The sequence below is a fragment of the Notothenia rossii genome, assembly GCF_949606895.1.
Source record: "Notothenia rossii genome assembly, chromosome: 2".
Lineage (NCBI taxonomy): Eukaryota > Metazoa > Chordata > Actinopteri > Perciformes > Nototheniidae > Notothenia > Notothenia rossii.
The window spans coordinates 26,396,492-26,684,849 of NC_136904.1; the positions used below are offsets into that span (position 1 = coordinate 26,396,492).

At 40.5% G+C, this 288,358-nt stretch overlaps 8 protein-coding genes across 22 annotated transcripts; 6 read left to right on the forward strand and 2 right to left on the reverse strand.

Moving 5' to 3' along the window:
• Positions 1–240: 240 nt before the first annotated feature.
• On the forward strand, positions 241–62,237 carry map2k5 (mitogen-activated protein kinase kinase 5). Of its 2 annotated transcripts, XM_079666874.1 has the most exons (22): positions 241–659; positions 1,884–1,932; positions 7,522–7,589; positions 11,745–11,814; positions 12,528–12,568; positions 14,119–14,186; positions 14,313–14,361; positions 17,490–17,554; positions 25,926–25,965; positions 26,060–26,128; positions 26,968–27,049; positions 28,161–28,222; positions 29,609–29,657; positions 29,763–29,836; positions 31,202–31,252; positions 31,376–31,447; positions 32,838–32,867; positions 39,616–39,642; positions 39,967–39,999; positions 45,190–45,251; positions 46,306–46,351; positions 59,072–62,237. In XM_079666874.1, exons 1-22 carry the CDS (start codon positions 528–530, stop codon positions 59,171–59,173), a joined length of 1,341 nt encoding a protein of 446 aa, XP_079523000.1. In that variant the 5' UTR covers positions 241–527; the 3' UTR covers positions 59,174–62,237. The 2 variants fall into 2 exon arrangements, with proteins under 2 accessions (XP_079523000.1, XP_079522999.1); XM_079666873.1 differs by lacking the exons at positions 45,190–45,251; positions 46,306–46,351; positions 59,072–62,237 and adding an exon at positions 42,744–44,358.
• Positions 62,238–75,685: 13,448 nt separating this feature from the next.
• skor1a (SKI family transcriptional corepressor 1a) lies at positions 75,686–84,285 on the forward strand. Of its 5 annotated transcripts, none has more exons than XR_013805647.1 (8): positions 75,686–75,874; positions 77,135–78,896; positions 79,516–79,606; positions 79,697–79,768; positions 79,931–80,039; positions 80,923–80,997; positions 81,194–81,268; positions 83,154–83,215. XR_013805647.1 is itself a non-coding variant. In XM_079666756.1 (8 exons), exons 2-8 carry the CDS (start codon positions 77,145–77,147, stop codon positions 83,246–83,248), a joined length of 2,226 nt encoding a protein of 741 aa, XP_079522882.1. In that variant the 5' UTR covers positions 75,686–75,874; positions 77,135–77,144; the 3' UTR covers positions 83,249–84,285. The 5 variants fall into 5 exon arrangements, 3 of the variants coding, with proteins under 3 accessions (XP_079522882.1, XP_079522883.1, XP_079522884.1); XR_013805648.1 differs by having other exon boundaries at positions 83,151–83,200; XM_079666756.1 differs by having other exon boundaries at positions 79,931–79,993; positions 83,151–84,285.
• Positions 84,286–90,884: 6,599 nt separating this feature from the next.
• LOC307030084 (general transcription factor II-I repeat domain-containing protein 2-like) lies at positions 90,885–93,655 on the reverse strand. Its single transcript, XM_079666302.1, has 2 exons — positions 91,407–93,655; positions 90,885–91,205 (listed from the first exon to the last, which is right to left on the reverse strand). Exon 1 carries the CDS (start codon positions 93,238–93,240, stop codon positions 91,645–91,647), a length of 1,596 nt encoding a protein of 531 aa, XP_079522428.1. The 5' UTR covers positions 93,241–93,655; the 3' UTR covers positions 90,885–91,205; positions 91,407–91,644.
• A 1,960-nt stretch (positions 93,656–95,615) lies between these two features.
• LOC307029466 (E3 SUMO-protein ligase PIAS1-like) lies at positions 95,616–150,106 on the forward strand. Of its 2 annotated transcripts, none has more exons than XM_079665532.1 (13): positions 95,616–95,645; positions 118,334–118,817; positions 133,642–133,726; positions 133,834–133,972; positions 134,096–134,230; positions 135,527–135,632; positions 136,204–136,277; positions 136,759–136,919; positions 137,684–137,820; positions 138,207–138,426; positions 142,666–142,805; positions 143,027–143,067; positions 144,932–150,106. In XM_079665532.1, the coding sequence occupies exons 1-13, from the start codon at positions 95,622–95,624 to the stop codon at positions 145,283–145,285; spliced, it is 2,100 nt and encodes a 699-aa protein (XP_079521658.1). In that variant the 5' UTR covers positions 95,616–95,621; the 3' UTR covers positions 145,286–150,106. The 2 variants fall into 2 exon arrangements, with proteins under 2 accessions (XP_079521658.1, XP_079521659.1); XM_079665533.1 differs by having other exon boundaries at positions 95,627–95,738.
• An 866-nt stretch (positions 150,107–150,972) lies between these two features.
• On the forward strand, positions 150,973–152,635 carry rxfp3.3a1 (relaxin family peptide receptor 3.3a1). Its single transcript, XM_079666648.1, has one exon. It carries the CDS (start codon positions 151,004–151,006, stop codon positions 151,988–151,990), a length of 987 nt encoding a protein of 328 aa, XP_079522774.1. The 5' UTR covers positions 150,973–151,003; the 3' UTR covers positions 151,991–152,635.
• A 689-nt stretch (positions 152,636–153,324) lies between these two features.
• Positions 153,325–162,039, forward strand: LOC307028873 (mortality factor 4-like protein 1). Of its 2 annotated transcripts, none has more exons than XM_079664240.1 (12): positions 153,325–153,532; positions 153,996–154,042; positions 154,152–154,219; positions 154,345–154,431; positions 154,660–154,740; positions 154,974–154,999; positions 156,893–156,981; positions 157,654–157,755; positions 158,847–158,935; positions 159,392–159,564; positions 160,896–160,980; positions 161,468–162,039. In XM_079664240.1, exons 1-12 carry the CDS (start codon positions 153,493–153,495, stop codon positions 161,550–161,552), a joined length of 972 nt encoding a protein of 323 aa, XP_079520366.1. In that variant the 5' UTR covers positions 153,325–153,492; the 3' UTR covers positions 161,553–162,039. The 2 variants fall into 2 exon arrangements, with proteins under 2 accessions (XP_079520366.1, XP_079520367.1); XM_079664241.1 differs by having other exon boundaries at positions 154,205–154,219.
• A 2,971-nt stretch (positions 162,040–165,010) lies between these two features.
• Positions 165,011–213,335, forward strand: uacab (uveal autoantigen with coiled-coil domains and ankyrin repeats b). 7 transcript variants are annotated; one of them, XM_079663451.1, is made up of 20 exons: positions 189,995–190,025; positions 192,548–192,633; positions 193,296–193,426; positions 197,456–197,544; positions 198,847–198,911; positions 200,809–200,866; positions 201,666–201,736; positions 202,061–202,167; positions 202,630–202,811; positions 203,475–203,512; positions 203,998–204,054; positions 204,405–204,512; positions 204,821–204,853; positions 205,517–205,609; positions 205,814–205,844; positions 205,935–205,984; positions 206,223–208,925; positions 209,125–209,277; positions 210,022–210,087; positions 210,827–213,335. In XM_079663451.1, the coding sequence occupies exons 1-20, from the start codon at positions 190,010–190,012 to the stop codon at positions 210,896–210,898; spliced, it is 4,209 nt and encodes a 1,402-aa protein (XP_079519577.1). In that variant the 5' UTR covers positions 189,995–190,009; the 3' UTR covers positions 210,899–213,335. The 7 variants fall into 7 exon arrangements, with proteins under 7 accessions (XP_079519578.1, XP_079519579.1, XP_079519577.1 ...); XM_079663449.1 differs by having other exon boundaries at positions 190,012–190,134; XM_079663448.1 differs by lacking the exon at positions 189,995–190,025 and adding an exon at positions 191,174–191,302.
• On the reverse strand, positions 174,056–176,857 carry LOC307028437 (uncharacterized protein). 2 transcript variants are annotated; one of them, XM_079663455.1, is made up of 4 exons: positions 176,261–176,857; positions 175,235–175,787; positions 174,920–175,098; positions 174,056–174,726 (listed from the first exon to the last, which is right to left on the reverse strand). In XM_079663455.1, exons 2-4 carry the CDS (start codon positions 175,568–175,570, stop codon positions 174,363–174,365), a joined length of 879 nt encoding a protein of 292 aa, XP_079519581.1. In that variant the 5' UTR covers positions 175,571–175,787; positions 176,261–176,857; the 3' UTR covers positions 174,056–174,362. The 2 variants fall into 2 exon arrangements, 1 of the variants encoding a protein (XP_079519581.1); XR_013804989.1 differs by lacking the exon at positions 174,920–175,098 and having other exon boundaries at positions 176,261–176,853.
• Positions 213,336–288,358: the final 75,023 nt, after the last annotated feature.

Here is a 288,358-nt window from a genome sequence, read left to right on the forward strand (position 1 = left end):
ATTTTAAGTATACTAGTATTATACAGTAGTAATCAGTGCTGTTCACTGCATTTCATTTAAGTTTTATTTAAATGTAGTGAAGTTAAAAGTACCATATCTACCTAGTAAAAAATAAACAGATTTCCATTATATGCTACTTTTAGTAGCATATAATGGAAATAATAGGGTGCTTTCAAACTGAATTCAGTACAGCAATGAGTGGTCTTTTATTTTGAAACTCCCTGAGCGGATGTTGATTCGGAAACGCTGTTGGAGCAGTTATGTTTTCCTCAAAACTAGCTTCATGGCTAAATATCTATTGTAACACTTCGCCTCAGAGAGGAGGCCAACACATATTCACATCAGAAGCTGAATATGTTACGCTGTTATGACCTGACCGTGAACTGTTAGTGTGTTTAAATCTTCGCATCACTTGAAAATAGTTTCTGGACTGAGCAGGATGCTAGCATGTGTCGTTAGCAAACCAATGCAGGAAATTAGCTTGTTAGCTAGTCAAGTGTTATCATGAGGCTTAATGTTCCTTCTTTATGCTCATCCTCGATTTAAATAACGTCTGCGCAATGGACACCGAGGGAATAGTGATCCGTATAAAAACGCCGGCAGGGGATATGGACTCGGCCGTTGACTGTCCATCTCTTCTGAACTTCAATGACTTACTGGTGAGTGTTCAACATGCTAACAGCTACCTAGCTGTCATTTAGCTGTTCACAGTCAGAAACAGCTGTACAGTTACATGGTCACACTGTTTCTGTGTTGGAAGATGTACTCATATCCTTCACTTTAGTAAAAGTACAAATACTTTAGTCTTAAATACTCCCACTATGTGTAAAAGTCCTGACTTTTGTACTTCAGTAAAAGTACAAAAGTATTGGCATTACAAATTCACTACAAGTAAAAGGGTAAAAGTAATCATTCTGCAAAGTGGATATTTTCAGACTAATATAAAGTACATAAGTATTATTAGCTACATGTCCTTCAAGTATCAAAAGTAAAAAGCCCTCGTGATTCAGAAAGACTCTTTTCACACTATTATAGTATTATGGTTATGATTAAATCCTGTTTTTATTGATGTAATATTATGTTCGTGTTGTAGTTTGTCAATGTAGACCAAATGTAAACATCAATATATATCATGTGTTTTTATATGTTTTTAATGTCAGTGTTAAAATAAAAGTAGTGGAGTAAAAAGTACGCTATTTGCTCCTGTAATGAAGTTTATTAGAAGTATAAAGTGGCATTAAATGGAAAGTACAAATATGTCAAAAAAATACGTAGGTACAATACTTGAGTAAATGTACTTTCACATCACTAGTCTCAGCCAAACTAAGACACACTAAAAGTTACCTGTTGATCAGAGGTGAGAAGTAACTGAGTACATTTACTCAAATACTGAACTTACTGTAAGTACGATTTTAAGATACTTGTACTTTACTTGAGCATTTCCATTTGATGCTACTTTGCACTTTTACTCCACAACATTTATTTTGTACCTTTAGTTACTTTACAGATTTGGGTTAATGATGTGAAATATAATCAACACTTAAATAATAATTTAGTTCCACCTGGAGTAAATTCACAAGCTACCCTGCAGTATACAAAGTCATTACAACTAGCTGCTCCTTTACCAGCTTTGATAACACTTTAATGATCAATCACTATAAAACATATCATATATATTATTCAGAAATGGGCCAATCTGCATAATTTAATTTAAGTAACATTTTGAATGCAGGACTTTTAAATGTAACAAAGTATTTCTACACTGGTTATTCTACTTTTACTTAAGTTCATAATCTCAGTACTTCTTCCAGCTCTGCTGTTAATATAATCATTTCATGTTATATTTTCTTCTGGTTTTAATTTACTCTACCAAACATTTTCAGGTTGCAATCAGAGATGTCATGCCTGAAGCCACTGTCACAGCCTTTGAATGCAAGTATCTCTTTCTATCTATGTCGTTATATTTATGAAGTTATTTTTCTGTGCAGTTTTGACAGAGAAAAGTGCTCCTTTTACAACGTTAATTGTATGCGTATAGTCAGTTTTAGTGTTTGTTATGATCAAGTATGAGGATCTAACAGGTGAGCATACTATAGATGCTTTGGAGTTAACCTCATATTATGAAATGCCGACAAAAGTAACATAAATGTGTTTCTCATTTCTGTGAGAATTATAAAAAGTTACATAATCTGCTAATCCTTTCTTTGTCTTTTTATATGGCATACAGCGGCGACTGTTTCGCTCATAAAACTGTAAAATGCACATTGCATGTCATGAAGGTTTTTTGGGAAAATAAAAGTTATCACTTATGTCTTGTAAAAAATAAATAAAGTATCGTTTCCCTTTTGTAAGTACTAAAATGTTGCTTCTTTTTTAGTTCCTCAAACTGATGAGTTTCAATATGAGTGTGTAAAGACGACTTTTATCATGCACACACGGTTAACTGTCTTAATAATATGGAATGCATTGCCTCAAATATTTTGTATAAATTAGTTTACCGGTAATTTTGTGTCAAAAACAATATTTGCTATTGTACACTGTTTATATTTTTATTATTTATTTAAAGGTAGGGTAGGTTAGAATGGAGAAACCAGCTCGAGTGCGCTAGAATTCGAAAGTGCGCAGCCCGGCTAAAATAATTGGTCATGCTTTTTTCAGCGCCACGGCTTTCACAGATGACATTTTTTTATGTAAGCATTTCATATATACAGTGGGGCAAAAAAGTATTTAGTCAGCCACCAATTGTGAAAGTTCTCCCACTTAAAAAGATGAGAGGCCTGTAATTTTCATCCTAGGTAAACCTCAACTATGAGAGACAAAATGAGAAGAAAGAAAATCCAGAAAATCACATTGTCTGATTCTTAAAGAATTTATTTGCAAATGATGGTGGAAAATAAGTATTTGGTCACCTACAAACAAACACGATTTCTGGCTCTCACAGACCTGTAACTTCTTCTTTAAGAGCCTCCTCTGTCCTCCACTTGTTAACTGTATTAATGGCACCTGTTTGAACTCGTTATCAGTATAAAAGACACCTGTCCACAACCTCAAACAGTCACACTCCAAACTCCACTATGGCCAAGACCAAAGAGCTGTCAAAGGACACCAGAAACAAAATTGTAGACCTGCACCAGGCTGGGAAGACTGAATCTGCAGTAGGTAAGCAGCTTGGTGTGAAGAAATCAACTGTGTGAGCAATTATTAGAAAATGGAAGACATACAAGACCACTGATAATCTCCCTCGATCTGGGGCTCCACGCAAGATCTCACCCCGTGGGGTCAAAATAATCACAAGAACGGTGAGCAAAAATCCCAGAACCACACGGGGGGACCTAGTCAATGACCTGCAGAGAGCTGGGACCAAAGTAACAAAGGCTACCATCAGTAACACACTACGCCGCCAGGGACTCAAATCATGCAGTGCCAGACGTGTCCCCCTGCTTAAGCCAGTACATGTCCAGGCCCGTCTGAAGGTTGCTAGAGAGCATTTAGATCAGGGGTCACCAAACTTTTTTCTCTGGGGGCCACATTATTGTTCCTGACTGTGATGGGGGGCCGGGGCCGAGTCAGCTCATTGTGTAGAAGAGATTACTAGCCCGGCACAGCCATCCCCACTACTACTTCCACACTACTATATCAACACTTGATTCCTGTCACATATTTGTTTACCATCTTTACTAGTGGTTTACAAAAGTAGCAATTGAGTCTTCACACTTTGCTTTAATTTGAAATACCACAGATATTCCATTTATTTGTTTTCTAATAAAAATAACATCAAAGCTGTCAAGGTAAGAAACATCTGCCTAGTTGAGGTGATTGACACTGGCAAAGGTGAGTTCAAAATTATAAATTATAGGTAGGCCTGATGATGATGATGATAATAATAATAATAATTGTGTGCAGCACTTAATAAAGGTCAAATAAATAGGCCTATAAAATAAATAAATAAATAAAAAACATCAAAATTATAATAACATGAGTAGGCTAATAGAACTAGCCAACTCTTATGCCTATCCAGGTGAGCATGTTCAGTTAACATTTTGTTTAGGTCAAGGTGAAAAGGACATGAGCAGTGTAGGCTCAAAACTAAAGCACAACAATAATACAGAATAATGGCAATCAAAATCAGTAGCCTATATGTAGGTGAGCTGGATTTGTACTTGTTGATGAATTATGCTGTCTTTGGGATGGGATCAGCAACAGCAATCTCCTCTCCTCACTTCAGAGTGCCTTCTGGAGCCCTGGCATGGAGGGATGACGGATTGAACACAAGAAGCACCATATTCAGTAAATGGCAAGACATGCTGCTGTCTGCTTTTCTCTGTGACATAATTTTACATATGTAGCAAATTAAAAAGAGCCTTCACATTTCAGATTTATAACAATTAAAATCAGACATTGTTAAAATCAGTGTGCTTACCGTATCAGTGTGAACTGTGTGTTTGCTTCTGGCTGATGAGAAGTTCAATGTCTGGTTGCAGTCTAGTGGTAGCCAGTCTCAAGGTCTGATGCAACTGTTTATCTGTGAGTCTGTTCCTTGTTGTATTCTTGGTTTGCTTCATGCGGGAAAAGGTTTGCTCACAGATGTAGGTGCTGCCAAAAACTGTGGACATCTTCATTGCATGCTGTTTGATGTTTGGGTAGGTTTCCCCTGGGAGCGAAGCATAGAACTCAATGAGACTGTCAGGCTTGAACGCATCTTTAAGGATATCACAATTCTGCAACTCGGCTAGTTCAAACTGAAGAGAGGGATGGGCATCATTTATGTCGGCAGCAAAGGGGTTCTGGAACAAACGTATTGCTTTACCGTTGACATGAAGCTCACGGAACCGCACACTGAACTGCCCCTGCAGCATTTCCAGTGCATCTTTGCACTTTTCGACTGGGAACGGGACAGGTGGTTTCTCAGCGCAGTAGCTCCGGGTGGCAGGGAGATGCGTAAAGTCCAGCTTTTCGACCTGTCTCACAAGCAGCACTAGTTTGACCTCGAACGCTTTGATGTGGGAATACAGGTCACTGATTAGCTTCCCTTTGCCTTGGAGCTGCACGTTAAGGTGGTTCAACATTTCAGTCACATCTGTTAAAAATGCGAGGTCCCATTTCCATTCTGGCTCGGTCAGCTCTCGTACCGTTTCACCTTTAGACTGCAGGAAGGTGTTGATTTCGGGTAGCAGGTCGTAGAAACGGCGCAACACTTTGCCTCGGCTTAACCACCGGATTTCTGTGTAGTACAGCACATCCTCGTAAGCAGACTCAAGCTCGGAGAGGAAGGCCTGGAACTGTCTGTGTTTCAGACCATTTTTTCGGATGTAGTTGACACAGTGCACAACCACCTTCATAACAGACGCCCACTTCAAAACTTTGCAGCATAGGGCTTGCTGGTGAATCAGACAGTGGACTTGTAGTGGGGGGGTGAGACCTCGTTCCTCGAATTCGCTGTTCAAGCGCCCTACTAGCCCCCTTGTCGTGCCAACCATACTAGGTGCGCCATCCGTAGTGATGCTGGCAAATTTACACCAGTCTAGACCCAACTCTTCCATTGTTTTGCACACTTGGACAAAAATATCCTCTCCTGTTGTAGTTCCTTTGAGGCTTTTTAGTGCTGCCAGCTCCTCAGACACTTCAAAGCTTTCGCTAATCCCACGAATAAAAATGAGCAGTTGTGCTGTGTCCTGCACATCATTGCTCTCATCCATGGCCAAAGCAAAAAACTTGAATTGTGACGCTTTCTCGTTCAGCTGCTCATAAACGTTGTCCCCCAATTATTCTACTCGCCTGGTCATAGTAGTCGCGGAGAGACTCACACCGTTGACTGCCTCTCTCTTGTCGGGACACACCTCCTCGGCCACAGCAAGGATGCATTTTTTAACAAAGTCCCCATCAGTGAAGGGCTTCCCATGGGTAGCTAGTATGTGAGCTACCTTGAAGCTAGCTCGAACAGCAGGGTGGTTTACCTTGGTTTGGCGAATGAATGTTTGTTGTTGTGCTGCCAGTCCGCCTTTCATTCTGCGAATTCTGTCTGCTCTTGCTTGCCCTCGCAAGCTAGCAAAGTCACTGTGGCGGGTTTCGTGGTGACGACGAAGATTATATTCCTTGAAAACCGCCACACTCTCTTTACAGATAATGCAAACGGCACGGTCCTTATACTGAACAAAAAAATAGTCGTTGGTCCACTGTTCTTTGAAAATTCTGCACTCTCTATCAACTTTTCGTTTAACGTTAGCCATTTTTGCTGTCCTGAACACCGACAGTTCTCTACGCGTGCGTTGTCTGTCACTCACTTGATCTCCAAGATGTCGGGTGACGACAATTCGGCAAAAATAGTGCATTTTATTTTATAACTAAATATAATTTTTTTAACTGAAACAAAATCAACAAAATACCAAACGCAGACATGTTATTATTTTCCAAAAATCAATTTGAAAAAAATAAGCCATGACGACTTTTGGGGATTTGCCTCATAGGGCCGGTTCAAGTAGTGGGGGGTAGAGGGGGTGGGGGCCGGTCAAAGGGGGGTGGCGGGCCGGATCCGGCCCCCGGGCCGTAGTTTGGTGACCCCTGATTTAGATGATCCAGAAGAGGATTGGGAGAATGTCATATGGTCAGATGAAACCAAAATATAACTTTTTGGTAAAAACTCAACTAGACGTGTTTGGAGGAGAAAGAATGCTGAGTTGCATCCAAAGAACACCATACCTACTGTGAAACATGGGGGGGGGGGAAACATCATGCTTTGGGGCTGTTTTTCTGCAAAGGGACCAGGACGACTGATCCGTGTAAAGGAAAGAATGACTGGGGCCATGTATCGTGATATTTTGAGTGACAACCTCCTTCCATCAGCAAGGGCATTGATGATGAAACGTGGCTGGGTCTTTCAGCATGACAATGATCCCAAACACACCGCCCGGGCAACGAAGGAGTAGCTTCGTAAGAAGCATTTCAAGTTCCTGGAGTGGCCTAGCCAGTCTCCAGATCTCAACCCCATAGAAAATCTTTGGAGGGAGTTGAAAGTCCGTGTTGCCCAGCGACAGCCCCAAAACATCACTGCTCTAGAGGAGATCTGCATGGAGGAATGGGCCAAAATACCAGCAACAGTGTGTGAAAACCTTGTGAAGACTTACAGAAAACGTTTGACCTCTGTCATTGCCAGCAAAGGGTATATAACAAAGTATTGAGATGAACTTTTGTTATTGACCAAATACTTATTTTCCACCATAATTTGCAAATAAATTCTTTAAAAATCAGACAATGTGATTTTCTGGATTTTTCTTTCTTTTCTCATTTTGTCTCTCATAGTTGAGGTATACCTAGGATGAAAATTACAGGCCTCTCTCATCTTTTGAAGTGGGAGAACTTGCACAATTGGTGGCTGACTAAATACTTTTTTAACCCACTGTACATTGCTATTGGGATGTTAAGAGCATTCCATGGAATATAAAAAAAAGTGTTTCTGAAGTTAATTACCTACCCCACCTTTAACTAATATTTTGATGTTTAAAAATATGCTTATTTGTTTTCTAGATGAAGACGAGGTGGGGGACAGAATCACCGTAAGAAGTGATGAAGAACTCAAAGCCATGTTGTCGTATGTAAGTGTATAATGAGTTCATTACTTATATTTGTTTCAACATGTGTTTTTGCCAATTTCTATGGGCAGTCGAATATCATTTTGATCAAAACTGATGTTAAGTTCATACAGTATGTCACTGTTGCCATTTCTGTATTTAATGTAGATACAACATCCAGTGCACGTCTGAACTCTTTTTTTCTGTGCAGCAATACAATTAAAGTGTCTAAGAATATAATGTTTATGTTGTACAGATTGTAAGCCTTTCTAAGTCAAATGTGTTATTTGTTTTATAAAAATAAGATGAAGTTGACCTGACTGGTAAGCTTAGTAGGACATTGTTTTAAAAGTCCTGTCTGAGTGCTTTGTGGAAAACAATGAGAATCACTTACTTTCTTTTCATTTGGAAACAAATCTTTGAGATGGACAACTCAAAACGTTGACACAACTTGAGAGCTGTCTGGCAAGAAAGTGGTTTAAAGGGACAGTTCACCCTAAAGACAAATATACATATACCTGTAGAGCTTTTAATAAAAAAAATTGTTTTGTTTTGAGATGCAAGGTGTTTGAAAAACTGACTGTAAAGAAAACTGCCTCCTCCTCACTATAGTAGAACTAGATGGCGCTCAACTTGTGGTGCTCGAATGTCCATACAAATTCATAAAGAAAAGCTCCTCAGCAATTTTTTTTTTTCCAGAAAAAATAAATCACAGAACTTGTTTTGAGCAGTTTCATGTAGGAAATGGTAGATGCAGCGTAGATGCTAGAATGTGCCCATCAAAGTATAGGTCAGGTCAAGAGTTTTGCAAAACCTCAGGCAAGTGGCTGCCCTACGACCTATCCTAACATTAACCATTCAAGGTCAAAGTCTGCAACTCAACAACCTGAAGACTCTGATGCCTCATCCATTTGTGTGTAAACCAAGTGAAAAAAAAAAGTGCTAATTTGTATTCTTTAGCAACCAAAGCACACATACACACACTTTCACTACCAATTCCCCACCGTGCGCTGTGCACTTTCATATTCCACAATACTTACTGTTCATGCCACGGACAGTAAGAGTAATGGCGTGTAATGGGTTTTTCTACGAGGTACACTGAAAGCTAAATGAACTGTCAATTTTTATTATTTATTATTCAGTACTTAAAGTTTTGCCTCATTAAAGAGCGAGGCCCCCTGGGCTGCAGAATTGTTCAAAATCTACTTTCATCTGTGGATGTCTTTTACCCCCCATCAGCTCACAATGATGCTGCGCGAGCCACAGGCACAATTTATACTCCTTGTTTTTTGTCCATTTTTCCATGCATTCACTTGTGGTTGCTTTTTAATCATTAAGTAGCATAGGGTAGCAGGGTTATTAGGCAAAAGGAGACAGCTGTGGTGCCAATGAGCGTTGACAAAAACCGGTATGAAAAAATGTATTGACCTCAGACAGCTTATTTATTCACAAATCTGGGTCAAAAGTTTTGAAGTTCTTTCGACTCGCTGTGCTTTGTGTCTTGTTCAAGTACCTTTCTAGGAAATCGCAGTATTCATGTACCAATAATGTTTCACTGGTTTCCTCTCCTCTCCTTGCCGCAATCATTTTTAGCATTTCATGCTAATATTGCATCCTTTTTATACTTCATTTAATTATCCTACTTGGAAGTAAAATGATCCTTGTAAGGCGTTGTTTTTTCTTCCAGGAGATGTATGAATGCATTATTTACGACTGTGGTACTTTAATACTAATTTGATCCATGATGCGGAATATCCAATATCAGCAATAGCCACTCAAAGGTGCATTTTTAAATGGCAGGAAAAGGAATTTGCAATACAACTATGAGCTATACTTTTAGTGTCTCTGTTGGGAATACTTTTGTGTGCGTTCATTTATTTGGTTCAAATATTTTGTATTAAAATATTAATTTACGACCCTGACCCGCATTACAGCTATTGAGTATCCAAAACTCTGCACTGCTTTGTCCACAGATTTTAAAAAGCCACATGAATTTCTGGCAAACAAATCCAAGAGCCGTTTAATAGCTTTCTGCTCCTCATGGGACAGGCAAGTGCACAAAAAGCTGCTGATCACCTGGAAAATACTGGGCTCACTAAAATATAATTTATTATATTTGCAGTTTAAATCTCTCACGCAAGGGCAGTCATTCAGCAGTCATTTGCATTTGTTTTCTGAGGATTTTTTCATAATGTGGTTGTTGCTGTGTTTGCCATTTGGCCTCCGTAGAGACCCAAGTGGATATTTTCCTCAGTGTTGTTAATTCCAGGTGAGCAGACAGCCATTATGTGAAATTAAAAGGAATTAAAAGAAACCTGCTTGTAAGGTGAAAGGTGGGACATTTCATTAGTCTCTCATGGTTGCCTTGTGTGCGCATTATTTTCTCTGTGTATGTTTTTGTGATAATCCATTGCAACATTTCTACCAAGATTTTTAAATATACCAACACTGCACAGTGTCTTTTTTTATTTCATTCACGACCTCTGCTTAAACATAGCCTTGCGAAAAATTCATGCTCCTTGTTGCAGAGCAAAATTAATGCTCAAATTCAGAACTTAATTAACACCAGTCGGCAGAGGGCATTTATTGTGAAAAGTATCCCCCCATCACTGAGAACATTGATTGCTACATGTTCCTGTGAGACTCTCAAGTCTTCCAGGCATCTCTAATCATTGTTCGACACCTTGAAAGACAGACACCCCTGTTCAAAGTTAAAGACTGGCCTGTGTCAGGTGCTAAAGAAAACATGTAACCTCATCCCTTCCTCGCTCAGCTCCCCCTGGAGGTAGCGACTCTAATTCCTCCATTCTCACTCCCTTTTCCCCTTAGTCTGCTAATGATGATGAGACCCACTCTCTGCTCCCGCTCTCCCACTTGTCCCTTAAGGCTGAGCGATGGTATTTGGGATCGGACACTGTTTAGTTATTGGCCAACAATGGAGAATGTCTTTTAATAACACACCTACTACAGATTAGGTGGTAATTGCAGCCTTAATCAATAAGCTAGCTGAGCGGAAAATTAAAGGTACGTGAAGCCCGACCCCCTAACCCCCCCCCCTCTCCTCTGCAACCTCAACACACAACATGTTTTTTGGTATTAGGCCCATTGTTCAGATGTGGCCAAGTGAAAAAGCTGGAGGGCGAAAGCAGAGGGCTAGGAGCGAGGAGGGATCTGACAGTGATAAATAGGCCTTTTAATAACAGCTGTGCCACTTGGGTAGCCATTCTGATCCTTTCCCATCCATGCCGGTCCCATCGTCCTCCCTCCCTTCCTCCCCCCACAATGAGGGAGCACATTTACATATCGCAGTGATGACTTAGTGGTTCATACTGGATTGTAAACAAAAACATGTACGTGTGGAAATACATCCTCTGTGTGTCTAAAATAAAGTCTTGTTTTGTTTGGTTTCAAGCCTCAAAAAGATAAGGACAAAAACACAACACACACACACACACTCGGAAGTACTCCCTCACTCCCAGTTTAACAGATGGTTTGGTTAACTGAAACATCAATTATTGCATTGCCTTGGCAAGCATCTGAGAGGCTCCAGTGTGTGTGTGTGTGTGTGTGTGTGTGTGTGTGTGTGTGTGTGTGTGTGTGTGTGTGTGTGTGTGTGTGTGTGTGTGTGTGTGTGTGTGTGTGTGTGTGTGTGTGTGTGTGTGTGTGTGTGTGTGTGTGTGTGTGTGTGTGTGTGTGTGTGTGTGTGTGTGTGTGTGTGTGTGTGTGTGTGTGTGTGTGTGTGTGTGTGTGTGTGTGTGTGTGTGTGTGTGTGTGTGTGTGTGTGTGTGTGTGTGTGTGTGTGTGTGTGCATGTTAGTCCTGTAGGATACGAGTGTTTGGTGAGCTGTTGACCTGGAGGAGAAAAGGGTTAATGCTACACTCCTCCAGAACAAGCCCACAGGGCATTGGTCCTCATCGGCAACAGATTTCAGCACAGCATGCTCACATTTTTGGGAACACTGTGGAATAATCCTCTCGTCATTTAGATAAATGTTTTTCTATGTGTGGTATTCTAAAACGTGGCAATGCAGTGCATAGTCAAAATCACACATTTATCAAGGTTTATCTTCATTTATTTCTTTTTAAGTGATCCTTTATTAATGAAACGAAATGTCTACAGTATGTGTGATAATGACTCAAAACCAGTAACGCTCTCCACTGTTTGTTACTTTCTCTTTAGTACTACAACACAATGAATGAACAACGCATGAATGGACTGCTGCCGGACCCTCTACAGATTTTTCCACGAGGTACCAAGTGACATGTTACAGTTTGTCATGGATTGGTGATGCTCACAGTCTCTATACAACATTGCAATTAATGTGTTGACGACAAGCAATCACAAGCAATATTAAAATATATAAAAATACTCACATTTACCTGGTCCGAAACTATTACACCAAAATGTAGGTAATTCACTTGTGATTATGTTGGATAATATAAGCAGTTAATGACTTTAGGTAAGTAATGCAGCCTCTGGAAAACATTTACATTTCAGTGGCTCCTTCTGTTATTTTATTGAGTCATTTGTAAATCTACATTTATTTTGCTTCAAGGTCATTGAAACTGCAAGCTTGTGTTCAGGCTAACCCTTCCCCAAATGTCTGGCACTGTGTAGTTTATTTTCTTAACAGTCCTTTTCTATATTTTCATATAGTTTTGAACACCACTTTAAGTCATACGGTATATGATATTTAACAGACCCCAAGGGCAATGTTTAGTGTCTCCCTTTCCTTTGCTCTCTCTCTTTACATCACTCTCTTCTCTCACTGTGTGATTCTGATTTTTCCATCCTACCCAACACCAGCTGTCTCAAGAGCCTAACTTCTCAATCACAACTAATTTCAGAATAACCCTCATTTCATTTCATCATTCCTTTTCTTTACAAAGAACTGATTCCCTTTCAGCACATTTGTAAATGGCCCAGTGATGTGTTCTACAATCTAGTCAATTACTGTTTCAGCCGGCAAGACTCCAGGGAACCGGAACATACATGGCCTGAAGGTACCTATCTCAATAATTGTTTCAGCTGCCTTACACCGAGAACTGAGGGAGGGAGGGAGGGAGGGGAGTTGAGGCAAATGGATTGGTAACACCGTGTTCCACTTATTGAAATGTCAATTGCAGTCAAGGCTCTCCTTTTCTTTCACTCATTCTCTTGCTCCCCTTGTCTATGTTTATGTATGGGGTTCGTCTCCTTCTCTTCTCTCCTCTCCTTCTCTTCTCACCTTGTATTCTTGCTTCTTCTGGCAGGATAGACATTTAAATGTGAGGTGGGATTTTTGTAATCCCCCTCCAGAGTATTATGTTAGTCTCATTCCCTATGACAGAAAGAACATCAGCCTTGGTTAGAGCAAAAACTAAGTCGATAAGAAGATGTTATTGTTCAACCATGAAATTGTCATTACAACGCCCCCTTCTGCCATTCACAAATGGCCTTCCACAGAACTTCCCCTTTAATGTTGGGCATATGTTGCTATTGAACCTCATGCTAATTACCATGGGTTAAATGACTTGACACCGCCTCCATCTCTCCAGATGATCCATATTATATCCATCTTCATTTCAATAATATTATCACCCCCCCTTTCCAAATACTGAGAGTGCTTTATTTAATGTATCCTCTGAGGAGCTTTGGAAACAACTACTGAACTGTGTCAGGTTTTGTTAAGGTCAAGGGTCTGTGTTGATAAGATGATGTTTTCCAAAAACCTTAAATGCTTTGGTAATCTTTCCCCTCTTTTCTCCTGTTTTAATATAAAAGTAATTGGCTGAGGGGAGTCTTGTGAGCTGTTTGAATGAGGTCTTCCTGGGCACTAATTAAAGAGAAAATCCCTGTGCTTTAGTGGACCCAACACAGCAGCCCTTTGACCTCAATTACATGAGTTATTTTTAGTACACCCTTTACAGGGTCTTTAGTGTATGATATCTGGGTTGAGTACAAAGGGTTTTTGGCGTAAACATAGATTAAGATAAATCAATGTAAAGACCAATGTCCCCTGTTAAGCACAACCAAATGTGTTTGTCTTGACTTCATTTTTGGAACGTCTGAGTCTTCAAATGGTTACAGTGCACAACGCTGGTTCGATTCCACCTTGGGACCTTTGTTGTATATCATACTCCTCTTTCTTTCTCTCTTTTCCTCGTTTCCAGTCTTCCTCTATGTTGTCCTCTGTCCAATTAAGGAAATAATGCCCAAAACAAAAAAAACACCTTAATTTTTCACAGCTTTTGTCCAAATAAATTCGGTTTTAATCAAAATTGTTGTACTTTTATACAAATATATTTTCACTTTCATCTCCTTTCCTCCCTTTGCCTCTTGCTGTCTGTCCTCCTTTCCCCTCCTTTATGCGGACACCTCCTTCGTTCTTCCTTGCCTGCCTCCCTTCTCTCCTATGAAAGCCAATTAACCTCCAGGCTGAACAGAGAGCTTGTGTTTTGTTCTTGTTCATTAGGGGGTCTGGCCATATGTCTGTCTCTCTCTGCCTGTCTTCTGGCCTTGACCACAGTGTGTGTGTTTGTGTTCTTTCATTTTTGTGTTTTTGTATCTTCAGGTTAATACAAGACCTAACCCAGCAAATGACTGCACTCAAGCTGTCCCGGACTCCATGGCCAACAACAGGTGAGCTTGCTGGGGCATAGGGAGCATGTTACACCGCCTGCAATACACTTCAGTCAGTGGGTTGACAGATCAGTGGAAAGATGTCTGTGAACGTTTGTGTCAGCTGTGCTGTGTTTCTTCCTGCAGCTTAAAAAAATCATCTGCAGAGCTGAAGAGGATCCTGACAAATGGGCAGGTGAGCCGGTGTTCTGGGTTTAGGTAGAATTTCACAGCTGTTGTCTCATTGCTCCTGCTCTCACACCTAGTTTCCACTGACTTCAAACACATTTCTCACTAGTGGTTTGGCTCCTCTCTTGATTTTGGTGAAGCTGACTGTGGGCATGTAATAAAGATTGTGTATTTGGGTATTGTCTCGTAACCATGTCATACATAATAGGAGCACGGGGTCTTTGAGTTTCCAGGATCAGCTCTGTAACAGTTATGTCTCTCTCTTTTAAAACAAAACGCGCACACGCACGCACACTACTACCCTATCAGAGAGACAATTAGGCCAGCAACCTCTCAGGTTTCTGCTGTTACACAGGGAGCTAATAGAGCTCTCTCCTCTGCTCCATCCTTTCATCCATCTCTTCTCATTCCCTTTACTCCCTTCTATTGCCATGGTATTAATTACATCTGGGGGACTGTGTGTTTGTTGTGTGCTTGCATGCATTGCTCTCATGTATGTAATTATGTTATGATGCTTTCCTCTTTACGTCTATACAAAATTACGGTAACACTTTATATTAAGGTACACAAATTAACCTTCAACTAGTTGTTAATTAACATGCATATTAGCAGTATATTGGCTCTTTATTAGTCATTATAACACAGTTATTAATGCTTGATTCTACATGACCATATTCTACAACTAATAAGCCATTAGTTGAGTTTTTCCTCAATAATTAGTGCTTATTTATTGCAAGTAAGGAAGTTCTTGTACATGACTTTTGGTCTTAATATTCTCTGCTCAATATGGGCCTAATAAGGCAGTAGTACCACAAGAATAGTAATTCTCCCATAATAACACTTAACAAATATGAACAAGACATGAAACTATAAATGTTAATTGTGTCTAAATAAACTCAAAATTAGGTATTTATATCTCAGAACATGTTCCCTATTTTAAAGTGAAGTCTTGTTCATTACCAATAAGCTAGTAGTTTGAATCTAATGGACCTGAACATGTTCCCTATTCTAAAGTTGCCTCCTCTTCACACTTTGCAAATACATTATAGCACACAACTACTAAAATTAACCTCAACAGTACATGAACAAAGTAGGCACACGTTCAAATATCTGTTTTATTAATTAACCACTAAAGAGAGGTTTGGACACATGTACCAAAACATGTCAAGTTTCTCTAAGGCTGAGAACACATGTGCAGCCTGTACTTTTGAATAAAAACAGATTTTTAACAGAGTTTATGTATTTGTGATCATACTTTGTGACCTGCTTGTATGTACTTACACAATAGGTGTACTGTTCTCTCTATGTTGTACTGTCTCAGTGTGAACATAGATTAAACAGCCAGCCAAACTCTTTTGAGGGCCAGGGAATGAGCAACCATGCTCCTTTATTGACTTACTTGCACGCCGCGGCACAGCCGCAACGCAATCGTAACACGGCGCAGACGGACCCGGTGGAATCTAGGGTTTACAGTCATTGCTTTCTGACGGACTTGACTCTTTTACTCTTCAGGTTGCATAGGGAAAATTAGTAGTAGTCTACTGCCATGCTATTCAGTTCACTTTCTCCTACTTCCCGGTTTCCTGTCTAACCTTCAGTACACATTTTACAAAAATATAAATGTGCAAATATGAAACATCCATCCATCCATCTTCTCCCGCTTATCCGTGGTCGGGTCGCGGAGGTAGCAGTTCCAGCAGAGAGCCCCAAACTTTCTTTTCCCTGGCCACATCAACCAGCTCTGACTGGGGGATCCCAAGGCGCTCCCAGGCCAGCGAAGAGATATAATCCATCCACCTGGTCCTAGGTCTACCCCTTGGTCTCTTCCCAGCTGGACGTGCCTGGAACACCTCCCTAGGGAGGCGCCCAGGTGGCATCCTAACTAGGTGCCCGAACCACCTCAACTGGCTCCTTTCGGCGCGAAGGAGGAGCGGTTCAACTCCGAGTCCCTCCCTGATGACCGAACTTCTCACCTTATCCCTAAGGGAGACACCAGCCACCCTGCGGAGAAAACCCATCTCGGCCGCTTGTACCCGCGATCTCGTTCTTTCGGTCATGACCCATCCTTCATGACCATAGGTGAGGGTAGGAACGAAAATGGCGCGGTAGACAGAGAGCTTTGCCTTCTGGCTCAGCTCCCTTTTCGTCACAACGGTGCAGTAAAGCGACTGCAGTACCGCTCCCGCTGCTCCGATTCTCCGACCCATGTCACGCTCCATTGTTCCCTCACTCGAGAACAAGACCCCGAGATACTTGAACTCCTTCACTTGGGGTAAGGACTCATTCCCTACTTGGAGTGGACAGTCCATCGGTTTCCTGCTGAGAACCATGGCCTCAGATTATGACTAATAAACATAGACTAAACATAGACTGTATATATAATAAAATAAAGAGCCAATATACTGCTAATATGCATGTTAATTAACAACTAGTTGATGGTTCATTTGTGTCCTTAATATAAAGTGTTACCAAAATAACTTTTGGTAGCCCCACATTGAATTAACAACACACATGGTTCATACATATGTCAAATGAGTTGTTTCAATTCAGCATGGTCTGGGTAAATAATCAATTACAAACTTATTTACCAGACATTATGAATTCTGTCAATTTTGGATGCAAATATTACATTTTAAATAACTTATTTTGTCAATGTGTAGATTGTCAGCAAACACGAGCATTTTTTCATTTAGGAATTTCCTGTTTTATTTATAAGACATAACATATCTTAAATGATAAGGAATGTCAGTTTTATATCATAGTAATATCTTTATAATATCGCGTCTGACACTTCAAATCAAAGTAGAGTGGAAGGACGACTGCAAACAAATCATCACCAAACTCCACATCAGTTACTCCCCCACTCACCAAAGCACAATGTCTTTTTATAAATTGGGCAGTAAATGTTGTATTGATCTGCTCTTCTCCTCCTTCTGTCCCTCTTTTCTCTCCTTCTGTCGCTGAACTTGTAGTGACCTGAATGCTTGTCTTGTTTATAGACTCATGTGACAATGTCATCCTCCCTCTCTCTCTCTCCTTCTCTCCCTCACCTGTGTAGTTACCTACTATCCATTGGTTGCATGTCTTCTCATGTTATAACATGTAGGAACCATTATTGTTTACCTGTGCCTGCAGATAAGTGCCCAAGACATCAACTACCAAGAGCAGCTGGGCCATGGAAACGGAGGCACAGTTTACAAGTAAGTTGTTACCGACTTTCACATTCAGGCCCAACATTACAAGGCCACAGCACACTAACAGATAGTGACACTGAAGTGATACCTGCTGAATGATTTACTCAGGGATGTCAAAGCCTCTATGTAGTGCAACATTTAAGGAAGAATGTCTCAATTAGTGGCCAGTTCTAGAGCTTTCTGCTTAGTTTTTATGACAAACGAATCACTCTGCAATAAGGGATCTGTGAAGGGTCTCTTTTGTTCCCCACCCTTCCTTCGTTCCTTCATTTGTCCATGCATCTTTCAGTGTTTGGTGTGACATCTATCAGGCTGCTTTGTGTCTTTACCTTCATTTATTTATTCTGGTTTGAAGGTTGCAAACACATATGATATTGATTCGGGTTTGTAAGCTATGACAGCAATTGACTTAATCTGTCTATAGCTCCGCACATTACCTGCCACAGTAGAAGAGCTCCATTCTCTCAGGCCAGACAAATGTATTACTGCCTCGCTAACGTTATGACAAGGTTGGCATTTGTGGCGCTCCCTCTATCCTTCTTTTCCCCATCTTGTGTTTTCTACTTCCCATCAATCCTCAGCTATTGAGCTGTTTTATTGAGATTGAAGTATTGATCACTGCTCAGACTAACCTTGACTTGACAGAGCGGTCTGTTTCACACAGTCCCCAGCAAACCCAGTAAATGTCTCATCTAGTAAATCCACAAAACTGTCACTTTTTTATTTTCACCCCCTTTCTTTCCAACGCCCTTTCACGGTTTTATGACTGAGGTAGCTCCATTAAGAGCCAATCTCTCATAGTTGTTGGAGAATAGGATTGTTGATCAGTTTGGCACCAAAAATGGTTACACTGCAGTGGGAAAGGCCAATATTGCAAGCCCAACAACTTCTCAGTCAATTTAGTCCAGCAGAAAAATCCATACACTTTGGCGCTAACATTTTATGGTTGGAAGACGATAAAAATAAAAAAAAAGATAAAAAAAACCTGGACTGTTTGTCCGTGATATTTTTATGTTGAAATTGTTTTTATTCATGCTCATTTTAACCAATATATATTTCACTTATTTAGAAGAGGAACACAGACATAATTTGACAACCTGAAGATGAAGCCCTTTGAGCATGTCCCAGAACACATTGCATGCCCAAAATACATATTGCACACAAATTCTCAGCAGGTTTCAAGTATGTGGTGTGTTCATAATGTTAAAGTGATGAATATACTCAAAACGGTTAATATCTAAACTAAAAACATAAATTATTTAGTGTGCAAGTAGTTTTTTTATTGACATTTTGATTCGTCAGCTGGAAAATCACAGGTAAAGCAAAGCTTAATGGATGGCTGGTTCTACTCTGATCTTGGTATAACACATGTATAAATCTAAACAAATCATCAATTAAATAAATAAAGCTGCTATGTATCTCTCATTAAGTTATAAACTTACAGTATATACATTTACATTTTGAAGATTATAAATTGTATAAAATCTGAGATCAATCAAAGTTCATAAGGTTCAGCACCATTTTTGGATCTTCAAAACGTTATTTTTTGTGTGTCTGATATATAATAAGAGCTCTTCTACCAACAGTGTCTACCTACAGAAGTTTGGCCAGTTTAGAAGCGTCTTCATTTTCTCCACACAACTGAGTATAGCTAGGTCCACACTTAAACTGGGCTATGTCAAACTGATCCAGCTGCATCCTTCCTGGCCTGCCTGTCCTTTCTGCTGAGTCAGCAGTAGCTTAATAAGCAGCAACCGTGTTCTGGGAAGCCTCTTTTTCTGCAAATGTTTCGAAGTAGGTAGATTCTGTCTCCATGTAAAATCATTCTTAAAAGAGTCCTCGCTCAGGCCTTGTCAGCAAACCTCTATTACCAAGCTCCATCCAGCAGCATCACCTGCCATTAGATCCCCTTTAAGAGCAGGGCACAGCTGACAGCTCGGCTGCTCCATCAACCCAAGAGTCTCATGCATTTAATTGCAACCACAGCAACATAGGTTCGGTAATTGTAGACCACAGTTCAGATCTGCCCTGGCTAAACTGAGCTGTGCTTGTCCAATTTAAAGACACACCTGCACTTAATGCATGTAACCCTACACTTTGCAGGCCTGACTAATGTTGATAAGGTACTTAAAGAACAACTTAAATACTGATATTTTGCTATAAAACAAGTAAATTAATATAGTCAGTTTATATATCAAACAGAAAGGTATGAGACATGAGACAGTATGAGCCTGTGTTTGTGTTCTTTATGCGTGTATAAAAGAAGACTGGTCATTAGAACCCGAGGATATAAGTGTTAATTGAATTGGTGGCCTTGAGATTGTCTTCTATAAATATTTGTTGATAACTGTTAATTGCATCCCTGGCTTTATTTTTTATTATTTTGTGTGTCCAATTGGTTTCACCTTTGATGTGTAATAGACAGGTTGTCAGTCACCTGATTAAATAATGGTGATTTGCTGACCTCTGTGTAGCTTCATATTTAGTTTGGCTGGATTGTTCACTTCAACATTTCAATTAAATGATAGCAAGGCATATAAAACCCTCTTTTCTTCTCTATAAATAACAATTTACAAATATTTGCTGCCAAAAGTAAATTGGATTATTTTGAGATAAAAAGTATTCAGGAAATGGACCAATCTTTTTCAGGCTGTCCTCTTAAAATCTTTTCATGTGGGGATATTCCTAAAGTTCTGAATAGGAAGCTGTGATTATTCAATCAGGTGCGTAAGCTGAATGAAATGTGTTAAGGATGACCCCAACCATTGTTTTATGTATTTTTGTTTAGTAATTGTTCATTATTTTTGTTTTGTTTGGTTGGATGTAACTACAGAAATCCAATTTTCAAACATCAGCTGAAGGTCATCTCAACTTTTCACTAGGGTTTTATGTTTTGCAACTCTACCTGTTTAACATTGTACCCATCAAAGTAATTGCTGAGGTATTTGGCCAAGTCAGAATCAATCAAATAGTCATGAAGCTTCCACTATATAGCTACATTCGCATTGTGTCATGTCAGGGGATGTCTGTAGCGAATCAAGTACCATACAGAAAAGTAAAATACATTCAACATCATGGGCAAATTGGGCATATAAATTACATTAGGGACGCGTGTGGCGCAGAGGACTAGTGCGTTGGTGTTCGGATCAGGGGGGGGCACAGGTTCAAACCCCATGACAGTATTGAGTATGTAAGTCGCTTTGGATAAAAGCATCTAACAAGTAATATTTAATTTAATGTAAATTACTTTCCCTTTATTTAGCTGCCACTTAAAGAGCATCTTGCAGGGGGGGTTTTTTCTCTACATTTATGCTTAAACTTGCTTGAAAATTACAATTAAAAAAAAAAGTGAATGTAGGATTTGATATGTTTTACGAGACATAAGGGCAGGAATTGAGAGGGAAAGGAGCAATTTTGAGCTCTGATCTTAAAAACGTAATCATGGTGCAGTATTGTGTTTGTGCAGGTTGCACAAATACCAGCCTGTCAGGACATCGAGTCCACAGTAAAAAGGACCGGAGCTAGCGTTCGTTCCTGGATGCGTTGTGCATCCACCTCCCTGCAGCAAATACTCTCCACAGCTTTATCAGGAAACCGTATTACTTCTCTCTCTCTCTCCCCTCCGGTACACGGCACCGTAAGACGTAGTGTGGAGTTGCATTAGGTAACCCTGTGGTGGCTGTACTGCTCCAGCCGTCTCCTTTGTGTTTGTTTGTTTCCCCCTGTCTGTGTTGTTTGTGTGTGCGTGGTGGCTGTCACTCCTGGCTCCCGGCTCAACCTCCACTCACCTGCTGCAATCAGCTGTGCACCCTCCCCGACTACACACCTGCTTTCCATCAAGCCATTTACAACGGCATATCAACGGAGGCTCCACAACCTTTTTCCGCCAGATCGTCAAGTATCAGCCGTATCTCGCGTCTCTCCTCCGGTACACAGCACCGTAGTGTGGAGTTGCATTAGGTAACGCGAGATACGGCTGATACTTGCGCATTAGTTTCTGTTATGGATCAGTATCAACAGTCCTGCCAGTAACGTTACTATATTATCAATGCTACTTTAGTTATAGCCTGATATATGATAGCTAACTTCACAATGTTGTGATGTGACGTTAGCTAACATTCTGTAGCTAACGCCGGTCACTCACCAAGATAGCTGCCCAGTTCTCCACTGGTTCTCCTCACACCACAGCTCAATTTCTCTCCGATGGCCGTTATTTCTTCTAATCCTTGGCTGCTCCTGGTCTCTTGGACGCCTAGCAGGCTCATAATTATAAGGTTGTGGTCGGTCATATGCATTTGAAGATTCATGTTCAACTTCTTCTGTGTCTTCTGTGTCGAAACTAGCATTAGGATCCATGTTTATTAATACGTTACACCGGCCGCTCACCCCCTTGTTTCCCCCATGTTACGTCACACGCGGGAGGCCACGTGCCGAGGCTTTTTTATGCGGAAGTGAACATTTCTTACAAAAACGACGCCAGATGTCACTGTAGTGTATATTTCTGTTTATTTTTTAGAAAATCTAGTGTATTCCTCATTTTCCTACACATTTATTCACAGGTGTCTTTAACCTGGAAGTTGCTCTTTAACCAGTACATCAACTTCATCAAATGTTGTGTTCTGCTTAAAGCGCTCAATTTACATGCAATAAGACAATGGTTTTTATGTATTTATTGTATGGCTCAAGGTGAAGTTTGAACTTCAAGTTAGAAGATGTGTCGGGTCATGACTTTGGTGAGCGGTTGCTAGTCCCCCTCCATAGTGACGAAGTAGCAAGACGGGCTGATGTTAATGGTTTGCGGCCTAAACTAATCATAGCATGATGTGTTAATATTCACTCTGGTTTAAGAATGGCTGTTTGCTTAAATGATTGTTTTTCTGATTTAAAAAACTATTTTTGTTAATCAAAACACTGTATACATACTCACCAACCGCTGAAGCCTTTGGTCCAGCTTATATTAAGCTTATCACGTGTGAAAACACCATCAATAGCTCCCCTGCCTTTTAACCTCTTAGCCCATTTATGACCCAGAGCCATTTAGACTCAATTGGATGTTACCAGCACCTCAGCTCTCCATAGCCACACACTGACCTAGCCATCCATCAATGTCGGCCTTTGTTTTTTATTACACACTCTCAGAGGTCCATCGTGTCCAGCAATCTAACTGACTCCATGGCTTATAAATACAATAACAAGGACACACATGCCATTTTCATGACTCATGGATCCAGTGGTGCAATTAAAACAAGCACATTTGCCTGACAGTGAATGCGGTGACATCTACTTAGACACCCATGGCTGTTCCTTCACTCTCTCAGCCCATTCTCTCCATTGATTTCGTTTTCCACCTCATTGAGTAGACTGTATATTGAACGGCCAAACCTCTTTGGTTAATTGGTGGTCACCTCGTATCTCGTATCCAAATATGTTCAGATTGTGGCGGTTGGTAGGGATATCGTTTTCACTAAGCATCAGTGCAGCCTAGATTTCACCTATTAAAATATTAAGACTAGAAATTTAATTATATAATTGTATTTACTTGCACTATATTTTTCTGTTTATCTGTGTTATTGTGTTGGAGTGAGCCTGTGACCTAAGATTTTCATCGTCATAAATACACTGTAGCTATGTTCGTATGACAAATTAAAAAAAACTTGAAACCTTGAACCTTAATTAAAGGGAAGACTCTTCGGCTCTTTGAGTGCTCTTCATACAATAAGGCTAAATTATTAAAAAATGTAAGCGGAGAAAATTGACAACAATAATGAAAACACTACTAGTGTAAATTATAAAACCTACAATGCACCGCACATTGCTGTTGTACGCTTAAGCAAGTTGTAACTTTTAGCAGCTTTTACTGTCCTTGCCAACACTGGCATTGTCCAAGAAGGTGACTTAGCTCAGGATGTAGTGAAATCATCTCGTAATCATAAAGTTTCCTTTAGCACGACACTGAACCCATTACCACTCCCTATTGACACCCTGGGTGGCAGCCCCTGTCATCAGTGTATGGATGTGTGTGTTTGTTGGCAGTTTCCAATCTTAAATGTTCTAATGTTCCATTCCTAGAATTAAAGAATATCGTATTTCAATTTTTTAGTGTGGTAAGATATAAAGACAACAGACCTTTCACTGTTGTCTAACATCTGAGATGCTGTATATGTAGTAAGCACTTTGTGTAAAGTTGTGTGTACATACATGTCTGTCTGTGAATGTGTGTGAGGTTTCTGCCTCACCTGTGTCACTTAGGACACCTATTATAGCGGTATCAGGTGAGAGCGTCTGGGAGAGAGAAAGCTGTCCCGTCAGCCATGTGGCAGTGTAAACCATCACGTTAGCCCTGATCCAGAAGGCCAGTCTCTCCAACTTCAGAGACATGGAGAGGGGCCTTATGAATACTGCATGATGGAGCTTTTATTACAGAGCGAGCTGGAGTGTAAATAAGATCCAGGCAATGGGGCACGTTTACTGAGGTCAGATCAGGGGAAGTGGTGGGGGGTGGCTATGTAACCTTGTCCCCATGTCTCCCGCTGTCATAAGCCTGTCACTGTAACTCATAAAGGGCTGCTCGGCCCTGAGGGGGCCAAGGACAGTCTGAGAATAAAGCTTTAACCAAGCAGTAGTCACACCTTATCTCCAGGCCCTAAAACATGCCCATCACACGTATTTGTTAAAACTTTGGAAACTCTTCTATTATATTTTACACATACATTTAATTCATATAGAAAGAAAACCTGCTTATTGTGCTTGAATTTATATTATGGGAATATTTCTTTATATTCCTATGTTAAACATATTTAAGACACATTCAATGAATGGCTTTAATGTCTGTTTGCCTTGATCTTACTATGGCCAAAGTAAATTGCAGACAGAAGGGATATTTTACATGAAGGTGCATACACAAAAAAAGTACGCATACAAACTTGTACACAAGGTGTCCGACGTACTCTTCTCCTGTGTCAAAGCAGTAGTTAGATGCATTCTGCCACGAGCTGGGTTTGTCTTTCAGCGCGTCTAGACTTCTCATTGAGAAATACATGTCGTTCAGTACGGAGATGACTTGCTTTAATCTCTTTTCAGGCTGCTTCACACACACAACCTGCCCAGCCAGTACTTAACATGTCTACCCCTGCAATCCTGCCTCAATTAACATTTTCATCTTAATTAAGAGGCAGCACTCATGCTTAACTGATATTGATTGTAGCTTAAAGGAAGATCGAGACATTAAAATGGAAACAAGGCCGTCAGCCTTATGTGCATAGAGCTTTTTAACAGAGAAGATGACACCTAAGATCAAAAACACTCATGGGCAAAATAAACTGAAAAATAACTGTCTTTTACTATTACATGTCCCACTTTCAGCCTTTTGTGTAGACTTTTGGTAATAGCTAGTTGATTATTTTCACCATCTCTGCAGTTTATGTTGTTTTCGCCTTAGCAACAATGAGACTGTTATCAAAGATGTGTAAACCACAGCTCACATTCAGCACTGCACAGCTACTTCCAAAGCCCAGTGTTTGTTCTAACTCTAAATACTTGACATGGCACTAATGCATGGCTTTAATTAAAGGCCCTGTCCTGTTTTAAGGTGTCTGGCCGAAGAGCAATGTGATACTCTAATCTAAGACGCATTAATCACACCTTGCACCATACGCGTTCTCTGTGCCCCACGGACAGCTGAGTAGCCAGGTATCACATTCACAAAGCCCTCTCGAAAGCTAACCGGGCCGTGTGACGTACGCGGCCCCCTCCTCATCCCCATCACCTGACAGCTGTTGGACAGTATTCGTCCTTGAGGATTGTGTGTTGAGAGGTCCTGAGATATTGTCACTGGTGCCGTAAACTAACCTTCAAGGGCTGTAACTAAAGCCGGTGTTTGGCATAAGGAGTTTGATAATTAAGTCATTATGAGGCCAGTCTGGGGCCGCTGCTTCACTTGCAACTCAAAACTCTGTCTGGAACAGCGAGTGATAGGGCTGACTGGATCTGGTTCTGGGTGGTGACCTCTGACCTTAGAGAGGAATTAGAGTGCTATCTAGTCATGTTAATTTTAACTCTAATAAGACTTATCAACTAGCAGATCTATGGAGTTTTTATTGCATCGTCCTTTATTACCTATGATGTAAACGTTATCCACAGGTGTACTACATTGTTATTACAATACTTGACCATTTGTAAGTTATTGAGCACAGCGGGGCAGGGTGAAAGGGATTTTTTTGTATGGGAAGTATAATTGGACCCTACATTAATAAAGAAATATTATGATCAGAGTTATTTACTTGGAATATACAACAATTAACTAAAGACCCTATTTAAATGAGAAATTAAAAACAGCCTTCTACAATTTTGTTTTACATCTTCATTTTTGTATCTCTAGAGCGTACCATGTTCTGGGCAAGCGGGTTTTAGCTGTCAAGGTAAGAACTCCTTCAATGTTGATGATCGTAAATGCTCTTTAAATTGACCTAAGCATAAACACAACTTACATTTTTTATATATGTTTCATAACAGGTTATTCCCCTGGACATCACGGTGGAATTACAGAAGCAGATCATGTCAGAATTAGAAATTCTCTACAAGGTAAGTTTTGATTTTTTTTTTTAAATATCCTAAACCGGATCTACATTGTAAATAAACCACGAGTCTTACCAATGAAGCAACCTTCGCCTCTGGTCTTACAATGTAAGCCAGGGATTAGGGAACACGGAAACACACGCAAGACACACGTGGACTAGGCATGTGACTTTAATGATCACCTCCTTGGAAACTCTTAGTATGCATATAAGGAGTTTGTTTGTGTTTCCCCTAAAATGCAGAGGCCAAATCATTGTTAGGACAATTTTCTCTTATAATGAGCATGAATGCATTGTGTGTTAGGTTGTGGTGAGCCTGTAATAGGGAACATCCACTGGCCTGTACTCAGTATATTGATGTGTTTGGTCTGCTAGCCCTCTTATCATGTAATATGTATGCAAATAAATGATATATTTTTCCAAGCGTAAACATCTGACAGACTTCAAATTCATGCTGTTGATGATTTTTCGCACTGACTAGAATCAGATTTTTTATCTTCAAGATCAAATTGTATATTTTCTACTTTTTAATGTTGTATTATTTCTATTTTGAGATTTTACATTTTAAAATAGTTTATTTCTACTTTTTTTTTATGTTTTACTTATGTGCAATGCCTTGTTTTTTATGCTGCTGCAAGGCAAACATTTCCCAATTTGCGATCGATAAAGTTAATCTGATTTTAAAGCGTGAGACGAACATGAGAAAATGTCTACGATTTAGCTCCACTGTAGCCCTTTTGCATTCAAGCCTGTAATCAAATTATCACTTTTCACTCATTTACTATCAAAGAAACCATTTTTTTGCATGCTCTTTAATGACCTTGATGTCTCTTCTCTTGATTGCAGTGTGATTCGCCGTATATCATCACTTTCTTCAGTGCCTTTTTTGTAGAGAACAGGATATCCATATGCACAGAATTTATGGACGGTGAGTTTCTCGATGGCTCGAGTCAGTAGATCATGTGTTTTATGGTTTTAGCCACAGCTGTGTAGAAGAGACTTTGGGGACCTGTTCTCTGTCTCTCGGCTGTGTATCCATTTACACTTCTGCAGATCAACAGAACGTCTTACGCTGTGAGCTGCTTAGCATGCCTGTGTGCTAAAAGCTACGAGGGCGCGATAGATCTCGACTTGAGTGCATTTGTAGGTGCGTTTGTACGCGTGTGTATAGACTGGTGTGAGATTAGGGACTTGCTATGTTTTAAGTTGCGTGTGTTTGTCAGTGTGTGTTAATGCAGTGATTCCCCTGTTTCACACATCAACTAGGATGTCAGCAAAGTCTGTCTAACCTCTCAGCACTCTTTGCTTCATGACACATCTGATCAGTCACTTCCAGTTAGTCTAGAAATGAGGGTGAAAAGTTGACGGCTTAAAGAAACATCAATGACTTTGTCCTTTTGTTTCTTGTTTTATTCATATGGAAAACAAGTGTTACAATTCAATATCATATGAAGAAACAGTTAATATATGAATTATAACTGTGTAGACTCACTATAGTTTTAGGTACATGTTCTGTTTCTTTGTCTGAATGTCTTTCATTTTGTAAAGCACCTTGAATTGCCTTGTGTTGTGCTATATAAATAAACTTGCCTTGCCTTACATTTTGAAATATAACAAGTATGTGTCCTCTACATTTAAACAGTCTTACATATTATGCAACAGACAGCTTTGCAAAGAAGGTCCAATCACTTGGAAACTTTGAAAAAGTTATTATTATTTTGTTTTTTTTGTATATTTTATGTGTTTATGTTTTGAACAATACAAGTTGTCATTGAAACATTGTGGGATTGGCAGTTCTGCATTCAGAAGTGCTCATCGTTCTCCCTAATTATGAATATGTTTAAAAAATATTTTGTGTGAATGTTCAGTGTAAGAGAACCATCATGTCTTTGTTTGGGACATGCTGCTTCTGAATCAGCACGGCTGTTTTATGTGCGAAAAAAGGCAATGAGGGTATTTGTTCAACAAATACCCTCATTGCCTTACCCTCAATGTGTAATGCTGTATCACTGCTTGATTCAATAATTTGTCTTTGGCAGGTGGTTCTCTAGACGTGTACAAAAGAATTCCAGAGCATGTGCTGGGGAGGATCGCAGTAGCAGTAAGTTTGAATGAAATACTTTATCTCCCTTTCAGTAGTTTGAATACTAAGTAAACAGCATTAGACTTAACAGGTATCCCTTAGAGTCTTTCAAAAACAATTTTTTTTATGTGAGATTGTCCCATGTGTTCCTAGCATCAACATTTTTAAATGCAACCTGTTATTTGTTTATGGGATGCAGAAAGCCTTAGGAAAAAAACTCCTTTTTATTAAGGAAATAAAACAAAAGAGAACCACAGGTGTGAATTGTTTAATTGGTTTCTATTTGGTGAAGTGATGGACAAAGTCAGTGTTGTATCTCCCTCTCTTTCTGCTCTCATTTAAACTAGTATTTTGACAGAAATGGCCTTTTCCAAACTCATTACCCTTCTCCTGTCGTCTCTGTCTCCCGCCCTTTAACTTCGTCCGTAATCAAACAATGACAGCTATTTAGTCAGTGTTAATTCTAATTCACAGCTTTCCCTCCTTCCCACTGTCACAGTTGTTAATTATCACAAAAGGGAAAGCACCAGAGAGGGTGTGAGTGAAGCTGCACGCTGCAGTATTTGCACTCACACCACCACCTTTTGAGGCAGCGGGACTTCAGACAGCGTTTTGCTTTCTTAATTTAAGTTGCCATGCTTCAGAGATAGATGTCAGCAGTCGAGAGGCAACAATCAGCTCCCGCATCACTTGAAGGAAAGCAGGATTACTCATTGGGAAAGGAGTAATATATATATATATACAAAAATACAATCATTTTATGGCTGCACAAATGAAAAAGTCTCCTATCTTACCCACTTTACTCTCAGCAGTGTGCGTTTTCCCTTCCATATCTACCCGAGTCATTTGTACATGTTAAAACCCTAACTAGGTTCCCTAACAAACTGAATTGTTCTCAATGTGAAGGAGCAATTACCGAAGTCCTTCCTAATTGCTCAGCTCCTAGGAGACAAGTCTCCCTTTGAAGAAACACTTTCTTGTTTGCTTGTATCTGCAGTCTTATTATTTCAGTGACTACCCAATTCTTTGAGCAGAATGGAGGACCGTAACAAAGATTGAGCTGCAAATTGCGAGTTCGGACTTTTCTTTTTACCCCACAGTCCAATACACAGTCTAAACAAGTTCAGCCTAGACACCTACCTAACTGTAGTGCATTTTAGGATCCTTTACCCTGGTATTAAGACTTAATTCTTCTACATCAGCCAGATCCCCCACTCATCTAGGCTGAGTGAGTAGGAGTAGTAAGTAGGGGGATCTTGGCAGGGAGAATTATGCGATTACCGATATCAACTACAATAAATAGATATACAAGCCTACTTAGCTCTGCCTTACCGTGATGTAAAGAGGATCATTGCCATTTTGATGCCAAAGTTAATCTGTTTTTCCTCTCATCTGTGCCTTCAGGTAGTCAAAGGGCTGACGTATCTGTGGAGCCTGAAGATACTTCACAGAGGTGAGTAAGGTAGTGTGCGGGAGCTGTGTTATTAAAAAAAGAGTTGATAGCGACAGGCTGTACAGTGCTGATGCTGCAGTTCTATCAAGCAGTTTGTCTCCGCAGATGTCAAGCCTTCCAATATGCTGGTGAACACCCGAGGACAAGTCAAGCTCTGTGACTTTGGTGTCAGCACACAGGTACACTGGTTTGTTTATGTGAGCATGAAAGAGAGCGAGAGCGAGAGGTGTGTGTGTGTGTGTGTGTGTGTGTGTGTGTGTGTGTGTGTGTGTGTGTGTGTGTGTGTGTGTGTGTGTGTGTGTGTGTGTGTGTGTGTGTGTGTGTGTGTGTGTGTGTGTGTGTGTGTGTGTGTGTGTGTGTGTGTGTGTGTGTGTGTGTGTGTGTGTGTGTGTGTGTGTGTCCTATTATTACTATACTTGTGGGGACCTAAATCTGTTTACACAGTCACGTGTGGGGACTCGCTTCCCTTATGGGGAGAAATTGGAGGTCCCCATGAGGGGAATCATTAATTTTAGGGTGAAGACTTGGTTAGGATTAGGGTAAGGGTTAGGGTTAGGCATGTGATGATTAAGGTTAGGATAAGTCTCCAGGAAATGCATGTAAGTCAATGTAATGTCCCCTGAAGTGATGTATACATGGTATGTGTGCGCATATGGTCAACATTTCAATCACTGGCTTCATTTTCAACTCAAAATGTTGAGGTGATCCCAAGGGTCTTCCTCTCATATTAACTTCCCCCCCAACCACCATTGTTCTGCAGCCTCCAAAAAAAATCACTTGTTATAATTATGACCCACACACACACACACACACACACACACACACACACACACACACACACGGCAAAGCCTCATTGATATGTATTCAGGAGATGTGGGGAAAGCGTGGGTAGCAGACAATAGCCTAGTCATTGTGTGTGGGCGTGTGTGTGTTTGAAATGAAATCATAAGGGACAGACCTTCAACGTTCCCCAAAACAACCCTGAGGACTGTGTCCCTCTTTTAAACAAACACACACACAATCATTTCCTTTCATCCATTTTTAACCTCCACTTCCTTAAAAGATACAAGGTGAATTGTACACCCTGCACGGATAGCTGGACACTGTAACATTGACTTGCCCTCAATCTTTTTTAACTCTATGTTTCTGTTTACGTTTTCTTCAGACATACACACTCTCCCTCCCCCCTATACAGGCTATGCTCCCCCCTCTCACATCGTAGGCCATGAGGGAACAGACACTCATTATCACAGTCCTGTCATTGATGGCATGGGGCATTGTACACGCACACACACTCACCAATGTCTCCTTGTCGTATTCCTGTTCCCCTTTGCAAGGGTTGAGAGCATCCCAACATATCAACCTGACATATCAATACATTTAGATAGAATTTATGTCCAACTCCTATCTCTATTTTTCCATATATAGGACACCAGAGGAATGACTCTATAACAATGCTTAATAAAGTCAATGGAATAGTCATATTTATTTTTGACTGCAGCATTATTATCTGCTTATCCACTGTTACATCTTTTGTTTTGCAGTTGGTGAATTCTATTGCCAAAACGTATGTTGGAACAAATGCGTACATGGCAGTAAGTGATCGTCTCAGTTCCTCCTCTGTTTCAAGTTATTTAAAAGTTGTATAAGTAGATGAGGTAATTGTCATTCACAAAGTTTGTCCTCATGGTTTTTGTTGTTTTTTCTGTGCTCCACAGCCAGAGAGGATATCGGGAGAGCAGTATGGTATCCACGCAGATGTCTGGAGTGTGGGAATCTCTTTCATGGAGGTGGGACAAAGTATATATTAATTCACACTAGCTGGAATTTGTACATTAAAAAAAGTGTAGGATATTGATGGAGGTGACACTAAATTATAGCAAAAGTGGTCTGTTTTTTTGTAATAACACAGTCCAAATTGAGTTTGAAGATACATTTATGTGTAGCTTGACTGACACCCTGTGCTTTAAAATTACATTTTAGTTTTAGTGGGACATTCCCTGGTCTCTTTTCTCCCGGCTGACATTATTGATCCGTCCCTGTCCAATAACCACTAATATTTTTACATTTATAACAATAATAGATGTGTTCAGAGGAAAGCAGCCATGTCACAAGTATTGACATGATCTCTCTGTGATAAAGATGTATAGCAGAGGACCCCCCCCCCCCCCCCCTGGCCCGGTTCTCTTTATTTCTCGCTGTGGGTGTGTGCATTAAGCCAAATGAAATGGCTCTAAGTCCCATTACATTTGGATTGATCTTCAGCCCGCTAGTTGGTCTATTTATGTTCAAGGAAAAACTGTGAGCGTTTTGACTTTTTAATAACATAATGTTGCCAATAAGCTGCCCTTGACCAAGATGAAAAATGCTCACCCCGTGTGATTTGCCAAAGAGAGCTGTCACCCCACCCCCAGCCAGAATAACACACACACACACACACACACACATTCCATACGACCGTCCCACAATCTTGTCCTGCCTCTCTTCATCCCACCATTTTATTGCCCGCAGGTGGTAATCGTGGGGGGTTATTAACTAATAGCTGGTGTTGTTTGATGAAGAAGTGTAATCAGCAGGTGGGCACTAAGCTTACCCCAAAGACAGAAAGTCCCACATTCGGTAGGCTTCAGCGGCTTTAACAGCATTTTCCTTCTGTATCTTCAATTTCATGTTATTAAGACACTGACAATGGAAAGGCCTGAATACATTTAATGCAATTTTCTCTTACTAAAAACATGGATATGTTCATCAATCATAAATGCCTTTCTAGTTCATTGGGGTTCCAATCCAGCTGCCATACAAGACATTCTACCTTTTTGAAGCATCATTTGTGAGATAACATTTGACGCAGAGTTAACATTTCTGAGGTCCCTGTGCTAGGTGTGTACACACTTACACTCTGCATGCATCACGTTCTATCCTCCACACGGACCAAAGTTCCCTTATATTATTATTTACATTATCCCTATTAGCATTGGATTTAAATCTGAAATATTGCCAAAAAGGCGCTTTTTCTTTTTGCTCCTTGGCCAGTGTCTTATTGGTCATGTCTCAGTGAAAAGCAAAAACCTGTTTTACATGTATTTACAGATATTGCCACAGTACTGACGAAACCTTTTCCAGATTTTATTTTATTTTAAATGTCTAAAGAAAATAATTTTTTCTTTCTTCTTTACACAGTTGGCGCTAGGCATGTTCCCCTATCCACAGGTGAGTTCATTTCAGTCTCTAATTATTGAATTATTTGTAGGCTAATTGTTTTTATGGCATCTCTACTTAAAAATATATATGTATTTGGCTGTGATGAAAGATGACACTATCAGAAATCCTGAAAAAATGTTTAACAACATTTTTGCTATAAATAATTATCACTAATAATGATCTACTGTTTCTTAATGCTTTTTATGTTGCTGTTTTGTTCATCGTCTATTCATTTATATGAAACCTTTTATGCTGCCCTCTTTGCCAAGACTGGCCATTTCTCAATGTCGAGTAGCGCCGAAGGACTGTTTAAATGCATGTTAAATGCCCAGCATTCAGCGCCACTCGATGACGTAGTATACTTGAAATAGTGGCTCTGCAGCATGTATACTCGACATTGAGAAACAATTGAGTGATCCTGGAAAGATATAGCTTAAACAAATTAAATAGTGAGGTACTCATCATGCTTAAAGGCGCTTGAGTAAGACCAAAACTAGAGATGTCCCGATCCGATCAAAAGATTTTCAAAAGATCGGAATCTGGAGAAAAAAATCGGGGATCGGGATTTTTTTTTTTCCAATTTTTTTTTCAATACTTTTTATTTTATTTTGTATTCAATGTTACAAAACAAAAATGACCATGTTCAAGTCTTAAAGTCATCCTGAGGCCTTAGTTTTGGTTTCAAATTACACAACATCATGTATGTGTTGCTTCTTTGGGGCTTGTTTTCATAGACCTGCTTATTTCTCTGTCTAGTTGTAGCAGTAAGCTAACGAGTACTGATAAGCTTTATTTTAGTTTTGATCCAATGCTGCACAACTGAACTGATCCAATGCTGCTGTGAAAAAAAGAAGCTATATCGATGTTGGATAGAATATCCAATTTAAATAAAAAATAACCTTAAGGGACAACTTGAATGCTTTTTTTCTTTTTTTCGTCTTAATGCATTGCATAAAGATCGGATTGGGAAAAAATCGGTATCGGCAAATTGTCAAAATCAAATGATCGGATCGGGAGCAAAAAAAGGGACATCCCTAACCGAAACGTTTTTGACCTCAAAAATATTTTTTTTACTTCATCTATATTACTTTATAAATTAGTTGCTCAGTAATGATATACAACTTTAAATGTTAACATCTACTGATTTGTTGGGTTTCTTTCCTCATTGTTTCTTAAAATCCAGCTCAAATGTAATTGCCGCCCTCTAAAGTAACTTCCCAATCCCATCAAGTCTTAATTAGCCCTTTAAGATGGGTTTATCTCACTAATCCCTATCGCAGCAATCTAAATCTGGTTACCTCAGGTTACCTCCTGGCAGCCTGCCTTTCACGAGACGGGGAGAGATATATAATGAACACTTTGTTCTTAAAGCATGATGACATAGACATATATTTCAACATATCAACACTACAACTTTACACTTTTTGTTTGACTAATATTGAAAGTAAGTCCTGACCATGTTCTGCATATTAGCATTGGTCACCTTTTTGTGTGTCATTGTCCTGCAGGCTTAATGTAAGCACCACTCGGACTGCTCCGTCAGTCAAATGAAACTTTGTTGCGGTTGATTAAAGCAACCGAGTGTGATGCTCTATCAGCCCGGGGATTGCCTAATTGACGGCTTCCTTTCACTTTGCCAACTATCCTTTCTGGGTGAGAGGAAACCACTTTACTTAACGTTGGAGCTGGATTATACGAGATTTCAATGATTAGCCTTCATGTGAACTCAAATGTCAAAGGGTTTTGGATTTCAATGTTAGTAACCTCAGCTTAAAGATGTTATCCTATTAATGTTCTCTCTTATGTGCTGAGAGAAACCCAAGTATGTTTTCATTGAATTACTTCAGTACCTAGTTGCGTACTTCCACAGTGAAAAGCAAGTCGTGATGTAGCTATTCGCTTGTTTCCTGTGTTGATTATTAGTTCTTGAGCCATTATGAAAACACATGCACTCCTTTGTGTAAGGGAGCACAGGTGTGTTTTTAGAACACTTGAATTGTATAGTGATGTAAATGTCACACAATGATCAATCTGTGTGTGGCAGCCTAGGGCATGTCTGGTTTTAGAGGGCTGTTGCTTTCATTATCATGTTAATTGATGGTGTATTTTTTAAAATAAAGGGTAGTTTATTCTACCCTCATTGATAGAAATAAGACAAAATATTAGAAAACACCTCTCAGTTTGTAGTTGAAGCTCTCCACTGTCATGCAGCTTTCCTCATCGTAGTGTTAATTTTCCCCTAACTCCATATGGTACTGCAGACAGTTCACCTGCAGGCTGTGGCAGAGCGGTGTGGCGAGAGCGCTCGGATCCAGCTCGTCAGGCGCAGCCAGCCAAAGTCCTCGGGCCTAAACTGTCATTTTTGCAGACGCTGGCACAGCTGTAGCCCCTGCTACACTTCACGGAGAACATTTTAGTACATACTGAGGGAGGAGTTGGAGAAGATGAGAGAGAATCTGTGGCATCTTGGTGGAAGATACCGGATGAGTTATTAAAGTTGGGTTTTGGCTGTCCATGATTTAGATTTTTGAAAAGCAAATGTTAGCATTGTTTGGGGTCTTAGCTTCAGCCTTTACATTCTGAGTATGAGTTTGTGATGCTTTCATTTGATGCATTATCCCTCATCTCTTTGTGCAGCACGCACAGTGGAATCATCACCTCATGTTTGTCATGATTAGAGATGGTCTCTTTAATTCCACTTCACCACATGTCGGGATTCATTTGCGTCCTTTGTCAGGAGTTAATGGAGTTTTTGCGCGGCTCGCTCTGAAAGTCTTTGAAGACACCAGATCCTATGTGATGTGTATACAGCCGCCAGCGCTATTGCTTCTGATTGATTTGTTTGCTTTATGGTTGTTTTTGTTTCTCTCCATTTTGTCATATTTTTCTCAAATTTGAATTAATTTTTGGATGAACTACCGTGTCAGTTATTCGTGTGTATGTTTCAGGAGCTTCCATTACACATCACTGCATCCATCAAACGGCAGAGACGCTTTCCCTTTGCTACTCTATTTTTCCCTCTCAAATGAAAGGGAAAGAATAGTTTTGTAGTTCTGTATGCGTGTGGTTAACAATGTTTGCTGTCATCTTTCAGCATCCTATAACCGCTCCACAGCTCCAAACTTGTTTGTTTTTGCTTGGTCACATGTCCTCCTTTAAAGATCATCTTGCAGGTTTTTATTTTCTTCTAAATTTATGCTTAAACTTGCTTGAAAATTACAATTAAAAAAGTGAATGTAGGATTTGATATGTTTTACGAGACATAAGGGCAGGAATTCAGAGGGAAAGGAGCAATTTTGAGATCTGCTCTTAAAAACTGCTTTTTTTTTTAAGGTCATAAGTCAAACGCGTCATATTACATCACAAAGGGTAAACATCTCCGCTCTCTGACCGCGGGTATAGTTAGTAGTTGCGTTGAGTTGAGCGGTTGTGTTTTAAGGAGCTGGTATTTTTCGGTAGTTTTACATTGTATTTCACCATTTGTAATCATGGTGCAGTATTGTGTTTGTGCAGGTTGCACAAATACCAGCCTGTCAGGACATCGAGTCCACAGTTTCCCTCACGGGAAAAGGACCGGAGCTAGCGTTCGGTTATAGCCTGATATATGATAGCTAACTTCACAATGTTGTGATGTGACGTTAGCTAACATTCTGTAGCTAACGCCGGTCACTCACCAAAATAGCTGCCCAGTTCTCCACTGGTTCTCCTCCCACCACAGCTCAATTTCTCTCCGTTATTTCTTCTAATCCTTGGCTGCTCCTGATCTCTTGGACGCCTAGCAGGCTCATAATTATAAGGTTGTGGTCCGTCATATGCATTCGAATATTCATGTTCAACTTCTTCTGTGTCTTCTGTGTCGAAACTAGCAATGGGATCCATGTTTATTAATACGTTACACCAGCCGCTCTCCCCCTTGTTTCCCCCATGTTACGTCACACGCGGGAGGTCACGTGCCGAGGCTTTTTTATGCGGAAGTGAACATTTCTTACAAAAACGACGCCAGATGTCACTGTAGTGTATATTTCTGTATATTTTTGGGAAAATCTAGTGTATTCATCATTTTCCTACACATTTATTCACAGGTGTCTTTAACCTGGAAGTTGCTCTTTAAGCCCCTGTCACACTGTCCCGAAATTGACACCCGATGGACACACGATTAAGGAAATGTTCAAATTCGGCTCTGATTGTAACAACATCGGGCCATTCGTGAGGGCATCTTAAGCCATCGTATGACCGCCGGTGGAATTTCTCAGGCTCCGGCAGCAACTTCGGGAGCGGTGGCAAAATCTTTGGCATGCCAAAGATGGCTTAAGATGCCCTCACGAATGTCCCGATGTTGCTACGATCAGAGCCGAATTTGAACATTTCCTTTATCGTGTGTCCATCTGGTTGTTTTATTGCACAACAAAATCATGTAAACATATTATGTAAATAACCCAATTTGTGTTCTGTGAAACTAAAAAGGATATAATATATTATTTTGAAGGCGAGGAAGTTGTTGTTGCTATGGAAACAACATGACGGAGAAAACTTAATATCTTCTACATATAAAGACGGAGAAAGTAAAGAATAAGTCGGAAAATATCAGTACAGTATCATAATACTTTAACATTATTGTTTGTGTTACTTTCGTTGCAGTTGTATGTCTTAAATGTAATGTAAATGTTGCCTTCGTGTGTGGTTCTGGGCCATCTTCGTGCGAAATTCACAATTCCATATTCGTGTGTCCATCGGGTGTCAATTTCGGGACAGTGTGACAGGGGCTTTAAAAGATTAGTTGAAAAATAAAATCGGGGTATTAGACCCCTTTTTAGGCTTTAAATGATGTGTAGGCCTACAGCTACATTCTGACTATTTCTTATCATGCTATTTGTTGTCACCCAAACATTTTTGAGCTATGTAAAATGTCTGTATAACTGGCACTAATCAAACAGGTTAAGCCATCTAAGTTTACCTCAACAAATCTAAATTGAGCAGTTTTGGAGCGTAGACTTTAGAATAAAGGGGTTGCCCTTGCCCATTCCCAAAACATGCATGTCAACCTTTGTAGAAATTGCTTTCTGCTTTTTTTGATCACAAAGTGAGACTTTTTCTTCGGGAGTTTTCTGATTCCTTACCTTTGAAGAAATATCTCTGAACATCCTTGAGGGGGGAAATGACCATCTGATCTTTTAGAACTGTTTATTGTGTTGCTGTTAAAAGGAACAGAAATTATTTGACATCCAAAAATTGTGACTTCCTATTTTCACACTGAGCCCACTGTGATATTTTCAAACAACCCAAAAAGTGTTGATGTGGCTCACAAAGCCAAACAAGGAGCTGTTGTTCTTCACAACTACAGTCGTCATTTAGCATTGCACACACAGACACATTCTCACACACACTCGGTTGCTCTCGTACACAATCCTATTGGATGTGGGTCCATTCCCAACTTCTTCAGCAAACACAAATGAATTTCTTGTCAAACATCATTTGTGTCCTACTTATAGGAAGAAAATGTTATGATATGCATAATTATAGTCTTTTTAAGTGTAACTATGAAACACTATTACCCTCAGGATGAACATGCAGATAATGCTATGTCTACCAGATAGTCAGCCATTAGTGATGAGACTGTTAAAAGGATACAAAAGGAAATCATTTTGAAATATCTCTTTTTGATGCTCGGTCAATCTACCTAGTACAAGAAGAATAAGTGCTCAATTATGCTTGAATAAGTTAGTCTCCCACTATCCAATTTCAACCCCTGGAGCAGCACGCTATTTTGTCCTAGTAATTATTTCTGAACAAATTAGTTTTCCATAGTTGCTTTTAATGTGTCTGAATCAGGCAAAACTGGATATAGAGGCAGTTTAGGAGCCTCTTGGTATTTGCAGAGTGTGAAAACCTGTATTTAATTGAGTGAATCAATAAGTGCTCTAATGCACTGTCAAAAAACCTAGAGAAAATAGCAATTTATTTACCAAACATTCTTAGACATTTAGCTGAGACTATAGGTTTCAGGTCCTATAGCACTCAGTCTATATGAGTACGTTGTACATTTGGGCTTTTGGAAATCAAACCAGATTGTCCTGGTGAATTCAGCCCGGGAGGTTTAAAGAAGGAAAACGAGATGCTTTATGCACTCCCACTGTAGTATCACTTACATTAGATTACACAAAACACTCTCATTGCTAGATCTTTCATATTAAGACTTCCTACTCTAGCTGTTATTTTCAAGGACTATATCTCGTTTTGAACGGGAACATAAGAAGCGCATTTAGTAATTCGTTTTTTTGATTTGTCGACTCAACACTAGATATTTGGTGTTATTTTGTTTGCAAAGATCTGCACACAAATCAATTTTTTGCGTATAGCATATTCCAAAAATACTATAGCTTTAACCCCACTGTCATCATGTAACATCAAGTGTTGTACCTGTGAAACTGACACAATGAGCATGCTCATTACAAAGCCTGCTCATACTGTTTGTAACAGTTATCCCGGCACATCTTGATAACCTGGAGGGTATGAACAAAGTACGTCTCTAAAAATTAGCATTAGTGGATCTTTTACCCCCATTCTCCACAAATGAGAACAATGCCATTAACATTTGTGTGTTTTCATTATGTAAATGGTTGTAACGCATACTCACAAATTGCCAACAGGAAAGAAATAATTTTCTCCTAGTGATCATAATGTGTCCAAGTGTATCGTTTTGATTATGACACGCTAATTACATATTGCCTCGTCCCCTCTTCTCTGTCTTGCCCTACAGATTCAGAAAAACCAAGGATCCCTAATGGTAAGTTTTATTGCATTAGAGTAGGAAGGAAGAAAATAGGTCTCCCACACTATAGTCTGTTACTCTTGGTTGGCTCTCTCATTTGAATAAACACTCAAATTGCATTTTTACAATGAAATATTAGATCATGCTTAAACTGCTGGTAATACATTAGGTACCATTATGAAATAATAATAAAAAAACATGCATGAGCTGAAGGATTGCTTTGGCTAAGCTCGCTGCATTTTATTGATCTAAGTAGATACTTTTTTTTATCACACTATTGATTTTCCCTATTGCTGTGAAATTCCATGTTTTCATCTCCCTGTGTCTCTCCTCTTGCAGCCTCTCCAGTTACTGCAATGCATCGTTGATGAGGTGAGTCGTCGTCTTATGTGCTTTTGCATCTAAAGTCAGTCCTAATGGCCCGGAAAGCTTATATTTTGTTTCCTAATGAAGCAAACCACTCAGGCGGCTTTGCTCCCCATTCACTCAACCCTTCACCCTATGCAACTGCCTCAGGCAGTACACATATGCACACGCACATTACTGTTGAGGCTGGACCTGTCACGACTGACACACTCAGCGGCACAGCTCTCCATTCTGTGTACTATAGAAAAAACAACAAAGCAATTGTTTAACCAGGAATATTCTTTTGACGGCCCTGTGTGTTTGTTTCTATAATAAAAGGCAAAACAAAACTCTTAAATAAAGGCAATTATAATGACATAAACAAACATATGTATGAAAGAAACAATAAAAAGGGAAAAATATATATTACACATTTTAGGTAGAAAATGTTCAACAATTTCAGTTTGCCGCTTGTAATTTATTTTTAACATACTGTAACCAGATTTGTATGTACATTATTTGATGACATTTCGGCTTTAGAGGAAGTCTGCCATATTTATGCCCATTTCTATATAATATGTTTACCTGCTGTAGGTAATGTCTGATACTGAAATGCTCAAAGGTTTCCCCTCTTTTCCTAATAGACACATTTATATATTTCCTTATTAATTGACATGCTATTTCAATGAGTCTGTGTGTATGGATATGTAGGCTCACACCACTAATGTGTTTTTAAAGCAGCAATCACAAGCTTTCCACACTCTTTTTTTGAGTTATTTGCTGTCGTCCAGTAATAGCAAAACACCTCTCTTGCCTAAACTAGCCCCCCAAAACCCCTTCTCCAGCCGTATTACACATTTAACATACAATGTCACTTGCCCTTAACTGCCTATAGATTTGGCCGTAATTAATAATTAAATGCTTTTGGTTGTAATGGATTGACCTAGGCTGAACTGTTCATTAGTCTGCGAGACAGAGGCATCACTCAAAACAATTTTTCCTGTGCCTTACCCTGTTTCTCCCCTTGAGGCCAGAGAACGTTTTATGTTGTCCCCTAGCGAGCTAGCACTGCCTTACTGTCCTAACTAATGCAGTGCTTTGGACGAAGAGACAAGAGGATAAGCACTATTTTGACCAAGTAGCTCAGAGAATGTATAGGACTCTAGACCTCACCTCGGCCTTCGACACAGTTGATTGTTTTTTTCTATTATTGATAAGTAGAACTGCCAGATTTTTCAAATGTTATGAATCCAATAACTTATTCTTGAAGATTTAGGAGTTTCTCCTTTATGTGGCCCATTTGACCTGTGGTGTTCCCCTAGGCTCAACCCTCGGGCCTTCATGTTTCTGTGTATACATGATGTGGCTGGAACATATCATAGATAAACACAACATGCAGTTTTTAAGCGTCATTGTTTAGAACCCAGTTATATTGCTGGACTGCTTCCTGTCTGATTGAATTTGCCTTGTTGCAGACCTGAAATGTCCTCGTTCAACCATATAGAGCACTTTGCAACTTTGTTTTGAAATATGCTGGATAAATAAAGGTAATTATTTTTATAGCATAACTTTTAGAGGCATTATGGACTAACACTGATCCAATGGAGTAGTTAATTTAATGATTAGGTATTTTTAATTGAGCTAGACACACCTGGCTTCAACATTATGGCAGGTGTGATTAATTGTACCTGAGTCCTTGACATTTAGTAAGTATTGCCCATTATACTGTAGATCCATATACTTTTTTCTTTGGTTGTGATGCTTTGATATTGTGTGTGACTTATCCACTGGGGCTTTGAAAGTTGCTTTAATGGCTGAATGAGTAATAGGCTGGATAGAGTGGATCATTAATATTATTCTGGCTGGAGGTATGTGTGTGGTGGGGGTTGCAGTATAACAGTCTGCCACTTTCTTTCTTCTACTCCTATCACACAAAACCACACAGTGTGTCAGGGCTGAGAAAGCCTTTCATGAGCTCAAGAAAAACAAAAAATCCAAATATATGTGGAGATGCAAATTAAGTTAGTTTACAGTTAGAAGGTAAACAGATCAACAGATAGAAAAAATACAAATTTTGAAATGAATTTGTATTTGGAAAATAGAGACACTTTTAAAAACCCATCAACAAAGATAGAAATATAACTGATAAAATGTCACAGCTTACAAGATGAATGGAAACAAGACTAAGTTCATCCTACCTACAAAAATAAATATGTTCTCACTAACCTAATGGTATCTAGCCATGCACGTGTCCCCATATATCCCAACATAAAGGGATTTTATGTAACATTGTTAAGAAATATATTTTTAATGTCATAGACGATTCAAAGAAAAGGCTCTCCATAGTTTTCATTACAGCCCCTTTTTTCTCTGTAGAAATTAGTTAATTGAAATCAATTCGTACTGTGTTACAGAAAAAAGTACAATTGTGGGAAAACCTAAAGCAATATTCAGCGGATGCCTGTGTAAAAATTGCTTTTCTATTAGGCCTTCTTTTTATTTTTGGATGTTAATAGTGTATGGCAGAGAAACATGCTCACCTTATTCAGCTTAGGTCTTGAACGAGAAGTTCTATGGAGTTGTTCCCACCATCTGTCCGCTGTCGACCCTCATTAATGTGCCTGTCTGCTCTGTTTGTTGAATAGCAAGTGGCTCCACTAATAAAGAACTCCCACTTTATTTTCAAGCCTGTAATTACTGATCTAATTTTGCCTAATAATTGCTTCATGGCAATGACATGTATATTTACTTGTACCCTTCTACCCTCGTAGTGTGTGTTCTGTCTCAGAGTGGATCGCATTGACAACCAGAGGAATAATTCACGCAGACTAGCCACTTTCATCAGCCTGCTTGTCTTTTGTGCCGTCGCCTGCTGCCACATCAAAGCTGCAGCGGTGTTCCTCTCAGCTGGAGACATGAATACATGCATAAATGTGTGTGTTTGTGTTTGTGCCTGCAAAAAGCTGCATGTGCATGCAAATATGCGGGGAAAGTGCAGAGAGAGGTTTTGTATCAGATTTAGCTTACACGACATGCATGAGTTGTGTAGTCAAGATCGTGTGTGCACACCGCAATACAGTGGTTGCAAATGATTTGGTTCTCTCTCTCTAAACAGAGTGAACACTCAGACTTGTGGTTTGCATTGCTCAAGGGCATTTGTTTGTGCATGCCTGTGTGTTTATGTGCATGTGCTATGATATATTGCTCATCCAAGCGGTGGCAGCACTGTGAAGTGCAGTGAGATTAGAAGGGAACCCATTCCTTTGTTAATTTAAATGGGTTCATGCATCATGCTTTGCGAGAGCCTGCCGATCAGAGCATTAAGGAAAAGCGAACACTGCCCAGAGGTGTTTTTAATGGCACAGCAGGGCTTCAGATGCGAAGAGGTTTAATTCCCCGCATTTGAATAAACGCTTGGTTGTAGACCCAGGCTTTATGATTGTAGTGGATATTTGAGTCGTTTTTTTGTTTTGTTTTCACATCTGAGCTCATATCATTGGTTATAACTGTTGTGCATATCGTGAAGGACTAACACCTACCAATAACCTACTGGTCAACTTAGTTTTAACATATCATATTTGAATAGTACCTATTTGATCTGGGGTAAACATCTGTCATGTGGTCATGCTGGTGTGCCTTTGTATGTTACATTTCAGCAACCAGTGTCAAAGGAAGGTTTTAGTGATCAAAGTTATTCTTGGAATTCTGTTGAAATGATTGCCAGTTTAAACATTCATTTGATCAACAAAAACATATTAATATAGATTACCATACTCTACACATACATCGTCATTAAAACTGAATTTGATATACTGCTTTTGCAATGCAGTGGTCCACATTGGTAAAGATAATACTACATACTAAGATCCGCCAAAGGTAGAGAAAGGAGCGGAGTGATGAGGTGAGGGCAGTAATACAGGGTCAGTTTGGCCCAGCTGTCCTACATGACACGGTTCATAGACCCTCCATTGACAACATGTCACAAGCCTGATGCACACTAACACACACCTACACACACACCTTACTCATGTTCATTTTAGGAGCATATTTAGTCACCGTCCCAAAATTAAATGTCTTTGTGAGTTTTAGTCACAGTCATAGTCTCAGTCTTTTAGTCAATAATTGACCAAAAAGAAAACAATCTAAATATGAAATGTCCCTTTGTGGAGTGTGTGTGTAACAGCTGCTCTGATAGTATGAACATGCACTATTCAAATCAACTAAAGAAATTCATTTGTATTTTATTTATTTTAAGGGCATTATTATAATTTTCCCTTTTGTTGCATTGGCTTTCAATATTGAACAGAAGGTTTTATTTTTTGTCTTTCTTTATCATTCTTTCCCAATTGTAGTGTTTTCTGAATAATAAATCAATTGTATTAACAACTTCCTTTCACTTTTTAAGCGTTTCTTTCTTGGCTAGAAGACCTTGATTTGGTTCTTTTCAATGAGAAGAGCCATGTTGCTCATTTAAAAACCTCAGCCATGTTCTTTCAACATAATCTCCATTACGGTAATGCTGGGAATCTAAACTATGACGGCTTCAAAATACGCCAGCTCATCCCCCTTTATGAATCAACATATTTGTTGATTAATTAACCCAACCAGACAAAAGTTATGTCCTCCAGCAAGTGTTGTACAACGACCACTCCACGTAGCCTGTAGCCTTGAGGTCAGACTCAAAGTGAAGGATACTTAACTCTCAATCCAGGCTCTTCAGCGTTATGTAGTCTTTGAAAGTGGTCTTTTTTACTTGTCTGTTTTCTATTAAGCATTAAACCTTGTCGAAACATCTTGCTATAGTATTTGGCAAAACCAGCATTTTTTTTTCACAAAGCAACAATAATATTCCTCAGTCGGTGGTAAGGTGTGACAATGTCTTTTCTGTCTTTAGTGTACCAAAACCCATTTTAATTTATAATGTTTTATATCTAAAAAGGTTTAATTTAGATCCTTTCTGACATACTGCTACAACACCCTTAAAGCTAAGATCATAATTCGATTTTTCAAACTTTACCCAACTACCAATTCAACATTTTAAGGAGGTTTGCACTGGTCTAAACTCTGGTTTTACGAGTGATTAAATGACAACAAGTAGGATCCCGTTTAAATCATGCAGATACGTATGTCAGTATCTTTCAGTCTGTACAGCAGGTCATTCTCATCCTTGAATGAGATATGTCTTGTTTTCTCAGTGGTTTTGCTTCTTCTTCACAGGATCCTCCAGTGTTTCCTGTGGGCCAGTTCAGTGAGAAGTTTGTTCACTTCATCACTCAGTGGTGAGTCAGTTACTATTCAATACGATTCTGTTTCTCGAAGGACAGACACAGAAATTGTTTCAATGAAAACATTCAGATTTCAAACGGAATGTTGTCAGTTTTCAATGGCTGTTGATTGCACAGTATTTGTGATTCTAGTTAATAATGTCTTAATATGCGTGGCACAGTCAGCCATCTGAGCCCCACAGAGCCACGCTGAACAATTACAAGACCAGAAGCTGCATTTGACATAGATGAGCCAAATGATGGTAGATGAATCAAAGGTATAATGGTAATACAAAGGGATTAAAGTGTATTTGCCTGTGTGTTAATGCATTGTGCTTGTAATGGTTTTAGCTATGATATTAAATGCTGCTGAATAAAAAGGGGTGATTGAATCCTCTAATGCAACAGGACAAAGACAATGTTTACCCTGAGTTTGCCTCTGATTCATTAGCCTCCTGTAACCTTTACAGTTGCACAAACATGTACATATACACCCAAACCACATGCAAGCAGAGAGTGTGTGTGTGTGTGTACCGCACTCAGGGCCTGGTTGTGCCATCTGTTGTTTATCCCCCATGCCTGATTTGTTTACTTAAACGGGGCACGACTCTCTCAGGACAGACTGAGGTACCTGCCTCGGTGCAGTATCTCCTCCCAGGCTATTCTTAGAGGATCATGGCCCATTCATTGTGATACATAAACTGCTGACATGACAAACTGCAGAGAGGCCCCTGCACTAATTCCTCAAAGTCCGCAATATACAGCCCATACTATAAAGGACACTCACAAAACCCACATGAATCTAATAGATCTACTAATATGTGGTTATTGCTTCAATTTGAGTGTTCTGACAAATAAAACAAATCCATTTTATTTTTGAAATATTCAATAAATAAATGCATTGAAAGAAATGTTGTTTCTATTCCGAACTCTTATTGAATATAGCTTCATAACTGAAAAGGATGCCACCGAGATGAAAGTCAAAAACACCTCTTGTACATTTGCAAAGACAGTTTGAATAGTGGCTGGATACAGACTGCTTGTATCACTTTTACATTTTTTTTTTCAGCATGCGACGGCAACCCAAAGAGAGGCCTGCCCCCAATAACCTCATGGTAAGTTCAACCAAGACTTCTATTAAACACTTCCAAAGTCAACATATACGTTTTGAATAACTGTATACATACGGTGAAAATATTCATGCATACAGATACAAATTCAATTAAACACTATTTTATTAAATGTAGCTATTTGAAAATACTATTGTATATTTTACAAAGACTGGGGTGTTCTGGATCAAGGATCCTCAAAGTTGTGGTTTCTGTGTGAATACTAAAGTAATGAACTTTTTGCTGCCAATGAAAGATGTTAGAGAGGTCAGAGGGAAACCTTGAGGTAGTATTGAGACCTACTTCAATATTCATTTCATTCCCCCTCATTGTAGTCAACATCAAATGAATCAGGCCTAGCTGTTGTAAAGGAGTCAAATAATTGTAGTTTACAAAACTGTAGTTCTCTTTTAACATTTAAGGATGGGCCAAAAGGACATTTATTTTTTGTATCTGTCTGTGCCTGTTAAGGTAAAACAAAAAGTGCCAATATAAGATAATTCTTTCAACCACAACCTCTTGTGTGTTCTGAGGATCGGTTTCACCAGTCTGATTGGGAATGGTAAAACAGTAAATGGACTTCTTTTATACACCACCTTTCTGTCATACTGGATACATGTGCCTCTCATTACACAGCGGCTGAGATGCCCTGCAGATGGTGGGAAGATGCATCCGAAATAAAAGCAAAAGCCATTTCTCATTTAGCCCAACATAACATCCCTCTGTTTCCTAGAGTAAAGTTGCAATACAATGATTTTCAACCCTATAAGATCACGTAAAAAATCATGCTGCATAAAAATCGAGTTACATTTAAGGGATCCTTTATACTGTATGTAGATTCATCAGCTTTATTTTGAAAGTTGAAATAGATCAGCAAATCAAATAGCCACGAATGGTTATGCTCTTTAATATTTAAAAAAGGCTCTTCTAAGACTTATATGAACTCCCTAATAACTTTTCATTAATCCAGCATTGGATATTGGGATGTTTTGGTCTTTTTGTATGTTCCAGGGAAAAGGGCATATCCTCTTTAACATGAGTACAGTGTGAAAGATGCCATAGATAGGGGTGCCACTAAAAATATACATCGGTATGAACAGGAGCAAACGTTGTACCATCTCTAACTGGCTCAATTAGTGTCATTTTAGGTTGCTGGGAAAACAGATTGTTAATGGTAATTATTACTCAAAACCATAGATTATTTGCACTGTGACTCTGGTGCAGTAGAGTTTTATAGATAAGGAAGAAGACTTTACTAAGTTCCAACTCTTCCTGTCAGTGTGCCAGTATACATGCCAAACTACAGGCCTCGCTCTAAAGTGGTCTTGATTTTTGTTCTGTTCTGGCGTTAGCACACAAGGCTGCAGCAGTTTGCACAAACTGCCTTTTAAGAGTTGCAACATGCTCTGGTTTCTGTGTTAGTACCAAGGACAGCGACAGTTAGGTCCGCAGAGAGAGGAGGGGTGAGGGTTTATGTTGTGGGGATGGAGTGCTGGAGGGTGTAAATGCAGAGCTGCTAACAGATTGTATGTTCCCAGTCTCACACCAGAAAGGGGGAGTAAAGGGAAATGTTGTCTAGATACACTTTGGGAATTCTTGCCTCCAGACAGAAGTGTTTCTCTGAAGGGAGACCATGCACTACTTAGAGAGGTTCAGCTTGTTATGTTGTGGTGGGTTCCTTTTCTTTTAGTGACCTTTCAACAGCTTCCATTGTGTATGTTGAGCGACACCTTGACGCCATAATGTTCTTATTGTCTGTCTTTATGATTGTTGTAGTGCAGAGGCTTTTGTCTTTCCTCTCACTAATTCTTGCTGAAAGCCCGTTTCACAAATCTCCTCGGCCGTACCTTGAGCAATGATATGAAGGCTTGAGACTGAATACTGGGCTCTTTTTCAGCTTTTCCATGACTTGGGTTACTTATAAACTGCAGTCAAATAAGATGTATTCCTCAAAGCAAAAAGACTGTTGCACTTGTATTAAGTCATTTGATTGTATGTGTGGGTCCAGACCAACCTCTCTGCATGGTTTGATCTGTCACACCACAAACCTACCAATGTGCTTTGTTCAAATGTCTTCTTCTTTCAATTTTAAGCTGACCAGACTTTTTTTTAATGCAATCATGGATATGCCAAACATTTTGTAGATGTCTCCTTTTTCTAGCCCTCCTCTCACTCTCTGCCCTACTTCTTTGAGATGTATTGTGGTCCCTGTGCTCTCTTTCAGATTTACCTTCTCTCCATTCGTCTTTCCTTTACCTATATGTCTGTCCTCCTGTAGGCCTTTCATTTCTTCCTCTGCCCCTTGTGAACTGAGATATAAGGTCATGGATGCCTGCCTTGTGGCACCCGGCTGCTGATTGTCTTTCTCATTCCCTCTTTTCTTCCCCACCTCTCACTTTACCTCCCCATCCTCCCAGCCTCCTGAGTACATTAAAACTCTTTACCTATTCTATCTGTATGTTAATGCACCTAGCCACACACAGCTCCCCTCCTCTCCTCTCCCTCTGCTTTACAGACGGTTTTGTTATCCCTGCATCTCATTTCTCCTGGAAGGTAATGCAGGAAACTCACACAATAGTGCACGCATTAAGCAAATAATGTTGTTTTATGGCCATACAAACTCACCTAGTGGCTCTAGTTTGCTCATCAGGTTTCACCGTGTGGTTTCTCTAATCACTGGTATAGCTTTTATTGACGTCATTATTTTCACTGGGATTTTATCCTATTAGAGCTTCTTTAAAGGGCTGCTGTTTGATTGCATGCCTGCTCTTGATGGGTTTTGTCCCTGAAGCTTGACACAGTGTGCTACAGCTCCTTATACTGGATGCTTTGCTCATACTAATATTATTTTTATCCTATTAAAGATAACACTTTTTATCACTAGCGTTCAGTGATAGGAAACATTTTTCTTAGATTAATGCTACTAATATGTTTGCAACAGGAGTAAGGGGAGAACAGGAACAATACAAAAGGTGTTAGTTCCTAACGCCACAAAAAACACAATTAACTAATCAAATATTTAAAAAATGGCTTTGTTTACAGCTATGTTTCCTAGCTTGTTGGCTTGTTCCTTTGTTGGCTTTAGTGTCATTGCGTTACAAACAGCAGAATAACATCTGCTCCAGGAATCTCTACACACTTATGTTTATGCTTTTTCTTTTGTAAACATTGCTTCACAGCCCCAAACATGATCCAAAACTCCACTGATGCCCCTTTCACACCAACGCGTTTTCAGCTCCGGCTCGGAGCTGGAGCCTGAAAAGTACCGTTTTTCCCTGTTCACAACGCAGCGGCGCCGCCTCTTAGCTCCGGAATCCGGTTCACTTCCAGCCCCAAAAAATTGTCGGTCTAGAGCAGGGGTGCCCACACTTTTTTGGCTGGTGAGCTACTCTTGAAATGACCAGCCCACCGAGGTCTACCAACCAAAAATAAAATCCCAAATTGCAAGGGTTGCTGAATAACACGTTTTATTTTTACATGGGATAACTACAATAGGGCTGCAACAAACGACTAATTTGATAGTCGATTAATCTATCGATTAATGAAACGATTAATCGACTATTCGGACTATTACTGTGTGCCTTGCACAATTTCTCAAACGCTCTTATTTAGACATCAACTTTTAGATTTAGCTTGAGGTTGTTTTAGGCATGTGGAAACTAACAATGAACACAATAAAGATGAATACTTGATTCAAAAATACATATATTATTAAATTAACTTAACAAATTGTGAACAAAATTAACATTGCTTTTTATTTAAATTAAATAAATAATGTTTCACATCAAAAGAAACAACAATGTTTTAACAAATCGTATTAAATAATGTGATGACAGAATTGTAAACAGAATAGGTGAAACTTTAACAAACTAAATAACTCAGTTACCTCTAATCATTAACCCATGTTTGCATCATTGAGTTAACTCCGTGTGTTGCTGCTAGCACTCGTGGATGGGGCTACAGAGCTAGAAAGACAGTCGAACCCGGTGCATTCCTCCGTCTGAATGTGGTGCACTTTTGCTAAATGTTTAGACAAATGGCTCGTGTTACCGCCCTTACATGCTAAACTCTTATTGCACTCTTGGCAACGAGCATTGTCCATCTCAAGACGTGTAACATTTAACCACACCTTGGAGGGCTTCTCTCCGCTATCCCCGCCGTGTGTTGCTGCATGTAGCAGCCGCGTGTGTGTAAACTGCCCCGCCCCCCTCGCACACAGACGGGGGAGAGAGATCTCGTCTGGATCTTTCGTGTTTATCGTGTTATTAACTCCTGAATTAAGTGGCAGGGAGGCCAAGGGAGGAGGGATCATGTTTATTTTAACGGAGCTGGATTTTTTTTTTTTTTATGAATGACTCGCGATCTACCAGCATTGCCCCCGCGCGGTCGACGTACTGGGCACCTCCGGTCTAGAGGCAAGAGCTAAGAGGCGGCGTCGCTTACATCGAGGCGTTCCGGACACTAAACCCACCTCCCCTAAACATGGGTCGATTGAAGAGTCTCGTCATGCCTGCCTACAAGCAGTAGTGCTGAGCAAAGTGACTAGAAGGCAACCACACACTTATAAAAAAAAAAAACACTTTATAAAGTAAGGCAACACTAACCAGGCTTCGTGTGATTCTGTTTATTTGTACCTTTGACCAGCCGTTCACTGTTATTGATCATTGTGGAGAGAGGCAGACGTTTTGTTTTGTATTATAGCAGCTATCGGATGGAATCAATACATGGGCAGCACAGGTTGTCGTGTCCTACTATCACAAGTAGAATCATAATAAAAATACGCCGTAAAATGTGCCTGTAGAAAACAGTTTATGCCACAATAGGAAAGCAATAGCAAGTAGTCAGTTTAGCTTCGGTTGCTATGCTAACATCATCCATTTTATACCAGAGACACTTTAATAACAGCGTTGTGATGCCAAACAGCGTCAATTCAGACTGACAAACACTCACTTAGGGGAACTGTGGATATGTATCAGCTGCTTGTGTGACAGTGAATACTTTAGAGCAGCCGCTGCGGTGTGAGCTAACCGGGAGCTAACGGGAGAATAAACTCCCGTGGAAGAGCAGCCAGCACTGCAGCGGTCGGTAAATGCCGCTGAGACACATTAATAAACAATGAACAAGGGCACTCTGGAGAAAAGCATAACGTTGGAGAAGTCGTTAATTAATTTAATCTGGCTTCGTGTGATTAAAAGCAACACGATCATCGACCCGACGCAGTCCCCCGTTGTTGTTGTTGTTGTTGTTGTTGTTGTTGTTGTTGTTGTTGTTGTTGTTGTTGTTGTTGTGAGCGCCGTAACGCCGTTGGGGAGCAAATCAGCGATGTAAACGGTGACGTCATGACGCAGAAGCAGCAGCACCAGTCGGGCTCTGGGCGGTGTGAACAAAGCGGGAGCAGAAAAGGGAAACCGGAGCTGAACCAGAAAAGCTCTAGCTCGGAGCTAGAAAGGGAAAAGCGCTGGTGTTAAAGCCGCATGAGTAAGGGGACACTGAATCTAAAGGATATTCAACAAATAAAATCTCATCTTTTTCCCATGGAATTTTCCTCATACCATGGCAATATTCCCCAAATAACATCCCATACTTGATTTATTTGGATTGATTTCAACACATTTAGTCTCAGTTAAGCTTCTATTGATACATTAGGCATTTAGAAAAGACTTTCATTTGCCAGATTATTTGCGAAAGTTCATTTTTTATCTTAAAGGGGACCTATCATGCAAAATGCACTTTGTGATGTCTTTTATACATAAATATGTGTCCCCGGTGCGTCTGGGACCTCACGCAGTGTCAGAAAATAAAAACCCCTCTCTTTTCCTCCATACCCAAATCTTTTAAAAACAGGGGTACAACGAGCGAATAGGCCGATCTGACGTCAAATCAGCAGCGGACCCACCGAAAATTGCTATCAGAAACAATGCCTGACGTGTTTTGGACGTAATCTCGTCTTTGTTTACATTAGCAAGCCTCACTAACACTCAGAGCTAACCTGTACTGAAGAGCACATGTGTTTAAAAAGCAGGAAATGCAAAAAGGAACTCGCCGTGTGATAAACCCGCAAGAGAAAAAGAATTTGAGCTGCATACTGTTTCAGAAAAAGGCATTAGCTCCGACTCCTCTTTTTTTGTTTTTCAAGCTAAGGACCCAAAATCCGTGTTTCTTTAACAGGGCTTCAAAAGAGGGGTATGAGCAGTATGAGGCATGGCTACAATGGGTGATCTGTTTGGTGTTTTAAGCAAAAAACTTCACAGACATGTTTTGTATAGGTATGGCGCTACAATATATTTTTCCAATATAGCATGATAGGTCCACTTTAAATACGTTATTTTATTACCCTGCTCTCTCTGTGAGTTTATAGCAATATAAGTCCATTTCAATGTGCTACCCTAACCCCAATGGAAACGTTGAGTTGTTCTGAACCCAGATGGTTTACACCATGACTCATAATCAGTTTGTCATTATGTGGACGCTAAATCATTGAGAAGGAATATCTAACTGAGCACTGTTAGGCTGCATTAAGCTCAGTATTTCACTTCAGTCAGTAAAGTGTGTTTTCCCCATTTCTTAAAAGTCATTTGAAGAGAATCCCATGTTGAGTTATCAGAGAGGAAAGGAAGTGTGTTTTCTCCCCTTATACTAATGCATTTTTCATTGTGGACACTCTATCCTGTCATCATAAGCTAATGACGTTGGTCAGTAAAGGAGGATACTTTCCATTGGCCGGCTGCCAGGACCTGAGCAGCAGGTATTTGGTGATGACCTATCCTGTCTGAGGTCTTTCTCCTCCCCCTCCTCCCTCAAAACAAGGCCTAGTCTGACTGCAAGATATTTATTAAGCGTTAGGGCACGAAAGGCAGAAAAAACAACATGTTGCATATCTTTGAGCTTGATTGTGTCTGTAGTGTATGTATGGCAGATATAGAAAACAATGTGTGGATCCCATGCCTTTTCTATTCTTCGATTGTGGTTTGATTGACGTTTAATTTCTCCCTCCCCCTCTTCCTCATCATCCCTCATTCCCCAGCTAGAAGCCTTCACACAGCCTTTTAGCACCTTGTCAATGCAACCCTCCTATTCTGCTTCTCTATTCATAGACACACACACACACACACACACACACACACACACACACACACACACACACACACACACACACACACACACACACACACACACACACACACACACACACACACACACACACACACACACACACACATTTTGTAGCCCCCATTCAACCCCTGAGACACCAGATGAGCCCCACGGTACACAAAGGAAACCCTTCCTGTGTCTAACTGTCCCTAAATCTAGTTTAGACTCGCACACATTAACACGCACATAGATAGAAGCTATAGCCTCAAATTGTGTCCAAATAGTTTTAAAACCTTTGGACGGTTATTATTAACACGGACAACCTCACTAGTTACTCATAGTATATTGGTCACAACACACGTGAACAGCTCCTCCATTTAACATTTGTATTCATCCAGCATGTCAGAGAACATGAATGTTTCAACTCCTCACGAGGATGTAAATGGACTCATAAACCGTAGCTCTAGATTTCTGAGCGGAAAAAATCCTATTGACTGTTTTGCACAGATACAGACTTTGTTACACATTGTATCATCTATATGTGTATTTTTTTAGAAAGGCTTTATTAATGCCGATGTCTTGCATGTGTCTCAAACTTTTGATGCGGTTGCTCATTGTCTGAGTAAACGCAGAATGTGCAAAAAGGTTTTCACATGCATGCTTGTGTATCGTGTTGCCTGTTTGGGGTCTCTTTTCAGTGTTGTACCAAATCACTGGTGCCTCCTCCTCCCTGAACTTTTCTGTCAGCACCTTTGCTGCCAAATGTTTTCACATTTCACCCATGGGTCTTCTTTGACCTAAACCCCCATTCACACATACTGGGACTGCAGCGCTGCACACATTTCTAAACACATCACTTAAAATGAGAGTCAAAAGTACACAAGTATATTGATGTTAAGCTGTTTTACAATGAAAGAAAATCCTTTTTAGTACAGTATGAGTCCTGTGCTCTGCTGCGTTGGACACTTATTTTGCACAGGTGGTTGGGGACCTAAAAGGCCATGATAATGATGGTGCTCTCCCTCCTCTCCCTGCATTCATCTTTTACTCTCTCTTTCCCTTTTTCTTTCCATTTCGCTGGATAACATTTAGTGTTGTGGCTCATTGATTGGCGGCTATCTGGAGAAAGTGCCGCCTCACTATGCAAACAGTTTTGAAAGCAGCAGATTTGAAAGTAGCATTAGATGTCCGGATCATTAAGTTTAGAGCATTGTAACTCTCCTCAGAGAAGTGTCCCTACATTTCTTGTGCACTAAGATTGACCAAAGTACACACACACTGTTCTTTCGTACACACACACACACGCACGCACGCACGCACGCACGCACGCACGCACGCACGCACCAACCGATGCCAGCCAGTTTCCAGAGGGAGCGAGTGATTAGCATGCAAATCTGTAAAGGCCTATTTATTCCATCTACCTCTTCAGCCTCTCTCTGTCCCACACACACACACACACACACACACACACACACACACACACACACACACACACACACACACACACACACACACACACACACACCTACACACTGACAAACACGGCAACACTGTTCTAATGAGGTGATGACCAGTCCTATGTTATAATTGCCTCAAACTCCTTTTAATTTCGTTTGAGCGTATTAATCATACATAGAGTTATTTAAAAGTGCATAAATTAATCTTAGATTAAACAGACCCTTGAAAGGCTTCAAACAATTAAAGAGTTCGGTAGAATTTCCCCTGGGTTTAGGCCATTTCTATTTGAGCAGAGCCGTTGCAGGTGATTATCCCACTTTGATGGCCAGACGGTGATTAATGTAACTTCTAAATGAGTCCTTCCCCCATCTCACCTCTGTCCATACAGCGCTAAGGGGGGAGGTGAAATCACCTTCATTGACCTAACTAAAGATTAGTTGTTGGATTTTTAACTCTTTAACAGGTTTCATACTTAATTTATGTTGCAGGGAATGTATTAATTATTAGGTATGTATGCCTGTGTGACAGACAACACATGTATCCCTTGTTTAATCAATATATCTGGGTGTCTGTTCACCTGCATGTGTCAGCATCAAAGCAAGACTTGAGGCAGTTTTCATTCAATAAATTGGTCGGCAGATAAAAGACTAGAAATATCTTTTCAAACCGGGGTGTTGTATGTTGGGTGGAGGGGCCGCAAAATAAACCTGCATGGTTCATATTTTCCGTTGTGGACAATTAAAGCAGTGTATGGTACAGCAAATCTGAGCGTTGCTATTTTTATTCAGTTTGTAACTACAATTACATAAGAGGAAAGAACAAATAAGTTTAACTCTGACTAGATGAGGTCCATTTGAAAGCTGTTCTGGAGGTTTACATCGTATCTCGTCATTTAAAGCAGATTGAATTGTAGAACACCTTGAGGATGTCTTTCATGTAGGTTAAACATTTAGATTGATACTTGACTTTGGATACATAGTTTTAAAGAAACAGTTTCAACTCAAGGATCATTTATTGGCTTTCCATCTAATCACACCATCTAATATGTTTACTTTGACTTCCTTTCTTGCCTGCCATCTTTTTTGTAGGCTTTCTCTAGTGTTCACCTTTTCTCACTCTCTCTATTTATCTTTGGCAGGTAGCTTATCTGTGTGTTGTCCAGGGGAAATATTAAGTGAGAGAAAAATCAGCCACGAACAGCTTCAGACCAGTTAGTTCTATAGTGTGTGTTTTGAGTGAGTGATGCGTTCCCACAGTGTCTCATCATGTCTACATGTACTTTGTATGTGAGTGTGTATGACAGGCCTTACACCTTCATCCAGGTCAGATTCCAGCAGATCTCTGTGGCCTGTCGGAGTTAATTTCTGGAGCAGAGGTGGAGAGCAGGATTTTAAAAAGCATCACTCTTGAGTTCCTTCTTTATTTCTGTATCACTCCCTCTCTACTGAGGCAAGAAAGAATGATTGATGAGATGGGTATTCAGCACATAGGGGCACCCAGGAGCGTCCACTACACCCGTCTCATAGTCACACACACACACACACACACACACACACACACACACACACACACACACACACACACACACACACACACACACACACACACACACACACACACACACACACACACACACTCACACTGATATGAGAGTAATTAACCTCAGACTGTGTTAACCCCAGCTGCCCATTAGAAGGACAACAGGATTGATGGTGCTCCCCCAGTCCTTTACAATCTCTTTACATTCTCTCTCTTTGGTGGATCTTATAAAGGCATCTTGACCCTACAGTAACTTACAGATGTATTCACTGTATTCAACCTTCATGTGACTTTATTTTGATATAATGTACAAAACAAATTTAACAAATGTTCCACTGTGACTGCAAATAGACTAAATGAATCCCAGGAGAACCGTCACTATCCGCCTGTCCTACTTCTAATCTCGTCCGCACCAGTTTGAATGTAGCTGGGGGGGGGGTGTTTAATGTTGAGGAAACAGCTGACATCATCACTTCTCACTTTGAAATCTGAGTTAAACTAGTGATATCACTGTTGCAGTGGGATGATGTTTTTTAGAAGAGCCATGTGTTAAGAAACATGACAGAATATAATTTGCATTTGTATTTGTTAAAATATTACTTTATATCGAGCTTGGACTTTTGTTTGTAGTAAGCAAAACTACGGAATTATTTATAGTTTTTTTTCCTTTGTGATTAACTTGAGGTCTGTTATAAATAACGTTGAAGCCTAACTTCATTAGTCAGAAAAGAAACAGACTAATGTTTATAAAGCAACATAATATTTGACCTGATTTAAAATATGTGTTTTGTAATGTTATTTTCACGTTAAAAGTTAATATTTGAAACGTATCTAGATTTTGGAACAGGCGATATAACAATGTTATAAAGACACCATTTTATTTTTTACCAAGGTTTCACAGCCTTACAAAGCACAAAATAATTGTGGTGAATGTTTAGGCTGACCAAAAAAATACGGTTTCAGTGTCTTTTTTTGTGTTAATCAAAGGGGCTTATGGCTGCATTAGATATTTAGTTATTTAATTCGCTACTTTGTTCCATTTTCGAAGATTTTGGGACTATAGCACAGCTGATACAGATTGTTAAAGTTTGACAGTAACATATTAGCAGCACAACCAATGAATCCATACAGTTGAACACAAGAGCTGCAGGTTGTGGCTATGCAGAGAGGCAGATTAATATCAGTAGTGTGAGTTACCATAACGCACAACATTAATAAATACGATACACGGTGTCTGGGCAGTTTAAGTTGGAGCTGAACTACTATTAACGGTGACAGTCTCTTGTTGTTGAGGACACACATCGCTGAAATCAGTTTTGACATGTTCATTTGAACTGGCCGGCCACAGCGTTGTTTATTTAATTGGACATCTAGACAGCACAAATCAAATTCATGGTCAGCCTCAGTTGAAGTGTTCCATTTAAAACCTCCTCACCTCTGACCCCTGTGTGACCTCTGCCCCCCCCCCCCCCCCCCCCCCCCGTGCTGGGATTGGGACTGTTGTCATTGAGATATCACAAGTGACACCTCAGTGCAGCAGTAACAAGTAACTCTGCCAGCCTTTAACAAACTTGATGAGCTACCGATCCACAGAGAACGTGTTCTGTCGAGAGCTCATTTATTGGCACTGGTGGTGGAAATCAGTCCAAATTAAGACTGTAGGAGAAAGAATTAAGATCATGTTCAAAGGCATTTTCAAATAGTCAACATCGAGGTTTTTTGTCACAGCCTGTTTTATTACAAAGCTTAATTTTACAACCTGTTATGACTCATGTCGATCATTAAACTGCACAGATATTTCTTTAAAATGCCCTGACAAGCCATTACTTAAACGTTCAGCATTTAAAAGCAAATCTGTTGCACATGAATATTTAGGAGGGTTAAATGGTGTTCCTGTTTAGTTTATTTGTATTTTATTAGAATCATGATTTAGAATAATTATACTAAGTAGAACTTAACCAAACACTTCACATAAAGGTGTGATAATGTGTGTGGCTCCAATCTGTTTGATAATATAAAATTATATTGCAGAATAAACTTTTGATAGCTGTTTTTATGGAAAGCTCATTACTTGTGTTTATACTTCAGTCCGTTTTTTGGCAATTATTCTGAAGGTCATACGTAAGGTCTGAGATTAGTGGCAGAAGATGTTAATTAATATATTCATCATTTCCTTGCATCAAAAGATTAATATTTGTTACAATAGATACGTTCAAGGATGAGCTTTTCCAGCACATTTTGTGAATCCAAAGAGTAAGGGTGAAAATGGCTGGTATTTTTTTTTTAGTTATAATTTCTAAAACTAATTGGAGTGAAGGCTAAATAATATAAAAAGGAATTGTCTTGATTCGTTCAAAACCCATAACTTAATAATAAAACTTTAATAGCAGATGTCATTACATGCCATTTCATTTAATATCAAAATGGTCATAAAACTCTGCCTTTTGAATTCCTTCTGACAGTTATTGTTCTCTTCTGATAGTTTCCCCCCCCAAATAAAACCTTTTAATGCACTAATTAAATTCCGGAAATGTGTTTTTCTTAATTATAAAATAAAAACTAACCCAAACTTTCAGTGTCTGTTGTTTTCTTAATAAAAGTGATTTTACCACTTTTGTCCCTCTCTTTACTTTTCAGGAGCATTCCTTCATCACACAGTTTAACGACGGTAATGCGGAGGTGGTGTCGATGTGGGTGTGTCGCTGCCTGGAGGAGAGGCGAGCTCAGCAGGGTCTCTGACGTCCTCCTGCTATCCCCCCACAATGCACCAGGGCGTCTGATCCCAAACCTTCAACACTTACAGAAGGCTTCGGGATCACGTACGTCCAAATGGACTGTACAAGTGACTCATGGACTAAAAATGACTTGCTCTTACAAACTTTCTGTGAGTAATTCTCTATTTAACAGCACTCATGCGCTGGGACAATGAGGAGTTTCTTTGACTCTTATCTCTGCATTTAAAAAAAAGTGCAGCATCTGCAGCTTTGCCCCCACCTTTTTTGGGAGTAAGACAGTCTGATGGATGGAGAAAAACGGTTAGATTTAAAGGATCAGCGACAACCTTCAAATGCATGAGACTGCAATAGGCCGGCAGAGTAATGCCCTGATTCTGGGATGGTATCTCAAATGACCCTCTCGTGCTTTACTGTTGAGCCCTCTAGTGAATGTTAAGGTTTCTGCCTGTGAGTAACGGCCCGTGTGTGTGCCTGGCTTCCCACTGGTGTCATTTATTACCTCAGAAAACTTAGGTTGTCACTAAAATAGCAAAACGTAACCTGTTTTTAATGCTTCCACTAGAACGTTGGTTTCCAGTTATTCCCTAATCTTGTAAGGTCGGAGCATTAGGTGGACACAAAGTTCTGTCTCGGTCCTAAAGGGGGGTTAAGTGCACAACAAACCGGCACAATCAATGAGATTTTAGCAGCTCTGAGGTGTTGGAATGCAATGAAATGTTAACATCCATCTTTAATTGGTTTTCAGGCTTACTAACCAAACAACTAATTGTTCTCATTTATTAACAGGAACCAGGCTCTCTCTCTGTTTAGACACATTTTGATGTTCTTTTATCTCTGTTTGCACAAACAAGCCTGACATTGAATGCCACTGAACAAACTACTTGAGAGTGAATTGTGCTGAAGCAGTTCTCCACGTTTATTCACCAGCTTTTATATTATTAGAATCCATTAAGAATAAGAGAAACTATACACAAAAGCAGAAAATGTAACAGACACCATATCTCTTCTTCTCCTCGCTGTATAAACTAACACCTTTTGTTCTTTTAAATTATTGTTTCATCCCGCTTTCTAACCAGTAAATCCTTACTTTAGCAACATATGTCACGTGCTGAACAGAAAGTATGCTATTTTATTGAATTGCCAAATGAGATTAGTTAATATACTATCAAGGGAAACGTTTAATGGAGTGCACTTAACACCAAAGACCACTGAGGACCCAAAAGGTGAAATATACCTTGTGTTTCTTTAGTGACTTAAAGGTGGGGTATGTAATTTTGGAGAAACCAGCTCGAGTGCGCTAGAATTTGAAAATACACAGCCGGAACAAATCTGCCACTTCCTTACAGAGCCCCTCCTCCAACACACACGAACACGCACATGACCAATGAGGGCACGAGATAAGTTTGTGCACAGATGGAAGGCTGCCAGGCAGGTAGGCCATCCAGTTATTTTAGCCGGGCCGGCTAAAATGATTGGTCGTGCTTTTTACAGAACTACGGCTTCCACAGATGACATTTTTTTATGGATTTTTTGTCAAAGCACTTAAGATAATCATTGCTATCGGGATGTTAAGAGCATTCCATGGAATATAACAAAAAGTGTATCTCGAGCCGGTTTCCCAAACTTACCTACCCCACCTTTAAGCATAATGGGTTAAATGACTCAAAAATGGTTTTAATGATTAACTGTTGAAATGTATAGAGTTCAAGTGCAATTAAATGTGATTTCTTCCATAAAGGAACTGTAAAACATATCCCACTGTGACAGGATATAATGACAGTTTATCAGACAAGGCTAAAAGCACCAGTTATTATGTGCTTCTGTTGATGGTTTTAGTAAGTAAAGTATTTCTTGTTGGACTACTATTTTTAATATCAAGACTGAACATTGACTCTTTGAAGAAACATTGTAAAGATTCAACATTTCACGTTAGCAGGAGTGTTCAAATTGCAGTGTAATTGACGTCCGTCTTTGCACATTAAGTATCATTTGAAAAAGACCCAGTACAGAAATGTCGTGAATGCTAACCACTAAACTATGTAGCATGACAGTAATAATGCTACGGGGTGTCAGTACAGTCTGAAAGTTTTAATTTTGGACAGATCACACATCTGGTGGTCAACTCCTTATTGCAGATTGAAAGGCCAAAGTAGCTTACGATATTGGAGGAAAACCTCTCATAGCGTCCTCTTCTAGCTGTGGTCAGAAAACAAAGACAAATGTTATTGAAACCAATATTAAACTGTATTTTTAATATTTTATCCGTTTCCTTATGCGTTACCACAGCTAAGATAAACAGTTTGTGATCAATTATTCAAATGATTATGTCAATATTCCTGCCTGACACCTGAAATAGATGCACTGCCTTTTTACTTAGGTATAGATTAATGAAATCTTCTGTGCAAGATGCCATTCATTTTCATAAATTAAAATACAAATATCAACTCACATTTTGAAAGTCCTCCAGTAGCTAAAATACATCATGCATTTCCAAAAGTTGCACATTAACTAGAATATGTACTTTACATTATACCATATATATTGTTAATTATATTTATCTAATTGTCCAAATCTCTTCTATAAGAGATAGCCCTTTCATTAAGTTGGCCCTAAATGTAGATCAAGCTATAAATACTTGGCAGTTAAGGTGAAATAAGAAGTGTGTTTAGTGGCCCCTGGCTGCTCTTTAACACGCTGCAAATCTTAAATGTATTCTTGCAATTAAAAAATAAAACCAAAAATAAACTTTGATTTGTATTTTACCAGATGTCCTGTAAGGTCCAAAAGCTAAGGCTTATGTGTTGCCAATGTATTCACTGACTGTGTTGTTAAGTATGTATCTGCAGTATCAGTAGAGAATATTTATTATTTTTTTACTTTTCAGCTTGTGACCTTTGCCCTAATATTTGTCCTGTGTTGCTTTAACCATGAACCGTTCACAGCAGTGATGGGACGCAGCAGAAACATTAGTGCTGTGTATTACTGACTGATTTTGGCCTTCTGTATTTATCTGTGTGGCACATATTCCAGCCATTATGCACAAATCGAATAAAAGTATTTAAACATTACACTTTTGGTAAGTTTTGTTGTTCACTTGGTATTGTGAAATCAGTGAAAAACTGAGATTGTGCTCTCAAACTGAATAATGATGAAAGTGAGTTTGAGAGCACAATCTTAATGTTCTTCACTCACGCTGAACTAATCACTGAGGTATTTTCTTTATTATTTGTAGGTGTGATTTTATTCTGGTGCCCACATCATTTACCAGCTTTAGTTTCGATAGCTTGGCTGATTTTTTTTACTTTTTAGTTTTGAGAGCCCCACTGCCCTTTTCCATATATTCTGACTACAAATGAAAAAAAGAGTAAAATAAAACAATTAAACAGCATTAACGAAATTCAATGTTATACCATTGATGCCCGCATCAGATTGCATTAGTTTAGCCAGAGGTAAATAGGAAACAGATAACTGTAAAGTACAGATTGTTTTTTTATTTTATAACAATACCTTAGTTTCAGGACGTGACCTCAACTCTTTACCTGACTTCACAGAAAATTGATGGTCGCTTCATTAATAGTTTGACATTTACATGTCTTGCCTTAGAAGGACCCAAACCTGTGTGCACCTTGCTGTCTTAAGTTAAATTACATTTGCATTTCATAATTAATCTTGGTCAACCTTTAATTAACACCCGCCTGCTTTTGGTTATTAATGTGTGCAGCTGGTGTGTTTTTCTTTTTGTTTTCGTCTTCTTAAAAACAGCTGTTTGAGTGAAAGACAAACCATGGTTAATTTAAGAGTCTGGAGAGGTCCTGTGTTTATGTGTGTCTATGTGTGTCTACCAATCTTGAAAATCAAATGGATGTGATTTAAAAATGTCACGATGAAACAAATCTCATACTGTATCTCCGCATGTCGTCTCGGCTTCCATACAGACGCGATTGGCCTTCACAGCTTCATTGTGTTACTTACTGGTGTTCTTCAATCAGAGACCTTCTCTGATTTACACAAGTTTGTGTCTGAAAGCAGCAACACATGTATTGACAGTCTGATTTAATAATTATGCAGTGGTGTGTGAGCCTCAGAACCCTGACACACACCTAAGCACTCGCATCGAATCAGTGCTGTGTCATATTGTGTGTGTTTTCAACAACACCTTTAGAAAGCAGAAGGACAAACAGCCTGATTTCAAAGCTTGTCTGTACTTTTCATATTATATCTTTATGCAGAAGTTAATTACAAAAAGCTGAGATACGGGAAACACATTTTGTGATTCATGTTACCTTCACTGATCTGTGACATGTTGACCCCTTTCATACTGCAATGTAAGCCAGAATCATTCTAATGATGGATGCCAAAGGTAAAAGTAATACAACAAATGTCATTATGAGCCAGAATATGGTTCGTCTTGTATTTCTGTTTCTTCGTTTTTTAATGACAAGTCTCCTGTGGAAAAGAGAACTGCGTCTACTGTGTGAACATTGTGCCACAAACATCCCAGAAAAGTGATTCATGTTTGAGAAAGTTTCTGAGAGGATGCAAAGTGCAGGGTCGACTCTATAGTGCACCGTACAGCATCTGTGGATACCCTTTTGTTCGGAGTACAGCCAGGCAGAAAATCATTTAGCCTTTGTCACATTTACTGTTGTATCCTTTAAAAACACAACCTTGGACACCTGCTGCCAGATCAATAAGAGAGTTGTCCTGAAGTATCGACCTAAAAGCCTCTGCTGAGTGCCACCAATGAGAGGCTGTTTAGAGTTGTGTTATCTCTGTAAAACTCTTTATGATACTCTGTTAAAGAGGATGTTTTATATATTTCTAATACTGAGAAATCCTTATATGTCACTTTTCTCAGCTGCCAAGGTGTGCTTTGTCTGGAAATGTTTCTTTTTGCACTTTAATGAGCAAAGTCCCATGTTCTCTTCTCCGATATTTCGGCACTAACAGGCAAACTTTAGGGGTATAACCAATTATTTTACATCAGCAACAACCTTTTAAACCTCTTTATTGCTTTACCAAGAGAGGGTTTGTATTGATCTGAATGGAAACACAACATTTTTAGGAGTAACAAAATGCTAATGTCATGCTATTGTAGTCACAGTGACTATATATGCTAGCAGCAGGTATAATGTTATAATGCTTACATTGACAAGCCAAAAGGACAAACAGAAATGTTGACCAAATGGCATTGCCATCCATTCAAACGTTGTTGAGAAATGTCTGGGATATAACGTCATTGTAGTGCGAATGGTTTGAGTGAATTTTGGCAAAATAATATTTTGGTTGTTCCACCAGTCTGGTCCAAATTGAGATATCTCATCAACAGTTGGACGCAGGGCCGTGACATTTTGTTATTTTAGTTTATGATCCTTGGTGGATGAATCCTAAACATGTTGGTAGGACCCAACCTTTTCTTCCAGCGCCACCAGCAGGTTCTCATCTGTCGTTCCCTGTGAAATTCTGCCATGAAATTTGATGCAGACTCATGATCTTTGTGAACTCCGATGACCCCCTGTTACGTTCCCTATTGCGCTAGGGGAGCCAAAGGGGAAATAACACGACCAGAGTGGTATTGGTAATAATTATAAGTGGTTTTATTACACCAAGAGAGAACTTCAACAAGGAAGTTTATAAACACAACAAAACCTTCCCGTTACACGGGGTACAAATGGTGACTCAAGAAGCTGCACACACACACAGTTGTAGCTGGTCTACAGGTGCTACTCACCTGGGTCTAAGCTAATACTTGTTAAACAGATCACAACAGCTGGTCAACAGGTGCTACTCACCTGGGTCTAAGCTAATACGGGTTAAACAGATCACAATATTACACAATACACAACAGCTGGTCAACAGGTGCTACTCACCTGGGTCTAAGCTAATACGGGTTAAACAGATCACAATATTACACAATACGAAGCTACAACACTCTACTTGCACTCGGCTAAGTATCTGCGGATTACAGGGGGAGCTAACAGTATAACACACACAAGAAGTATCGCAATGCTAGAGGCGTCTGTCTCCCAACACAGAGCCTCCCGAATGATCTCCGTTCCCAGCCTTTGTACTCCTCCCCCCCCCCGGGGAATGTGCCGGAAAGGGCGGGGATTGGATAACGGCTCATCCAATCACCTCTTCGGATGCAGCGAGGGCGGGACGTCTGCGGCTGTAACACCCCCTCCCTTAAGACAAAACCCCACAGGGTTTTTGATGAACCATACCCCACAACATAACGAACACAGAACACATCACTACAGTCTGGACAGAGCATCTGCAAACACGTTCTCTGAACCCTTTTTGTGTCGGATCTGCAGGTTGTAGTCTTGGACGATCAGAGCCCACCGCATGAGACGCTGGTTGTGATTGTACATGCGGGACAAAAAGACAATGGGATTATGGTCGGTAAATACTGCAACTGGCAAAGAACTAGATCCGACATAAACTTCAAAGTGCTGGAGAGCTAACAACAAAGCAAGGGTCTCCTTTTCAATGGTAGAGTACCGGACCTGATGTTTGTTGAACTTACGGGAGAAGTAACAGACAAGATGATCCACTCCATCCGCATCCTCCTGCAGTAACACAGCACCGGCCCCCACTGCACTGGCATCCACCTCTAGTGTAAAGGGCTTAGCCAGATCGGGAGCAGCGAGCACAGGAGCGTGACTTAAGAGTGTTTTTACGCATTCAAATGCATATTGGCACTCAGGGGTCCAAACGTAGTCCGCCTTGGGACTTATCAAATTAGTTAGCGGTTGGGCTACAGTGGAAAAGTTGCGACAGAAACTGCGGTAGTAGCCTGCCATGCCGAGAAAACGGCGGAGGTCACTCCTGGTGCCGGGCACCGCACATTCAGTCACCGCAGCAACCTTAGCTTCCACTGGTCGGACTTGGCCTTGCCCAACCTGCTTCCCTAAGTAGGTGACAGTAGCTTTCCCAAACTCACACTTGGCCAGATTCAAAGTAAGAGATGCTTGTGCGAGGCGGGTGAATACCTGACCCAATATCTGCATGTGCATCTCCCAGGTGGGAGTGTACACAATGAGATCATCTAAATACGCATTACAGTTATTTATTCCTGATAATACAGTATTCACCAGTCACTGAAAGGTGGCAGGAGCGTTACACATACCGAAAGCCATGACGGTGTACTGTAGGAAACAGTCAGGCGTAGCGAAGGCGGAGATTTTCGACGCACGGTCTCTTAAAGGTACCTGCCAATAACCTTTAAGCAAATCCAATTTACTGACGTATTTGGCGGAACCTAAATTGTCGATGCAGTCCTCCATTCTCGGCAATGGATAGCCATCGGGCACCGTAACAGCGTTCACTTTACGGTAGTCCGTGATAAAGCGCGGAGAACCATCAGATTTAGCCTCTACTAGGCATGGGGAGCACCATGGACTAGAGCTCTGTGTAGCTAAGCCATTAGCTACCAGATATTCCGCCTCCTGTTTCATAAGGGCGCGCTTGGTCGGATTTGCACGGTACGGGTGCTGCTTAATCGGCCTCGCGCCTTTTACATCGATGTCATGCGTAATCACATTAGTTTGTGTCGGGACATCCTGAAAAAGGCACGAGAATTGAGCCACTAACTGGGTTATGTCATGCTGCTGCTCCGCCTGCAGATGACTTAACGTAGTGGGCAGCGCCTCTATCATCTCCGAGTTACATAACCGGGCACCCGGCTGGTGATGGGAACGCATCACCAAACCGTCATCAGATGGGCCGGAACTATCTGTAACAATTAATGCGGAAGCAGCTACTCTTTGATTACCCAACCCCCCAGACTGGCTGTCAGCAGCGATGCGCGAATGATAACGTTTCAACATGTTAACATGGCAAACGCGCGTTTTACGTCGTCTCTCCGGAATGCAAATAACATAATCGGTGTCACTAAGACAGTCACGGATTTCGTACGGCCCGAGGAATTTAGCGGAGAGCGCAGCGCCAGGGATAGGCAATAATGCAAGAACCTTTTCCCCTATCTCAAAATGCCTAGGAACAGCGGCACGGTCATAATTACGCTTCATGACAGCCTGTGAAGCGGAGAGCGACTCTCTAGCGAGTGAATTTGCCCGGTGCAGGCGCTCACGAAACTGACTAACGTAATCCAATACGTTCTTATCTGGAGGAGTATCAGCCGAGAGAAACTCATCATGTAAGATTTTAAGGGGGCCGCGGGGCGTATGGCCGAAAACGAGTTCCGCGGGGCTGAATCCTAACGATTCCTGAACAGCTTCCGGTAGGCTTCGGGAACTAGCTCGTACACCCTAAGTATGGCACGCTTCACCAGGTCGTAACTTAAGCTGTCCTCTAACGAAAGAGCAGAAACTGCCTCTTGAGCTCTCCCGTGAAGCCTACACCGCACTAACAGCGCCCAGGCTTCAGCCGGCCACTGTAGTGCCGCTGCAAGGTGTTCAAACGCACAAAAATACGCATCCACTTCAGTCTCGAGGAAAACCGGCACTAATGCTAAATTTTTCCCTACATTGAAGGCAGGTGGATGAGAAGGAAGTGGAAAGCTTTCTCTAGGATTGCAAATAACACCAGATGCGCGCAGTTTGGAGTCTAGCTCCATCTGCCGTATCCGGACTTCCTTATCTGCTTCGATTCTTTTCATTTCCTTATCGGCTTCGATTTTCTTTACCTCCAACTGAAACTGATACTGCCTGTCTTGCTCCCTGTCTTTTGCCTCTAACTGAAGTCGGGCGAGGCGGACTTTAAGTTTACTCCCTTCCCGGGAATCTGTACTACCAACCGGAGAGGGTGGACATTTACGAGGCGGCCTGAGCAGTGCTTCACACGGCTCGCCCCCCTCGCTGCCATCACTCTTTTCTTGGCTAAATGTAAACTCCGCCACCTGCCTCTGATTTAACGGGTCTTCAGTTAAGGCGTTAGACCCTGGGAACTCAGCGGTCACAGCCAGTACTAGTAATTCCCTTCTCACCATCTCATCCCCCACCAATGCCTTCAATTCTTCCTTTAACATCTGCCGACTCACCACAAGACTGAAGTGCCGCACTATTTCTATCAAGTCGTCCTTTTTACACCGGTCCAGCTCCTCATAGGACGGCCAAACTAAGAACGACTCTAAGGCGAAGGCCGCCATTGCACTCGGCTAAGTATCTGCGGATTACAGGAGGAGCTAACAGTATAACACACACAAGAAGTATCGCAATGCTAGAGGCGTCTGTCTCCCAACACAGAGCCTCCCGAATGATCTCCGTTCCCAGCCTTTGTACTCCTCCCCCCCCCCCGGGGAATGTGCCGGAAAGGGCGGGGATTGGATAACGGCTCATCCAATCACCTCTTCGGATGCAGCGAGGGCGGGACGTCTGCGGCTGTAACACCCCCTAACTACTATCACTGCAATGGAGCTCAGCAAGGGAAGTAGTTAACTTTGTATCAAACATATCGTGAACTTTTGAAAGTGACTTACTCTCGCTGCTGAGGCCTCACTATCTCAGCTAAACTTTGAAAACAGAACATCAACAACAACAACAACAACAGTGACATCTCTCCCACTGGAGTAGCATCAGGACTGGTTTTCTTCAGCTGCAGTCTAAATGGGGGGGAACAGATGCAACATCCCATACATCTGGACCAACAAGTCCTCCAACTCATACGACCAAATGGGCCGATTGTTCATGCCCTTATTACGACCAAATATGTCGTTTGTTCAAGCGCTTAATACGTCCTATAATTACGTTTTAAAGTTTTCGCCCTCTAGTGGTCCCGTTGAATGCAAACATTACAGATGGTCGTTTATTCACAAATAACCCTCTCTGTAAAATCCTAAATTGTAGGATAGTTGGCCATTAAAACGCTTTTTGATTAGATTTCTAGCGAGAAGTATATATTTTACTTTTAGAATCCTCGTCCAGTCGATATGTAGGATCTATAGTTTGATAGATATTACGAAGATGATTTGAGGTATGCGGCAGCCTCCATGTAAAGTTACGGGTTGAAAACAGTATTTCCGGTCCGAACGTTTTCATAATAAAACCAATGATCAAATGATTTAACAGTGATATCTGCATTACTCATCAACTAAAAAACATCAGTTTATCCTTGTTATTTATACGACATTTATTGGTTTAAATTGTGTACAATGCTTTTGTGTTTTTCCCATAGGTTTTTCTCTTTCGATTCCGAGAGACACCTTTCTTTTTCAGAGGTTTTGATAGGCTAAAACATCGATTGTTTTAGCCGCAATACATTTCGGGATATGGTGTTTATATGATATGAAATCAAAAAAAAAAAAATTGAAAATAAAATAATACTTATTCCGAGTGTTCTTGCTTTTCTCTTTGGAAGTCATCACATAACGGCATTGTGTCGATGCGCACACGGTTCGGCTGCATTAAATATGACATATCTGCCGTAGATATTTATTTATAGAGCCCTGATCAGAAGACCCTTTGACAAACTAAGATATGCCGCCGAAACTGAATATGTGACGTGGATCATAAATATATAAGCAATTAAACAACATCTTCCATTTATTTTCACACAATACTTCTCCTTGCAGTATCAACACTAATTCGGCCGACTTTTATATTTGATCCAATTGGTAGATAGGCAATATTTACACCATAACGGTGCACGGCTGAAAGAAAGGGATTTTTTTGTAGTTTTTAAAAAAAAAGATATTATGTACTACCTTTCCAACTCCTCATGCAGTTGACTGTTACAGGTCTATACAGGTTCATGGTACAATGCATAAGCTTCAAATCAAGAGACTGAAACTGTATTTTCCTTTACCGTTCTGTTTTCATTTCACAATAAAGTTAATTGTCATATTATGTTCGATATCATTATGTTTTTTTAACTACACCACTGTTTTTTTAAACCGCACCGCCTAGTGGTTAAAGCACGTTATTGAATTTTGTTGTTGAATACGTTTTATTTGATGAAAGCATTTAAATATTAAGAGTAGCCTACATACAAAATTGGGGGAAAGTAGAAGGCATGATAGAAATATAGAATATAAAATATCCAGCCAGGTGCTGGACCCGTCCAATTCCAGTTTTGGAAAGTCTGCCGTGGTTCCATTCCATTTCATTGAGCTGTGACGCTCAGCGTAACCTTGTCGCACTGCCACTCCAACATCCAATCACAGGGCTTGATGACTAATCACAGGGTTTGTAAAGCAAGGCGGATGTTGTAGTCCCAAACGATAGCTGGGGATTCTGGGTAGTGTAGTGTCTTAATTCCAAAAAAACTATTGGTTTCTCTGAATCGAAGGTTAAAAACACAAAAGCATTGTACACAATTTAAACCAATCAATATTGTGTAATTAACAAGGATAAACTGATGTGTTTTAGTGGATGAGTAATGCAGATATCACTGTGTAATCATTTGACAGTGAGGGGAATGTATCCGGTTTTATTATGAAAACTTCGAGACCGGAAAAACTGTTTTCACCCACGCTAACTTTACATGGAAGCTGCATACACGTTATCCTGACGAGACCTCAAATCATCTTCGTAATATCTATCAAACTATAGATCCCACACATCGACTGGACGTGGATTCTAAGAGTACAATACACTTCTCGCCAGAAATCGAATCAAAAAGCATTTTAATGGCCAAACTATTCCACAAGTTAGGATTTTCCAGAGAGGGTTATTTGTGAGTAAACGTCCCTTCGGAGCGTTTGCAATGAACGGCCGGGAGCATGTTGTTTCTTACACGACCACTAGAGCACCTCTAGTGGTCGTGTAAGAAACAACATACATTTTAAAACGTGTCTCTGGGTCGTAATAAGGGCATGAACAATCGGCCTATATGGTCGTTTTTTGTAGGAGGACAGGCTGATCTGGACATGTGAGTATTGGGTAAAGATTTCCTTATAGGTAATAAATATGAACTTTGTATTCATTAGGGGCCTACATTGCCTAGTACTACTGCCACCCTGATACATTATAAGTCCAGGCACATCAGATAACTTGTCACTTTAACAGTAAAATACAAAATCAAAAACATCAGTTTGCAATTGCTTTACTTTCATTGACATAACTTTCAATTAGCCTAATATTCCTGACATTCGATTGGCTTTTGGATGTGGTGTGCTACAAGATTAATGTATTGTGGCAAAGTTGTATTTTAGGCCAAAAATAAATAAATGTGGTTTCTTTTTGTGGGTTGGAGGTTTGAGTGGTGCATAGCTGAAACTCGCATCCTTTTGAGGAAGATTCTCAAAGTCTTGTCTGGTTTAAAGCTGACATGATGATAACTAGACTGCCGATCTCCTGCTGGATTCACCTCAGCCTGCCGGATGAAGCTGATGATCACTCCGTGTTGTGACAGCTCCGCCTGCCACAAACCATTTCTGTTGCATGTAAATTGTGGAATCAGATGATCTATGGCTGTGATTGGTGTGACCTATAGTTATAATATGTCTGGAATGAAAATGTGGCTGCTGCATGATCTCATCTGGCGGGCCTCTCTGGGATATTGACCGCGCTTTGTTTGGAGATGCGTCTTCATTTCTGCCCCTCATATTCCCAAATTCCCACCGAGCTGCGTCTCTGCTTTGTATCGGCCGATGACCTTTTTTCAGAGCAGTCCGACTTGATTAGCACATCAGGCGGGACAATGAGCGGCCGCCCTGTACACAGCCATTACCCAGATCCCTTTATCAATGTCCTGTAATTAAAATGCCACCGTTTAATTTTCGAGCCATCGCTTTCCTCTCGGCGGAATCTTTCCTCCAATAAAAAGTGCAATCGAAATGCTCTTTTCACTGGAAACAAAAAAGGCTACGGAGAAAGCGTTTAGCAGCGAGGGATCAATAGGCCCTTTAGTCCGAGAGGAGGATTGATTGGTCTCTAAAATGGGATTTATAGGGGTCATGGTTTTATAGGGTGCTGATACAACTGTTAATTATAAAACATTTGGCCCCAATTGCTGCTGTTATTAAACCTGTCCTGATTTAGGCGGACTTGATTTATCTTTTGACATCATGAAAAAATGCATTTGTTTGGGAAATAAACACGTCCTGCAGAAAAATATAATATGATCAGCTTCAGCAGCAATCTGTTTAACTCAGATCAAAGAAATCCAAAATCCTGTGGATTGCTTTACAGATTTATTTCACGTTTTTGTTTAACAAGGATACATTTTTGCATGCAGTGGACCACTCCATTTTACAAAAACACGTAGGCTACAGACTTTTTTCCTATCATTTATGGACTATGAGATTGCAATTGACAACAATACAGGAAGTGAGCAGTTAAATAAGAGGTTTGAACTAGATCTGCTAAGAAGGCAATCAATAAATCAACATAAAAAGGAAAAAACGTAAGAAATTATTTTTGGAATATATAGACCACAATATAGTTCAACACAGCCTACAAAAATTATAAAATAAAGTTAAATCAGTAGTATGTTATGGATACAAAAAATATGTGTTTATGTAACTTGGTGACCTCTGAAATATACATTTAATTTATTTTGTCGCATTAATTGCAAATAAAACGTTAATCACACAACAAAACACGTCGCATGCAGTGCCGTGTTAAATAATCCATCAACTCTGGGTTCACCTTGTGAGTTGTGACTCCTAATGACCTCAACCTGAAGCGCATTAATGTTTCAGGTTAAAGGTTTGTTTAAACAATTGAGAGCATATCAATGAGGCCCGGGTAATTTGTATCCAACAGTAATAATAAAGAGCTCGCCTAAAATTACCGCTGAAATGTCTAATTAAAAACTCCTCGCTGCTGATCCAGCCACGTCAGCTCACGTTTCCCCGGAATAAGCAGCGACAATGGCTGCATTCAAGTCGGCGGTCTAAATAATTAAAAAGAGAGGAATAATTACAGTATAAAATTGTAATTATTGGCGGGGGCTGCAGGGGAAGCCTCTTGATGGGGAAAGAGGAGAGGATGCGCTTAGGATCAGGTTCGGCATCAATATTGCAGGGAGGTAAAACTGGCGAGCTCAGACTGCACAGGCTCATGATGCTCAATACAAAGTTTATAATACACACACACACACACACACACACACACACACACACACACACACACACACACACACACACACACACACACACACACACATACACATACACATACACATACACACACACACACACCAACAAATACACACACACACACACACCAACAAATACACACACAGCCTCTGAAGTGTTATCTGCTGCTGTGTCACTCAATCATGATAAACGGACTTATTTCTTCTTCTTCTCTTGGCTGCCTTATAGGCTATCCCCATAAAATGCATTTACAGTAGCTTAGTTTATAGGCTATTAGCAATTAGCAAAATGATAATATGTTTGTCTACAGATAATGAGAAACCCATGACTCTATATCATTATTTAAGGCAGGGCCAGTCCAAGACTTTCCAAGTCCAAGGTCATATTTGATGAGCTCAAAACGAACTAGCATGCAGTAAATAAGGTGTCCCTCATTATCAGACAGTGAATGTTAATAGCTCAAATTAATTGTACTTTTATTATCTTGTCATGAGATTTTTTTAACAAAATATGAAATAATACAATCCTCATCTTCTCATTTTTTAGATACTGTGCACTTCAGAGCTCATGGTTGTTTTCTCCTATTGTTTTATTTAGCTCTAACATGAAGACGTTATTTCACAATTCATATTGTCTGTATAGTCATCTTAATATAATAAAATAAAACAATAAACATGTGAAAATGGACCCTTACACTCCAACCCAACCAACACCATAAAAACACAATATAAGCAACTTTGTTGATAATCTCTTCAAACCCATTAAAATATGTTTCTCTTTAATAATAATAATTGCTATACATTTAGTTGGACATTCAAGTAGAAAAACCAACCTGTCAGTGCTGGCAAACACACTGATACAGCTATAGGGAATATCATCCTTAAACATAGGAGACAATTAATGTTATGGTATATTTTAAGTAGAAAAGATGGTTGATAAAGAAGCCTTTCACATTCACATTTGTTATCATTCTCAATGCAACAGCCAAAATACAACCACGTCATTGGGGGGGGGGGCTTCTGTTGAGCCCCCCCAGAAAAGGGACTTTATTTGAAGGCGTGGCTCTTTTTCCAATTATGCTACATGATGAAACATTTCTGAATGTCTTAGCCTTTTCCTCCATCAACTTATTATACGTCCTTCCCAAACTCTGTAAGTCTGCAGGTATCGACACTTCTCAATCAGCCATCGATCCGCTTATTAATAATAAATTAAGGTCCTCAAGGGCAGCCAATCGGTTTGACTGTCAACACTTACATCACTGACACAAGTAATGTGTGTGTGTGTGTGTGTGTGTGTGTGTGTGTGTGTGTGTGTGTGTGTGTGTGTGTGTGTGTGTGTGTGTGTGTGTGTGTGTGTGTGTGTGTGTGTGAGAGAGCGCCTGAGGCATCATCATGTCATCCCAGATTCTCTTCATTTTCATCACAAACATGCATCTCAAAAAGCCTGTGAAATAGTTGCTGCATGAACAACATACTAATTTCCCTTGTCCTTCGTTTCTTCTTTTCTTACTTCTCTTTTATCGTGCAGGCCTCAGATTGATTTCCGTGGCCGATGGAAGCCTAACAGATGGCGGTGTAACTTGATAAATGAGCGGGGCCTTTTGTCATTCCTGTTGCCCTCCAAAGTGCCACTCGCGCTGCCTCTTGTTGTCAGCTCGCCCCCGCTGCGGTGGAAATAATACGGCATGTGGAATGATTACAGCTGAACCGATGTTAAAAACACACTGTGCATTATCAGTGTAAGTGGGGTCCCCACAAGAGCGTCCTTGACATAAATCAGGTTATAGTCACGAATATAATTTTGAATATTGTATTATTATTTTGTAGTTATTTCCCAGGCTTTATATCTGATGTTGCTCTTTTCTTAATTTCATAATCCCAAATATATTAATGTTTTTTAGGGCTATAAGGTTTTCCATGTTTTAGGGTCAGCAGTGGCCTATATTTTTCTGTTTCTGATCATGTTTGTGCGTTAGAGCTGCACATGTGTGAATATGAAGACTGTAGCAATCCCCCAACACACACACACACACACACACACACACACACACACACACACACACACACACACACACACACACACACACACACACACACACACACACACACACACACACACACACACACACACACACACACACACACACACACACACACACACACACACACACACACACACATGTTCATCGTTTTCTTCTGATTGTATGAATTGTGCATTTTTTCTTTTGCATTGTAATCTTGTAATTACTTGTCTTTGTTACACTCAGGTTAATAACACTTTTTGGATTGAAGGCACATCAGCATGACAGGAGAGCTAGTGTGTGTGTGTGTGAGAGAGAGAGAGAGAGAGAGAGAGAGAGAGAGAGAGAGAGAGGGCGTGAGAGAGAGAGAGAGAGAGAGAGGGCGTGAGAGAGAGAGAGAGAGAGAGAGGGGGGGGGGGGGAGAGAGAGAGAGAGGTGCCATGTGCTTCCTGTCTCCACGCCATTCACCTCCCGGGATCCAACAGGATGGAGGTTCTGTCTGCTGCTCTGAAATAAACGAAATAAAGCCTCCAGCTCAGAGTTTCTACTCTCAGGCCGCCTTTTCTGCAGCATCGCTCCCTCTGGACTCTGGACCTGCTTTTCCATCATTTTATTTATATTAATCATCACTTTGTTCATCAAGGAACCTATTGGAGTGTGTTGTCTAGGAGATTAAGGTATGTAGACTATTTTTATTTTAATCAGAATTAAGACAAATTGTGAAAAATGTGCAGTCGCTCTTTAAATTGTGTCCAAAATAGCATGCACATTTGCAGCTTATTCAATATTTTATGTTACACATTTTTCGCGAATCAATCACTAGTAGTATGACTGTCAGTTGTTTAGAGAAATATTGGATCTGCTGCGGGCTGTTTACATGTTGAGGCCTTCGTGATGACGACATGCCAAAAGTAAGTATGCGCAGGTGAACGTAAGATAGGCCTCCTTCTTCAACCTCATTTGGAGCAACTGGCAGAGGCTAATCTACGCAGAAGCTTTAATTATATATAGGGCTGGTCTTTTATTAACAATGCGAAGACGCGCTTGTGGATCTGTGTAATTACCAGGAAAGCAGCTTACAGTTGTTCTTTTCCTCTCTGTAAGCGCATTGGCGCAGCTCAGCCTGCATTATCCTTCTGTTCTTATCCGTGCATAAGGATCTTATGTGACCCTTAAGTAGTTTCCTCATAAGTGACTGAGCCGATTTCAAGATAAGAGCAGCAGCATATCCACGAGCCCGGATAACCTGAGAGAAGAGGCCGAAAACAGCCAGGGAGGAAGCGATACGAGAAATGATTAACAAGACCTCTGATTGATTTCACTTTCCAATATTACTTCCTGCAACTCCCGGATGTTAGTCATATTTGACAATTTTAAATAATAAAAATAACTTTTTTTGGGGTAAATAATTATTGTTGTGTTATTATTGTCTTAGGCCTACTACACTACATTTATTTAATGATATAAATACTCTAACGAGATTTTTATTTTGATAATGAGGATTATTGCATTATCAACGTTATATTTAGTCAAAAGTTGATATTTATTTTACATTTTGAAACCCGAATCCTATAAGAAGAAGATTAGGTGTGTGTGTGTGTGTGTGTGTGTGTGTGTGTGTGTGTGTGTGTGTGTGTGTGTGTGTGTGTGTGTGTGTGTGTGTGTGTGTGTGTGTGTGTGTGTGTGTGTGTGTGTGTGTGTGTGTGTGTGTGTGTGTGTGTGTGTGTGTGTGTGTGTGTGTGTGTGTGTGTGTGTGTGTGTGTGTGTGTGTGTGTGTGTGTGTGTGTGTGTGTGTGTGTGTGTGTGTGTGTGTGTGTTAGTCCCAATGATTTAGTCCCAATGATTTAGTCTATAGCTAAATCATTTAAAAATAATCCACAGAAAATTGCCACATGTCAAACACCCCCCCTCACTCCAGTTTGCTGTTTGATTGACAGGCTTCCAGGAATGGAGTCGATGCCCGGACAGCTTCGAGACGCGGGACGGGACGCCAGCTCTTCCCCAGTTTCGAAGCATGACGCCCCGAGCTTCTCCAGCTCCCTCAAACCCAACCAAGTGAGCGAGACCGCCCTGTATGGGGTGCCCATCGTATGTCTGGTCATAGACGGAAAAGAGAGGCTCTGCCTGGCGCAGATTTCCAACACACTGCTGAAAAACTACAGCTACAACGAGATACACAACCGCCGGGTCGCGTTGGGCATCACGTGTGTGCAGTGCACCCCCGTGCAGCTGGAGCTCCTGCGGCGCGCGGGGGCCATGCCCATCTCCTCCCGGCGCTGCGGCATGATCACCAAACGGGAGGCAGAGAGGCTCTGCAAGTCCTTCCTTGGGGCGCACAGTCCCCCAAAGCTACCGGAAAATTTCGCATTTGACGTGATTCATGACTGCGCCTGGGGCTCCAGGGGTAGCTTCATACCGGCCAGATACAACAGCTCCAGAGCAAAGTGCATCAAGTGCAGCTTTTGCAACATGTATTTCTCCCCAAATAAATTCATTTTCCACTCTCATCGCACCCCAGAATCCAAGTACCTGCAGCCGGACGCGGCCAACTTCAACTCGTGGAGGCGCCACCTGAAACTGACGGACAAAAAACAGAATGACGATATTCACCACGCGTGGGAGGATGTAAAGGCCATGTTCAACGGGGGGAGTAGAAAGAGGATTCTGCCCATGAGTGGGTCGGGGATGCACTCGTCAATAAAATCGCAGGCCTCGTCCAGCCTGGCCCAAACCAGCTCCCCTGAGATTCCTCACAAAACGTTACGCTGCGAAGAGAGTCAGGGAAATAACCTGAGTTTGGCGAGCGGCGCACGGACCTACCCAATCATCCCGGTTCCCAGCAAGAGCTTTGGCATGCTTCAGAAAATCCCCCCACCTCTATTCCCCCACCACCCCTATGGCTTCCCCAGCTATGGACTGTGTCCGAAAAAGAGCGACGGTTTGCCAGATGCAAACAAAACTAGTGTCTCTGGTGTGTTTTGGCCTGGCGCTAAGGACGCCCTCTACCCTGCTTTCCCCATGTTTTGGCCTACAGCTGGCGGCCTAGCCATGCCACCCTACTCGGGGTCTCCACCCAAAACTCTTCCAGAACTGCCAGGTGTCCGGCAGGCTGAGCTCGACTTATCGGTCCAAAGCGACCGGGGTGCCAACACAACCAAAGACACCAACCACCACCCGCACCATCAGCAGGACGGCGGGGAGCGTTGCTCCAGCTCACAGTCCTCCTCCACTAGGAACGAAGATGACAAGTCCGGGGACGAGACTCCGCAGAGGAAAATTAGCTACATTTCGGCCTTTCGACCTGTTGTGAAAGACGCAGAGACCATCGCCAAACTCTACGGCAACCGGGACAGTTACGGTGCGCGCCCCGGTTACCTGTCCCCGGATTTTATCAGCGAGAGCTCCAGTTACAGATCCGTCTCACCGGACAGAGACAGCGTTGTGGACGACGATGACGACCTGGACGTGGATGTGGAGTCCAACCGGGGACAAGATGAGGAGGAGCCGATCCACATCTCGCCAGGCGTGGACCAAGTTCCCTCACCTGTCCCGGACCGGGTCCCCTCGGCTGCTGAGGAGAGCCCGGAGCAACCGGAAGCTTCGAGCCCAGGAGCAGCAGCAGCATCACCGGAAGACTCCGTGCACTCTGGCTCATCAGATGAGGACAGACGGATGCGTAATGGCTCTCCTCTTCATGAAGTAAGATTAGATTAAATGAAACTTTAATGATCCCCGTGGGGGAAGTTGAATAATCACACTTGTGGATAATATGAAAATATTTTAGAGAAGAGAGGCAGCTGATAAAAATGTGATCAGGAGCAATTTGCCTAGAATTTGAAAAAGCATTATATTTGATAGGCATTAATAATAAGAATAATAAAGCTTAACATGGTTTGGAAAACCAAAAACTGCCCTGCTGAAGTATCGCTGAACAAGGCAAAACGCTGATGTTTGCCTCTCAAATCATTGAAAGAAAGTTTACCCAAAAAAATAGATAATTTATTAATTTGCACTTTTGGAGGTTTTCAACTCAATTTGCACTATTTGGAGGATTCATCATTTCTTAATTGGGGTCTTCAAAATATAATCCACGATTTAATGTTTGAGTTATTCCTATTTAAAATGTGTCAGTTCAATAATAAGACATATTATACCGCAAAATTAGTTTTTTTAAAATGCAGAACCATCAACATCTTCACAACGAATTACAGGGATGCTGGTTTTTTGAAGAAAAAAAGGGCCTCAATTATGTGAAGAACTGCAGCAAATGACATATAATTGGTCTGCGTTATTAAACACGATTGTCCACCTCTTACAGGTGTACGCTCATGAAAAGGACGGCCACGTGCTTCTGAATGAGCCTTCGTCGTTTTCGTCCAAACACTCGAGCAGCCCCCGCAGATCCAACGGTAATTATTGCACCAATTGATGCTTTGGTTTTTTATGCAAATAAGTCTGTTTTGCGTCTCTTTTAATTTAAAATTCGTCTTTATGTTAAGGTGCTCACCACGTGTCTGAAATACAACACCAACGCATCATAACTCCCTATCAGGAGCAGAAGGACAGACAAGGTTTGTTATTAGTCTGTTTATTATTCTCAATTTATTTAATTCTTAATCAACATGTTCTTATTTTAGCTGCTTTCTATGTCATCAGAAGGCTTTTACAATATATGTGTTGCACAGATCACTTATTGGTAGGTTAAGTTTATGTGTTTTATTGTTTTTGTGCAGCCGATGGCGCTTTACGCATCGATATCAGCGTGCATGAAAGAGATCTGGAGAACATGGCTAAAGGTAGGAGGCTGTTTTCAGGATCAAAAAGAGAAGACATTTGTAGCAGGTGAAGATAATTATCATCACAAATTATTCCTGTTTTGATCAATTAACTAATAAAAACAGTTTTAGGTAAGCCAGCAGATTTGTCTACATGTGATCCTAAATAAGCATATTTCAGTTAATTGCGATTTAAGGTGCATTTCTGGATTTATAAACCCACACTTAACTCACCCTGCGTCCATAGTTGTTTAATTATCAAAAGTAAAATATCTATTTTACATTAATATTAAACATTGAATTATCGCTCATTTAAATGCAGCTAAATGCCCACGGCTCGCTAAAGATGACGTGCCAAAATCCAAATGTGAATTTACATTTTGTGGGCCTAAAGTGTTTCCATAGTTGTTAACCACTTAATCACGAGATGTGGGAGTTTTGACTTATTATTGTAAGAGGAAATCGTTTAGAGGCTATTAATATTTTTAACGAACAGAGCCATAACCCCAAGGCACGGCAGCTAATTATTTTACAACGCTTGGAAAAACCCTGGGACTCCATTATTATCGTCTCAAGCTCCAGGCAATGCATGGCAATTACTGTGGCAGCGAGCGAGAGCAAAGCGGTGAAATGGTTGTTACCAGGGATGTAAACGCACCTGAAGCCGGTGTACTGGCCTGACATAAATCTTACCATGAGGATTGAGAAGTAAAACGTTTTTTTTGTTTTATTTTTTGGGATTTTTGTATAAATCGGTATTGTGATTGGTGCTTATTTGCATTATTTGGCATGATTTCTTATTGCACCATTTTCCTGCTTGTTATTCAGAAGTCCTTTAGGTGCTGATGGGGTGTGTTCCAGTGTTTTAGGATGAATAATTACATTTCCTTGCAGCAGATGAAAATAAGTTGGTCTTGAAATTGACACATTTTTGGCTTCTGGCTTTGCAGAGGAATTGCAGAAGCAGCTTGTGGAACAAGTGGAGTTGAGGAAAAAGTTGGAGAGAGAATTCCAGCATTTAAAAGGTAGGAAAAAAGTGAGTGGAAGCCACACAGATTTTTGTTTGTTTTGCCTCTTGTTTGGATCTTTAACCCTGTGCTTGCAGCATAGATGTTAGGAAAATAGCTAGTTGTATTGTGTCCTTTTGTATCCAGGAATATTTCTTTAAATGTATCACAATGTCAGAGATTTCATTCTGATGTGGCCTTCGGTACTCTTCAGATAATTTTCAGGATCAAATGAAGCGTGAGCTGTCCTACAGAGAGGAAATGGTCCAGCAGCTGCAGATTGTTCGAGGTTTGTCTCTCTCTATACTTTGTGCCTCAATAGATTATGACTGTAAAACGGATGTAGATCAATGCTCTTTAAGTTTATGGGGAAAATAACCAAGGCTATATAAATCAATCTGAAGTAACTTGCTTCTGAACTAAAAAAAGAAAGGAAAAGTGACACTTGCATATTGAGATATTGGCCATTTCTCTCCACCCTTTTTCTTAACTCCATATTTTCTTTCCCAGCAGTTGAGTAAATTATTAGATATCAGAAGGCGAAACTGAAACCACATTGTTTTGTTTGCAAAGGTTATTTTCTCCTAAATCATGCTCTGGAAAATTGAAAAGACAGACCATTATGTAGTGCTGTATCGGTTACATGTAGTAGACAGCAACTAATGCCAGCCGTTAAAGGATTGGTTTAATGTTACAGTTGTTTAAATACAAGGTTCAAGTACACGGAGGGGTCACTCTAAATACCATAAGGGCAAACGGAGAACATTACACTCCTCAACTGCAGATGCAATGCAGCAGCTCGCATTTTCTTCTATTTTTTCTTTTTATACCTTTTTTTGACCATTATTTTATTCTTGGATAGACACTTTGTGCAGCGAGTTGGACCAAGAGAGAAAGGCTCGTTATGCAATACAGCAGAAGCTAAAAGGTAATTTGATCTGGTCCAAAAGAGAAACAAGAAACCTTATACAAACATAAATATGCAAGTGCTCCTTTTTTATATCATGTTTTATTTATAGTTTACCATTTTGTTTCATCAAAAGCTTTCTTAAAACCACACTCACATGCCCATATTTGCGTACATTTTCTACTGTTTCTAGCTATAATTATCCTCTGTTCATTGTGAATGGGGAGGGGTCTGAAAGCACTTTCATAAGAGTGATGAGGAAATCCACAATCCTTGTTCTGTGCAAAATACAATTTAGAAAAGAAAGAAAATGTAATGCCTCAAATGAGAAATTAGTCTAATAAAGTGTCTTTCAATCTTCCAAAGTTGTTGTCCTATACAAAATGTACCTAATTTATCAATAGCAAGAAATCTCAGTCTATAAGTGTGTAAGTGTTTTTTTGTATAGGTTTTTTACACTTGTCTTGCATCTAAAAAGCTTATAAGAATTAAAATATTAAAAGCTTTATTCAACAACATGCATTAGTAAATCATGATGTATGAAGCATGTAACTTCAAAGTTCAATGAAGAGATTACAAAAGCCACATTTGTGTATGTTTTTAACATTTTAAGGTTTGACTCTTGGTCTTTAATCACGTCATCTCATTGTGCCCTCTTCCTCTGAAATGGTTTAATGGCACCAAACTGAAATTAGCATCACCAGCTGTTTATCTCTGATGAACGAACTCCTAATATTTACATACATTCATATATCATGCTTCCAATTTCCTAAAATGTGATTGAAATGTACACAACACCTGGCTAATGAAATCAAACAGGGGACATTTTATGGAAGATTCCAAGTGAATATGGTGAATTAAAATAGCGCTTTACCCTCAAAGCATTCCATAAGTCTTCATTCATCCTTTCACACTCATTCATGCCTGCTCAAGGAAGCTACAATTCACACACATTCACACACCATTGGCCATGACAGTGTGCACATGATGTATTGAAATGTTAGCTGCTGGGGCAGGGATTGATCTCAAACTGCTGCAGTCTCCAATAAACTTAGGCTCAACCTAAAAAGTACATTAACACAGAGCAAGGGTTTTGGATTTGTATGTCCATCGAATACATTGGAATGATGTCAGAGCACAGATCTCTTCCTGACCCGTAGAGACTGTTTAAAAAAGTGCACGTTAGTACTGTTTTAATCTGTACATTGAAGAATTATCAGTGTGTTTGTCTGCTGTTCTAACTGATGGACTTGTTCCTCCCCAGAAGCTCACGACGCCCTTCACCATTTCTCCTGCAAGATGCTCACCCCCCGGCAGTGTACCGGAGCCTGCACCTTCAAACCTCCGCTGCTGCCTCCCTAGAGCCCGGCACCACCCTGCAACTGACCCCAGCACAGCCAAAAAATAAATAAACACGTGTTCTTCTCGAGAGCTGTCATGTGTTCACTTCACAACCGTAACCCAAGGATTACCAACCTGCTGTATAGATGCACCTCTGATGTTAGCACTTGAGCAAAGACTCAGAGAAGGGACTGGCTGCGACCTCTCTAAAAATCTGAACTCTGGAGTAAAGGAGATCTTAAAATGGAGTTCATTTTGTGCTATGAGTCAAAGGATTGTTGATCTGACACTGCAAAGCTCAAACCAAGGAGTCTCTTCGAATCAAAGTCGTCTGCTGATTAGCCTCTCTGGAGAGAAAAAACAACACTATACATATAAATATATATATCACGTGACGATGTGCAATGGCTCGTATAATTGTGATATTAAGTCCGAAATGTATCTCATTATTTAGCTTTTGTTGCTTTTTGAATGTCTTGAGTTTTTACATAATATGTGTTGTTTATTGTTCTTTGGTTTAATTTATTATTATTTATTTGCAACACTGCATATGTTGTTAAGCACTTTAAAAAGGACAACATTTCTGAATTTGACCATGTTGTCCTATACCAAATTCTTTTTATCTAAAACACGAGGATTCCTTAGGTTTCAAATATAGTAACTTATTAAGAGCACTTACTTCAATAGCATTCAGGTTTGACATAAAAAAAAAAAAATGTGACACAAACTTTGAAGATACAAGCTTTCAAGTTACATTACAAGTGATAATTAAAAAACAGTCGAGCCACTTATAAATAACATGTACAGTTTAGACTGAGTATTTTAACACAAATTTGATCCTATAATTTTCTCTGTTTCAGGGTTTTTCTATCATTAAATGAATCTTTGAGTCACAACAGACGAAACCAAAAGCTTTTCTTCTCATCTGATGGTGTTTTTATACGAAGAAGACACTTTAAGACTTGTGTGTAATCTGCCATTCAGGTGGCTGCATTTCATTTTCTCTCATTTGTTGTTTCTGACACAATCTACCAATAATTTTCCCATTAATGTATGTACCCATGTCAATATTAATAAAATATGAATACCAAAGTCTGCTTTTATCCTCACTTATTTGTGTGTGTCTTTGCTGGTGTGAGGCTGACACCTGCTGGCCTCCGTACTGAAGGACATCACGAGCTGATCATATTTCCTCTTATTGTATTTGAGTTCAACATGATCTCTTTCATTAGGCGGCTACATCAGTGCCTGACATGTCCAGTCGACTTATGAAGTTTGACGTGGAGTCAGGGGAGCAGGCTGATCTAATAGTGAAATCTAATTCTTCTGATGGGAGCACTAATAGATATTGATTACACGGCTCTCGGTCCCTGGATGCTTCCTTCTGAGAGAGATACTCACATAATGTCACTGGCACACGATGAATGTTAATTTTCTGTGAACGTAATTGCCCTCCGTGGCAGAACTGCTTCCCTGTGAATACTAACAAGGCCTCTGAAGATGAACAACACTGAACTGCTGTGGGAATGATTGGCTGCTTTAATGGGTTTTCATTTAGCTCTTTAACATTATATGTGTGGACAAGCATGGAGGGATCATATGACAATAGGTCCCTGGGCACACACATGTCAAAGTGTCCCCCAATCCTCATAGACAAGAAAAACAATCACAGAGACCCAAAATGCCCCAAATAACACCGCAGAGTGTGGTTATGAGTCTCTTCGTGGTGGTTATTTGTATTTGGTCATTGTTGCTTCTTATTGTGTTCGTTTTTTTATCTCCTTTTTCTTGTTGTCACCTATTTTGTTGTCTTCATCTTTTGGTGGTCCGTTTTGTTTATCTTTACAACTCTTTAAATGGTTTTGTGCATCTTTTGAGTCTCTCTGCATAATTGTGTGTATCTTTATGTTTGTTCTGCACCTCATCTGGGTGGTTCTTCTATAGCCGCAGTGCATCTTTATTTGGTCATTTTGTATCCGTGTCATTTTCCCTTTTTGTGTGAAAATGACTCGTCTCTTTGTGCTCTTTTGCATATTCATCTGGTGGATTTTCGTCTCTTTTAGTTGTTGTTTGTCTCTTTGTGGTTTCAAAAGCCCCTTGCCCCCCTGGGCCAGCCTGGTAGATTTACATACAATACAATACATGAGCAAAATATTTCAGTGGATTTCAGGATTTCTATAAATTGAACACTAAGGGAGCAGAAAGCCTTAAAAGTAACTGACTGCATCATTCATTCTTTCATGATCATTTTATAATCTTGCAACTTTATAATTTAAAATAGGATTTAGGGCGCTCATTCAAAATGTGCCCCATGTTCCCACAGTGCTTCATGGTGCATGTACGTACCTACAATAGCAGTTTATCTAAACCAAAATACAATGGAACATTTATTATGGCATTTATTGCCAAACCCAACAATGAACTAGAAATGGTATATATATGTATATATATATATATATAATCTTGTAGCTGGCAGAGATGCAACTGATTTGTTTACATGTTTTATGTTGTTTGTTTAATTTAATCTAGTAAAAAAAACAATAAACTGGTCATATTTTTAAACATAGAACCATAATCTGAGAGAAGAGGCTTGTAACTTTAGCAGTAAGATAAAATGTACTATGAATTTTTCTTTCAATACATCACATTTTGTGTTATAAATACATAAAGAATATGAAAAAGAACAAGTGCATTTAATCTGAGAAAAATAGTTCACTACTGGGATTATTAAATTATAAAAACAATTAATATGTTGTATATTATATCCTTCAAGAATTTCTGAATTCATTTTCTATATCATGACACAGGTTTTTATATATTGCAATAAAAAAATTACACAAACATTGCTGCAATTTAGTATTTTATCCGTATCCTTCAACCCTGCTTTTGTTTACACATTGTGGATTAGAGATGTCCTGATTCAGCACAGTGAGTGCATTTACACAAGCCCACATTAAATCCATTCACTGTAATATCAAACATTTTAAAAGAAGAATCATGTTTTATCCTGCTGCTGGTTGTATTGTGTCTCAGTATTTGCATTGTGCACTCATCATCAGTCATTTGCTTGTATAAACATGTGAACTGAGCAGACACCTGTCCCATCACTGGCCAGCAACAAAGCAGCAGATGGCAGCGATGCATGCTGAAATAATAAAACCTCTGTGATTCTAGTTACTAGTTTGTCAAAAGATTATATTTTGTATACCAGAGGAAATAAGCAATATCTGATAATAGATTTGGGCCTGAAGCCTAATGTGTTTGATGTGATGGCGAATTCTGTATAAAAAAACATTACACTAAGTAAAGATGTAAAGATGTCAATGCTTAGGAACAAATATAATTCACAGGCTGATAACACACTGAGCAGGACCTGAGAGCTCACTTCACATCATTATAGTTTCATCTGTATTTTAAATGAGAGGGCGCCATCTGCTGGCTTTCCCTTGCTCTGAGTTTATTGAGCCACTGTGTTGTTTTTTTCTTAGCCTTTTTTTCTGAATGTACTAAAAGCTGATAGAGAAGGCAGTGCTGTTAAATTAAATCCCCTATCCCCTTGCCTTGCCTTGCCTATATGACAATTGTCTCGTTATAATTTTAGAAAAGTAAGTTCTGGAGACACATCTCACCACAACTCTCCCGCAGGATTTGGAAAACTTGTTCATGCTTTTATCTTCAGTAGACTCGAGTAGACTCTAATGGTGTCTTTGCAGTTGGGTTTAGGCCCAACATAAGTTTCTTATCTCCTGCTAAATTATTAACCATCCAGATTGCTCAGGTCTTCAGGGACTGGTCAGCTTTCTGTCAGAAAAGAGTCAGAACTAAACATGGAGAAGCAGCGTTCAGTTATTATGCTCCAAATATCTAGAACAAACTCCCAGAAACCTGCAGGTCCGCTGCAACTCTTACTAATTTTAAATCCAGGCTGAAGACCTTTTTTTTTTGCCGCTGCTTTTAATTGAACTCTTCATATCTTAAACTGCACTGTAACTTTTATTAATGTATTTTTCTTTTAGTGACTATTTTATTATCTTAGCTTTTTAATGAATGTTTTTAAAAGCCATTTTCTTAATATCTTTCATTTTTGTAAAGCACTTTGAATTGCCTTGTGTTGAAAGGTACTATAAATAAACTTGCCTTGCCTCACCTTGCCCAACAACATACGAACAGTGCCTTTACATTTTCTTCCAAAAATGTATGTTTTGTATTTATTTAAAGGTTCAATTATTCATTATTTTCTAGAGACTGTAGAGGAAATATTGAATAATTAATTGTGGTTTGACAAAAGATTGTCAAATAATACAAATAATTCTGCAGGGCCCCTGTTTGCTTTACGCCTTACATATTTATGACAAGGATGTAAAAATAATAAAGGAAAGGTTGGGCTTGTTAGTCTAATTAAAAATCTGAGTCACAATTAAGTATTATAGACTTACTCACTCAGATTAAACACCTTATACATTTGAATGATTAAACTATACACAATAATACAAATACACAAAAAGCTAAGAGTACAGCAGAGTCAGCTAATATTAAATGACATGACATTGATCTACAGGAGGGTCAAAGGTCAGAGTCACTTCAGTGGGTTTAGTGACTCCTGAATCTGGAGTTTGAAGCTCTTTGTCATTCTTCTACACAATTAAGATATTTTTCAGAAAACTCATTTGTTTTGTTTGCTAACCTGACAGAATATATATTTTAGACGCCTAAAAAAATGGCCCAACATCAGAATATTTCCTCACAACGGTTAAAAATGGCTGCAGGTCCAACATTAGATGCATCTCTTCTTTTACATTTTGTTAAAATGTTTTACATTTGAAATGAAACGTACCTTAAGTTAAGAGTTGCCACAATATCAGATTTTCCTTACACTCTTATTGTGGCCGAAATAAGTATTTGACATTATTGGGATAGCTATATCAAATCTAAAGATACACTTATATACAGGATTCAAAATGTAGTTTTTTCATAAATAATATATAATAATATATCTATTGCCTTTCTATCGTTGTGATGTCTGCGTTAAGAACATAATGATTGTCAAACTTGCCAATCTTTCCCTTTGATTGAAATGCTCTAGTGCAGTGGTCGCCAACCAGTCGATCGCGATCGCGAGTGTGGTGCGGGTAGATCGCGGACCGTAAAAAAAAAAGGTAACAGAAAGAAAAATTAAATTAAAATAATAATGTTTGAAAAATACGTTTTTAGATGTAAACCTATCATCCACCACCCCGTTAGCAGGTGCCACTTGATTGGCGTATATTTGAGACACCTCAATAATATAATACATTAACCGTGCTTTACGTGAACCTCATCATGACACAAGAGACGACGGTAGGATTGTAATTTCCCGTGTTCAGTGAACGCAACAGAGGCAAGACACCAGACCAATCAGAGAGTTGCATGGAAATACACGTGTGCTTGTGTCATTCAAGCTTGGCTCTGTGTGTGTGTGGCAATAGCGCATTTAGTGTGATAGAGAGGGAGAGAGAGAGAGGGAGTGAGGGAGAGAGAGGGACCGGTGCTAGCGGGGACCGTGATGTTAGCATCTGGTTAGCTAGCTGCACTAACGGACATAAGGAGCTGTTTCCACAACAAGCTGGAGGAGAGTCCTCTCCTGTCAGACTGAGGGGCTCAGGTGAGCTAAAGGACTCTTGACTGTTTAGAACGGTTTTGTCACAAATTATTCAAAAGATTATTTCCTCGGCACACCTTCATATGATCATTATAGTTATACAAACAATAAGAGAATAAATAAAAAACAGGTATGAAATAGCCTACTATATGGCAGTAAAACAAGAATACAGTTTAAAAGGGGAGTGATTTGTAAAATATCCATAAAGAAAAGGAAAATCTGTTTACAGTTCTGTTTCATATGGGTGCTGAGAGAGGTATCTATAGATCTCTTCATGTTGCTCTCAAAGTGCACCAGATTGATGCTTTCAACTTCAATATTTAAAAAAAAATCTTCCCGGGGATCATCCCCCCGGACCCCCCTAGAGGAGGTGAGGACCCCCCTACAGGAGGTGAGGTCCGCCCCCCACTCGCACATAGCACTTTACCCAGGGGCGCCACCAGGGATTTTGGGCCTCATGAAAATATATCACATTGGGCCCCACCACCAGGCACAGGCCACTTTGTTTATAAATTACCTCGAGGGCCGTACCAAATGGTCTAGCGGTCCGTATACGGCCCGGGTGCCGGAGGTTCCCCACCCCTGCTTTAATATAATAACATAAGTATTAATATCATAACCGAAGTGTCGGTGATTAACATTTAGTTTACCTAATACAGACTCACTCAACGCTTCAAACTGTCCATCATCCAAATAGACTAAAAGCAGTTTTTTGTTTTATATAGATCATTGGCGATGTGGGAAAATACTGTGTTTGAAATGTATAATTAAAATTAGATGTTAGCTTTTTGTTTTGATATATATAGTCTTCCAGTCTCCCTTCAAATATGTTAAGTGACATGTCATTCAACACAATGCTGCTCACCTCCTTCAGTGGGAGCATTATGGGGGGACAGGGCTGCTGAGCCTAAAGATCGATCTGTTGGTCCTGGCACCAGGGGGAGGGACAACTGATTTAGTATGAATAGGCGCTAAAAATGTGCCTGCATTTATTAAAGGTAAGTAGGTAAGAATGGAAAAAACCAGCTCGAGTGCGCTAGAATCTGAAAGTACACAACTAAAAAAAATCTGCCCCTTCCTTCAGACTTCCTTACAGAGCCCCTCCTCCAAGACACACAAACGTGCACATGACCAATGAGGGCACGAGATAAGTTTGAGCTCAGATGGAAGGCTGACAGGCAGGTAGGCCATCCAGTTATCTTAGCCGGGCGGCTCAGATGATTGGTCGTGCTTTTTACAGCGCCAAGGCTTCCACAGATGAAATGTTTGTATGTATTTATTTTCAAAGCATTTAATATATTCATTGCTATTGGGATGTTAAGAGCATTCCATGGAATATAACAAAAAGTGTTTCTGAAGTGAATTACCTACCCTACCTTTAAATGTCAGCTAAAAGAGCAGTGAAATGAAAAACCTCTGAATTTTCTGTAAAGATATTAACAGTAGTCTACTTAGTGTCAGCTTAGTAAAAACAAAACATTAGCTAACAGAATAATCTCCACCACTCATGGACGACAGCTTTTCTTGTGAAAAACTGGGTGACATACTGTAACCCTTTAGTCCAGGGGTCCCCAAACTTTTTTCTCTGGGGGCCACATTATCGTTCCTGAGTGTGATGAGGGGCCGGGATCGATCATGTGGGCTGTATACTAGGCCACTGCCTGTTATAGCCATAATTTCTAGCACAAAATAGTTCATCATTACAAGTGATTTGCAAAAGAAGTGAGTACTTCACATGTTTTTCAATTTGAAATACCACAGGTATTCCTTTTATTTTCTAATAACAACCATGTAAAAATAGCAAGGAAAGGTTAGAAAAACATGGTGATTGACAGTTTATGAGTGATACAATAGAAATGGTAGGCCTATATTACAGTGAGATGAGAAATCATCAAGACAAGAAACTTGGTGAACAATATATCAACTAACCAACTCTTATTTGTATATTCAGGTGAGATTTTTTTGGTTCAAGGTGAAAATGCAATGAGCACCCAAACACTTTTACAGCACAATTATCATCCCTTTGAAATAGGAGATTGAGATGAGGGGCAGTGCATAAAGAGGAGAAAGAGGAGAGAGAGGAGAGAGAGGAGAGAGAGGGAGAGAGGGAGAGAGAGAGACAACGATGGAGAGGCAGATGCTGAGAGAAGAGATTGGGAGGAGAGACTGAGCAGTAAACCCTCGGCAGGTTAAACTAGAAGAGAGTAACAGAATGGGAAGTCAGCAATATGTGCAGTAGGTGAACTGAATTGGTACTTGTAGCCAGGGTGGAAGGAAGGATGGATGGGCAGTGATCTTTGAGGTCAGCAGTTGCAGTCCCCTCTCTTGCTGCCTGGAAACCTGGCATAAAGGGATGACATTGGACACATTCAGTAAATTACATAAATATGCTGCCTGTTGTTCCTTGTGATGTGATTTTACAAATACAGTGTAGCATTATTCATTAAAATTCATTAAAAACATTAATCATATTTCATCAAAAAATCATAGTTCATGTTTACAGCCATATAAAATTGTAATAGTTAAAATCAGTCTATTTACCAAATCAGTGTGAACTGTGTGCTTGCTTCTGGCTGGTGAGAAGTCCGATGTCTGGGTGCAGCCTAGTGGTTGCCAGTCTCAAAGTTTGATGCAAATGTTCATCTGAGAGTCTGTTCCTCGTTGGATTTTTTATTTGCTTCATGCGGGAAAACGTCTGCTCGCAGGTGTAGGTGCTGCCAAAAACGGTACACATCTTCAGAGCATGTTGTTTAATGTTTGGGTAAGTGCCCTCTGGTAGCTAAGCATAGAACTCAAGGAGGTGGTCAGGCTTGAATGCGTCTTTAAGGACATCACAATTCTGAAGCTCGGCTAGTTCAAACTGAAGAGAGGGAAGTGCGTCGTCAATGTCAGCAGCAAAGGGGTTCTGGAACAGACTTATGTCTTTGTTGTTGACATGAAGCTCGCGGAAGCGCACACTGAACTCTCGCTGCAGCATCTCCAGGGCATCTTTGCACTTCGCGACTGGGAAAGGGGCGGCTGGTTTCTCGGCGCAGTAGCTTTGGGTGGCAGGGAGATGTGTGAAGTCCAGCTTTTGGACCTGTCGCACAAGGAGCTGCAGTTTGACCTCGAATGCTTTTATGTGGGAATACATGTCGCTGATGAGATTCCCTTTGCCTTGGAGCTGTAGGTTGAGGTGGTTCAACAGTTCAGTCACATCAGTTAAAAACGCGAGGTCCCATTTCCACTCTGGGTCGGTCAGCTCCCGTACCGTTTCACCTTTAGACTGGAGGAAGGTGTTGATTTCGGGCAGCAGGTCGTAGACACGGCGCAATACTTTGCCTCGACTTAACCACCGGATTTCGGTGTAGTACAGCACATCCTGGTGAGCAGACCCCAGCTCGGAGAGAAAGGCCTGGAACTGCCTGTGTTTCAGCCCATTTTTCCGGATGTAGTTGACACAGTGCACAACCACCTTCATCACAGACGCCCACTTCAAAACTTTGCAGCACAGCGCTTGCTGGTGAATCAGGCAGTGGACTTGAATCGGTGGGGCGAGACCTCGTTCCTCGAACTCGCCGTTCAAGCGCCCTACTAGACCCCTCGTAGATCCGACCATGCTAGGCGCACCATCTGTAGTGACACTGGCAAAATTAGCCCATTGCAGACCAAGTTCGCCCATTGTTTTGCACACTTCGACAAAAAGGTCTTCTCCAGTTGTTGTGCCTTTTAGGCTTCTCAGTGATGCCAGCTCCTCTGACACTTCAAAACGTGTGTTGACTCCACGAATAAAAATCAACAATTGTGCCGTGTCCTGTACGTCATTACTTTCATCCATGGCTAAAGCAAAACACTTGAATTCTGCGGCTCTCTCTCTCAGTTGGTCAAACACGTTTCCCCCCATCTCCTCAATTCGTCTCGTCATCGTTTGTGCTGAGAGACTCACCCCACGGAAGGCATCTGTCTTCTCGGGACACACCTCCTCGGCCACAGCCAGCATCATGGCCTTCCCGAATTCTCCGTCTGTGAACGGCTTGCCGTGGGTAGCCAGTATGTTAGCTACTTTGTAGCTAGCTCGGACAGCAGCCAGGTTGACCCGGGATTGACGAAGGAAGGCATCCTGTTGAACAGCTAGTCCGCCTTTCAGACGCCGAACCTTATCATCTCTCGCTAGCCCGCTCAAGCTAGCATACTCTCTGTGCCGGGTTTCGTGATGGCGGCGAAGGTTGAATTCTTTAAACACGGCCACATTTTCTTTACATATAATACAAATGGCACGGTCCTTCCATGGAACAAAAAAATAATCCTTGGTCCATTGTTCTTTAAAAACCCGACACTCTCTGTCAATTTTCCTCACTTTACTGCACGCCATTACACTGCTGTTCAACTGTAGCATAATATTTTCTGCGCATGACTTCGATCAGCTTGTAAGGTGGCGGAAATTCGGTCATAAACATACGTCATATAAATAATACAGACACACATATTAAATTATATAAAATATAAATGGTTAATAAAAAAATATTTTAGTGTTAAAAAAACAAGATGCAAATGTAACAGATGTCAACCAGAACGTTACATAACGTTGCTTTTAAAGCGTGATAGAGGCGCTGGCGATTGACAGTTCCACTGTTTGGCTCATGGCCACTACCAGAGCCGCTCTGGCCACTACATACTGACGGCCTCGAGTTCTAATCTCAGGTGACGGAATGAACAGCGATTACCGCCCTCGTTTGGAGAGTCATGTTATTATTTCACAAAACAAGTTGGACAACTAAAATAAAATATTTTAAAAAATATTTTATAATTTTTTTTTTTTCTTCTTTGGGGCAGTTCAAATGGTGAGGTGCAGAGAGGTGGAGGGCCGGTCAAAGGGGCGTGGCGGGCCGTATGCGGCCCGCGGGCCGTAGTCTGGGGAACCCTGCTTTAGTCCCTCTCTCTTGTCTTTCTCTCCTTTCTCTTCTTTTCTTAGAGCCTGACTTTTTGAGTCGTTGAGACATGGTACAACACAAGTGAAGGCTAAGTACTTGCATCCCTCCTCACATGTTTTCACTCTCTACAAGTGCCGGTGCCGCACCGCGTTTGGAGACAGGACCAAACCATTAAACGTAAATAGAAGGGGGTGTAAAGAGGCTTTGGATAATTAACTTTTGGAAGAAAATAAGTTAAATTAATCGTAAGTTTAGTGAGTACTTTATCAATATAACGTTCTATTAATGTTAATTATTGAGGATTGATGAAAGGTTACTTACTATTTTTTTCCTTAATGTTCTAAACATTTTGGGGCCCCCGTCAGTCACGGGCCCTTAGAATCGTCCTAACTTTTCACCCGCTTACGGCGCCCCTGACTTTACCCTTGCCTATATGCCGTGAGCTGATTATGGAGCCTTCATTGTAACAGTAATTCAGATGCAATTAGCCTATATAAAAGGCCTCAAATTGGAAGCATTGTCTGGGCCGTCTTTTTCACTCAATTCTGCAATAGGTAGATCTCGCCTTTCACCTAGGCCGAGGTCGGTGATCTTGGGCTTAAAAAGGTTGGTGACCACTGCTCTAGTGTAACAGGAGGATTATGTCTAGACTTTGAAATGTAGCTTTTCTGGTGAAACAGGGTAGTTTACATTTTGTATATAAGAAAGAGAAAGGAATGTGGAGTGACAGGTCTATTGAAGGGGCAGTTAACCATTACAAAAGAGAAAACTAATATTTGAAAGGATTCAGCCAGTCAGATAGCTTTGGGTATATTTTTCCATGTTTTCAGCTCAACCCAATGGAGTTGGGTGGGATTTTGTTTGTGGAGACTGAAGAAAATATGCTATTTATTAAATTATTTGTTCAGATTATGGGCATATGGACTACTTCTACAGTAGTTCAACTGAAAACTGAAGGGGAAGTTGCTCTGAAACGTCTTCAAATGTTTTCATTGTTTTTTAAATGTTCTGTGGCTTCGAGCAGCACAATTGAGTACATTTTAAAAAACAAGCCCAAGGCAAATGCTTTATTTATGTACGTTATGTATATATATGATTTTTCTATTAGAATTTAAAAAAAGAGTTGATCTATTGCATGTGTTGGACTTATTCTATTCTTTAAGGCAATAATGAATTCAGAGTGCCAGTAGCTAAACTACAGGCTGGATGAACGAATATATTCAAATTGTTTTTATCAAAGAACGATTTAACCCACAGAGCAGCAGGATCTCCTGGCCCTCAGGTCAGCGTTCAAAGATTCAAAGGTTTTATTGTCATATGCGCGGTAGCTACAGTGCATAGTTATGGCAAGGAACATTTTAAATCGCAGGCTCCTCCAACAGTGCAACATAAATACATATAAGACATAAAACAATACAAATAGTGCAAAAAGAAATAGTATTGAAATTAAATAGTGCAGGTAAATGAGTAGAAGTAAGAAGTAAACTATTCACATGTAAAAAATAATAAATTAGCTAAAAACGGAATTTATATCAAATACTCTGTTGTTAATAAATACATATGTCAAATAAATATGTATTGGCTAATGGCCAATGAGTTAATGTGTTAAAAAAACACTGTGAAGCATTATTATATCTGATTACGCTAAACAAAAAATATACTAAGACTTAAGAAGCCAAAATAAACAATTAAGATAATTTAAAGCTAAGATTCTGCCGCTGTTTTTCCCACCCATTTTGTGAGTACCTGAACGCACCCCTGTCTCTGTGTGCGCGTTCACGCAGGAGCTCAGCGCGTCCCAGTCATGTGACAGCAGCTAACCACGCATGCGCAAAGAAAATACAAGATGGCGGAGAGTGCGGAACTGAAGGTAAGGCGCAGCCTGAAATCGTTGTAATTTTACTCGGTTACTAAGCGCTTGGTTGTCAAGTCCTAACGCCCGACAGTCATTTTTAGCATTAAGGTAATCAAATGTTGTCATATTGTATTTCTTAGCGCTCAAATGCAGGAGCAACTTTCTTGTATCGACGAGCATGTTTATGTTGATATTGACTCTCGCTGCTGAGAACCGTTTTGTGAGCAGCGGCTGGCTGAGCGGCTTTCACTTTAAAAAATCCTCTGTGTGCTCTTTAACCCCGGAGACAGGCACTCACCTCCGGGCAGCATCCCCGCCTCTGTCCGGTGTTTGGGTTATATATTTGAGAGGGAAAGTCCTGAGCTGCAGAGCATTTTGTCCCGCTGATAGTGTGCAGACTGTGTTTGAATGTGACAGCGGCTTGGTGTTTTAAAGCATGCACACATGGACGGATACTGCTCACTTGGGATGTGCATGGTTATAAAGTTTAGAAAGACAGAGGTAGACTGTATGCAGCTGCAGTAACGTCACCTGGTCTGCTCGTTCACACCTGCGCTCACTTTATCTGTTGATACAATTAATATACTTTGTATAACGGTGGCCCACGCACCGTTATACAGAGGACACTCAGGGGGGAGAGAAGTCCTTTACTTTTACTCTCTTACTCTTTGTCCTCTTTAAACAGTGTTTTCATTTATTTTTCAACAATAATAAGTCAAATATAAATACATTATTGGAAAACTTTACTGTGGGAGAAAAGGTAAAACAATAAAATGGTACAAATATTTGGTAAAAGTCAATATTTGTTTATCCTCCCGAGAAAATGGTAAAACAATAAATTGGTGCAAATATTTGGATACAAGCTAAATAAGTACACATATATACCTCAGCCCCTTGCTTGTGTTAAAATACTTGTATTATGTTTCAAATAAAGTGAATACATGGTAGTGAATAAACAGTGGTGTAAAAACTACAATATTTTATTCCAGAATGTTGTGAAGCAATAATATAAACTTGCATATAATTGAAATACCGGAGTAAAGTACAAGTACCTCAATTATATTAAAATGCAATACTTGTCATGTTGTATAAACTTGTATTTAATAACTTTGCACCACTGAATATTCATCACTGATGCACCCTGCCTTTAACATGATTCTGTTGTCTCTGTAGCAGCACTTTAACACTGTTTTAATTTAGCCTTATGAAGCAGAGTTGGAACGTATCTAGCAGTTATTGATCACAGTCTTGAGCTATTTTTAGACTTTCCCCCGCTGTGTTTCCACTGCCTGGCCCTGTGGATCTATATGTGCTCCTTTGTGCCAGCTGCTGTTCGTCTGCACACTGTAATGAAGCCTCGTCTGCTTTGAACAGCCAGATGTGGTCCTACTAAAGGCTTTCGTTGATTTAACTAAATGATATTCTCTATGTAGAAGGCTTCTTAAACTTCTACATTTGCTTGCTTTTTCATTTTCTTAATGTAAAATAAACACTTGGGGCTGCTGTCAACAGACACAAATGTTCAATATCTTTATGTCAGATAAAAGTGACATGCCCACAAATCACAAATCTACTCTGACTAATTTTGTCTGACAAAACCCCAAGTAAACGTGGGGATTTTAAACAGCTTATTCATTACCAAAATTATTTCATGATGATTTCAGCTCAGAGGATGGAGGGGTTTTTGTGGCTATGCTCTTTAGAATAATCAGAAGAATCGGTGCCTTGCTTAAGGCCGGACACTTTCATCCTCCATGAATTTTAACCTAGCGCTGTGATGCAGTAATGATAGCTACTGAGGAAGCTTTTAAAGATGCAGATGTTTTAATTCACCCAACTGTATACAACCACTGTAGACAGATAACATCAACAGCTGGCCTGAAGTCTTTGTTTAAAAACAAGTGAGGTTCCCTTCAGTTGTGATTCACTGTTGATTGATTTGGCTCTTACTTGCTGTCTTTAAGTTTTATAACAAGAGTCAGTTACTTACAACATTTCTGTCAAAATCCCCCCTCTGAAAATATATTTTTCTTGGTTGTAGGTAGAAATATTTCTAACCTGATGTCGAAATAACTCTTGAGGAAAGAATAATACGAAACTGTCAAATATGAGAAGCTGCTAAACCTTTTCTGTTACATTTGTTTTTACAAAATCAAAATGCTCAGAGACTTCAACCCTGTGCACTTACTATATAGTATTATCTTCAATGGTGTCTAATTTCCAAGAGAATATTATAAGTTTGTGAACATAGATTATAAAGTGATGGCCACTTATGTCGGTATCATTAGTTTTAAACCAAAAGTACTCTGGGTAATTTTTTGTGTCATTGGTAGTATGATTTTATCGTCCAGGTTCTCAAATAATGTGCTAGTATTATCCAAGCCCCCAGGAAGTACGCCGGACTCGGAGGAAAATATTTGTTGTGGTCAAACGGCAGTACTACACCTCCGTATCAGTCGCTGGGCCCGGAAACACTTTTTCCCATTGACTAACATTGGGAAAGAGACGTCTGTAAATCGTTGGATAATATTTTTTAAACTACCCAGTATGAACATTTGTATAGCCCTTATAAAAAACATTGGCTTCTCAAGTTGTAAAATGTGCTCATAACGTTATTCTGAGAGTTATTTTCCTCTGCATTATGAACGCGCATCTAACCCACAGGACCGCGCCGCCCGGCACGTTCATGTGACGTGTTCCGTACTACATGAGTTTTACCTTTACCCATGGATGCACAATAAGAACAGATTATATGTTTATATGAATACTTTCGTGACGTTTCACTCTCTCAAAAGTTGGGCCATTTTGTCTTCATGCGCCAATGAGCAACTCTCATAGGAATGAACGAGGCCCCGCTTCCCACGCTGTATCCAGTTCTTATTGTACATCCATGGTATTATCCCACAAACCAGCAGTGACTCCTTGATGCTCTTCCCTGACTATGAGCACATTTAATGAGGTTTTTAAGTATTAATGGCGCAGGGCATCTTGCATTTTCAAAGCACAGTCCGCACACGTTAAGGTGCGACATAGCAGGGGACATGGCTCAGACAGTTCACAGGAAACCAATTATACTTTTAACACAACCAAACAATAAGTGTTTTTTATTTCATCTTTATTTTGTACTTGTTTGCAACAGGTACATGCATGAACAAACCCTCTGACGTTTGTCATCTTGTCAAATACATTTTGTTTCATTCAATGATGCCCAGACCTCTGTGGGTGAGTACAGACGAACCTCTCCTGAGAATTTGATTTTTTAGGTGAAAAATATAATAAATTGATAATCAAAAGCTTGATTCATCTGATGGTTTGGCCTAGCATGTGACCGCTTTATTTGTTTGATTTCAGTCAAAGAAATGTTCGTCCTTCAGAGTGTTGGTTAATGGCAAACTTATCAATTAATCAAACATAGTCCTTCGGTAAAAAATTCCCAGAGTGTCCTGAAACCAAAAGTGGCGTCTTCAAATCGCTTATTTTATCTGACTCATATTTAAAATTCCAAATATATTCAGTAAACAAAAAAAAGCAGCACATATTTGCAACTGAGAGGCTAAACATTTGTAGTATTCGTCCTTGAAACATTACTTGTTGCTTCACGTTTGTTCACGGTTGGCCTAGGCTTTGTATTATAGATTATACCCCAAATTGGTGCATCGATCTGTATGCAGTCACCTTAGATGAAAGCTGTTTGTGAATGCCTCTGATGTTACCAGACCCTAAATGTATCCTGTTGCATCGCTTTCTGTTTGGTGGGAGTCCCGATCCGCCTCAGCCTCTTTGAACTGTCTTCTCTGTTCTGCGGAGCTGCAGCAGCTACCTGGCAGTACAAATAACTGTCTGTGTGTGCTGGCAGCTTATTGGTGGAGACAGTCTATTTGTAGAGCCTGTGGCTAGGTTAATCCCTAATGATACAGGCCCTCCGCTCTGCTCCCCAACATCCTTTCAACACCTGCCTATTGCTCTTGTTGTCATTGTCATTATCGCTGCAGTTAATTTTCAGTTTAAAGAGAATTAGACGTTTGAAGTCACAAAGAGTGAACCCTCTCAGCTGAGGCTGTATTTAAAGCTTACATGCATGCGCAGATGTTGGCACGTGTGTCAATCTCATACTGGAGGATTAAGTGTTAGCACTCGGTGCGTTTTACGACATCATCTCAGCCATAAGGTAAAAAGCCAAATGGTGATCGGTGGATGAAACACAATACAGATGTTGCATGTCTCGTCTCTCAAAGACATGTCAGAGGTGTTTAGCGTTGAACCAGCTGTTGTAGAGAGTTATTGCCATTTCCTTGTTCTAAGCATTAAGGGAAAGATATCAGACGGGCTGCCAGATAAAGACATAGAACATACTTTGATCCTTCAGGCTGCATTACACACTGTACATTCTGTATGTTCAGGGAAAGCAGCATGAAAGCTCTCTATTGTCAGCTTTCTTTTGCCCTGTGAGAGCACTTGGTGTCTGCAGCCATCGACTTGTGCCCGGCTCTCGGCGAGATTGCAGCTTTCTCTTAACTCCCGTGGTTATTTTGTTACACAGTCCTGTTGCCGTGGTAACATGTCACATTTGAGACCGACATGGGTAGGTAGCAGTTTGGCGCTCAACGTGCAATTCCGACTGGAGGAAGAAAGGCCGGCTTTTCACTGGACACCTTCTTGGCAGATATTTTAGGTTTTTTAAATGTTGGACTATCAGAGAGATTTTGCTGTGAATCTGAAATAAATAAAAAATATAATGTCAAGTTATTTCTCCATCCTGTTACAGGCTTTAAAAGTGTGACTCCCTCCAGTTTAGTTGAATTTGGTCTGTTGAGATGTATCAAGATTAGCTGTGGTTGAGTGCATTATGTTAGACGTTGTTCTGGCCTGATAACACTTACTCCACAGGTTTCCCAAATAGTTAGACGGTTCAATTCATGTTCCCTCTTTAGATGTCTTTCTTACTTTTATAGATAAACGAAAGCAGGCTGTGTCATCAATGAGAAGAAAGAAACGTGTACTCTGCAGAAGGTGTTAGTCTTTCTGGGCCAATAGCTTCCTCTCTCATGTCTGTTTAACATCATGACACCTGCAGGGGGAATACAGCCAGCTGGTGAAGGTGTTTCTGCTTTTGGTTCCTGAACAGGCAGCTTAGAGGGTTAATGTCTAATAATAGCAGTGAGCGCAGGCAGTGGCCTTTCCAGTGACCTGTGACCCAAGGGCCTGCAGCTTAAGACACTGGTGCACTAAAGGAAGTAGCCCGCTGTGAGCGGAAGACCCCTCTGCTTTCTTTAAGAAACTGCATTTGATCTTTTACTTTGACGATACATTGAAATGACAATGTTGTGGTGATAAAGTGGGTAACCTCTTACCTGTGAAATAAAGGTAGTTGATTCTGCATTCAGTGTTTTTACTGCATTAAAGACATGTTATCAGGTTATCAGCTCTGTTAACCAGCAGATGATTGTAGAATACTCATCTAAAAATGCCCTTTCTTTCTCTTTCCTGTAATAATAGTGAATTGATTTCCTTAGATTGTGGTTTTATCTTTTGAGTCATCGATAGGTTGAGCGTGCGCAGTGAAAGTGGATGAATTGACAGCTGCACAGTTACACATATTGGTACCAGGAGCACTATGATTTAAGATGATATTTAACAATGACACATGTTGGTAGGAAAGACAAATCTTTAAGAAATGGTGCCTTTACTCAGGAGTGTAGTGTGCAACACATTATTGAGCCCTAACTCACAGTCTTACTTGTTGAGCCATCATGATATTTATTATCAGTGAATGTCTAATAAGCTCAGATTTGATAAAATACTATTTAATCCCTTTTTCCTTGTCAGAAATGCTATATATTTCTTTGAAGTCATTAGACAAAATGTCCCATTGTACCCTTTTACTTGTATTGTATTACATTAATAACCAGCGCTACCGCCAATATAAAACAAAATGGATTCATCATCTTGGGTAAAACAAAGTATTAGATTGTGATGTATCATGAGGATCTTTTTTACCTGCTTGTTAAGTTTAAATTTAGAAATATAGTTCATTTTCTTCCCATCATGCAGCTGTAATGAGATGTGAGGCAGATTAGAAATGTAATTGGGACTTCACTCAGCACAGAGCAGCCTGGTGCTCCAAACCAGGCTGCCTACTTTCTCTGAATGAATCCTGGACAATAGTATCACAGAGAGTTTCCAGGCAGCGCTAACATGTAGCCCCACATCAGAGAGGCCACTTTGATGATAAAAAGGCATGGGTGCACTCTCCCTGCAACATGTTTCAGGCCACCTTATCTTTCTGGCTACTGTCTCAACAATTTCCCCTTCATCTCGGTGAGACCTCCTCCAACTCTGCAGGATTAAAAAGGTGCAGAGGGCGAGGGCAACTCGTGGGTGTCTTCCTTCTCCTCCACTGCAGTGGGATTTTGTTGTCTACAGTCTTTACCAGCTTTTTAGCTCTCGTTCCTTCCTTCCTTTCTTCCTTCCTTCCTCCTTGAGCAAATCAGTGATAATCAAACAGGTGTTATGTCCCCGCTCAATTGTTTGTTCTTTGCCATCACACTAGTTAGTCAGTGTTTCCTGCCAACTGTCTTTGTCCACATACTTGGCAGCAAATCTGTGTTGGTTGGTTGCTACCAGCAGGATGTACCTGCACTGTTTTGGCAGCAGATTACAAACCTTCCCTGTCATCACATCTTTGTGCCGTTCAGCATGGAAGAAGATGGGCTTCAGATTCAATCTGCCCGTGGCAGGCTGGGACTCGACCTCTGGAGCCTCAGGTGTGATGGCACCGCATTAAACACGCTAATGATTAAAAGGGAAACCGTTCTGAACTCAGTCTAGCTGGGTTGCATGAACTGATCCTGGTTCGGGAAGAAATGGCCCGATCCATATTTGAGTCCCTAACTTTTGTCTTATGTTTGATCCACAATGTGCAAAGTGATACCACAGAGGCAGGATTGAGAGAAAACAACAGGCGAGGTATTTCAGAGTTAAGCCTGAGTCGGAGAAGGGGGGATGGGAGGACAGAGAGGGGAGGAGGGTGGGGAGGGAGTTGGCACTCAGTACAGAGCCCTCTAGCCGAGAGTAGGAGCTTTATATAATGGCCAGGTACTGTGCAAGCTCCCCCCCCCCCCCTCCATCCGCCTTCACAACCTCCGCACACCCACACACAAACACACACACATCCTGCAGAACCTTTGCTGAAACTGCTTGGCACAACATTATTAGCCTCACCATCTCCCAGGCTCCTGGGACACAGAAGTACTGCGTTTCTCTTCACATCCTAAACCCATGCAAAGTGCAGCAGATTTGTTTCAGCTCTGCTACCCAATGTGGCGCTCAAAGGGTAACAATGCTGGTTGCTAAAAGCTGCTACTTCGGTCTGGTTCGGTGAAACAACCTGCTCCTTTGGGACTCTAGCGGAGGTTTTACATTACCTTTTCCCCATTCAATCTCATGCTCGTTTAACCACTTGATCTGAATGGGTTGTCAGCTGATCTTTGTTTGTGACTCTCCATCCCGGGTTCAACTCAGGTCGGACACCAACTGCCTTTGGTGATCAGAGTGTGTGTTGGGGGTGGACATTTTATTTAATTATATTGACGTTTAAGCATCATTTCACAGAAAACATACTGGAGAAGAGCTAGAGACACACATGTGATTGTCTGGTACGCATCCATGGCCAAACCTTTTTTTTTTACCACGATCCCTGGTCTGTCTGCTTTAGGCAAACCTATTTGCCAACTTGCCACGTCGCTCTGACCAACACACTCAATATAAACCATTTTTGACTGGCTTTGTGGTGCAGTGGAAAAGCACTCACTGTGCCAGCAGCTGTTCATGTCACACAATCTGGCATCCAGTCAGATGATCCGTTTTTGATTTAAACTGTAATTTTGCTCATTTAAGACAGTTTTAATCTGAGAGTTTAGCTTCTTTATTGAGACTAAGGGTTTTTGAATATAACATGTTTAAATTCCCCAAATGAAGGCACTTCAACCCTGATATTGTATCTGCATTCAACACTAGTATTTCTATCAAGACCTATCTCAAGACCTGTGAACCTGCAGCATACAAATAATCATATCATTCTGTGCATTCAAAACATACTTCAGTCATTCAACATTTCTGTGATGATGTTAACGGTACCTCCATTTAGCTCCCTTACATGTTCCTACAAGAGAAATAGTAGCGGCAGTATTATCAGGAGAAACTTGCTGTCTGACATTATTAACAGGTAGGAGATTGTATTATACAGTATAGTTAGACCGTTTTGGTGATTGATAGAAATTGTAATCCTAACAGCATGTGTGTGAGTAAATACAACACACCCAAAGATGTGTTCAGACTAACATGTGAAGCTTTTAAGAGGAATATCATGACATTGCTGAAGGCTGCAAGAGTCAGAATGAAGGTGTGGTCTAGAGACTCCTGTTTCACTGCATTACTTCTCAGTGTCGGCAAGAAGGGAGGAAAATATCTATGGTGTTCACTGTCGCTTCAGGCAATGGGAGAAAAAAAAGCATACCTAAACCGGGCCCTTTTAATCCTGCACCCAAGGATTAATTTCTAAGCAGGTGAAGTTAATCATTATCCAACATCTCTGTGGGAAAAGTTGGGTTTTAATCTAGTTGAGCAGCTTTATTCCCATACACACGCAGACAGTGTGGTTGTGTGCATGTCATATGATAATCATGGGATTGAACGCTACATTGAGGTTTTTTGCACACACCAGCCATTTGGCGGGGGCAGGGGTGGGATCAACTCCTGAACAACAACAAAAAGCCGGCGTTTTATCCACTTTATACACAACGATGGAGAAACTTAACAAGCAGCAGTGGTCCACTGAAGAGACCAGCTACCTACTGGGAATCTGTTCTTCTGAAGAGGTACAGAGGAAGCTGGAGCATAATCGGCCATTGTTGTTGTTGTCGGTGTCAGCTGTGAGGGGTTTCCGTGCGGTTTGGCTTTATGAAGAAGGCACGCAAACGGTTTTGTCATGACGCAATGACGCAGCACCAGTCGGACTCTGGGCAGTGTGAAAAGAGCCGGAGCTAAACCGAAGAACCGGTTCTGAACCTGAAAAGCTCTAGCACGGAGCTTGAATCGGAGTTGCGTTGGTGTGAATGAGGTATGTGGTAGTTCCCCTTACACTGAGTGCCTCTGGGAGCACATTTTGCATTAATGACACTCCCACAGACTCAAGGTGAAAACAATACCGGTTGTGCTGTTGTCGCTGGTAACTACAAATCCCAAGGTTCATTTTGGTAAGAATAGTTTCTTACAGAAAGTGGAAGACCACAACTAGAGCTTCAACAATTAGTTAATTAATTTGCTTGGATTGGATTAACAAAAGTAAAAAACGTATATTAAGGTTCCAGCTTCTCATATGTGAGGATGTGCTACTTTTCCTGCTTTACATTTAGCCAAATACAGTGTGTTGGGTTGTTGGTCAGACAAAGGCAGTGATGGGTCAGTTTAGGTCAAGATTCTGGATTATTTTGGATGTATAAGGACGGTACAGCTCTTCCTTTATGTATAGCAACAATGGATACGGTTCATTGGTTTCTTTTTTTAAAGCAATGTCACCGGCCATAGCAAACTGATGGCAACATCTAGAGCTGTGGAGAATTTTATTGGGTTTAGAGGCTCAGCTGCTCTCTCTCTCTCCTCCCATCCCCCTTCCCTTTATCCCTCCATCAGTCATTTTCACCAGCTCTGGACACAGCAAATTATCACCCCACACCCCACACACCACCAAGCTCCAGTCTGACAAGAATATAGCAAACACACAGATGCCCCTTTCACACCAACACGTTTTCAGCTCCGGCTCGGAGCTGGAGCCTGAACAGTACCGTTTTTTCCTGTTCACACCGCAGCGGCGCCGCCTCTTAGCTCCGGAATCCGGTTCACTTCCAGCTCCAAAAAATTGTCGGTCTAGAGCAGGGGTCTGCAACCTTTTTGACCAAAAGAGCCATTTTGCTCCTTTTTCCAAAACATTTTTTTGTCTGGAGCCGCAAAACATATTTCATAGCTTGATAGCTAATAAAGTTGTATTTATTGTTGTATCAGACAAAAACTACAGTTTTTTTGCATTTATTAGGCTATTTATTACATTATATAAAACTGTTAAAACCTCTAATAAGAAACCAAGAACTCCTATAAGGAGAATTAAAAACAATACACAGGCCTACTTTAAAATAAATTAAACACAGCACTTGGGGAGTCCTCTGCACATTTGAAGGAAAAAAAAATATAATTAAAATGGGCCCACTTTGAAATAAATAAAACATATAGCTGCACCCTAAAAAGAGTTAAAGGTAGGGTAGGTAAGAATGGAGAAACCAGCTCAAGTGCGCTCGAATTTGAAAATACACAACCGGAAAAAATTCACCTCTTCCTTCAGACTTCCTTACAGAGTCCCTCCTCCAACACACACGAACACGCATGACCAATGAAGTCACGAGATAAGTTTGTGCACAGATGGAAGGCTGACAGGCAGGTAGGCCATCCAGTTATTTTAGCCGGGCCGGCTCAGAGGATTGGTCGTGCTTTTTACAGTACTACAGCTTCCAGAGATACATTTTTGGAGCCTATGTATTTATTGTCAAAGCCTTTAATACATTGCTATCTGGACGTTAAGAGCATTCCATGGAATATAACAAAAAGTGTTTTCTGAAATAAATTACATACCCCATTGAATTATGACTGAAGATCGTCAGCTGTCCTCCTCTTCCTTGTTGTTCCTCGATACGTAAAGGCTGCAGCACCGTTGACAACTTCTCTCCACATATCAAACATACCGGTAAACCAGCATCGTTTGCTGTGAAAGCATATAACTCTGTCCACACAGAATTAAATCCTGTGTTCCTCCAGTACTTTTCTTTGATTTATCCATAGTTCGCTCTTCGAGCCGGGGGTCAGGTTATTCGCCTCCAAGAAAAGGCGCTCGCCCGGGACCGTAGCAGGATGTGACGCATATTTTAGTTGACCTAATTAAAACCGTTTTGTTTTTTATTTATGTGTCACAGTATCACCTCAAAATACAAGATACGAAACATTTTCAACCATGCAACAAAATATAAATAGTCCTACAAATGCTTTTATTTTATTTCCTTTTTATTTTTGTCTAAGCTCAAGGGAGCCAGAGCAGAGGGCTTAAAGGTCCGCATGCGGCTGGAGGGCCGCGGGTTTCCGACCCCTGGTCTAGAGGCAAGAGCTTCGGAGCTAAGAGGCGGCGTCGCTTACGTGAAGGCGTCCAGGAAACTAAACCCACCTCCCCTGAACATGGGTCGACTGAAGAGTCTCGTCATGCCTGCCTACAAGCAGTAGTGCTGAGCAAAGTGACTAGAAGGCAACCACACATTTATAAAAAGAAACACACTTTATAAAGTCAGGCAACACTAACCAGGCTGCGTGTGATTCTGTTTATGTGCACCTTACTTTGACCATCCGTTTGCTGTTATTGATCATTGTGGAGAGAGTAGGGGTGTAACGTACCTGTACCAAAATTATTCGGTACGGGCCCTTCGGTTCGGTACACATGTGTACCGAAGTGTACCGAACGAATATAACGTTAAACGTAAAAAATTGAGAACGTGAACAACTTTTTGGAAGTAATCTCAGGTGCTGCGTCGCAGCATTCACAGTAATTTCCTCACATTGGGTTCAACGCATCATAGAGCGAGCAACTCGTTTCATTGGACAAGAGGCATACTATGAGAGCAGGGATGCGTTCAAATGGAATCAGTAATTTGAGGAACTGGCGAAATGGCGAGCGCAGATAAAGTTGAGCTCGAAAATCCTCCAGCATCATTGAAGTCTCCGGTTTGGGAACATTTTGGTTTCGCAGTTACGTACAAGGATGACGGACAAAGACAGGTGGACCGAACCAAAGCTGTTTGTCGGCATTGTTCAACTAAAATTGGTTACACGGCTGGCAATACATCAAACTTGCACACTCATTTGAAAAGGCATCACCCGAACGTGAATATCACCGGTACCAAAAGACTGAAGTACAAACCCAACTCCCAATAGCATTTAAGCCTCCACCACTCGCAAAAAGTTTTGACCGAGCCAAAGCTATTACAAACGCCAAATATCCTTATGTTGCCATGTTAGCAAAGCGATACCTGGCTGTATCTGCTACCTCTGTCCCTAACGAGAGGGTGTCCTCCACAGCAGGAGACATTAGTGCCAGCAGATCAGCCCTTTCGGCAAGCAATGTGGACAAGTTAATTTTTCTTTTAAAAAACATGAAAATACAATGACAAGCAAGTCATAATGTCAAACTGGCTGCTTAGGTACTAGTACAGTACAGTTCAAATACAGATTATTTCAGTTCATCGAAATGCTGTACCTTAATGTTTATTTTATTATATTTTGTATTTATTTGAGTGAATATTCACAGTTTAATAATAATTAAAAACCCAAAACTAATAGTTTATGTTTTGTGAGTACTAGTACAGTAAAGTTCAAATACAGATTATTTCAGTTCGTCGAAATGCTGCACCTTAATGTTCATTTTATTATATTTTGTATTTATTTGAGTGAATACATTATTCACAGTTTAATAATAATTAACAAAAAATATTTTATGTTTTGTGATATTTTTTTCTGCTGTACCGAAAACGTACCGAACTGAACCGTGACCTAAAAACCGAGGTACGTACCGAACCAAAATGTTTGTGAACTGTTACACCCCTAGGAGAGAGGCAGACGTTTTGTTTTGTATTATAGCAGCTATCGGATGGAATCAATACATGGGCTGCAAAGGTTGTCATGTCCGACTATCACAAGTAGAAGCATAAAGAAAAATACGCCAGTAAAGTCCTGTGCCTGTAGAAAACGGCTTATGCCACAATAGGATAGCAATAGCAAGTAGTCAGTTTACCTTCGGTTGCTATGCTAACATCACCCATTTTATACCAGAGACACTTTAATAACAGTGTTGTGATGCCAAACAGCGTCAATTCAGACTGACACACATTCACTTAAGGGGAATTTGGGATATGTATCAGCTGCTTGTGTGACAGTCAGACAGTGAATACTTTAGAGAGGCCGCTCTAAAGTATTAGCTAACCCGGAGCTAACGGGAGAATAAACTCCAGTGGACGAGCAGCACTGCAGCGGTCGGTAAATGCCGCTGAAACACATTAATAAACAATGAACCACGGCACTCTGGAGAAAAGTATAAGCTTAGAGAAGTCGCTATTTTATTTAATCTGACTTCGTATGATTAAAAGCAACACGATCATCGACCCAACGCAGTCCCCCGTTGTTGTTGTTGTTGTTGTTGTTGTTGTTGTGAGCGCCGTTGGGGAGCAAATCAGCGATGTAAACGATGACGTCATGAAGCAGCAGCGGCTGCACCAGTCGGGCTCTGGGCGGTGTGAACAGAACAGAAAACGGAAACCGGAGCTGAACCAGAAAAGCTCTAGCATGGAGCTAGAGCGGGAAAAGCGCAGGTGTGAAAGCCGCAAGAGAGATATGAGACTGCAGATACCACTGTGTCAGTTGAGCTCAAATTGAACACGACCAACTATAGAGAGGCGAAGTCACGCCCATCTACTTCATGGGACCTTATTTCGGAAAAATTATGTATTGAAGTCAATGGGGAGAGAAAAATTATCTTTCGATCCCGTTTGAAATGTGCCACGAATTACACATATGTTGTTTGTAAATCTTAAAAAATAATTTCCATGTAAAAAAGGTCACAGTTTGTCGTAAAACCGTTGAAATATAAGACAAAGAAAAATACGCAAATAGAAAGACTACTTCGTCTCATTCTGAAAGAAAGAAGTGAAATGTGCCAACGTGACGGCCGTCTTGGTATGTGGTGCGAGACGGGAGATGTAGTTCATTGAGCGGTTTCACACAAAAGAAAGTGTGAGTTCACAGTTTTACGATACATTTAAAAAAATGTGACTTTCAAAATTATATTTGAAATTGATAAACATCATATGTTTAATTCGTGGCACAATTTAAACGGGATCGAAAGATAATCTTTCTCTCGCCATTGACTTCAATACATACTTTTTCCGAAATAAGGTCACATGGAGGTCCTCCGGAAAGGGAGGGACTTCGCCTCTCTATTAAAAAACATTTAGCAGAGTCTCATCACTACAATATGAACAATATGTTCACACTAAAACCGGACCAAACAGGATATATTGTATTATCTTACCCCCCCGTTTACTCATTTATAAATAGTGCAACCTGTTATTGGCTAGATAGACGTTTACAATGGGACACAATGAACCTACTGCTCTACAACAATGTGTGATATGCCAACTGCAGGCAAAGTATAGTAAAGATGGCCAAAACTGCCCCGAAATACAAGAATGCATCTTTAGATTTAGCAGTCTTTGGATGAAAGAAGTCTTGTGGTCCTCACAAGAAAAAAAGAAGGCCTAATAGCTGCTTCTTATCAAGTATTCAAGTTGTAATGTAAAGATAGACATTTAGAAGATCAGCAGAGATGGAAATGTGTCTGATGGAGCTCCTTGATATCAAGATATGCAAGTTGGGCGCCATTTAGGCCAACACAGTTTTCTCCGTTTTGGGCCAGTTTGAACACAGTCAGCACAGATGTTTTGGGAAAAGGAAGCAACATGTCTCTGCAAGCATTAGAAAGAAACAACATGAGGTAGAAACAACACTGCATCTAAAAGCTTTGAGTCGGAGGGGTTATGGGACTTCTCATGACCCAGAGATAAAAGATGTTAACTTTATGTTCAGTCAATTTCTTTTGAGTTTGATTTTTGTGAAAAATGATGGTTTGCAAGGACCAACGCAGATTTAATCTTTGAGTGCTCTGTGGAGTCCAACATGGTTTTCCTTCCATCCTCTTCCCTCTGTGTTTGATCACATGATTTGATTAAAACCTCTTGTAAAGATTAGTTTAGTTAGCTTTTGGTAAAAGACAGTTGCATAGCTTTAGCAGACACGACTGCTCCATCTGATTGTAGTATGTTTACCATAATTCATCACTTTTGCTATTCATACAGACTAAATATTTAACTTATTGGTATCTCTTGATAAGATCTGATATCTAAATGATTGTCCAATTGCCCAACCCTAGTCTTGAGGAGTTGCTGCTTTTGTTTTCCCAAACAATTATCTGTAGACACAACGCACTGCCACAATCCCAGCTGTAATGTTACTTCTACCTTTATACTCATTGTCACTCATACCCTTCATTTTGCACACTGGCTGACATTATGCACAGTATGTAAGCGCTGAGTACGTTTTGGCTACTAATTCATTTGAGTGAAATAAAACATCATTTTTGTTCCATTCAGTAGAGGTCGCCTAAATAAAATGAAACCCTGGCAGTGACAACAAAACACAGATTTAATGATAATAACATTTCAAACGTTAATACTAACCATTAGGCATTTGACCAGTTAATCAGTTACCTGTTACATCCGTAAGCCACACAAGCGTTGACAAGTGTTTCCTTTTATTGTGAATAACTAATGAAGCCCGTCTTACTTAATCACTAACTGGTCAAACACCAGAAACCTCATTATAGGACTGTTACAGAGAAACAGTGCTGCTGAAGCAGAAGATGCCTCCTGTTAGAGTATAGTGGTAGAACTATAGGTGTATGCAGGTAGATTTTGGGTAGAGCTTTCACCATCTAAATAATTATATCCATGTTCCAACATTAACATATCAATCATTTGGACTGAGAATTATTTAGTGTCTTCTGAGTTTGACTTTGTGTTAATAAATGTGCATATTTATAACTTCCCAACTATGCAAAATATGAAATGTTGTCTTGTCAGTTAAGGACACCAACCTCTGATATACTGGCGTCTCTTGTTCTCTGCCGCTAGATTTGATCCGATTGTAACTCTTTTAATAGAAATGTCAAATGTACTATCTTTGGAGGGTTCTGGTAGCGTGTGTCTATTTTGAAATACATTTCGGTGCAGTGGTTTACTTCCCTGAGGACATTTCATAATCCTGGGTTTTGTAAGTTTCATTTTTAGCAGCATATGTTAGTCAAAGTGTTTTTTATGGGCATTTCCAATCTGACGAGTATACCATTGGGATGGACACGGTGAATCCTCAGCTTTTCTTAGCCAACCAAAATGGTCTCATTGAGAGATTGTTTATTGGCGCAAAATGTCACAGGCTGGGAGTTTTAAGTCAGAAACTTCCTCTCAGGCTATAAAAACCCCCACACTGGTCTGCTTGCTGTTTGTGTGTGTGTAGAAACCCCCCCGTTACCCCCAGCTATTCTCTTTGTGTTTTATCCTCTCTCTCCTTCCTTTGTTCCAGCTTCTTTTCCCACCTACATGTCAAATTATTCCAGTCAAACAACCCAATAGAGCAAGAAAACCTGGCTTTTCAGTGCACTCCAGTCATGATAGTGTTTATTGTGAATAAAACAAAAAGGCATATTTCATGTAATCAAGTTAAGAGGATTTTGACTTTCATGTTGTCACGAGATCAGTAAGCAGCATCTGCCACACTGGCTATATGAACATTGTGGCACTACAAGGTCTTTGATATTACTTTGAAGCATTCTGTTGTTTTTATTCGAAGGCTTTGATCTGTGTCACGTCTAAACCAGGCACGAATTAGTGTTTCCCTTCCTCATAAGCTTCACTAATAAGTCCATGAGAATATTATGCAATAATATGCAATTCATTCCTTACTCTGCGACTGTATTAGTAATGTCCTTCAATGTTCACCTCCCTAGATGTGAGGATTTGCAGACTTTCTTTGTGTAATTTGACAGTACACTGAATGAATGTTGGTGTTAATGTTAAAGCTGTGGGGTTCTCCGTCAGAACTTCTGTCAGATGGTTGAATGTCTTCAGAAACTTCCACTCCTCAATTCTGTTGTCTGGGAAGATGGAGAAGGAGCAGAACTGGCTAATGGAGAGGAGGACAAAAGTGGAGATACTTAGTGTGAGGTGTTAATCTCTTACTCCTTCTCCACCAGCGTGTGTGTGTGTGTGTGTGTGTGTGTGTGTGTGTGTGTGTGTGTGTGTGTGTGTGTGTGTGTGTGTGTGTGTGTGTCTCTGTCTGTCTGTCTGTCTGTCTGTCTGTCTGTCTGTCTGTCTGTCTGTCTGTCTGTCTGTCTGTCTGTCTGTCTGTCTGTCTGTCTGTCTGTCTGTCTGTCTGTCTGTCTGTCTGTCTGTCTGTCTGTCTGTCTGTCTGTCTGTCTGTCTGTCTGTCTGTCTGTCTGTCTGTCTGTCTGTCTGTCTGTCTGTCTGTCTGTCTGTCTGTCTGTCTGTCTGTCTGTCTGTCTGTCTGTCTGTCTGTCTGTCTGTCTGTCTGTCTGTGTGTGTGTGTGTGTGTGTGTGTGTTTCGTGTCCAGTCCAGTCCAGGAATACCAACCAGATAAACCTTCTTGGCTCAGGCAATAAAATGGAATGATCAAAATGAATGTTCAGCTAAAGAATATCTCAAGATGTTGGGACTCCACAGACAGACAGCTGCTGCTGCTGCCTGCACCTGTGATGGAGCTTCCTGCTGTACGAGCGTCTGTGTTTGACTGAAATGTTTTTATAACTGCAGTGCGGCTCAGGCCTCGGAGTTACATTCAATTTCCTTCTTCCTCCATGAATGTGCCTTTTAGATTATATCTGAGGGACCTAGAACAGTGATGCAAATTAGTCGCTTTTCGGCGCCTCCCACTTTTTTAACGCTGCTTTGGGTGACTTGTGTAATTCGTGGAGAACCGAAGAGTTTTCGTTTGGGGGGGGGGGGTCCGTCCGACTGACGGACAACTTCTCACTTCAAAAAGAAGAAGAAATCTAGATCGCAAAATAATTAAACAAGCGAGTGCCTGTTTTTCCTGGCCAAGGACGGGTTCCTTGAACACAACACGAGCGTAACGTGTCTTCACGTGGTTATGTCTCGTCTGAAAGGAGTGTAGACTAGAGTGCTTACGGAGAGCACCGGAACGCCGCTCCAGCTCTTCAAATATTGCAGTACCCATAAGGAGCCGTACACATGCCGCAGTGTTTGCGTGGCTGTGTCTTTAGTTGTAAGCACAGTGGCGATCTGTTGTTATTAGCATCTGGTTAGCTAGCTATGCTAACGAATTTAAAGAGCTTTTCTACAACCAGGTGGAAGAGAGCTCTCTCCTGAGAGGCTCAAATAACCTCAGCTCAGTGAGGTTAAGGCACACCTTGATATGATTGTTATAATTACTAATGAGACATTGGAGACTACATGAAAAACAGGTATAAAATACTATATGACAGTAACAAAAAAGTTGTTAAAAATAACAAGAATAGAGTTTAAAAGGGGAGTGATTTGTAAAATATCCAAAAAGAAAAATCTGCTTACAGTTCTGTTTCAAATGGGTGTTGAAAGATGTACCCATAGATCTCCTCATGTTGCTCTCAAAGTGCACCAGATTGATGCTTTTAACTTCAATATTTAAAACAAAATCTTCCCGGGGGAGCATGCCCCCGGACCCCCCTAGAGGAGGTTAGGTCCCCCCCACTTAAATCATGTTCACATGGATACTAAATACATTTGCACACATCTTGTGTCCATATCTTTCTGTTTTGGTGGTCATGCCACACCGTGCACATGCATGCATGCGCGAGTCATGGTAAGATATCTGGATTAAGAGGTTGCTTTTTCTTTGCACAGCATGAAAGAAAGGCGAAATGAATTGGCTGTGATTTTAGTTTTTTTCAAGCAGAGGTTGAGTTCAATAATTTGTACGGCCCTCGGAGGATGTTGTAAAAATTGAAAGGAAAAAGGTTTCCCACCCCTGCTGTAAATAGTAATAAAAACCCTTGATTTATAACTTAACATCTCTGTCTCCTATTGATCTGAGTATATTATAAAGAATAGCCAGTGAATTGAAGCATTGTAGCACAGGCCTTTGTCAGATGGTTTATTACGCTGTTTTTTTCCTGCTTCGAATAGTTCTCTCTTTTTTCACCATACCTGTGTTTGCATCACTAGAAGAAGGACAGGTCTATGTCCTGATTAGTAATTGTGTTACATATATTGCGTGTGTGGATATCTGACAGCTGTGCACAACATGCAGTGTGTGTGTGGTGTGTAAACAGCAGCCTCTGCTCTGTAGCTGTAGAGAAGTGTGCAGCTTGTTTGAGGCCCAGGTTGTCTGAAGTCTCTTCTCCGTGCAGGAATCTAACAGCGGCTTGGAGATCACCCAAATATGTATCTGCAACAATATTGGCATTTAATTCATTTTGTATATAATCTTCATCAAACCTGTCAAAAATCACAGTTTTCCCACATCTTAGATTGATGCATGTCTTATACATATGGTAAACTGTATATAGGTGCGTTTTAGACGGTTGGAAACAACACATTTGTAGGCATCTCCTTGGCCTTGTTGTTTGTGATCGACATAAAAGCAGAATCTGGGACAATATCTACATCATAAGCTGTGAGAAAGTGCTTTAAGACTAAGACCCTTTTCTTTGGTTAGTGTTTGATTACCGCAGAGCGCCATCTTCTGTTTGCAATATGCTTTTGTAATGATCAGAATCTTCTGAAGACATTTAGCTGATTTAGTGTTGCTAAACAGAGTTCTTCCACATTTTGTCATTGGAAAAGACAACATTATAATCATGCCTGTTGGTAATTCATCTCTCCTACCATCCTGTGATACTGACCGTTGAGCGGCCCGACCAAGCAAGGAGGCAGAGGCAGAACATCCAAAAATACAACCTGCTGTGGGCATTTATTAAAACATTACACACAGCCTCAATCCTGCTGCTGCTGTTTCACGTGAGCCCAGCCTGCAGCCACCAGGATCTCACACACACACCAGCCTCTCAACAGACAGGGAAACAGAGCCTAAATACACACACAACTTAATCAACCAATTAGACACAGGTGGGGGGAAGCAATTAGACACAGGTGAGGGGGGAGGAGACAACACAGGGCACCAGGTGCACACAATCGGATAATCAGCAGGAGGGAACACAGAGACGACCGGAAACAACAGACAAGATGAGGGGTGAACACTTATATAATTAATGCCATTTAATAAATAGCAGTAACGGCGTCTTGTCGTTACACATTCAGAAACAATTTAACTATAACTTTCTAATCGCACCTTTTAATTAATGAGAAAAAAGAAATATTTCCCAATAATTTTCTTGAACATTTCCTCTTTTGCATTGGATTTTCGTGTTGTTTGTTAGCTGAAGCACAAATGTGTTTTCTGCTATTGCATAACCTTTGGAGGAAGATAAATGTGCAAAACTATTTTTACCATCGCCTGCTACATTTTGGGGGTTTCAGTTCTTTTCAAAACGATCGTTCTGTGGTGGGACCAGAATGAAAGTCTTTCTCACACCTGGGCCCCAACGCTGAAAATGGAAGTAGTTAGTTAGTTTTGGTACTGGAAGATGTATTGGTTATACTTTTTACATTTAGTCAATACAACAAAGTAAGACAGCAGAAGTTATAGTTTTTCCTCATGAACATTGAAAATAAATAACAGCTCTAAAAACATTTGAAAGATTATGAAATGGTGCTTTAAAGAAATCAAAAAGCCGCTGTGATAGAAAAAGTTATGCTTCTTCAATTTGATAACAAATGTTTGATTATTATTTGATTATGCGTTCGTCATATCGGTTCGATGTACTCCTATGGATGAATGATTTCAAACAGCAGATGGTAAAAGAGTTAAAAAAAGAACCTGCTTTTGATCAATGTTTGATATATAACGATATCATATTCAAATCGGTTCTAGCTATGCAAAAGAAGCAATTCTGCATCTAAGTGTTTTTGTTTTGCTACTTGCCATGCTAAGGTCCCAACAAATTGCCTACATCGCTCACAGTATATGTGTCATGTACAATGCCAACTAATTCAACACTTCAGTATAACCCAAAAGGAATATGCATGGTTATATGAAACAACAAGAAAGAGTTTAAAGGTTTCATCCTATGTATGGACACCACTGCATATAGTGTACACAACAATTATAACTGTGTGTATAATTAATTACCCGGAAACTGACACACTGGGCACCAACAGCCCTGTGTGTGTGTCATTTGTGGGGCGTGTGTTTATGTGCGTCTGCGCTTTTCTATCCCTGCCCTGTCATTAAAGGAGATGAAGGGAGGATGTTTGTCCAAGACATTCTTACAGGCTACCCAGTGTGTGTGCGCGGATCCCAATGTTGATGCATTCAGTACGTGTGTCCAGGTTTTTAGTTTGAGTAACGCGGTTAAGATTTTTTTATGGTCTGTGTCAAGGCTATCATTTGCCATAATGCTATCCACCTGCTCCATGTCGGCTAGTGAGGGCTGCTAGGGAATGAGCCAATGCTTTCTTTCTTGGTTCATTTCGACACACACTTCAACTAAAATATCTTGTGCGTTACACTTTTTATTTGGTATGCTTAATCTGTTTTTTTATTGGCTAGGCTCTGTATTTTGTTTCAATCAAATAATAGTGTTAAACAATACAATTAAAGAAAGTGTTCTTTATTTTTCTTTGGTCGCTGACTGAACCTTGATACTTGAACTAAGACTTACAATTAAACTGAGTGTGGGTTTCTTCTCATCTTCACTTTTTAGTTTTAGTCAGTTTTGCTTCTTTGGCTTTACCATGAGTGATGATTCAATCTATAGGAATCTGAGAAAAATAATGTTTCCCCGATCTCAAGCTCTCCTTCAGGCCAGCTTGGTAACTTAAAATACTCCGACACAGACAGAAACGTACTGTATTGAGCGGGCTGCTTACAATGTCAGTGGCGTGTGTTCAGTATTTGGACAGGTGCTGATCCAGCTGACAGATTCTCACACAAATGTATTGAAATGAGGCTGTTCTAAAATGAGACTTGGTGTGAGAATGGTGTTCATTCCAGTGCAATAAAAAGCTTTCCTGCCAGAAAAGCTTTCAATGTGTGTGTGTTTTTAAACATCTGTATGGCAAACTGCCAGCTGTGTCAAGCTTCTATGTCTATAGGGAGAGACTTAGCATATAATTAGTATTTCTTAGAGCAGGTAGAGCCCGATAACGACATATAGTATAATATATATAATGTAATATTAATGCAAACCATCTCATTAGGAATTGGAAAATTCAGTCCATTTATTTCCATACCTGGACGGCCTGACAGTGGCGGGGGGGGGGGGGACTTGCGAAGAAGCTGAATGCCTTCTTCCTCAGTATCTGCTCTAACTCTTCCCTGAGACTGCTCCGAGACACACAGAGTACGGCTGCACTCATACAAAGTAGTAGAAGGCAGGCTCTGGCCTCTCGTAAATCTGAGCGTGTTGCGTTGCACTCGCATACTGTGCTCTGACTGGACAGTTGTTTTCTGACGTAGCCACCATACTACGCACAGGGATATAATTCATTTCCTGTCGCACTGAAGTAGAAAACATTGTGTTGAATATCTTTGTTAATTCTAACGCGTTCTAACCCCCCACCATAACTCTGTGCTTCTGATTCTCTTGCCGGTTCATTCCTGCTTTCCTTAAATGGACATTTGTGTCAAATTGAACTTCTCCAAACTAGTAGTATAGCAGCAGCTGGATAACCTTTTTTCAAATCTCTGTGAATCAGCTGTCTTTATGAAAAGTGTATGTAGACTCTAACCACCTTTTGTATTTCTGGCTGCACTGGTGGCCTCTACACATCCATTACTGACTAATTCAATGACTGTTGTGTTGTAAATTTTTGCATCCTATATTAATCTCATCTCAAAAGTAAATTCCTCATCCTCTTTGTCCTCACAGCAAATGGTGATGAGCCTGCGAGTGTCGGAGCTGCAGGTGCTGCTGGGATACGCTGGGCGCAACAAACACGGGCGCAAACACGAGCTTCTGACTAAGGCGCTGCACCTGCTGAAGGCCGGCTGCAGCCCCGCCGTGCACATGAAGGTCAAAGAGCTCTACCGACGACGTTTCCCGGCCAAAATGGTGTCCCATTCAGAGCTGGCCATGCCCGGGCCGCACCACCCGGCCTCAGCTGGTGTGGTGGGAGGCGGGGGCGCCGCACTGCCCTCCGGCCTGACACAGCTGGCTTACGAGGGTCACGGCGGAGCCCCGTCGCCCGCTGCCTTACTGCCCCTCTCGCTGCTGGGCCCCGGGAAGCACGAGCTGACGGGGCTGACGCACCACCTATCCGGCTCCACGCTGCACCCGGTCCACCCGGACGTGAAGCTGCAGAGGCTGCCCTTCTACGACCTGCTGGACGAGCTCATCAAGCCCACCAGTCTAGGTGAGGGCTCCAGTGTGTTCTGTGTGTGAGCTTGACTTATAGGGAACAATGGTAGATGCATACTTTTCAATCAATATGTATGCATCATATTTTAACCATTTATCATTGCACTTAATTTGTGGCGGCTCAATTCCCATTTAAATTTGAGTCGCAGAAAGGCTAAGCTCGGCTTTATGCTGCGACGCGTTTTCAATGAGAAAGTCCATGCTGAAGGTCAAAAGGTTGAATATATTTAATAAACAAAATCAAACACACAATAAATTAGAAGGACCAAAACGGTCAACAGAAAAATGTCAGCGCAAGCTCACCCTCTGTGATACGCACCTGACATGTAACAGGTGACCTATATACACAAACCACACCCATGTGACGATTGCCGGAAGTGCTCAACAAATACAAATAAAAGTGACGTAAACAAATAATAATAATAATAATACAAATAACAAACTCAGACTAAGTAGCATTTTGGCGCCTACATAATTAGTATAAGTCTTGAATGCAGTGTTTCTTAGTTAACAAGAATGTTGGTTCTGTCTCAATAAGACTTTTTTATATTTTTTTTAAGTTTAATGTTTTTTTATAGCTTCATGAGACCAGACTTGACATGGCTGCTTTGTAAGCCGAATAGTATTCTTAGAAATGCATTCAAACACTTTGCAAACAAAAACATTAACTGCAGCTGAGCGTGAACATTGGTGCACAGCCTCTCTCTCTCTCTCCGTATGTTTCCGGTCTATATCCTCACCGTCAATTCACTGAGTGTGAAAAAGCTGAAAATATGATCTGCAAGGTTGTGGATATTTATGTCATTATATCAATCTAATAATCATGGCAGCAGCCTCAGAAAACATTGATATTTGTGTTTCCGCTCTGCTGGAGAGGCTCCCTGTTAGTGTCTGTGTTGTGCTGCGTGCTAATGCTCTGACAGGGCACAGAAATGTTACTGCAACAATATCATTTATAATATTGTTGTTACCCCACAAGAGTTCAGAGTAAACTGATGCAACAGTTGGTTCATTAGAGGTGTAAGTGAAAATATTTTTAAATAGAAGAGGATGATTTTGCCAACCACATTGTGTAACCTAATAGTGGTTTTACTTGCTTGGCTTGTTATTTCCATTAATGAGCAGCAGAGAAGAAACCAACATTTACTGGCTTATCATATAAATACTTAGTTTACTTTTTTATAGATGCGTAGTACATTTAAGAGTGACGTTTGGACACTGAACACTTGCCAGTATGCATCATAGGTGAATACTGGTTTTTATTTTGATATTTATATTGTTAAGGACTGCTATGCTGGAATTAACTTTGGGTGGGACAAGCAACTGCCACATGATGAATTGTCCTATTTTAATCGAACATACATTTTTCCTGCAGTGAGACCAATTTGACATCAGTGTGGAGCCACTGAATATTAATGAATCTCTGCATGGAGACCATCAACAACATATGTTGACATTACTGCATTTATTTACAGCGAATTCACGTCTCCTAGGAAACTACATTAAGTGATAAATGAGAGACACTCCCCGTCAATCTGTAGCTGAGAGAATAGTTCTGCACCGGCTCTGCAGGAACTAAACTTTCTTGCTCCGATGTGGCAACACACCGCTGTAGTGACACCAAAATAAGATCCTGAATAAGTTCAAAATGTAATACTTTACATTCGGTTTTGTCTCTCCTTTTGTGCTTGATTGTGCTTACAAAAATGTTTATATTCACAAAAGATTTTAGCAAGTAAAGAAGTTAATCATAAACTTCAGATTATAACTGTACGAATAACTTGAAGCATCAGAAATCTTTCTATAAAATTAAAGATGTAATAATAAAACACACTGTGGTATTATTTACTAAGAGTTAAACTGTCGGAACGATCAGATTTGATTGACGGTAGAACCCTAAGCAAACAGCTCACAAACTGTCATCAGACTTTCATTCAGATATTGCGAAATCCACGTCAAACCAAGAACAAGTAAGCAGATCAAACTCAAATCCTTCATTAAATATACTTAAACCTTTCCAACTTAAAAACGCTTTGACGCAAATCACTGCAGTGATTCCAAATATCCATATCAAATATTTTCTTAAATTAACGTCTTAATCTCGCACTTGTCTTTATATTAGATGTACATCCAGTACCCAGCCCACTTTGAGCACAAACACACTCTGTGGGCTCTGGGATATATTGCAAATAAATGGAAATGTCTTGATTTTCCTACATTAGCATTTTAATGGAGTATGGGACCATCTTGTGATTAATTTTCCTGAAGATGCATGTACAAACACAGCGCCTGCAGCTCTGCCATCACCCCATCTTTCTCCTCTTCCCCTTCCTCACTCCATCCATTTCCTGCACATGTACCATTCCTCTCTCCCTCCCTCTCTCACCCACCCTGCCTTCCATTCTCTCTCGGACTTGACGGCCATCCTTGGTTCAAATTTGCATGCAAAGTGATGAAATCATACAGACCTACACCTGTGCCTGCAAAACACACCCTCCCCTCATTCAAATCTGAATCGCACACACTGAAACACACACACTCACACACTTCTGCACACACAGTACTTTTCAAAACACAGACATACTTTCCAATAAATAATGCATGCTGATCGCATTGTTCCTCCAGAAGCAGAGCGAACGAAAGAAAGACTGAGAGGAGGAACTCGCCCATCGTATCACTAAGCTTAAAAAAAGAATTGACTTTAATAAAATCCCTCTTTATCCTTCCTAATAATGAAGAGCAGTAATGAAACCCCTTGATTCATTTGAATGTGCCCCTCATGGGCAGAGATGTTCTCCTCTTGCTATAACACTGCTGTAGTACTCTCTTTCACACACACTTTCACACAGTCCCCCCCCTCCTTTGCTTGGTTACTTTTCTATGATCTTCTGATTACTGCTCTATAACACTCCCTCTCTCCCCGTCTTTCCACCATTGACTCTCCTGTTGTGTTGCCTCCAGTTTCTCTCTCCCTTCCCCCACTTGCTTGCTGATATCATTTCTTTTTGCTGGAGAAAGCTGATGTGTTGGCCCTGTATGTGCTTAACCACAATTCTGACAGGGTTTTTACAAAACTGCATGTGCACAACAGACTTTAGACGCTGCAGTGAGAGAAGATATTATGACATGTCCTTGCATCTAAAATCTAAACCATAACTCTGAGGAAGTCTGTTTCCACAGCTGAACTGCAGGCTATTCATACAGTTCACATGTGAAATGGAATAGAAAATGGCTTTATGTTTGTACACAATTTGGCATAAAAGAAATGATGAGAAGACGGTACAGGAGCAAAACAGTACGCCCTGGCAAAATGGTCAATTATAAAAATGACAGAAGCTCTGTTTCTTCAACCTGCAGATTCCTCTCATGTTGACATGTTGGAATGTTCTTTATAAATACCTTTTGCCTACAGTATTGCACACATGCACAGTAAGAAGAAAACCGTGCTCTCGCTGCAGAGCCATTTCTCTCACTGCGACGCCCCTCATGGAGCTGAAGCAGCATATATCATTAATAAACTTAAAAAACATTGTAGAGGGGGAAAATGTGGAATCGGATCTATAGTATCTGAAGAATCGCCATGCATGTGAACATGTTTTCAAATGTTCTGCCTTATTTCTCACAGTAACCTGGTGTCTTGTGTGTGTGTAATTGTAGTTATTATCTCTCTCACACCATCCTCCCACCCTCCCTGTCATTATCCCTCCCTCCCTCCCCCCCCTTCATCCCTCGCAGTCTTGTGCTCTCTGCTGAGTCTTATCAGTTTGTGGGATGAAGGTTAGCCGGCCTCCAGTCGAGCCTTGCCAGTCTAAACTGGGCAGTGGTCTCGGCTGCACCGGCTACTGCTTCATTACCATGGCGACATCACTGGTTGAACTCTCCATCATTATCCATCCTCCATAGAGAACTATGGCTCTGTGCTCATTATGGATATCATTGTGGAGGGCATGAATTATACATGATGTAATCACCATATCTTCAGGAAAAGGATGCCAGCCTATTTTCTGTTTGATGAGCATTTGGTGCATAATGGATTTTTATAAGGGACGATTGCTGCGATATTCACACAATGGAAGAAAATCAGAAATCTGTCTAATCAAGTGTTTGGAAAAAGATGTCAGACCATGATTTTATTTTTTTTACGTCGAACTTTAATAACCTTTTTGAAACTAGACATTAGCGTTTTAATGGTTGATATCCTATCCACTGAAAATGTTTTCTCTTACTCCTATTCCCCTTAAAATGTCTGACCTTGACTATTTACACTTGATCTGAGATTGAAATGTACCCAGGTCGAACTAGATCAGGAATGTCACAAATTCACAAGCCAATCACTGTTAGATCTGCAAATGCAAAAATTAGCATTATCATAATGATATCTAGGCAAACATAGTAATGGGCAGTTTTGGATATAAACCTGACCCTCAAGCTTCCTTCCACCATCCACCCAAAAGTCCGCTGAATATCATTGTTTTATGTGTTACATCCTCTAACACTGTCTGTCACTGCAAGTTACAAGTGAACATGCTAACAAAGAAGATACACAAATCAAAGATGCTAACTACACTACACATTCTGATACTCTGCTAGTACCTCATTTTGCAGGGCCATTTTGAGTTTGGGTTATTTTTCCTCCCATTTATTGAACCTGTGATGCCAGTGCTACCATAACACCCCAAACATTTTACAAGAAAGATATTCCCCAATAATGCTAAATATCGCTTACTTTGTTCTTTAATGTTAGGCAGCGTTGTGTGTTGCCTCTCCGCTGCAGGACCCTCACAGGTTTTCTATTCCGGTCAGGCAGTATCTTATCTTCAGCTCTACATACAGTTACCTGGTGTCATGATGAAGCACACTGCCATCTGCCTGTCAGTTACACTCTGAACACAACATTTACTATTATCTCTCATGCCTTATACAAACTCTTACACTGACACAACCGGTTTGCCTTTACATTGGGGGATTTGATAAGGTTTTTTGTAAGGGAGCAACTTACCAGTATTTTCATTATCAATGAATCCGTCTATTATTTTTTTCTTCATTGATAGATTCATAGTTTTGCTTTCTCATTGCATGTTTTATCTAATTAAAAGTATAAAACTCAATTGTATTCAATTTGCTAGAAAATATGGCAAAACAAAAACATTAAATCAACATATTTTGAGACACAGGACATTTATAAGATATGGAAAAAGCAATGTATTGATGTTTAAAATAGTTGAAGATTTATTTTATATCCTTTAATTAAAAGACCATTCTACTAATGCGTACAGACCTATTTTGGAGTACCCCATTATTTATTTTTTAGTGCAAAATAAAGTGAAAGTTTCTTGAAACTTTATGGATCTGAATAATTATTTGATATTAAGTTAAACGAACACCAGCTATGTGTCATTTAAAATATGTCTAATAAAATAAAAAAATGTTTAATGCTATTTGCATTTAGTTATGTTGTATATATTGATTATTGCCCCAGTGCCACACAATTACTGAATTAATAGATTATGAATACATTTAATAATCAGTGTTTTTAATAATTCTCCAAACCTGAATTATATATTATTTTTATAAATGTTATGTGTTCCCAGAAATAACACAACATAACGTAAACCCACGGAAAAGCTTATGTTGTCCTTGTGTTCATCCAACTGCATGCTTGAACACGGCTGGCTATTTTTGTGCACCAGTCAAAGGTTTTTTTTTAAGTTCACATTTTTTATATTTCTTAAAGTCAGACCTTGAACTTACTACCTTGAAAGTGGCTGCAAAGGGGTAAACACCTAGGACAAAGATCGAGATTAATCCAAGACGTTATCATATCTATCCATAACAAAGAATGATATGTTGTATTTTATAAATATAACAATTTAAAAAGTTGTCAATAAACCAAACCAGGAGAGATAACACTATGTTTAGGTTGTCAATAAAGATTAGCTTTTTTCTAATAGCATAAATGGGATCATATTTCTCTGATTTGTGATCCTTTCTACTTCGCTGTGCTAATAAAACTCATTCAGGAGTTCAGAAGCAGAGTCCTTCACTTGACATGAAGGATTTTATTTATTTTTAGAAAGTGCTGTGATTAAAAAAAAACGTGAGCCTTTATATGGAGGAAATAATTAAGTACAATCAAACTTCAATGATTAACCACTGAGTGAATACAACATTTAAGATCCGTCTCATTATGAAGGATTGTGCTATAAATAAAACAAATACATGTACGGTAATCAACCCCATTGTAGAGTAACCATGCACCAGGCCAATCAGGAGTGTTGCTGTTTTGATTATTTCATTTCATTGTGTCACAAAGTAGGATGTCAGAAATTGCGATCTAGAAATTCAGGTTTCCTTAAAGGCAGTCATCCTCCCTGCTGGAGTGTTCCTGAGCAAGCACTCCTAATCTAGGTAGATCTTGTTTTGGACATCCTTAGGCGCTTTCACACCAAGTACTTTTCCCAGGAATAGTTCCCGGAACTTTTATTTCCCCGGAACTATCTAGTAAATCGATTCACACCGGAATAAGTCCCTGAGGGAGGATTACCCAAATGAAGCAAGCCCCCAGGAAGTGGGCCGGACTCTGAGGAAAATATTCGTTGTGTCCAAACGGCGGTACTACAACTTCCGTATCAGTCCTTGATGTCCCTAGGCCCAGAAAGAGTTTTTCCCATTGACTAACATTGGGAAAGAGTGGTCTGTAAATTGTTGGATAATTATTTTTTAACCAAATAAACTACCTATATGAACATTTGTATAGCCCTTATCAAAAACATTAGGTCCTCATGTTGTAAAATGTGCTAATAACGTTATTCTGAGAGTTATTTTCCTCGGCATTAATAATGCGCGTCTGACAGTGGGAGTTCGGGGGACGGGGCTTAAGGGGCAACTCAACTGCGCATGCTCTATGAGCGCACATATGGGTACTTCTGCTCCGACAGCCAGGCATGACGGTTAATCTGTGACGTTTCGCTCTCTCAAAAGTTGGGCCATTTTGTCCTCATGCACCAATGAGCAGCTCTCGTAGGAAAGAACGAGACCCCGCCTCCCACGCTGTATCCAGTTCTTATTATACATCCATAAAATGAAGCCGCTGACGTCACTTCTTCTTCTGCTTTGGGTTTACTGGCAGGCTGCAAACAACTTCACGGCGTATACTGCCATCCGATGTCCCGGAGCCCCCGGAGTCCGGGACTTTGGGTGGCAGTAAATCGCCACCCAAAGGCCCGGGTAAATCGCCAGAAGCACCTCCACATCACTCCTCCGATTCCACGTTTTATTTTGTGTTGCCATAAGTTAGTCTCTCTCCGTTGGTGCTTGTGAGACTGACCGTTGAGCGGCCCGACCAAGCAAGCAGGCAGAGGCAGAACGTCCAAAAATATAACCCGACGTGGGCATTTATTAAAACAATGTGCACAAAGTTCACACAGCCTCAATCCTGCTGCTGTTCACGCGAGCCCAGCCTGCAGCCACCAGGATCTCAAACACACACTACTCTACCAGCCTCTGGAAAACAGCACCTAAATACAAACACTGACTAATTAGACACGGGTGAGGGGGAGCAATTAAACACAGGTGAGGGGGAAGCAAACACAGGGCACCAGGTGAACACAATCGGGTAATCAGCAGAAAGGAACACAGAGACGACCGGAAACAACAGACAAGATGAGGGGTGAACACTTATATAATTAATGCCATCTAATAAATAGCAGTAACGGCGTCTCGTTGTTACAGTGCTCTCTAGCAGGGACTAAAAAGGGGTGAAAAGGTTCCAGAAAAAAAAGATATTTTTGTTGTGAACGCAACATCCCAGGAACTATCGGAACTTTTTCTGGGAAAAGTACTCGAGAAGGCAATCAAATACATGTCTCCTCCGGGAATCACTAAAGATATTATGTCATGTGCGGGGAGGCGTGTGGCGCAGTGGACTAGCGCGTTGGTGTTGGGATCAGGATCAGGGGGTCACAGGTTCAAACCCCACTGCAGTCAGCATGTCGTTGTGTCCCTGGGCAAGACACTTCACCCCAAATTGCTCCTGTGGGGATTGCCCACAGTATTGAGTATGTAAGTCGCTTTGGATAAAAGCGTCTAACAAGTAAAATGTAATGTGCATTAGCTACGTATTCCTCTCCACTCGACATCGACGCACAAGCTGAGATTCAACAGCTCTTGTGTCTGCTTGATCCTGAGCACCATCTTTATCTCCTAGTAAACAACTCGGCCTTCTCACATCAAATGAAAATCAGCAAAGGAGCCCTGGCTGCTCTTAACTATAAACACTCTGCACAAAATGGCTTCCATCTCTCAGAGTTGATAAAAGCAGCATTATTTTTTTCTAAGTCGGCGCATCATCATCCGCAAGAGTTGCCTGATTAGACAGTCCTAAACTCTGATTGAATTCTAAACATTTAGCTGATCACAAACATGGGCAGCGCTGAGTGTTGCTGTTAGGGTGCTTCATGATATAATGACTTGGGCATGGCGTATATATCTCATGGAGCCAAACGCTAAAGACATTGTTAACCACAGGATATACAGTGGGGCAAAAAAGTATTTAGTCAGCCACCAATTGTGCAAGTTCTCCCACTTAAAAAGATGAGAGAGGCCTGTAATTTTCATCCTAGGTATACCTCAACTATGAGAGACAAAATTAGAAAAAAAATCCAGAAAATCACATTGTCTGATTTTTAAAGACTTTATTGCAAATTATGGTGGAAATAAGTATTTGGTCAATAACAAAAGTTAATCTCAATACTTTGTTATATACCCTTTGTTGGCAATGACAGAGGTCAAACGTTTTCTGTAAGTCTTCACAAGGTTTTCACACACTGTTGCTGGTATTTTGGCCCATTCCTCCATGCAGATCTCCTCTAGAGCAGTGATGTTTTGGGGCTGTCGCTGGGCAACACGGACTTTCAACTCCCTCCAAAGATTTTCTATGGGGTTGAGATCTGGAGACTGGCTAGGCCACTCCAGGACCTTGAAATGCTTCTTACGAAGCCACTCCTTCGTTGCCCGGGCGGTGTGTTTGGGATCATTGTCATGCTGAAAGACCCAGCCACATTTCATCTTCAATGCCCTTGCTGATGGAAGGAGGTTGTCACTCAAAATCTCACGATGCATGGCCCCATTCATTCTTTCCTTTACACGGATCAGTCGTCCTGGTCCCTTTGCAGAAAAACAGCCCCAAAGCATGATGTTTCCCCCCCCCCATGTTTCACAGTAGGTATGGTGTTCTTTGGATGCAACTCAGCATTCTTTCTCCTCCAAACACGTCGAGTTGAGTTTTTACCAAAAAGTTATATTTTGGTTTCATCTGACCATATTACATTCTCCCAATCCTCTTCTGGATCATTTATGCTCTCTAGCAAACTTCAGACGGGCCTGGACATGTACTGGCTTAAGCAGGGGGACACGTCTGGCACTGCAGGATTTGAGTCCCTGGCGGCGTAGTGTGTTACTGATGGTAGCCTTTGTTACTTTGGTCCCAGCTCTCTGCAGGTCATTGACTAGGTCCCCCCGTGTGGTTCTGGTATTTTTTCTCACCGTTCTTGTGATCATTTTGACCCCGCAGGGTGAGATCTTGCGTGGAGCCCCAGATTGAGGGAGATTATCAGTGGTCTTGTATGTCTTCCATTTTCTAATAATTGCTCCCACAGTTGATTTCTTCACACCAAGCTGCTTACCTATTGCAGATTCAGTCTTCCCAGCCTGGTGCAGGTCTACAATTTTGTTTCTGGTGTCCTTTGACAGCTCTTTGGTCTTGACCATAGTGGAGTTTGGAGTGTGACTGTTTGAGGTTGTGGACAGGTCTCTTTTATACTGATAACGAGTTCAAACAGGTGCCATTAATACAGTTAACAAGTGGAGGACAGAGGAGGCTCTTAAAGAAGAAGTTACAGGTCTGTGAGAGCCAGAAATCGTGTTTGTTTGTAGGTGACCAAATACTTATTTTCCACCATCATTTGCAAATAAATTCTTTCAAAATCAGACAATGTGATTTTCTGGATTTTTTTTCTTTCTCATTTTGTCTCTCATAGTTGAGGTATACCTAGGATGAAAATTACAGGCCTCTCATCTTTTTCAGTGGGAGAACTTTCACAATTGGTGGCTGACTAAATACTTTTTTGCTCCACTGTACATTGATGGGGAAAGCAGATTTCAGCTGCCAGACTGAGAAAACATAATGCCAGCCGTAGCAGTCCTGTAAGCACACTGGAATGCCCTAATGAGCCCTGTTAATAAATAACTGTACAACACCCTCATGCAGATAATGGAGGATTCTGGAAAGTTTTCCATTGTCAGTGTGGGTGTAACTTTCAGATCTAACCTTTTGTTCCGGATCCCTCTTGCATTGTAGTTTTTTAATTTGAGTGACGCTGAAAGGATTTGTGTCTTTGTTCTGCATGTGAATGTTGTTGTATGTTGTGTGTGTGCATGTGTGAGTGTGTGTGCCTGTGGTGTACCAAACAGGGAAAAAGTAGCAAAGCCACTAGCAAGTTAATAAACTCCAGCTGGGCTTTGTTGTGCTGAGGACAGGCAACAGAGCCCAGCACATTCTCTGTAGCTGAGCTCACACATCTTCTCTGCAAACCAGAACTAAGCCCAGCACCCAGGGTTTTCGAGGTTTTTACTGAAACGTTTTTAAGAATATTCATACTACCCCTACTTGTAAGTATTGGTAGCCACAGCGTGAGTTGAGTTTCCTTAAAGTGTAGTAGCATTTCAATTTGTTTTTACTATTGCTTTGCAACCAGATAGGAGCTAACTAGATATACATATATTTAAAATAATTATCATTGTGTAGTTTTTTTTTATCTTATCATGTTATCTTTATCATGCTTCCAAAAAAAGTAGTGGAAGAAGTAGTTGAATCCTTTACTTGAGTAAAAGTAAAACACTGTAAAAAATGGTCCATTACATTTCAAAGTCCTGCATTCAAAATCTCACCAAAGTGAAAGAAGAAACGTATTATCACCAAGATGTAAAGTATGGAGACTCGAGGTAGTCACAATGGAGTAAAGTACAGGCACCTCCAATGTACATTCCTCTGCTGGTCTTACAAAATGTTTAAAGTTGTGTAATGGACCTTAACTTGACTATATGAAATGTACACTTAGTTGCCACTTATACTAAAAGCAGCAGATCTTCAATAACTCCTTTCTTCATGAAGGTTGTAATGTTCAGTCCTTGTCAAAGCAGCCTTACAGAGGTGTCAATTCAATTGAAAACACTTTTAAAAGCTGTAGTTTGAAGTGCTGAAAGTGTGTTATATATTATGTTGTATACACTATTTACCTACAGAGACAGTGGAAACACAAACTATACAAACTATGGCTGTACCCAGGTTTTTATTTTATTTACCTTGACGATTACTTCTCAAACTTAGGTCGACATATTATGAAAAACGTCTCAGAATAGTAGTTTGAACACCATACTTAATAAAATAGCAACTGACTGCATGTTTAGTGTCCTCCTTGGTTTATTTCCTCTTCACAGTAAACATTACCCCTTTGGAGGTCATTCTCCCATCTGTCAGTCTCTCCCCCACCATCTGTCTCTCCAACACAGTCAGTTTACATTGTTACTCTATGTAAGATGCAGCACAGGGGGGTCTCAAACAGTAAACCATGAAGGACAGAGAGTCTGCAGTCTCTATACCTTATGCTCTCTGAGGTGCAAGATAGCACATCATTCCTGACAGTTAAAGCATGATTTAAAAACGGTTTGATTTATCTTCGTCAGGCACATGTCCTTTTTTTCTTTTCAAGTCCATTCTCTTCTAGAGAACTCTGTAATACCCACTCTCCACCGTTAAAGGCTGTCTCTAAAGCAGGGAGCGAGCGATGTTTAATCAAAACAAACTCTTGGTAGTGAATGACACACAGCCACTGCACTGATACAAGCTCTTGTTTGTTCATTTTAATTACACCTGTGAAAATGTGTGTCCCACTTATTCATTCATGTTCTTGATCTAATAAGCACCACCAAGCAGAAACAAGATTAGATAGAGCTGTGGCAGAAATGTGCTCCATAACTGAAATGACATTTCTGCTTATAGCATCAGTCATTTTGTGGCGTCTTTCAGTGAAGTTAAATAGACACTTCATTCATTGAAATTACATTCTGTATGAGATATAATCAACTTAATAATTTCAATTGACTTCAACTAATGAGTTTCTGCTTCAACTACATGTCATAAAATCAAACTAAGCCTCCTCTAATTATATGTATTAAATGATCCAAAGTCATTCATGCAGTTCATGTATTTTCAAAGATCTACCAAAGCTTCTTTTAGAATGTATAGCAAGAAATATTTGTATTAATAATGATGAATGTTGTATCATCGCTGACATTTAAAAAGCAGTAATACATAGTTCGAAATAACGCCGGAGCCACCAGCCACTTAGTTTAGCATAAACACTGTAAACAGGGAAACAACTCCCTAGGAAGTCATCTGACAAATCAACAACTCCCCGCCCTCGCACTTTTGGATGATAACTCATTACTGAGCTTAATAGAAGCTGATCTGGAGCTTGTTCAGTCTTTATGCGCTGCTTAGCTAACCAGCTACTGACAAACAAAATGTTTTCTAGCATAAGCAGCTACACAAACTGAAAAACTGCATAATGTGGCAAAATCATGACTCAACTTAAACCATGCCTGATCATGTATAAATATAAATCTTTGCATTTCCTGCTGGGTTTCAGTACCTAACTGTTATCGATCATTCAATACCAGCAAATGATTCAGGTCTGATATCCTTAAAAAACAAACGGTGTATGCATTTCACATATTGAAGAAGTGTGTGTGTTGGGGTAAAAGTCAGTTTGTGTGTTTGTGAGAAAGAGGAAGGCATCAATCCAAGCTCATTTCAACCCTTCTCATATCTCTCCTCAGCACACATTCAAACACAAGAAAAAAAAGAGTCTACTGCCAAGAGAGGGAGGGAGGGAGGGAGAGTGAGATATAGAGCGATGGAGAAATGATGGGGGAGAGTGAAAGAAAGAGAGAGAGCAAGAGAGGACAGGGTGAGCGAGAGTGAGAGAGCACTTTCTATTTATAGCCTGTGTGCCCGGAGAGGAGGAAGACTGTTGTTCGAAAGCACACTTGGTGCTTATGATTGTGTTCTGCAGAACACAGGCTGCCACTCCGAAGGAGAAGGAATATACAATAAGTACATGCCATACAAATGATACACCATGTGGGTGGGAGGGTGGGGTCCTTACTGGGTAGATAAATGGCTGTTTGAAAGGCTGATGAGAGGGGGAACCTGATTGGTCCAGTAATCTCCCCCCTCAACGGCACACATGAACTATAATAACCTCTACCTTCTCTATCCTGCTCGGTGTGTTGATCATTCATGCACACACGTTCATTAAATAAGAATATGGCTAACTACTCGAAATATAAAATATAGAGGTTTCTTTTTAGGTCATTGGGATAAATGAATCCCAAATTGGGAAATGTTTTCTTGCAGCAGGATTTAAAACAAATGATTGAACATAATTATAAGTATAAAAGAGCAGAAATAAACAATTACACAAGACAAAACAGAACTAAAGAGTGACATGTTTGACCTTGAATAAAGCAACAATGGTCATGTAAAAAATATATCTTTAGTGCTGCGTGGGTGAGCAAACCCACCACTGACTTATTATCTCAATATAATGACAAAATAAAATCATTAAACATTTTTTCTAAAGTGTATTAACTATATAACACAAATTGTCCCATAACATGTCAACATGCTGTTTGGCTCATTTGTAGCCTGCCTGCATCTTCAATTTTGGATTGTTAAAATATTTATTTAAAAAACTAAATAAAAAAAGATGATTTAGAGTATTCAAGTTAACTTTCTTTATATATATACTTAGAGCATAACATATGTCCTGTCGGTAGAAAAATGTATCCTGTCCATTTTTTGTGTGACGTGAATAAATAATGTATAGTTTTATACAAACACTAAGTCTTTACTAAGTCAGTATCTGCAAAGACCCTGCCCTCTGTCTGTATTTTCAATGTTCTCTGTTCAGGACATCCTCTTTAATAAGTGCACCTAAAAGTGGAAGCTACGGAAATGACTGACATAGTGCCAGATCAAACACAAAATATATTTGTTTACATTTGGACAGAGCCAAGCTAGCTGTTGCTACCTGATTCCAGTCATATTGCTAAGCTAAGCTAATTGCTTTAAACCTTTAGCTTCATCCTGAGCAGAAACAATAGCGGTTGCAATGTTTTCATCCAATACTCAGTGAGAAAGTGTATACGCTTATTTACTAGAAGGTTGTCCTTTACCTTTAAGTACAAATAGCAAAACACCACCAGGTTTCAAACCGTATAGCTCTTTGTTACATGCTAACCTCGGTCTAACATGTACACTCAAACTTTTCTGGCCTTTGCAAACTTGCTGTCTCTTCAGTGGGGGCTGTTTTAGCACACCAGTTATTTCCAGGACCTCTCAGTGGACCTATAAATAGAACACACACACACACACCCAATCACAGACACTCACTCACGCACACACACACACCCTTCTATTTCACCTCTGTGCGAGGTGGTTTTGACGTCCAGGTGTTCTTAAGCTCTTACTAATTGGATGCCTGTCTACGTCAGTAATGCATAGCTGTGCACACATTTTTTCTTTTTTGTCTTCTTTTAATGTTTACTTCCGTAGATTAAAAACTTTGATTAACTGTATTTTACTTGTACTTTAATGCTTGGTCTCATTTGCTGAGGCTTTGTCTTCTCCAACTCCCTCTTTCTGATTTTCCCGGGTATTAAACATATCTCTCTTTCCTGTCTTCCTGTCTCTGCAGCGTCAGACAACAGCCAGCGATTTCAGGAGACGTGTTTCGCCTTTGCATTAACGCCACAACAAGTCCAGCAGATCAGCAGCTCGATGTAAGATGAACACCGCTCCGTCAGTGCAGCATGCTGTTCATGAATAATTCATACTTGAGCATGATTTCTGTAGATATGTGGTGATATTTGTATTCCTGTGCTCGAAGGGACATCTCGGGGACCACATGTGATTTCTCAGTTCAAGTTCAGTTGCGGTTTTGCCTGTCGGAGACGAGCTGTCCTCAGGAAGACCATTTTCCACCCAATCTGTGTGTGAAAGTCAACGGGAAGCCATGTAACCTTCCGGTGAGGAGTACTCTCAGTAACTCTTGCATGCTAGTGTTGAACCCATTCTCATTACTATTTGACTTTTTAATAAACACAACAGAAATGCTAATATTCATCCTTTCCCCTCTGATATTCATGTAGGGTTATCTTCCTCCAACCAAAAACGGCGTAGAGCCCAAGCGGCCGAGCCGGCCCATCAACATTACCTCTCTGGTCAGACTGTCCACCACCGTGCCCAACACCATCGTGGTGTCGTGGACCGCTGAGATCGGAAGGGTAAGAACCAGAGAGTCAAGGAACACTTTCATACCAATGACAGTTAGCAGGTAACAATCAGAATCAAGTTTATTGCCAGGTACGTTTACACATACAAGGAATTTGCTTTGGTATCTGGTGGTGCGAACATAAACTATCTAAAAAAAACAAGTTGCAAAGTAGGTACAAAATATATATATATACGGATAATAAAAAATAAGTATTTTTATGAAACAATTTAGGATGAAAAAGGATGCTAAAGACAAGTATTTACACCAAGTTTAAATGTAACTATATCAATTTAGGTAGCATGACTAAACATTCGCTGCCAATGGCTACTTAAATATATTGATTTGCTGGCTGACTGTCGTTGGGGTTGGAGACATCACTTCAGACTTCGGTTACTGATGATGGTTCTTTTTCGTCGTTTTATATACTTAATGTTGAGACAGAGCAATTGTTTGCATCACTGATTATCATCTTCAATCAGATCTTTCCATTTATGGTAATGAGACAATCACTGATTTATCATTTCATCTATACCGTCCAAGCTTTACACGCCTTTTATATAACGCAATATATTAATATGACCTCTTTATCTTAAGAAATTTGCTGATGCAAATTCTTGTTAACCCTGATCGAAATGCTAATTGATGATTACATGTTGTTTTTGAAGTTTGTAGGAAATGAATGTACACTTAAAGCAGACTTCTATTCTATAATTACACTTTTTAGCTGCAGTGTTTATGGGATTAAATGGTTCTATTAGGTTGAATTTGTGGGATGCAGTTTGACTCATGATTCAGACAGCCAAAATAACATTAAATAGTGTAGAGTAATGAAACATAAAACTTCAGAAAGTCTGTGCGTATAACCGTATAGAGTCAAAAGGCAAGCTCAGTCAAGGCACAGTTATTGACAAAATCCCCCTTTTAGACCCAATAAATGTACATTTATCTTGCAATAACTTTATTATCTCATATGCTCACTTATATTTAGCTTGAGGCTGTTGTAGAGATGGCAGTAGAAGAACCATCTCAACATGAAAGTACATGCTGACCTCAAATGTCTTCCTCTCCTCTGTGCTCCCGTACACATGGCTGAACATACATTTGTCTCAGAGCACGAGGATCGACTTAACGTTACAAAAACATCCCGCCTGCTGAATCACCTCCAGTCACACCATTAGAAGTCACTCTCTGTGCTGGCCTAGAGCTTTGACCAAAAAGTGAAAAACAAAAAAGCGTCTCTGGGTGGGATTTAAAGTTGTATTCTGCCCATGCTGACATTATTTCCTGCATTAATGTGTGTCCTCAGAGTTACTCCATGGCAGTTTACTTGGTGAAGCAGCAGTCGTCCACAGTGTTGCTACAGAGACTACGAGCCAAAGGCATCAGGAACCCCGACCACTCCAGAGCTCTCAGTAAGGATGGTCTTTTTCTTTTTTTAGAGAGATGCACTGATCAATATTTACCTTATATATAAGCTGATCAGGCACTGGCCAGACATGACAAATACACATTTGAGATTTGATTCATCATTCAAACTCCTTGGTGTGTTTGTTCTCTTTGTAATCAAATAATAATTGGTCAAATAAAAAAAGTGTTATAACTCACCAGTGCCTATTCCATTAGCGCCACAGATTGGAATAGTAGAAAGATTTGGTTTAAATGTAACTTGCATTTCGTTGTAGAAAGTCTTCCCTTACATTGAAATAAATGAATCCTTCTGTTTATCTTGTGCGCAGCAAAGTTTGAAACTCAAAAACCCCAGATTTTTAAAAACCACATCTATACTGTATGAATCTCATTCTGTGTGTGAGCGATATAAGAAGCTTCAGGTGCAGAGGAGCCTACGTCAGCATGAGGAGCTCTTTCTCTCCAACATTATTCATTACCTCGGTTTGAATCACCTATTCAAGAAGTACAAACCTGTTGTCTGGTCCTTGCTCACGTATGAGTGTGTGTGTGTGTGTGTTTCCCTTCTTCCTGCAGTCAAAGAGAAGCTCACAGCAGACCCAGACAGTGAAATAGCCACGACCAGCCTTCGAGTGTCGCTGCTCTGCCCGGTAAACATGCTCCCTGCTCCTCGTGACTTCACAGCAGTGTTTAGAGATTTAGTCATGCCAAGACACGTCCGTCCATTATTTTCTTTGCATGTGTCTCAACCTGCCTATATGCCCTCAAATATGTGTTGTGTACCTCATCCACCTTTCAAATGTCTTCTCTTCCCCCATCATGCACCTTCTCCATGTGGGTTTAGCATATTTGTGACGTGTGCATGCTCTCCATCCCTGCTGTGTGTGTCCTCTTCATGCTCTGACTAAACGTGTGTGTGCGTGTGCGTGTGCGTGTGCGTGTGCGTGCGTGTGTGTGTGTGTGTGTGTGTGTGTGTGTGTGTGTGTGTGTGTGTGTGTGTGTGTGTGTGTGTGTGTGTGTGTGTGTGTGTGTGTGTGTGTGTGTGTGTGTGTGTGTGTGTGTGTGTGTGTGTGTGTGTGTGTGTGTGTGTGTGTGTGTGTGTGTGTGTGTGTGTGTTTGTACACTTTGCAGCTGGGGAAGATGCGGCTGATGATCCCATGCCGGGCGCTGACATGCTCCCACCTGCAGTGCTTTGACGCCACACTGTACATCCAGATGAACGAGAAGAAGCCCACCTGGGTGTGTCCTGTCTGCGACAAGAAGGCTCCCTACGAACACCTCATCATCGACGGGTACGTTTCTCAACCCGGCATCCCCCCATCCTGCAACCACCCGTCAGAATAGATGCGATAGATGTTCAGAACCATTAACCTTAAAACCCAACAGGGCCCCATGTCCGACTACAAGCTTTTTGTCTGCCGCATTTCAGCTGCATGTTTGGGTTTTATACACTCATTCATTTGTTTTGCATTAGCTGTAAACCTCTATTAGCTGTTAACCTGATCTTAACACTTTTGTCACTACATTACTCATTAGCCAATTTGTACACTGATACATTGTGATTTATGTTGATTTATCTCAAAACCTAGAGCTTCACAGAAACACAACTTATCTAAATCTCCTCTTTTGAAGCCATTTGAAGGATTAAACATTATGGAATGGACTTGGTATTTGCTGTAGGATGACTCTAAGTTTGTGTGATGCCATCTTGTGGATTTGCTATGGTCGGCTTGAATTCACTGGAGAAACTGGGTCACTGAAAAGATGTCTCCGCAATTATTTTCAAACCACTCTTGCAGCATTTTCTTCCATCCTCGATGCATATGTTTATGTTACAAACACTCACTCGGCTATCTTTAAATCCTGAAGGAAGAGGGATAGTATGTGATATAAAAAAGAAAGGTGTTTATTATCTCATTAAAAAAACAGTTTTGGAGTAGATTCATTTTCTGTAGAAGTGAACATTCTTTGCTCAGCCTTTGTTTGAATAAAACCAATTTCTGTTTGTGTGTACTTTTTTCAAATAGTTTTTGTATGACGTGTATGTTTGTTTCAGGCTTTTCGTGGAGATCCTCAACAGCTGCATGGACTGTGATGAGATCCAGTTCAAGGAGGATGGCAGCTGGGCCCCCATGAGGTCTAAGAGGGAAGTGCAGGAGGTCTCCTCTGCTTCCTATAGCAACGGGCTGGATGGTGAGGCATATCATGAGGGATGAAGAGGGGGACAGGGCGGGGTTAAAAAAGAGAAAGGCTGCTTCTACATGAAGGCAGGGAGAAAAGCCTGAAAGTAATTAAGTTAGGATTACACACACATGGCAACTGGAACCTGCATTTCCATCCCCTCTTTGTGTATGCGTTGTCAGTTTTAATTTGGCGGGGCATCAATCATGATGCCACTGAATAAACTGCCTGTCTCCATAGTAACAAACACTGTTATTCATTTGAGAGCAGGGGACAATTGTATGTCTGCATTTTAGCACAGTTACAGTATTCAGCGGTGGTTTGTTTTTCACTCTGCAGCCTCAGGAAATGATAAACATGAGCACAGTGACTATAACAATGTGGCGGCTGCTCTCCAGGTTCATGTCGGACGTCTGCAGGCTCGGACCAGCGGGGCTCGTCCAACAGCCACGGTGACAGCAGCAATAGACAGAAGGTGGAGGTGATCGACTTGACGCTGGACAGCTCCTCAGAAGACGAGAGCCAGGATTCACCGCCTTCGCCACCGCCGCCACTTCCTCCTCCGCCCAAAAGACCGTGTCCCTCCATGTCCCCGCCCTCTCCGCCACACAACAAAGGGTCAGACACACACACACACACACACACACACACACACACACACACACACACACACACACACACACACACACACACACACACACACACACACACACACACACACACACACACACCATGTGAATAATCAATGACTTTTTACGATGTTTTATGTGATTGTTGCCTCTGTGTTTAGTTTCCTGTCTGTCTGTAACTTTGCGTGGTAGTGTTACCACTGAACAGGTCTCTCTTGAGAATAAGACCATGTGTCTCAATGACATTTTCACCCGTATAAATAAAGGCTAAAAAGAAAACCTGCACATTTAGTTAAATGGGTAAATGAGGCATATTTTAGCTGCTCAGATGGGTATTTATTCATTTAGATGTTTACAAATTCACGAGTTTTGCACTTGAACACACAAGTTGCTTTTCACAAATGAACAGCGCCCACAGAGGAAAGCAGAGAGTGCTGACTGAGGAGTTTTTCAGAAAGTGAATTTGATTTTACATCTAGAAATGGTTGACTTTCAAAAAAACACACAATCGTTTTATGGCACATAAGAATCGGGATCATAGGATTAAAGTTCAGCCAATCGTAATTCAATATGTATATAAATGTCAAGACAGCAGTAAATGCTTCACAAACCTCTCAGGATCAGAAGGATTGGAAACTTCTTCCAGCTGACAAACAGAGGTAGGGGGAAGAGCTTTTTTGGGCGCCCCTGTTACTATTCATTTTGACCATTGACCATGTTATGAGATGCACAGTTTCAATGTATTTAGAAGGTGGAAGCTTATGTATATACAAATCGGGAAACGTGAACTACATCTCCAAACGATTTACAGCCAGTGGAAGCTAAATATTTGACTTGTAATCTGCAGCTTACATTAGTTCACTTTTAATATGTGGTCAACGCTCTTTTTTCATTTTCTTACGAACTGCAAAAAGGAAGCGTTTGAGTTGGCTCTTGTTCTGATTCACGCCTCTCTCTCTTTGGGTATTACAGTTTCAAAGCTGTCCTTTATATGAAAATAATGCATTAAATATGATTTATCAGAAATAAGTATAACATATTAAGTGACGAATCAGAATTGAAAAGATCAGATTACATATCATTTGTGCTTTTCAGTAATAAACAGATCTGAGTCACGTACAGTGGGGAAAAAAAGTATTTAGTCTTTAGGCCTTCTCACATCAAATGAAAATCAGCAAAGGAGCCCTGGCTGCTCTTAACTATAAACACTCTGCACAAAATGGCTTCCATCTCTCAGAGTTGATAAAAGCAGCATTATTTTTTTTCTAAGTCGGCGCATCATCTTCCGCAAGAGTTGCCTGATTAGACAGTCCTAAACTCTGATTGAATTCTAAACATTTAGCTGATCACAAACATGGGCAGCGCTGAGTGTTGCTGTTAGGGTGCTTCGTGATATAATGACTTGGGCATGGCGTATATATCTCATGGAGCCGAAACGCTAAAGACATTGTTAACCACAGGATATACAGTGGGGGCAAAAAAGTATTTAGTCAGCCACCAATTGTGCAAGTTCTCCCACTTAAAAAGATGAGAGAGGCCTGTAATTTTCATCCTAGGTACACTTCAACTATGAGACAAAATGAGAAAAAGAAATCCAGAAAATCACGTTGTCTGATTTTTAAAGAATTTATTTGCAAATTATGGTGGAAAATAAGTATTTGGTCAATAACAAAAGTTCATCTCAATACTTTGTTATATACCCTTTGTTGGCAATGACAGAGGTCAAACGTTTTCTGTAAGTCTTCACAAGGTTTTCACACACTGTTGCTGGTATTTTGGCCCATTCCTCCATGCAGATCTCCTCTAGAGCAGTGATGTTTTGGGGCTGTCGCTGGGCAACACGGACTTTCAACTCCCTCCAAAGATTTTCTATGGGGTTGAGATCTGGAGACTGGCTAGGCCACTCCAGGACCTTGAAATGCTTCTTAGGAAGCCACTCCCTTGTTGCCCGGGCGGTGTGTTTGGGATCATTGTCATGCTGAAAGACCCAGCCACGTTTCATCTTCAATGCCCTTGCTGATGGAAGGAGGTTGTCACTCAAAATCTCACGATACATGGCCCCATTCATTCTTTCCTTTACACGGATCAGTCGTCCTGGTCCCTTTGCAGAAAAACAGCCCCAAAGCATGATGTTCCCCCCCATGTTTCACAGTAGGTATGGTGTTCTTTGGATGCAACTCAGCCTTCTTTCTCATTCCAAACACGTCTAGTTGAGTTTTTACCAAAAAGTTGTATTTTGGTTTCATCTGACCATATGACATTCTCCCAATCCTCTTCTGGATCATCTAAATGCTCTCTAGCAAACTTCAGACGGGCCTGGACATGTACTGGCTTAAGCAGGGGGACACGTCTGGCACTGCAGGATTTGAGTCCCTGGCGGCGTAGTGTTTTACTGATGGTAGCCTTTGTTACTTTGGTCCCAGCTCTCTGCAGGTCATTGACTAGGTCCCCCCGTGTGGTTCTGGGATTTTTGCTCACCGTTCTTGTGATCATTTTGACCCCACGGGGTGAGATCTTGCGTGGAGCCCCAGATCGAGGGAGATTATCAGTGGTCTTGTATGTCTTCCATTTTCTAATAATTGCTCCCACAGTTGATTTCTTCACACCAAGCTGCTTACCTATTGCAGATTCAGTCTTCCCGGCCTGGTGCAGGTCTACAATTTTGTTTCTGGTGTCCTTTGACAGCTCTTTGGTCTTGGCCATAATGGAGTTTAGAGTGTGACTGTTTGAGGTTGTGGACTAGGGGTGCAACAACTAATCGACTTAATCGATTAAAATCGATTACCAAATTAGTTGGCAACTAATTCAGTCGTCGATTCGTTGGTGACGTCATCACATGTGTTCTACACCCCGTTAAGCTCCAACGTTATCGCTCTTTTTATCGGTACAGGAGACATTTAAAACATATGTCATATGTATTATTGCTACATAAACATTATATCGCAGTCTTAGTGTCGCCAACTCAGTTTCTAATATGCAATATGACTACAAAATGCGTCTATAATGTATTTTCGATCTTCCCAATTCAGACAAGAGATCTCTCCCCCGCCTGCATGCGAGGGGGCGGGGCAGTTTACACACACACGCAGGAGATGGCGAAGAGAACGCGCTCCGAGGTGTGGTTAAACTTTAGCCGTCTCGATGTGGACAATGCTCGTTCCAAAAGTGCAATAAAAGTTTATCATATAAGGGCGGTAAAACGAGCAATTTGTCTAAACATTTAGCAAAAGTGCACCACATTCAGACGGAAAAAAAACATTGTTGTTTCTTTTGATGTGAAATATTATGCATTTAATTAAAATAAAAAGCAATGTTAGTTTTGTTCACAATTTGTTTAGTTAGTTTACCTTTTTTCTTGTCAAAAGAACCGTTAATACTATCGTTAAAAGGACCGGATCCATAAGCAGTATCGATATAAGTAGTAATACAGTTAAAACCTTAACGATCTGAATAATCGATTAATCGTTTCATTAATCGATAGATTAATCGATTATCAAATTAGTCGTTTGTTGCAGCCCTATTGTGGACAGGTGTCTTTTATACTGATAACAAGTTCAAACAGGTGCCATTAATACAGTTAACAAGTGGAGGACAGAGGAGGCTCTTAAAGAAGATGTTACCGGTCTGTGAGAGCCAGAAATCTTGTTTGTTTGTAGGTGACCAAATACTTATTTTCCACCATCATTTGCAAATAAATTCTTTAAGAATCAGACAATGTGATTTTCTGGATTTTCTTTCTTCTCATTTTGTCTCTCATAGTTGAGGTATGCCTAGGATGAACATTACAGGCCTCTCTCATCTTTTTAAGTGGGAGAACTTGCACAATTGGTGGCTGACTAAATACTTTTTTGCCCCACTGTATATGCAAAAACAAGCTTTGAGTGAGCCTTCAGTCTATGTAGCCATAGTTGAAACAAATTACAATAACGCAAGCCTAAGAGATTGCTGTGTTTCAATGTTCAACAACTCTGAGGAATTAGTTACGAAACACCTTTTGAAACAGCTGCTTTATCTTTACGAATTCAAATACATAATGAACATCTGGAAACTTCTGCTGCTTCATTTGACTTTTATGAATCATGTGACTGTTCAGAGGATTGTGCTTCCAGGTTCAAAGGAGGAGACGAGCCGCCCTCTGTCCTATCAAATACATGTGAAATGAAAGCAAAGCCTTATTATAGATTCATTTGCTTCTTCTCTAAACCTCTTCCTCTGTATCTGCCTGCAGGGTGTTGAACCTGCACCACCAGGTCTCTCCTGTCAGCTGCACTCCCAGCATGCCTGCCGTGGACACAAGCTACATCCCTCCTGTCCCCCCCCTCATTCAGGACTACAGACCGTACTACCACACCCCCACCGACCTGTCAGGTAAACGTTTAAGGGGTCAAATGTACTGTATTGTTTTTATTCAGCAAAATATCTAATGCTGGGTTTTATTAAATGCATCTGATTGAAAATACCATTAGACACATTCAGCTATATAATATAACTCCAGCTTTTAGTAACTTTAAATAAACATTATGCATTTGCACCTTTGATATCGGTTGGTATTGATGTTCACCATTATTCTGCCTGTGCTTGATTTCCAGAGTTGAGCTTCTTCTCGTTTCTTCAAGGTGACAATCATCAGGTATGTAAAACATCACTGAGTTTGGGGAGGTGTGTGGCGCAGTGGGTTGTGAGTTGGTGTTCGGATCAGGGGGTCACAGGTTCAAATCCCCCTGTATTGAGTATGTAAGTCGCTTTGGATAAAAGCATGTAACAAGTAATGTAATGTTTACCCTCCGGATCCTTTTTGTTTTCAGTGAAGCAGAAGCCGGTGTGTCAGAATCAGAATCAGAATCTTCAGTGTTATCTGATGAAAAAGTTCCTCTCTGCAGTGAGCAAAGATCTTTCATGCAGCGTCAAACGCTTCAGAATGAAATAAAGAATAGAGATTTTTAGGGTATTGTGGCCATAAGATGTGAGACAGTCTGCTGCTACACGCTCTAACTGTGTCACTGTCTGCTTCTGTCTCTACGGGCTATTTAAAGGAGACATGAGAGTGAGACGTTTGACAAATGATGGTCGTTACCCACCGGTTACTGGGGGGCTGAATGCTCCGAGGCGCTCGAACATAAATACAGTTGTTGCTTGATTTCTGACATCCTCATCTGTCAATCTTCTCCGTTTGATTTCTATTATCTACAATGTTTTTTATAAAGGGTTGGTTATCCCACATTACCAACAACAAAGCAATTTTCTTTTAATGGGACACTGTATCTAGATGTTTAGATCCTTTTGCTTTTGAGATTTCAGATACAGTACAGTAAGCTTTAATAGAATTTCAGAGAGTTTGAGAAAATTACATTTTAAAAATGTAACAGCAATTACCTTTCCAGAATCAGCAACCCCCGTTGCCCTGGCGATTTCCCCTTGCTGTGAACCGTTTTTATTGGATCATGATTCTCCCGGAGACTGTAAGCAGCATTTCTGTCGACAAAAGATAAATTGCTTCTGGAAAGACGCTACTCTTTAATATCTTGAAACACGGACTAAACAAAACCCAAACTACCTGCGTAGCCACTAAAGATTAGTAAATAATCTCATAGTATATTCTCATTTTTGATGCTTTGATTCTTCATGGGACACATTCAGTAATGAATAGTCATGCTGTCTGAACTTCCTAATGTCTGGTCTTTGGTCTAGCCTCAAACAGGGAACATTTTCACAAAGCATCATATCTGCAATACTAAATTGCACAAAAAAGCAGCCTTGCTCAAAGTGTTCCCTGAATACCCGTTCACAAAGCTGCTGACAGTCCTGAGATATGGAAATGGGTGACCTCAATTATCATTTGTGAATTTAGTCATATCTCAACTGCGATTGGTACAAAGATGACATTAAGTCAGTTAGTGCGAAAATAAAATCAATACACAGGGGCTAAAAATAGATTACCATTATTAATCTGCTGTAGCCAACAAACCTTAACCATTAAAGCAAAGTAACAATACTGACTTGTTAAAGACCTTCCTCATGCCGGCAGGGTACTTTTGTTTTTCCAGCTGATTTAACTTGTAGTTTGGTTATTCTACATACAGAATTAATATCTCCTCGTAATTCAACATTAGCCATTAAATCAGATGTATTGGTTAAGTTTAGTTTAATTTAGTACATTTCAACATACAACTTAAATACTCATATAATGATTTAAACAACTATGTGTTCACAACTAGCATTTTTCTCCTGGGTATTTTATTATTGCTTAATGTGCCTCGCTGCACATTATCCCTCACTTGGGACACCATCATAATATGCTCTCAACACTTCTTTAATATTTGTTTTATTTGAACTCGCTGGTACAACATTTATTACAAAAATGCTTTGTGACCTGCTCTCAGACTCAAATCGAAACCCAGCCAGTAGGTTTTTCTGTTTTGCAAACACTCTCCATGATAACCTCATCAGCCTCTGAACTCAGCCTTGCTCCTCTCTTCTGTTTCTCATTGGTTCAGCATTACAACATGGTGATGGCTGCCGCGGCCGCAGCTTCAGCCTCAGACGACCACGAGCTGCTTCTCAACCGCTTCCTGCCCTACAGCACCTCCTCCTCCTCCTCACAGCTGTTCCTCGACCAATCAGGAGGCTCCTCAGCCCCCTCGCTGACCGTGCCCACCAACGGAGCAAGCAACTCGGGCAGCAGCAGCAGCAGTCTGGTGTCGTCCAGCAGCCTCCGCGACACACACTCCACACACTCGTCTTCACACTCCTCACACACACACCCCGTGGTGGTGGCCACCCGGAGCAGCGCTGAGGCGGCAGTGGCAGCGATTTACGGCGGGATACCTGACGTTATATCGTTGGACTGACTGGAGAGCAGTCAGAACTACACTTTGGGTCCAGCTGAGATCCAGTAACACACGTTTTTTGACTACAGGGTGAAGTTTTGATCCAGAAAGTTGACTGGCGCCAAGTCATCACACTTTGTGGAGTCCTAATGAGGAGAGTGCCTCAACGAGAGCACTAATATTATATATTATATAATATTAACAGAGGGTTCTCTTCACTAGACAGAGCGGTGGACTTCTGTTTGTGTACTGACTTCAGATCAGGAACCTGTCCAGCATGTTTATGGTACCAACGCGGCACAAACAGCAAAGACTCTACTTGAGCAAATCACACAAAGGACAAATGCTCTTTTCTACAAAAACGAGGAATTAGCACCGTGTACAGAGAACAAATATATTTTCCTCTTTTACTTTTGTATGTTATATCGGAAAATGTTCAGTCAAGTGAGCTGCTTCAATTGCTGCTTTTAATTAGAGGACTGAGGTTGCATTTCCCTTTTTTCTCTCAAAGCTTTGATATAACGCCTGTTGCCATGTGGTCGTGTTTTGCTTCTCTTTTTGTCCTGCTTACATTTAGCTTTATTTGCATTTCTACAATATGAACTTAAAGGTCCCATGTCATGGCCATTTCCACTGATCACAATTCCATTGTTGAGGTCTACTAGAATAGATTTATATTGTGCAATTTTCCAAAATCACTTTGGTTTCTCAAACAGCATCTCTGTAAACTACGTGTATTCACTGAATTTCAATCTCTGCCTTTGACGGCTCGTTGTAGCTCCAATAGCTCCAGCCCCCACCCTCCCTGTGAGCACAGTGTGCTCACAGGGAGGTCGGGACGTTGTGAATCGCGCTAAGCTCCGTGGAGGTATGGTTTCCTTGTTTAGCGATACACAGCCAAACTCATCCTGAGCACACACAAAGTCACAGCCGAAGTAAAAACAATAAGTGTGGCTTGATATTAAATAAGAAAAAGGTTGATAAACGCTGTGAGAATGGGTCTGCAGAGAGAATTTCGCCGCGATCCCAACTGTCTTTTATCAGCCTGCAGCCAGGGAGGAGAGATCAGCAGAGCTGCTTGCACTGAGTGTGTGTGTGAGGAAGTCTGTGGATTGGTCAATTTGGACCAATCAGCGGGAGCTTAACGTAACGGCTCCGCGGACGTAACCTAACGGCTCCACGGATTGGTCCATTTCGTTCCGGGTACGCATGACATCATGCGTACCCGGAAGAATGAAATGGACAGTGACGTATCTCCAACGAGGCGTTTTGGGGAGGTATTTTCTGTGTTAGAGTTTTACTCGCTACAGGGTGTACTTTGAGGGTTTGTGACTCTGCAGACCGTTTACATGCATAAAAACCTTCATAACACACAAGGGGACGGGTAACAACCAGAATAGCATGACATGGGACCTTTAAGTTTTCTCATTCTTAAATGATCGAGCTCCATTTTAAAATGATGCTTTATTCTTTCTCTGTCCAATAACAAGAACACTGAAGTTACAGTTTGTATTCATGTGCTATTACTTTTATTATATTTTAAGTTATGTATGATATTTAAACCGTAATAAATATATAGTATATATATATATATATATATATATATATATATATATATATATATATGCATTCCCTTTGACCTTCAGGTTAATGCTGTAGGAAGTGAGTAGTAGTAGAAATCACTGCTTGATTTCCAAATCCTCACAAAGACTCTGCCGGAAAACAGCATTTAGAAATGGAGACTTTTAAACTATTTATACTTGCAGATTTAGAGTTTTGAGCTGGAAGAGTTTATTTTTCTTTTCTTTTTGCACAATGCCAAAAACATGATAAAGTACCTGATGAAAATGATCATAATATCCTGAGTGCAGTTGAATCTGTGTGCCACAGTGTTCTCCGTCCAAGTGTCCACTTCTTCGGTTTCAGCTGATGGTTATTTAGACATCTCTGTTCATGTATGTCTATGTATTGTTTTCTTAGTTTCATCGTTCTTTTGCTTGACTGTTAAAGAAGGTATTACAATGAAGGCCGAGCTGTTGTAGCAGCACAGTCCTTCTGGAGAGACGGCGTCCATGGCATGTGACCAAGTTTAAACTAGTGCCTGTTTGTGTGCATGCTTCACAGCGTAGTGGGGATGTTTTGAGTTTCCAAACTCAAAAGAATGTCTTTAATGCTCGCCCACAACCTCTGTCCCATCTGTCGAAGCTTTTTGTGGAGATTCGTGATGTATTTGACAGCCTAGGCGTTATACAGGGAGTTATCTTTGGGAAACTGCTCTTGGAAAAGCATGGAAGAGTGCCACAGTGAAAGAGGGAGATTTCAACATGCCAACTTATACACTGGGCACAAAGCCAGCTGTTTTAAAAATACATGACCTGCCTGTAATTTAAAAACCGTACGAGCACTTTGTGTACGATGTGGAAGTGTCCAAGTGAGGTGGAGTACCTCCATTCAGCTGGGGACACTGTTTGCTCGTGAATGTATTGTGTAATTGTAAGAGGGGACACACTTTAGGTGTTTGCTTCCATTTCGGCTTTTAGCAGATGTTATCAAGGTGTCATTAGCAGTAACAGCCCACTCCTCCTCCTGTGCATCCTGTAACGTTCCCCTCTCATCAGCCTCTCCTCGATGTTCCACTTTCAGACGTCCGAGACAGGCAGCTCACTTCGGAAACAAATTATCACCAGGGGATAATCCATTCTGACAGCGGCCCCCCATCCCCTGTCCCGTCCTTCAGCTTCTCACTGAGATGATGACCCGAAGTGACCCCCCCCCCTCTCTCTCTCTTTCCTCGCTTGCTCTCTCTTTGCATCTTTAACTTTATTCCCAGTTCTGCTAATGAGAACAAACCCCCGGCTCTCACACTGACCCAGAACCAGTCCTTGTGTATTTCCAGTGTTGTTCAGTATTTTATTTATTCTTATTTCTATATATTATATTTTTTACAAATTGTTTGATTTCCGTTGGTGAGCGTCAGTCACTTTCACTCGGGAGCTGTTGTGCTATGATTTTATTTAATATGCATTTTATTAATATTCTTTGCCAGCAGCGCAATCTCTCACAAAGGAACCAATGAGTCATTCTTCATGTAAATGCTCCTGTTTGACGCTTTATAATCAGGACACAAAGCACATGCTTAATTAATACGTGCATGACTCATGGTGATTTAATGTTTTAATTAATTCAGGATGTGTTATGAATTCTGGTTGCTCACCAAGTCGCTGAGAGTTAATGTGATTAGGTAATGCTAAATGGATTATCAATGAATGATTAGCTCAGTGACTTCATACGTACATTTATGTACAGCCAAGTTAGCAGGAGTTCAGTTACATAAATAAGTCAGTATTCCATTTTATGGCAATATCAAGCCATCTTTTTTCTTCAGACATTTGCCGTTGATGGCATTTATCCACATTTTGAGAATTAATATTTTTCTGTTGTCTTAATTTGTTTAGATAATCAAAAATAGTATTATCACATTAATTAAACCATTTAAAACCCATCTGTGAACATGCATGTTCACAGATGGGTTTTCTTAGTTTATGCTAAAGTAAACATTTTGGAAATGTTTTATCATCCACTGTATGTAACTGGATTCCAGATCATTTGGTAGCATGTGAAAAAACCTTGATCCTTTTTAGTGTTATCTGCCAACGTAAACTCACAGTGACTGCTTCATGGCAACAACATGAATTTGCGTCACATTCTGCATAAATTCATGCATCAAACCAGTATTTGCGTAATATTTTTGCATTTATTTAAATATGTGTTTTCCTTTATTATGAGGTGTTACCCTGACTTAGTACACTGATGAAGATGTTGATCCTTTAGTATCCTTCTTGTTACTTTGAATATAAATCACCAGTATTTGGAAGCTTGTTAAGATGGTCACAGTTTTCTCTATCACAATTGTATTTATTTAAACTTCTTCTTCCCCTACGCTTGTCAGGAGACAGTGCAGCACATGAAAAGAGAGAGCACAACGTGTTGAATGTGTTTCTGTTAAAGTGATCTACATCTGTATGGGGATACAGGGAGGCTTCATAATGTAAAGTGTTCACAACTCCATCCTGTGGTGCACATCTGTTTTGGAGAAGCTGTCCTTTTGGAGCTCGGGGAGTTATTTTGTTAGAAAGTGTCAGATTGCAGGCAGGGATGGATGAGCACAGGGCTGCCCTATCGACCCCTCTACACCTGGAGCCGTATATATAGAGCATTGATTGCAGGAGCTTATGTGTTGGCTGGTGTGAGCGCACTGGGAATAAACCAGCGTCTGCTCAGAATAAAGTGAATGGAATAAGGCCACTATTATATTTAATCTCCACAGGCTACAGTGAAGAGATGCCTCTGCTAAATTAAAAGGGAAAAGTCAACAATGTGTATATTCTGTCTGTGTGGAAACCTGAGAGTTCAGATCCAAACGTGGGTGTTTGATGTCCGTTTGTGTGCTTTTTGTGTCAATTCAGAGCGAGAGAATAAATTAATTTATATATTTTTTAGAAAATGAAAGCTGTCATATTATTAAAAAAAAAAGGACTGTGGCCAATAAAGAGTCTTAAACAACAGAAGTAATCTCAAAGTCAGACTCAAGTCGACACCTGCACTCACTGCCTTAAAACATTCACAGGTTCTGTTTCACGGCTCTAATCTGAGAAAAATCCTAAAAAGGCTTTTCGAGGAGAGCAAGGAGAAGGCGTTGTACAGTGGACCCTTGTCAGTTTGTACAAATATACCAAGTGAAAAAAATATTTATTACCTGCATTGGAAGAAATTGTTTACTTATTGAATGTTACCTGTTTATGTAGAGAAGTTTAGATGTAATAAAATGCATTCTGGTATTTCTCTGTGTGTTTGTGTTCCCTTATTTTTAAACAATGGGGTTTAAGGCTGGGAAATATATCAATACCATCAATATTGTAATATTATCTTAGATATCGTCCTATATTTTGGATGTCCTAATTTCAGAAGTCTTGTTTTTTGAATGGGTTTTAAGGCTATATTAAATAACTGATGTTATTTTCTGAATTTGAAAGAAACATTTTCTAGCTGTTTTAGTTTTCCTTTACTTACAAAATCACATATGATTGTTATTTATCAAATATTTCATTTTGTAAACATTTTAGGAGAGCATCAATGGTCAATTGTGCAAGGTCTTTACAATATCGATGTTAAGGTATTTAGTTAAAAATATTGCAACTTTTGATTTTTTTCATATCACGAAGGCCTTTTTTGCACATGATGCTGTCAAAACATTTTAACTACCTGTTACACTTAGAAGTGAGCACCAGGTGTCAGCACAGAGTCATTGTTCTTGGTCAAATGTTCCCTTTCTGTGATGGTACAAAACCAATTATTCATGCTCTGTCAACACCACGGTGCCTTCCCTACTGTGACACGCGCTATATATAACATCTGAAATGATTAACGTGATGTTTTATTTGGGATTGAAAGTGATGGAGAAGCCTGCATTACGCACAAGACTGATGGACGCATCAACCATAATGTTCTCCAATTAACACCTCAACCCAGCCATTACTGTCATGCTGTCTGAGCAGAGGATGAGTCTTGGAGATGAGAGGAGGGGACAGTGCAGGACAGGAGGGTGGGGTGGATACAGACAGAGGGATGGCACCATGTTTTATAGTCACACTACATACACCAGCTCTCTGTGGACAGAAATTATTTTATCTATCTTAATGATAGACCTCTAACTGAATTTATTCTTAAACTGAAGACATTATGTCTGAAGAAAATGAGACCATGTGTCTGAACAGATCACTGGTGGAGGTAGACTGCTTCAGCAACATGGATGATATCGACGTGACAGCCGACGGGAGCCTGATCCTGAGGTTCCTCATCTGCCTGGTTTACTCGGTGGTCTGCGCTGCAGGTCTGATGGGCAACCTGCTGGTCCTCTTCTTCATCAGGGTCAAACAAGAGAGGAAGAAGTCCACCGTGAACTTCTTCGTGTTCAACTTAGCAGTGACGGACCTGCAGTTCGTGCTCACTCTGCCCTTCTGGGCCGTGGACACCGTGCTGGACTTCAGCTGGCCGTTTGGAGACGCCATGTGCAAAATCATCCTCTCGGTCACCGTGATGAACATGTACGCCAGCGTGTTCTTCCTCACTGCCATGAGTGTGACCCGCTACTGGTCTGTCGCCTCGGCTCTGAAGAACAGCACCCCGCGCAAGTCCTGTTCAGCCAAATGGACCTGTGTATTTATTTGGACACTGGCGACTGTGGCTACTGCTCCAACGTCTATTTTCTCAACTGTCAGCAACGTCACGGGAGAAAAACTATGTTTGTTGAAGTTTCCTGGTGGACAGTACTGGCTAGCAGTGTACCACATACAGAAAATACTTGTGGGGTTTGTTTTGCCCATGTCCATCGTGTCCATCAGCTACATCATGCTCCTGCGTTTCATCCGCAACCGGAGTATGAAAACAAGCAACCCCAAACGGAGATCCCAAGTAACTAAATCCATCACCATCGTCGTCTTGTCTTTCTTCCTGTGCTGGATGCCCAATCATGCCATCACCCTGTGGAGTGTTCTGGTCAAACTGAACGCGGCAAACTGGGACAAGGCGTACTACATAGTGCACACATATGTGTTCCCTCTGACCGTGTGTCTGGCTCACACCAACAGCTGCCTCAACCCCCTTATTTACTGCCTCATGAGGAAAGAGTTTAGGAACAAACTGAGAAGTTTGATACACAGAGGCTGATGTTGTGGAGCATTGAGAATGATTTAAAGTGTTGGAAACAGTACCCAAGACGCACCGAGTGCGCACAGCTAAAAAGGCTTGGAGTGAGAGAGGAGACCTGTCAGAAAGCACAATTAGAGACAAGCAGCATCATGTCAATATCTATTCCATCCTGCTTAATGTAAAATGTCCTTTTCATCAGCGCTTATTGTCCTTATAGCCTTGCGTAATGTGGCTCGTGAATGTGGAGAAACTGCTTTATCTGCTTTACGCATAGGAATTGCTGTGTAAGAAAATACGCTGATGTCCACTTCAGCATTGTTTCTGAGATAACTATTAGCAGTGTTGTTTCTCTAATGTAAAGTCTAAGTGACTACGTGCGTAATTGCGCATAATTATTATCATATGAGTATCGTGTGCTTGCGTCATAACTGATCAAACAACATGTGGCTCCATCAGGAATATATTTGCAAGTAATGTAACTAGTGTTCGATAAGTGTGTTTTTAAGACAATCATGGATGCAACATATGCTAAAGCAAAGGAGAAAAAAAATATAGCATTAAGTTGTTGATTTTAGCAGGGCAAAATACATATTTTAGGCATGAAAATGTGATATATGAGTGTTGTAAATAAACATATCCACGATGTGACATAATAAAAAATGTATTCTCACAAACAAAATGTGATTCTGCACTAGTCAAATGCAACACATCTGATCAGCAAGTGATTATAAGAAGTTATGAATGACTGAATAACAGTGAGGACAGTGTGTCACTGACCTGAACATTGAAACTACTGGCCTTATTCATGATCAGTATACAAAGTGCTGATGAAATAGACAGAGAAAATGCAAATACATGAATGTGTGAACAGCATGTAATTTATGTAGTAGAGGTGAAGCTAGTTTTGCATTGAGATAGATTAGTAAGGCTGTTCCCAATTCCCAATGTTCCCTATGGGTCTAGCTCCCTCACAGTCTTTACATAAATGTTAGTGAATCTTGAAATATATATTTTAGGTTAATCTACCCATTTAAAGTATACAATGTAATCCAAATAAACACCAAATTTACCAAATGCAACATTAAAGTGATAAATACATGAATTCATCAATAATTAAAATACAATTATTACAAATGTGTGGTGCTTAAATGAGCCATTCTGCAAAAAGGTACTTTGGTATATTTTGATTCTAATACTTACTTACTTTGCTTAAGTAACATTTGGAATTAGGGACTTTAACTTTAACAGAGTATTTTTACACTGCAGTATTGCTTTTGCTTTTGCTTACTTCTACCCATAGCTTCTACCACCTAAATAATCGTTTCTCCGAGTTTCAGCGGGAGCCCCTTGAACGCAGCACAGTGTCCATGGTGGTCAGGTGACCAGCAGCAGCAGGCGGGCTCTCCTCAGCTTCTTCTTCGCTTTTGGCACCAATGTCGGAGGTGTTTGAGCCTGGAAGAAATGGACTCTGGCAATGCTCGAGTTTGATCATTCAGAGATCCGACCCGTTGAGTCTGTGAATGGCGCCAAAACAGGACCCTAAACCTAAATTTCAAGAAGGTTTGTACCGAGAAACAACGCGGCTGTTAGCGCCTGAAGGGGGCGGGTTTGTTGTTGTTGTTGATGCTCCTAGCTAGACAATAGTGGTCTTCAGGGAGGGGGACAGAGCCACAGAGCCTTTGTTATTGATTGTATATGTAGTTCGTTATTTCAAAACATACCCATGTTTCAAATGAATTAAACGTCGTCACCTTAAAATGAAGCATAATGCATAAAACAGAAGTGTACGCTAGGCTAACGGCTAGCTAGCTTGTTATTCCTCCCATGTATTAGCTAAACCGTTGTTTATTAAACAGCCACTGACACAAAGACCCGCTGAAACCATGTCAGTACACATTATATCAATTCAAAATCTATCAATGGACCGCCATAGTTCTTGCAAGACTTTTTACATTTTGACATATTTTGGTATGTTTGTATTATTTTCCCTCTCAATCCTCTCTTTGTTATTCTCTCGTCGCAGGTGAAAGAGTCCTGTGCTTTCATGGGCCATTGCTTTATGAAGCTAAGGTTTGTTTCTGTACTAACATTGTATATATGTTATTAGTTGATAATTAACTTCAAAACAAATGTGAGCCAACGACTTATGCAGACCTGTGTGTGTTCTCTTCTTTTACAGTGTGTAAAAATCAACATAAAGGATAAACTGATCAAATACTTTATTCATTACAGCGGATGGAACAAAAAGTGAGCCTCTTGGTTTGGATACAATTTGATTTTCTAGTTTACTACAGACAACTTTCTGTGAATGAAATCCATGAGCACTTTTTCACTGTGAATTTTAAAGTGTACATTTTATTTTTCATTGGCAGCTGGGATGAATGGGTTCCTGAAAGCAGAGTTCTCAAGTATGTGGACAGCAACCTTGCGAAACAAAAAGAGCTTCAAAAGGCCAATCAGTAAGTTTAGAGAGGATAAAGAATCCTCTTTTGTAAGGCCTCCGTTACTGTGTGAAACTAACGATGTCGAACAAAAGTCCACAATGTTAAATATTTGTGTAATTTGTCCCCAAATAGCTTCAACATTAACAAAGCGTAAAATAATGCATGCTTGATGTACTACATTTTTAAATAAATAGGTAGTCTAAGGTTTGTTTGTTTTTTTAACTTGCTTGTTTCCTTCCCCAGGGACCATTATGTTGAGGGAAAGATGAGGGGTTTAGCACCAAGCAAGAAGATTGCTGCTGTGCAGCAGAAAAATGTTGATCTGTAAGTGTCCACCTTGTCCCTACCTCTCATAATTCCAAATATTATAAACGTTAGGTTACTTTATTGTATTCAGCTTTGGATAAAAGCGTCTGCTAAATGAAACAATGTATTGTAATACACATTATGTAAGTAGAATTAATTTTGGCGCGACGATGTATATTAAATGGAGGAAGCATACAGTCAACATGTTATATCCTTTTGTCCCTCATAATGCTTTTTTTTTTGCATCCTAGGAAAGTGAAAAAGGCAAAGCAAAAGAGTAAGTACAACTTTTCTGCATGACATGTTAGTTTAACCTGGTTATACAATCGATAATCATACATTGTGACGCACATGCCAGTTTGTTTTAGTCAGTCAGCATGGGACACTGACATTTAAATATAACAAGGAAATGCCATTTTAGCAAGTTCTAAGAATTGGCAAATATGTCCCTGTTTGCACTTTACAGTGAGTCTAGGAGCAAATCTCTGATAATGGTATTGTTTATAAAAGAAAGACATTTAAACATTGTTTGCATTTGGTGATATCAGGATTTACATCTGTTACGTCCACACTAGGGATGAGGAAATGCAACACACACCAGTTGGAATTGGTATAATTATAAAGGGTTTATTTAAAATAGCCGGGTAAACAAAATGGCAGGCATGAAGCCTTGAACAAACAAAAGGCCAAAAGGGCACAGGTTGATAACTAACCAAACAAAATGAGAACTTTAAAAAAAGAGCCTACTTACATACAAAGAAATAGGTACTAACGAACTAACTAACAACAAAACAACCCTCACTATTAAAGTGGTACAGACTAACAAAGGGAGGCTGTAAGGAAACACAGCTAAGGTAAAGGACAACAGTCAAACAATACTCCACTAATCTAAGCACATCTAATCACAACAATCCTGACAAACACAGACCACACGAGTTAACCACTGTTAAGAGATTTGTAGAGCAACTAGCGAGAGGCGTCTGTTCACTCAACAGAGCCTCCAGAATGATGATTGTCCCCCAGGCTTTGAAGTCATCTCCAGCAGGTGCGCGCCCGCTGTGCGCTGCGATTGGAGTGCGACGGGCCCGGCGTGCTCCAATCACAATCCTCAGGGGGCGGACCAGGAGATGGCAGCCAATGACGTCAGGGCAACCGCACAGCTAATTTACATATAACACAGATTAACATAGTTAAGAGGATCTGGGGGGTAGACTACGAAGCAGGATTTTCGCTTAGCAGGCTAACTTCAGGGAAAACTCGGGGTTTCCGGTCCTACGAAGCTGGTTCTCTTTTTAGCGGGCTAGATCTCCATGGTAACTTACACTGTGCGGCTAACCTGGTCGGGAGCAGGTTAGGTTGCAGGCTAAGAGATCAACTCAGTGAAAGCACTGCCTGCTGACCAATCAGAGCTCAGTGTGCGGAGTTTAAAGCGATCAAGTCATATTACAGGAGAAAGGAAATACAGAAAAGCTGCCGTTGCAGGAAAGACAGCCGGCAAAAATCACCGACTGTGTGAACGTGAACATTAATAGAATATCACCTCCCATCTTCAGAGCAATCTGACTATTATAACATTAGCGTTAAGAAAGCTTACTTAAATATCTGCCACAACATAAGTAACCGGATCAGAGTAACATTAAGTAAAGTCCGCGGCATATCACATCATAATGTATCATATATCTCCTTATCTGAGTCAGCTGAGCCGTATCTGTCCGTGCAACACTCACAGTGTCACATACTGTATGCAGAAGTATTATTTTAAGCAACACATTAAGTTGACGAAACACTCGAGAACCAGCTTCGTAGTATACCCCCCAGGAAGGCAGCAGCCGTAACAACATCTATGAATTCAAGTGTAACAGTTCTTCATATTTAGTCTTTTATCTTCATAGTCTGAAGTCATTTGAAGGCACGCTGAATGTGAGCAAATCACAAGGAAACGGACTCAAAGTGTTTTCAGTAGCAGTGCTGATTAATGTACGTGTCCCTCAGACTGCATAATGACTCTTTGCTTCCTGCTCATCCTTTATTCCTAAACGCACTGTCCTATTTTCGGAACCTGTGACAGATCTGTTGAGTTCAAAAATAGGTGTAGACTTTGACAACCTGACAGTTTTGATATGAAAACATTTATTTCTCCATAATGAATAAGCGTTGTTGTGTTGTTCAGCCCCAGGGCCGGGTGAAGGCACCAGCAGCGGAGAGACGCTGCAGGGACCCCGGAAGAAGAGGGCTCGGGTCGATCCCACTGTGGAGAGTGTATGTATCTCAACATATTGCGATCTCTGCTGACACACATACAAAAATATACCCAGTTAATTATATAGCTCAAACTCTTCATAATAAGCCTTTTGTTATGTAAAAAGGTGGAAAGATTGAACCTTCTTTGTTGTCATGTGAGTCACTGCAGATGAATAGGTTAGCTTTATTAACTATTAGAGATAAACCTATACATTTCTACAGTTAAATAATGACATTAAGGGAATAATTTTTATATTACAAGTTTTGAAAATGTGTATGTTTAAATCTGCACATTTGGCATAATGCGATGCTAACTTTTGGTGCATTTTTTATACATTTTACACAAATAGAAAAGCAAATAAAATACATAAAGGTGTATCTTTAGTTTTTTTGTTTCCCCTAGCCTAAAAGAAAAAAAATGTATGCAAGCAAATAGCCCAAAGGATAAGAATAAAAGATAATGTATTTGCCTCTAAGGAGCTCTTTGGATCATTGAGACTATAGATTCAAACCGTAAATGACTATTTCACTTGTAAAATGAAGTGGCGATCTGCTGAATTACTTTCAGACCTTTTAAACTGAACATTAGAAAACTGGAACATTAGTTGTGGGACTTCCACTTTGCCGATTGTGTGAAATGTTCTCCTGCTCCTAAACACCCATTAAAGAAAATCCACATTGTGTGTCCAGGAGGAAATGTTCACCAACCGTGTGGAGGTGAAGGTGAAGATCCCTGAAGAGCTGAAGCCCTGGCTAGTGGACGACTGGGACCTCATCACACGACAGAAACAGGTACAGAAAATAGTGCTTTAGATTTCTAAACTAGTGACATGCTGTTGGATGTTAGAGGGACTGTGATGCATGCGAGCGCAGATCACGCTGTTCTGATTGCATAGAAAACGGTTTTCCTAAAGATGGTTCAGGAACTGGCAATATATTCCCCCTCTTACAGTACGGCAACATATTATAGTGACCCCTGTATCATGATAGGTCTCGCCAGATTATTGCCAATACTGTCCAGAGCATGCCCTGATAACGCTTCTGCAAAAGGTGCTCGATTTGCAACCTAAGTCAGATCTGTATAAAGTAGCACTGCCATGAAAATGTCACTATTTATTAGAGAATATGTGGGAACACTTATGTCTGAAATGCAGTGACGACAACTGGACCCCCTTCTGTAGACACACACACCCCCCGCCGTTATAATGTCCGTCTTTTCACTGAATTATCGTCTTGAAAAGGGTACTCACAACAATTCCGCACCAACTTCATCTTCACCTGTTGCACTTGCCATTAGAACGTTAAAAACAATAAAACGGCATGAATTGCTTCGTGGCATTTATCTAGATCCTCTGTCTCGAGCCATTGACCTACCGGGCCTTCTAGAACACCCTGGAACCGAGGGGAACTCTGAAAGAATACGCCCACTGGCTACAAATCAATATATGATTGGTTGATCGAACTGTCAATCCAAAGGAACGCTCTCATTCAGTGTAAGGGCCAGGGCATTCTATCAAGGATGTAGAATACCTTTGTTTGAAGGATATTCTACCCAGAGACCCAGAACAAGATCTGATTGGTTGCTTTCTTTTCTAACACAAAACCACTGAAATGCGTAGTGCATGGTCCGAGAAGGACAAACAAATCAACGTAACATTACAGATCAACACCATAGATACCATTCTCATTTATTCATTTTACATACATTTTAATACATTTTATGTATATAATTAAATCGGTGTTTTGTTTATTTTATCTGAGTGTTCCAGGGTATTCTCTGAATACCTTGAAGGCCCTGACGGTTCACCACTGCTGAAATAAAGGGAGGAACAGTGATATTTGTACGTTTTGCTGTCTAAATGAAGCTTTTCTGTTGCTTACAGTTATTTCATCTGCCTGCTAAGAAGAATATAGAGACTGTCTTGGAGGACTATGCAAACTACAAGAAATCTAAAGGAAACTCTGACAATAAGTAAGAATAACCACCATAACTTTTGTAGAAATGTTGAAGATAATGGGTTAGGCATCGCTTCATGTGTACAGCGCTTTGTTTCCACCTGTTCAGTTACAGTTCTTGCAGTGTCCCTATTTTTATCCTGCAATATGAGAATAATGGTAAGCTTGAATAACATACTGTGCAATTTAACCAGCATGCTGCCACTTAGGCGCATCAAGTGCAGCTATTGTACAAAGAAGACCTGCTGAATTTGAAAGTATGTCTATAACTGAACTCAACGGAAGTTCCACGTCTCCATTTACAGCTCATTGTAGACGCCTTTACATTATATCTGACTCTGCTTTTATTGAGTTCCTATTAGACATTTTTTCACATTTTTACCAATTATGGCTCCATAAAGCTGCCATCTCTTACATCTCTATGGAAAGTCTTTGGAGAAATATGTGACCTCTTTCTCTCCCCTCCACTCAGGGAGTATGCAGTAAACGAAGTGGTGGCAGGGATACGGGAGTACTTTAACGTCATGCTGGGAACTCAGCTGCTGTACAAGTTTGAGAGGCCGCAGTACGCAGAGATGCTGGCTGAACACCCGGACACGCCCATGTCCCAGGTGTACGGAGCCCCCCACCTACTGCGTCTGTTCGGTAGGGACACACACGCTGAAACACACACATATATACACACCTCCATATGGAGCCCACACACAGAACAGTGCTGTGAACCATCGGACTAAAAATATCCTTTTTAACCGTTGTACTGAAACTGCCGGTGCTTTCAGAAAATTCTCCTCTTACAGGAATAGTGGATCTTAGAGTGAGTGAAATGAATGCCGTTCTTGTCTGTGACAGGTTCTCTATGGAGGTGTACGAATAATCACCCATCTTACTTTGTTGAAAGAAAGACTTGTGAATGGTCTCTTCAGATTTCTTATGATTAGGTCCAACTTGTTTTTTTTCCAACATAATCTCCACTGTGAAAACAGCAAATTAATCCTCAACCAAGCTACCCGCAGTTAAAAAAAATAACACAGTTGTATAGCACTATAAAGAAGGCTGCTATTTACTGTGTAGAAATAAGATACACCATAATAATAATAATAATCAGGTTAGCTATTCAGTGTGACATCTGTGGGTGTTCTTAATGATAATTGCAGTCATTTTGTATCGATGGGAGAGTAAACATAACTCTTAAAATGACTCATCTCTTTGATCACTAGCGTAAATGAACTGCTTCACTGACACAAATTCACAAGTGAAACAATCTGTGTATTCTCCAGATTTCTAAAAATAATTCAACAAAGGAATCATACTACATTGAGTTTGGCAAACACTCCAAAAGTCTGCGGTAGAGGATATTATTATCATCATTTGCTTTGACCCTTATTTAGTATTAGCATTTTAAACGTACACAAAGCTTGCACAGCGTCAAATTGAATTTACTAGTTGAGAGAAATGTGGATTCTAGCTATCTCTAACTCGTGCTTGTTTTCTGATAAAGCAAAAGAAACACCTGTTATCTTAAAACAGCTGGTCTACATTGTTATGGCAGCATAAAGAGCTGCAGGATTGACATCTTTTTGTTGCCATTGTCCCCTCGAGGAAAAGCAATGTTTTTTATTTGGATTTTGAGTATTGCTGAGAATAAATTCTGGGAAGCAATCATGATTTTTAACGACCCCCCCCCCCCTCTCTGACTTGATGATTTTCGTTTCTTCGTGATGGCGTGTCCATGGCAACCTGTGTAGTCTCTTTTTTTGGGTAGGTTTTTTGTTGTAAGATAAAACTCGAACATCTCTTAAAGACCCAGTTTTTAGGACTCATTCCTGCAGAAATAATAATAATCGGTTGAAAAAAACTAAATTCTGGATTGATCCTCATTTTTATGAAGCAATTTTACATTCACAACATCAGTCCTATTTCATTTTCAGCCAGCAGTTGCCTTCTGCGTTGTCCCTCACTTACTGTATGTCCCACAGTGCGGATCGGATCCATGCTGGCCTACACTCCGCTGGACGAGAAGAGTCTGGCTCTGCTTCTCAGTTACCTCCAAGATTTCCTCAAGTAAGGTTGAACTCCCAGTCGCACCACGCTCTGTCATGTCTGGCTAATTCTCAAATGTCATTTAACAACCACGTTCATATTTAGAGCAGCCAGGCTTGTTGCAAACCCTTTAAAACATGGCAATCGATTTTCTGCTCTGAAAGATATTCGTGCTGCGACTGATGGAAACCTGACAGCTTTTATGACGTACAGATCTGAAGCTTGGGTTATGTTCATTTTCAAATTAATTGTGAGCAAAAGTTGTCAAGGAGCAGATATTACCCCAGTGTTTCTTTTTCAAATAGGGAGCTGAAGTATTTGGGAGTGCCAGAAAAGAGTTAAATGATGACCACATAGAGCCTTTTATTTCTTCAACAATGAAACTTCTGTGTATGAGAGCTTGACTTTGCACTCATATTTCAAAGAGAGGCCAAGGAAATGTTGACTTCTGTTTTAGCTTTTTTTAAACATTTCTATAGCACTCTAATCATTTCTATTTTTTCTACAGGTATCTGGTAAAGAATTTGTCCACCCTACTGAGTGCCACAGATTATGAGGTCGCTCCCCCAGAGTACCACCGCAAGGCTGTGTGAAAGCTCTCGGCACACTGCGCTCCTGAAGAGACTCCTCTATCACACCACATGTAAAATAACCATTACTACCTTTTGAGGTCACGCTTGGATGACGTTTTTTTTTCATGAACTGAATTGCCTCCTGCACAAAGGTCTCAGGAGCTTGTCACACTGAGGAAGTCGGAAAAAAAACGTAGGAAACCTCTTTTTGTTAATAAAATGTCTCCTCTTTTCTCTCACCTTGTCCTTTTTCTCCCACCTCTTTAAAAAGACACAAGAACATTTACATTTTCTGTCGATAAGTTACCCTTTCCACTAGCAGCTCTTTGGTGTTTTGCGCATTTCACCCGATAGATAGTTACTGTTGCATGTATTTATTAGTGTTCCTTCTGTCACATAAGGTGCAAATGAATGCCGGACAACACGGTCAGCACTCAGCAGTTGATGTTTTTGTATTTTGTGTATTTGTATCAATTTGTTAAAAAAAAAAGTTACTTCCCAATATAAACTTTGTTTACTGTGTTTTTTTCTTGATATCTTGTAAATCATTTGGTGTCATCACAGATAATGCAGGGCTAAAAATGGCATTATACGGTACTTACTAGTTTCATATTGCTAAAAATAACCAACTTGTATCTGTTAGTTTATGAAATAAATGCCATTGTGCCATATGAAGGGGCTGTAATTAGAACAAATCTCAGTAGTTTGAACAATTTGTTTTTATTTTAATTTAAGAGTAGACTGGAAATGGGGAGAATTCTGTTGCAATTCTAAAAAATAGTTTTTAGTTTATTTTAGGACTTTCCTGAAGGGGCCCTAAGACAGGCATTACTGGCAGTGAGTTACAGATGGCACCTGACGGATCACAAAATACCTAGATGGAAATTCCGTTGTTAATACATACTGTACATGTGTTGAATTCTCTGAGAAGGACAGCTGTAAAAGATTCCACACAGAGGAAGCTACATACCCCATAATGAAAATAATCGCTAGTTGTATTGCTTTATAAGAAGTGTAGAAATAAACTAACAATTAAAAGTATTTCATTCAAGAGTTAACTAGAGTACAAAATAGCACAAGAATATACATGAAGTACTAATTAGTGATAGGTTTCAGTTTCAATTGTTGAGTTAAATTAAACAACTTTATTGCTAGGAAGCTTTTGAGTTTCCCCCTGGGGATCAATAAAGATTGATCTAAATCTATAAAACTACAACAAATATTTGTGAATTATGTTTTGTGTTCTCTGATTGTGCAAAGTTACCAAGTAACACAAAATAAATGTAATGGAGCAAAAAGTACAGTATTTGCCTCTGAGATGAAGTGTGAAGTATAAAGTAGCACAAAATGGTCACATTTAACTAAAGTACAAGTACCTCAAAATAAAACCTAAGTTCAGCAGTTGAGTTGTACTTAGTTACGTCCCACCAATGTGTATACGTGCTAGAGGGACTGAACTCCTCCTCCCACTCATTGTGAGGAGTGAGGACCCCGCCTGTGCAGAGTCGTCTCTAGCTATAAACGGAGGGAACAGTAATGGCAGTGATGTCTCCATGGTAACACTGTTGTCATGGACACAAAGACAATTAAAGAGACACATTTATGCCATGTACTTCATCAAAGTCAGAACTGCCGCATAATACAATTGAATGTGTTTTGCTGCATTGTATTGATGAATCCTGGGCATTTGATGATTCAAGCATAATGTAAAATATCAGTTTATTCTGCCTCATGTTGAATTTTATTGTTTCTATTTTGCTAGTTTACAAACTTTTTTAGTTAACTGTTTATAGAGTCATTGGTTGATGGCTTTAGGGCCCTTTGTGTGTGTCAGTTATAGATCTAGCTCGCCACAAAGGGGCAGCATCTTCCCCGCCTTTTTATTGATTCTCCAAAAAACGATGTCAACCTTGCTTCCTCTGGAGTGTTAATTATGTGATCAGATCCTTTACTTAAGTAAAAGTAAAAAAAGCACGCTGGAAAATACTCGGCTACAAGTTAAAGTACTGCAATCATATCCTTACTTAATTAAAAGCATGCAAGTATTATTGTCTACATCAACTTAAAGTATCAAAACTCAATGTGCAGTAAAATGGACCCTATAGCTGTCTGTTATATATGATGTTTTTAGATTAATATAACTCATGTATTAATGCTTACTGTATATGTTTGAGTTTGTGCTAATCTAACTATTATATGGTAGTTTAAGCAACAGAAATAGATCCAATACAATCATTATTTGTTTTTTTAAAATCTATAAATACACTATTGCACCCTATTATCAGCTTTGTGATAAAGCATTTTCCAGCTGATCCAAGAGGGTTTCTAAATAGTTTATCAAGCCCAGGAGAATTGTTTCCATATATAGGGAACACTTCATCTTTCAGTAAATAACAAAGATTTCATTGTTTTCACTAAACAGGAAGGGTAAGAAAAGTCTGAAATATATCTGCATCTGTCAGTACTTCGCAGTTCAAGTGGGTGTCATGTACGCCATTGTAAGTCATACAGATGGTGACACAGTTTAACTTATATATTTATATTAAGTTATTAACATATCAGGGCATTAAGCATAAAACTAATATGGGAATGAAAACAAGGTATAAGGATATTTTACTGTTGGTGTTCCAGCATTTATATATCTTAACTCAATATATTACTGAAACCATCAACTATTCTAAAATCAGACATTTAAGCTGATGTGATTTTCTCCCTTAAATGTCTCTGTTAAATATTTTGAGATGTGACAAAAGTTTGCCGAAGGTAATAAATAAGCTTAAACCAAACAAATATTTTTTCATTCTTTTTGAAGTCTAAAAAAGCCTTTGGCATAAATACTTTAAATGCTTATAAAGACTCTTGCATAATGGTTGAAGTGACATAATCTGTACTGATACTAGCTCAAGCATGTTATCAGTTATATCAGAATCTCATCCATCCTGTGTTATATTATATCGATGTATAACATACAATAGTCTCACTATTCGTAACACTTCCTCTTAACTTTATCTCAAATATATATAGTTGTCTTCCTTGATGTTTCATGAAAATAAATATAGTCCAATGTTTTTTAGGAAGTAAATACTTTTGAGATATTGACATACAGATGTTTTCTTTAAAGCAGTCAATAAAGATGAATGAAGCTTATTATCAGATTACTTACAATACTGTTTGTGTAGTTAAGTATATACATTTATGTAAACCGTTTTTTTGTTGAGATGTTTACTGTAAATAACCATTAGTGGTGAGTGGTTGACAGATTGACAGGTGCTTTATTTCCAGGTGTTTCGCTTTCTTCAGGTACGCCTGACGTCATTCCAGGTTTTTCCTGCCCTGTCCCAGGATGTCTCCAACTTCTCCCAATGACACTTTACGCGGAAGTCCCGCCCTCCAGCAACGGCAATTGGATCAAAAGCACAAAAACGGTACATCCTGCAGTCTGATTGGCTGCTGGAGTTGTCAGTCAAAGTGCAAGCAGGGTTTGAGGTTAGGCGTCAGGTGAAACTCGCTCTGGGAGGAAGAACAGACAGATAAAACTAACTTCGCATGAACTTTCTTGTTCGTTTTTTATAGTATTTATGAATTTATCCTCCAAAGGAAACTTTTGATATCCACCACCATCAACTTGCAAGATGAAGAGCCTGAAGTATCGATTGAAAAAGCACGAAGTTACCATCACAGTAAGTAGTTTCTTTTACTAAGTTTTTGCTAACATCCCCGTCTCTTGCCAGTTAATTAGTTTGTCCACAATGCTAATGCTAGGCGTTGTGTTTGAACACCAGGATGGAAGGGGTTTATTATTTGTAACCCTGAACTACTGCCCTCAACAACCACGCTATGTGCGGTCATGTTCCCACGGTGGTGTGTGTGGAAAACACACCGACAGCAAGTTTAGGCACCTGCATCTCCGCGCTAATGGTAGATGTGGCCCTGGCACTGGCTTATTACTGTGGTGCCTCCAGGTTTAGAGTTTGTTTTCCATCTGACCTACATCAAGAGCAGCTGACGGCGTTGTTGTTATTCACAAATCGCGGCAGGGAGCAACGTTCCTCAAATTAGTGCAGCAGAGCCTTTTCTCCTGCTTGTTAATACCGGGAACATTCAATCTGAGCTTTGATTTGAAGACTGTAACCTCACGACCCCTGAGAGCTACGGTTTCTATTTTTCACTTGTATTGAATGCAGAAGCGTACCATCGGATGTGAGACGTGTTCTGTGGATGAAGGTTCAGTAAAAAATAAATGCAGTTGCTAGATAAAAAGGTTGCGACAAAATTAACTTTTTTCTCCTCTGGCCAAATGGCTACTGAATGTTCACATTTTTGCATACAGTCTCTCAATAGATGATGCTTGTTTTTTTCGACTAGCCACGCGAATATTTTACCAACATATGGCTGGTAAATGTGCTAATTTTGTCCCCTGTGTACACCTAGCTTAACTGATACAGTGTAGTACAACAGGAAGAAGTTCAGTAAGAGTAGCAATACCACACTGTAGAAACAGTTGACCTACCACTATAGTTCAACCTCATTTTAGTATTTTATTTATTCTCAATGGCAGAAATGCTGTTTCAGCATCTAAAATGTGGACATTTCTTTCTTTCTCTGTTTTTAGTAAACTGAATATGTTGGGATTTGATACTGATAAAATGGGATCACCTTGGACATTGTCAACTTTTTTCCATCCTGAACATATCATTGGTTGCTTTCCTAGTGTTATTCTTCATTGCTTTCAGCGAATTTGACCTTTATGTATGTCCTTACGTAGAAGAAATGCAGTCATCCCGCCACAAAATAGAGGATACTTAAAATAGTATACATAACGAACATTTTTATAGAATGGTTGTGGGTAACCATCATGGCTCCGTGGATACACTATAAGCCCCTTCAGGAATGTGTCAGAGATGTTGTATGCATGTGTTACAGACATTATTGAATGAACAATACAGTATAATTAGTGGCACAATGTCTAATATCCATCAGGTCTATGCTTTCCACGTACAGTAGGCCATCTTAAAGTCTGTGTATTCCTCCCAATCCAGCTACAGCCTATGAACTCTGCCTATGGACTATTGTCACTACAAATGTGCTCTGTTCAACATGCAGTGGGTGTTTTGGCACGGCACTCTGTTTCCAGCTCCCACAATTACCATGAGAAAGGCTCTCAGCCAGGGGAGCTGTGTGTGGTAAACTATCTGGCCCTTTATAAAAGGGAGGGGAAAAAGCCTTTTCAGCAATGAAATGGTTTTGTATCCACGTTGGTTGGTGGTTGTCTCACTCCTGCAGCCAATCAGAATTCAAGTCAAAACTAAAAAAGCCTGTTTTTTGTCCCGCAGCATTTTCTGTACCATTTGTTTAAAAAAACACCTCAGGAAAAGCTGGAGGTATGCTGTGTTGACGAAACACACATGACATTGTACACAGGTCTGTCTGAGGGATGATTTCATGCAAGCAGATACCAAAGATAATGAGATGGCCATATAAAACGTAGTCTAATCTTTTTTTAAATGTATTTTAAGTTGCATCGTGCCTTAGTTCTGATTTGCATGCTGTCAACAGTAAAGGCAAAGTTTTCCTTTCAATGGATGGTTCATCTTTCACAGCTCAATCCTGAAATCTTTAATGATCATAAAACAGAGGAATCATATCAGGTAGTAGGGCTGCTCGATTATGGCAAAAATCATAATCTCGATTATTTGGGTCAATAATTGTAATTGCGATTTTTAAATGCGATTATTCATTGACTTCAAAAACATCCATTTATTGGAGAAAAACATTTGAACAGTATCTTTTTAACAGTTGATTACCCTGAACTTGTATATTAATAATAATATAACGTATAATTCAACTGAAAAAACCCCCCAAAAAAAGTAATAAAAAACAAAAAAAGTAGTAATAACACAAAAATAATCGTTTTATTTCGATTACCTTGTTTTCGTAATCGTTGCAAGCCATAATCGTAATCGCGATTAAAATATGATTAATTGAGCAGCTCTGTCAGGAAGCATTACATTTACAGCCACATCTTTCTGTAACTGTTTCTCTCTTTGTTACACAACGCTCCAGATCTGAACTCACTCTTTCCTGGTGTGGTGAATAATTAAGCTAAATAATACGTGTGGGAGAGGCGAGTGGAATTTGAAAGGAAACTTTATTTGAACAAACTATAACTGAATTCTGTCACCTTCCACTCCTGTTATTATCTTTACTATCTCATCAGATAATACTACATGGATTTGATTTGATTTTAACTAACTAAGATGCCAGGAAGTTAGCCTTTTCTTACCAAATTCCAAGACATTCCCTCCAAACCAGCTGTAGGTGAAAAGCAGGGGGAGGTGTGTATTTTTGTCTCTGGTTTGCAGGCAGGGCTCCAGTGTCTTTTATTCTCTTTTGAAGACTATTATGTTAAGGGTGAACTTTTACAAGGCATTTCATATCATCTTGGCAAAAAAGAGACACATAAATGACTAAGGCTGTAATTTATAATTATCCTAATCATAAATACATCTGTTATCAACTCTTCCGTTATTAAATCTGTTTATTAATGCAAATAATCAGTTGCTTGTTTTATATTAGTTGCATATATATGTCATTCCCAGGCGACATCCTCAATCTCTTGTTTTGTTCGATCAACAGCAGACCCAAGTTTAAGCCAGACATTTAAATAAACAGAAATCTTAAGAAAACACTATTTCAATAATTGCACATTTGTTGTTGATCAAATAAGGGATTAACAAGCTCAATGCAATAGGAAATCACTCATTTATTTTTCCCTTCACAAAAACAAGGCATTTATGTTTAACCACTAGTTAATACGTTTTGAAATCGATTATTTTGCAATAAAGTAAACAAAATGGATAATCATTCTATTGAAAAGTAGATCCTTATCAATAGAAAGGAAAGCCAAATAAAATATCAAGATAAGTATGTCATTGGCTGGATCACGATTTAATGTTTGAATATAGCTGGACTAACATTCTCCAAAAACCAAAGCTGGCCACAAAGCCTATTTTTTTTTTTAAAGAAATATGTTGAAAATGTTTCAGCTTTAGCAGAACTTGGCAGTTATTCAGATTTGAATCCACAGACACAGGAGCAGACAGGACGGCTTATGGAGGATAAAAGGGGGGGAAACTGGATTTCCTGGTTAGTTTTGAGATTAGTATGAACGGTCACACACCAATTACAGCCTGCTGTCCCAGCAAACATCTGTTCTGTCACTTGGAGCATTCCACTATGTGTTGTGTGTCGGCTCAAAAGAAAGTAAAACAGGACACAATCATGAGCCGCAGGACACCGTAGAGGTAAAACTGTCAAAAATATTTCTCTGTTCCCCACATGAAAGGTCTTCCTTGGGCACAGCCTTGCAACACCACAATGAGAAGACCACACAACGCTGCATGGCTTTACAAAGGCTTGTGTTATGTCATTTCAGACAATTTCCTTGTTCCAAAGTTTCAATTCCAAAGAGCTTTAGTTGCATTCTGCTCGCTGGAACGTGAACAAGCAGTTCTGTCATGAGGTGTTCAGCTGTCATTCCCTGTGCACTGCACTATTGATTTTCTGTGTTTGTGTACTCCTTTTGATATGAATAAGAAGGGAAATAAGGTTTGAAGTTACAGCTCTGGGAAATATGAAGAGACCACTGCAGCATTATCACTTTCTCTGGTTTTACTATTCATAGGAATGTCTTTGAGTAAAGTTAAAACAGATATATTTTATTACATATACTACTGACAAAATGTCTCTGTGTTGTAATTCAACAGACACTGGAATGGAATGGCTGCCAAACATGTAGAGATTGAGATTTAGGAAAGATTAGGAGAGGTCGCTTCATCCGGAGCTGTTAACAGTACAAAGTGAACTGATGCAGTTAAAAAGGGTTGGTTTAGTTTAGTCATGTTTTGCTAGGGCTACTCGATTATGGCAAAAATCATAATCTCGATTGTTTGGGTCAATAATTGATATCACGATTATTAAAAACGATTATCCATTTACTTTGAAAACATCAATTTATTGGAGAAAAAAATGTTGAACAGTATGTTTTTAACAGTTGATTACCCTGAACTTTGAGTATAATTCAACTGAAAACCCAATTTAAAAAAAAGTAATAATAAAAAAATAATTGTTTTGATTCGATTACGTTGTTTTCGTAATCATTGCAAGCCATAGTCGTAATTGCGATTAAAATATGATTAATTGAGTAGCCCTATGTTTTGCCCATGCAAACACACTTTTGTCACAAGAACAGTTCCTTTGGTAAGTATATGCCAACAATACATGGCGTCACTCATTTTTCTACAGTATTGTCATGGTTCGAGACCAACAACGTTTTCCTATTATGTATTCTTGTAAACTTTAATTTCAGGTGAGCAACTTGAATAAATACATGTGCTTGAACAAGATGTTGTCACAGCAATATAAAATAGATATATGAGAGGGAGTATTGATCCGATTAACTTTCTAACCAAGCATTTTCATGTTATTGAATTGAGGTATTTTTAAGTATATAGGATTTATTGTGTATTGTTATATTTCTGGTATTGCTCCACCCTCCTTTGCCAAAATGCACTAACACAAGACTTATTAACTGTAGCATTTTGTTCAATATCTGGCATTAAAATGTATTGAGCCCTGATTGCTGTTTGTGCTGGTTTGGAAAATTGTTGGGAATGTGATGGAAGCGGTTAGGTTTGAGGTCAGAGAGAGGAAAGTAGGTCCTTACTCACTAGAATGTGTGTGTGTGTGGTGTGTCATGGGATTTATAAATGCTGCAAAATGAAGTCCTTTAATGGTGCACCATTCCCTGTGGCGCAAAAAACGTTTTAATGGCGCTTTATGATTAAAATCTGATTATGGCAAACTAAGAGAAAGGGATTATTCTCATTAAGATTATTTCACCAGATTCTTGATGGACTGCTCCATCGATATTCCTGGGTTGGTGTGATTTTCTCACCGTGTGTATTGTCCCACTAAGAGTTTTTGTACCTACCAGAAAAATGCAATAGCTCGTGAAAAGTATTCCTATTTTCAGCTGTATTTGTTTGTATCTCATTAATACTAAATTGTTCCTGTTATATTTCCTATGAGGGTTACATTTAAAATTATTAATTCATTAGTCAATTGATTATTATTATATTTTATTTATCTTGATAATCAATTAATCATTTAAATATTTTGTAAGCAATGATTCCAGTATTTTTCAGAAGGCTGCTTTTTAAATGTAAGGAAATGCTGTTTTTCTAGCTCTTTAAAATGTAAACTGAATATATAAGTAGGCCTCTCACGATAATTAATTTTGTTGGACGATACATTTTCCCAGAAATTATTGCGATAAACGATAATATTGTCGGCACCGTTGTAAGACCATTTTAGACCACAAACATAACTTTTTATTGAACATCCAACATCGCATATGAAATGTGAAATAATATTCAAATATATAAATTATATACAATAAATAAAACAAATTCAATTATAAAAAAATTTATTAAACGACACACAACCAAAACAATCAATTAAATAGACTCAGGCTGGAAAACAAAGCTCTCTCTCATATCTACATGAGCACACATTGTCTCACAAGCAAAAAAACCCCTCCTTAAAACAACAGTCAAGTGTACAGTCCACTGTCCATACAAACATTACATGTTACTTACAAAGACCCAGATGCCTCAACAGGCCATATCCAAATCTGTATTTCAAAGATTTTGAGCAAGGAACACCAACATGTTTGCATTGTCGGGCAAATGCATCTTTGATTGTAAACTGTCGGGAAGGTGGGGACTCTCCATCGCCAGCTGCCGAGTTTGCTCCCAGCTGGGAAAACGGAATGGGTAGGTTGTGTTTCAGGTGCAGTTTAAGGTTGGTCGTATTGCTAGCTTTTGTTGCTACCTTTTTTAAACAAATGCGACACACCGCCCGGCTCATTCAAGTCCGTAGGTCCGCCACGTTGATTTGGCTTAAATCCAAAATATTCCCACACCGGAGATGTGGTATTAGGTTTGGCAACCAATTCCATTTAACTTCAAATTCCCCTCGAGTAAGTCACACGTTGTCTCGTTCTTGTCTCTATATTATTAATTTGGCTGCTACACTGTTGCACGCAGAGTTTCCTGACTTGGCTGTGTGTGAGCCCTCACAGCGCGCCGGGCTAAAATTCTGGTCACATCCTTATGTAAACAAACACACATATAGACTGCAATTTATCGAGCTCAGAAAAGTTATCGAGTCCATTTTTATTTATCGTACGATAAGTCAATTTATTGATTATCGCGACAGGCCTATATATTCATGGGTACCACGTGACGTCACTGTATTCTAGCGCCGCCATTTTGGTGTCCGGTCACAGCAAGTCATTACAACAACAGAGAACACGGAGGAAGCAACAGAGAAAGACACATCGTGAATAACAAAGTTTGTGGATATGCCTGGGATTTGTTGTGCTGTGGGCTGTGACAATAGTCGCCAGAGGAACCCCGGACTACAGTTTGTATCGATCCCCAAAGACTTAGACCGTCGTAATAAATGGCTGGCTGCCATCAGAAGGGATCACTGGCAGCCGACATCTAACTCCAGATTGTATAGTCAACACTTCGTTTCCGGTAAGCTCTTCACTTATTGTTATCTTTTAGCTTCTTTTGTCAGAAATACGTTTTCTAAATACTTCAACATAGATAATTCAGTTGCCAAATAATAATTACCGTTAGCAGTGTAATGGTAACATAGCACTCAATATTCCCAGTTTTGAAAGGACTGCATTAGTTTTGCTCTGTGTTCCTTTACGCTTGAAACCGACTGCATTTGAATAAAAGACACATTTCTGGTAAAAAAAAAGAAAGAAATTGCCATTCTCAATATTATTGAATGCATGCCTTACTTGTGTATTTATATTACATGTATTATTGCTACTTTTACCTAAGTTGGATCTTAATTCTTGTCATTATCTTATTAGGAGGCCTAATACACACATTAATATTCTACCATGTTTGCCTCTGTCTGCTTAGGAAGAAAAAATGACAACCCCATGAGTCCTGACTACATCCCCAGCCTGTTTGCGCACACGTCAGCTGGACAGCGGCAGAGAAGCATCTATGCCACCAGCAGATTTGAGCATACTCAGCAGGTGAAAAGGAAACGGACTGAGACTTTGGTTTCTGATAGTGACTATGAGACTGTGGCACCTTCCAGCACCAGTGATGCCACTGGGCTTGACATCACCTTAGTTGAACAGGTAGAATGTGTGAAAGATGACCACAGTTACTCTCAAGCCATTCTTAGCTCAGGTATTGTGGAACCATGCTCAAAGGCAACCTGCCGAGCTACAGTCAAGGCATTGACAAACGAGTGTGCACGATTAAGAGCTGAGGTTAATTGTCTTAAGGACAAAGTTAATGTGCTGTCTTTCAAGGAAGAAGCCTTCAAAGGAAATGATGAGATGGTACAGGAACTAACAGGCCTACCAAGCAATGCTAAAATGATGGTTGTTTTGGCTTCCTGTCTGGGTTTGTGAAAGCCGGTCCAAGACTGACTCCCTTTCATAGCTTTTTATTAACACTGATGAGAATGAGGCTTAACTTACCTTTATATATTTTTGTTTATCTTTTTCATATGTCTAAGAGCAGTGTTGTCAGTATGTTCAACAATACTTTAGATGTCATGTATGTCACCAGACTGTCACCACTTATATTTTGGCCCTCAAAAGATCAAATTCAGGTTAGTCTGCCCATGTGTTTCAGGGATAATTTTAGCAACTGCACTTCCATCATTGACTGTTTTGAAATTTTTGTAGAGAAGCCAAAGAATTTAAGGGCACGTGCACAAACATACTCCTATTACAAGCACCACAACACTGTAAAATATCTCATTTCTATAACACCACAGGGTGTTACATCCTTTGTGTCAAAGGGCTGGGGAGGGGGCACAAGCGACAAGTACATTACAGAAAACTGCTCATATCTTGAGAAATTATCACCAGGAGATGTTGTTCTTGCTGATAGAGGCTTCAATGTGAAAGACACTGGGACTGTATAATGCACAGTTGAAAATACCAGAATTCACCAAAGGCAAGCAGCAACTGCATCCACTGGAACTTGAATCCACAAGGGGACTCGCTGCCGTCAGGATCCATGTGGAAAGAGTCATTGGCCTGGTCAGGAACAAATACACCACCCTTCAGAGCACCATCCCGCTGTCTCTTTGCCAAGCAGCCACTCAAGGACAACCTACTTCCCTTGACAAAATGGTAACAGTTGGCCGTGCTCTTTGTAATGTCTGCCCATCTGTGGTACCCACAGAATAGATAGATACTATTTGTAAGTCGCTTTTGATAAAAGCGTCAGTTAAATGAAACAAAATGCTTATTGTGTATTCCCTTTTCTATGTATGTTGGATCTTCTCTCTATTATCTTTACAATTAATGCATTAAAATGTCCAGTTTTTAACTAATAAACATAACTTTTTCCAAGTATTTGTTCCTTGAGGTTTTTTAAATACTCCTACTTATACTACAATGCATCTGCAAGTATTAGATACAGTTATTTATTGCACAATCTACAGTGTATGAATATGTAAGCTTAATGGGTAAACAAAAACCTGACCATGAAGACAAAAGAAAAAGACCAGTGACTGACAAGAAGAGCTTATTTATTGTCAGCTTCTTAATGTCCCTCAGATGTTTTGTCAGAGGTTGCAGTGAGGGAGAAGCGTGGCACAGTAAACCATTTACCCAACAACTCTGGTAGTATCCCCATTCTAATGAAGTTTACCACCTTTGAATGTGCAACATCAAAAAATGCGCCATCAAACATGATGCGCTGTTTAAAAGGTTCTTCAGGTGTCCACAACAAAATCACAGAACATTACCTCTGCGACACACATTTGTGCCTGCACTTGATACGTATAGCTGTGATTCAGCTTTAGGCTCATCACACCTCCCTCAGGGACGGTCAGGCAGAACCGTGAGTCTTTGGTGCATTCAAGTAGACTGCGGTCTTTAGCGCTGAAAGGACACTTAATTTCTAAAATGCCAGGCTCATAGGAAGCACAGGTCACGACACCATCTGGGGATGCACCAATCCATGGCAGCTCTGGGTTGAGGATGAGCCCTGATGCTGCAACATTGATGTCTTCATGGTGATCTTGCATAGCCACCAGGTAAGACTTTTTGGCAGTGTCCTCGTTTTGTAAACCCCATCTGAGGAAAAGAACATGTTATTTTGGAAAAAAACTCATCCCTTTTAAAAAGTCCCTAAAATACTGTTATTAGAATGTTAATATCTTGTTTTACAATCATAATATCTAGTTACTCAATTATTGTATTTATTCATGAAGAAGTAGTGGAAAGAATGTATGATTTAGTCTTGCTGCCTAAATGTATATACGTATACCTGGTCGCTTCAGTGGAAAACTGAGAGGAGCGAGGATAGCAAACTCTTTTAATCAAAGACGAAGAGCTCTCTGTCTTGGCTGCCTCATGGAAGGATGACGCAGTAACTCTCCCTGCTCTCTGCTCAAACCAGACCCTCGACCTACTCTGTTTCCTGGTCTTCTCCTCAACTAACAAACACTCAAAAATAATTGAACTATCAAAAGAGCTGTAATTATCAGAAAGCAGTGAAGTTATTCTTAATGAATATAGTGATGTTTAGGATTTAGCATTGTGACACGCTTTTATTTTACCGTAAGTCATTTCTACTTCTTACCTGCTCTGGTGTGAGATTCAGCTCCTCAAATACTTTGGCACCCTCCTCTAGCAGTGCAGGCAAATCCAGTACAAGTCTGCTGCTTTGATACAGACTGGTAAGGGGTGTTGGCAGATCCAGTTGTACAGTCTTTGGCCTGTATCTTTGGGAATGGCCTTCAATGACCGACAGGATAGCACTTTTCTTGGGCTTTGTCTCTTGTTCTTCACTTTGGTGGAGTTGTTCACAGAATAACTTGAAATAATCAGCAGATGGTCTCATGTGCTGAAACAGGTCTTCGGTTTGAACTTGTTCTTTAATGGTGAAGATTCTAGACACCTCATCGTACTTCACCATTTTAGTGCTAGGCTGTGTCCATGTGCATGGCTTCTCTGTGCATGGTTTTTTCTCTTCTCAACAGCAGCCAAAACTGTAAACATAAGTGCTGCTGCGTGGGAACAAACCTCTCCTAACCCTGCCATGCATGTACAATGCGCCATCACCACTGTCCCGTCCTCCTGCACCGCAATCCATGGAGATGTTGGTTTGCTGTTCAAAGCCTGGAATGATTGACCTGTTAAGTGAAAAATGCAGAACATTAATTTTGTCATATAAAAGCTAAACTCTCCTAAGCTTGTACAAATGTAAGATTCCAAGGTTTATTGTCAAATACAATAGCTACAGCGCAGATTGGCATTTAATATCTGAAGTCCCAGGCTGCTCCAAAAGTAGGCTACAACATACAATATCCTTAAGAAATAAAAAAAACAAGTAAAGATAGAGCAACGCGAAATATAACAATAGTGCAAGTGACAGAGAATCGTGAAATAAACATGGACCTCTTGCTTATGTAGAAAAAAATAAGAATTAATTTGTCATTGAAAGAAGAGTATGTTGCTTTAAAACAATATAGCTAGCTGCCAGCTGGAGTTATGATGTTAGCTAGAAATACCATTTACTAGCAACTGGCTAGCAAGCTAACATCATCACTTTAGACATAAATACAACTATAATAACACGGTTTATGATTGTTGTTAAATTACTTACCTTCGCTGTGATCACATGTAGGTGTGTCTTCTCCACATGCCATATCTTGGTGTCGTTCACCCACCCGGCAACGGCGTATTGATATGCATCTGTGCTCGTAAAAGCCTTCAGGCTCTCTCCGGTGAATGGAGATGGATTGTGAACAAGATAAATATATATGTCGGGAAAAGTTAGTTGGGGAAGACACTTAGCCGAATTCAATAAACAAAATACAGTTGGGGGTAACAAATAGGGATCGCATCCAATAATCGCCGTCTTTAACAAATATCTCTCTCTCTCTTTCCCTTTTAAATGCGCTGTGTTTGCTGCCATGACGAGTGTAAACAAACTGTCAGTCGGTCACAAAGATGATGGCGGGCATTCCGGAAATGAAGTACTTGGTACCCATGAATATATAATTGTTTAAAACTGTTGATCGTACAAAACCAAGTCCCTTTAGGTATGTTTAAAAACCCTTTCACGCATAGAGGCTACTACAGTGGACAGCTTTTCAAAAGGTGTTTTCTTGTATATGCATGGGTTTTGACGGCATAGTTGCACCATCAGCCACTACATAGGACCCTATTTCATCATCCCATACAATGCCACTCAGTGGAAAGTCAGTGTAAGTGCATGATACATTTCTCTAAACCAAGATGGACGACAAAAAGCCAGATGGACCGAGGCCGCTTCTCAATGTCGAGTAGCGCTGCTGCAGAGCCACTATTTCAAGTACACTATGTCATCGAGTGGCGCCGAAGGACTGTTTAAATGCATTTTAAAAACCCAGCATTCGGCGCCACTCGATGACGTAATATACTTGAAATAGAGGCTCTGCAGCAGCGCTACTCGACATTGAGAAACGGCCCGAATCACTCGTCGATATCTTGCCAATCCTTTTATGTAGCGCCCCCTGCAGGTATAACAATATTGGTGACATCAAGTAACAACTAGACCGGTTCTTAACTGGTGGGTCGCGACCCAAAAGTGGGTCCCGTACCCGTTTCGAGTGGGTCGCAAATGTGTGAGTGAAGAAAAAAATATTGAAAAAAATATATATACAGTATATATTTTTTTATTGTGGAAAAAAAATCAAACTTTTATTTTGAAGGCCCGATTTTCTAACACTGTGCATGCAGTCGGCGTTAGACTGAAAGTACCGGAGTCCATAAACGGTTTTGAAAACTTCTGTCACGTAGTGATCATCTTCTCAATAAAACATCTTTGCTGATGTTTTTTCGAGTCTTCTGGCCAATCAGAATCAAGATTGTTGCCGGAAGTCCCCACAGAGAATAACTTTGCGGTAGAACTATTCTTTATACTTCCATGGGTACAACTTCAGATAAAAATGAACACAATGAAATACGACCCCCAGTTTGATGATTGACAGGTCACAGAACAATTGGGGCTATCTACCCTTATCCACAATTCACACAGACAAGTTCAGCTGTCAGAACTAAGTGAAAAACAAACAATGGCATAAAATATTATTAATATGTCGGGTAGTAATAGATGTATTTATTTTCTTCTCAGAGTGTACCAGAATGCGTAGTTATTATTATTATTATGTTAGTATTTTAAAAAATCTCCTGGGGGAGACATGAAATGTCAAATGTTAGAAATCCGCTGTTTATTATTTAAAGTTTTACGTCCGATTCGCTCCTTTTTTCCTTGCTGTACACAGCTCCAGTTTGGCCATTGGCCTGTCATCGGATTTAATTTTTAGTGGCTGCTGTAGCGGAAGTTTAGTAAAATTATTTTTGATGAAATACTCCAAATCTCCACCCTCCATAATTGCACTTGCTTCAGTTGCTTGCTACTTTTTAAGGGCGGTGATGATAGTTACAGTACGAACTGAAGTTGATGCGATTTGATTGGATTGTGAGGCATAACGCGAGCCTCATCTGATTGGTCAATCCCTCGATTTCTTTCACCAAGGGAAGCCAATTTCGGCTGGCCTCCTCTCGCAACATAGAGTGCAATCTACTGTTTCATCCTAACATCTAGAGGGGCGCTGTTTCACTCTTTGTAAAATACTCAATGAGAATGGGGGAGAGATGGGCCGGCAGAATAATTACCGAAACTAAACAAAGTGTTTTTATTTATTTATTAAAATTATAACTACAATTCAAAAAAACATGGGAAGCCTAGCTTCCCTTGGCCTCCAGGAGAAAACGCCACTGAGTTCAAGGGATAATTCTCACCCACCTCTTGCTCTTGCCCTGCACTTGTATGTGCCAGTTGAGCTGGTTCTTCCACCAGCTCAACTCTGTCCGTCATCATGAATGCAGGAGGCTGGCTGTATATCTGAGCTCGCGCCCTCATCATTCTCTTCATCATCTTGCACTTGTTCTAAGCTGCTGCTGATAGTGCTCGTAGCAGCGCTGCTGCCAAAAAGGTCTGTCAATTTGCTACATTTATATGCTTCACCTGCGAGTGACTTCACCTTTTTTTCTCTTGCCTTCTCGGCCCCACCTTTTTCTCTTCGTTTTCTTTGATTTTTATCCATGTTTTTTCATTCTCCCTGTCTGCCACGGAGTCTAATTCCTTCTCTTCGTGTGGCCGGTCTTTTTTCTTCTTCGTGTGTGATTATTTGACAGATAAGAACCACACAACTGCATTAGTGTCCGCTGTCGCCCTCTGTCGGCCGTCAGCGCAATTTAAATGATGACGTTAAACAAAAAATGTTTAAAGGGCCGGCCGGCCGTCAACGGCCCTTGACGACCGGCCGTTCTGTGGTTCTCCAGATTCTACAGATGGCCAGTCCGCCCCTGTTCTTGAGCCGTATCTTTGTCTTGTGATTTTTGACTGAAAGGGCAAAAGGCTAGATCTACTTTGGTTGAACTATGTGGCTCCGTCCCTGCTTTTGACAAATAGGTGTGCGATTTGACATGCCAGATTGACTGAAAATTCTAAATATTGGTCATGTTGGTAGGATTGGGTAGGCGTGGTGCTACTTGTTGGTACGTGGGGTGGGGGGGGCCATGAGTGCTCAGTGTCCAGGGGCCCCTGGAGGTACTAATCCGGCCTTGTTCAACTGAAATTCATAGTGTTACTTAGACCCTTCCAGAAAAACGCGATCCTGCGATCGCAGAATTTACCGCATAATCAGCAAAATGGCGCAGATTTTTAAAAGGCTGCATATTTATCAAAAGGCCGCATAATCACCGCATTTTTCCACACAAAGTTGAGAAAAAAAAAAGTGAACTCGTCTTGACGTGAAGTAGTGATGATGATGACGTCATCAGCTCGCGCATCACAGAAGGTAAACAACACCGTAGAGTGAACGTGTGGAACTCAAACGACGAACATTTCTGCTAAAGACCGGGCAAAGCAGTACCCCGATGTCTTTCACGAAAGTGGGGGGAAACTATTCTGCACCCCGTGCAACTGTGTTGAAGAATAAGAGAAAATCGACGGTGACGACCCACTTTGATTCATTCAAACATTCGAAAATGCTTTCTGCTGCTGCGGACAAGAAAGCCAAACAACTCACGTTCACCGAGGCATCAACCTCAAAACCCTTTCTAGGGCTACAAGAAACGAAGTGAGTAGCCTACAAGATTGAAGCCGGTCAGATAACGAACGAGTAAATGAAAACAGAATGAGGCGGAGAAGTGTGTGTGTGTGTGTGTGTGTGTGTGTGTGTGTGTGTGTGTGTGTGTGTGTGTGTGTGTGTGTGTGTGTGTGTGTGTGTGTGTGTGTGTGTGTGTGTGTGTGTGTGTGTGTGTGTGTGTGTGTGTGTGTGTGTGTGTGTGTGTGTGTGTGTGTGTGTGTGTGTGTGTGTGTGTGTGTGTGGGGGGGGGGGTGTGGGGGGGTGTGTGTGTGATTAAAATAGCCCCATTGCTTTTACAATAAATAAACATTGAATGTGTTTAATTGAATAGGAAAGGGGTTTAACGTTAGTGGCAGGTTGTGTGTGAGAGAGAATAAATAAGACAGCCCAATATTTAAAAAAAAATCAATTCTTTTTCGCATATTTCGCAACTTCCCGCAATTTCACAGCATAAAATCACATAAAAACCTGCATGTTTAATCACATAATCAAGGATTTTAGCCCGCATAATCAAGGATTTTTGCCCGCGTGTTTCTGGAGGGTCTCGTTACTGTTCTTATTGAAAATACTTAATTTGCAATATCTTTTTGAGCCTTAAATCAATATACTTATGATATTATAATGTAATTTTAAGTTTACACATCTTTATTTATCATTTTTGCCAAATGTACATGTTTTCAGTTCAAACTTTAACGCATAATGTCCACCTGAGTGGACATATAAAACATTTTTTTTCTAAATGTGAAAAAACTAGATAAAAATAAACTAAAGTTAAAATCTTGTTTTTCATGCCCCAAGAGCAATAAAAACACTTGGTAAAAAGATCCCGAGTGAGGCTTTCATAATTCATGTATGAAAGGGTTCAGAAATGGTCTGATTTGAATCTATGGCAGGCAGATTCAGGCTTGTCTATTCTTTTACATAACCACATTTTCTCTGTTGTACACAATTTCAACAGCAGACGGAGGCTGCTCATCAAAACCGATGAAAGCCCTTATCAGTGATTGGTTGAACGCTCTCCTAATGAGAAGCAGGCAGACACAGCAAAGTGTACTGAAAGGCTAATCAAGGAGTATGCCTCCATTCAAGGACCCCTCATGGCTTTGTCCTCAACCATTATTAGAGTATCACCTAAAGGTAACAGGGCTATTTTTAAAATCTCTATCAGAAATGAACGTTGATGAGGCCGATGCTCACACTATAATCTATCAGTCAATGTATGTTAGGCTGTAGGAAGTGTATCATACCCCTTCTCTTACAACATTTATTTTTTCCGGTACTTTTTCCGGCTTCTTTGTGTTCGACACCTTTTCATTCTGTCTTCTCCCCCAGCACACCTCCTAAGAAGGACATGCGAGTGCCTCCTTTGCCATTGAAGTGGTGTTACGGGTGTATTCAATGAAAGCGTAGTGGTGGGATAGAAGAGCCAGATGACGGTGGACTATATTGTTGGGAAGTTGTAACCAAAGCAGGGTGTAGTTTGCTTTTAGAACTGAAACTTTAATTAAAAAAATAAAATAATGATTCATGTCTATCTCGCTCCTCTGTGCTAACACCTGCTGAAGCTTTTCAAGCGGCTCCCTGGAGGGTTCAGTAATGTTTTTTTCTGAAATTCAACCCAGGAGTTTACACTGCTCCAGTCAGCTCTAAAGCCTGTTGGGAAAAGGACAGCAGTGTAGTAAAGGGTGCAGTGGATTTGATTTGTGAGATAGTATTAAGTTGAGAGTTTCACTTGTTTTCAAACATGGATATTGTAACATTTCTGTGACAGTGAGTTCTATCAGGGACCTTAATCGCTGCTTTCCCAATCCAGAGAGAAATGGCATGTAGACAAATTGTCTGCCAAAGTAGAATCAGTATTTATAGTACTGCCATGTTACAGAAAGATGAGAAGTTTGTTGATTTATAATCATAATAAACAGTGTGGGAACTTGCAGCCTCCTGGACCCCTGAATAATCTTTCAGAAGCTGCTGAGCTTCGTTTAAAGCCCTGCGGACACACTTAACGTTATCAAGCAGCAAGTTAGGGTCTCAACTCGGAGACCCCCAGCAGGCATTCCTACCCCTCTGCTGGTAAGAAGGCTTGGGATTAAGAAAATCCTCTTTTCCTCCCTCATTTTCAAAGTATGTGTTTTGTCTGCTATTTGGGCTTGAGTTGGTTTAGACTAAACGTTTCATTTGAGTTAAACCTCGGACAGACTACAAGAACATTTCAACCCTTCGTCTGACAATTGCTGTCAGACTAAATGACTGGTCTTCTTGCTGCACTGTCAGGAAGATGTTCAGCTATACAATGGAGAAAAAGAATGCTGTCAGACTCATGCATTCAAGGGATCGCCCATACCTCATTGTGTGTCTGAAACACGTTTTTCTATTCATCCACAACAGTAAAACGTAATGTTATAAGATTGCTCTGTTGTCTCTACCTTCATGGCAAAGATTCCTTGTACCTTTTTGGAAAACATAACCAAGATTTAGCTCCTTTTATTACCTATAGTATCCATTTATTTTAACTTGAATAAAGAGCAGTTCTGTGGTTTCATATATTTATGGATTGCATTTAATCAAACGGCAGCAGTGACTTCATCAAAGTTTATGAAGTAAAAACTATAAGTTTAGGGAAACCTTTGGCTTACAAATGAGCTGGAAGATGAATGATGTTCTTTTGGTAGGACTTAGGCTGAATTCCCAACAAATCAGGTTACCATTCATTCCCATCTTTGAAAGATATACAGCTCTATGTCAGCTGTCAGGTAACCAGCTGGTTGTTGAAAGAGTTCAGTAAAGATCCCTGCCTCTGGTTGCCATTGGTTGCAGGCTTCAAACAACAAGTATATAAGGCTAAAATAAGGAATAGCAAGCACTTACCCAACTGCCCAGGAGTCTGTGTAAAGGCTGAACACATGGATGCTTCTTGAAGCATCTTTGTGGGGAATTGGATAACGTGATTTCTGCAACAGGCTCCAGCGCAGAGCTCTTTTTGTTTATGTCAAGCTGTGGGAAAATGAATGAAGCAGTGGGGTTGGAAATATCAAGATCTCAAAAGTTCTCTGAAAGAATGTATTGTTTAATAAAATATAAAGTCCATTTGTGCTACATTGGGTTGTTAAAGTTAACACTGCTGTCACATAAATTGGCCCTTTTTTTTGTTTTAAATCAACGCTGTCCTAAGAATAATAATAATGAACCTAAGTTATCGTGCAGTATAGCAGAGAGAAAGATGCTTTTAAAAGTCTCTATGTTCAGCTTTCAGTACTTTTCAGGACTATCTGCATGAAACTCTGGAGTTTAGTACCAGTCGTCTATGACTCTGTTGAATCACATCAGGTTGAAACCCAGCATTTCCTGATTTTAACAATAAAAGCCTTTAAATAACGAGATCACACAGGGCTTTTATTGTGAAGAATTAACAGGAAATTGAACGTATTTACCACAGTATTAGCAGTGCTTTTTGTAAGCGGCTATTCTTCAAGTCTACTACTAAGCCCCCCATGCTGATTCGTACGTTGGCAACAATGGCAACGGTCGCAGCTTTGAAGCATTTGGGTCAGCCCTATTAGGGGTCCATGAATCCCTATATCACATTTCATGGCAGTGGGTTGTAGGAGTTGACATCTTGCTTGGAACAAAGGACCAACTGGAGGCTCCATTCTTCCCGTTTGTATTTTTTAGAAAAATGTGTAGTTTTCTTTCTTAGTTCTGCAGATTTCATGTAGAATAGCATATCCTAGTGTGTTAGTTTGCATAGACATTGTACTTATAGTGACTGTAGGAGGCGAGCTCTCAGGCGGGCTCAGCAGAAGTTTATTTAGGCTGGACGTTGTGTTGTCTGTAGAGTAGGTGGTAGTGTGACGGTCTGTGTTTTTAGGATTAATGTCTGGCTCCATGGGGGCAGGCACAGCCATGAGGTCATCTCAGCAGTGTCACCCGTCTGCGTTCCCATGCTGAGAGGAGACCAGCATTAGTGTGTGTGTGTGTGGTTGCTGAGATGTGCATTTAGGTGTCTTGTTTGTTTGTCATGTGTGAATTATATAGGGCCTAGATACAGTAGGTGGACTGTGAATGTGTAACATGAACCATGACGGGTTAGTGATGGCGAAATGTTGGGGGAGGTTGTCATGTGAGAGGGGGCTAAGCTTATTGACTGACTTTGGGTGGGCTGGAACTGACACACACACACACACACACACACACACACACACACACACACACACACACACACACACACACACACACACACATATGTACAGGCAGGCGTGGAGTGCAACAGGAGCACAAGGATTCTGCTGATGAGGGACAAACTTCTGTGAAATGGCACAGACTAAGCCCCCTCACGCTGTGCTCTGTGTTTGTATTTTTCTGACTCATTGCAGATTAGACAAGTGTCTCTGCTTTATCAGAAACTTAAAGTAGGTTAAACCGTTTTGACACTTTTCAAAGTCCCCCCTCTGCAGAAAAGACAGCGTCAGAAAAATGTGTTGGACCTAATTGAAGACTTTGTTTTCAACACCGGCGTTGGCTTCCTATGTTGACTGACTTTTGATGACCAACACAAAGTCCGGCTGAGATGACTGACGTTTTGGTAGCAGATAAGAAGGAGGGTGATGTGACTTCCAAAGGTCCACGTGTTTTGAAGGCATTTTGACATGTGTAATGAGACTTTTCCGGGAAGACATGCTTCTCCAGAGCTTGGTCATGAGGAACAATAGGTGTAGCATTTTACTCCTCAGAGGGGCAAGTCAACACATGCTCTGTAGCTACCCGATCGTTATCTTACATCATGGGTAGGTCAGGAGATGTTTTCAGGAATTGGAAACAGCAGCTCAAATGTATTTTTCTACGATTTCTTTTCCTAATTGTATTACATACATATATATATATATATATATATCTCTTTTCATATTTTCTTATCAGAGGTCTCTACCTAAAACTTGGCAGATGTGATTGAATAGAATGTGTACACTAATGAATACTGTAAAGTGGTTATAGAAATGTTATAACCTTTGACTAAATGTAATTCTAACCACTTAGCTAATGAAAGTTAATTATGGCATGGAGCAACCATTGTTTAATAAATTGCGTAAGATGTCAGAGAAATATTTTTGAGTCTACGCATGTTTTTACAAAGAGTTAGTCCATTTGACCAACCCTCCAGTCACATTCCTGGCCCTGCCTGTGGGTGTGATGACTTGTGAGAGCTGGCCAAACAAGCATCAACACCAGTATTTCTGCCCAAGTACCAGCATGCCCAAAGAGCTCATATTTAACCAAATACGGCTCTGTCAGACAAAAGACTCCTGTTTTGTTTTCTGTAATTTGCGTCATCTTTTGCTTTCAGGTGAGATAGAAAAAATACAAGCTTTCATTCTTCACAATACTTGCTTCAACCACATTAGCATTAAAGCACAGTTGTCACATCCCTGATTGTTAATAATTTCACAGCCCCACGGCTCTCTGTCTGCCCTTTTTTCACCTTCATATCCTCAGACCAGCTGCAATAATATCAGCCATACCAGAGGACATCTATAGCCAAAGCCCTCAACCATGCTTGTTTTTAATTCTCCTGACAGTGTTGTTTTAATGATGGTTATTCAAACTTGTCAGTTAAGCCCATGGTATTTTACAGGAAATTGCTATTTTAACCTTATACCAAAGCTACAGAACTTGTGCCTTCATAATTATGTTTGCTCTCAATTGATTGGAATGAATTCATTTCTTTTAAAATGCTTCGAGCTAAGTGTTAATGTCAGCATCGTCTTAACATACTTTATTCTGAGTGACAATGCTTACTTACATGTGGTGGTTCAGCAGGTCTTTACCATCTTCTCTTTTTAATTTCAGCGTGTTCTCATTTGCTAAGACAAAGTGGAACTAAAGCTGATAGGATTGCCATTAGTTTTGCATGTATTTGTTCTAAACTGAAGTCTACAGTAGACCCCTTCTATACATTTGACCTGATTTTGGCATTAGAGGAAATATCATTGGAACACTAAAGTACTTGATTCATTCTCCCCATGAATCTTTGTAAAACACGTTGCCCATCTATCATTCAGTGTGTCATATTTCAGTCTGGACAAACTGGTGGAACGACAATCATCCCAGGAGAGGAAGATGTCAGAATTAATTAATTATATGTTGTATGTCAGCCTGGGACTACGGATGGAAATTAGCTCAAAGCTCAAATCCGGCATATTTACACTTGAAGCATTATTTATCTAAAGTGTTCATTAATGTGCATTGTCCCTTTAAAATTAAACGATGAAATTACAATTTAGGTGGATCTTTAGTTTTGTACATGTCAATTGTTAGACGCTTTTATCCAAAGCGACTTGCATACATTAATTACTTACAATTTGTGGTGAAGGGTCTTGCCCAGAGGCACATCGACATGCGGACTGCAGTGGGGATGGAACCAGTGCTCCCCTGATCCGGAGATCAACACACTGGCGCAATAAGCCACAGCTTTTAGTGCGTGAGTTTCTTAATATCAGTGGCATATTAGTGTTTATATATTTACATATTGTTGCGGCTTGCATTTTCCCTTAAATTGAGCAGTTCATTACAGACTAGCTTCATGTGAATGGATTATTGTATTTGCTGCCATGAAACGGCACACGTTAGCTCTGCATATCTTAGTTTGTGACTTCAGAAACCAGCAGTGCACCTTGTAACCATCTTATCAGAACAACTGCAAAGTGTTCCCTTTGAAGGCTCTTCCTGCTGAGACAAAAAAAAAAGATAGAACGGTAACAATATTTTTCTATAAGCTTTATTAATCTTAAAGTCACAGTATGGTAGAAGCCTTCACATTTATTTAGTATAATTGCCATATCAAGAAATACACAAGATATACTTTAAGAGAGGTTTTGTCCAGATTCAATTATCTAGTTTTTTGGATTTCAACTGATAATGGAGTAGTTTGACACATCTCTCCCATGAATGGCACCATTGTCTTCCTAGAACTGTCTATCAGAAACTATATTATGGTCTTTTGTATTTAATTATCATGTGAAGACTGCCTTCACTGGGGACTTGAAGGCGGAAAAGGTCACAGAGTTTGGGTAACTGGAAAGCCGAGCTCCCTTCCTGGCAGTGGGTGTTGGAAGTAGAGGAAAATAGCAAGGAAAAGCGTTGCCCTCTGGGTCATAGGTCATCTAAAATGGTGTGACCCAGTAGCTGGACCAACTCCATATTGATCTGTGGGAAACATTAGTGAGGATAGCTAAAGAGTGCATCAGGAATCCACCGATATTCAACTTTACTACACAGATTTATTGTGTTTGGAACAGGCTCAAGGCTAAACCAAAGCATTGTAAAAAAAATAGAGGTATCTTATCAGTTTTGATCAGTATCTGAGGGCAGCCTGCACTTTTTTTATTTTCCTAGAAATAACCTTACTAAATCATCTAGCATTGTATATTCTGATTGAAGCTTGTTGGCAAACTTGGGAAAATTAGTAATGTTTACAAAAAAAACACATTTACTGTATATTTGTATAACATTGTGTATCAAAGCACCTGTAGTCACACAGCATGTTGGTACATTTTCAACAAAAATGGGAGTGCTTTGTTTCTTTAATTATCAAGTCTAACTATATTTTTAGACAACAAAAATAGGAGGAGAGTAACAAAACAGCTGCTCTATCAGTTTTTAATCAAGTAAAAATAACATGCCGCTTTTCCTGCTTTGAACATGGCTTTATATTTTTGCTGTCGAGTTTCTGCAGCTCCCACTAGAATGTAAGGAAGAAGTGTCATCCCCCCCGAGGTTCACAGTGTGACTTAGGCAAGTCTTTACACAGTATTTGTGACTGACATAGCACATATCGCTGGAGAGGATGCACCCTTTCCTTTGTCTTCCTGGATCCAAACAGTCCAGGGTGATTTAGACCTGTAATTTGTGTGTCCACCACCAGAGGGCGTGTCTGTCTGTCCGTCCTCCTGCATCCAGTCCACACTGCCCAGCAAAGTGCTCAGTGTTTAGCAGCTACCCAGAAATGCACTCATAACAAATCAGAGCCCCTCATTACTTTTGACACTTGGTCTGATTCGTCAGTGGGGACGTGGCCCAATCAGAGAGGAGCTTTCACTCTGAAGTATCCATTTACCTGTCCCATAACAACAGACTGCTTTCAGGAGGGCTATATGTTGTCACTTTCTCACCTCATCAAATGTTCTTTTACTTTGTTGTTTCTTTAGACATTCTTTCTCTTCCTCCACCATTCCTGTATCTGCCCTTAAAGGGATGTCACTTTCACTCCACATGCCCAGACAGTTGCACAATTTCACCACTTTGTGCATCGGTCTATCGCCACAGATTAGACAGGGGTGTATATTGATGTGGCTGGGGGACTGTAGGTGTTAAACTGCTACTGCGAACGGCAGTCCCAGAAAAACCCTGTTTATGTGAGAGCGGGTTGCAGACACGGAAAGAGAAAACAGTGTCCTTAAAAATCCTGTTTCCCACTGAATTAATAATAACTTTGGTCCACTACTAGCGGAAGTATGTGTTTTAAAGGCACTCACTCACAGGACAAGAAAAACTTGTTTCTTAATGGATAACTGCTTTGACCAGCATTGTTTGTTCCTGTATTGTCATTTAAATCCATTCTTGGGTGACAGCTGTGACTCATGTACTCTCTACAGGCTTACGTTATACAGTTACTGGTATTTGAGCTCTCTTGTCATTAACACGGATGCTACCAAGGTTTAGGCTTTTCGCTTCCAGGGTTTATTACACAAATAAATCAGCCTGAACTGAGAGGTACACATAGCTTGCAGCTATTGTAATGTCACAAACCGGTATGTCTAGTTATTAATGATACAACAAATATAAACAGTTACCCCCAATTGGGATAAAGTAGCGCCACACTTCTGACCAAATAGCTGCAAAATCAATGAACACCCCATCAGCCTCGCCATGTTACCATGTAGAGGTTGGACACAGTATCTAATCTTAGAGCTCAACTGTAACAATGTAATAATGTTTGTGTGTAATCTGTATCACTGTGAACACTTAATATGACACTGTGGTGGTAACAGAGCCATGTTCTACATCTAATGTTGTAGTTATGTAACGTTTGAATAACAATGGACAAAATATAATTATAATTTGATAGTAATGGCATGCTGTGTCATTTGGAGTTTTGAGAATCCAAATTAAGCAGTTTAGTGTGCATCATCATCACACCAAAATAGGCATTAAAGGATTCAGAGCTGCAAAGCCTGCCTGACAACAATCCTATGCCTCTATGCACAATGTAAGAATTAATGGTCGCTGTAATTATTTCTCTTCAACTCTGGCCATGAAATGATCTCTTTCAAGCATGACTAAAATGTAATAGATAAGGGGGTGGGAGAGGATGTCTACAGTCCTGTTTTTTTTTTAATTAAGGAGGTATTGTTTATTAAGGAGGTATTGTCAAGTCTTTGTCGTATTAATTTCCATCCTTGCTTTTCCACAGATAGTGTTTCTTGCTCATCTGTTGTTAAGGGAATTGTGTGGTCAAATCACAGAAAGTGGTGCTAAAAACTTTTACATTTGAAAGACACCTTGATTTGCTGAAATCTCATATTAGCTTTAGATTACCTTCTTATTGCATCTTTCACAAAACCAGGACTTGGTTATCATCCTTATGGCAGTCACGCTTAGAAAGTAATACCCCTTAGTGGCCAATATGACCACAAAGAGTTAAGAACTTGTCCTTCAGGCAAATTAGGTTTGATCCATAATGTAAAGTACTTATCTTAAAAAGAAGTACTGTAAATGGTCTGTACTTCTAGATACCTATCCCCCCACCCCCTCACTGCAAATGTCAAAGGATTTCATTTCATGACATAACGTCTCTTCAAAGATGTCTCCTAAGATCATAAACATCCTCATTACCATAAGCTTATGAAACCACATTAGTAGTTTGGTATTGGACACCACTACTACTTGACATATTGGCATACAGCTTTATGTTTTGGCTTTGCCCTGGGCTGTTATCAGATGACCAGTTTGATATTTCCTGCTGATGATTTCATCTGGGAGGACATTAGAGGGCCATTAGACTGGCGGGGGGTCTGAGTGAGGCAGGAAACTGAGGTGTTGGAAAGAGTTACAGTCCGCAGACAGTGATGGAAAACCTGAGGATGACAACAGTCTCTATCTGACACCCAAAATAATCTGTGTGGACAGGTAGAAGTCTAAACTGGCTCATCCAGTGTCAGGTGATGTTTTGTCCTGAAGGTCAGTGTGTCTAAATAGATGCTTTAGGTAATGTGTTTGTTTCAGTTGCACGCAGCAAGGGATGACTGCTCTGCATCGACGTCAACAACTTATGATGCAATTGACTCAGGTGAAGGTAAAATTCCAGGACAGCCTGTTTTCGATTTTGCCCATTATTATTATTTATATATTATTATACGGAGATTGGTTTACACACATTTTCTATTTTACTTCTCTGCAACAGCCCCTATCTTTTTTTGAAGCCTCTCTAACAGTGTGGCATTAGGGATGGCAAGGTTAATTGGATGGCTGGTTCACTTCCTTCGAAAACAACGCAATATCTCTACATTTCCCAAATTTGGTCCATGTTCCCAGATGGACATTACATTCTCATCAGCCTCACCTTTACTTCCTGTTTGGTGCAAATTAGAAAATAATAGCATGAACCGAACGAACTATGGTCCTTGTAAACCTTCTTTTGTTCCTGCTGCCGAACATCTCATATGTTAGCCCATGGGAATGCGGTCTACCAATTTCATTTTCATAATCCACTGATATTATACCATCATTCCTTTTAAATATTTAGGTGACTTTTAAACTCACAAAACAATGAACATATTTACCAACATATTTATTGTAAGACAGGCTTTTTTAGCCTTACACAACTTAGATTAAATGTTGTTGAACTCAGTCACCTAAAATAAACTTTACACATATTCATGTGCTTGCATTTCTTGGCGTTATTACAGCATATGAAAGTCAAGCAGGGAGATACATTTACGTCATGATATGAAACTAGATATCGTCATGTGTTCTCGTCATCATCTTTCCTGCTCTTAAAGGCTGCAGTTACGTGATTTAAGTTTAGATCATTTAACTACTCTGCGTAAAAACAAAACTTACAAATAGCTATGATCAAATATTTTATGAAGCAACAATTATCAAGCTATACCAACAAGCATATAAGTATGTATGATTGTTTCAGTAAGTGAGTTACTACTGCAGTGTTCACTCTTGCCTGCTAACTAGATTCCCAAACAAATAGGCACACGTACACAACAACACACCCATGTGAGATATTTAAGTGACCAATGTCACAGATGCTGCGTGGCTAGGTGCCATTTTGGCGCCTTTGTCTCTATGCTAGGGCGAGCAGCTTTCGTAAGTTGAGACCTACTTCTTCATATGACATGTCATGCGGAGAAGGTCTTTTTGCATGTTAGTGGATCAGTGCCGCTCTGTTAACGCCAGTCTGGCAGCAGACGGTAACACGAGGCTACAGGGAGCTGATGCAGGCGGTAAAATAACCCGTTCCTGGCTGTATCTGTACCTGTTTGTTCCTGGGTTGTTTACCTAAAAAAGTAAAAGGTTGTGCTATTAAAGTGTGTGTGGGTATTAGCGTAAATGAAGAGACAGGGTAGTTGTAGTTTTTGGTGGGGCTGCAGATAGCTGGTTGTAAAAAGTCTGACATCTAGCCTTGCTCCTGTGCAGCTCGGATCAGGGGGCTTTGTAGCCCCACCACCCTCTTTAGATGGATGGGTTAACAGCAGCACTTGGCCCCGCTGGCGTTCTGTGAGGGTCACTGCCGAGACCACTTCAAATGTGCAAACCATAATCCCCCTCTGACATTAATATTTTCAGATGGAGGCAAGCTGGGTGCACAGTGGGGGGTGGCAATGTAAGCAAGGTCTTTTTGACTGGCCTTGTTTCATGCTGGCTGTGGTGAGAGACACTAAAGCCATTACTCACAGTGCAGGCATGTCCAGAATGTATTCTTAGCCCCTGTCTTCCTATCAGTCACTACATAAAGGTTGGAGGGTCAAAAAATAAAGAGGTAACCAGTCTGCAGGGCTGTCTGCACCACCGCTGTTTACCGGGGAGGGGGTGATATTTTAAACCTGCGAGAGCTTACATATTCACCCCAGTGAGCCTGACTGACTTGCCATTTGGTGGGTGAAGACGCTGGAGACCACTCATAGAGAAGAGGAAGAGAGTTTTTTTAGTTGCTACTTTTAAGCTACTAGGTTGTAGCTTCTCCCAGAGAAGAAGAGGAAGACATAGAAAAAAAAGCAGAGTTGAACCCAAGGTTTGAGGATAAAGGCGAGAATAGAGGGGGAGGCACTTGGGGGAGGCAAGAGGTAGCCAGGCTGAGCTGACTTTCCCCCCCGAGGAGGAGTTGCAGTTGCCGGCCAGGGCAGGTCCCAGGGCTGGCAGGGCTGGCCCTACTGCTTCTCCACCTCCATTCCTTCCTCCTCTCACTCCTCTTTCTCCTCCCTTTAACCATCAACCACACTGCTGTGCAGTGATGAACTCTCAGGCTGAGCCCGTGAGAAACACAGGAATGCTTAGAAAATCCTGCCAAATGAACTTTTGTTCCTCAACTGAGGGAAACTCCAGAGGTTGAACCTCCACAGCAGTAGACTGTCATCCTTCTGTCTTCTCTTTCTTTTTTAGTGCACTCACTGGTTGAGTGCACTGAGAGACTGAGGGGATTTTTTATACACTTTTTTTCTCTCTATTTTTGCTTTCGTTAACCGCAACAGTGGCGACCTTTTCAGTAGCACGGTGCAAGGACCAGCTCCACTCACCCAAGATGAGCCGCTGGCTGAAATGCACCTCCATGCACTTTGTAGGTATTCATTGTCAGTATTTAAGTTTGTCACCGTGATTTACTTGTATTGTTACTCTTTCTTCAGATTTCATGCTTTGTCTACAAATGAATTTAAATGAATGTTTTGTGATAACAAAAGAGTACTACAGTATATTGTGAGTGCTGCCATATGTCTATAGTTTAAATATGTTCTTATTGCCTATTTGTGCAATGGTGCTATGTACATACAAATGCTTATCAGTTAGGTTTAAAATGTGTTCTTGTGTTTCTGTTCATTTGACGTCCTGTTTAAGACTCCATACTTAAAGTGTGCCTCTCAGAAGCCCTAAAAGTACTCTGTTCCCGTGCTTAACAGCCATCACTCAGGGAGGGGGGATAGTGGAACTGCAGCACAGCACATTCTTGGCTTATTCTGCATTAAGTTGGGTCTATTATTGTACTACAAAAGGACAAATTACATTACTGGTATGTATGTTGTCTTTAAGTCACAAATAGACTTCCTAAGCATATGTCCCTGTTGTATTTATTAGTAAGCCAAAATGACTGGGAACCAAATTATAGTTATGACTTTATTTTTTTAAATTAAGCACGTATTTGGACAAATATTTGTTTAAATGTTCGATTTGGTAAATACTGTTTAAAACGCTGTGTGTCTGATACTTCTCTTTCCTCATTGTCAGAACACTGACTGGAACAAGTATGATGACCGGCTGATGAAGGCCGTGGAGCGCAGAGAGTTGGACAAGGTGGCTGCTGTTCTCAGCAAGAAGGGCATCATCCCAACCAAGCTCGACGTGGAAGGGCGCTCAGCGTGAGTAAACACGGACACACACACATCTAGAGTATAAAAACATACATAAGCACATACATGTTCAATGTGTCTACATTGTTTTGTCTTGATTTTTACGAACTATAAATGTTTTAATATTTCAAAATCTAAAAATGCTGAATGTCACAAATTCCAAACATTGTTGTGGTCTTCTCGCAGCACATTCCCACCCCTGTTACTCAGATAAAGCATCCTTAGATGGACATTTCTTTCAAATCTCTTGCGCAAAAACAGTTTTCCCTTTGGCCTAAAAGTCACCCTGCATGACCCAAGAGTTCCCTTGGCTGAACTGACCCCCATGCACATTTCCGACTCAAACCTTCACCCAGCTGCTCTGCATCTGGAAGGCATTGCAGATGCATATTATCATGTGTCCATTATTATGTCCTGAAGTTTCTCTTTTGGTGTCCATCTGACTAGAGGTCAGTGTGGGAGCTGGCATAAAGAATGTTTGTGGCTGCTGAAGGCTGGAGCACATTGGCTGGAGGCTGTTTATGTAGTCACAACAGGAAATGACTCCCTGTTAGTTCAAATCTTGGCCACTGTGGGGCTTGAAACAGAAAGTAATACATTTTGGCCCAGCTGCAGGCTATTATCAGGATCTATTGATATCTTCAAGAACCTTATTTTGTATGCTAGAATCTTTCAGTGGGAACCTCAGGTTTTGAATCGTTTTTCGCTTTGCTAAGAGCTGGATTCACCCCCTTTTCAAGTGTCATTACAAGAACAGAAAGATTGAAATAGGTTGAAATGTAAGTTGTGGGTACAAAAGTAGGTCAATTTAACTGAAACATGAACAAAGCTGATCCAAAACATTTAATTATCTTCTACAGATGTCTTTTTATGGTTCTGTTAATTATATATCGGTGAAATGTTGCATTGAGCTGTTTAAAGAAGCAGTTACCTGGTTATATTGCTAAAAGTAACCAGATTCCAACACCAGCATTATGGGAGGCTCGGCGCCCTCCTTTAATCCTAGATATATGAAGAAGTCCCTGGTAGAACTCTGGCCTGTGCCTCAGATTTATTTTCATAAAGGCTTTGTTAGCATAAAACTATGGAGCCACAGAGCACACAAGCAAAGGTGCAGAGTATTTTGAGCAGCGTGTGAATTCTCTTGTGGCACCATTGGACAGACCAATGATTGTATACATGTGTACACACAACCTGATAAATGCCTGGTCTCATAATAAGGTGCTAGAATTTGTCTGAACTAAATCCAGTGACTGTAAGGGTTTTTGTAAACAAACACATGCACAAACATCATTTAGTGTTCCCCTGCAGGGCGGACCACAACTATAAAATCAACACATTGAATATTTATCAAAAGAGGTCACGCATTTGCCAAGACTACCCAAAACAAAAGTCAACCGCAAATGCAACTCAGCAAGTCTGCTTTTAGTACAGCGGGCCACACACAGACACTAACACGTGTCGTTGGCTAGCTGTCCTCTGCGAAAGCCAACATAGGAATGTTGAGTGGTGATGCCTTGTAATCATGGACCTCTGTGGGGAAACTAATTACAAACCGTTAGCCCTAATATATAATTTGGTTTGCCCTGGATTAGCCTCACTGTGTTCAGCTAATGAATTCAGCTCTAACTGCTCTATCGCTGCTTCCAGCTGAGTAAACAGTTTACAAATCTGCCCTGGCATTAACTGGATCCCAGTGAGGTTAGCCCATACATCACACCTGCTCATTCTGTGCAGTGGTGATAGCTAGCTGACAAGGGCTTAGCAGCAAACAGAAGTTCACATCACAGCAAGCCACCACTCACATGTCCCTGCAGCAGGAAACTGGCCCTGAGTAAAGGCACTGCTGCGTGTCCATCGTATGTTAAATTCATTTTGTGCTCTTTGAGAATAGATTTTCAAGGCAACTGCAAAACATGCTGTGTTGTAAAAAAAAAAAAAAAAAAGCTCAGAAAACATGGGTTCATTGAAAGGATTATGTTTTCTTTAAAGCTGCATTAATGGACTTTATAGACTTCCATAGAGCTGAATGAACGCTTAAGTTATGTCGCAGGCCAGGGGTGAAATGGTGTCCTATCAGTACTTGTTGGCTAGTTAATTGATTTTGGGTGGGGTTGTTCTTCTTGATAAATGTAGATACAAAAAATAAAGATTGCTTAAGTTAAATATACTTGAGTGACTGTTAATGTACAATGTGTTGGAAAACATTGTTAAAAATGAATAATGCTGCTTACAAGTTTATCTTGCAACCAAGCGTTTAGCTTTCCAACTAATATATTATAAATGTTGTGGCTTCCTACTGGCACGTAAATGCATCAGAAGACTTGCAGACTTTTTAAAACAATGTGTACCAAAGGTCAAACAAGTGTGACAGAAATAACAGAGTAGGATTTAGAAGTATGAGAAGCTCCAACAGTCACAGTATTTAACTGTTTTGCCTTTAGAGACACACTTAACCATTCACTGTATATGGTTCAGCTACCAGCACATACTCTCTAGTTTACTCTTCACTGTACGCTCTCTAAATATAGCAACTGTTTCCTGTAGACTATCAACCTGAAAGTCGCCAAAGGAGCAGGTGTGAAGATGAAATTACATTACATGTAGCTGACACTTTTATCCAAAGTGACGAACAATAAGTCCAAGAAAATACATTTGCTCTGCTTAAGCCCGACTCATTAGTCTCTTACATTTCCTTTCAAAGGATTGTAATGAGGTATCCAGCTGGGTAAGCAGAATATATCTTCAAAGTTCACAACCATCCCTTTTCAGTGTTAAACGTCTTGGTAGCTGTGCACAGAGATCATCATTGTTATTCGTCTGAGAGAAAATCCCTTACCCATAGTTCAAGTCTGCCATTATGGGTTTTTAATTCAGGTCAGAGACATTAGTCGTTAAAATCCCCCTAACTTGGATAGCTCTGCTCGGCTTCCTGTCTGCCGTTTGCTCCGAGAGTTCGGGACCCTCACTGCTCCCCAGAGGACCGGCATCTCCTGGCCATCAACACTGCTTTTAATACCCGCGGCAGTGTTGAGGTGACAGCCTAGCTGTCTCCTCGGCAGATACCTCGGGGTTAGTGTATAAACAGGTCCATGCAGCTCGATGGGTGACAGACTGAGATTGGTTTACACACAAGTGCTCTGCAGACCTTGATGGTCGGGGGTGGCAGTGCTGCTGTGGGTTGAGTTCAAGAGGGGAAACGGGAATGTTTCCAGGCAAAAGTAATGTTTAAAGTTATTTTGACAAACGCATAGAGAATATGAAACTCCCTAATTAAGTAAGGACTATGCTTACTTTGTGGCAAATAACTAATAATCAAAACATCCAGGTTAATTTGGTAGCTCGTCTCAAGCATTCACTCAAATGACTTGATCCTCATTAGCACGTAGAGTTTGTCCAGTTCTCATCTTCTTTTGTTAAGGACTTCTTGTCAATGTTGGCTTAAGTTTTAAGGCCTCAACACCTGTTTCAAAATTAATAATTGAAATTAATAACTTGTGAGTGAAAGATATTTAGGTATTGCTGATGAGTCATTTTGTTTGTTACAATACAGACCTTTTAGTTTTATCACATTATGCAAAGAGGAGAGCTGATATTGAGGCAAACCTGATATTTCATTTTGTAATTTTAAAATGTGTTTACGTTTACAAATAGAAACAAACAGGGGTTACAGAAAGGTTGGTTAAGACTTGATCAACCTTTTCTTGCAGGTCCATGTGACAGTACTTGGCTATGAAACAAGGAAGCTGATACATTGGCAATGCTGTTTGTGTGTAGCTCCTACTCGCCTTGGGGTCACGACAGACTCTGAGGTTTCTTGTTATTTGATTCAAGAATGCTGATCTTGCTGATAGCAAGGAGCCAGGCGTCCTTTCCCTGTCTCTCTCTTGTCCTTAAGTTTCACCCTCACCCCCCTTCTCTTTACACCCTATCGCCTTTTCACTTGCACTTCTTTACTACTTGCTATATACTCATTTCCAACTCCTTCTGTTTGATTTCCTCTCTCATTATTCATTCATCTACCTTCTTGTTTTGCAGGTTTCATTTGGCTGCAACGCGAGGACACCTGGAGTGTCTTAACCTCATCCTGGGACACAGCGTGGATGTCACTGCGACTGATGCCACGGGTGAGTTCAGGTTGGATGAAAGCAGTAACCTGGAGCTTTAATTATATACTTTTAAGTGTTTTTAATATTTTGTCGATTCCCAAAATATCAACAAGGATACACTTAGGATAATATTAAAACAGTTTGCAGCAACAGCAAAAACATTGGACAGTTTATTTAGACTTGTACCACATACAAAGTCTTAATAGGTGAAAAATAAACCACATTGTACAACATAGAGTAGACTTAAGGTTATTTTCACATCATCAAATAATAAATTAAGGTAGGTTACGGTACTTGTGCCAGACCCTATTTCCTGTTAAGAGGAGGGAGAGGAGGATGTCATACATAGAACATTGGTGTTATTAAGTGGTCTGAGTAGTTGATTCAAAGAAACAGATTGCTGATTAGCATTGTATTCATTAATGGGGATGTGGAAGTAGGCTGAATAATGAAAAAGAGACATGCAGTGATCTCATCCCTACTTTCAAAAGGTAGCATTCTGGTCTCATTTTTACACTTTGCCATAACTTAAATCCATTTCATATTGGATTGCATGACATGCAAACCAAAGATATATTATAAATGAAATGAAATATGTCAATAAACTCTTCAACATCAACAGTCAGCTAGTGAAGGCAAAATAAACACGTAGATTGTTATACCAGCAAGTAAACTTTCAGCAAATGAAACAGATCGACCAAAAGAGCCTTTCAGATAAGAAATGAACGTGCATGGTTGAGCAACCCTGAAAATGTGACAGGAAATGTGCAAATGGTAATCTAGTGAGAGGGCTCATTTTTGTTGATGAACTATCCAATCCTGGTTTTGGGCACTACTGAGAAATATTATTGTCACAGTGACATGGACTTGTCTTTAAGGGGACTTTGTTATTCAAAATGATACGAATATATCCAGACGCATGAAAAGTAATGGGCTTGATGTACATTTCAATCTGGTACATTATGTATTGTGTATGTCTTGTACATTATTTTGGTCAATCTGTGACTCACTAATGCCTGTTAAACAACACACTGGGATCAATACTCGTGGTGTGGGATTTAACAGTAATGCACTCAATAAACTCATGCTTGTTACAAGAAAAATATATTTTAGAAGAACATTGAGTTGTCAAAGTGATACAAGCATGGTCTTACGTGCAGTGTAGCTTTTTGTTTGTGCGATTTCCCACAGTATGGTTATGACTTTAAAGCACCTTTATGAAGGGTTGTTAAGTGATTGTTTTTTGTACAAATGCGTACAAAACCATCTCCTGATTGTGAATCTATTTCATTTTCTGATTGCTGCATTTATCCCTTTCAGGTAAAAATGCTCTCCATCTCTCATCAAGACATGGACATTCTCTGTGTGTGCAGAAACTCTTGCAGGTAAAGTGCATCTCTAACACTATTTGTACCCGACTAATATATACTTCTGTGAACAAAAACTTGCCAAACTGCACAATATGATCTCATATGTATGGGATGTTTTGGTTTATAAAGTCTTTGGCTTTATGTTATTTGGTTGTGAGTATGTTCGTCTGTCAGTACGCCTGGAGAAAAGTGTCCTCAAATTTGATCCACCTTGATTTTTTGTTTTGTTTTGGTTGATCAAAGGCTGCTTTGACCTCAAAAAAACTATTTTTGGCCACTTATGCAGACTTATTATGACAATTTATAAAAAATGTAAAAGGGTTTACAATAATGGAAATGTATTGTGGTGGACAGATTTAGCATCTTTACTGTTTGGCTGAGGCATTTTATCGCAAGGTGGTTATTCTAGCTTGTTCACTTTGCTCCTCATGTTGGTGTGTTGGACTCTACTGTATGTATTCTGCGCAGAGCAGCGTCCCAGTCACTGGCCAGTCAGAGCAGTTTCTCTCTCCGTTCCTTTAAATAATTATTGCCATAGAGCTCTGGCAGCTGAGCCCACTCCGTATCGGTCACCAGTCGGCCCTGTTGAGTCACCGTGCCCCTCTGGGGGATTTATGTGTTTACAATCAGGGGGCTATCTCTGCAATATTGTGCTCTCACAGCGTCCCTGCCCTTTCCCCCGCCCACACCTCTCTCTCTCAGGGTGGTGATCTAACGGAGGTCTCTGCTGTTGGCAGGCGGGTTGTCGCTCGTGTTGACAAGCCTGCCCTGCTGCAAACTTGCCGTCCATTCTGGGTGCCGTCATCACACCAGACATAGCAGCTGGACGCCAACACCCTCCACCTCCACTATCTCCCTCCGTCAGCCCGAACCCTCAAGGTGTAGGATGTCCCCCCCCCCCCCCCCCCTCCATGCTCCACCGTCAGCTCCCATTGCTGCTCTACACCCCCCTCCTCTGCGCTTTGTCATTTGAGAGCGCTGCTCAATTTTGGCCCTTGTTGCTGGAGAGAGTTGTTTTTTTTAGGGGAGGCCTGAGCTCCCTCCCAAGCCTACCCAGCAACATGGGGCCCCCGTTAGCATTGAGTCCTCAAGGCTTTCATAGCGGACCCTCATCACTGCAGTCCTACTCTCCTGAATGCCGGGGTAGAGATGTCATAAGCAAATCAGCGCAGCGCTACTTAGCCTAAAGTGACCTGCACACTGTTACCTCGCAGTCTCCACTGTGAACATGTATTACTTACTTTCACAACTACATTATTGAACAATTATTAAACGCTTTTTTAAAAGAAGTCAACCGTGGGCTTCCCTTTTTTTGGAGTAGAGTCTTCCATTCATCTGATCCATATCACTGAAATGATTTTATTGTTAATTCAAATAAGATGATGTTTTCCCTGTGGTTTGTTTGTCTGACTGTCAGCAGGGTAAAGGAAAATATTTTTGCCCGATTTTCATTTAGCTTTTAGCTTGGTGAAAATGTGTGGCCAGGAAAGATCCCATTACATTTTGGAGTGGAACACAATCACGAGGCAGATACACAAAGTCATCTATTCTATTGAAACAGCCTTGTAAGAGTTTTGGGCTCTCCAACCTCACTTAGTAGTTAAATAGTTTGTTTTTCTAACTTTGAATAAAGGAAATCAAGCCTAGGGTCAATGACTCAAAAACAACCAAATCAAGCCAAAATAATTTTCCACTCTGCTTTTGTTGATCTATGGAGTTGGCTAATTTGCTATGATGAAGAGCGCCAAGTGGATCAACACTATCATATCAAGTAGACTCATTATTTAATTGGATCTCAAAATGTATAATTGGGGCCTTTGTGTGCTTTGAAGGATGGCACCGTGCCTTTAGACTCTACTGTGTGAACATCAATTTGATTCAGTTGTTCTAACTTTTCTTTGTTATTTTGCAGCACAATAGTCCAGTAGGAAATGTGGACCTACAAGGAAGAACAGCTCTACATGATGCTGGTAAGACTCTACTCTGAAACTGAGTGAACTATAATTTACTCCACTCCTAACTCCACTCTTCAGTTTCTAACTCCACTCTTCAGTTTCTAACTCCACTCTTCAGTTTCTAACTTCACTCTTCTACAAATACTACTTTACTTTTCAATGCAGGTGCTCTGAAAAAAAGCAACGACAGCAAGACCCCCTTACAACATAATTTGTTATTGTAAGCCCCACGGATAAGCTAATGGATGTGCTTTTGAAATGACTAAGACTAAATTAGAGGGTGCATCTCAATATGCAGAACAGCCCTGAAGCAGTACGTGATGAGAGAGAGAGAGAGAGAGAGAGAGATACCTCTCCCTGTTGATTTTCAGTGGCTATTGTTAATGCACTTATTTATACATTAAAATATAATTATGGGCTTAAACCACAAACATTTATTGGGGTTGCTATGGCTCACTAATGGTAGCTAAAGCAGCCTCGTCCACCTCCCTGTCGCTGCCTATGTTGACCTCATTAACTACTTGACCCTATTTTTGACTTACCTTAGTAATGAATATTTAAAATCATTGAAAACCCAGACAGCTCTTCAACTACATGTTCAGTCCCTTAGCAGAGAGGATGTCATGCTCACATGGATGATAATATCTGCCAACTTACACAAAAGGTTCTGGTATAATATTGTGAAAATGTGCTTGTGATGCTTTTCACATTTTCAGCATATAAACCTGGTCCATGCTGTGGCTCGACCTGATAGATGGATGTATATTTCAGCGATAAATGTGATTGCAGTCGTTTTCACTCTTTTCCCCCACAGTCATGGCTGGCTGCTCCTCCAGTGTGAAACTACTCTGTGACAGCGGCGCTTCTGTGAATGCCACTGATTTTGTGAGAATTGATTTTATTTATTCTTACACTCCATTTCACCCAGTTTTCGTGGCCTCTTCTAAGATATTTTACCTGTTCAGTTATCATTGTAGAAAATAATATTGATCTTGATCTTCTCCTTAAAGGCTTTTACCTTTTCATGTAAGGTCAGTTAGAGAGGCACAAAAAGCTTTTCACTAAATACGAATTCAGTCAGCTCCAATGAGCACTCTCTATTGTGATCCTTTCTACAATTAGATTTTTTGAGTGGCACTGTCATACCTGTGATTTTCTGGATGGGTGTACATGTGTTCATTTCTGCGTGTGTATTTTGTTTTTCTCCAGGATGGAAGGACACCTCTGGTACTGGCAACCCAGATGTGTCATCCACGTATCTGTCATCTCCTGCTGGAGCGAGGGGCCGACTTCACCACCCGCGACAAACAGAACAAGTAAGAAAGCCCCCCCCCCCCCCCCCCCATGGTGTTGTTTGTCTCTGAAGGCTTTGCAAATGTCAATTTTAATAATCATTCCTGGAGAGTTCCCTGCAGTGACAATCTTTCAAACAATACAAACATTTACAAAGAGTCACACTATTTAGAGCCATTTCTATAGATTGGAGTACTGTCATGATTTCATACATTTTAAAACATATGAGTGCCTGAGCATGTCCTAAATGTATCATCAACAATGTGTATGGTATTGTTTCTCATCAGCTTTTTTAACACAAAAACTATTCTTAAAAAAGGAATTAGAAAGACAACTCCATGTGGGGACATACACAGGAAAAATAGGGCCCGGCTTTAAATAATTTAAACAAAATAAAAGGTGAATTGTTGTTTTTGCTACACACTTGTTCCATAGCTAGTTTGTGAATGTTTTTCCTCATGAACTCTGTTTGTTGACCCCCTCAGGACTGCGCTGATCCTGGGCTGTGAGTACAGCTGTAAGGATGCAGTGGAGGTGTTGCTGAAGAGCGGCTCTGACGTGAAGGCAGTCGACAGCTTAGGTCACGACGCTTTACACTACGCTCGAATCAGCAAGAACATGGAGCTTGTTGCGATGGTCAAAAGTTACCTGGACAAATCCACCAGAGGTCAGAGTCAGACAAAAAATAAGCAGTTTGTTTGAAACCATTTGCATGATTATAGCAAAAAACGATCAGACGTGTAGAGCAGAAAGGAAGGTTAACTTCTTAAATTGTAGCCTGTAGATAGGTAGCCCAGGAAGTGCTGTTTTGAAATCCACTGAAGTCGTAATTTTTAAACTAACCTCACCATTTGTTTAATAAAGATAATCTGTTATATTTTCTGTTTATAGTGAAAGGTGATTTTAGATGGAGAGCATAATATCTCCAGTGTTGTGCCTTAAAATTACACTTGTGGAAAGATGTGGAAACAATCATACATGCATGCAAAAACAGCTAATACCTTGAGGATGTTTAGCTTTTTAGGTAGTATTCCGAATGATTGTCTTTGCAGATTTTAAATATTGTCGCATTATTCTGAATGGGTTTTTATTTTCATGTCTCTATGTCTTTAGGTGTTTTCAACACTTTTCAGTTTTAATATCTCACAATATTTTGAGCCATAGGATTGACCTTTACAATCATTTCCTGTGACCATATTTTCTGATGCATTTTTTGCCTTCTTGTGTGCATTCCTTATTGTCACACTGCTCTGTAAACATACCTGTTTTTGTCCAATCTTGATAAAACGTAGGAGGAAGTCTGAACTTGCTGTTTTCTTGCTTTCTCCAGATAAGGAGGCTGCAAAGATGGAACAGTGGAAGCGACAGGTAAACCTGCAGCCTTACTGACGCACCATATCCATCAAACCTCTCCTTTATCAAAGATCAGCTTTTATTCTCTATGCTTTACATATTCTAATCTATAGGACTTAAATAATGTCTATGAAGCATGATGGGAATAGCAATAAACTGACGTCTTGTATTATCTCTTTTGTTAAAAGATGACAAAGGTCGGGGTTGCTTGCACCCAGAAGCCATTATTGACATTAACACTTTAGAATTCTTTCTTTCCGGCATTCAAATGCTTAGACTCCTGGCGCCTCAAGATTCTGTTTGTTCTTCCACTTTTTCCACATTTTATATAATGTTTTTTGTGGCAAATTTGTGAACATGTTATGTGTTCACTGCCGCCCAGGTATGTATGACTGCCATCTAGTGATTTAAAGTGAGAGTTGTTACTAAGGTGTGTAAAGCCTATGGTCATGTTATATCTTTAAAACATGGTCGTTAAAAAGATCCTGTCTCTTCCTCAGCATTCAGTGGAGAAATCAGAGGCAGCTGAGGTTAACCGAAGGGATCAGGTCATACATGTAAGTGCTGTATAACTTCAGCCTCCCAGCCTATTAATCACAATTACTCATTTATTTTGTAAGAATGAGTCATTAGGACATCAATGTCCATAAATAAGTGATTGATTTCTTATTTTTATGACAGTACGGTAATTGGATTTAGCTTGGTTCAAATGTGTATGGTTGTGTGTGTGTGTGTGTGTGTGTGTGTGTGTGTGTGTGTGTGTGTGTGTGTGTGTGTGTGTGTGTGTGTGTGTGTGTGTGTGTGTGTGTGTGTGTGTGTGTGTGTGTGTGTGTGTGTGTGTGTGTGTGGGGGTGGGGGTGTGTGGGGGTGTGTGTGTGTGTGTGTGTGTGTGGGGGTGTTTGTTCAGGACTTGGAGAGGCAGAACGAGGGCCTGCAGGAGAATCTCAGGAAATACCAGCAGGATCAGAGAGCCCTGCTGGATAAGGTCAACATGCTGCAGCAACAACTCACACAGGTGAAAAAACATGCATGTTTCTCATTTGAATACTGTTTATATCTGTGGGTGGGTAGATCTGAGGGTCCTAAACTAAAGGTCTAGTGAGATATAATCAAATATAACAATATAAAAGCTAAGAAATAGTCGTGCTCTCTTTATTTATTTTCCTCATCATACGTTTTAATCTCATGTGTTTCTTTTTCAGTGAGCATAATAGATTGCTCAGTAATAGCTGCCAGAATAATATCGAACAACATTCAATTGTATTGGAGTATTGTCGGTTACTCAATTGACTGTATTTACAATCTTTTTTTATTCATCTACAGGAAAAGGTCACTGTAGGAGACACTCAGAAAGAGGTATGAAGTAAATGATTTATTGGACATGGTTTGCCTCATTATCAATTGTTTTGTTCTCCTATTGTTTCCTTGGTTACATTTGTTTTAAAGAACCTTGATACACATTGTATTGAACGTGTCATTATTATTCAGCCGTAGCAGTCATTAGTGTGGTGTGGAGACAGTGTTAAGTTACCGTATGACCTCTGAGACCTAAACATAAGTGAGTGGTGCTATATCAACACAGAGCTGTTGGAAGTGAAGGAAAGAAAACGGGAGGTGTCACAGTTTGAATGCAACTCGATTGTTACTTAACTTAATAACATCTTACCAGGTCCACACATTCAGGATAGTAGAAAATAGTCTTCCTAAAACAAACTATAAATAAATGATGTTTTCGTCTGGAAGTAGGGCAAAAGAGCTTTAAAATCACAAAAACGTACGAACCTCTCACATATCTTTGTGCATACATATAATTCAGATGCATGCCCTTCTATATGTCATGAATAAGATCAATTGTTCCTGAACTGATGAATGATACATGACACAATGATAAGTAAATACAAGTTAATTTTATGCTTTTTTACTTATTTCGTAAAGCGTCATTTTGTGTGTTTGCCATCTCTCAATAATTCAATATAGTCATTTCTTGATGTGCTTTGTTTCTCCTTCCTCCTGGATCAGAAGGACCAGTTGAAAGTGCTACGTGGTACCAAAGAAAGAGAGGAAGGGGCTCGAGGCCCAGAAACGGTCAAAGTCCAGCTCCGGAGTACTTTGGTCAGCGAATTTATAAATGTGTATTCAGACTTAAAACACACTGTATGTTTGGTTTAGGTTCTAAAAAGGATAATGACTGTAGTTAACTAGACAGTAGATTTTAAAAAGAAAAGAAAAAATATACATAAAAAGTCTTACAAAATAATATCCGTCTAAAAAGCCCCAAACACTTGTATTGAGTATGTGTATCTGTTTGTTTCACAGGGAGATTACTCTGGACAGTCTGTCATCAAAGGTAAGCATTGAGAAACATTTGTTAAGATTATTTCAAAGTTCAGCTGCAGAGTATGAGGAGGTTTGAATGTTGTACCCTGTTGTCTTACAGGTAAAGAAAACATTTTGGTGAAAAAAGCTCAAAGCCTGGATTCTGATCAGGTACGTGTTTATCTGTGGAACAGTTCCACATGGCTTTCAAACGCTTAAAATGCAGTGTTGAGTTAGGACCTGCATACAAATGAAACTGCTTATACATTGTTCAGATCCTCATTGCCCGAGAGAATTCCAACTAAGAAGGCAAAGAAAGCTGAGGAACCTTTTTAACTTTTGAATGAAGGGGCTTAAATAAAAATGACTATTAATGCTGATTTAATATGTATTTCATCTTTCTCTGCAGATGCTCAAGAATGCTCCCATGGCGCGTTCGCTTTCCAGATCTTCAGAGAAGGGTCCGTCCACTGTGGGCTGGGCAGTCTCTGGGGAACTGGACGCACTCCTACAAGAACTTGATGAGGTCAAGAAGAGACAGCATGCTTCGGATGAAGATGCGGCACGGCTTCAATCCGCCCTGAACCGTAAAAACCGAGAGTGCCAGGAGCTGGTCCAGAGCCGAGACACCATCCAGAAACAGGCCGACCAGCAGGTCCAAGAGCTGGAGGACGCCCTGGGCGACGTCCAGAAGAGGATGCTGGACTCTGAGTGTAAGGTCAAACAGCTGCAAGCCCATGTAGTCGCTGTTAAGGAACACCTGGGGGGCCAGGGGGCCGAAGAGTTGCGCGCCCAGCTCCAGGACATCAAGGCCAAGTATGAAGGAGCTTCCGCCGAAGTGGGTCGCATTCGTAATCGCCTGAAACAGAGCGAGAAGGCCTTGGAGGAGTACAAGAGCAGCGAGAACCAGCTGGCAACAGAGGCAGAAAGTCTGAACCAAGATCTGCAGGCGCTGACTGCAGAAAGAGATGAACTAGCAGAAGCCTTTTTAGAAATGGAAACCAATTTGAAGGAGACCCTGGCTAAACAGGGCCACACGGTACCAGCTGAGAAGTTTGACAACATGAAGAACCTGCTGAGCAACGCAGTCGACGAGAAGGAACGGCAGATCGCCGAGCTGAGGGAGGACTACGATCGCGTGCTGGAGGAAGTGGCAGAGCTTCACCGAAAGCTGGATAGTCCTTCATCCCAGGGAGGAGCGGGGGCTGCTGAGGACCAGAAGAGGATCCTGAAGGCTCTCGAAGAGCAGAATGCTTCTCTGAAAAGGAAACTGGTGGACGTGACTACCAAGAGCCAGTCTCTCATTCAGGAGGTGGAGGAAAGTGAGGAGGAGAGGGATATACTACGAGAGCAGCTGGACGAGCTCAACAGCAGGATGGAGAGCGACTTCGTACCCATGACGATGCACGATGAAGCCCGGGGGAACATGGTGACAGCTTTGGAGGAGTTAGAGGACAAACTGGTAGAAGCCAGCGAACGTTACGGAAAAGCAGAGGCGCAAGTCCAGCAGCTTCAGAGCGAGAGGATAGCGCTGCAGGAGACAGCAGTGAGCAGTGTGCAGAGCGCCAGCGAGAGACACCAAGGGGAGATGGACGCTCTGAGGTCTCAGAACGCCGACATGATGAAGAAACTTGAAGCTTTGCAGAGCAGATGTGAAGACAGAGATAAAGAGTGTGTGCAGCTGAGCACGCAGAGCCAGACTCTGAAACAGAGCTTGGAGGGAGAGTACGTTCCCAGGCAGCAGCACGAGCAAGTGAAGATGGAGTTGAGCTCCACCTTGGAGAGAGCCAAAGCTGAGATATTGAAGTTGGAGACCAAGGGAAAAGAAAGTGCAGAAGAATTAAAGAATATGAAAGAAGGAAACGATAAGTCGAAACAGAAGTTGGACAAAGCCCTGTTGGAGATGAAAAAAGAATATATAAGTGTAAAAGAGCACAAAGCTATCGCAGACCAGCTGAATGCTGCAATTGTGGAGGCAGAGAACAAAGCTAACGAAGTGTCAGGGAGGTATGTGTCCGCTCAGGAGGAAACCATCAAGCTCACCCAAGAACTGGAGGCGCAGAAGAAAGAACTCGATACCATTCAGGAGGCTATTCTGTCAAAGTTCATCCCACTGACAGCGGCGGAGGAGAAGGAGCACTCTCACAGTGCCAAGGTGAAGGAGTTGACAGTGAAGCTGTTGGAAATAGAAGAGAAGTATAACAAGGAGAGGTCTGTCAATGAGGGCAACCAGCAGGACAAAGACAAACTAAAGGTTGAGAGTGAATCTGTCCAACAGAGACTCGACTCTGCCAGTGAAAAGCACAAGAATGTGGAGAAAGAGTTCAAGGGTCACATTGAGGAATTAACTCAGAAGTTGGCCAGCTTGGAGCAGCAGCACAAGGAGGCAACGCTTCAGAAGGCTGATCTTCAACAGCAGAAGGCCCTGAGCAAGGCTCAGATCCAGAACCTCCAGGAGCGTCTGAAAGCAGAGTTAACTCGGATAGCAACATACGACACAGAGCTTAAAGCCCTCCATGACGCCATGCAGCACGCGCAGGCCGACTGTAAGAAAGCCAGAGAGGCTCAGCAGGAGGAGGCGCAGAGGGTGGGCGCCTTGCAGAGAGAGGTTCAGGAACGCCGCGGGGATCAAGCGTCCCTGCTGCGTCATCAAGCCGAGGCCCAGGACGCCCTGCAGGCCGAGGTCACCCAGCTTCGATTGGCTCTCCGCGAAGAGGAGGAGAACAACGCCCAGAGAGCCGAAGATGTGTCCGCTCTGCAATCTGAGCTCCTGCAGGCCACTCAGGCTCTGGAGAATCACCGCTACAAAGAAGACCAAATAAAGCAGCTGAAGAAGGAGAAGCAGCAGCTGGAGGAGCAGGCCAACGCCCTGAGCAGCAAACTACTGAGCTCCACAGAGGGGGGAGACGAGGCGCGCAGGGAGGCCCAGCACGCCAGGGAGGGGGAGGGCAGGGCCCGCACAGAGATGGAGGAGGTCACGGAGAAGGGACGCGCCATCGAGAGGGAAGTGAGGGAGCTGAAGGAACGATACGAGGAGTCGCTCGGCACCATCTGTGATCTGAAGAAGAGGATTCAGACGTCAGCGCAGCAGACTGAAGCCAAAGACAGGAAGGTAGTAAACACCTGTCATAGTTTCATTTTTGTTATACTTTTTTTGCTGGATTATGTGTGTTTAACACGTTTAATGTACTATACTGTAGATAGAAAACAGGTTTCTTTGAAAGAAAATCTGTTTCTTTTTCCAGGCATATAACTCTTCTTTCAGTTTTGTTAAAGGTTCATAAAGTAATGTTGTAATATTTGTGTGTCAGATCACAGAGTTGCTGACAGATGTTGAGCGGTTGAAGCAGGCGCTGAACGGTCTGTCCCAGCTGGCAATCACAAGCAACGCGCCCAACAAGAGGCAGACGCAGCACATCGACACACTCCACGCCCAGATCAAGAACCTGCAGCAACAGCTGGCTGTGAGTGGACATATGGAAATCATGTTATCGTTGATATTCTCCTTTTTGTTTCATCGGATAAACTGCACAGCAACTCTCCTTGTGTTATCTACTTCAAACCATGAGTAATAAGTGAATTGGGCCCAGACATTTAGTAAATGTGCTGTTTAAGAAAGGTAGGGACCTTGCTTTAAAAACAACCATAAGTAGATAGATAGATATAAGTTTATTTTGCATTGTACCTATATAATGACAATAAAGAATTCTATTATATTCTACTTGATAGATCCACATTTGGGAAACTCTTTAGTTACAGAAGCAGTTTTTTTTTTTTTATTAAAATGCTGAAAATGCAATAGAGAATTAACAATTACAAATAATATTTAAATGAAAAATAGTATCTCAAATATAAACAATGTAAAATATTCTGGATGATAAAAAAATTCTCATAAAGGGCCAAAATACTACAGGAGCATAGACATACTAAGTGACTAACAGTGATCGCACCATGTATATCCCCTTTAGTTGATAAATACAGGGGAAATAAGGAGTCAACATCTCAGTTACTGTTGTTGATTTTTTTCCCAGCAAACATCATGACTAAATAAAAATAAAAATGGCAGTTCTTATCCTAACAGTTGGGTGTATCATATATAATAATGTGAAATTCAGTGACTGCACCAGGTCAGTATTAGCACCACTGTGCATTTGTTACTAACAATAACCTCTGTGTTGTCTTCTTCTCTTCCTCCTCTGCTCCATTAGGATGCTGAGAGGCAACACAGGGAGGTGGTTTCCATTTACAGGACGCATCTTCTCAGTGCAGCACAGGTAAGTTCATCTCATCGTCTTTATTGAAGAGCACATTTAACTGTGAACAGAAAATGAGGAGATTAATGATTTTAATTAAAAACGCTCTTGATTTCATAGAAGGTAGAATCATACATTTAGCTGTAACCCGCACTGTGTAGATCCATGGCCATTCCCTGCAACCCTTTTCTGATTTAATGAAGCAAACCTCCCTTCACTCACAGATGTTATTATGATGTTACTCGTAGTCATACATTTCTAACATCCTTATGGAAACAGAAAGTAATTGGGAGCTGCCACAACAGCATCTGCATGACTGTAGTTAGCATGCAGTCATCATTATTGAGGAGAAACAGAGGCTTGTGTGACAAACCGAAAGAAATGTATTTGAAACCCTGCCAGTTTTATTAAATCATGATTGTGTGTTTGTCAAAACCAACTTTTAGAGAAGCGTCAAAATCCAAAAGCAGGGGGTACTTTATCTGTTTACACTCAGTGAAATGTTGTGAAAGCCTGCTGATCATTTGAAAATGGATTCGGGAACATGTAATAATAACAACGCTAATGGTCCATCAAAACAGGGAACCTCAAAAAGGCTGCACAACACAATATGTACTCGGCCCAATTTATTCCATAATGTTAATGTGAGTTCACCGTGTCTCTCAGGAGCTGAAGCGTAATTGACAACAGAGCTTACAGAGGGAAATATCCGTGCAGATTGATCAGCTGAAGCTCTTTTCTGGCTCTTTTTTCCACGCAGGGCCAGATGGATGAAGACGTCCAAGCCGCCTTACTACAGATCATCCGCATGAGACAGGAGTTTGTGTGTTAAAGCTTCCTCCGACGAAACAAAACGCTGCCTTTGGACTCAAAACCATCATTCTCCCATCATCTTCCTCTGCTGAGCCCCCTGCTGAGCTCCCTGCTGTGGCCCCTGTGGGTGCCCAGTGTGTGTGTGTGCGTGTGCGTGTGTGTGTATGCGACTATGTGTTTGTCATCCGGCACAATTTCTCCAAACAGGCAATTTTTTGTGGTATCCCCTCTTTGGTTCCCAAACCTCCATTTTTAGGGTACAAATGAATAACTGTAGATTTTAGATACCGGTGTAGATACAGAGGTTGATCTCCAGTAGAAACTCAGAAAACTAAGCAAAGAAAAGGATTTTATCAATTTCAATTTCAATTACTCGTATTGATCATTACAGTATGTGAAAATGAGATTTCATACAATTCTTTCAGATCTATGATAAATTATAATACACACCTATGCATTTATATCAAGCTTCATATTCAGTGCTATGCAGCGTTAGTTCAAATGTAGGTCCCATTCTTAGATTACCCTGAAATGTAAAATGGACACGATCTCAAAGACCACTTTTCACATTCCCTCCGGACAGTCAGCTCTCATACGGTGCATCTGTGTTTTCTTCTTTCTGTTTGCTAACATCTTCAGGGTAGCTTCACAGGGTTTCAAGTCTGAACACTTACATATATGTTGCTTGCTATAATTGTTCTTTCTGTTCGTAAGGACACTAAAAAGTAGTGAACAAATTCCTTGTTGTGTTTCCTTGCTGAGCTGTAGGGACATCGCAACAAAACGAGTACATTTCGCAAAAACATCTCTGTTTTTTTAGAAGGTAGCTACTTGATTTGACTTCACAGAGTGGAATGTGTCCCCTCTGTCTTACATTCAAACAGCAGTATCAGGTGACCCCTGTATACCTGTTGTAGAGAGGAAGAAACAATTAACTGTTAAAGGCAGACTTGAAACAATGTAAACCTATTCTTTAAAGGCACAATGAGTAGTTGTGTTAGTTGCCAATGGTAAACACAACTAAATGAACATCAGCAGTTTTGAAACAAGCTTTGTCTGCTTGACATCTCACCTTGCTATATTTGTTGTTGTTTTTGGTGCCGTGTCCACCATTCTTGTAGCTTTCTCTTTAGCCAGTGCTTACGATCTTGCACTTTTATCAATTTGTTTTGTATAGAGATTGATATACAGGCAGAGGGCTGCAGTGTCTGCAGTTACAGACATGCCACAAATATTATACAAATATCGAAAGGGATTTCTATTTCTATACATAGTTTCTTCTAAAACCTACTCATTGTGCCTTTGACCTTGTTCATGTCAGCTTGTTCTTGCGACCTTTGCTTCTTTCTTTGTTCATATTGTTGGTGGTTATCATCTCCACCAGGTCCAAACTAGCAGACACATTTTCAGAAAAAATCCAAAGACCTTAATCTAAAACTACTCGCCATTTTATTTAATGGCAGATATAGTTATGTGACAGATTTGGGAGTCATGTCACGCATACAGTCTGCTTTATTCAGTCTGGACATGCTTTGTGCTGTATTTGACTCATAGAGAGGAGATCTTTTGCTGTGTCCTACCGTTTGCAGTGGCACGTCGTCCTTTTGTTGGAACCAGAGTGTCCTCTAGTGGAGAGACTTGGCAGGCCAAGTTGATAGAAATTGTAATAGTCAGTGTGGCCTAGGGGTAGGCAGCTGTTGTTGTTGGATGCTGTGATATCTGCATTACATTGGGAAATGTCAGAATAGAATTTGAACTGTGAATTGGTACTCTACATTTTCAGAGTTAAAATGACTAATAGCTGTTGATTTGCATTATTGGTTGTACACAAAACTACTTTCCAAAGACAGCAAATGTCCCGGCTTGATAAAAATTGTGATTTCTGAAGCGGTGAACTCGTCTAGAGCAACTCTGCGTACCCCTGAGCAGCTCTGTGTGAATCTTGATGGTGTCGTGTAGTGGTGTTGTGATTGTTGAGCGAGTCTCTTATGCCTTTACACTGATATATTTTTCATAGCTTTGTACTACTCTAATTACTGTACTACAGTGTGACAATTCTGTTATTCAGCAGGTCTGGAAGTAGAACGACAAGTTCCCTTTATTTATGTGGATAGACAAACACCTTAACGGTTAGTTTTTGTAAGCACTCCTGTCTTTACCTCCCGGTTAAAACACTACCAACTAATAATTCTCGCTCTCTTTTTTTATATTTTGGCCAAAATCTCAGTTTAAACCAACAGATAGTTTAGAAAATACCTTTTGCATTTTGTTATGCAGATGATAGGATTAACACTTACTGTATTCCCTCTACTGTTAACATAGTCTATTTAAATTCAATCAATGTAAATCTCTGAATAAATACACTGTACTCCAATCTGTTTTAATAGGTTGACAATAATTCTTTTGTTTGTGAATCAGTAATACAAAATCAATAAAAGTGCCTAACATAGAAACTACTTTTTTGTTCAGTGTGTTTTGTCATTAAAGAACTTCAAGCATTTTTGAGTCCAGACGGAAATACCTCGACAAATGTTTGATGAATTGCCATGAATGTTTGCACGTATATTCATGCTCCCCAAAGGATGAATCCTTCTGACTCTGGTGACTTCCTGATCCCTAGTGCCACAAACAGGCAAATGTTTTACTTACTGCTTTCAATAAGATCAATTTCTATTTTATGGGGTGGCACATTTAGTACAGACATTCATGGTTCCCACACAGCGCATTTTAATGCCTTCAGTGGCTTTTCATTTTAAGCACCACCATCTGGTTAAATCATCAATTGGTCCTACACTTTTTTCTACACCGACGAAAATACCTGATGTAAGATAAGATAAGATAATAAATATTTTATTGATTTCAATTTGGGGAATGCTTGCGTTGCAGCAGCATAAAAAGACAAGGCATTGTACATTAGAGAAATTCAAAGACTAGAAATAAACAATCCAAAATGTAAACATCTCAAAAAGAAATAAAATAGCATTAAAAAAAGTAGAAAAATATACATGTTGAGATACAAATGTACAGTAACAAAATATAAAGCAGGATATTATATATACTGTATATGTACACACATTAAGTGAGTAAGGAATGGAATATCAAATATGAAATTGAATATAAGTGTAAAATGTACATATACATGTAAATCTGACCTCTCAATCAGCCTCAGTTGATTTTTGTGTTTAGTGCCAAGTAGAGCATTTGTTTTCCGGACTGTCAATCAAATCTGATCACCCACTCAACCTGATGGAGCATTGTGTGGGGTTTGTTTTTCTGCACTTGATGCTCATTGAATATTGAATGTTCCGTGTTATGAATATTTGATGTGACAGAGAAATACCAAGTGTTCAGGGGCTTTAAGCGGTACAGTAAATGTTTGCGGTTAGCTCCACACGCCTTTTCTCCCCTTGTGAGAAGCGCTCGGTTCATGTGGTTTCACTCTGAGTACAATCAACCCAGGAATGAGAGCGAGTAGCTCTCTGGCACACAGCGCTCACTTTTATCTTTGAGCCTCTATTGATTTCTCTTTTTTTCTCATCACAAGATTTATTTTTCATTAAAGCTCTTTCCAATGGGATGATGAGAACTGAGGTCAGGCCTATTTCAGTTATCTCATTTCAGATACATTCTCTGCATACACAGTCGGCACTGGGGGATTTTCCATTCAAAGAAAGCACTGTGTGGTTAAATTGGCCTGAAAATAATCAAGGTTACTAATTAAGCCCAAAGGAGAACTTTATCCCTTTTACAATCCTCTGTTCACACAAACACAACATGCGCACACTCTAATTGATACAAGACTTGTCCTGGGTTTGATTTCTTCAGAAAAGCTTGTTGGTTTCAAGTGGCAGCCCTCCCTCATCTCCTCCCTCCTCCCTCCTCCCTCCTCCCTCCTCCTTCCTTGGTTTTATGATTCTCTTTTCTGCGGTCTGCACTGAATAAGCTGTTCTCAGCAATTATGGCAAATACAATTCAATCTGTTGCTAGATCTCTCTTTAATCTCATTTCCAGGCTCCTAATCAGTCCCATACATCCACTTGCGGCCCTTTGGTTTACCACTGTTGCCCCTTCACCGACCGCAAAGGATCCCGTTTTTATAAAAGATTCTTCATCCAGAGAAGGATCAGAGACTTTATTTATGTTGGAGTAAGCCCCGGCCGTACACCGCATGCCTCTGGAGTGGTGAGCTGGCTGAGGAGGCAGGCGGGCGGTTAATAGACATCAGATACACGCTCACATGTTTGCTTCCTGTCCCACGAGCTGTCACGAACGTTTGTTATCTCACACAGCAGTCGGCCACCTCTCCCTGGAGAAATCCCCTCACACTGTATCACAGAAACTGAGGGGCCTTTTTGTGTTTTACAGGAAATGTGATCACTTTTGTTTTGAATACCTAACACATGAAATAGCTTTCAAGCAGAGATGAGGTCTGTTAAACTAACTTTTTCAAACTCTACACTAACAGATTTCTTTTTTTCATTCTTAAACTTCTTCAGCCTCAGCCACAGTTTCCTTTCTTAAAACTATATTTCAATTCTGCACCTCCCTCTGGACAAAAGCCTTCATAAAACGTTTTCAGTAGTGCTCCTCAACACCTGTAAACAGAGTCTGATGTGTAAAATCAGTAAAGTGCACCCAGCACACTATTGATGATGATGATGATGATGATGATGATGTTTCATCATAGCACTAGGACTTTTATATTGAAATAAGGGCCTTTACAATATCAGATATTCAGGAAATGATTAACATGGCTGAATAATTCTCACTAATGATATTATTGCGTTATCTATATCCAGCCAAACTATGGACGACGGACAACATTTATTTGTCACCACAGATGCAAAAAAGGAATTTCTACATGCCTTGAGTCGTTGTAAACCTCCAACATTTGAAATTGTATGCGTTTTGTGTCAATTTACCCATTTCATTTAGGAGAATGCACTTGTGAGCACCACAGGAAATTGCACTTCAAATTCCAAAAGGTTCCCAGTATAACGAGGCTTGTCCTATCTTTTATTTGTGTTTCCCTCCTCTCCCGCTGCTTCCTTTCTGCTGTTTCACCTTTCTGTCTGTCATCCTTCCTTCCTGGTTAATTCCACAGGTCAGTTCAGTCGAGAGGTCTGCGCCATATTTGTCTCCCTGGTGTAATTGCTAACTATTTCTCTGTCACTAATAGGCCATAACTCAGGCAGTGCCGTTGAGGCTGCACTGGGGGCAGCGTACACGAGGCCAGGGGCCCCTCTCTTTTTTTCATTAGTCCCCTAAGGAATCGGACTTCTCTTGGCTCCAGGCCGAGACAGGCAAGGCCCCTTTAATGTTTTTGCAGAGCTCCAAAGCACTTTGTTGCCTCAATAAAGTTCATTTATGGGATAATAAGGCTCTGGAGGACACATGGTGCTGATTTGAGTTGAATGGTTTCAGCATGGCTCACATTCCCAAAAGTAAGCTCCTTCTCCTCCATCTCTTTCTTTTGTTTCATCTTGTTTCTTTTTCTTTCCACACTTCTCACCTTTCTCTCGCTCCTCACCTCACGTCCTGCTCTTTATCCGCCGTCATTTATTATTCCTCTGTCTAACATTTTGGCTGTGTCACTGTCTGATCCTGGGTTGACCTGGGATTTGCACACCTGGGAATGAGTAGCAGCGAAGGGGCAGGAGGCCCTCTCATTTCCCAGGATTTATTCCAGAGCTTGGAGGTGGTGGGGGTAGATGAGGGGGGAAAGAGGCGATCAGAGGAATGAAAAAGCCTCAAGCCTCAAACCCTGGCAGGAGGATCAAGCTTTACATGCCAAGACTACACCAGAGCCCAGTGCCCCGGACATTTGCTGTATCAAAGGTGTGGAAGTACATGTACGGGATACACGCATATACTCTGAGGATGGTGTTAAAGGCACACGCACACATCAATTAGAAACAGGCCCAAACTCAACTTCTTTATACCCGTCTGCTTTTTGCACATGGACTTACGTGAGTGTTCTATTTCCCTGAAACCCAGTTAGAATACTGTTCACCGCTGTATGCTAAATGGTTTCATCTGAGTTCAATGTTTTTCTTTTTCCCCTCATTAGTAGTTGGTTAACCGCTAATGCTTAGTGTATCTGCTCAGCTTTTTCTTCCTCCCTTCATTGACTTAGCGAGAAACAGATGGAGCCCAAACCGCCACATCTCTGACTGTCATCCTGCCCACCGCTTCTTTCACAACAATCTCTCGCTCTCAAACGGAAAATCGGCCCAGTTTTGCATGTCTGTTTGTGGCGCAACACATGAGACGGTGTATGTGGTTTAATAGGATAAGGCTTTTGGGGTTGCTTGGTGCTTGGAAACATGGCTGAGGCCGCTTCTGGCTGCTTCAATCATCTTAAAGACGTCGGGCCATGCCTGGGGGTGTTAGCTTGAGCTTGTTAGTGCGGTTGGAAAAGGCCTGCTTGATTCCATGATGAGGACTGGATGAAAAACTATGGGTCTGGAGGCCTGACGCTGATTTTATGTTGGCGTTTGGTTGCTGCGCGGTTTTAAGTTGTGGTATCTTGGGATGGCACGCTGGCTAGGCAGTCAGTTCAGCCGAAACAGACCGCTGACACAAAGGGTGGCTCAGTGATACAGGAAACACTAACTGGTACATGTTACTCAGGATTAATATGGAGATGGAGAATTGAGTGGTCTGGATATTTAGGCTCTTTGAGGCTCTATTTGGGAGAAATATTTGAACTTATAAGTTTAAAAACCTTTTGGCACTTAAACCCACCATTTGCAGCAACTGAATGTTTAGAAATATGTATCTCACTGTAAACCATATTTATGTTTGTGTATGAATTAAACAAACAAGAGATTAAATAGGCGTTGTTTCACGTTTTCAGTCTGCATGCTAAGCTAAGCTAATCACCTGCAGTCAGTCAGTACATTTTAATTAGTGAAAAGATCACAATGTGTGTTGCATGTCACATAGTTCACGAAAGAAGGTGCTTAAAATAATAAAGTTTTAAACTTATTTTTTATTCTGTATTTATATTTATGATTATTGAATACTCTATTCCGTTGCCAGGGAGAACATGACCATTGCTAAGGAGGATCAAGGGACTATCTGAGGGACGAGCTGCGGACAACACACATGACTTTTCATCAGAAATCACCATGGAGTACATAATTATTTATTTTACACAAAAGGAAATTCACTGTACATGCAAACCTATTTGGCAAAAAAACAGCGAGACGGATAAGCAGATTGTTTATACTCATGTGTGGAGGGCAAATGTGAAGCTACAGCCATTGGTTAGCATAATACAATCTACCTTAAAAACGTCATGTTGTTCGGTTATGTGCTGTTTCTTGGCAAACAACAGCTGGGAGCAGTGATGCATATGCAAGGCTAAGCGACTCACCTCCTGGCTTCAGCTGCATTTTAAATGCACAGACATAAGTGTGGGATACATTTTCTCATCTAACTTTCGGAAAGTAAGCAATAAGGCATATCTCAAAGTGTATCATACTTTAATATATGCAACAAACATCTGTATAATGAGTAGGCGCTTGAAAAAAGGTTATCTATTTCTTGTTTTAAAAAAAAAAAGCACACAGGAAATAACACGGTCATGTATCACTGGATAATTGGACGGATGATTTGTGTTAGTACATTTCACAAACATGACAGAAGTTCTTGATCTGAGTAACAGACTAATTTAAAGTGTCTAACTCTTGCCTAATTTGCAGCTTCTTGCCCAACATGAATTAGCTTTTAGTGCTGCTTTGTAGTAGCATGATGATGATGATATAGTGGTTCAGGGGTTCATTTCCTCAGCAGACCAGAGCTGGGATTTCGGTAGCCTGGAGGTCAAAAGGTCAAACACTCAAAGCCTCTCCCAGGTCTGGGCCGTGGGTTCGCTTGCTGAGTTATCGTCATGTTGGATCCTAGATATTAATTCCGTGTGGCTTCAAATCAACTTTATAGGATGGAGCCGGGGCTTTAAAGCTGAACAACTTAAACATGTCACACCATCTCATTAGACACTTGAAAGGAAACTTTCCTTTGGGCAGGAGCTCACAACATGTAAACAGGCTGTAAAACATCTGTGTTCATTCCTTCCTTTTTTCCACATTTGGTAATCTTAAGTCAACAATGCTTTAGTCAACAATGCTTCAACTGAATGAAAAAAGGGTAACTTTTGCCAAATAAAAGTGAATTAAACAATATCATGTTCTTTTTAAAATGTTAAATCCAGCATATGTTGCACATTTCTTCTCCACACTACCTCTTTTAAATCAGCACAGCTCTCCACTTTATATAGTATATGTCATATGAAAATATTGTTAATTTGTTAGAATAGTCTCAAAATAGTTTTTTTAAAATAGCTGTCATAACAGTCCTATTTTTATTTTGTTTTGCTTCTTTCTATGTCTTTGTATGCACCACATATACCAAAGCAAATTCCTCTTATGTGTTAACCTACTTAACTACTTAACTTAACTACTAAAAACCGATTCTGATTCTGATATCATCTTGTGTAAAGGTCCATATCAAGCCAATTTCTGATTTGGCTTGATCAGGTTGCATGAAAATATAATAGATTTAATAGAGTCTCGATTTGTGCTGCTTAAAAGTGTTTCCTGGCGATAATGCGACAGGTGGACCAAATATAGGAGATTCAGTTTACTGCCTGGAAAAAAACTACAAGATAAATAAATGATGAAATCCTAATTGTTTGTTGTGATGTTCTCTAAACAGTGAATAGCATTCTCATTTAATCACAGACTCTGAAAAAGACAAACCTCGTCACTCTCCCCTTATTACGTCCACCCCCACTGTGTAACATCATTTAAATGCATTCAACACAAGTTTGAATACAGCGTGCTGTCTTCAGAATGTCAGCGCGTCGAAGCGTTTGCTGTGATCTCAGCGTTGTTGGGCGATGACTCGTGTGTCTTTGATGCAAATTCACACTGATTGGATGTTTCCTGCATTCCAGTTTGTAATCTCATGGGAAGTGCTCCTGTTCACCTGATCAGGGTTAGTTGGCTTTGATGAGCTGCAGAGAGGTGTGTGTGTGTGTGTGTGTGTGTGTGTGTGTGTGTGTGTGTGTGTGTGTGTGTGTGTGTGTGTGTGTGTGTGTGTGTGTGTGTGTGTGTGTGTGTGTGTGTACATTCATGCAAGGTGTGTGTGTTAGCAGGCAGGCATCTCACAGATCTGACTTTCATGGCCTCACTTCAGAGAGAGCTTTCCCCTGGCCAATTTACTGTTCCCTTGGCGAGACCAAAGGGAAATGTTAATGAATCATCCACACAACAAATATTGAATTCAACCTGAGAGGTCAAAGACATTAAGATGGACACCTTCCCCAGAAATGTGCTAAAAAACCTCCAAGCTCGCCTGCTGACCTACCAGGGCTTCCCTGGAACCCCATCTCTGACCCACTTATATCACACACACACACACACACACACACACACACACACACACACACACACACACACACACACACACACACACACACACACACACACACACACACACACACACACACACACACACACACACACACACACACACACACACACACACAAACCTCTCGAACCTATTAATACCAACACGCTCCCCCTGGGATTGTGAACTGCAGGAAGATCAAATGTAAACATCTGGTCTTGTGCTGGAGTGATAAAACTACTTCCAGCAGTCTTTCTTCACCACACTACATCTGCTTTTTGTTGTCGCTGTCCATTTGACTTGATCGTCACTGTCTGCTTAATGTGAGTTCTGCTCAAGATGAGCATGACAATTGTAGTTATTAATAGTTGTTTAATATTCCCCTTATGAATCTGATGGGTTATAGCAGCCCAACAGCCCAATTACTGTCTATCATTTGAGACAGTGTTTTTTCAAGGTGAGGAGGAGGTTGACTATCGCGTTGTTGTTGTTTTTTTAGGTAAGTGGGAATTGAAGTATTAAGGTTAACCCCCAATTCAATTTGAATAAGTTAGGGTTACCTATTTTTAGAGGTTTTGAATGTTCTGTGTTTTGAAATGTGAGGTGGAACAAAGTTTTTTGCTTGGTATTAAAAAATAGAGGTCAAGCATTTGTTATCAATCACAGCTTACATGGGTATCAGCATCCTGTTAATCCATTTAAAAACATATCCCTATTTGATCAAAACCAGGATAAACCTCAGGTCAATTTAAACACACTCACTGATGGATTTGATTTGGTGGAGAATATCCTGAAGGGTGGTTGTAATATCATATGTTTCATATTTTAAATACGGTATTAAAATAAATCGATGATAAAAAGGTTTGGTACAACTAATCATTAAAGTTTATAAAAACAAACTGGAAACAACTTCAAACAGCAAGTAAAAAAAAGCTACACCAGCACACTGTCTATATTTTCTCCATATTGTTCCTCTCGACCACAAGTGCTTTCACACAGTTTGCCGGTGATTTATAGGAACATACACTCTAATGTGTTACAGACGGGGGTGTTTGCAGCGTGGCCCTCGGACACATGTGGGAGGCATTATTGTTTTGTACTCGTGGGTGTATTGCTGTCAGTGTGAACTTTGACCTGTTTTGAGTTGTAATTGTATCCGTTCAGTGCAACAATATATTGAAATAGTGGGTTAAATATTTTCTGAATACACTCATGGACACAATGTGAGGGTCAACAGAGAGAGAATGATTCAACCCTATTACCAGCACAAGTAGTGGCGGGAACAATCGCAAACTCTCTGTAATGTGTCTACTCAACACATTTTCACAACAAGCTCAGATAGACCATTGTTAATTTAAATTCAAATAGAGACACACAAATGTATATGTTAATAAAGAGAACAGTGAGATAAAGTAAAGGCATACAAAAATAGAAAAAGTTCAAAGTATGGACCTTGCAGATAAAATAAAGAAATACGTTGGGCTTCATCAGATCTTCAACCTAAAACTGTCTAAATCAACTCCAATTGAAGGGAAAACTGTAAACAGCTTTAAAAAGGTTAAGTCCAAACTGGTGCAATGAGCAAAATATATATGATACCTTCACCAAAGTTATTAGGTTTTGTAAATGCCCTCTTGAATACAAATGTCAACTTTCAACTACAGTATTGGATGTCCACGTTAAATGAACCATGTACTAAAAGTTACATATTTATTGTATATACACACACACACACACACACACACACACACACACACACACACACACACACACACACACACACACACACACACACACACACACACACTTATGACATGGCAGATAAAATAAAGCTTTATCGAGAGAAAAATAACAAGGACACCAACAGTGCAATTCATGTCCTTTATTTTTTTACGTTTCATGTGGAACTATGCTGCAGGTCTCCCTTGAAAAAGAGATCTATGATCTCAATGGGACCAATCTGATTAAATAAAGGTTTGAAATTAAATTAAATGAGATAGCGAAGGAAAAAATAAAAAATGTAATAACATAAACATACAAAATATATGTATAAACCATACATGCAGTATTGTTACGTTTGGTTGAGTTTATGCGTATGCACTGTGGTGTTCAGTAGAGCTGCAACATCAGTTTTAACCAGCAGAGGGCAGCATGCTCACATCGGTTCAGTGACTCATGTAGCTGAGATCCCTTTTTACAGCAACAGTGTGAGTGGACTGACACCTCAGAGAAGATGGTGTTTCAATGTGAGGGGTTTCAGATCAGGGGAACCCCCATCCATCAGGGTTGCCATTGTCGTTTTTGTCATTAACTAATAGCATTTCATAATTTTTTTTGCAACATATCCTGCTTCTTGTATGACTGCTCTTTCAAAATCTGTTACTTTTAGGTTCATTTAACATTTATTTTGTTGTTTTTGACCTTCATTTGCTTGCCACCTCTGTTTCGAATCCATAGAGGAAGGAGGGTTATGGGTAGAATAAAAGAGTTAGTGGCTGAAAGGAGAAATGAAAGAGAGTTCTCGTTTGCAGCCTTCTTGTTATTGCAGCCTGTCAGAGGAGCTGAGTGAACCCTGACCTCTCTGCCAGCAGCATGAGGAAGTGGTTAGACAGACTCATAACAAGACGTGGTGCAGCTGAGTACTGAGATCCCCAGGCTGAGGGCGAGAGAGAAGTGCATGTTCCGCTTTTAGTTTGACTTCTGGCACGGCACCTCCGGCCCCCACCGCAGTTCTCATGTCTCACAAACTCTCTCAGGTTGTTGCATCTACGACCAGGCCGCATGTTTTTGTGTCAACCTAATCGGCGTCTCCCCTGTCTTAAAGTGCCATATTCTCCGTCTGAAAACCATGCTCTCATGAGACAAAGCGGCCCTCAATCCCATTAACTCAACCGCTCTCTGCTGACCGTGTGGGTGAAGTGCAGATGGATAAACCAGGCTGCTGCTCTATTGCACGCGGCCAGTTTCACGCTCATAAACACAGTCAAGGCTCAGTGCAAGCACACTCATCGTTGAACTCCCACCCTTCCAATCCCTTCATGTTGTACCAAATGTTCTCTCTCACTCACAAACGTGCAAGCACGCACGCACGCACACGCACGCACGCACACACACACACACACACACACACACACACACACACACACACACACACACACACACATACACACACACACAGAGCAGTCTGGAGGGGGCTTGCCAGATGTCAGTGCTTCGTCTTGGAGCAATTAAACCGGTTGTTATGATGAAAGAATTTATTTGCCATTTGTTTCTCCTGCTCAAGTCTAATTGAGTAATTGAGATCTTAATTAGATTGGCTCTCGTTTTTCACCTCCATTGTTTCACAGCCTCTTTAATCCCTCAATTGTATTTAACTCTTAATTGTTGAAGTTATACCTCTGTGTTTAAAGACTTCATGTGCCGAGCTGAGATAATTACTGAAAAGCCACCGCAGTGACTGGACTAAGCTTTGAAAGTAGCAATGCTTTTCCTGTATTTTCAAATGTCTTGATGCTACTTTGGAACTTTGGTATAAATTAACGCTATCTGAACTTTGCACATTTTTTACATGATGATTAAATCGAATGACTACATGTCAAAGGTGCCACGGTAGTGACAAACCCACAGACATTTATAACCAGACTCGCAGTTCCTCTCAGCTCTAAGGAGCATTGCATCATCTTTCACCTTTGTTTTTGTTTTTCTGGCCTTTACCGTCTTGGTTAATTTTCACTCCTTTTTACCCCGCTCTGGCTGCTGGTAAATATGCCCAGCAACAAACAGCAGGCAGCAAAAGTAAGCAATTAGGTCGGGAACAACAAAAAGGGTGCTTAGATGTTTGCCTCAGGAGTTAGTGGAGACTTGGAGAGTGTGAATATTGGATTTACATTTATTAGATTGACACAAAACATAACTTTTCTAATCCTAATGGTTTTGCTCTACAGAAATCAATGTCAGCCACATTGCCCTGGTTATTGATTAAAGTTAAAACTTTAATCAAGGTAGAATAAAGTGTCAGAGTTCATTTTTAAACTTTGAAACAATAATTTGACTATCCATGCAAAAGACAGGGATGCTGAACAAGACTGAATCAACACTGGAGACATCAGCAGCCTGTTCACATCAGTCCAAATCAGGTTACAGGACAGGGATCACATGTTGCCGACTTTGAGTCTAAGATAAACCAGGGAGCAGAGAAATATACAATCACCGGTTATCACATGATTTATTTTGTATTTGTCAAACATTTGTCCAAGTGTTTTGTTTTCTAATAATCATCTTGGTTTCTACAATTGCCTCCTCTTTATCTCCATGTAGTTGTTTTCGAATGTCTGAAGAATTCAGTGCCACATACTAATCAGTTCTGGGCTTTGGCGATGATTCATCAGCCCATTGCATCAGTTCTGGCTGAGGAGAGGGAATCATGTTCATAAAATCAGTCCACAATGCCTCAGCTTCCTGTCCCACAACATCTGCTCAAAGGATTGAGAAACAATCTCATCACGGTGCCTTGTCGATTAGAGCATCCTCATGTGGAAGTAAACATTGTTTGTGAGACGATCATGACCTTCCTGAGAAGGCTGTCAGGACGTTTTTCAAATTCAAGATTTTTTTTAAAAAGGACAATGATGCAGTCTTTTGCTCACAGTGAAATATGCTTATACCGTTTTTTTGAATAACAGTTTCTCTCTACAAATTATTTTTCTCGCTCTTGTGTTCGTGAGCCTGCCAGAGACTAGCCAAGTTGTTTTGCTTTCTTGTTCTTGGCAGCAGTAGGGTAAAAGCTATAAATTATGTATCCACTGGTTGTTAGTAGTGATATCCTGGAAGCTAATAAACTCCTGGGATGTTTGATCTCTTATGTACCTTTGTGCTGAAAATAGTTGATTTGGGTTGTACTGCACCATTGCTGAATTTCAAAGGATCTTCTTCATTTTCTATGTTTGTTTATGTTTACGCAAACTTCTGGTGCATGTTTGGTTTGTTGGAAAGTTAATACACCTTGAGATATAATACATTAATAAGTAAAGCTTTGTTTTATTAAAGGTGCCATGGGCTTGACAACATGTGTGTAGATAACTTTATTTATTACATTTGATTATTTATTTTCTTTTTTCATAAGCACTTCAGCCCGAAGGCCTTAAAGTAGCGCATGCGCAGTCAATCGCTAAATATGCAAACAAGCAGGTGTGCAGATTACCGATAAGTAAAGTAACCCACAGCTCAGCAAAAATGAAAACTTGACTTTATGCTATTTATCGGGACGGTTTAGCGTCACAACGTTAACACACATGACCTGGAAGACTCAAAACTATAAGCTCCTAAAAAGCAGAGTAAAAGCAGCACATCATGCTCTCCCATCGTGCGTCCACACATCGTTGTTGCTCTCCGGTAAAAAAGCAACAACAGTACAGTATAGCCCTGTTGACGAACAGTGAGACGGGACAACTTCTTGTCACAGACAATCAGTTTATGTCAATAACTCTGTAACTACAAGTCAGCTGCACTGAGGCTTCAGGAAGCACGGCATATACTGTAAATGAAGCGACGGCGAAATATTTACGTTTACACGCTAACGTTAGTTTCCCCAGTGATAGCTAGCTAGTAGTGACTGAGCTAGCCCAATCTCTAGGCTGGAGATTCAGTTTTGGTTAAAGAAACATTCAAAAGGTTACAGTTTACTAGTCATCTGATCTGAAGGGACGCAAGGACCGCAAAACGGGGCCTCTGGCTGTTCAGTAGAGCCGGAGGGAGGTAAGCAGGTAAAATCATCTGTGGCTGTGGAAGACAAGAAATCCAGGAGGAAATGTTGAGGCAAATATCGGTAAGTGTCCAGAATACCATTATTATTTATTTATTTCTGGTTGTCATTTGTGTCTTGCTTTTAGTTCTGTAAGGGATATTTCTTAATTAGCTAACATTACTTAAGTAGCAACAGTACTTTAGCATGATTTTGTGCTTTTACCATTAAATGGTTACTGTTCTCTGGCATCACTTTGACTAAAACGATCTTAGTACTTATTTCACTACAATGTTGTGTTTTGAAAACAAGTGGATTGTGTTGGGTTGGTGGTTGTCTGAAAGTTTTGCTTTTTGTTGTTTTTGTTTTTAAACAGTTTTCTAAATGTCTACATTTAACCAAAGCACTCTTGATTCATTTAAGTTACTTTAAAGCAAAACTTTCGATGTTTCTGTTGCTCAAAATGGAGAATTTCTCTTCTTTTACTTTGTTGTACCTTGCATTGTACTACATGTTTCTACATGTTTTTAGGGTGGCCATTTAAAAGTAGTTTGGTTGTGGTAAGTGTTTATGTTAAAGCTTATTGTCCAGAGCTTACTGGACAACCCTTTACTCTTTTCCAATGTCACAGTGGGCCAGAATGAATAAAAACAGGTATAGTTGCAGGCAGTCTGAGGATAATTTGTCAGTGGAAACCACCTGCTAAGTGAAGCAGGTCTTTATAATTGCCCACTGGCACACTGTCTGTTAATAATATATTTGTTCTTACACAATATTTAAAAGGTGAAATCGAATGAATTTAGGCTCAACCAGTCAACACTCACTCATAAATTAGGAAATAACGGAAGTATGTTAGCATTTAGTTGATTGTTATTGTAATCATGTCAATACATTAAAGGCCACCAAAACATATGCACTCCCACCACCTGCATCCTCACCTCCACCCTCAAATAAAACAAATATTCACTTCCAGCCCAGTCACATTGGCTAAATACATCCACCTACTCCGGGAGGAAATTACTTGCAAGTTTTTTTTTTTAACCTGAGCATTAGCAGGCCTACATGAATAGTATTTTCCGCGTTAGGACATATTACTACCTATGAATCAGAGTTGGGAAAGGGGGGGACTTACTGTTATTATAAAAAGTGAAAGTTATTAGAAAATTATACGTGAAACATTACCGCCGTGAAGAGACTTGTAAAAACTGTTGTGCTTTCTCACCAAGGTCAGAGGCTTTTAACAGCAGTACTTGGACAGTAGCACATGCTCTGCCACCTCCACGATACTACATGTTAACACCTCTGCAAACACATGACATAATGCTATGGAATTCATGTGTAGGTTCTGTGTTGTGTCAGAGTTTCATGAAGTGTGCTAGGATTTCTGCTTCCTGAGTTGAAAACTATTCAAAGGCACCGAAGGCCTCTGAGGCCCCTGAGAACTTATAACAAGCAGTGGGTTGTGGGGTGAAGAAGTAGTACTTCCTCAAACGTTGTAGTTCATATGCTACACAATTGGCCTACACTACGGTTAACTGGGGGTGGGAAATATGTATCTTGAGACAATATGAATCTGTCTTTTAAAATATTCTGGCAGACTGTACTGTATACTGTTGAAGCTATGTCTGAGATGGACAAGACACATCTGGAAATCTATCAGCGAGGTTTACAGAAATATTTTATCTTTATATGAGTTCTGCTTGGATTGCTTTGAGAGGTCAGGTATTTAATTTACTGGGTTAGCCTAAAATAAAACATCCAAGTCTGTATTTTATCCGTTAGTATAGTTACTCAAGAAGAACATTTTTACAAGAAGGTCAAACTTAATTTTTGTTTCCAAAGTTTTAACCACATTTCTAGGGCTAAATCAGTGAATGGAGTTGTTCAGTTGTCATGGTCTGTTATTCGTTATCATGTGATTTAGGAATGGGATTTCGGTCATGTGCTATAAGTGTTCATATACAGCGGATGTTGTGTATTTCTGGTGTTTATTCAGTCCCCACAGCAAGGTCCTAAAAATGGTGTGCAATATAACATCCTCTCTTGACATGTAGTATTTACTGTAATACTTAACCTTACTCTCTCTCTCTCTGTTTGTGTCTGTTGAGAATTTGCATGCTAAGTATATCCTGGGGAAGGGTATGACTAAACTTGACCTGACCCCTGCTGTGACCCACAAGTAAATTACAGATTACAAACTGCTTCTGGAAAAAAATAACTCTGTAAAACAGGACGTGGAATAGTTAGGTTCTCTGTTCACATCCTCTCTGATAGGTAAGGTGCTATAGTAATAAAGAAGTGATTTATATCCATAAACATAACAATGCACGCTTGTATTTGGGCATTAGGTATGTTAACATGACTGTTGCTATTTTAAATCAGCAGTCAGGAATTCCGAGTGTTTAAGATTTCTCAAGAAAGAAAGAGGCGGATATTTGCAGGTTAACTTGTTTCATCATGGCTGAAGTTGTAGCAACAATTACAAAGTTTCTAATGAGTTTTGGCAACAGTATGTGCAACTTTACATTTCACCATTTAACCCTTTGTCATGGGGTTAACTGCTAAAAGGCCCAAACTGAGTATTTAAAAGATTAGAAGCATATTAAATGTAAAGCTGAGCGGTGTCTACATTTTTAATTGTTTCAAGGCAGACAGATTCTGGCAGATTTTCATCTTAGTAATCACGGATAAGATCTGATGACGAGCCGATACGGCTTGAATTGATTTTTACTAGCTGTCAGCTCTGTTTGATTGAAAGTATTGGGCTTGATTAAAGTCAGGAAGCCTGAGCAGCATGAAACGTAAGAGTCTACACCGCAGACAGCTGGGGATGTTGGTTTATGCTCATGTTATGGATTTGTATTAACTCTGATATGTTACTCCCCTTTTACCGCAGGAGGCCATATTGTTTATGATCCCATCCGAGCAGACCACCATGTCTGTATTTGCAAGCTCTTTTCAGCGTGAGAGCTGTAGCCGGCCAGAGAAGTTTCTGTCGTGTGTTGAGCCAGACAGAAAATGGCACTCTGGGGAACCACAGGCATCCATAAATATTCAAGCCCAGAGAAGTTTATAGAGTTTGTCGTTAAGGATTTATGGTGGGCTGCAGAAGTGGTCAGAGAGAGGGGGGGCTTAGGAACCGTGTGTCAGACACGCTCTAGACTCTTGAGAGGGCTAGAGCTGGTGTTCAGAAACGGAAATAAGTGTTAAGATTCACCGACGCAAACATCACACACCCTGCGGGTGTGAAAGTAATTAAGTTTGGTGTTTGTTAGGTTTAATATTCCTGTCGAGATTTTGCGTCATAGTGTTGGCCAATTTCACTGCGCTACATAGCTTTCTCTCTGGTGAGCGGAACAATTTTGTGGATTGCCATCTGTTCAGTGGTTTAAGGGGTTTGGAGGAAGCCCCAGGACAATGGGCTTCCACGTCTATCTCGTCATCATTATATTGATGCTTTGGGCTTCATGATTTAACATATGCTTACTTAAAATCATGGAGCAGCAGAAACATAACAGTGACCCCAACAATTAGGAGTTCATATTTTTAGCTGATAGAAAATTAAAGGGGAATACATATGCTTAAAAAAAAAGTAATAAAACAAAAACAGGCGCAGCACATACACATTTGTTGTGAGGTTAAAACAGGAACATGAGTTAAGCAACCTTTGAGATCTAGCTTTTGTATGTTTTTTTGTGTGAGCATGAAACCACGCTAAAGTTTTGCGGAACCTCATGGGTTTGGGTCAGCATATTTTTCTTTCACAACATACTTTCCATACGGCTGGACGGAAGCCCGTCTGTAGTCACCACAACCACATGATGCTTAAACCAATACCCAACATTATGACTACTTCATGTTGCATTTCACACCTACTTCCCCTTTCTAATTTCTCTTTTTCTCTTCTTCAACTTTTACCCCTGATCAGCTTCACTCCTACGCTCAAACGTTTTTCCTAGAAAAAACATGTGCCATATTGTTGTCTCTTTTCCACACCAAGATAATAGCAATTTCAGATAAGGTCACATTTTTTGTGCAGTGGCAAAATGCAGAGTGCTTCCAGACAATTGGTGTCATAATGTGCAATACGAGGGTTGTTACCATCTCAGTGAATGGCGGGCAATTTAGAAAATATACTCTGAAGCCCCTGAAGGTATGCCTTTTAATGGCCTGGCTTGTCAGCCTGCCTGAGGGCAGAAAAGATGAGTCAGGTCTGAGACACTTTCCTGAGGCTATTGGGACTGCAAGTGTGTACCATATCCTGTTTGTGTGTGTATCGGTGTTTGTTAATTATGTATAGAGTATGTGTGTAAGATCGATTAACACATTAATGGCTTTGTACAAGTAATTAATAAAAATGCCTGTCACTATTTCTCTGAGCCAAGGGTTGCCAGTTCTTCCATTAGGTAAAGATTAAAACAACATAATGCATGGAACAACTACCTATTTTAGGAGCTAGAGACATATTTTGGCTTTAGAATTTACATTCACGAGTAACTATTAGTCAACAGAAAGCTGCTGGCAGGCCGCCGGATAGCTCAGTGGTTAGAGCTTTGGAAACCAGTGTGAACACAACATGCTGTGCTTTATACTTCAGCGCATGGTGAAACTAAAATGCACTTTTTCACTCTTTGCAACCCTTAGCATCCGATGTTGCACTTCAAGTAAACTAGTGACTATTGCTGTCCTCAATAGTGTAAATTAATGAAAACTAGCATGCCTACTTAAATAATATGACATCGTAACATTAGCATGCCACAGAGGCAGAAGAGGCATTGTAAAATGAACAAAACTGTTTTGATTAGTTAAAGTAATTTCAGGTATAACAGGTTTGTTCTTATTTATTCACAAAAAGGAACATCCCTGAATTACGGTAAAACATGTATGTTTGCAAGAGAGAAACCACCAGAGTTTTAGTCTTTTACCCAGAAGCCACACATCCCTAACAGTCATGTGATCCTTCCAGCATTCCAACAAAAAAGCAGGAAGCTTCATTTCCTCTCCTGCCAACAAATTGCTCATCCCTCCCCCTGATCTGCACAAGCACTCAGGTTTAGATAAAGAAGACACAGAAAAAAGGCAGTCGGTGTTACAAGAGAGTAAACAAGGCCGCCATGTGAAGAATCCAGCTGCATTTTCGCAATATAAAAAGGGAATTGTTGATGTCTATCTCTCTGTGACAGATGGGGTTACAATAAAAGCAGGGGCCAAAGTAGATGGGCTGCTTTGATATCAGCGAAAATATACTAAGTAAACTATTTGAGAATGCGACAGGCATGAGCTGCTCCAGACATTGCTTGTTGGGAGAGCGTTTTTGGCATCTTAAGTGAGAATGCCTCAACATATTGCATATTTTAGGAGATGGAAGTGATGCCTCCATTTTTGTTGACCATTTAAACATAATATCCTCCACAAATAATCAATACATACTTTCCTGCCGTAGTCATGTCTTGTCTCTTGGCTTGGCTAGTATTTATTTGGCACTCATTAGCAGGGGCGCCGTAAGGGGGTGAAAAGTAAGGATGATTCTAAGGGCTCGCGACTGACAGGGGCCCAAACAATTTGAGAACATTAAGAAAAAAATGTTTAAGTAACCAATGTGATATCTTTTCATGGGGCCCAAAGTCCCTGGCGGCGCCCCTGCTCATTAGTTCCACTCTTGATATTATGCAGTGAAGGTTTTTCTTGTGTGCACACGTGTTTGTTAGTGTTTGTGGCGGTGCAAGCATGCATTCATCCATTGAATCATTGAATCCACTTGAGTGTGCGGTTTAAATGGTAAGGGAGCGATGGTTTTAGGTAATCCAGTACTTATTATACGAGAGTGAACCACTACTGATTAAGGGTAGCCTAACTGTAGACTCTTAATTGGTTAGCATTATGCACAGCAAAATGGCCCTTAGCACCTTGAGATTTTAGACTGCTGTGTGAAAGGTCTCAAAGTTCATTATTAGTAGAGCTAATGGGACTAACTAGAGGGCTGTTTTCTCATCTGTGTCATTAATTCCTCTTGCACAAGCCCTCGGTTGTCTGTACGCAGGAGGATTGGAAGTAGGTCTTTTCTGCTTTTCATTAGTTGTTTTCTCCCTCGTCTGGCAGCCCACGAGTGAAAATAAGATATTTGATGTTGTTTTGCTGTCTGCCTTTTCCTGCACCCACTCCTCTGTCACTTTTTTCACACTCCGGTGTCTCAATCATGCAAGTATTCAAATATGTGCACCCACACGCTCTTTCTTTCTCAAACAAGCACACAAACACACACAAACACACACACAAGCAACCACCAACAGGCACACATACACAATCATAGAGATGGGAAAATCAGGCAAAATGCCCTCATGAATTCTTATTAAAGTGAGATTATTGAAATGGCAATCCTTGCTTTTCGATGTCAATCACTGCGCAAAATGCCAGTGGCGATAAAATAATGTATTCTGGCTCAAAGTCCAATTACTCCTGCTGTTAACTGCAGTGAAATTCAGGCTCTCAGACCAATCTGGTCAACAACTTGTTGACAACATCCTGTCTATCAGGATTAAATATGAGGTGTCAATTAGGACTTGCAGGAGTTTGACAGGTATCTCCGACCGATAAGGCTGTTGCTGCCGGATACCCTGTACTCAGGATATGCATTTCTCCTAAGAAGCACATCATTTTCTGCCCATATTTGTATCTCCACCCCAAAAATGTCAATACCATATCACTGGAGGTTTACACAAATATAATTTGATTATTTTCTATTTTGTATATTTGTAGATATTGTGGAGTTTATATGCAGACAGACATGTTTAAAAAATGAGAAACGGCTCTAAAATGTGTCTGACAGTAAACAGGCTGCTCATGTTGTCGTGTAATGCTGCTCCTGGCCTGGATACTGGTGCCAGTAGTTCTGCAAACCTCTCAGTGAATTGGCTAAAACTCAGCAGTTTGGGGCTTTCAAAATGGACACTTCCTAATGTTTGAAGAATAGCGTCATAAATGTTTCTAAAATTGAATGCACAAGAGTCTATATTTAATATGGCTGGTGGAACTTTGCAAATGTAATGTTTTACAAGATACCCTCCTGTTACATTCAGGGTCAAATTGACCCGTTTGAAAGTTTGAAAATCTACGAAAAATACTTTCAAGTATTTTTTTTGTATGAAACTTCTTCTACTTACCTTAATTAGTGTAATAAACAAGTAAAATGAAAATGGTTCATGTCATGCATTTGGAACCCCCCCCCCCCCCCCCCTACATGTCTATATCACAGAGATGATATTCTGGTCAATCTGACCCGGCAGTGAAAGTGGAGGCTAAAAGGGGTCACACACACACACACACACACACACACACACACACACACACACACACACACACACACACACACACACACACACACACACACACACACACACACACACACACACACACACACACACGTGAAAGTGGAGGCTAGAAGGGGTCAGAGGGTTAAAATGCGATATATAGTATATATATGTCGTAATTTTCCACACAGAAAAGACAGACAGACAGACATGCACAAATACACAACGCACCTGTTAGTGAAAGTGGGGGTCAGAGGGTTCAAGTCTCAAATGTGTAATGGGTAAGCTTCTCCCACACTGGGATACATTATACTCTGCACTTAACGTACAGTATACTCACAATACTATCAGACAAAATGAGCAACGCAAGTGAAGAGAGGACAGCCCTGGGCAATATGGAATACATCCTTGAGGAGGATCACGACAGCGAGATAGAGGAGAACGTTTCCGAGGATGAAGACTACCTTGATGTAAACGATGAAGATAAAGATGAAGATTATGAACAATCAGATGAGGAAACTGATATTCGCCCAGATGAGACATTCATGTCCAAAAATAGTGAAATTCAGTGGTCCTCATCCCCTAATGGACGCCAGGCAACACTATCGGCAGCAAACATAATGAAGGCAGTGCCAGGGCCCACCAGGATGGCAGTCTCTCGGGTCAGAGACATCAAGTCTGCTTTTGAACTGGTAATTTCGAACACAGTGCTGAAGATCATTCTGGATATGACCAATCTGGAAGGGAGACGTGTGTATGGGGAGGAGTGGAAGGAGCTGGATGAAATGCATTTACATGCATATTTGGGTCTCCTCATCCTGGCTGGGGTCTACAAATCCAAGGATGAATCGACAGCCAGCCTGTGGGACGCAGACACAGGCAGGAATATATTTCGAGCCACAATGTCTCTGGGGACTTTCCACATTTTCTCAAGAGTGATCCGATTTGATAATCATGACACAAGAGCTGGCAGACGTGAGAGAGACAAGCTGGCAGCTATAAGGACAGTGTGGGACAAGTGGGTAGAGCGGCTTCGACTTCTCTACAGCCCAGGACCTAATGTCACAGTGGATGAAAGGCTGGTGGCATTCAGAGGTCTTTGCCCGTTCAAGCAATACATGCCTTCGAAACTGGGAAAATATGGCTTGAAAATATGGGCAGCATGTGATGCAAACTCCAGCTATGCACTAAACCTGAAGGTTCACACTGGAAAGCCAGTTGGAGGAGCCCCAGAGAGGAATCAGGGCATAAGGGTTGTGCTCGACATGGCACGGGGTCTCAGGGGTCACAACATAACTTGTGACAATTTCTTCACGTCCTACAACCTGGGTCAGGAGCTCCTGAAGAGAAAGCTAACAATGGCTGGAACTGTACGAAAGAACAGAACGGAACACCCTGCCGAAATGCTGGTGATCAAGAACAGGGTCCCTCAATCCTCCAAGTTTGTGTTCACAGACACCACAACCCCACACACACACACACACACACACACACACACACACACACACACACACACACACACACACACACACACACACACACACACACACACACACACACACACACACACACACACACACACACACACACACACACTCTTAATTGCTGTTACAATAAAATACTTTCAATACAAATCCTCCAATTTTACCCTGAACAGAAGAGGTATCTCGTCTCTATTTATCAACATCAACCAATTGTAAAAAAAGTTGGAACATTTTAAAATTAATTTAAAACATGTTATGTTATTCAAAACTAATGTATTTTATATCAAGGTTTTTCCAATGTAAAAAAGAAAATAGAAAAATGTGTTTGAATGTATATGTTTTGAGAAAAACGAGTGACTTATTCTAATGGAATCATGATCTGTGAGGGGTGAATAACACAATTGCATTAAATAATGATTTCATTTTTAGTAATAAAAGGTAAAAACTATGTAAAAAAAAAAATCTTGATTTTGGGGCTTCTGACAATTTTTGGATAATTAAACATGCACTGGGTCAAATTGACCCACGAATATTATTGCTGTTACAAAAAACGAATAGAATTTATTTGCAAATGATGGTGGAAAATAAGTATTTGGTCAATAGCAAAAGTTCATCTCAATACTTTGTTATATACCCTTTGTTGGCAATGACAGAGGTCAAACGTTTTCTGTAAGTCTTCACAAGGTTTTCACACACTGTTGCTGGTATTTTGACCCATTCCTCCATGCAGATCTCCTCTAGAGCAGTGATGTTTTGGGGCTGTCGCTGGGCAACACGGACTTTCAACTCCCTCCAAAGATTTTCTATGGGGTTGAGATCTGGAGACTGGCTAGGCCACTCCAGGACCTTGAAATGCTTCTTACGAAGCCACTCCTTCGCTGCCTAGGCGGTGTGTTTGGGATCATTGTCATGCTGAAAGACCCAGCCATGCTTCATCCTCAATGCCCTTGCTGATGGAAGGAGGTTGTCACTCAAAATCTCACGATACATGGCCCCATTCATTCTTTCCTTTACACGGATCAGTTGTCCTGGTCCCTTTGCAGAAAAACAGCCCCAAAGCATGATGTTTCCGCCCCCATGTTTCACAGTAGGTATGGTGTTCTTTGGATGCAACTCAGCATTCTTTCTCCTCCAAACACGTCTAGTTGAGTTTTTACCAAAAAGTTCTATTTTGGTTTCATCTTACCATATGACATTCTCCCAATCCTCTTCTGGATCATCTAAATGCTCTCTAGCTAACTTCAGACGGGCCTGGACATGTACTGGCTTAAGCAGGGTGACAGGTCTGGCACTGCAGGATTTGAGTCCCTGGCGGCGTAGTGTGTTACTGATGGTAGCCTTTGTTACTTTGGTCCCAGCTCTCTGCAGGTCATTGACTAGGTCCCCCCGTGTGGTTCTGGGATTTTTGCTCACCGTTCTTGTGATCATTTTGATCCCACGGGGTGAGATCTTGCATGGAGCCCCAGATCGAGGGAGATTATCAGTGGTCTTGTCTGTCTTCCATTTTCTAATAATTGCTCCCAAACTTGATTTTTTTCACACCAAGCTGCTGACCTATTGAAGATTCAGTCTTCCCAGCCTGCTGCAGGTCTACAATTTTGTTTCTGGTGTCCTTTGACAGCTCTTTGGTCTTGGCCATAATGGAGTTTGTAGTGTGACTGTTTGAGGTTGTGGACAGGTGTCTTTTATACTGATAACGAGTTCAAACAGGTGCCGTTAATACAGTTAACAAGTGGAGGACAGAGGAGGCTCTTAAAGAAGAAGTTACAGGTCTGTGAGAGCAAGAAATCTTGTTTGTTTGTAGTTGACCAAATACTTATTTTCCACCATCATTTGCAAATAAATTATTTAAAAATCAGACAATGTGATTTTCTGGATTTTTCTTCTCCTCATTTTGTCTCTCATAGTTGAGGTATGCCTAGGATGAACATTACAGGCCTCTCTCATCTTTTTAAGTGGGAGAACTTGCACAATTGTTAGCTGACTAAATACTTTGTTGCCCCACTGTAAGTCCCAGGCTCCTCCAACAACCCAACATTAATGCATATAGGACATAAAACAGATAAAACCAATACAAATAGTGCAAGAAATAACAGAATATAATTAAAATAGTGCAAGATGTGCAAGTATCTACAAATAAAATAGAAATAGTGCAAGAAGAGTATATACACGTAAATGGAATATGATATATTGCGTATGCACACAATGCGATGGTGATTATGAAACGATACATTGTGCAGCCTCATCTACGAGAATGTTTTCAATTCAGAGGAACATAAAAGGAGCGGCCTTGTGTACACCTTGTGTCTGTGTAACAGCTCTCAGTCTGTCGGCCTCCATCTCTCTGCATGTCCATCAATAAGTCAGCATTACATCTGTTAGCCGGTTTCCCTGCTGGTATATTTATTGGGATTTCCTGAGGCTTTCTTCCTGCATGTTAGATGTTTCCTTACTAGTGTAACTGGGTGACATCTGGCTATGCATAATGTTACATCTGAGTTATCTGTTGTGACTTTGGACTGTCTGAGGACATTTGTCAGTATTTACTGTTGGAGGTGAACAAAGACTTCTCCTCTCTTCCCCTCTGTGACTCCGTGTTGACAAGGTTGCAGAAGGTTCATGTAGTGTTTGTTGGGAGCATGACCAGGGCCCAGCCAGACATATAGACTGTGGCAGGTTGTCTTTGTTTAGGCTGAGTCAACACAGACATTTCCCTCTGGACGTCAAAGAACAACCTCCCAGACGTGTTCAGGTGAATTTTCATGTTCACCCTCTCTGTCTTTCTCATTTCCTCCTCTTTGATATCCCTGCTTGCTTTTCTCTGCTTTTGTGCATTATCTAACATTTAATAACAGCTTAGAGGATTGGACTTGAGGAAGTTCCATAACAGAGATAAGAATCAGGGACCAATAACTTTCTTATCTGTTTATGTACTGGAAACTCAAGTTCTGGCTTGATTTAGCAAGTTATGCATTTTAAAAAAGAAGTAGAAAAATATCTGTGGGCTCAGAAGATCATAGGTTTCTGTAATGCGGCTCAGATGCATCAGTGGTCAGCCATAACACAGCTTGTTGTGTCAACAAATACAAACCAGGGGTGTAACTAAGTAATGCCAGACCCCATTCAGGACATTCCTGTTGTTTTCTTCTCCTCACCCAGAGCATATGGAGGGTACACATTACTTTAAATAGGTTTGATGGATTGAAACCTGCATTTATGTTGTCTTTACCTGGTGCAGCGTAACAATCTGCAATCACAGCTTTGACATATTTTCATCTTTTGTGTCAGCAAACAGTTGATTTTTTTTTTTCGACTGAAGAGCAACTTAAGAATGAATCTGAAGCTGTGTTTCTGGACATGTGGCTTACCCCTGTTCTCTTATACACAAATTCTACAGAGAAATATCAGTTTTTTTAGCTGTTCTTTGCTCTCCTCCATGTACTTGCTAGTGGCTAAGGCATAGGTCACGTGCAGAATCTTTTATCTTCTGCAAAGCGTGAGCAATGTCGGTTGGGTGCTGAATATCGAGTCGTGTGCCATCTTTAAAGAGCGGGGAGGCAGGTTGTGCCTGAAGTTGCTAAGTGACCATAAGCAGATAACTGTATCATTGATCAACTTCGTAGCTGAACTGTTACTGTTGTTTTTGAAGTGTTTCAAAATATTGTCGCCATTATCCCTATTTGCTTTTGAGCATGCCAGTTACATTGACAACAATGAATTTCTGTGCGTTAAAATCACTGCATATGTCCTGGCCCTAACTTTCTGTCTGCTGTTTGGTACTGGGCAAGAAGCACAAAGCAGGTTCATCAGAACGTTTCACCAAAAACAGCTTCCTGTTTTTTCTGAAGGCAATGCTGGAACTGCAATCTTGGAATAAATGTGATATTGGTATTGATTGGTTTACTTCGATAGCACATTTACATCTAGTAGTTGCTTACACTCTACTTTGTGCTTGTAAATCCTGCACAGATTTTAGGGTACAAATGACTAATCATGCTTGATCCCTCGCTGACTTTATAGTACATAGTGATTAGCATTCTTTAGACGGGTTGTAATAAATCTCACTGATAATATCCTTTCTGTCACAAAATTGCATCATAAACTCTGGTCTGTCGGCAGGCTGCAACCCTGAATCCAGACACATTTTCATGATGATGCAGCGGTCTGAGGAGTAGAAAGATCTGTCACTGAGAATAGTTATTTGATTTTGATGAAAGTCAACGTCCTGGAAAGTGCTAGCTTCTTAACAAAAGTGATTCATTTCCCACTAAAGACAACTTTCTGACACTTGTTGACAGAGTTCACTTGCACCAGGTTCCCTGCATAGTCTCATTATCCTTTTATCCCAACATTTATCTGACAAGAGAGCAGGGAGGGAGCAGCCAGGGTATCTTTAAAGATTAATAAAAGGCAGTAGAAAAGAGAAAAAGACAGCCGTAAAAAAGAAGGGGCCTTCAAGCAACAATTCTGTTTAATGTCTGCATGTGATAGGGTTGACAGAATTATTAATTAGGAACTAAAGAAAATTCAGACCTTTGCTCTCAGCTGCCTCACTTAGAGTCTTTAGTTACCACCATTACATAGCAACTGGAGGTCGGGAGGTCTGCCACTAATTGGTTCTACAGGGTTTTGAATAACAATGAGCAGAGCCCAATTATAAAATCACTATGAGACACCACTGAGGAGTAAGAGAGGGAGAGGGAGAATAAAAGAGTGAGAGAGAGTGACGAGGGACCAGCTGGACCAGCGATGGGAAAGAGGGACTGCGTGGAAAGAAGTCAGAAGTGAAGCTGTTTCATTTCATTTCATTTCATTTCAAACCTTTATTTAGACAGATTAGTCCCTTGAGATCATCGATCTCATTTACAAGGGAGACCTGCATCATTTAGTTCCACATGAAACATAAAAACAACATACAAACAACAGAGGATATCATATTTACATATTCAACATTTACAAATACCCAGAGTGTCAGAAAGCATTTCATTTAGACATGCCTTAAATACATTCAAAGAAATAAAAATGCTCAATTTCAATTTTGCCTGTAGACTGTTCCAAGCAAGTGGAGCTGCGCACATAAAAGCTGTCTTACCTAAGACAGTCCTTACTCTTGGCACATCTAACAAGACTATATCCTGTGATCGCAGACAATAGCTGCTTGCAACTTTCTGCTTTATCAATGAACAGATATAATACGGGAGTTTGCCCAACATAGCTTTATAGATAAAAGTGTACCAGTGACTGAGCCTCCGTACAGTGAGTGATGGTAAACCTGCCTTGGTATACAATGTACAGTGATGAGTAAGTGCTTTACAGTTAGTGACAAATCTCAGAGCACTATGATACGCAGCATCTAGTTTGCTTAGGTAGTTGGCAGGTGCATTCATATACAGCAGATCACCATAGTCCAGCACAGGTAAAAAGGTCACAGTGACTAGCCTTTTCCTGGCCTCAAGCGAGAAACAGGACTTATTCCTGAAAAAGAAACCTAGCCTAACCCTCAGTTTTTTAAGCAGGTTATTGACATGAAGTTTAAAAGAGAGACAGTCATCAAGCAAGATACCAAGGTATTTGTAACAGGCAACAACTTCAAGTTTTGTTCCTTGCGTTGATACAATATCTAAAACAGGCTCTGGTGACTTTTTAGCTTTTGAAAAGAGCATTATCTTGGTTTTATCCACATTTAAAAGAAGCTTTAGTTCAGAGAGCTGAGTCTGAATAATGTTAAAAACAGCCTGTAATTTAACAACCGCCTCCTGAATGGAGGGACCTGCACAATACATCACGGTATCGTCCGCATAAAAATGTAAAGTAGCTTCATCCACATTTTCACCTAAACTGTTGATATATATGGAGAATAAAAGTGGACCTAAAACAGAACCTTGAGGAACTTTAGCTTCTCTTTCCACAGCAGCAAGCTATTAATAAAATGTATAAATCAGCGGTGGCATGCATTTTAATAGAGGGCTGTGGAAAACAGCCAAGGTCTCTGCAGATAGCTCCACCTCATCTGAAATTCCATTTGCATAAAAGATTCACGTTACACAGGCGGATTTGAAGGGAATCTTTTTTTTCTATCGTATGTTAATCTATTATTAATAGAGCCCTTTTTACATGGCGGGATCTGACACGAGCACTTTGGAATATAAATCAGTGTCTATTTGGAACAAGGGTCTCCTCCTTTTTTTTTTTCTCACTCCATGTCCATGTGGGATTTTTGTCTGAGCATTCATGTTCTCATGCAGCGGCCACCTGGTGGCTCTGTTCCTCCCACAAACAAAGGAACGACCACTCCCCAAATTAGTATTTTGTCAGCTGGGCGGAGGAGCTGTGTCCATTCCATTCCCTCACTGTGCACACACACACACACACACACACACACACACACACACACACACACACACACACACACACACACACACACACACACACACACACACACACACACACAATGTGCTTACACGTTTATCTGGAAGCTCTCATACAACTGCTTTGGTTAATGCAGAGTGACTTTTAGAGAAACATGTTGTCATTTCAATGGCTGCTTAGAACAGAAGACTTGTTTCTGGTTTGGAATTACACTGAAAAACAAAGTCAATCTTTTTTTTGGGGGAGCAGACCACTCTTTGATCGTTATTTGATTGATCACTGTGGAGTAAAGTGAGTACATGATCAAAATAAATGATGTTCCTCCGGTGTTTGTCCACTGTGACTGTGTGTGAGATTATAGTCAGTCTTTAATCAGCCTGGAGCGGAGGCCACGTCCTGCTGATTCACCTAAACCCTTCTACCCATGATTGTATCGGCAGTATCGACCAGGATTATCAAACAAAGGTCTATGCACACACTGAGGCATTACGTTATTTGATCTTTGCTGACCTCCAAACCATTAATCAGATTTTATCAATAGAATGAGTTAACTTCTCAACATGACCAGAGTTATCAATACATTGAGCTTTATTGATCCCGCACCAGGGACATTCAGTTTTTAATGGTCTGCCATGAGTATTTGGGATTCCCAGTAACCATATTTACAATTTAAAGCCAAACATGTTTGTTTGATATTTATAATTGAATGATCACCGCAAATACCACAATCAAGCCCTTTGGAACCAATGCTTCTCCCAGTTCTTTCCACTCAAATTCAATATGAAGAAAACAATTATCAGATTATTTGATGATGGAAATAGTTGGTTCATCTTGGATTTTCTGAACTTTAGCTTACTATTTAAATTAGAATTAGATGAATAGTGTCAAACAGATCCATGTACAGTGAACACATGTCAATTTCTTTTTAAACTTTGCATGCACCTGCCGAGCTGCCAGACTGCTACCTCGTTGTCAACCTCCATTTGTTTTGTGCCTAATAAAGGAATTAATGTTTTCCATTTTGATTGTTTGCTTTTTGCCTTCGTGCTGCCAAAATAGTGCTCTACATGTCTGTTTGTGGGAGGAAAGCACTGTGCTGAATAATACATGGCACATCACCTCGACAGACAGCATTGCCATTTAAATGATAAACACACCGAATGTGAAGCTAACATCCTCTGACTAGATTGTGGTGAAAATAGAGAAAAATATGGAAATATTTTTATCTTTCTGAGCTTCTGCTTATTCACCTTTTAATTAGATGTGAAAGATTAGAGGAGGAGTGGACATATTGGCTACTTTCATGTGTCTTGGTAAACCCCTCTGAAACTGAAGTGAGGTAGCGCTGCCTGGGATGGTGTCGCTCTAAACGCCGCTCATTTAGCACATGAATGTGTGTGATCTGCAGGCGAATCTGGCTTTATCTGCTCTGTAGTTGGGCTCTTGCAGATTATGAACATCAGATATCTCTATGGCCCTTTCCCTTTTGTCATTCCTTTTTTCCAAGAGGATTTTTTACTTTGTTAGTCTCATACTTCTTACATTGCCTTGTTGTCATTAATTATAAACTGATACGACAGCAATAAGCTTGCACTAGCTGCACTCAAAGGTCCAAGTCAGTGCATAGTTCAACTACAATGATTCACTTTATCTGGGGTGTTTTCACTTTTACTGTCCATTTTTCAGTCCCGTTACTTATAAATCACCACAAATAATAAATATACATTACAATATTACTATCATCTTTTTTTAATCCCCCCAAAAGTTTATACTATTTACTATATTTGTTTTACTAGAGTAATGACATTTACACAGGAACTATACTAATATATATGTCTGAATATACAATATTGCCTACAACATTTGTGACAGCCTTTAAAAATACAATATAAATATATAATATATACAATATTTAATTGTTAACCTGTCAACATTAATCAAAATCAAACTGATTGATTTCAAAATATGTACCTTAATGTATTAATAAAGGCTATTCCCTTTAGCCACCTTTGTGCCTCTGCTTTGTATTACAAATGAGACCACGTAATCAATCAATCAATCAATGTTTATTTATATCGCCCAATATCACAAATGTTACGTTTGTCTCAGTGGACTTCACAGTGTGTACAGAATATCAGTATGACAATACGACACCCTCTGTCCTTAGACCCTCACATCGTACAAGGAAAAACTTCCAGAGAAAACCCACAGTTTAAAGGGGAACATGGGAGAAACCTCAGGGAGAGCAACAGAGGAGGGATCCCTCTCCCAGGACGGACAGACGTGCAATAGAGGCTGTGTGTAAATCGAAAAGATAATACATTTACAACATAGGTAGTCCAAATGTTTGGAAATGCATGTGTCTATAATAAGAAGATGAATCCACGAGGATGTCAGCAATCCTGTGGGAGCCATCAGGGAAGTAGTATGATGAGAGTCTGGCAGGACCGCAGAGACAGGTTCAGCCACAACTCGAAGTCCAGGACTCAGATCCAGTGCTCAGGATAGAGGATCCAGGACACACGACCACAGCAACAGGATTAGCCTCAACTCAGGATCCCGGCGTATATATGGACACAAAAAATTGATTTGGGGGAAACTGGGTTAATCGGAACATGAGAGTACACAGGTACAAACAGCCAGAAAGACGGAGTAAGGTAACCCCCCCCCCAACAGTCCAAGCCTATAGCAGCTAAACTAACGTGTCTACATACATGCACTCCCTTAGGATAGGTTGAGGGAAAAGGGTAGCAAGTAGGAAACAGAGGTGGAGAGGCACACACAGGGAAAAAGGTCCCCATTGGAACCTGAATTTGTCAGAGGTAGGAGTGGGTCATGCCACTCAGTATGACCAACAGGCCATTGTGAGTATGTTAGCATGCTGATATTAGTATTTAGCTACACGGAGGTTCTACTGTGACCGTAGAAGAGATTTTGAATACAAATGGTGGATTAAGGTAACTTTCATTCCTTAATACTTCAGCATAATTCAAACTCATTTTAAGTCAATCTTGGGTTACCTTACTACATCCTCCCATTTATCTAAAGATCAACATTTCCTAAACTCTGACGATACAAATAGAGTACACTGATGCTTCTGCATATTTACATGATCATTTATACAGCGCCCTCTGGCAGCTCGTCGACTTCTCTCCCTCATACTTGTTCCTAGCTATTCTTTGATAAAGTTTAATGGGATAAGATGGTGTTTGATCTGTGGGAATCGCTTTGTGTGCTTTGTGCTGAAGAGAGTGTGAGAAAGACATTGGGGAGTGCTTTAGGGGCGAATTGGGCGTACAACAGCCTGTCACCTTGAAGAGAGGCAGGATGTGCAGTTCAAATCTGCAGGGAACAGATCTGTCATGAGGGAAGTCTGGGCACCTCTCCCCTGGTAGAGGGAGGGAGAGACGAGAGGGGGCTGTGGGTGAGAGACAGGTGAGAATGGCACTGAGAGGAGAAGTGAGAAAGTGTGTGTGCCAAATCCAGAAAACTGCCTCTGACAACCTATTAGCACATGAAAGTGAAAAAAGGGGCAACAAAACAAAAACACAGCGAAGCGGTTGCAGCTTTTAAGGACATTTCTGGCCCTTTTTCTGCAGCAATGCACAACATAAACTATGCAAATCAGGCTCAGTGTTTGCCTAGCTTGAAAAAGCAACTCTATTATCATTAACAGCACAAGACAAAAGTCTGGCTGGGGGTTATTTTACCTCTCCCAGCGGGAAGTCTGCAAATTAACAAAAAGAAAATGGAATGCAACATTTGCCGCCTCTATTGTTTTCCATATTTTCCATCTCTTCACCACATGAGAACGCTACACGCTCTAAATTAATTAGCTCTGAATATGTCTTAATGATATTTATACTTTTTAGTGTAATTGTCTAATTGTGCTTTTCTTAAAAACGAATAGAGTATGTTTTTGAAGACAAGTTGTTTGCAAGGGAGGGAATTTTTCAGCTTATTAAGAATTTTTGTTGATGTTCAGCAGCTCATTAAGTCTGCTCCCATTGTGATTGTGCCTAACCAGCCCCCTCTCTGCCTCTCGCTGCTGTCTCTCTGGGGAAGGATCCTGCACCAAGCTGTTGGTCAATTAGTCAGTGTGTGTAATTCAAAGGCTGGGAAACGACCGGAGGGAAATGGCAACTTTGTGTTTTCTGCTTTTTGTATGTGTTTGTATGAGTGGGGGTGTTTGTGGTGGTGAAGGGGCAGCAAAAAGAAAAAAAAAAAGTGGTAATTGATGGATGTTTGGCCTTGAGGTAATACATCTGGCCTCCTAAAATATATGCAAAATCACTGTGTAGTGTAGTTTACTTCTTAAAATCCACCGGTAAAAACTGGCATCCCGATGGGTTATAGAGGGTGTGAGAGCACATTAACATAGTAGTTTGTACACTCTTAGTCAGTGTCTGTCTTCCTATGCCATTTAAATTACACATTCAGACCTTTGCAGGTATCTGATGTCAGTCATGAACCTCCTGTGGGATCACTTTACATTGGAAATACAACCGGATAGAGAACAGACCTCACATGACCTTACTTGACCTTACCTTATTCCACGATTAGCCCCCTTGTCTTATCACAAATGTGGGGAAAAAATCCTGCATGTAAATATAATTATACATTATGCAATTATCTCACTCAGCACAGCATGTAACACTTGACTGACTCACACACCTACACCACTTACTGTAAGATGCAAACAGATGGATGGGATGGAGTACAAACAAAGACACACACAAATGCATATTTATATATTACACACACACACACACACACACACACACACACACACACCCCCACACACACACACACACACACACACACACACACACACACACACACACACACACACACACACACACACACACACACACACACACACACACACACACACACACACACACACACACACACACACACACACACACACACACACACACACAGAGCCATTGCTCGGGGCTCATGGCAGCAGCTTGATGTTGCAGAGAGGAAATGGACTGGACAAATCAGATGGGCTCTGAACACTTCTGTCACTCGCTAGCTTACAGTATATACAAACTATAGATTATTGTAAATACCAAGTTTAAGGTAATTAGAATAATTAAAGTGTTAACATGGTACCTGATTTTCACAGTAAGCCAAATGTTGGTGTTTGTTAAGTGGTTCACGATATAGAGGGATGTGTGGTTTCAGTAAACATCTTCTAAGTGACGCAGAATGAAGGTATTAACACGCAGAAGACGGCAAAGATGGCAGGAACCAGCGACACCTCGCCCACTAAAATGCACGTAGGTGGATTCAACAAGCTGTCAATACGAATGCAGCTGAAATCTGTGTTAAAAATAGTGGATGTCAGCTACAGGAAGAGATCGCCTCTCTTGTCTTGTCTGATTACATTTATCTAACCTATAGCATCGGTGAGATTTCCTGTTTGAGACGTTTGCCTTTTAATTTTCCCATCTGTTTTATTAAATCTGACATTATGGCCTTCTGCTGTCAATAATTTAAATTAAATGTACAATGTGCTATATAAATCATTGTCACCTGAGTTGAATTACAAGTAACAGATGTCCTCTCCATTATCAATGTTATTCCTAGATGATGGTTTAATCCATTACAAGCTAGATATAAAGCATTCTCCTAATACCTCCTGAGGCTTTATATTGCCATTAAGCATGGCCTGATGGCTGAACTTACTCTATGGCCACAAATTATCCCCCCATAAATTACAGCAATGTATGTCAGCTACGTATGTTATCCCAGCAACAATTTTGGAAACCTTTCAGCTCACAATTTATTATTATGATGTTTTTAGAGCTGCAATGCTTAGTTGCTCCACAGGAAATTAATAGTTTGTTGACTTTAGGGAGCAGCTTAATGTGAGTTCACTTTCATTACTCCAAAAAGGAAATTTAGACTGAATTCTTGATAGTTTGTCAGTATTAGATTTGAAGAAGGTAACCCAGTTATTTGATATATGGGATTGTTGCCTTAATGTAGTTATATTTGAATTCTTAGCATTCAAACACACAGAATAACTTCAAATAACACGAGGCTGTTTGTTGTTGCAGTATTTCTCCAGCATATGGCTAGTGAAGACCATCCTGTAGTCTGATCCTGGGTGATGTGAGCTCTGCCTCTAGTCTACTCTTGAGGGATTTTGGCGAAATGTAGATGCAGGTCAAAGAAAGTTTGGTGTTGGTTTAAAAAAATGGCAGCACCTTCAATAACGTACCCTGCATTCACTCTCGACTAAAAGAAAGCCTGCCTTCACCTGCAGGGCTCACCTGTCTGTTTTATCTCGGCACCATAGATTAATATTGCAGAGCCTATAGCTGCTACCCTCATCCTCTCCTCTTTCTCTTGTTATCTCTGCATCCCATCACTCCCAAAACACATTCACTCCTCCACCTCCCCCACTGCCCTACTCTCCAGGTGTTGATATTGCTTTTCTTCTCTCCATCGCTCTTGTGTTCTCCACTGCTCCATCTCAATCACGAATGCAGCAAGTTTTATGTTTTCATCAGAATGATCATGGACAGTCCAGGGAGGCATGCGGAGAGGCAACAAGGCGAGACGATGGCTGTTGGAACAGACGGAGGAAAGGGGGGCAAAAAGAGAGAGTGAGGGGGGTGTTGCTGTTCTGCTGAATTTTAATGAGTACCAGGGGGAATTTCTTCTTCCCCATTAATTTTTTTCCTGGGATGCACCCATCTCCTAAAACTCATCCAAATCACAAATAAGCTTTAACATAGTCTGTCTTTGGCCTGGACAGCAGCGCGTCACAGAAAGGAGCCATCGGCAACGCACGGAGAAAACGGCGAACCAAAAGTCCTAATTGAACTGCCAATTTGTCATGTTTATCTTTGCCGTCTTCTATCCAACATAACCACACATGCGGCACCCGCCACATCCTCTTCCCGGAAACCAGTCTACATGTAGGCCGGGTGTCTCTCCATGACAGATCTGTTGCTCATTAGTGAATTATTCATTATTATCATTAAAGTCTGCCAGATAGCGTCACAAGGGTCCACACATTCTTTCTTTTATGCTCCTACAGTCCTTCTCCCTCATCAACCTTTTCCTCTATCTTCCCCAGTAAGCCCTTATGGCCGATGGCTTTCTACACTATCTATGCCTTGTCTTTTTCTCCTTCTTTCTCTCTCTCTCTTTATCTGTCTCTCTTCTGGAGGACTTTATTATGCTTTGCTCTGACGGCAAAGTACACAGATAAAAGATAATTGCCTGGCTTGACTCCTTCATTGATATGAAAATAGGATTTAAATTATTCACAGTGGTTTAAAGGTTGGTTGAAGGTTAGTGCTGGCAGATAGAAGTGGCGAAAAAAAGCAAAAAAGAAAACAGTCTTGTGTGTTGCAAGCTGTGGCCGGAAGGTGACGTGCCTTTCTGAAGGGATAATTTGCACTGCAGGCAGCAGAGACATCTTGCGAACAAACCACAAAAGCCTCTCAGGGGGATTTGAACATGGTGGTGGAAGTCAGTTATTAAGCAGCAAATTAAGGCTGGCTTCTCCACAGAAAAACATTGTCAGTTGTAAATAAGGCTGTATCCGATCCTTACCAACGCTCTAATCCTTTTCCCTTTGACTCCTGTCTAGCTTTGCATAGCATTTCCCACTTCATGCGGAGCCATCAGCGCATGTTAGGTAATAAACAGAGCTTTTGTACAGAAGATAAAAAGGTTGAGTTTGAAACAGGGTCAATTCTGTTGGGAGGACACTGGCTTGGGCTCGGGGGGAGTGAGGGAGATTTACCTGCTCTGTGGTTGCTGGCGTCCCTGAGGACACGTTCACTGATCACAGCATGGGATTTGTGGGAGGAATGGAGAGTTATTTTTCTGCTCCCATTACATTAGCGCGGCACTGGCTTGTGTGTCTGAGCGGCTTTGTTATTCCTGCAGACAGGATTCAGACAATTGTCACATGGGAATAGTGCACTAGGTGGTCTGTAAACAAAACATTCTTGTCATCATCCACAGGCTCTGCTGACACTACCGAATCTGCTCCAATCTCACAACTATTAGACTCTAGTTTTTTGAAAAGTTGTGGAAAATATATCAAATAATGGAATAATTGTGCATATTTTGAAGAGCATATCCACTGTTATTAGCTTGCTTGGTTTAGCTACACAGCCTTAAGGAGACGCCAGACACATACTCCAATTAAAACCCAACTTTCACTTAAAGTTCAGACTTTCTACAAACACATCTTTAAACTGTATGTGTGCATCCAGACCCGGTGAGGACACTACCTATACTGACTCAGCAATCACTGTAAGTTATATTCTTGTTTAAATAGACTTCTCTGTTTCCTTTATTCTACTCTATATAATTGTTCTGTAGTTATTGTAGCTAAAACGGCAATTTCTGAGAGATTTTAAATCTCAGATCTGCTCAACTCAACCTGTAAAACAGGTATCAGTGGGTCACGCGCCTCAACCCTGCATTACAATAGGCAGGAACACTGCTGTCGCCCATCAGCTGAAGAGAGTTAACTAATTAGAGGGGCGTGCCCCCACAGCTGTGAGCACTCAGCAATCAGGTGTCCATCTTAGGTGGGTCTTTCTTGGAGCGTTAGCTTCAGCGTCAGCCGGACGAAGACTGACAAAGACATTGGAGTCCTGTGGGAGTCAAAGACTGACAAAGACATTGGAGTCCTGTGGGAGTCACGAGGGAGGCAAAGAAGAGGCAAATCCCACTTTGATTGAGCTAAGTATCGCTGGTGTTTTCTTTTGTTTTATTCAATTCTCTTTGGTTTTTTAGCCCCTCATGCTATAATCATGTGTATTTTCTCCATTGCTGTTCATGTGTCCTCTCACAATTATCACTGGCCCCGTGTATCTCCTAATCGGTATAACCGACCTGCTCTCGTCTATCCCACATGCTCCACTGAGATCCAACATCTCGTTTCAGGGGGCCTGTGGAACTGCCAGTCAGCTGTTCCTAAGGCTGACTTCATCTCTGGCTACGCTTCCCTGCAGTCTCTGGATTTCCTTGCTCTCACGGAGACCTGGATCACTCCATCCAACACATCCCCCCCAGCAGCTCTCTCCACAGCATATTCCTTCACCCACACACCCAGACCCTCTGGCAGAGGAGGTGGCACTGGTCTCCTGCTCTCTCCCAAATGGAGCTTTTCTCTCTTCAAGCTACCTAACTTCACTCCTTCCACCTTTGAATTCCATGCCGTCACAGTAAACCATCCTATACAATTAACCATTGTTGTTCTCTACCGTCCACCAGGCGCCTTGGGGGACTTCTTGGAGGACTTCTTGGGGGACTTCTTGGGGGACTTCTTGGAGGAGTTAGATAATCTCCTCTCACACATCCCTGAAACTGGCCCTCCCGCTGTACTTCTCTGAGACTTCAACCTCCAGACAGGGAAGATAGACGAACTAACATCTCTGTTAATCACCTTTGCTTTCTCACTGTCTCCATCCCCACCAACTCATAAAGCTGACAATGTCCTTGACCTCATATTCTCAAGGAACTGCACTACTTCTAACCTCTCTGTAAACCCGCTCCACACATCCGATCACTTCTTTATTTAATTCTCTCTACCCCTTTCCAAACATAACAACCTAATCTCTTCTAATGCACCTGTCCGCCGCAACCTTCGTTCCCTCTCCCCCTCTACCTTTGCTCTCAGCCCTCCCTTCCTCTGATTCGTTCCAACTCCTGCCTCCAAACTCTGCTGCAGAAACTCTCCTCTCTACTCTCTCATCTTCTCTGGACTCTCTCTGTCCTCTCACATCTCGGCAGGCTCGTCAGTCCCCTCCGGCTCCCTGGCTAAATGACACACTGCGTGCTAATAGAACCATCCTTAGGGCAGCAGAGCGGAAATGGTGGAAATCCAAACACCATGACGACCTCTTAACCTATCAGGCTCTCCTCTCCTCTTTCTCTGCTTCCATCTCTCAGGCAAAAGCACTTTCTTTCAAGATAAGATCCAATCTTCCTATTCCAATCCCAAAAAACTATTTTCCATCTTCTCCACCCTCTTGGACCCCCCCAAAGCCCCTCCCCCCTCCTCCCTTCTGTCAAGCGACTTTGTTAACCACTTTGAAAAGAAGGTTGATGATATTCGCTCTTCTTTTTCTGACTCACCTTTACTCACCGCTGGGTCACCTGACCCTCCCTTCACCCACACACTGACCTCCTTCTCCCCTCTCTCTCCAAGTGAGGTTCTTACCTTTGTTACCTCTGCCCGTCCTACACCTGTCCTCTGGACCCTATCCCCTCAAACCTCCTTCAGACTATCGCTCCTGATATTCTACCGTTTCTCACCCATTTCACCAACACTTCTCTAACTTCTGGTCACTTTCCAAACAGTCTCAAGGAGGCAAGAGTAAACCCTCTCCTAAAGAAACCCACTCTCAACCCGTCTGATGTTATAAACTACAGGCCTGTCTCTCTCCTACCGCTCTAAAACACTTGAACGCGCTGTCTTTAAACAACTCTCCTGTTATCTCCATCAGAACAACCTTCTGGATCCGCACCAGTTTGGTTTCAAGGCAGATCACTCAACGGAAACTGCTCTCCTTGCTGTCTCTGAGGAACTGCACACTGCTAAAGCAGCATCCCTCTCCTCTGACATCATCCTTCTGGATCTGTCTGCTGCATTCTACACGGTGAACCATCAGATCCTCCTTCGCACTCTCCAAGAACTTGGAGTTTCAGACATTGCACTTTCCCTCCTCACCTCATACCTCAAAGACCGCACCTACAGGGTAACTTGGAGAGGGTCCGAGTTCGACCCTTGTCAATTAACTACAGGGGTCCCTCAGGGCTCTGTCCTTGGTCCCCTCCTCTTCTCCTTATAAACAAACTCGCTCGGGTCTGTCATTAGCCCGCATGGTTTTTCATACCACTGCTACGCTGACGACACCCAACTAATTCTGTCCTTTCCCCGCTCAGAGACCCAGGTCGTCGCACGCATCTCTGCTTGCCTAGCAGACATCTCTCAGTGGATGTCTGCTCATCACCTCAAGCTCAACCTTGACAAGACTGAACTGCTTTTCCTTCCGGGAAAAGATTGTCCCACTCTTGACCTAACAATCAACATCGGCACCTCTGTTGTTTCCCCGACTCAGACTGCAAGGAATCTAGGTGTGACCCTAGATAACAAACTGTCCTTCACTGTAAACATCGCTGCTACAACCCGCTGCTGCAGATACACGCTTTACAACATCAGGAGGATACGTCCCCAGCTGACTCAGAAATCAGCGCAGGTTCTGGTCCAGGCTCTCGTCATCTCACGCCTAGACTACTGCAACTCCCTCCTGGCTGGTCTACCTGCATGTGCCATCCGACCTCTGCAGCTCATCCAGAATGCAGCGGCTCGTCTGGTCTTCAACCTTCCAAAATTCTCCCACACCACGCCGCTCCTCCGCTCCCTTCACTAGCTTCCGGTAACTGCTAGAATCCACTTCAAGACAATGGTACTTGCGTACCATGCTGCGAATGGATATGGCCCTTCCTACATCCAGGACATGGTTAAACCGTACACCCCAGCACGTGCACTTCGCTCAGCATCGGCCAAACAGCTCGCTGCACCCGCACTGCGAGGGGGACCCAAGTTCCCATCAGCAAAAACTTGTGGGTTTGCTATCCTGGCTCCAAAATGGTGGAATGAGCTCCCCATTGAAATCAGGACAGCAGATAGCTTGCACATCTTCCGGCACAGACTGAAAACTCATCTCTTTCGACTCCACTTCGAGCGATAGAATTACTAACAAAGCACTTATATACTAATAAAGGGCTGGCTTATCTAAAGCCAGTTGAGTAGCACTTGAAATGTTTGGCTCTATGAAACCTGATGTACTTATATGATTCTGTTTTCTTCAAGGTTGTATCTTCCTGGTCGAATGCACTTATTGTAAGTCGCTTTGGATAAAATCATCAGCTAAATGCAATGTAATGTAATGTATTTGATTTTGACTGCCACATGGGGGCCATGGTCATAAACACACAACGAAACACAACATTGTGTGTCATTATAATCTTACAATGACACACAGTTGATAATTTAAACAGTTACAGAGTGACATAATAATTCCTCTTTTGGGACATCTGATCATTTTAAAGAAGAAACTTCAAGAAGTTTATTATAGGGACATTGTGATAAAGTTTGTGTGACTGAATGAGACTTAAATTAGACAAATGTATAATTTAATGAGAATTGTTTCTCAGCAATACAGAATACAATTTAAGGTAGATGTGTTAAAAGCAAGAAAGGCAGAATAGAGATAAAGATAGATAGATAAATTGAGATAAAGGGCTCAATAGGCAGTTTTGGGTGTATAAGAATTATAGTGCTTGTTACATTTTGGATTAATGAAACATGAATCTGTTCATACCGTTGCATCCCCAAACAGAGGAAGTTTATCGAATTTGTTGGTGAGAGTATAATCTTTGAAATGATTAGACCGAGAAGGCTGTTCAGTTATTTAGTCAAATGTAAAATTACTTTTACTTTGATCTGTTCGTCTGCGTTGGTGAACAAATGTGCATTTATAGGTTTTAATTAACACGTGCCTCTGATCATTATAGATTTCATATCGTGTTTTTTTTCCCATTTCACCCCCAAAACACTGAGATCACCATTTTATTTTCCTCACTGTGGATTTTTTATTTAAAATGCAAAATGGAGGGTCCTATCACCTAGCCTCTCCCACCCGGGCAGCCTATTGATTACCTGAAGCCAATCATTTGACAGCGGCGTATCCTTAGAGCAGCCGAGCACCGTTTTCTCTCTTATACTTTTAATTAGCGATACAACCCGTCGGCAGTAATCTATGCGCCCCTTCTCTGATATTCCTCAGATGTGCACCGCTTTGATTCCTCTGACCCAACAAGGTGGATTGGGATTGGTGTGCGCTGCAGGAATGCTAATATTTTCCTAGAGAGGGAGAGGCTGTCAGCCTGTTGGCAGATAAGAGGAGATCAAGCAAGAGTTTTCTTCTCTCCAAATTCACACCTGTACACATCATCCCTCTCAAATAGCTTCAGATCGATTGCTGATGAAGGATGAATGTAATACTCAAAGTGGCTGGTCATGAGGCGTCATGCAGAAGCAGATCCAAGCTCACGTCCTTGAAAGTCTTTCTGAAACAGAATGAGAGGGAAAAAGTGAAAAATGCCCTAAAAGTTGTCCTATTCAACAATATGGTGCATTGATTTAATTCTAAAATACATCATGTGGTTTGCACATGCTAACAAAATAAAATGACTGACTTCTGGCTGATTATTCAGTTTCATATCTCTGCAGTACACCGCTCAGTGTACATTTGTTCATGTCTTTTTGTTGGGCGCTCCACCATAGTGATCAGAGGTTTTGTGTCATGCTGAAAGATTATTTCTTAAGCTACCATTTTGAACCAAGAGTCCCCTGCCATAATGTTGCTGCCTCATTGAGAATCCTCCATAATCAACTGTAGAGTCAGTAGCTTGTGAATGAATCAGTCGCTGATGTACGACTAAAGCGAAGGTTAGGCTGCCCGGGCATCCTTTTGATGGGGCCAGACTTGTGTATCAGTCACAAGCCAGCACCACTACCGTGCACACTTCAAACAGGCTTAGTGCTAAGCCAATTAGCATGACTTTGCATGGTGTTGATCTGCCTGTGACATGGTTCAGACTTGGCTTAATTGCATATTGCTTCACTGGCTAATGCTAATTTAGTAGCCTCCTGGAAAGCTGAGCCCTGAAGTAACCAACAGGGTTAATATGTTGTTAGCATGCTTGCACCAGCAGATCTACTGCTCGCAGTGAGCAGCACGCAGTCAACCACCTTCAGGCTATGCAATGATTTTTGCTCAGAAAATGAATGTTTATCCGTCACTTTTACTGTACGGCTACGGTATGTGGTTAAATATGAATTACCTCAGTGATGATTGAAGTGGATCAAAAGTGATAAATGACTTTCAAGAATGTCGTCTTACTCAACAGGAATGGATTTATTCAGTGTGAAATTGATTTGATTTTACACCTACAGTACAGTATGGGATACGCAGTCTGCCACCAACTTTCTGTAAGGAAATCAATACTTCAAAAAGTATCTGGGTAAAGATAGTGCTGTCTTTAAGACCTTCATAAGTATTTATTGCTAGTTTATGTTCCGTTCATCCTCCCCAACCCGTGATTTGAACTATAAGTCATTGCGTTAACACACAAACATGTTTTAAAGTTATCAATTCATTAATTATCAATAAACAATTCCTAATTTCTGTTACCCACATAAAAGTGCACTAATGTACTTTCCAAAAGATATTGAAGTGACTATTATTTTGATTGTTGTGTTTTTTTTTTATCTTAAAGGTCCCATGTCATGATCATTTCCACTGATCATAATTCCATTGTTGAGTATACTAAAATAGAAAAATACTGTGCAATGTTACAAACTCACATTGGTTTCGCATACAGCATCTCTGTAAAGTATGTGTATTCAGCAGTAATCACTTTCGCCACTAAACGGCTCGCTACGCCCCCCCCCCCCCCCCCCCTGTGAGCCCAGTGTGCTCTGATTGGTCGGTACGAATCGCGCTGAGCTCCGTGGAGGTGTGATTTCCTTGTTTAGCGATACACAGCCAAACACAGCCAAACTCAACCTGAACACACACAAAGTCACAGCCGAAATAAAAACAATAAGTTTGGCTTGATATTGAGAAAGAAAAAGGTTTATAGGTTGATAAACGCTGTGAGAATGGGTCTGCGGAGAGAATTTTGCCGAGATCCCAACTGTCTGTGAAGAGAGGGAGAGAGGAGCTGCATGCACTGAGTGTGTGTGTGGATTGGTCAATTTGGACCAATCAGCGGGGGCTCAACGTAACGGCTCCGTGGACGTAACATAACGGCTCCACGGATTGGCCCATTTAGTTCCGGGTACGTGCTTTCGTAAGCACGTACCCAGAAGAATCAAATGGGTGATGACGTTTCACCAACGAGGCGTTTTGGGGAGGTATTTTCTGTGTTAGAGTTTTACTCGCTACAGGGTGTACTTTAAGGGTTTTGACTCTGCAGACCGTTTACATGCAGAAAAACCTTCATAACACACAAGGGGAGGGGTAATAACCGGAAAAGCATGACATGGGACATTTAATGTGTGCGCATGTATTAATGTGTCGGTTGATTGTGTATATATAGGATATACATATTTGTATACATATTGTATTTTTATATTTGGGATTGTGGGAAACGGTATTTCGATCTCTCTGTCTCTACACACAAACTGAAAGAGTGGCAATAACGTTGACTTTTGACTTTGAAAAGTGTATTTCTGTACAAGAAAGTCTTACCCTTTCCCACACATCTTATTTTCAACTATCTTGAAAATGAATAGGCACTTTCTATCCTTACTATTTGATACATCTGCTAGTCCCAAATGTTGATGTCTTCGGTGGGCGTGGTAAGGCCAGATCTAGACCTTCTCACTGATGGGGGAAAGTGTAGATGTGCTTGAAGAGTTATTTTTATAATTGTTAAGTGGGAAACCCATGTTCAACAAAAGATCAATCAAAACATAGTATTTGTACTTACTTTTAAACATTCCTGAAGCAGACTTTTACACAAACATGATGTACACTAATGAGTTCTCTCACAGACCGGTAGAGGAAATAGGGGATTAAAAGTGTGTTTTGACCATGTGTGTGTGTGTGTGTGTGTGTGTGTGTGTGTGTGTGTGTGTGTGTGTGTGTGTGTTAGAGATTGCGTGCGTGCGTGCGTGCGTGCGTGCGCATGCGTGTGAGGAAATGTATGGTGGGTGCAGTGAGGGCAACCAGTCTCAGATCTGAGGAGGCCTGCAGGAATGTTCCCTGCCTTTGAAGAGTCTGCTGTCTGCGCTCAACAAATATCATGTCCAGAATGAAGGGAATGTGGCTTCACAAGCCTTCACCCAGCTCTGTTTTATTGAGGGATCCCGTTCGCCCTCTCGTCCTGCTCCCTCTGTTGTGAGGGGTGCAGAGGGTTCATACATACTGATGAGGGCAGCTAGACTCCAGGCTGGAGCTCAAAGAGACATTCACCTTCTGTCAAAACACAAAAGCCATGCAGGACGCGTCTGGAATGCTATAGTTTTTTCCATTACATTTACTAAAGTAAGAAAATTGTAATAAAATATTGCAGTAAATGAGGGAGAAGCGATATTACAACAAGGTCCAGTTACCACAGACTGCAGATCGGGTCCCATCCTCTTTTGGAGTGTTAATTTTTTAATATCAGGACTAGTAGTTTTAGTTGCTTAAACTTAAAGCTGCTCTTATTATTTGATACTTATGTTAACAACAAGTCACTCTACATGTTGTTTGCAGATTCAGCCGGCAGCTAAACAGCTCTTCTAAATGAACTGCAGACTACTCACCCAGTACCAAACAGTGGACAGACAAAGTGTCTAGCCTTTGAACAAGCAGAATTTTAGCATCAGGGCTACATATTAGCCATGGAGTGATTACTGGACTTACAATTGCCAGGTGACCAGAAATGGGTATATCTAACCTCATGTTTAAATAAATATCTGTTTGTTAAACCTGTTTGCAATAACATGTCTGCAGTGATGCAATATTGTGTTACAGCTTGTTTAGCAGCCACCAAGTGGCCAAAACTATCAATAAATGCAGGTTATGACATTGTTTTTGGGTTGTTATGAAAACCGCTTAGGGTTCCTTGTTACTCCAAAACTAAATATTGAGAGGCTATTAAGGACTTAAAGGTAGGGTAGGTAAGAATGGAGAAACCAGCTCGAGTGCGCTAGAATTTGAAAGTACGCAGCCAAAAAAATCTAGCCCTTCCTTCAGACTTCCTTAGAGCCCCTCCTCCAACACACACGAACGCGCACATGACGAATGAGGGCACGAGATAAGTTTGTGAGATGGAAGGCTGACAGGCAGGTAGGCCATCCAGTTATTTTACCCGGGCCGGGTAAAATGATTGGTGGTGCTTTTTACAGTACCACGGCTTCCATGGATTAATTTTTTTAATGTATTTATTGTCAAAGCATTTAATGTATTCATAGCTATCGGGATGTCAAGAGCATTCCATGGAATATAACAAAGAGTGTTTCTGAAGTAAATTACCTACCCCACCTTTAACCATTGCTAGAGGGAAGGGTGGGGGAAAACAGTCATTATACTTACTTTCTATCGAGATGAGTACAGGCTAATGGCTCCTTTCTCTGTATCCTGTACTTCAAGAATCCCAGAAAACCATAAAGGCACAGCATGAGTACATGTGAGTCACGCAGCCACACCCTCCCTTCAAGAAAGACTGTTGCAGTTGTAAAGGTGTCTAATTTTTAATTAAAACCGACAGAGGCAACGTGCAAGACATTAGGGTAAACGGCCTGGGTGTGTTGCATGTAATGATCTATTCCTTTCTTTCAGAGAAAGACTGCAATGTAATGCTATAATATGTCAACCTGCCCATCTGAGAAAACATAATCCAACAATAACTCAAAACTTGAGTTCATTAATCGACTAGAAATAAATGGATGTAATGTCTATAACCTGAAAAGTTTATTGACCTTCAGGATGGATGGAGCTTGCTTAGTGTTACTCCCCCTTTATCCCTCCCTCCCTCCTCCTCTAGCACTGCATTACTTACTCCTGACTCAGCGTCTCACCAGCCCAGACGCCAATATTGAGTGCTTTTTATCGTAGCCGCACTTTTTCCTCGTTTGAAACAATATAGCCTGACTGTTGCTATTGATTTTAGTGGATTGTGCTCTGGTAAGCACTTCTTCAAGCCCCTGCTGCTATATTAAGCAATCGTTTCCCACAATAGATGACACTCTTTGCCTGCCTCCCGCAGCAATTTGGTTGGCTCTAATGGGCCTGGCATTACTCAAACTCCACATTGATTGCACAGTAGAGAATTTTAAAAGGGAAGGTTGAAGTTTCCGTCAATGTGGCTGTCACAAACGAGCCTGTTTTTAGATACATTGGGCATTTTTTTTCTTTCAGCCTGACATTTCAAGGTACCCATGCCATTAAATGATGTTCGAACACGCTGTGATGTAGACGTGAGGGCAGTGCAAAATGAAACTCAATAGCCCACTATGAAGTATCTTGGACTCAAAATGAAACCTTGAAACATTGATGTGCCTGGATTGATTGCACTGGCCCAGCATTTATTTGCATGTCTTTGGTTCTAATGTGATGTGACTACATTTCACTACCAGGCACTGAGGCCCTCTGAAGTTTGTCTCTTTAAATAACTGGGGCCTTGGGAGTGCAACTGCAAATGATTTCAGACGCTGGGCTGCTTTTCACATCAGTTGTGGTGCATTGGATTTCCGCTACGCTATCTGCTATCTCCTCCCCATGTCACTGAGCGTCAATAAATCAGTTCGCTCTACAGGCAGAGCAGAGAACATGTGGGGAGAATAACATGCCCTATAGTCACGGATATTTAAATATACAAGGGGTCCGTGTTACTAGTGATTGGGCCACACATCACTGCTCGGCGCACCCAAGACAGTGGAGAAAATGGCGGCCTTTTGGGAACACTTAAGTGGTGGAGCCATTTAGCGTGTGACTCACAGACGTAATCTAATTGGCTGCACAGCACAGACAGGAGAGCGGTTTGTGTGGAAGTATGTGTGTTTTGTGTCTTTGACAAGGCATGCTGAGTGAAATTTAGGAAGGAAATCATTTCACACTGTATGCATACAGTGTCTGTGTGCAAAGATCTGCTCATCAGTGGGCCAGTATAATGTATAATGCAGCCTTTTTATTACAGTATTGGCCTTATTTATGATCATGTAGTGCTCCTTCAACAAAATGTACTTTTATTTTCGATACATTTTTTTCTTTTCTTGTTGAACGGTTTGTTCCATTAAATGTCAGATAAAATAGTGGACTTTCATTTAACTGTTAATATAGTCTTGAATAATTGATTGAAGCTTTTGTCTAGAAAATTATCACATCTTTCCAGAGCTCCAAATTTCATGTTCAGATTTAAACTTTGCCCAACCAAAGACCAACAAATATATAGTATATTTGAGAAGCGAGAATCTCAGGAATTATAAATATTATTAATAATTAACTGATGGTGTTTATGTTTTTTTTTAATCAACTCCATGTTTTTGACAGATGAATGTTCACATTTATGGGCTCGGATGAATACATGTTTAGCATTTTTACTATCTTTATGGATTGATTTAAGTGAAATATCGGCTGGCATTTTATTTCTGTTGATTGACTATTCAGACAATTATTAACTTATTTTTTAAAACTCTATTCATATATTCTTAATGAAACACCACCTGCCCTGGGGCTGGTTTTGCTCGTGATTATCCCACGAGCTTCATCTTATTTGTTAGCTTAGTTTACAGTCAGCTCAGTAGGTCAAGCTGATAGCTGACCTCAAGAACCCCCTCTTCTGGACCACCCGCACACTAATCTAGTAAATCACTCTAGTATTTTCTCTGTAAATTGTCCATCTTAACTTATCACCACGTTGTTTTTACTCATCACTGTACCACTATTCAGTTTGACGTGCGTTTTTAAATTCACAGTATCTTCTGATACATTCAAGGTAAATGACGAGTGATGCTGGAGGTGGACTGTATTATTCGTTATGAATAATACAGTCAGGGCTACGTGGCGTGCACTCATGTGAAAGCCTGCTGCTCCCCACCCAGCTGTCTGTCAACATCTCTGAGGGGACAACTGTCAGATTAAGAGCCCTAGCTTAATGTCAATAGATCACAATCTGCCTCCTGGCCTCAATTATATTGCCTCTCGTCCTCCAACCTGCCCCTGGTGAGGAGAGGAGTATTAGCTGTGAGCCTCATCATGTATTCAGAGCTGTAATGGCTTCTCCGCGCCTGCTCTGCATAGATTAGCACCAAGGGCCGAGGGGAAGCTACATGTTGGCACAGGCTTTATGAACATTGCCATGATGGATGTCAGGCCCGGGTGTCATTAGGGCTGTTGTGCTGTGAATTTAGCACCAGATTGCCAGAAAATCCTCTCAGCACGGCTTGATATCCTGTTAGTGTAGCCATGGCATGGGACATGTGCACATGTGACTAATTTGCTCTTGGAAAACAGTGAGTTACCCGTTTTTTTGCTGTTATCACACTTCCCCAATATCCTGGGTGCAATATATGCTGGTGTTGTGAGCATGTGGAGTGGACTTATTCAGGTGCATATGATGACTAGACACACACATAGACTCCCCCCCCCCCCCCCCCACCCTCTCTCCATATATTGCTTTTACTCCCCCACTCTTTCACACATGGCCAGTCCCTATGGGCTCACCTCTGCTAGCCAAGGTTTATTATCTATTTGACAGAAGGGCTGGCGGAAGGCATTTGAACACCCCATAAATTGTCATGCAGGCTTCAGTGTGATGCCTACCAGTTTCGTTGCCGCGGCAGCCGGGCATATAACCTCAGTGCCAGCCCTTCACACTGCCACTCGCCAATCCAAGTTGAAACAGTGCATTGCGATTTACGGCATAGATCATTTACATAGCAGCAAAACTCATTTTCATAATGTTTCCTTTATTATCTGAGGAAGAAATTAACAGGAATATATTTACATACCGACCGCCAATGGTAACAGCTTGCTAATTGCCTGTTAGATGATTAATAAGCTTACAGCAGATGCTAATGAATCGAGCACTCATTGTTTCAAAGGTGCTCATGTGGCAGGGCCTGTGTTTTTTTGCAGCTTAATTACATCCATAATTATGTACTTGTTGCATCTGTTTCGAAGCAAACACAATCAAATAATGGAAACGATATATATCTGAGTAAATGAATGGCTAATTGAGGTAGAGTGTTGTCACGCGTTGCAGTAATAAACCAAAGACACGTTCCCTGACATCTCCCTAATTGAGGATGCTTACTCAAGGCCTGGGATATTTATGTAGATTGACACAAGTATTGTTTTCTGTATACAACAGAGCATGTGTAGGTGCAGTAGGTCACAAATAAATGTTGATTTGAACACAGTCAGAAACAGTTTATCCCCAAATTCGTCTCTTAAACCATACTAGCCGGTTATTATCATTCCTCCGTTGATGTATACGTGTGATTTATACTGAATTTTCCTGTAGCACCCCCATGAGTTTCAAATGAAAACTTATTTGAAGTATTGCCATTCAATTTGGGAAGAGAATACTGAAATTGGCAGAGATTCATTCACCTCAGGATGAATTGTAAAAACTTAATTAAGTAGTTCCCAGAGGGTATTATCTTGTGCCATATTCAGGTCAAAATGTAAACTAGTCCAATACTTTGGTTTATTAACACCTGAAAAATTAAGACATTTAAATCAGCCCGAGCTGTAATTTGTGTTCAGTAGTTACAGTATTAGCACATGCTAGACTGCTAACATGCTTATCTAACATTGTGAACATGGTCAACATTAAAAATGTAACCTGCTTTAAATCTGCATGTGAGCGTCAACCCTTTCAACACTTTTTGTTGCACTTTATTGCATTAAAAATAGCTAAATTAGTCATTAGGTTGATAATAACACAAGCGAGAAGATATATTATGGGTTTATTCTAGCTCCTAGATTGCGACACATAACAACATTAAAGTGTTATTGTTATCACATTATTGTGTTTTATAATATAAATATTTCCGTGTGTGTGTGTGTGTGTGTGTGTGTGTGTGTGTGTGTGTGTGTGTGTGTGTGTGTGTGTGTGTGTGTGTGTGTGTGTGTGTGTGTGTGTGTGTGTGTGTGTGTGTGTGTGTGTGTGTGTGTGTGTGTGTGTGTGTGTGTGTGTGTGTGTCTCTCTTTCTCTGTGTGTGTGTGTGTGTGTGTGTGTGTGTGTGTCTCTCTCTTTCTCTGTGTGTGTGTGTGTGTGTGTGTGTGTGTGTGTGTGTGTGTGTGTGTGTGTGTGTGTGTGTGTCTCTCTCTTTCTCTGTGTGTGTGTGTGTGTGTGTGTGTGTGTGTGTGTGTGTGTGTGTCTCTCTTTCTGTGTGTGTGTGTGTGTGTGTGTGTGTGTGTGTGTGTGTGTGTGTGTGTGTGTGTGTGTGTGTGTGTGTGTGTGTGTGTGTGTGTGTGTGTGTGTGTGTGTGTGTGTGTGTGTGTGTGTGTGTGTGTGTGTGTGTGTGTGTGTGTGTGTGAGTGTGTGAGTGTGTGTGAGTGTGTGTGTATTCCTATTCTTTGGTACAGTATTATCATACCCATCCTAACAGACAGATAAGCTTACGGGCTAAAGGCTGACTCACCAGTTGTGATGCAGAACCGAATAAATCCCTTTTCAAATCCGCTGTTTTGCATCAGTTATTATTTCAAATATCCCTTGTGCTGTTTTAAAGTCTTGAGCTTGAGACGTGCCTCCATCATACACACACAAATACACACACAATCTCTGTCATTTTACAATGAAGCATGCTCAGCTCCCATGTTACACATTTAGAAAGAAAAGTATTTGCCTAATCCCCAGCTCTTTTTTTCCAGGCTTCAGTTTACAGTTTAATAAATGGCTGTGATTTAATTGTACCACAGCACAGTGCTCTCAGTGCAGCGAGTGATTAGCACGACAATGTCTTCTAAAGCCCTCTGCTGCTGTTTATTTAATTGTCCCTATGATGCCGCAGCTATGCTCTATTTATTCTGCTGCTTAACTAAAACAAAAGGCAGGGTTCAACTTTAGTGGAGGCTCATGCAATATTGAGCCGAGTGGAAGACGGCACCACCCTCTAGAGATGTGTCTCCCAAACACGGGTGCACAAAGCCAAGTGGGTCTGTGTTGTATACACGTGTGTGTGATCGTCAGCTGGGTTTGTGTTTTCGCCAAGCCTCAGAATAACACAACTTTCAGTCTATAAATAATTTCCTGTGTTTATGCTTTCTTTGCCCTCCCGAGTTTCTATTTTTTCCCTTCTAGCTTTCTTCCATTTCAAATGCAGATTTATTTTCTCCATCTCCCGCATTTTACCTCGATGATTACTCGTAATCATTCCTTGAACATTTGAATATGTTGTTTCCACACGATGTTTTGCTTTTAGCCATAACAAACTCTTGAGTTGGTCATATAATATTAAAGCAAAGGAACTTTTGGAAGTGTTGTTAGTAGAAAATGCATCAAAATTATAAATAATGCCAATAAAAGTAGTGTGTACACGTAGTTTACACTGCAAGATTGTCTGACCTTGTGTAACTGCAATCCATACACTGTTTTCATTTTTGTGTTGGTGCCTGCCTTAGGGTAAAAATGTACTATTTGCACCTCCCTCTCCAGAGTTATTCCCCTGTTGTTGAAGGAAAAGTACATGTTGTGAAGTAACCTCTGAACCTTTGTTACTTTTGAACGTCACCTCGTAATGTCACATACACGCTGCTTTAGTTGATAAACCAGATTAGCATTCACTTCATGCACTCTGTGGCAGGTCAACATTGAAGCAGGAAGTCAGGCTGTAAACCGTGATGGATGTTTACAAATGACAGTATGTTGACGTTTGTTATGTCTTCCAAATACATTAATCAACATAAGAGTTTGATTATAATCTGTCTGATCTTCTTACCTTGTTGCCCTTTTGGCTCTGTTTCTATTGAGTCGCCATTTTCAAGACTTCATCAATCAGATAGTGGCAAGGTCAAATCATGTAATAATAAACCATAGTTTTCCTTGAAGATGAGGCCTTTCGTATCATTGTGACCCCCCCCCCGTTCACCTTTCAGCACTGGGACCTTCTGCCACCTGGTACAGTTGACCTCGTCAAGTGGAGATTGAGGGAGGGGGGTAAGAGGAGTTTTAGAGAACGAAATAGCACTTACCCATGTGTTTTACCATTCGAAACCCTGTCTGCGACCTTTATTTACTTTATGTATTGCTCCTCAAGAATGACTTAATTAAGCTTTCACAACATCATGTTGGATTTATGTTTGGATTGTATGTTTTCTTCTTAAGTTTTTATAAAGCTGGTTTCTTAACGACTAAATGGACTTGGATCAAATATGTGTCACAAAAAAAGAAACTCCCAAGAAACAATCACTGAATGTAATCTTACCTAAAATGGTGTTCTTCTTAAAGCACCAGTCATAAACGCTTTCCGGATGACGCACGTTTCATCTGCGGAAATCAGGAAATTGATAATTGGCTCATGATGTTGGTAATTTAAGCCGTAACTCATAATGGCGTTATTGTTACCAGAGGTGCCCGGAGTGCCGCTTACCACATGCATGACGACAGCTACATGCACTGACAGGCACCTTCACCTTTTGAATCCCACAGATTATTAATCAAAGAAACCTGAAACAGCAGACTGCAGCGATGCAGATGGTGGATAACCTGGAACAATAGGTTACCTCATATTGGGTGTCTGCAGACAAATTCAGATTATAAAAAGTCCTTACATTTTTAACTGCGATAAATGAACTCGGAGCCTGATTACAAAAATAATAATGGAGGAGTCTTCACGCCTGTTTGGATTGGCATTTTATATTAAATGTTGGGATAATCCTGGCATTAACTGACTTTCCAGAGTCATATTGTTTTAGTGGATACAGTGAGTCTACCTACAATGAGACATACTAATATAAGACATACAGTACACGTTTTTCTCATCTCCAAGATTAAACTTGTCTCCAGTGACGCTGGTATTTTCCACCACAGGAGATTCGAGAGAGGACAGGCTGCGCATTCATAATATTAATCCCATATTTCTGTCACCAGGGGAGCATGAACTTGCCTTTCATTGATATTGTTATTATCGGACTTCACTTCTCCTCCCCATGCAAAGTGCACTTAAGAGAACATCTAAGTGAGTTTATTCAAGGACTGCTTGGAATAAAAACTGTGAAAAATAATGAAAATAGACACGCTGCGATCATATTCCCTCAAACCACACACACAATATACAGGTCAGAGTAGTGATACACACCGCAGTACATTAGCTGCAAATGCTGGAAGGGGATATTCAGGAACCTCAGCTCATTTATTTCCAAAAAGTTGGCTGGAGCCTGCAAAATCGTGCTCATAAAATATTAATATCAAGAAATCTTTTAGGGATGTGTAAGAAAATATTGTAGAGGGACCAATTAGGCAGAGTGCCTCAAGATTTCTGCAGCTTATTTCTTTCAGGGGAAATACATTTTATTTCATATTAAACACTAACAGAGGAAATGCTGGTTAGTGAATCAACACACTTTACTGAGGAAGTGCACTCTATCTGAAATGTAAATTCCTTAATAAATGTAATCTCAAAAGCTACACATATTAACAAGCACATGTGCACACATGCATTGCATACTGAGCTGACGTGTATCCTCGCCTGTATGAGCACACCGCATTAGCCTGTGTGTGCTTTTTAACTTGTGCATTATTAATCTATTTATTCAAGCAACTACTTACATCTGCAGTAATTTCTCCTTGAAAGGAAGTGAGCCGGTCTTTGAAAAAACTCAAGTAGACAGTTTCACTGAGCATCTAAATGTTATTTAGGAAGTTTGTGATTCTATTCATGTTTCAAAAGAAAGCAATCCTTGATTACAGTAAGTGTTGTGCACTATGAATAACTTGTGCTTGTGATACATTTGGTCCCTTCTGATCCTATCTGCTATTTGTTTTCAAGGACAAGAGTCAAGTGCTGCTTTGTGTAAATAAAGTGTTTCGAGAAATGTGCTTCAAGCGTTTGATCCTATTAGGAATGTCATCTGTATAAATCACTTTATATTGATGATAAATACTTCCCATATTTCTTTAAATACCTATTGAAAAACACTTCACCTTTTCAAAGTTAGTTCTGGCAATAATGTTTATTTGCTATTTTATTTCACCCAGAGGAGGTGGCTTTGCATTGATAGTGGTATCCGTGGTCGTTGTGTATTCAGACTTGAGACCTGTGGTATTTTCTTCTTTAGACTTTGACAAGGTCAAGTAAACAACAGGAAGGCAGACCACCAGAGATGGTCAGCTAAATCCCTTTTGTAGAAAGATCCTAAACAAACTTCCAACACTGTTTATTTGTTGTCAAAAGAAAGGACCTGCCTGCTTGTAGAAAAGGTGCTTGGTATTTGTTTTAGCGCTCTGGCTCTCAGAACAGAATGCAGCGCTTTGATTGAACTTTCACTCTTTCATTTTCTGCAGTGATGTTGCTGCTTTAATCACAGCCCAACTTCTGACTCCAATGCTCAGGTTGAAGTTAGGTAAAGCTACGTTTGGACCAAACCCCATGTACTAATAAACAATGAAACCATTTTGGTGACCTAATATCAGGTAAAGTGTCCGGAGAGGTCATATCAGTTGAATCAGTTTGAGTTGCCCCAGAGCAGTTTTTGCAGCTATGACATGTAAAAGTATTATGTGTAAAGGGCAGTCACAGCACACAGTTCCTTATGCTCAACCAAGTGAAATAGGTGGGGACTGAGGCTTGGTGATGTAGTAAATACTCAAAGGGCAAACTGGTGAAAAGTTATAGCTGGCAAACTAATCGATAATCAGAATAAGTCAGTTGCAATAGCTCTCTCTCTCACAACGTAAACTTCTTACAATCGACAATAATCCTCCTTCATACAGTACATATCCTTTTTCAATTGATAAATAGCAAGCATAATTTCCTTTGTTAGAAATGTGTCAACTACTGTAGTCTTTATAAAACAAAATTATGTTATTTAGAGACCTTACTAAAAGTAACACAACAATAGCATGTCAAGAGAACCCTAGGGAGCATTAACAGCTTCACTAGTTCTTTGTTGAGAGAAAAGACAACAACTCTTAAAAGGCCCTAACAAAGTCAAAAGTATTTTGTTGGCAAGGAAGCCAGTTGAAGTGAAAATGTAGCTTGTAGAGAACAGCTTTTTTAACATCCATTTTATTCACCTAATATCCAGTCTCATGACTGCTGATTTTTGCGTAAGACAGCATTCCACATAAATGTGCCTTGTAATTGCAGACATCTGCCATTGGAGTAGGTTAAGTGATACTAAGCAGCCAAATCTGTAAAACAAACAAAAGAGGCAGACAAAATGATTGTGTCAGCGCAGTAAAACGCAACCGGCTTGAAAGCCATAACATTGTCAGCTGTGCGTTCGGCCCGTCTTAACTCTAACTTCTGACACAGTGATTTGTCTTCCTCAATCTTAATTGCTCACCAGAGGGAGCCGAGTTCAGGGTTCATTCTCTACTGCCACCTCATACTAATTATACAAACAATATTGATTTGGCAGCATTGCACTCATTCAGCATTGTTTTTCTCTCATTTGATAAACTTGTTTCATAGGAAACTAATTTTGCATGACTTCAAGGTCACAACCACTGAGCATCCAACTTGTAATTCGGTTTTCTGAAAAATACTCCTCCATAAATGTATGAATACATATGTTTAAAGTTAGGGTATAAGTGCAAGTATAACAAAGCTGTGGTAAAGTTAGTAGATGAGTTTATGTGTTCAGGTTGATGGTTTTAATTCTCGTAATCTTGTTTAGCCACTTGTTAGCATCCACCCTTTTTACTTTGCATGGGGTAACCACACACTTTATTTCGTCCAAGAATAACCCTATAGACTTTGAGGCGAGGTAACAGTTAATGCACAAGTGAATAGCTGCTTTTTGGGCTTTACTCCTGCAGAACTCTATTGGCTTGGGTTCACATGCTTACAAACTAAACATTTTGGATTTAGCCAACATTATACCCTCTAAATATCAGAATCGAAGCATTGGCCTTACGAGCATGTCCGCTTTAACAAATACTGTGGATAAGTTGGGATGTATTATGGAAAATTATATTTTTGTGTTGATGAATTGACAGGATTTTCAAATACTTAATTGTCCTAATGTTTGGTCTTACATGTATTACTGTTATTATTGGGACTTTTATAGATAAGTATCCACTCACCGAGGTTAGACTTACAAGTGGAAAACAAACCCTCTGCAGACTCTCATCATGACCCTGGCTCACCTGACCTTCATCATCCCTGACAGTGGAACCTCTCTGTCTAACAGTGAGCCGCTTCAGTCATACAGAGGTGAAACCTATGTTTTATTAACATTTTGCCACTGGCAGCCATGATGGAGACACTTAATGAGATCCCTCTTGCTGGAACAATTTGGTTTAAACAAGCACACGTCATCCTTATTCTGTTCCTCCAAATTCCACATAGTCAACGTTGTTAAATCTTGGCCAGTCCTGTTATTTCACATTACAAATGTCTCTAATTGATTATACCAATTTAAAAAGTCAACAACGTTCCACAATTTGGACTCCGCCTAACTTGTAACCTTCTTTCAGACATTCAAGCTCTTTGCCTTGCCTCCTAAATTGCGACATCTCATAGAGATGTTACTGGACACAGTGCATTCATCTGTAAACTACTGTTCAATTGACTATACATTTGGAAACTTCCAACACTCTTGAGGCCCGTAGAGTCGTTAACACTGTCATGTCACTTAGGGAATTGGTGCACTTTCCCAGATGTCAGATGTGCACACTGTCTCCATTAAGCAGCGGAGTGGGGGACAATTATGTCAGCTATCCAGCAGAGGACACAGGCTGCAGCTGTACACCCATTACTTTGATTTGTTCAAGTCTCTGGGGACGGAGTAAATAGGAGAGTAGAGGTAAGGGAACAGAGGGAGGTTTCATCAGATGCCTATCAGAGAGGCAAAATGGCAGGTGCCAACATCTTGCTCTCCTGCCAATGTGTTCGTAGATCCAGTTGGCTGTTCTCCAGGCCCCTTCTGCCCTTGGCTGATGACAAACCAGGCAGGCGGGTAGGTAATAGCTCTCCAGCACCTGCTTATTCATCCAAAATCCTTCACTTAAAGGACGAAGGAGATTAAGTCCCGCTCAGGTGTCCCACTTCCCCTAAACCTGCTGACCTTTGCTGATTGACTCGTCAATACTGAGCCAACTTGCTGCTTTCAGAATCAAACTACCCTGCACAGCAGAACACAGCGGCTCACCTTCGACAAATGAAGACAAATGTCTTTTGGAAGACAGCCATTTTTTGGGGGAAATGTTTTTTTTCCCTATCCTCGTGTGGATCACTCATAAATTCAAGGATCTCTCTTTCTCTTTCTGATTGTTGAGTGCTGAGTGGAAGAAAGTGTGCTGTTTTTTGGAAAGGTAGAGGGGATAGGCTATCTGTGATGTAGGGGTCTATTAAATGTGAGAAAGTAATTTTTTTGCTCATTGGGGATTCTATTGTTGGCTTGCAGAAAGCCAATCGCCACAGCTCATTGGCTCTGACATTTTTGGCTGATAGACTAACTGAGTGTCCAGCAGGAGGCCTGTGTTGCAGACTGGTGAACAAAATCATTGCAAAACAAAGTACGGAAATGCAAAGAATGAAACAGAAAAAATTACATTACTGCGTTTTTATATAAATGTATTCATTTTACATGCTGCAATTTGTTGTGCTTCAACAAAAATATATATATGTGTAAAAGAATATAAATGTTTTCATTAAAAAAGCACAGTAGGAAACATAAAGTTGCTGTTGTTTTGCAGACACACACACACACACACACACACACACACACACACACACACACACACACACACACACACACACACACACACACACACACACACACACACACACACTGTGAGTGTGATAAAATCATCTTGTCCTTGGTAGATCCTGACTACAGCAACAATGTCAGAGCCCTCTCTCTAGCATCCTCAGCAGTCCCCTGACAGCAGCTGAACCAAACAAGCCGTCTGTGAGGCAGAGAGAGACTGAGACATCCTCATTGCTAAGTCTGGGCACAAGCAAACAAGGAAATAGCTTGGTGGTGGTCGAACCTGAAAATAATGGAAAAAAGGGGAATTTCAATTTAGCCATTCCTGAGGTTTTTTCCACATTTTTGGGGGGGTTGAGTAGAGAGAGGTATATATAGCCCCGGGCAAAGCAAGGTAGATATAGCTTGGAAGTCAACTGACAAAATACCACTGAAAAATGGAAGCAAGCTATAAATAAACAAGCAGCAATATCCTGCGTTATGAATATATCATTTCTGTCTTTAATAACTATTGAGGCCTGAGGGATAGTCTACAAACGGCTCAGCGAGCACTGATATTGTGATTGGGAATAGAACACGTATTGAATTATTAAGCCACCTGCAGACTGATTCCTCAACTCAGGTGATCAGCTCTGTTGTCCACAGACACCAGTTCTGAAGGCCGAGGTTACATTTAAAGCTCTTAATGTATTTTCCCCTAAAAGGAAGAGCTACAAGGATTATCAAACACATTTATTTGCAAAGAAAAAGAGAGTGACCGTGACTTGTTTGTGGTAGAGAGGTGATAATAGGCAATTACATGTTTAAGACATTCTTCGAGTGAAAATGTCTGGTTCTTGCTTTTAAAACGTGATCTTTATTTAGTATGACACCACAGTAAGTTCCAGTTTTGCAGAATTGTTCTAAGTATTCTTACCAATTTACATTTCATCAAGAATAACAATTTCTTCACTTGACATATTAAAACAACACAATGAAACAGAACCACATTCATGGCCAGTGTACTGAAATTCATTAGCAATCCAACATTAACATATCATAAATGCATGTTTTATGATGATAGTTAATGGGAGAGTAACACAGCTATAAAGGAGCTGATGGAGGGCAGCAGCCACAGAGACACTATGGAGCAGCCCATTGATTCTCTGTGGAGCTCTATTGATCGGCCATGTTTTCTTTCCACTACAGCCTGCTAATCGCTGGCTTATTAGGGAGATGGGTTCAAGCACTGAATCCCTGAGCACTCCCCAGATGTGAGTAGGTGCTTAAGCCATGATCACTGATTATTATCCTATTTCAGAAGATTTGATTGGCTAACTTCTTTCAACAAGAAAAAGCTAGCATGTTGCAGCAGAAAACTGAAGATGGAAAACTGTTGTAGTGTTTGCTTCTATACTATTTGCTCTGTTATTTACACTCTAAATAATTTAAAAGTTTCAAAGTACAAGTGACTGATGCATTGAGTTGCAGACGCTAATAAGTAATTAGTAAGCATTTTTTGTGTTTGTCTTTCTTTAAAGGTATAAAATGCCACTTAAGCTCACTATAAGTATTATACATAGAAACAAAACTACACCTCTATTAAACTATAAAAAAAACTATATTTTTCATTTACCTATTTAGGTATGACAATGTTAAAAAATATGACTTTCTGGCTCTCTGAATTGATAACATATATATATATATATGTAAATATTTAATATGGTTTTAAAATGGATGATAGGTGTGTTTTCTTGCCAAAATGGATCAGACGGATGCCAAAACTATTGTTACAGTTGGCAAATAATTTGGTGTGTGTGTGTGTGTGTGTGTGTGTGTGTGTGTGTGTGTGTGTGTGTGTGTGTGTGTGTGTGTGTGTGTGTGTGTGTGTGTGTGTGTGTGTGTGTGTGTGTGTGTGTGTGTGTGTGTGTGTGTGTGTGTGTGTGTGTGTGTGTGTGTGTGTGTGTGTGTGTGTGTGTGTGTGTGTGTGTGTGTGTGTGTGTGTGTGTGTCTTTTCCTTTTCATAATCAATACTTCATCTGAGACTATTTAACAAATATCGGGCCGGACAGTTGGTAGCCGATTTAACGGATCCCTCTTCATTAGTTTCTCAGCTAGTGACACTCCTATTCATACAGGAAAAAGGAATCTATTAACAAGAGAGAACTTCTCCAGAGGACCATTAACATACTACTGCCTTGCACGCATTGCTTGAGTTCACAGTGGGTCATTTCCTATAATGAATTGCCTAATTATCAGGAGTGTTTTCTTGTCAAATAGAAAACGATAATGATGATGACAAAAGAACAACAACAACATAAAACAAGTTGTATCATGCCCTCCAGCCAACAGTGGTGCAGTGTGATTTTCTCTCTCATACACAGACACACTTCTCAAGCTGATAATCAGGCATTTATTCCATAAACAATGCTGGAACTGACTTGGGATTTGCCTAACAATGTCTCATTACTAGTGTATGAGCTTCATTTTTTTTTCTTGAGATAATGCAATTCGTCAAGGAGAGCAGATGAGGGAGGGAGCGAGAGTGTGAGAGAACGCGGGGTGGGGGTAGAGCGAGGGGAGGAGGACAAAAACACTTATTAATTTGCACGAAATGGAATTAGCAGCGGGGAGTTAGAAGCGGCAGAGTTTCTAATTTTACCCTTGCCCCCGTGCGCCGATGGTAAATGGAGATTTGTCACACTCCACTTGGCTGGCTCCCCAGTTTGATGAGCTGTCTCTCTTGCAGGAGCCCCGCTCAATCTCTAGCATTAGCCACAATGCCAGCACTCACATCCCTGCCACAGCCCCACTGAGTCGGCAGGGAGTGGGTGGAAGTGCCATCAGTCGCCACATTTCACTGGTGACACTGAATAAATAGGAGGATGTAAGAGGCAAGGGATACAACTTGCGAGCTATTCATCTACTCACCTTTTCTACGAGTAAAGGTGGGATGGATGGGTGGGTGCTAGATTGATTTTAATGGATTATTCTACAAAAGCGCTGGGTGATATACATTATGTAAAAAATGATTGAAATAGAAAGGTTTCCTCCGGTTTTCTTTCATTACATTGCTTGGCAAGTTATTAACCACAAATCATATTAAAGACAACATCACAACAAAGCCAGTTCTAAATAATTATATGGCAGTGGAAGGAAAGCCCAAAACGGGAAAAGCAGGCTTAGTTAAGAAATGTTGACACACCTAAGTTAAAACGGGAGAAAAAAAAGACAGTTCAAAAGTGAAATCCAACCTTAACATACACAGCTTTTGTCGATAAACTTGATAACAAAACACGTGTGGTGCGGCTGTAACGTTACACCCAAAACAGTTAGTGGAAAAATAATTGCAGCCATTTTGATAATTGATTAATCGTCTCCGTACACATCCCCTCTCCAGCATCTCAATTGTGAGACTTTGCTTTGTTTCTTTGTCTTATGCGGTCCCATGACCCAGGTCTAATGGATAGATGGATAGATCGACAAGCTGATTGATATTCATAGGCACATGGACACATTTCAATAGTGCAATCTGCTGGCGCCCACAGAGCGGCGAGCATGATAAACAACATGCTGTTAAATAGGAGCACTAATCAATAACACACATAGTGTTCTGGTGAGAGCATCCAGGAGAAAACAACCTGCTTACCCTCAGCTCATACCGCAGCACTTCCATGTGGGACTACTTTTCACAGAGATCAAAGGGCACAGTCAGTTCTTGCGGCTGATAAACACAACCGGAACATCCTTGGTTGTCCTGCCTGTTATGCTTCTTTCTGATACCAGATGACAAGATCTGAATTATCACAGCCCTGATTAGATGAAGTGCTGCCTCCCCTTGTGCCCCAGTTCCTTTGATACATGGATCAATATATCTGTGATGATATGATCAACTGTTGGAGTCTGAGGTGCAGCTTTGGAGCTTTTCAAATCCCTCCTTCTATCTGCAGAAGATCTGTGTATAAAATGGTTTTATTGATCATGGTGCGCTAGTGGATTTTGTTTTCTTTGTTAGTGCACTCCTTTGCATCTGCACCCGCCCTCAAAGAAAAGAGAGAGAATTTTAGAAGGAGGAGGAGGGGGTGGGTAACATTGTCATACAGCACTTTAATTGGAAGCATCAAAAACACAAAGAAGGAGGGAGGGTGTTTATCTTCTGCATGTATTCCTCATTTTGCAAGGAGATGGTTTGTTTATCCATTTGCTAAAGTTCCTCAAATCCCAGGTCAGGTCAGCCTGGCTGCAAGGCCAAAGACAGCTTTCACTGATTAAATGGAAGCAACTGAGACACACACACACACACACACACACACACACACACACACACACACACACACACACACACACACACACAAACACACACACACACACACACACACACACACACACACACACACATACAGTGCCTGCAGCTCTTGCCTGGCGATAAGGATCCCAATGTGTCTGACAGCGAGGATGACTGCAGAGTGTGAGGGAATTAGGGGGATTAGGGGGTTATAGAGTAGCGTGATAGCCTCTGGGATGACGGAGGGATTAGCCCGATTATCTCACTCTCTCTCTCCCAGCCAGTCAGGCCTAGTCTGGAGCCGAAAGCTGCCAGATGTGGCACCTACAGATAGAGAGAGAGGGGGAGGGAGAGAGAGGGGGAAACAACCTGAGGGAAGAGAGAAAAGGGGTAAATAAAGGAAGGAGAGGTTAAGTGAGGGGAAAGGTCGGAGACCGTTTGTGAGTTGGGAAAGGTTAAGGATGGGCAGAAAAAATAAGGGGGGAGGGGTAATACAATGGGAGGAAATTGTGTGGGGCGGGACAGACAAGGTAATGATAGTGCAGAAAGAGAGGGAAGGAGAAAGGAGGCAGGAGTCTCTGTTGGCTTGACTTCACTCTCATTCCCTCCAGTGCACATCGACTCCCTGCTTAATAAAGGATTTCATCAAGGTGCTGCTAAAACCAGCTTTACATTTTAATTTGCAGATTTTGCTGGCAGTCGTAGTCCATGACTGAGGCTCTACACTCTGCAGCATTAACTGTTTGTGTAGTTTTCAGAATATGATTCTGCCACAATTTATACTACTGTCAACTTACTGTCGTAACCTACGGTATTTATTTCTACATTTGTATTTCTACAGTGTTGACCCTCCTCATTTTCTCCCATATTTTAAATGAGGAAACTTTGAAACATCAAGTGTTTATATTCAGATAAAATGCCCCTTTTCAAATGAATTGACAAAAGTTTCAGGCATTTTCTTCTCTTATCGTCTCGTTTTGGCTAGAAAATCAACATTCGGAATATTATTCAACTTTTGAATCCTAACATGTTTTCATATGAACCTCTTTAAACTAACGGCACGGTCACACAGGCACATTGATGTTCAACTTTCGTGAACTTTGGATAAGTTGCAACTTTAACCAATAGCAACAAAGTGTGTGTTGTTGACCCCATTTAGCACATTCAACACAACTATCATGGCATCACACTTAGAGTTGAGAACAGATGTAAAATCTTCTTTTATTGTTCTTCTAAACTTGCTCCAGTTCCAACTATTCCCCTTCTTATTAGATTATTGTAGCTTCAAACTGTTGGATAATGAGAGCTCATTCATACAATTTAGCAAACAAGCTTTCACATCTGGCACTGTGAGCCTGAACGTGCCCTAGAGCTGCCAACGCAGGCAAGCAGACAGTGGCAGTTTCTGACCTGCATGCTCAGACTTTTGTCACTTCAAACATAATTGGCATAGCGTCTTCTTTCTCCCCTCATGGTCATATTTTGGCGATTAAACTCAAATATTTTAACTAAGAAGCAGGTGTTTGAAAGGTGAGCCACAGTCTGACCCACGATTCACTCAGTAGGTACCTCACCATGACGGAGACTTTTGATTGAAGAGAGAAACACTAATTACAATTACTATGTACCACATCTTTCATACATTATTGGTACTATTCATATTTGAAAGCAATGAATTCCTTTCAAAAAATCTTTAAATATTCAATATCTTTTCAACATGATGGGCTTTATTGAACTTTTGAAGCAAGCTATTTAGTTTACTTTTTCAACCTCAATGGTACACGACCTTATTCGTACTGTTTTGCAAATTCTCATAGCAACTAAATCCCCCATGACAGCATGTTAAACACATTCAGAACAGAAACAATGTGAACCAAAATATCATGAGATTCAGATTTGTATGTCGACATTCATAAAATTCTAAGTTTATATCACATGTCTCAGCTTAAGGACATAACATATTTATAGTGCATTACATTTAACACAGTTTTTACCATGATTTTAATCAAACTACTGAATTCCCATCCTCTGGGAAGGACTGTTATTGTGAAATGACCGTATTATGAAGAGTTGTTTTCATCTTCAGGGTGAGTTGTCATAAGTGACTTATCGCTGTTGTCGGTCTTGTGCTGTGTTCTGTGGTGGAATTTTCTGAGCTGCCCAATTTGGAGTGGTTAAAATGTAAAAGCATTGCATTGTTAAAGACATGTGGTTTACCAGTCACAAGAGCGGTGCTTAGATCAACTGTGGAACCAATGGCTGTCGGTGTCAGTCTAGTCCCAATCAGGGGAAATCAATCAAGTTAATTTGAAACCACATGTTGCACATTGTCAAAACACACTGTTTCCTTTGTTTCATATCTACACATATGTGCGTCATCAATAGATATGATGAATTCATCATAGTATTAGCCATTTTCCAATGGATAAATGTCACTAAATGTTACACAAAGGCGTTATTACAGGCTCTTCTTTATTGCTATGTCAACGGTTAACTGGTAATCGGTTAACCAACAGCAAAACTTACGACCAGTTACGCAAAGTTGATCTAGATTCACGGTCTATGTCAGAAGAATCAGAATCGGTTTTATTTACCTAGTAGGTTTACACATAAGTAGTGCATACTGTACAGAGACGCAGAAAGAAGAATACTTTCCCAAAAAAAAATAGTACAATCATAAAGCTATTAAAAAATAATAACAATACATACAAATATGATTAAATAGGAAACAGTTTATTTAACTAAAATAGGTTCCAAAGCTGATTGGAGGTCAAGTAAAAACTACTTTTACTAAATAAAAACTAACTTTTACCCAGATCATATATCAGTATTTGGATCTGTTCAACTTAAGCTAGTATTTGGTTAAAGAAAGATGAGATGAGAAATAAGGAAAGTTGTTATTTTAATGTGCCTAAAACACAACCAATTTCAAATTAATGTTTAAGTATCAGCAGATTATCCAAAATCAAAGAAGTCAGGAGGTCTGGTCCAAAAAACGTTTTTTTACGTGCCCAAATTTGCAATGCTTTTGTTATTTTGTGAAACGTATTTGACCTGTCCCAAAATAAAGATTTCAATTGATTATTGTTGACTCAGTATTGACTGTTGACTTTAGATCTTATCAAATGTAATCTTGTTCATGCAGATGCGAAGCTAGACACTGTCATCACTATTTTTATGTTCCTTTTTTTTTTGTTCTCAACACTTCTTCTCTCTCAACCCCAGTGGTGGTTTACATAGTCTAAATCTGCTGACAGGGAAACTGAACCGTTATATCTTGTACAGAAGCCCGCAAACCCAAAAGCCACAAGTAGCAGCCTCTCTAAACCCAGAGCTCACTTCTTCCTGCTGCTCTGAAGCCATTTACGCTTCAAACACAGAATACTGGAAACGTTTTAAGAAGGAATCTGCGCTTTGCACCGTCGTCTTAGGATTTCACAACAGCTTTTAAAAAAATGTTAAATGAAGCGTTTTAATCTTTCTTTTAGTTTGTCATTGTCTCAAAGAGCTTGTTTCAACCCGGATATCTGACATAGGAACTGTATCACCACATGCAGTTGTGGGTTACTGTATTCTCTGGTGGCTCACATCTACACAGGATGTGCCGACTGAGCTGCTTGAAGGTTTTTTTTGTAGTGAAGTGGATAGATTGTTTCCGTGCAGTGTTTTTGTGTGTGTGTGTGTGTGTGTGTGTGTGTGTGTGTGTGTGTGTGTGTGTGTGTGTGTGTGTGTGTGTGTGTGTGTGTGTGTGTGTGTGTGTGTGTGTGTGTGTGTGTGTGTGTGTGTGTGTGTGTGTGTGTGTGTGTGTGTGTGTGTGTGTGTCGGTCTCTGCGCTGTAAAAACAAGATTTGCTTCTGCCCTCAAACCATGGCCGACAGAGTGCTCCTGTGCGCATGACGGCTATACACACATTTTCCACCGGTTATTGGGTATGGTGGGTTGTCATGGCAACTGGTGAGACTATCATTCTTTCTTTTCCTCTTTCTTCTGAGTAAAGAAGGAAGAAGCAGGATGCAAATTGACTCCCCCTTACCAGACAAACTACATCAGAAGAACGCAACTGGAACTAGTTGCAAATAAGGGGGGGGGGCTTGTTTGCCTCCCACACACATTTAATGAGCAAATCCTGCACAGAAAAACTATCACACTATCTTTTCCTGTTAATTTGTGTGCCTGGATTTTTTTTCTTCCATTTCAACCAAGCACAAAAACATTCCAATAACAGCAAAATACTTCCCTGATACATATCAGTTTATATTTGATGTTTTTGGCCTTATTTCACCAACCTAGATAAATATACTTTTGGACGCAGTGAATTCATTTTTAATGACTAGACTGAGCGCAAAGACATTTCTTCCCTGTTGCTCTCGTTCATTGTCTTTTATCTTTATTTTCATAAACACGTTTGTCATGCTACCTGCAGGTTTGCTCTCCTTAGACTGAAATTGAACTTATCTGTTATCTTTGATCTGTAAATGTGCCACGCTGTCAGAGTTGTTAAGGTAATCTAGCTGATAAGTCAGAATGGAAGCAGATGAGGTTTATCTTTCCACTGCTTAGTGCGTAGCTCAAAATGTAATGCTTAGAGAAACATGCAAATTGGTTCACACACTATATACATATTTCATGTCTGGAATGTGTTAGTGTGTGTGTTTGTGGAGGATGTGCATGTGGTCATGTATGTCTTTAGACGTGCTTATCATGTCTGGCTGACGTGGTGCGAAGTCACTGTCCACCACACAGCAGCACTGCACGTAAAAGCTACAAAAAACATATGTACTGTACACGGTGAAAATAATGCGAGTAATCACACTAGAAAGTAAACAAAGAAAACTCAACACCTGTATTATAGGATGATTTGTTTTTTGGCAACAAGCTTGTCTTTTGATTGACTGAGTTTTGATTGTTTGGTAGTGGCAATTCAATGTATGTTTAATATCATAATACAAGTTATTATAATATGGAATGAATATCTTCACAGAAAACCGAGTTTGTTTGAGATGCAACTGATGATTTTTCTTTAGCAACTATTTTCTCAATAATTTATAAAAGACAGTTGATATATTCAAAGGGAAATGCTTGTCTGAGCATTAGACCAACACCAAAATACATTATTATACATTTTTATTTTCAGAACACTAGCAAATATTGAGTCTGGAAATAAGTCACTACTTTACTGTTCAAGAAGTATCTAAACTATCAAAATAGTTGCCAATAAATGTTCTTTCAATTATTTATTTGAATAATAGCTGCTCTAAAGTCAAGTCTGAGTTGTTTGGATTCAATTGGAACTTCTTAACAGAGCGAGAGACCAAGGGAAACAAAAGAAAGTGAGAGAGAAAATAGGCTACCCCTACACAATTGCATAACTGTGACCTATAATGCACCGCAACCGAGACGAAGAACAAAGTGGGATGGAAACTGTTTGAGTGTGTGAATGTGCGCACACGCATAGGTCTGTGGGTGTGTAGATATGCAAGATGACACACTGTATTCTCAAATGTAAAATAGAGCAGTGGAGGTGTGTGTGAATGTGTGTGCACATCGAGTACACACCTGCAAGATTAAGATGTTTTGGTTTCCGTCCTCTTGCAAACGGTGCTTCATAGAATGCGTTGGTAGCACATTGTTTTTACTGTGCTGCTCGCCCACAAACCCACAACGACAGTGTCATGGCTATGTTGTCAACATCAATGCATTAGATGGATTGTTCATCAAATGGTTTTATGATCAAGATGGATTACTCTTCATCAGGACCGTGCAGAGGTTTATGATTGGAGATATGAAATCACATCGGTGCATTTGATGGAATAGTGAGGCTGAGACATTTTAGATATCTTTCTTATGGCTGGTTCAAATTAATAACTTTGTTGTCAATGCACTGAAAGAGGTGTCCAATCTCGTTTTATAATGTTTTTGTTAATATTGTTTGTCTTGTTAAAAAAGATATACATTCTCATAAAAAAAAAAAAGAAGAGCATTTATATCTGTTCAGGGACGAAACGCCTTAGCATCTTTCTAAAAGCCTGCTCGTGTGTTAAAAAAGACATATTACATTTTGGACTTCCCATCCTTTCACTTCCCTTTACCTCTGATGATTACCTTAAGCAGCTGCAGCATGGAGAATAGAGCAGAAGAGAAAATTGAGCCCTAAATCTAAACATGTGACATCAGAAGACAAAATGGCAGTGCAGACAGGACCACCCACAGGCAGTGTGGCTTCCCTCTAACTGAATGTGGACTGAATTAGAGACTGCCTCAAACCGTCACCCAAGAGCTTTTATTAACCACACTAGAACCAAATGCATCCGTGGCCTGTTTTGACTTCTGCTTTTGACTCTATCAAGCATGTGTTTCTAATATTGAGGAAGTGTTCTTAAAAAACATAAGGTTTTTAGAGGGTTCTTAAAAGTGGTGCGTGAGTAAAAACACTGCGTTCAGATGCTGAGGGTGTGTATGTGAGACATGAGGGAGTTCGTCTGTTTAGGGTGGAGTTGCATGACACATGCAGAATTACTACATGGTGACAGTACTGCATACACATAACTAACTGCTACTGAAGAGTGTCAGCATGTGTGAGGTCAATGTTAGAATAAAAGTGTGTGTGTGTGTGTGTGTGTGTGTGTGTGTGTGTGTGTGTGTGTGTGTGTGTGTGTGTGTGTGTGTGTGTGTGTGTGTGTGTGTGTGTGTGTGTGTGTGTGTGTGTGTGTGAAAGCATACTAACAGAAGCACATGCAACTGTGGAGGTGAGGGAGGTCAGCCGTCTGTTCTTCCACTTCTCACAGATTCACACGCACACACAATTGACTGAGGTTAACTGAAGCCTACACACACACACACACACACACACACACACACACACACACACACACACACACACACACACACACACACACACACACACACACACACACACACTTATTGAAATCTGAATTCAATTTTGTTCACTACAAATGCTATTTACAAACATGCACAACACATGTGGACAAATGTTAATAACATGCATATTCTCATGTACACAACCCCATGCGAGCACACACTTGGTAGCAGTTGTGGGAAACTACCGGGCTCCCATGCACGCCTGTATGGTTATGGGAGCCATGGAGAGAGGGAATGGGCTATTTGTGGTGCCCTGCTGACTGGACCAAAGGAGAGAACGGAGCTGCAGTGAGGCTTGAAAGTGGAAAGGAGCGGGGTGTCATTAGGCTCGAGGCCAGAGACCTCCATTTACTGTCCGTTCTGTCTCTCTGTGGTAGGCTGTAGGGCCACACAGCAGGGAGCAGGCTATCTGTGCAGCACACACACTCAGGAGCTGCTGTTACCCTCAGATCATACGAGGTGAAGGGCAGTTGTGGTTAAAAGAAAAAGTGAAGGACCATTGAGGAGTAATTACTTTTAGCGTTTATAGGTAATTGTTATAATTCACATCGCGAGCCTTTTGCTGCCCGCTCCCTCTGGAACTTTCTCCCTCAACACATCAGAGGCTGCACCCATCTGTCCATGTCGTATCACAAATAAAAATTCACCTTTGCTGATTTTATTTTTCATTCTGTTGCTTTATATCATAAATTTGAATATGTTAAGTGTTTTGAGTATAATTAAACACACTTTATTTTTTAAATATACTTATATTGTCCTAATTAAATAATCGTTATGGTCATAAGTTAGAAATATTTAAAGTCGTCTTGAAATCACACTTCGTTAGTTTGCTTTTCTAGCTTTTTGTTATGGTTCGTTTCAATTTTTTTATTATAAAAAGTAAGAAAGCCTTTGTGAGAATATCCAAAATGTTCCTTTTTGTCCCAGCTGGTTGTGGAGTGTGTGAGTGTTTGATTGACAGCAGGCTGCAGGCTGAGCTCTGATCCTGAACACTGGCACGAGGAAGAGAGTCAAAGTAAACACACTTTTGCTCTAGCTTACAAGTCAAATTCAAGTTCTTTGCAGAGGTATTTAGCAGTAAGGACACCATCATCATCTTAACAGAAAAAAGGTCACTTAACAAGTGACCTTTGCAGGTATTTAGGCCTACATGCTGTTTACTGTGCTGCAGCTGAGCAACTCATTAGCTTTAGCTTACAAATTGACATTAGCGGAGCACTTTAACCCATTCAATGTTTGTTTAGTGACTCTTTAAAGACGCTATAGTGCATGACATGCCTTTATGTTGGTAAGATACCAAGAGTAACAAGGGGACTGAAGTGGGAAAGCAAACAAAGGTTGTTGTTCAGAGGTCAGCTGTTATGTTCTGTAGCAGCCTGCTGTGTGGCTCTAAATCAGTGTAATTGTCTGGAAGAACAATGGCATTACTACTTTATCAGAAGATTTGATTGCCTATATGGAAACGTCATTAGGTACAGAGAGAATTAACTGTATTCCGATCAATTCATGTAAAAAATTAAATAAGAACATACATTACTCCTTAATGGTTTCAGAATTCTGTTTTCAGAGGACGATACAGGACATGATGTTTACAAAAAAATGCAATTTGATTTCACATTTTGTTTATTGTAGATAGCATTAAAAACTACAATACCAATGAGCCACAGAAACCGTTACTATGACAAAGATGCGAACCAGGAGCATTAGTAGCTTTAGCAACTCAACTCATGAAACAAATGTTTCTATTTAGATTTTGATAGACTACATGATTAGTGCATATAGTGAGTCTGCTCTGATACGTTCAGGTATTAGACGCATCTACACCCTGCCCCTCCTATAATTTGTACCCATCCCCCAGATGTGTCTCTGATAATAGGAACTATCGGGTACTAGGAACTAATGGACACTAGGAGGTAACGGATACCAGGAACTATGGGATGCTAGGAAGTAACGGATAATAGGAAGTAACGGATAATAGGAAGTAATGGATAATAGGAACTAATAGCAACTAACAGGCACTAGGAACTAATGGATACTGGGAAGTCACGGATATAGGGATCTAATAGAAACCAATAGAGGGCCAAGCCATACAGGCAACTGTTCTGCTGCTATCCTACATATGCATTATTCTGAACTAACGCTTAGTCCCTCAGTGTAACGGCTGTCACAATTTGATTTGCTATTCTCCATCCTGAAGGCTTCCCTCTCCGAATGAGCAGCAACAGAGTTTGTGACTGCAGTATTGATTTTAATGGCTGCGGTCGCTGCAACTGTTGTGCTGCTTGGCCTGCTTTTATGAGCAGCCATAAAATAACAGTGAGGAGATGGCCTGGATGCTTTCCATGTATTACAATCAGAATTTATAAATTGCCCCATTACCCACCTTTCCACTGGTTACTCTTGGAACATTAGCAATTATTCTCACATGGGTCACTCTCATAAAACCAATAATCTAGTGATTTAAAGCCCTGGTGGATGAGCTGGGCTGCGGGCTTTCGGAGGCAAGAGGCCTTTGGCTTTTAGACATCGATTTCAGGCTGCTATTAGACGGGCTTTGCAGGGACAAATTGCTTCTGGGTTTATCTAAGGTTGAAGGATTGAGGGAGACAGAGAGAGCGACATCAAGAAAGAGGAGGAGATCATCCAAGAACAAGTGTGGGAGTCAGGTGAAGTGAAGTTATAAAACCATGTGATTGACTGTGCTGATACGAGGTCAGTGTGTGTTTATAGGGCATTTACAGTGTCTATTTGTGTATAAAAAAAGGTCATTTCTAAGGTGTATGTCCTCACTGTGTGTGTTGTCCTTTTTTACCACTGTTTGTTTAATCGTCTTAGGTGAGTATGTGCTCGTAGTTCTGAAATGCTAAGCCAGGCTTTATCTTCTCAGTCAGTGTGTGCTATGGAGATGGATACATAAGGTGGTGGGAAGGTGAGAGAGGGCTCTGCTGCATGGCAAAACTCCTGATGACCGCCCACCCACCATCCCATTAATACTCCCCTAGGAGTAGCATGTATATTACAGTATTATTAGTATACAAGTATGGTCAGTTAAACATACTCCAAGTGTATACTTTATATAAGTACAATACCTCATTTTGCTTTGTCAATGTCACATTATTGTGTTTTATAATATAAATATTTCCATGTGTGTGTGTGTGTGTGTGTGTGTGTGTGTGTGTGTGTGTGTGTGTGTGTGTGTGTGTGTGTGTGTGTGTGTGTGTGTGTGTGTGTGTGTGTGTGTGTGTGTGTGTGTGTGTGTGTGTGTGTCTCTCTTTCTCTGTGTGTGTGTGTCTGTGTGTGTCTGTGTGTGTGTGTGTGTGTGTGTGTGTGTGTGTGTGTGTGTGTGTGTGTGTGTGTGTGTGTGTGTGTGTGTGTGTGTGTGTGTGTGTGTGTGTGTGTGTGTGTGTGTGTGTGTGTGTGTGTGTGTGTGTGTGTGTGTGTGTGTGTGTGTGTGTGTGTGTGTGTGTGTATGCTTGGGAGGAAGCTTGGACAGGCTTATGTGACTTCTCTGACCCAATAGAGCTCCTCAGCGAACTCATTTACACTGAGTGACAGAACTGTGTGACATCCAGGGTACCTCAGAAGCCGCACGCACGCACGCACGCACGCACGCACGCACACACACACACACACACACACACACACACACACACACACATCCAGACACAGACAGACACACACAGACTCTAACTCAACCCATATTTGGAGGTCATTCTTGACAAGTTACAGCCACTTTCTTCGACTTGCATGAATTTAACATGTATGTATGTACATGAATTTGTATGTATTTTACATGTGAACAATGTAGCATTTCATCATTTTATTCATACAGACTTTTATTTACATCAGGACTGTCCCATTGGGATAAAAGTCTATGTTTTATCCCAATGGGGTTGAGCTCAGAAGTCTATTGAATATGCTCCTGTTTTCATTTAAAGAGGGAAGCAGTTGCGTGTTGTATCATGAACGCTCCTTCAAATGCGGCATAACCCAAAACTGCCACTCACTCAGGCCTGAAGAGAGTTAGGTCTTGTTCTGGTCCATAAAAGACACAGGACCATCTCCTGGTGCTGGTTATTTAAAGATCATTTGTCTATTTTTGAAAACCTGAGCTCCGTCTGAATTAGGGTGAAGCATGGGGACTCGACTAACTTGGGACCTTCTCCTTTTTCTTAATTTGCCTTTAAGTGTGGGGAACATGCACAAAACATATACAGACACACATTAGAATGTAATGTGAAGGCACAGATGCCTGAGAGAGGAATTAAGATACAGACCAGTATACACATATAAGCAAACAGTTATATCTACATATACACACATAAACGCACACATTCTCATGCACACAGTGTGGTCCAGCCCTTGGCTCCGGAGTCTGTAATGAAGCCTTAGTTAAGGTTTACCGAGGAGGCTGGATCAGGCAGCCAAGTCGGCCTGCGGTCTCATTCAGACAACCACCTCGCCCTCGCCAGAATCCCGGGCCTCAGTTCGCAGTCACTGGGTGGGATGGCTACGAGATCTAATCCGGCAAAACGGAGGATGGAGGTTTGAGGTGGACTTCTCCAGATGTGGTCAGTGTGGGACACCAGCAAGTACCGTCACTTGTTTGGTGCCCAAAAAGGGCGAAGGCGGCCCATCCTGTTCTTCGCCTCATGATCCCCTGGCCTGCTGATGAGTGGAGCTCACCACAGACAAGAGACAGTGAAAACCAAAGTCCACGAATGAAACTTTACACGTCCTGTGTTTATCCATTGCATCCAGAACAACAACCATTGTATCAAAGGGAAGCTCAGACTATTAACAGATGTGGATTCCTCTCACTTTCCACTGGCGTGCCACATATCTTTACAAATACACAAACACACACACAGAGACTCGCTGTACCACTGTGGCTTCCTCCACACACACAATACACCCCGTATATTTACTCCACAGCAATTTACCCTTGGGCTTTGACAGCTCATCGTTTATGCCACTGTGGCGTTGCAGTGCACCACTCCCTGTCTGTCTGTCCATCTGCTGCTTTGTCTGTGTTCCCTTGTCACAGAACGACATGAATGGCAGACGAGTGACTGATCCTGGATCAGGGCCAGGAAAGAAGTCAAAGGTGTTTTGAGGGCACAAGGATGGTTGAGATGATTGCAAATATTTTTGTATGACTTTGTTTGGCAGGCCTCAGCCTAGGAGTAGATGGTAAGCATATTCATCGCAATTTGTATTTTTTTGGGGCGTCATGTTAAGTGTAACCTGCAGCACAGATAGCTGATTAATTTAGTTAATTATAATATGCTTCATTTGTGTAAATAAACATTATCATTGTAACTCTATGAAGCCTAATGTGACAGTGGGTTACTTTGTAGGTCTACCACTTTGGTCCACTGATTGAAAAAAGCTTTACTGATTTGCGTTACGTTTTTATTTTGGAGTGAAATGTCTCTAACTATTTGATGGATTGCCATGACATTTTATGGAACCAATCATTTTTCCTTTAGGTGGGATTTCTTTGTGATTTTCATCAAATGCCTTCAACGGTTTTGTCCAAAATGTGATTATTGATCAAATAATAAATGACATTCTCATGCTGTACTTTCTGTCAGCACGCATGTGTTATCATGCTGATGATAGCATTTAGCATTTATCTCGATGCGTTGCTGGTACAAACATGTAATCTTTTGGGTTTCTCTTAGTGCACCATAATAAGCGTGTCCTGAAAAGTGAGATACATATCCAAATGTGGGTTTTGCGTACACGCCTAGCCCATCCTAAATGCTCTTACTGAAAATCTGGAGTGATTTAGTGGTATTAAGCTGTCAACAAGTTATTTCCAAGACATATTTATTTTATTTCCCCTGATTCTTATGGGAACCACAGTTTTAAATTCATCATCCGCCCTGCTAGATTGTAGGTTGATGTAACAACAGCATTGAACATGTCTGGATGTCTTATTGAAGTAATTATCCTGTCTTAACCTTTCATCTCACTAAATTCCTCTGCCTCACCATATGAGACTCCCCTGGCCTGGCTCAACATTGTCAATTATGCCTGTCAAATGGAAAGTGGTAAGCAAGCCAATTTCCTCTCTCTTTCTCTTTCTTCCCTTCAATGCCTTTGTCTTTCTTTTCTGCTCTCTTTTCATTCTCTCACTGCTGAAGTTGATAGATGAAATGGCCTGTTGCTTTTGTGCGAGTATAATAGCACATTTCATAATGATGCATAGCAGACACAGACACAGAGAGAGGGAGAGATCGTGTCCCTAGAGTACCCTGTATTTCCAGCTTAATTGATAAAAACCACAAGTGAAGTTTGGGTCCCCTTAGCTGGATTCTGTCAGCGAGACTGCATGGGCTGACTTGTGTTGGGATGATGTTAGAGTATAAGCTACGCTTTGTCCAAATCCCTGCAGCGATGTGGCAGGCCTCTTTTATGCACATAGCAATCTGCAGGATGCTAATTTAAAGATGCTTATTTCCCATAGTAAACAAAGCATTTACAGCTTGTGTGGTAGCATTCAACAAGTTTCCAGTGTATTTGATCTCAGTGCCAGTGATAATGCGTAAGATTTATAGGGACTGTATAGA

Excerpts from the sequence above, each read along its gene's own strand:
- LOC307030084 (XM_079666302.1), bottom strand. The coding sequence starts at position 93,240 with ATGCTACAGTTGAACAGCAGTGTAATGGCGTGCAGTAAAGTGAGGAAA.
- LOC307028437 (XM_079663455.1), bottom strand. The coding sequence starts at position 175,570 with ATGGTGAAGTACGATGAGGTGTCTAGAATCTTCACCATTAAAGAACAA. Across the intron at positions 175,099-175,234 it reads TGAATCTCACACCAGAGCAG|TGTTTGTTAGTTGAGGAGAA; the intron begins GTAAGAAGTAGA and ends ATTATTTTTGAG. Across the intron at positions 174,727-174,919 it reads TTTTCCACTGAAGCGACCAG|ATGGGGTTTACAAAACGAGG; the intron begins GTATACGTATAT and ends TCTTTTCCTCAG.
- skor1a (XM_079666756.1), top strand. The coding sequence starts at position 77,145 with ATGGAGTCGATGCCCGGACAGCTTCGAGACGCGGGACGGGACGCCAGC. Across the intron at positions 79,994-80,922 it reads TCTGGAGAACATGGCTAAAG|AGGAATTGCAGAAGCAGCTT; the intron begins GTAGGAGGCTGT and ends CTGGCTTTGCAG. Across the intron at positions 80,998-81,193 it reads AGAATTCCAGCATTTAAAAG|ATAATTTTCAGGATCAAATG; the intron begins GTAGGAAAAAAG and ends GGTACTCTTCAG.
- LOC307029466 (XM_079665532.1), top strand. The coding sequence starts at position 95,622 with ATGGCGGAGAGTGCGGAACTGAAG. Across the intron at positions 133,727-133,833 it reads CAGCAGATCAGCAGCTCGAT|GGACATCTCGGGGACCACAT; the intron begins GTAAGATGAACA and ends CTGTGCTCGAAG. Across the intron at positions 134,231-135,526 it reads GGACCGCTGAGATCGGAAGG|AGTTACTCCATGGCAGTTTA; the intron begins GTAAGAACCAGA and ends GTGTGTCCTCAG.
- map2k5 (XM_079666873.1), top strand. The coding sequence starts at position 528 with ATGCTCATCCTCGATTTAAATAACGTCTGCGCAATGGACACCGAGGGA. Across the intron at positions 29,837-31,201 it reads ACTTTGGTGTCAGCACACAG|TTGGTGAATTCTATTGCCAA; the intron begins GTACACTGGTTT and ends TTTGTTTTGCAG. Across the intron at positions 40,000-42,743 it reads TGCAATGCATCGTTGATGAG|TGTGTGTTCTGTCTCAGAGT; the intron begins GTGAGTCGTCGT and ends CTACCCTCGTAG.
- LOC307028873 (XM_079664240.1), top strand. The coding sequence starts at position 153,493 with ATGGCGCCAAAACAGGACCCTAAACCTAAATTTCAAGAAG. Across the intron at positions 154,220-154,344 it reads TACAGCGGATGGAACAAAAA|CTGGGATGAATGGGTTCCTG; the intron begins GTGAGCCTCTTG and ends TTTCATTGGCAG. Across the intron at positions 159,565-160,895 it reads CCACCTACTGCGTCTGTTCG|TGCGGATCGGATCCATGCTG; the intron begins GTAGGGACACAC and ends TATGTCCCACAG.
- uacab (XM_079663448.1), top strand. The coding sequence starts at position 191,200 with ATGCGGAGAAGGTCTTTTTGCATGTTAGTGGATCAGTGCCGCTCTGTT. Across the intron at positions 193,427-197,455 it reads GACGTGGAAGGGCGCTCAGC|GTTTCATTTGGCTGCAACGC; the intron begins GTGAGTAAACAC and ends CTTGTTTTGCAG. Across the intron at positions 209,278-210,021 it reads ACCTGCAGCAACAGCTGGCT|GATGCTGAGAGGCAACACAG; the intron begins GTGAGTGGACAT and ends CTGCTCCATTAG.
- rxfp3.3a1 (XM_079666648.1), top strand. The coding sequence starts at position 151,004 with ATGTCTGAAGAAAATGAGACCATGTGTCTGAACAGATCACTGGTGGAG.